Below are 216,742 nucleotides of genomic sequence, written 5' to 3'. Positions count from 1 at the left end.
ACAGGAGCCCCAGCTGAGCCTGAGGTGTCTTGTGACCAAAGTCATGAGATGGCCGCAAGGCCCCTCTCAGCAAAGCAATAATTGTTTCCCACAAGGATTCTTTAAGGTTGAGGTACTTCTGAAAATTGTCTGTTCATTCTAATCTCTATCCCAGACAGTGTTTTTGTTAAATTCCTACAGAGTACAGGCAGCATGTTTTTCATCTCCCTTACATGATTAAAAACAAAAGCATCCCAATATCCTATATATATTTACGTCTAAGGAACTTATTGAAGATCAACAGAGAATAAACAGACCGAAAGTTATTTTCACAGACAACTCCCTTGCTGGCAGGCTGAATACTGAGGTTACCAAGAAAGAATTCTACTGTCTGTCTTGAAAGTTAGACCTTACAAGGAGTCCTAAAGGAATTACAAAGCTAAACTCTTGTACACAAAAGACAATCAGTTGGCTGTACTTCAGGCCCTCAGGATGTAGACCCATTTCTCAATAGCGTGTCATATCAGGAGACTGAGGGCAGGAATGGGTACAAGGAGTTAATCATCACCTTTGATCAATAACCAACCTTAACAGTTGGGTGATTTGTATTTTTAACCTCAGCTATGTATCCTTAAAAACGTTCAATTGTTCTCTGTGCTTTCTTTTTTTGTTTCATCATAAAGTTATTGTCAAAACATCTGATCTAACCTGAAGTCATTACAAGGCTTTGTTTCAGCCAAATGATTGCACATTGAGACCTGTAACTGTTAAGAGAATTGGGGCCACCCTGACTTCCAGAGAATTCAGTTATTCTCCTAATCAATAACCTGAGCTGTGATCTAAAGCAGCTCCTTAGGTGGAACTCACAGCGAAATATATCCTTGTATTTACTTTTATTCATCATGGCACTGTATAAGCTAACATTATTACCAGTTAGACAGTACAGCTTAGGGAGGAAGTCATCTCTATAATAACACAGGAAAATAGAGCCGGATGTTTCCATGAGATAAACACACTACCTCAGTGGAGAATTTCCTCACCCCATTCAACCATTCAGATATCAGGGAAAGACAGGAACAGCAAATATGCAAAGGCTCAGTAGAAGCAGAAGACCTTCTGGGGTCTGGGGACTTAGGGGGTCTTGCCTACCTGAGAATTATCCACCAGGGGGTTGCCTCCTGGTGGGCCAACACCCTAAACCTCCACTGTCACCTGCTGTCCCCCAGACATGGCTACTACCAGGGCAAATTGCCTTGGTCATAGTATTTTTACCAGAGCAACAGAAAAGTCACTAATATGTCTCCTGAGGAAGAGTGTGTGAGGAAGAGTGTTTGCCCTCTTCTCTGTCTTGACCTCTCGTATCCAGCGTTCTTCAGGCCCAGAGTCATTTCTCCTGCATATTTCAGCCACATACCACTTCTTCTCAAAAGCCTTTCTTGGCCATTTTATATGGTGGTCCCCTGTTTGGTTTGTTTTCTGCACTATACTTACAAAGCACTTATGTGACTGAGATAGAAAGACTATTTCAGGGCACTTCATTAGGAAATCAATGAGCTGAGTCTCAAATCCAGGTCTTCCGGCTTCTAAATCAAGATCGTCACAGTGTCCATCAGTAGCCAGATTCTGCTGGTCAAATTAGCTAATCCACTGGCAAAGAGAATGCATATCATTGTTGAGCTTGGACCACATTTGAATACAAAGCTCTCCAGAAGCCATCCAGACTTTCATCTCTGTTCCCATGCTGTCTCCTCCTCCCTCCCTCCCTCCCTCTCCCCTCCCTCCCTCCCTCCCCTCTTTATGGTATTGGCTCCATGGAATGTCTGATGGCTGTGTTGTGGTAAAGGCGACACGTATTGATTAGGGACAGTGTTGTGCTTGTAGCTGTGGGCAGAGTCTTCCTCCTGCAGTGTGCAGCCTGCACTGGGCAACTGTGGGGACACCTTTCACACTGCCATCAAGGGGTCTTGAGATGCACATGAAAACAAGTGAGCTCTGCAGAGTGCTACCCATTCCCCTTCACTGAGGCTCTGGGTCTCAAGCCCTCTCTTGGCAGTGCCCTGTGTGCAGAAATTCCTTTCTACCAGGGCTTCAGCCACTTCCTGACTACAAGAGTGTCTATGCTGACTTCCTGACTGACAGCTCTCCTCTTTCTCCTTCAGATTCATGTGAGTTCTACTGTCTAAATCTGATGACGCTGTGTCTGTGGTAGAAACGCTTGCTGATCTAAATTACCTGACATATAAAGTGCACCTTGCTCACTAAGGAATTCAAAGTCCTTTGTCCTACCCAGCTGTGGTCTCATTTCAGTATCATCCCCTTCTTGGACTCCCTGTTGTTGTCAACTCAACTTTCTCTTTCCAGAACCAGTGCTCACTTTGCCAGCCTAACACCCCGGCTCATACTCTACCCAGGGAACCAGCAACTATATCTCTCATTTCCACACATCCAAATCCCACTTATTTCTTCCTATCTGATGAGTATGGCACCTAGAGTGGGGTGCCCTTTCATCTGCAACACTGGAGTGGGGTGCCCTTTTGTCTACAACACCCATCACATCCTACACATATCCTTCTTGTACCCTTGCATGTGTGTGGCCTTAAGGTGTCACAACTTCTGTTTCTCCCCCTAGACTAGAAAGCACAATCTTTGAGGATGGGGTCCAAGCCAGCATCATGTCTTCTTCCTGCTCTGCCTCCAGCACGAGGTCATGTTCAGCAAGCAGCTGTGACATGATTGAATAAAAAAGTGTAATCTGGGATATTCTGCCCATTGATTTTTCTCCCTTTGTCTATGAACATCTGTTTTCCATCCAGTACAAAGAAGCTTAACTCAAACAATAGCACTATGAGAAAAACCAACCCTAAAGGCAAAGTACAGAGATTACAGTGTTGTGTCTGATGCGCTTGGCTTTTCATTGATGGAGTAAGGGTGTGGTAGCATGGTGTAGAACTGGAAAGCTAAGCAGCTACTACAGAGACTGTCTCAATATGTATAAGACATATGGTTTTTAATAAGGATGCAAGGGCTTTCATAGGAAAATACTCAACCCAAAGAAACAGTCGAAGTAATCCAGTTTATTTAAAAGCTAAGCAAGGCCTATAAAGGAAGTGAGGACAAAGTTCAAGGCCAGAATGGCAGGCATTTTCATTCTGTTCTCTGATTTCACCTCACTTTGAGGAAATTTCATAGATGTCTAAGGGAGCAAAAGCCATGAGTAAAACACACACACACACACACACACACACACACACACACACACACACACACCATACACCCCCCTGCCCATGCATGGGTGGGAGAGAGACAGAGACAGAGAGACAGAGAAAGAGGATGAATGTAAGATTTATCCTATGGTTTGTGGTCTGCATATCAGAATGTAATAAAAGCAGAGTGGAGGGAATCTAAACCTTTATCACCTGGTGCATAAAGGTGAAAGATGACAAAGTAACCAAGTGTCACAGAGTCCTGGGATCCCTATCAATCAATCTCAGGGTCACACAAAACCCACACATGCTTGACCATAGAAGGTGATCACCTCCAAGTAATAACAATGACCCAGTGCCTTCAGCAGAAGTCAGGAGAGGGAACTCATGCTCCACTTTGGACAGTATTCTATATCCCACACGAGGGGCTTCTGTGACCTTCTCAATGACTCAGAAGGGGCTGTAGTGGAGGTTTCTGTGGTCTTGTTTTGGACCACCATGCAGCAAGGCCACACTCAGTCTGGATTTCTCAGGACTGGCAGCACAGGATGAGGTGGTTCATTCGCTGGCTAAAACCTAATGCCAGCTTCCTCTTGGTCTAGCCAAAGCCTAGCCCTGGGAATTGGCTAAAAATAAACAACACAAAGAATTCAGGCATAGGGCATGACTGATTGGAAACCAGTTTTATCTGGGGACAGTTTTGCAGGCTTGGGTGGATCTTAGATTTCAACTGGGGCTGTATACCAAGAGGCATACTTGAGAACACCAGATTTATGTGGTCCCAAATTCATCTTCACACCATGAGGAGGGAACTTCACAGGTGATTGACTTACAGTGTACGGATCAGCAGCAGGATTCGGAGTTGGGGGTGGGCATTCGCACCCGATACATCGTTGGAAGTCATCTCAAAAATATCCCTTTTGAACAATGACATATAGCATTCAAAGGATAAAAAGAATTTAGACAGGCCTGACTTTAAATTTAGTTTAGTTTTGTTTTGATTTGTAATTTGGATGAAAATGGTCACTAACTGTGTTGTCATTTTCTTGGCTATTTGGCACTGGAACATTCATTGTCACCTTATTTATAACTACAAAAAAAATCAAAGAAGAGAAAATGCTGCATAATTTATTTTCTTTCATTTCTCAGGCTATCAGGAGTTTTCTCAAGTCTTGCTCCGGTCCATCGAATAGTCATTCCATCTGTTGTGTGAATCAATAAAAGAGTAAATAAAGGAATGTGTAAGTGAAGAATGAATGAATTGATTAACACATTACAGAAGAATATGGCTGAATGCACACAATTCTCCATTATTGAAAATGTAGCAGTCCATCGCTTCTTGGCCTTTTTAGCTAAGATCAAGTGAAAATGTAGCAGTCCAAGTTTCTCTAGCTGTTTAAAGTTACTATTTTCGACAATGTAGTCTGGGTACTCTTATTTAAAATAAAATATAACGATAGGCCAGTTTTTATTTCCAGGATGAATTACTTGCACTTCAAAATAGCTGATTATATTCTAGACTTCATTTTCCGTCTCTCCTTCCATCACCTGAAGAACTACACACTAAACTGACCCTTCCCGGACCTCTCCAAGTGCACAGAGGTCCTGGGAGATGCAGAGGCTTTGGGCAAAGCATCCAGACGTACCAGGCATAGTTTTAAGTAATGTTTACATGGCCTCTCTGCTCCCACACTGTGAGCCAGCTCATGCACTCCAGGGAAGAGTTTACAGCAACCCATCAGCTTCCTTCTGGAACATGATTCTCAAACTCGACCCAACATGAAAATCCCCAAGGAGCTTGTTAGAAATAAACTCCTGGCCCAGCCTCAAACAGACAGTTGGAGTCCGTGCGCTGGATCCTGTGAGCTGTGTCTTCATCAGGCTCCCCAGGTGATTCTGAGAACTCAAATGCAGGGACTTAGGGCTAAAAGAATAACTAAATGGTTGTCTTTAAATGTGCATCAGTCCCTGTAGAGACTCATTTACAATTTTCCCTGATGACTTACCTTGCTTTTAAAGAACTTTGAGGGATATATACAATATTTTTCATCTTGTGTTCTCTATATTATAAGGCGAGAATAATATTATATCCCAGGTGAGGAATCTCATTGACAAATTTCTCTCCTATAGATAAGCCTGTTGATCCCCACCCTTTACTCCGGCTCTAAGTAGTGTGTTCTTGACCACAATGTCTCCCGTGAGTTCTCCTAGTGAGTTTTGTGAAAAGGCAGCAGAAACACGGAGGGGTCCAAGACTTGGCATTCATTCTTCAGGATAGTTGAGAACTAATGCAAGAACACTGTTGCAGGTTGGTTTACTCACAACTGATTCATAAGAAGTCAGTTTGTGTTGGGACAGCAACACCGAGCTTTATATTTTCAGGACAGATTCTGAGTCTCATTTACGTGTGTTTTCAGCCTTTATAGCCACATAGGTCATCCCAGCTGTTTCCTTCCTTGGGGTTTTGCCTTTGGAAAGTGCAATTGGAATCCTGGCTCTTCCTGTGGCGGAGGCAACATCAATTTTACCCCTCTGTTCTGCAACTTTCACTCACCTCTGGTTGCTGGTGTTTTGGATAGCAGCAGCCTGAGCAGAGAGATAAGTTTAGTGCCAACCAAGGGAAGGGATGGCCAGCACCAGGCATCTTTTGGGCCAGGTCAGACTCAGGTTGGTGACTTACCTGACAATTACAGTTAACATTTGTCGGTCATTCTTATTGACACTCGCTGTTCTCGTTAGATAAGCCACAGCCACACAACTAGCAGTTGAGAAGATTTATTCCTGTGGTTTATCATACTGAAAGCCCTTCAGAATAAGTAAATAAAAAAGACATTCTATTCTTGTGTCGTTGAATGCACAGAACATGAGGAAATGTGGCACATGCTTACTGGAGAGCTAATAGTGCTCAATACACTTCCAGCAGAATAAAATAAGATATCGAATTCCTATGTAAGTATTCTAACCACTTCATCCAAAGCCAGGGTTAGGTTATATCCATCAGGGTTGCATAGAAATGTTTAAATTAGGGAGAGAAGAAACTTGAGGCTTCAGAGTTGGAGACTAAGAATCAAGAAGGAGATTAGAAAGATGGAAACTGCCCGTGTGATTGGTAGCTTTCCTCCCCAAAGAGAGAGCAGATTAATGATGTCTACCTGCACAGGGAGACGGAAACATGCTTTTCTGAAGCTGGAGTCCCCAGAAGCCTGTGGATTTATCTGAGGAAGTGCCCCAGGAGAACTTGGTGAGAGTGGGAGCTAATCAAACAAGAAAGCAATTGCAAGTTTGGATTCTGCATATTACCAGGGAGGCTTAGAATGCAGGCTCCATTTCAGTCTCTTCCAGTTCTTAGCAAAGGAGCAGGCCTTTGGATTCCTGCCTCCATCAGCCATTGGCTTGAAGCTGCTTAGGATTATGGATAAAGAGTGAATTCCTGGTACTTGTTGGCACAATAAAGGGAACCAAGGCAAAGGGCTCCAAGGCAATTATCTAACAAGACTTGTAGAGCTAGGTCACCCGAAGAAGACCTGCTAGTGCGGCACCCAAGGCTCCTAAGGAGACCTGAGCAGACAACAGACAACATGTACCATGTTAGTGTTTCATTCTGCTGCTGACCAAGCTAAGGACAAGCAGGTTGCAGGTGGAAAATGAGGTCATCCATTCCCACGGTATGTACTGAGTGCCTACCACAATTGCCTTTCCCTGGGTTAGAACCTTAGGTCTGAAGATGAATGGATTGATTGCTCACTGAATGTGATGGGATGTTTTTACCTTGGGTCGGGTGCCACCAGGATAATTCTCAAAGCACAGCTGGTAAGCTTGCTGGACAGTGAGAGAAGCCTAACTCTGGATATATAAAGAACGTAGAAAACAGAACTGATTCCATAAGAAGGCAAAACAATTGATATCTACTTGGTGACTAAAGGGTCAGTGATTTAAAAATTCTAAGCAGAAGTAATAAGATGAGAAGAACCACTTCAGTGATGCACAGCAGATTAACAGTATCTGCGGAGTGCAGAGCCCCATCTTAGAATGAAAACCAAACATAGCATAAGGATTAAACCTGAGTTGTGGAACTTGACTCTCTGGAGAGCCATAAAATGATAAGTCAGCTCCCCAAATCCTGTGTCTGCCCTGGTGGAGGAAGCAGGAAGGGCAGCCATGCATAGAATAGGTACAGAAATGAGAGCCCCAGAGAAAGCACTGATGTAAGAGGGAGGGAGCCCTTCCTGCTGGCTTGGGAGTCAGCTGTGTAGGTAAGTGGAACACTGCTCCCCCTTAGTTCCTTCTGCTGTAATCAGCAGACCCCAGACTTCCTTGTTTTCTAGAAGAAGCTACAACTATGTCAATGATCAGTCACTTTCAAACACAAAAACTCTGGAAAGAAATCTCCAACCAGATTTTTACAGAAGGAAGAGAACTCGGAGGAGATGGCTAAGTAAGTAAGTAAGCACACACCAAGGCACATACATATAACGGTGGAAATCAAGCCTGGATCTGGCAATGAGAGATGAACTTGTAAAACTCCTTTGTAATAAGTCACAAGATAGGCTCCATGACATGTGAAGAACACATAAGATTTGGACCCAGGTAGCGCTAGTTTGTAGTGTAGTGATCCCAAAGACAGAATGCAGAAGGGGCGTCAAACTTAGATTTCTACTGCAGCTCTATTCACAGTCACCAAGATATGGAGTCAACCTAGATGTTCAGCAGGTGAGTCAATAAAACACACATAGTGCATCACAGAGTATCATCCAGCCCCACAAAGGATGCGATTTTATCATGACCAGCAACGTAGATAGGCAGGAGGTTGTTAGATTAAACCACATGAGGAAAGTATAGAAGTAGAGTAGAAAATTATCAAAACATGGAAAGGGTGCCAGGGAGAGATGGGTACAGACATGTAGGTGGATGGAGGAATAATTTCTAATGTTGTCTAGCCCAACAGGACAGGGTCGACAAAAAGTTAGTTGTGCATTTCAAAATGTCTTCCAGAGAAGATTAATACAAAAATGATGGGCAGATGCCTGAAGTGACAGATACGGCCAATTACACTGTCTGATTTCTCCACATGTATTGAAATGCCTCATGCTACTCCATGAATATGGATGGGGATGCATTAATTAAGAGTGAAAACACATTTTTGAAAACGGTTTCAGTTCAGGAGTGCAGCTGAGGGCAAGGGCAAGTCTCGTTCACTTCTGGGTCTCATGTTGAGACGAGGACAGGGCTTCTGTGCAGCGATTTTTCACATGTAGGTGGACTGAGCCCAGGAGAGTGGAAGAGGTTGTGATCTGCTAAGGTTCCACCAAAGGCTGTTTTTGGTGACTATGCAAGATCTAATTCCTCAACTAGACAGCTCAGATGTCCATCCTCTGGACATCTAGTTGGACAGTTTAGTTGGACAGATTTTTCCTCAAAGCTCCTCTTTAAAAATTATAAAAGGATAACACGAGTCAAAATATTTTTGTATGATTAAGTACAAATTTTAGTCCATACCTTGAAATATATTACTGAGCTTAAATATTATCTTTGAAGTTATAGTTTTTCAATAATTTATTTATTTTTAAAATTTATTTTATTATGTATGCAGTGTTCTGCATGCATGTATGCCTGCAAGCCAGAAGAAGGCACCAGATTTCATTACAGATGGTTGTGAGCCACCATGAGGTTGCTGGGAATTGAACTCAGGACCTTTGGAAGAGCAGCCAGGGCTCTTAACCTTTGAGCCATCTCTCCAGCCCCTCAAATATTTACTTTAAATGAATTGTTTATTCTCCCCCCTCCTGTATGTGTGTGTGTGTGTGTGTGTGTGTGTGTGTGTGTGTGTGTATGTGTGAATGAGTGTGCATATGTGTGTGTGTGCGCACACACACACACACATGTTGAGGTAAGAGAACAATGTATGGAAGTCTGATTTCTCCTTCCACCATGTGGAATCCAGAGGTTGAAGCCAGGTTGTCAGGCTTGGCAGCCAGTGCCTTTACAAGCTGAGATATCCTACTGGACCATTTTAATTTATTTTTAACTAGGCAGTAGGTTATAAAAGAAAATGTCCCATCAATGTGATGATTTAGTAACTGTCCAGGCTTTACTTTTGGAAAGAATTATACTTTTACTAAAATGTAGTTATTGGTTGCTTCAGTATTGCTGTTCATTACAATAGATATTTTTTTCCTCCTTTTGTAAAAACACCTTGAGCATAGCCGAAAAGAATAAATTACTTCTTTTTGCATAGTGATGTTTATTTAAGAATTTCTATCAGCTGTCATACCATATATACAAAAATACAGTGAAAGACCACATTTACTCTGTCTGTTTCTTGTCTAGTAATTGCTGTTACTCATTTTGTTACTCAGTTGAATTACTTGTCATATAAAAGAGGGCAGTGGAAAGAATCATCTTCTTTTAGCATCAAATAAGCCATCTCCACACTAGTGCCTGGATTCCTGGGGTTCCAGGATTTGTCTTATGATCACACTCTCAGCACACCACCTCCTTTCTCAGGCCCCAGCTTCCACAGTGTTGATGCTTGACAGTCACTTGATGTATAACATTCTGTGCACAGGCAGCCAAGTGGGCAATGCTTATCTAACAACATTCTTTAAACATGCCCTTAGACTGGATGGTGATGGCGCACGCCTTTAATCCCAGCACTCAGGAGGCAGAAGCAGGCGGATCTCTATGAGTTCGAGGCCAGCCTGGACTACAGAGTTCCAGGGCAGGCTCCAAAGCTACACAGAGAAACCCTGTCTCAAAAAAAAAAAAAAAAAGAAGTGCCCTTAGGGCTCTGTAGATCCATCCCTGACCATCTTATTTAAAAATGCCCCCACATTGGTCCCTTATCTCCCCCACTTCCTCCCTCTCTACCCTCAACAGCTCTATTCCTCTCATGGATATGATTGTCTACTAAACTATGGACCCAGCTTATCAATTTGTTCTGTTGTTCCTTAGCCACTGAAATGTCAACTTTGCAGACACAGTGATTTTATCTTCATTTTCTTTTTATGTATACATACGTGTGTGTGTGTGTGTGTGTGTGTGTGTGTGTGTGTGTGTGTGTGTGTTGCACACATGCCCTCATGTACACAGGGAGGTCTGAGGACAGTATGTGGGAATCTGCTTGCTCTCTCTCTCTCTCTCTCTCTCTCTCTCTCTCTCTCTCTCTCTCTCTGCACCATGTGGGGCCTGAGGATCAAGCTCAGGTTTTAAGGCTAAGCTGTCAGTTCCTCTACCCACTGGGCCACCTCACTGGCTTTTTATTTTCCCTTACCACAGCTCTCCTTTCAACAATTCGAACAGTGAGGGAGAGAAAGCTTAGTCCACATATTTTCAACAAATTTATGAAGAACCATCATATAAATTAAATCTGATATAAGTAAAATATTGTGCATATGTCCATATGTCATATACGTGTGCTTTATATTGGAGAGAGAAAACTCTACATACATCATCTAACTCTCTAAGTTCTGTGGTTAGCTGAAGAAGCTACTGGACTAGACATCAGTCACAGCATCCTCCTTCTGTCTCAGCTCTGTCTGCAGTTACGCCCTCTTACACAGCCCACTATCCCCTAAGAATGGAATCCTGCTGCCTTACTTTTTGACTGGGCTTTGAACTCATTAAAACTGTTGTCTGCTCTGCTTTTGATCCATCTTCAATCCTAACACTGACTCATACGCTCAGGTGTTCTTTTTGAAATAAATCAGCAGGCCAAGAAGTTGGCAGGCAATACAGAAAGGTTCTTCTGGGGGCTCAAGTGGTGGCTCAGTGTGTTAAGAGCACTTGCTGTGCCTCCAAAGGACCTGAGTTCAGTTCCCAGCACTCACATCAAATTGTTTAAATACCTGTAACTTTGCTCCAAGAGATCTGATGGCCCTCTTTGGTATTCATAGTCACCTGCCAGTCTCTCTCTCTCTCTCTCTCTCTCTCTCTCTCTCTCTCTCTCTCTCTCTCACACACACACACACACACACACACACAATTTAATGTCCCTTAAAATTTTTTTAAAAAATAAGTATGATATATGTGTACCACTTTCATGCCTGATACCAGTGGAGGCCAGAAGAGATTGTTGGACCATATGGAACTGTAGTGACAAACCATTGTGAGCTGCTACATGGGTGTTGAGAATCAGACCTGGGACCTCTGGAAGAGCAGCCAGTGCTTTTGACTGCTGAACCATCTCTCCAGCCACTTAAAGACCTTTTAGGAATTAAAGGTCTCTTTTCCCCTTTATGTCCCTTGATAATGTGATTGTGTTTCTACTCATCTATGGATTTTGTAACAAAATCCTTGGTTTATTGATTTTCTGATTTGAAATTAAAGGTAGAGAATAGGAAAGATCCCAATTATGCTTTCACTGTGAGCAGCCATATTTACATGTATTAAAGACACGCCTCTATCCTGTTCTGTCTGTAGAGAATGTGTGTGTTGTTGTGTTCTTGTTAGGATGTAAAGATGGAAAAATAAAGGGTTGGTTGGGTCTGCCTATGATCAGAGGGACAGGGTATTTGAGTCTATGTTTTGACCATGTACCTAAATTTGTATGCCTCTTTACCTGTGTAATTGTTGCAAAAAGGTCATTCAATGAGATATAACAACCTCTCCATAACCTGCCAGCTGCTACAGAGACTCACCAATGTCTGATCCTCCTCATATTTGTAAGCCTCCAAGCCTTCCTCACTTCTGCCTTGCACATGAATCCTTCCTTCCATTGTGGTGTCATTTTGCTCTTTGCTGTACTGTGAGTCTGTAGCGATCTGGGCTGATCTACCACTTTGCGGCTCTCTGAGATTGACTAGGTGTTGTAGGAATCTTAAAAGTCTTATTATTAAAAACAAACCTGAGGCCAGTTATTGGGGTGAATGCTGGAAGATCAGAGAGACAGAACAAGCTGCAGCTACCTCACCTCTCCAGTTCCTCAGCTGGTCTTATTTCCTCAGACTGGAAGCTTCTGAGTCCTCATCCATATGAATCTCAGCTGAATTGTACTGCTCCAAAGCCTGAATGCTTAACCAGCCAAAATGCTTCTAGTTTCTGGTCCTCATGCTTTATATATCTTTCTACTTTCTGCCATCACTCCCTAGGATTAAAGGCTAGATTTCTAGGATTAAACACATGTGTCACCATGCCTGGCTGTTTCTAATGTGGCCTTGAACTCAGAGATCCAGAGGTATTTCTGTCTCTGGAATGCTAGGATTAAAGGTGTGTGCTACCACTGCCTATCCTCACGTTTAATATTGTGGCCGTCCTGTTCTCTGACCCCAGATAAGTTTATTAGCCTGCACAATATTTTGGGGAACACAATACCACCACAACTAGGTGGCTACCAAATCCCTTTCTCCTTCCTGGCATTCAGCTGGTTCCTATTGGTAGTCCACTTTGCAGAGAAGTGTGCTTATCTCTCTGAGATATGGTCCATCTTTCGTCATAAGTACAGAGTACTTCTTCTAAGACTGGTTTATAGAAACCTTAACTTACTGCCCTCCAGTGTCCCCGTCCCTCATAAGAATGCACCTCTAAGAATTTACAAGTGGAAGATTGTAGTGTTAACGATGTAAAGCCCCAAAATGCTGAAAACTGATACTGTCTGCCTTAATTAAACCATGGTCCTCATGTAGGTAATTCAATAGTGTTGATGAAGCAGAATGTTCCAGTAAGGCTATGGTGGTAAGAGGAGACAATAACAAAAGCGTTTGGAGACCTAGATCAGCCATCCAAATCTGGTTTCCCATTAAAGCAGGGTTTCTCACCCTGTCTAAAACTGTGACCCTTTAATACAGTTCCTCATGTTGTGGTGACCCCCAACCATACAATTATTTTGTTGCTACTTCATAATTGTAATTTTACTGCTGTTACAAATCACAATGTAAATATCTGATATGCAACCTCCAAAGGGTTTCGACCCATAAGTTGAGAACCACTGCTTTAAACTGAGAAGTGGGCTTTGAGACACTTGTTTCTGCCAAGGAGAGTGGAAGGCGTGGTTCTAACCTGCTCTACCTTTTCCACCCTCTTCCTTGAGTAATACTTACATGCCAGAGCTGGATATACACTCTTCTGTGCTTGAAGCCCAACATCTTCAATGGTGGGAAGAGAGAGAGAAAAACGGGGTCACACACCACACACACACACACACACACACACACACAGAGAGAGAGAGAGAGAGAGAGAGAGAGAGAGAGAGAGAGAGAGAACAAACAGACAACAAAATATCTTTTCCTTTCACTACCTGGATTATCTTCACTCAGCTGCCCTTAGCTGCCTTTATTGTCATTGTTTAGAATGGGGTCCTGGGCCCACTTTAGACAAGTTATGACTCATTGGTGCATTCATTTTATACATGTTACAGAAACAACCCTGATATTACTTTAGTAAGTAATGTGAGTGGGATTATGGGTAAAAGGTAAAGAGTGGCCATGCATGTCTTTCTTTAGAGCTTACCAGAATGCCATCCTCAAATCTGAACCTGCCTTGACTTTGGACTACAACATTTGGGGCACCATTAGGTTTCTGGATAAGCATCACCTTGGTCATTGGGCTGACATGAAAAGCTGTAACTCTGCATGTGATCTCATCAATGATGTCACGAAGGGCCGGAAATTGTCGGAGCCTGCCGACAGTCAGCTGGGTAGCTGGGGAGAGGCGTGTGGATTGAAGAGACAATGAAGAAGACAGAAAAGAGTTGAGAGGTCTGCCGGTCAATGCCAGACAGTCTCGAGTTTATTTCACAGCCAGCTTATATACAATTTTGAAGGGCAGAGGTAGAACAATGCACAGCACAGGCATTCAACCACTATCTATCTTGTCCTTGAGTCAAGGAGCAGGCAGTTTCATTTTCTATCTCAATGTACCTCTGGCTGGCATCAGCAGCTAGATAGTGTGTTCCTTCCTGTGGGCTAATCAAGACTTTCTCACAGCCCTTCCAGGAGGCTCTGTGGGCAAATCGGGACTTTCTCACAGCCCTGGAACATGCAAGCTTGAACTCTATTGACTCAGAATAGGCTTCAGATTCAAACTGGGAAACTGAGTCAGTTGGGGGCTTCCACAGTGAATTACCTTGATCTGTCTTGAATGTCAAGGAGGACACATGAGCTCACTCAAGCAACAGGTGATGCTTTTTGCCTTAGTCAACTTTCTTCACAGACAAAGGGTTAAGGATTCCCGTCAGTGGATAGATGCAACAAACCACACAGAAAATAGTGAAAGCCTTGTGTGTGTGTGTGTGTGTGTGTGTGTGTGTGTGTGTGTGTGTGTGTCTGTGTGTGTGTGCTTAATTAAAAATTAACCAGTTAACCTAAGAATGGGTCCGTTTTCCTACCCCCTCTGAGAAAAACATCAAATTGAAGGGTGGAAAATCATCATTCAGGGGGTGGAAAATTCTGGTTATATCCTTAATAATCATCTCTCTCACTCTTCTCTCCCTCCCTTCCAGTTTTGTGAACTGTGGAATCAAGGTACTCCATAGTTATTCCAAAACGTCTCTTCCTTGATTAGTGCTATGATTGCGACAAAGATGATTGCCTGTCTCTCAATGGAGGTAGCAGAAGTTACGTTTGCCCTTTTGCAAACATCATCATGAGCCCTTATATCATCCTTATAATTATCATTGACATTTTACATACCAGAAACTGGAAATTCAGATTATAAGTGATTTATCCAGGGTCATCAGTAGAGCAGGGATTACAACTCCATTTTTCCCCCGATTCCAGAAGGAGTCCTACACCCCTTCCTCCACTTTCTATTACCACTCTGTGTTCACAGCTTCTCTAAATTCCACGAGCTTCCACAGCGCTCACAAGACAAATAAGACTCTGTTGCTTTGTGTTTTTAGCACGGTGGCCATTCCCATTCTTTGGTGGGGACTTTCATGGGCTGCATGTGAAATTACTTTTTGGTGCAACAGCTTGCCCCTGCCCCTGCCCCGCCCCCCCCCCCCCCCTCCCTCCCACCCCACCCCCCATCATTCCCTCAGTCTGGAGGCACTTCACATGTAGCTCAGTAAATAAACACTAGGAAGAAAAAAAAAACACACATCAAGCAGATAAATTAGCAGACCAATCCCGTGCCCGTGGACAGCCTCGCCTTTCTCTGTTGTAAAGGGCAAGGTGCCAGCGGGTTCTGTAAGCACCTGAGAGGAGCAATGACAAGCAGCAGCGGCTGAGTCGCAGACACAGGTGGCCCTGACATTCCCTCCCGTAGTGGTCAGAAGGGACCCACGCATGCTGCTCTAGATGGAGAAGAGTAAGAACGCCCATCAGGCTTTGCTCAATGAAGGAGAGGAAAATGAGCTGGTGAGTCTCCCCTCTTTTCACGTCTTCTCCAAGTGTCCAAGGGTTGGTTGCTGGTGCAGTAGACGACAGACTGAGGCAGCAAGGCTGCTGCTTCTAGGGCCCAGAAGGGTCTGAGTCTGGTAGCATGGGGGGACCTGAGCAAGATGTAACTCTGGATGGCAGAGTCTGTGAGAAGTGTCCTAGACACTTTGCCGAGTCCTGGGCATGCGCTCCCCAATTGGGGTTTCTCCCCACAACCACCAGGGTCATTATGGCATCGGAGAAACTGGTGAAACGGAAACTTCCTTTTCTTAGTCTCCTGTTGGCTTGTTTGCACAGCCCGGACTATGGTGATCTGGGAGGAAGTCACAGAGTTACTGAGATCAAGGGCGCGTCGGGGCGCCAAGTGCTGAGTAGTGGCACTGAGGCCGAGACTTTCGCACACTCGATTTTTCTTTCTTTTCTGCTTCCTTTTCTTCCTTCCGCCCCTTATTCTAAATTTACATACGTCTTAAAAAGTAGCCGCTAAAAATGTGAAAGTTCTATAGTGTCCATTTGATGCTGAGCAGTTTATGTTTATGATTTCACTTAATCCTTACAACCCAGCACCGAAGGAACTAATCCTACTTCTTAGAAAAGCAATCTGAGACCAAGGAGGTTAGGTAACTCATCCAAGGTCATTAGACAGGTTGCAAATCCAGCCCATTCTTTGACTCTTTGTACCCCGGCCTGTCCACTCTCCAGCAGGGTCTCCCACAGGCACAATGAGAAGAGATGAGAAAATGGGAGACAGTTGGGAAGGGACAGCAGAGTGAACAGAGGCTGAAGTGAACCCCGAATCTTAGTTTTCATCTTTCAGAACGGGTCAGTTTCCCATCTGACCTCTTCAGTCCTTGCAACATCTTTACCTATAGCTCCACTATTCTTATTTACTAATCTTATATATTTATTATATTATTAATAAGTAATTAATTTACACATATGCTGTGCAGTAAGATGGCTGCTTTGTGGCATGTTTTGAGTGCCAGGAAAGCAGCTGGTCCAAATAAAAAGGTCCTCTATGTGTCAAATACATGTTAGACTTAGAACCTAGCTAAAATACCCTGTTAATAATTTCCATATTGGTAACAGGTTGAAGTAATATTTTAGAATAGACTGAGTTGGATAGAATCTATTATACAAGTTAATTCTATCGGCTCCTTTTTCTTTGTTATTGGGGCTTCTGGGAAATTAAAATGACAAATGTCCCACTCTTATGCATCATTGTACCTCACTGGACTTCATGGCATTATGTTTTAGAATCCTTTCCCTCCTGTTCTGATTTTTTTTTTCATATAAATGAGTGGTCCTGAAAGCTTCATGCTGCTCTTACTGTTTCCGAACTGTGTATTGCATTTGGCATTTTAGTCTTCCTATTTACAGAGGCAATCAAAGGACTGAGTAATGGGGCAGATGCTAGGGTTTCCTTTGCTTTTACAGTTGAGCAAATATTTGTAGAGCTGTCTGCTGGAAACCTCTATTGGAAATATTATTGGGAATAACCATGTTCTGACACCCTTACATTGTCAAGGCATTCTGGGAGGCAGGTTGGCAATGGAGTCTCCTCCCCAAATATTACTCTAGGGCAGGCAGCACAGCCTGCCTGTGACCTTATTTCAGCCAGTCGGTAACTGGGTGAGGTGACCAAAAATCTGTGACTCAGTTCCAGATAATTCCTGTCCTACAATCAACTGCTCAGTGCTGTTGGGCCTGCAGAGTTCAAAGGAGAGCCGAAAACGTTGGAGCTTTTAGTCAAACAGCCAGATGATAACGTTGTGGAAATGAATTTTCTGAAAAACAACCATTAGATCAAAGTAAACCTGGGTCTGGCTTAGTGTCCACATTGAGGCTGCAAAACCGTGACACTTCAGTGTCTCCCCACTTGCTCTTCCTGCGCTGAAGGTCCTCCAGGGCCCAGTGTGACTTTGACTTACACTGACCACTTTAAGCAGACAATCTGTGGTGAGTGTGGGAGGAAATTTGAAGTGAAAAGTAGATACGGTTAGATCAAATAATACATTCCTTCAGTCCAACACCCAGGAAGAATTTTAAGCGGATGGAGAGGGACTGGGAATTATTCCAGGGCAAGCTGGGGTTATTCTGCTGGGCCCAGCATAGCTAGAAAGCATTATGTTAGCTTGGAGAACTGAGCTCCAGCCTTATTCTTGACTCCCACTCTCCAGCCGGAATCCTCCAAGGCAGATCAACTGAACACTGTCCTGCCATAGTTTGGGGTGATTTGATGCTCATTCTGTCTGCACAATGCCTGGGAGCATAGACACGCTAACTTTGCAGGCCATTGCTGACCTTCCCAACCTACTCCCTCTACTTCTCACCGTCCTCACTATAACCCCAGCTCTAATTCAGTCTTTTCATTTTCTTCTTTCTAAATCTAGACCTCTCCCAGGGGCTTCTCGCAGCCCCACCAGTCACAGAGAGATTTTTCTTTTCTTTTGTCAGTTTTCTTGAAGGACCCCCAGCTTCATTGACAGTCCTTGAGAGCCTTCATACCACAGCGCCCCCCCCCAGACTGTGTATCACAATGGCCAGGGAGAAGAGTTTCACCTCAGGATGACTTGGGTTTAAATTGTGGTTGTTAGATGAGTTATTTAACCCAAGTTGCTTGTGGTTGTCACTTTGTTTTGAGAGATATTAGGTGAAAAAGGCAGGAAGGCAGGCATCAGGGAGCCCCAGAGTCTGGGATGCATTACAGCTCCTTCTGAGCCTTTATGGAGACATCATTGTGTTTCTATTCCAACACATGGGGATCCATGGACTCCTTCATGTGCATGTGTGTGTGCATGTGCCTGTGTGTGTGTGTATGTGTGTGTACATGTGTGTGAATGTGTGCACAGATTTTCTCCAGAATTTTCTTCATTGAACCTCAGTAAGAAAAGTGAGGATGGTCTCAGTGAATGACATGTATTGTTTTTTTTTTCTATGTATAAGAAAACTTATTAAACCTCTGTCCACAAAGGTGGACATATTTGTAAGTGCATCTGAAGAATTAAGTCACAAAAGCAAAGGTGTTATTAAAATCCATGCCTGTAATTCTTACAAAAATACCCCAAATAGGACAAAGTTGCTCATCTTTGATTTTTTTTTTTCACCTGGTTGTTGAAGCTGAATGATGAATTTAAAATGGTTTAGAATTTTCTTTTTAAAACTGAAATATTAAACTTATATATAGCAAAATATAGGAAGGGCAAACAGCATACAAAAGACATAAAAAACACCACTTTTGACAGACACTCCGAATCCAAAAATAGTACAAGTCTTCACATACCGTTGCTAAACCAACTTATACACCACCACCACACTACTCCCATCGGGCTGTTGACAGTGAGCATAAAATACAGCACACCAGGGGGCCCAGGCTTCCCATTTTTAAAGCAGGCCTGAGTGGAGACAACAGTTAATCTTGGGTAGATGTTGGACGTGGGCAGGACAAATAGGAAAGAGTTTTCATCTGTCATCTTAGCCCAGTTAACAGTAAAGCCCCAGCGCTGAGGCCTACAACACTCAGAAGCCTTTCTGTTTCTCTACTGATTGGAAAGTGAGGTCTTCAACAAGTTTCTTATCCTGGGGTACATTCTAGTAGATTCTGTCATGTTCTGAAACTTGAAGTGTGTTAATCTAGTCACAAGCTCCCTAGTGTCAGGTACTGGACTGTGATCTTGGTGGTTTTGGGGGACTGGATGTTGGGAATGAAGGAAATGCTGGCTGCCTCCATCCTCACATCACATTTGGATACACTGCCGTTCCTGAGAAAATCATCGTCAGTTCCACTTCATGCCCATGATCCGGGCAGGTCTGGAGGCACACTGTATGTACATTAGTCTCTGCGCCAGGGTCCTTTTTTATGGGAACTCTTCATACTTTCTGAGCAGGCTCTTCACTTAGGTCTCCTTAGGGTTGCCAGTACCACTTTTACTCACTTGAGTCGCAAATGGTTCCCTTGGACTCTCCTCTCATGCTAATACTTACTGCTTGGGTGTCAAGATCCCAAATGCGAACAACTCAAAAAAGGAAAATGGCTGTTTGGTGTGGAGGACATAGAATGGCAAGGGTAGCATTTCACATGGGGGAAATGCTTGTCCCACAAACAGTATCTTCTCTAGGATGCAGTCATTGCTAATCAAATGGTGTGGAAATCTCTCAAGACTTTACTGGTTGCCTGAAACCAGAAATACTTGCCCTTCCAATACAACAAGTTTTGTGAGGGTCAAGTCTAAAATGTGGAGAATGCTATGGCAAGAAAGGGGTTAATTTACATTGTGTTTAGGATATGCAAATGGAAGAGGCAGGCAGATAGGATAAGTATGTCAAATGTGTTTCTCTTTTCTCTGATGAAAGCTCAGAAAACGGTAACTGCTTGAGTGCCACCATCATAAAGGCGAAATATATGAAGAGTTGCTAAGAAAAATCAGATGTGAATATATAGATCATTGCGTACAATACATTACTTACACCCATTAAAGGACATCCCCCCCATTCTCTCAAAAGACATCCAAAGGATCAATATTGAAAAGTACATATTGAAATATAAAAGGTAGTCCTACTGGTTTTCTAGTGATACCTGTTTATGTCTTCAACAACTTGGATGAAAAGAAGCTTATCATGTGACACCTGGATGTGAGGGAGAGATAACATCAGTGATAGAATCAAGATTAAAAGTTTCTTTAGGCTGGATTGTGGAAGGGATGTGGTAGATACACTATAACAGGTCTCAGTAGTAATAAATGACTAGTCACATATAGGGTGAAGCATGGCAGAGGTACGGGCTTGATAGCTATGTATGAAATAGTGATCGAAGTGTTTGATTTTTACCATGAGTGAAATTTAGTTACCAGTGTATATAGCCATAAAAATTGGTCCTAGGAAATCTTAAAACCAGTCTGTTTGACAGAATAGTAAAAATAAAAATGGTTGTGCTTAATCTGTGCTTTAAAAGTAAAGTTCCAGGAAGTTATTTTTAGTGGCTGTCTTAGGGTTTCTACTGCTGTGAAGAGACTCCATGACCGTGGCAACTTTTGCAAGGGAAAACATTTAATTGGGGCTGGCTTACAGTTCAGAGGTTCAGTCCATTATCATCATGGTGGGGGCCTGGAGAGATGGCTCAGTGGTTAGGAACACTGACTGCTCTTCCAAAGGACCTGGGTTCAATTCCCAGCACCCACATGACAACTCACAACTGTTCCAGCTCCAGGGGACCCAACACCCAGTGCACATAATATCATCATGGTGAATTCCATGCAGGCAGACAAGGTGCTGGAGAAGGAGCTGAGAGTCCTGTGTCTTGATTTTCTTTCAAACTGCCACAGTAGTAAAACTCAGACTTTCAGAAAAAATTCTGAGAACTTATAATTCCATACTTTATATTGTTTCAAGAAGCCGAGGTCTGTAAGTGGCACTAGAATGCTAGTTGGCCTACAAGGACATGTATGACCTGTGACGGACTGAAACCCTCTGAAGCACATAGTAGACTCCCACTTGCTGAACACATAGAATCGTTGACTTATTCTTAGCAAGGAATTAGAACCAAAAACTTCCCGAGGCTCCTCTTCTGATCAGTGGCACTTCTGTTCCCCAAATGGCCTGTCATAGAGCATCTCATGCTGTCATACATGCCTTGATGTAGGGCATACACTGGTTCCAGAAACTGTCCCTGCCAGCCAGTTGAGCATCTTGTTTTCCTATGGTCCACACTTGCTGCTCTCCCCTATTTACTTCACCAACAAATTCAGTTTGTTTTATCTGCAAATAATGTAATTCATACATATAAGTCATATTTATTTTTAATAGCCAACCAAACCAAGTTCACAGATTCTTAGGAAAATTAAATGATAGAGAAGTAGATAATCAAGAAAGATTTTACATAAGCAAAGGTGATTCAAGACCTCCTCATCTAGGTATGGTGGCTCATGCCTCCAATGACAAAGACTGAGCCAAGAGGGTCAGTGAAAGTTCAGAGCTAGTCTGGTCCACATAGTAAGTTCCAGGCCAGACAGGGCAAAATTATGTTTCAGAACCCCCCCAAATAAGTAAATATACAAATCTAATAAAACAGACTTCCTTTTCCTACACAAAGTGCTGTTCATTGAATGAATACAAGATATGATGGGTGAAGGTTTGTCTAGGCTGGCATTCAGTGATAGTATCAATTAAATATGTAGCCAAATTGAGATAAATGGTTTGTGAATAAAGACCGTACCAATGTGATCCATCTAATGTGCACAATATTATCTTAATAGTAAAGAGAATGTTGATGTCCTGTCAGAGTTAGAGGAAAAAGGCAGAGTTGTAGGAATGTCTCTCCTTGAACATGTAAAGGATAGGATGTGGTATGTCCAAACAGATGAAACAAATGGAGAATTGTTAATAAATAGGAAGGTAGTATTGAGGTTGTTGCTTGAAAATACAAGCTAAAATACAATGAGTTTAAAACAGATATCTGATCTCCTTGACCTTGACTAAAGTGACTAAAGTTGGATGTTTGCACAGAGAAATGCTCTAAGGCCATTGGAACATCCTCACCCATGAAATGCCCAAACATGTCACAGTAAAGGAAACCACAAACTACAAAACACAAACAGAAGTAAAAGCAAACGCAACTACCGCTGCTCCTCCTGGAAGGCGTCTGCAGCAAGGAGAAGGCGTCTGTAGCAGGAAGAAGGCTTTGCTATGTCTTGGACTCTGTACCGTTCGGATGTAAGACTGAGTGAATGTGCTGTAAACTGTACAATAAAACATTTATTCCAAAGCACTTCATTCACATACTGCTGTGCCTACAGCTGTGGGATACTCAACCAAATACTTCAGAAGGCTATACCCATGGACGGGAAGTAAGAATAAGAAGAGCTGTGAAAACTGGTCAGTTAGTATTCTAGACCCAATGAAAATTCAGCAGCAGGAATGTCCCAAGGTGAGGAGCCATAGGAGTGGAAGGATTCCAAGAGGTGATATATACTTCAGGACTGCTTTTCCCAGGCATCTCATCCATCATAGATCCTCCTCCGTTGGCAAGTGCAGGAGCTACCTATGTGAGAACAAACCATACTTTAACAACTGCTTTCTATGAGCTAGTGCCTCATCAGATACCTATTTGATACTTGTGGAAAGTGGGGCTCAGTGAAGTAGCAGATAGACATGATCACACAGCAGAGGCACAGAGGCAGGATGCTCCAGTATACCACTGTATTACAATGCTTTCTCCTCGAAAAGCTGTATTCCCTCTGCCCCATGTGTGTATGTGCATGTGAGTTCACATACATAATAGGCAGTTACTACAGTCAGCTAATCTTTGAATTAATTCGGTCTTTCCTCAAGCCCTTTTCTCCAGGTTCATACACCATAAAGGCGAGTGGTGTTCTTCGGGGCCTCTATTTGACTTTCACTTTGACAACTTGTTCTCGTTGGGAAAAGTAAAAGATCTACTTAAGCCAGCAGATCAATCACCTTTAGAAATAACATTTTGTTCTGCATGTTGCCCCTGGCCAAATTACTCTACAGTGAGTTCAAAAGAACTAGCCACTAATCTGTAGAAATTTTGTTGAATTGTGTAGCACCCGTGACGATATTAACTCAACCTGCACTGAGTGCTCAGAACACTGCAGGGACCACAGAGCGTGCTTTCTGGGCTGTCTTGTTACTATCTCACATCTGCAGGAGGCCATTGATGATTACCATTTATGAAGGAGGGAAGGGAGGCATCAGAACATGTGCAGTGGGTTTCCAGAGTCATACATCTGGCTAAGCAATGGGGTGTCATGCTCATCTCATGACAGGTCCTCAGCCTTTAACTGATAGCAAACTGTTTCTGTTGTGTTTTATAAGCAGCTACATTTTTTTTTTCCACGTGAGAAGTCCAAATTTCGGCCAATTTAAGTCTTAGTTGGTAGGTGATAGAGAGAGGAACAGAAGAAAAGAGCTTCTAGAAGGCACTGGGATGTGGTGTAAAGAACAGGGACCGTCTTGTCAAACCTGCATGGAAACTTGGCTCTGAACTGTGACATTACCCAACAATCTCTGGAGAAACAGCATGTGTGTATCTCATTGTCACCCCTAATCCCGGGTTCTGTGTCCTGGATTTAGAGAATACAGCAAGGGCTGAGGTCCACCCACTGGCATCTTTAAATTCAGAACTTTAGTCAGAATCAAAGAAATGAAGGAATGGCGGTATTTAGAGAGAAAACAAATGGGCTCATCTGATGCCCTGCCACTACCCAGTGGTAGGTCTGGTTACTTGACTCCTGGAACGCACGTTGTTGCCATTGCCAACACTGACTTGGCGTGCAGGAGCCAGTCACCCCTCCTTTGCCTGAAGCTCTTCCCAAACCACCGTTCACAATGAGTATCCATTGCGTTGACAATGAGTATCCATTGCGTTGCTTACATTGTCAAAACCACTCCCCCAGGGATGTGCTAATGGTATTATCCAGAGTAGAGAGATGCAAACAGACTTGAGGGGATCAAAGCCCGAAATCACACGGGTAGACTGGTGGCAAAACTCAGCTTTTGCAAGGAACCATGTGTAATGGATCGGGCATTCTTATCTTCCCGTCCACTTCTCTGTATCTTCATTTATATCACCTCTGGTTATGTTCCTCGCTCCCGTTTCTAAACTCCATCACTTGGTGGACTTTACTGGTGTTGTATGATACAAATCTTTAGGGGAAAAAAATCGAGTGGCCCTGTCTGGAGGAATAGTCATCAAAATTAAATGATACTCGAGGTTAATTAGCATAACGGGAATGCATTGTGCTAGGCTGTAATCAAAAAGCACTGGTAAGCCAAGGAGAGCATTTGAACAAAGGAATGCCAACTAGAACAGCAATGCTTTCACTAAGACCTCCAGTCCACAGGGACCTCATGTCCTGGAGAAAGCTGAGAAGGGACTAACAAAGGCCTCTCACCAAGGTTTGTGAGGCTCCTTGGTCAAAGGAGCAGAAACATCACTTCTCTTCCTCTTTGCCTAGGAAGGCGCATATTTCAGAATATTACAGTGGTGTTTATAAATCCCACCCTTCCTTTCCCTTCTCCCTGCATTTTCTCCATTCCTTCCTGCACCACTGTGTACTTCTCTTCCTCCCATCCCTACACTAGTGACCAAGCTCGGGGCTTTCCTCACGCCAAATAAGCTTTCTGCCAGTGCACTTTATCTCCAGAACCTTTCTGACTTTTATTTGGAGACAAGACCTCATTGAGCTTCCCAGTTTAGCCTTGAATTCATTTTGTACCCCAGGCAGGCCTTGAACTAGATCTGCCCCAGCCTCCCAAGTAGTGAGATGACATTTTGGTAATAAGATGTTCCCAGCTTTAAAAAGAAAAAAAGTCCTACAAGTATCTGTCTTAGGGTTTCTATTACTATAAAGAGACACCATGACCATGGCAACTTTTATAAAGGAAGACATTTAAATGGGGCTGGCATACTGTTCAGAGGTTTAGTCCATTATCTTCATGGCAGGAGGCATGACAGCATACAGGTAGACATGGTTACTGAGAGTTCTACATCTCAGCAGGCAGCAGGAAGAGAATGGGTCTATGAGCCTATGGGAGTCATTTTCATCCAAACCACCACAGTATCATTACTTATCTTGGCAGTTCTTTAGTAGGGATGTGATTTTACCTCTACTTTCATGGATGTCAGCTCCTTCCCATGATTATATCAGGGAGCAGCTACAGATTTATCAGGCCACCAAACTTTCTACTTCCCATAGAAATACTATTTATTTACTTACTATTTTGGAGACAGGGCCTTAGTATGCAGCCCAGACATGGCACTTGCTATGTAGTCCAGAGTATCCTAAAACTCACTAAGTGCTAGGACACAGAACCACCAAGGCATGCACCACCAAGGCATGCACTACCAAGGCATGCACCACCAAGTCCAGAGCTTTAAATTTGAGGTCAGTTTTTCCCTTTCTCAAATATTCCCATTAAAATCATTAAAGTTCCTTCCATTTGCTTGGGACACAGTGTCTTATAAATAAACCCACTCCTCTTTCTTTTACACCTTTTACTGGCAAGCATAAATACAGTGATGTCAGAGAAGTACAGTACTCAAGCATACAGTTCAGTGGCTGCTGTCAATCACTCCTGCTCTTTCTTGAACTGTAGCAGACTCATAAACTCCTTTTTCTAGTACTTGATTTACTTACTGTGTTGTCTGGAATCTATCCACACTGATATAAATATGAGAGGTTACTTTTTAAAAGCTACTTTGTAGTATACCATTGTATGACAGCACAGAATTTATTATCTTTCTTCTATTGACAGACTTTCCTTGGCTTTCATAAATATAGCTGGTCTGAATATTCTTGTTTAAGAAGCTTGTTTCCTTCCTTCCTTCCTTCCTTCCTTCCTTCCTTCCTTCCTTCCTTCCTTCCTTCCTTCCTTCCTTCTTTTCTTTTGAGACAGAGTCTCGTTGTGTAGCCTTAGCTGGCCAGGAACTCACTATATAGACTAGGCTGGCCTCAAACTCACAGAGATATTCCTGCTTCTGCCTCCCAAGTGTCGGGATTAAAGGCATGTGCCAACACCACCCAGCTCAAGAAGATTTATAAAGATGAATAGACATTTATCTTTCTTGTATAAAACTCCAGGAGTTGAGTAGAGTACTCACGCCTGTAGCAGCACTGCCTTTAAAAACCTTTACACTAATTCACATTTCTAGTGACTTCCAGTTGAATGCTGGTTGATTCTACCAGGTGTGCCCAGTCTTCGATGCCTAAAGTATTCAGTGCTTTTCATTTTAGCTGATCTGTGATCTGTCATGGCATCAGTGTAACTCCAGCATGGTATGTGAGACCTCTGATTTATCTCTCTCCTGGATGGTCTCCGTTGTACTAGTCCCAGGCTTCCTCTTGAAGGCTGTAGATCATTTTCAGGCTTCCTGAAGTTGTCTATTCAAGTATTTCCCTCATTTTTCAGTTTTATTTCTTTTTTGATTGATTTGCAGTTATTTTGTGAATTCCAAATACAAATCCCCTTTTCCATATAGGATATAAATGAACAGGCCTTATAAATGGCTAATCCATCTTCTCCAGAGACCCTTTGGTGAACAGCTGTTCTTAGGTTCAATGCAATCAAATATATATTTTTTTGTTTTAAGAAATATTAGTCTACCTGAAGTTCTCTTATGTCTTCTTTCAAGGGATTTGCTTTCACATTTAAATACAAGTGGAATTTTGCTTATGACACATAGATGAAGGGGAATCCCAGGTTCCCCAGCATCCTTCCCTTCACTCCAGCCCTCCTGAGCTGAGTTCAGTGCCTTCTCCTCTGGCAGGACAGTGATGGTGTTTCAGGCCCTTTCTCCACCCTGTTCTGTCGTTTATCATCCTTTTCTTCCATGTCATGCATACTGAGTTTCCCTGATTACTGCGGCTCTGTAGAAAGGTTCCAGTTCTAGTGGTGTAAGTCACCCAGGCTTCTGCTTTGCCCTGAATTATTTTCTTGACTACACTAGGTTCTCAGTATTTCCCTAGAAAATTTAGAATTGTTTAATCAGTGATCACAAAAGCACTCAGTGAGCCTTTAAGTAGGAATGTAGTGCCATTTCCCCACATGCATGTCTCTTCCCATTTATTTAGATCTTACTTTCTCAGCAGAAACATGAAGTTCTCAGGTCAAAGACTTAGCACATCTTTCTTAGATACAGCACAACACAACTGAATTTTTCTTGATATTATTTGTACTCAATTTTCAAATTTCTATGAATATATACTAATACATATGGATGTTCTAAATTTACCTGCCATCCTATAACTTTAATGGATTCACTTATTAATAGTTACAATCACTTGGGAGGCAGAGGCAAGCAGATCTCAATGAGTTCGAGGCCAGTTTGGTCTACAGAGCAGGTTCCAGGACAGCCAGGGCTACACAGAGCAACCCTGTCTCAAAAACCAACCAACCGAGCAAACAAATATAGTTTCAATCTATCTGCATTTAAACAAATTACTTGTATGTAACTATATACACCTGTCTTTTTCTTTGCCTCTTGTACTGACCTTTTCATTCTTGCCCCTGAACGTTAGCACTGAAAAGCACATTGGCTTTCAAATTACTGCATTCCTCAGACAAATACCATTGGGTAACAATGTTACCTTTTCATTATGCCACTACATTGGTTATATAACATATTTTATAATTATTTGATGTATAGTGACATAGATTATAGCCTATTACTTTCCTTTCAACATGCTTATTCAATTGTCTAGTAATTCTGGCCTTGTTATCACAAGATAGAAACATTCTCTTCTTAAAAACTTTCTTTTTATTTATTCTTTATGTCTTTCACATCATGCATCTCCATCCCATTCATTTCCCCGTTCCTCATATCCACTCTCTGTCCTTGCAACTCCCCCAAATAAAATAAAATTTAAGAAAAAAGAAGAAGGAAAAGGATGAAGAGGGGGAGGAGCAGGAAGAGGAGGAGGAGAAGAAGAAGGAGAAGGAAGAAGAAGAAGAAGAAAGAAGAAGAAGAAGAAGAAGAAGAAGAAGAAGAAGAAGAAGAAGAAGAAGTAGAAGAAGAAGAAGAGGAAATAATAATGAAAAGGGAAAAGCAATCTCCCCATGGAAATGGAGGCTGTAGTGTGACAGTGAGTCATGCAGTAAACACTTTTATCCATATGTCTTTACTAGCAAGTGTTCATTGAAAAGAGTCATTGATTTGGTTTCTGCTACCCTAGTGATGCCGCACCCTCACTGGGTTATCCTTTTGTTGTTCTGTGTTGTGGAGACCCTGCAGCTTTGGGTCTGCAGTCCCTTCACAAGCTCCATCAGATCACAGGCGGGTTGATGTAGGGATAGGCCAACTCATAAACCTGCTTCTGGGCCTGGGTAGATGCAGTGTTGGTTAGCCCACAAGCTTTCCCTTGTCCTCATCACTAGGGTGAGCTCTCCTGCATTGCCCTGGCTAATTCTCTGATGAGCAAGAGTTGGGACCAGTTCTCCTGCTTTCACATCCTGAGGGTTGGTTCTCTCACACCTACACCTCCAGGGGCAGCTCTACTGTGTTGCCCAGGCCAGGTGCAGGGTCTGCTCCTCTGAGTGCTGCAGCTGATGAGGGGCAGGGACAGCTCTCCTGTTCTTATGGTCTCAGGGCAGCTCTCCCACCTGCCTCAGGCATTGATGGGGGTGCATTTCTCCCCTGCCTATGCTGCTACAAGACAGATGAGTAATGGAGACTGCTCTCCCATGTTCACATGTTTGGGCTTGGTTCACCCATACTTCTGCCAACAAGGCTGGCTCTATTGTGCTGCCAGGGTGCAGGGCCTGCTCTAGGAACATCCTTCTATCCTCCATTTATCAACGAGTTCATACAAGAGCAGTTTCACTTCAACCTTGAATACTGAAAGGATTCTCAAGTCACTTTGGCTTAAATAATAATTTAATGATAGTTTTTCTTTTCCTTGTTTAGAATTGCTATGTTCTTGTTGAATTTATCACGAAAGGTCCTCTTCTCTCATATTTTCTTCCTTAAATATCTGTGAAGAACTGATTTGTTTGACATTAATGTAGTCACTCAGCTTTTGTTCATTAACATTAGCATGATACATTTTTTTTCTTGTTTTTCTCATAACTTTCTTATTTAATGTGTGTCTCTTACAACAGCATATAGTGTACCTTTTATCATTCAGCTTAACAACCTGATTTCATTCATGTTTCTGATACAGTTGGGTTAAATTTTATGCTGCTGCTACTTGGTTCCATCCATTCTGCACAGCTTCTCTTCATTTAACATCGTACTATAGATGTCCCCAGGTTTCTACATTAATATCATACCCTCTGTTTTTAATGGCTTCATTACAGACCACTGTTCTGATGTTTCAAAACTCACTGAACCATTGGCTAACATTTCATTCTGCCAACAGTTTTGCTGTTCCAGACAATGCTGCACTGGGCATCTTGCACCCATTACTTTCCCTTTTATGTGTTATTTCATCAAGGCATCCTTCCAACTGAGGAATTATTGATTAGAGGTAGAAACATCTTTATAATTCTTGATAGAAATTTGTAACTTTGCCTTCCCCAAACAGTTGTTCCAATTCAAGAGGTTATCAGCAGTTTGTGGCTCTCCTGGCTTCACTGCAGTTTTGCTAGGCTTTTAAGTCCCCTCTTTAATTAAAAAAAAAGTTACACAGAAAAAAACTAAACAGGCAACAGAAACGTGATTATTAGTGTCACTGCTGTGTAAAAATAAACAGAAAAAATGTGTTTATGAGTGAGCTCTTTCCAACTACAGGCTGGACTAATATTCCAATCTTAATATGCTTCTGCTTTGCACACACTTTTCACAAACTTGACACTGACCGTTTGTGAGTAACTCAGAGTACACATCACGTAACATGCTAACTGGCATATTTATGCTATTTGGGTCTTATTAACCTATAATACATAGGTAAGACCAGGAATTACAGGAGCAGATGGAGCACAGGGAGAGAAAGAGATCTTAGAAACGTTCATATGATTATGGACCATGGACAGAACATGCACAGCAGCCCCATGTTGCATGTCTTCCTAGTTCTGCAGAAGACTGCGCTGGAATTTCCAGAGGTGAATGAACTACCTGAGGTCATGTGACCCATAATAAGCAGAGCAGTGACTCAAAGTAACATCTTACTTCATAAACTTATGACCGTTCTACCCTGTCTGAGGGTTGCTTTCAACAACTCTTATTATACTCTTTATCTACCACTGAGTTATTAGGAAAAACTAATAAAAAAAGGTCATAGGGAAGATGAATACTTTCCCAAAAAATTAAGCAAAGAGATTTGTTATGTGATGCATGATCTAAACTGGCATAAAATCCAAGAGGTTCTGTCATTAAAAATACTCCATAAACATAGTAAAAAAATCTGTTGGGCTGATATTACAGCTCTTTGATTTGGACATGGGAATTTAGAGTTGTTGGGAAAACAACAGCAAAAATTCCCAGGTCAACTTAAAGCCATTGTGTAGTGCTTACACATTTATCTCTGTGTTAGTGAGTTTCCATTTCTGTGACAAAATACCTGAGATGAAGAAGCTGCAGGAAGAAAGACTGGTGTTGGTTCATGGTTTCAGAGTTTTGGTCCATGGTTGGCTGGTTCCATTGTTTTTACGTCTGTGTCTGTGACAAGACAGGGCCATGGCAGAAAGTTAGCGTGCTCGTGTCATGGCATCCAGGAAAGTCAGAGAACAGTTCCTCTCCCTCTCCTCTCCCTCTCCTCTCCCTCCACCATCATACATCATTCAATAGCGCAACCTCTACTGACCCACATCCTCCAACCAGACTCTATTCCCCAGTAGCCCTCTCAGCTAAGAACTCACCAATGCATTAATCAATTGACGAAGTTAATACATTTTTGATCCAATGGTCTTTCACTAGTGCTCCTGAAAACAAAGTTGTCAAGACAGAGCATTGTCTGGAGGGTGACACTTTGTAACCCAACTGTTATAATCAGTATCCCTCAGGTATTTCAAAGTACTCTAAAAGTTCTTTTTTTTTTTTTTGGAATATAAAACCATGCTGTGAACCCTCATTGAAAAGGGTAAAGACTGCAATTTGGTTTTAAATTACCAAGGCTATTTCCCCTTACAACAAATTTCAAATTCACCCAATTCATGACAAATATTAGCCAACCTGTTATTAAAGGTACAAATACCCCCAGCATGCTATTCTAAGAATAAGTAAGTGTCTTAGCATATATTGTAGACAGTACAACTTTGTGGATAAAAGTTTTGTGGCTGGCTTGGTGATTATGGCATTTCTGTTTTGAGAGCATGCAGTGACATTTCTGTATCACAGGTGCCAGAACATAAGGGTAAAGGCTCTATGTAGACACCTTCTTTTTCTTTTCTTTTCTTCCTCCTTTTTTTTTGAGACAGGGTTTCTCTGTGTATCCCTGACTGTCTTGGAACTCCCTCTGTAGATCAGGCTGGCCTTGAACTTAGAGATCTGTCTGTCTCTGCCTCCCAGGTGCTGGGATTAAAGGTGAGCACCACCACCACCTGGTGACATCTCCATTTTTAATCAGTTTTAAGGTGTTGTCATCAGAAATGGGGCCTTGCTGTCAGGTTGTAGAGAGCAATTTATAATTTTGGCAACAGCCTGGGTTGTTAATGGAGTTACATGGGGCCCTTTGGCCAACAACCCAATTAGACGTAATCTAATTTCACTGCTGGAAGCTTCATTTGGTGACAGCAGATATCTAGTTTGGTCTCTCTAATATTTGACCATTTCATTTAGATTACCTCCATATATGTATATGTTTTAGTAAGTTTCCACTGTATTAGGATTTTATACTATCTTTCAAATGACCCTTAGTATTACCTGTCTCTGCCTGGGTTGCATCCCACAAACTCTTCTGCCCTCCCTCTCCCCACCCATTTCTCCCGTTCCATCTCCCCATCCATATTTATCTATTCTATTGCCCTTTCCTAATGAGATCTGTTTCCTCTAGTCCAGCATTCCCTAACCTTCCTAATGCAGCTGTGACCCTTTAATACAGTTCCTCATGTTGTGGTGAACCCCAAGCACAAAGTTATTTCGTTGTTACTTCATAACTATAATTTTGCTATTATTATGAATTGTAATGTCGATATGTGATATGCAGGATATCTGATATGTGACCCTTATGAAAGGGTCATTTAACCCCCAAAGGGTTGTGACCCACAAGTTGAAAACTGCTGGTATAGTTCTTACTCTAGATCCTATTCTCTGTGTGTCTAATGGATTGTAGCTTGATTATCATTGACTTCACAGATAATATCCTCACATAAGTGAATATATACCATATTTGTCTGAGTTTGGGATACCTCACTCAGGATGATTTTTTTTCCTGTTTCATGTATTTGTCTGCAAATTTCATGATGTCATTTTTTTTCCTTAGTGGATGAGTGATACTCCTTTGTGTAAATGTGTCATATTTTCTTTAACCATTCATTTGCTGAGGGACATCTACGTTGTTTCTAATTCCTGGCTGTTATGAATACAGCAGTAATGACTATCACCGAGCAAGTGTCTCTGTGACAGGATGAAGCATCCTTTGGGTAAATTCCCAAGAGTGGTGTAGCTAGATCTTGAGATAGATTGAATTTACCATCTTCCTGAGGATCCACCACACTGATTTCCATAGTGGCTGAACAAGTTTGCACTCCCATCAGTAATAGAGGAGTGTTCCCTTTGCTCCACATCCTTGCCAGCATGAGCTGTCATTTGTATTTTTGATCTTAGCTATTCTGACATGTGTAAGATGAAGTTTCAAATTAGTTTTGATGCATTTCCCCAGTGGCTAAGGATGCTGAACATTTATTTAAGTGTTTCTCAGCTATTTGAACTTTTTGTCTATTGAGAACTCTCTGTTTCTATCTATACCCAACTTTTAATTGGGTTATTTGTTTTCTTGATATCTAGTTTCTTGAGTTCCTTATATATTTTCACTACCAGATGTGTAGTGAAAATCTTTTCCCATTCTGTAGGCTGCCGCTTTGTCCTAATGATAGTGTTCTTTGGTATTCAGAAACTCCTCAGTTTCATGAGTAACGAACTAGTAACTGATTTGACTCAAGACCCACTCCACAAGATAAAATCCATTCCCAAACTGCTTGGGCAACTAAGAAACTGAGACTAGATATCCCAGGGATCTAGGATAAAACAAAACAATACTTGTCAAAAAAAAAAAAAAGAAGAAGAAGAAAAGAAAACTGCAGTGACAAAATGACTCCTAAAGATATTCTGCTACAGTGATAGATCAGTCATCATCAGAGAAGCTCCTTCCTGTAGCACATGGGAACAAATACAGAGACCCACAGCCAGACATTATGCAGAGAGTGAGAGACCTTGGAACACTCAGCCCTGAACTGGATGTCTACATCAAATCCCTCCCCTCAGAGCTCAGGGAACCCTGTGAAAGAGGAGGCATAAAGAGTGTAAAGAGCCAGAGGGGATGGAAGACACCAAGAAAACAAGACCCTCTAAATCGACATGAGCAAAGCTCCTATGAGCTTGCAGAGACTGAGGCAGCATACGCAGGGCCTGCACAGGTCTGCACCAGGTACTGTGAGTACATAGTACGGCTTCCAGTTTGGTGCTTTTATGGGATTCCTGAGTGTGCAAATGAGTGAATCTTTCATCCTGTGCCCTCTCTTGGGCTCTTTTACCTCTACTGGTTTGTCTTTCTCAACTTTGATGTAATAGTTTTTGTTTTATCTTCTTATATTTTATTTTGTTATATTAAAAAAGTGAATGAATGAAAACCAAATTAGTAGTGTAAAGGTTAACAACTGAAACATCACTTATTCCTTCTGGGAGAGGAAAAATTAGTTTTATCTACTAGAATGACAATGGGTCATTTCTCCAATAAAATGACATCAACCACGCCAGGACAGGCCTCATGTTCAGGATTAGTTCACCAACATATAGTAGACTCCAAGGGTTTTTTTTGTGTGTGCTTTTATTGGTTACAGATTGGTGTTTTGTGGGGGAACTGGTGGTTTTATTTTGTTTCCTTAGTTTTATTGTTGTATTGGGTTTTAGCTTTTTGGGGAAAGAACTTACAGCTGAATGGTTAGGGAGGGGAGAGGATCTGGAGGACTTGGGAGAGGGAAAGAATATGATCAAAATATACTTAAATTTAAAATTATTTTAAATAATAAAAACATAATTTTTAAAAAGAATAAGGGCAACTGACCCTTTAAGAACCTTTCATGTCTGCAGATAGCCCATCAATTTACATTTTGTTGGTTGAGAAAACATTTATTCATGCCTTCAATCACATTCAGTTAATATTATAAACAAATGTGAGCACAGAAAAAGGTGGATATCTGTTGGTCATGTCTGTCTCAATTGTTTTCTTTAATATTAACAATTTCTTTAATACCTAAAGAAAATAAATCTGCTTCAAAACATGAAGCATGTTATAAACACTTGAGGTGCCTCTTACAAATGCATAGAAGCAGATAGATCTTTCTTTTTCCTTCCATCTAATGTTTAATTTCACTTGGCAGGGCAGTAGGAGGCCTTGTGTTTCTCTTTCCTTTTATTATATCAGCTGCCAGCTGCAGTCAACCTGATTCTACCAACTGCTGCCAGATTTCTCTCTCATCCAATAGCTCTGTATCTAAAGCATGTATCCCTAGAATAAAAATGATGTTTATATGACTACTGAAACATGGGATGCTCTATTTCTTATTCAGGAGGTGTTTGGCTACCATACCCAGAATCTACGGAGAGCCTTGTGCTTTGTCTCAGCTGTTCTGACTCTTGGGGCCCTTCAGCTGATGTTCTATTGGAGGCCTGAGTGGTGGGTTTGGACCAGTTGCATCCCATGCCCTTTGCAAGAAGCAGACACAGTTTTGCTGAGGACAACAGTAAGTACTTTTCTATTATCCATTTCAAATGCCATGATCATCACAGCAGGACAGATATTGCAGATTCTCACGTACATGCAGAAGCTATGAAGTTGACGGCTATGAAGTTGACATTATAGAACAATGATTACCAGAGACTGAGAAATGGAAGGAGAGAGGGAGGGGAAATGATTAGTAGGTACAAGGCTACAGTTGAATAGGGGACTCCCTGCTAATATCTCATAGCATCATAGGATAATGTGGCTGGCAGCAAATTTTAAAAATAGCTAGTGGAAAGGGTTTTGAATGTTTGCAGAAAAAAAAGTGGTAAATTTCTGAAGTGGTTAAGAGGCCAATTACCCTGGTTCCATCATTATATATAGTATAGTATACTTAAAATTCATTACATACCCCATTGCTGTGAGAGTGTTCCTGGGGAGACATGAATAATTGTCTATTCATTAACAACAGACCAAAGAAATTATTTCACTCCAGTCTAGCTAGTGAACCAGTACATTTATTGGAATTGTATTATATATTACACAATACACACACACACACACACACATACACACACACACACACACACACTACTTACAGGATTGTGGGTGACACACAAGTAGCTGCAACACTGAAAAGTTCACCCCATTCAAAGAGCTCCTTGCTTTATCTGCAAACAACTAGGCAGGTTGGAAAGTCTTCTCTTTCTGGCAATTGTAGTGCTTCTACAGCCAATGGGAGGGTCCTCCAGAATATTGTAAATTTCAGGAACTTCTTCAGACTTGTGAGTTTTGTTTATTTCTTGAGTCTTAAAGGAGAATTTTTTTTTTTGTGGGGTGATTGGGGGTTTGAGATAGGGTTTCTCTGTGTGGCTTTAGAGCCTCTCCTGGAATTCACTCTATAGACCAGGCTAGCCTCAAACTCACAGAGATCCACCTGTCTCTGCCTCCCTAGTGCTGGGATTAAAGGCATGTGCCACCACTGCCTATCTGGAGAGAATGTTTCAGTTCAGAGGAAATAGCTATACAAGACCCATAACATGCAAATACCTTATCTCAATTAAAGATTTAAATATGACTCTTAAAGAAAAAAAGTACTATGATCACATTTTCACACATTGAATCTGTGGTCTAGCAATGACTAGTCAGTATTCTGGAGGGAATAAACTCAAGTTCCATTTGCTTTTGGGATACCATCTTACAAGGACTCCAATATGCAGTAAGACTCATTAAGGAAGGGAATGGCTCAGTTGCCTTTAGCCTACTAGCTATGGGTGGGTTCGGACTTCTGTTGGTCTTTTCTGGGTCAAACACACAGATTGCAAGTCCAGCGCCACTTAGAGATCTTTGGCAGCAGTTAATTCTGCAGCTCTCACACGACTGAACCTGTATGATAATGAGTATCAGAGACAGGTAATCCCTGGGGGGCACCCACCAACCTAAGACAGAGCGCCTGTGTGGCCTGGACAGGTGTCTCCATGATGGGTAAAGTGACCTGCTGACACCCCACACAACCTAAGTCAGAAGCTCATTTTTTAGTAAAAGGGGGGACCTGTAGGGTCCTGTCCCCCGTTTTGGGTAACTGTTGCTCTGCTTGCTGACCTTGACCTTGATATCCTCCCTATGCTAATTTCCTGCCGGGTTCCACCCTCCTGAATGCTTAAGGGAAGTTCCTTGTCTGTGTATTCAGCATATTGGGTGTTAACAGCTTAGATGCAAGATTGTATAATATCGGTAGTGAACTTCTGTCCTCCAGGGTTCTCTCATTATGCAGTAAGCCTGTATTTAATACCTCCTCCCTCTTTCAATAAACAGCATTTGGGAAAAAAAAAAAGGAAGATCTCATCTGTTCAAACAGTTTAGCTAGGCCAGAACAAGAGAAGCAAAGACTACTTTCACAGGCTTTTTGTTATCTCTTGTTCTGCCCAGGAATGCTGCCACGTTCCTCACTTCAGCTTGGGGGAGTCTCTGGTGTTTTAGGCTGATGGATATAGCTCCTTGCCATTGCCTGGGCAGTGGTTGTCATTGTTACCATTCTCAGAGACCACACAGTGTGGGAATGTACAATTTTCAAAGATTCATGCTTTGGAGTATACTAGATAATTTAAGCTCGTAGAAATCATGTAACGGTAGCTGGAGCCTGGTGTGGTGGTGCACACCTGTGGTCTCAGCCTTTGGGAAGCCAAGGTGGGCTAACCAAGAGGCTGGGGCCAGTCTAGAATTTACAGTGAATCCTGTTTCAAAAAAAAAAAAATAAAGTAATAAACAGAACTATAATCATCTTGGAAAATTTCTAGACATAATGCTTTCCTGCAAAGGTTTTTGTTTTCCCCATGTCCAGTATTTCTCAAACTTCTGTGCATATCAGAAGCCTCTGGAAGGCTCATTGGGAAAGACTGTTGACTCCACTACCTGTTTCTGATTCTGCCAAGTCTAGGGAGGACCTAAGACTTTGCATTCTGACTGAGATCTGAGATTGTTCCTCTTTTTGTTGACTTTTCAAGGATGAATTTCGAAGATACATGAGGAAAAAAGTCTTCTGCATCCACTTATCCACACTAAAGTTCCCTATAAGCAAGAACCCAGAGGAACCTCTAGTGGCGGACCGCCACTCGGTCATAAACCAAGCTGTAATGAAGCCAGAATTAAAAGTAAGAGATCTTACATGTGGGATGTTATGGCATGTTTGTGGAGACAAAATAGAGTGTGTGTCTGTTGGTTAAAGCTCTGACTAGGCTGGTGGTGGCGCATGCCTGTAATCCCAGCACTCGGGAGGCAGAGCCAGGTGGATTTCTGTGAGTTCGAGGCCAGCCTGGGCTACCAAGTGAGTTCTAGGAAAGGCGCAAAGCTACACAGAGAAACCCTGTCTCGAAAAACCAAACCAAACCAAAACAAAACAAAAAAGCTCTGACTATAACATGCTTTGGCTGGAACCATAACTAAGTGTGAGACTCACCTGGGAACAGTTGACCAAGTCCCATTTGACGAGCTTTCCTCTGCTCCTTCCCACTTATGTTTGCAGCTACAGTGCATCCAAGTGCAGAAAATCAGGTACGTGTGGGATTTCTTGGAGAAGCGGTTTCAGAAAGTTGGGTAAGTATGGCCTTTTCTCGCCACTACCTCAGGACACAGCTGAAGAACACTGGCTCACTGGTACTGTGAACTGATGTGTGGTTCCCGTCCCAACAACACCCTAGGTTACTGGAAGACAGTAACTCGTGCTTTGACATCCACCATACATTTGGACTGGGTCTGACCACTGAAGAGCAAGAAGTCAGGTAGGTTTGTGATGCTTACTGAGCCTAACTCTGCTGACATGAAGTATCAAACGGACCCTCATTGGCATGTTGATGGCACAATGCTTTGATGCCATTTGCTGGCATCAGAAAGACATTGTAAATTCTCTTCTTAGGCAAACTTATTAAAAAGACACCAAAAGAACAAAACAAATCAAGTAAAATGCAGCCCTTTCTCTCAGCTTTTAGAATAGGCTTTATAATAATCTTGAGTCATTTCATAAACATTGGTTTCTTAATCCTCCCAAATTGATGGAGAACCAGAAAGACACTATTCAGATCACACTTTACGGTGAACAAAGAGCTGTGGAGATAAACAGTTTACTGTTGTTGACTTGGCTGTGTTATTCAGTGTTGTTTATGTGGTACCTAGAGTAGCCCTGGGCTCATGATAGGCATGAAGGGCTCTAGCCAGCCTGGCCATGGCAAACATGGGGCTGGCAGGCCTTGCCCTCCCCACTTCCCTCTCCCTTGTAAACCGCAGATTGTATCCCTAAAGCTAGCCACCCAGCTCTAGTCCCTCATTTGGACACTTTCTTATGCCAGACTCATTCCTAAGGCTGATCACAAAGGTCCAGCTATCAAAGTATTGAAGTCCAGCAATCAAACGCCCCCACGTTAGGTTCACCTTATTAATGTGCCCAATCAAAACATACCACCACATCCTAGCCCGTTCTAACCCAGACCTCTCCTTTTCCTTCCTCCTCTTAAAAATCACACCTGCAAGGTCATTTGCTGCCGTCTTCTGCCTGAGTCAGAAGGTGGTCACTTTCATTTTTCTTCCCACTTAACTGAGAATCTCTGTGAAAACAGGCATTTAGGTAATAGTTTGTGCCTTATCGAGGGTCGGAGAGGGAACACCTGGAGTGTGTGGGTCCCTTTCCTACTGAAAGGACCTCAAAGTTGTTGGTACAAGACACCCCAAGACTAAGTTCTCAGCACAAAGGTTTGCCCCAGAGGGACGAAGGACTACCTCTGGAGAGAGAGGAGAAACACACGGCACATGGGAAAATGGCTGTTTATTAAGGGAAAGGGGGAAACCTCATGTTAGGATGAGGTGTTTAATTTCAATTGGACATGTTAATTAGAGAAGCCAAAAGGGGGCTTTTGATTGCTGGACTTCAATACTTTGATAGCTGGACCTTGGTGATCAGCCTTAGAGGAGGAAGTGACCAAATGAGGGAACAGACCTTGGTGGCTAGCTTTAGGAATGTAATCTAACAGTTAGCAAGGCAGAGGGAAAGGGGGAGGCCTGCCAGAGCCATGGTTGTCATGCTTGGGCCAGCTATAGGAGCTCAACAGGTATTTTGCAGAAGAAACAAATAAATGATGGTATTCATTGATTTATTATCTGTGTGTCTCTGATATGACAGGTACTTTGCAAGGGACCGGAGATCTAAAGAGAAAGACATAGTCATTGATGGGCGTGGGGTGGGGGTGGATCATGAGGCTAGTGTCTGTAGGCTGCCAGAGATTAGGAGGAGATGTTCATTTAACGTACTAGCCAGAGGGAAAAGTCCCTGCTTCCCTCAGCTCCTGTTTGAAATGGCTGATCCTGGTGAGCCCCAAAGGAAACAGCTGAGCCCTTCTGATAATCTTAACAATCCCTTTAGTTTCTCAGACACTTTTAGGGACATTATTTGTCAGACATCACTGTGATCCACCAGAAACATCAACTGTCAAACTAAGAAGAAACGTATTGTTTGAATTACTGCTTCTGGTCTCTACTCCCACAGCTCCCTCAGAGTTCTGTAGGAGTGAGACAGTACATATGAGACAAAGAACTCTAGAATTCTAGCAAGTGCTGCACGCTAATTCTTCATTACATTTTAAATATTCCTTTATTGTATGTGCATGCATGTGGTAGCTTAAGTGCTACAAAGCATGTGTTTGGAAGGCACTTTGCAGGAGGGTGTTCTGGCACAGGAATCAAGCTCAGGTTAGCAGGTTTGGCAGCAGGAGCCTTTACTCCCTGAGCCATCCTGCTCTTTTGCCCACCACCAGAACTCTTATACAAAGTCTAAGAGTCATGAAGTGCTGATTTGGGTTTTTCCTTTGTGGAAATACCATGAGAAATGAAGCAGGCAACTACACCAGACAGTACTACAAAATGTGTTAGAAATGCTATCATTATATAAGATTTCAGATGAATGTTCAATACGCTGAGATATGAAACTTTTCAAAGTCATTAAAATGAAACTTAGTAATACTTAGCGCAAGATATTTAGAGGATTGATCTAGAACATTTAAGAGATCTTAATGATAGATGTAGAGACATTCTGCACAAGAAACCATTTCCACAAGAAAGATTCCCCATTGGTGTAGCTAACTCACATATGTCCTTATTTATCAAATTCCAAGCTTTAATAAACATCATACATAATTAAATTTAAATCTGGTCCACACAATAAAGAACTTGACAATCTAATAAGCAAGACAAAGTACGGTATCCCAAACATGAAGAATCGAGAAATAATCTCATAAGCAGAGGCATATTTTATCTTGTGGGCATGCCAGAGTGAAGGACAAAGAGAGTAGGTGGATGTGGCACATTTTCCCCCGCATTCCTTGGAGTAAGCTGGGGGCCTTTCCAGAGAAATGAAAAGTGACTGATTGATTGGATGGCATGCAAATTCAATAACTGAATCTGAGCTTGCTTGCATTAAAAAACAAGAGCTCACTGCAAGAGAAACAGCAAGGAGGGCAGGCAAAAATCTGACAGGATGACACGCTCCGGCATTTCAATGCACACTTCTCTGTGGGGTTCCTAGCAGCCTGGCAAAGAGGGGATGAAGGATGTTCATAATTCTCACTTTTCTGCAGCAAAAGCTTATCAGACCACCAGGAGAGTTGATTTTGCCCAGGAGAAAAATTGCCAGAAGGCATCAAAAATGTATAAGTAAATGGACTTCGGAACTGGCTTGCTCCAATCCCCACTTCTCATGAGCGGGACTCAGCTTTGTGTCATGGTAGTTTTCCTGGACAGGTTCGCTGACAGCTGAGTGATTCATTTCACGAGAACGAGGTCCTATGAAAACACCACATCTGCCCGATCCGCGCTAGTCTTTCTTCCTAGGACAGGGTTAGGGTACTCCTTCACCTTCACCCATCTGGCTCCTGACTCTTTTTTTAGGCTCTGGAAAAGAGAAAAGTAACCGCCTGGCAGTAAACTCCAGACAGTCACCTCACTGGTGACTCAGGAAGAGATACAAATGTTGACAGCCAGTGTTTGCCGGTCTCTAAGTGGGAGTATTTATTCCACAGCCAGTTTGTGTCATCAATGTGGCATCACCAAAGAAGTTGGGAGGAGCCTCTCCCAGTTGATTCTGTGGTTCTTCAGGGCCAAACTCGATTAACTTGTCCTACCCTTCTGAGGAAAAGCAGGCATGCTTGCTGGGGACCCCCAAAAGGAATGTGAGGGATGAGAAGCTAAAGAGGTATATTTGACACCAATGCAAGCTCCACCTAGCAGAAGCTGATTCATGAAAAGATGGGCAACAAACAGGAAAGAAAGAGGGAAGGCCAATGGAGGGCAGAGGAAAGAGAAGTTGGAACTACCGTGCAACTTCGCTGTGCTACACCTCAGGTCTTGATGGGAGCGATACTTGAAAGAGAAGTAACAGTTACTCTTATGCCTTTGAAAGCTGCACTCTGAAAGAATGGTCCAATCACACACACTCAGCCTCCTCCTCCTCCTCCTCGTTCTAGAAAGAGCAAGTAATGGCTTGTTGGAGAATGGGAGAGAAGCCTCAATTCCTCTAGAAGCTAAAAACATGATCTTGACTCCTAACATTCAACTAGGAGTTTGTAGGTTATCTTAAAACACTACCTATATTTCATTTAAAATACAAGTAAATTGAGATCAATGGTCTCTTTTTAATAAGTTGGAATTTTCAGGCCCACAGTTTTGTGGGTGTGGGTCTGTTGGAAGTACAAAACCAAATAAATCCAGGGCTCATCTCAGAGTGAAACCCCATGGAAACAGCAATGAGTGTAAGTCCTGAGCCTTGCAGTTGAGATGATGGTGATGATGCCTAGATTTCGCTGTACCTTCACCACAACTCCTTATACCCTTTCTGGTTCTTTCCCATCTGGGCCTTTGTATATGGAATGCTCTTCATATGTGGGAATCTCAGGCATGCTCCACCAGCAGAGACTTCTGGGAACACCTCACTAGCTCACACTGAGGGCTGAAATCCTGTATGAACTGGCTTTCCCCGACTATATGGAAGCTTGTAATTTAGAAAATGAAGCACATTTCATTAGGAAATGAAAGAAATAGACAGACAATAGATGAAGACCAGGATGAAAAGCTAAACAACTGTTATTACACATCAGTTACAGACATGTGGTTTCTTTATATCACTGTTTCGTTAACAAGCAGGGAGATTTCTTCCAGAAAACAATCTCTCAAAACATACCCATGATGTTTGGTATTGGGGGATTTCTAGGACCAACCCATTTATTGTACTATAGAATTATATCCAAATCCCAGGCTCAGGGTGTCATAGCCTGTGCATCTTAGACCCCCCCTCCCTTTGTAAAGCATGAGTTTCAAGGGAGTGAGTAACTGGCCAGCAGATTTTTCCTTTGCTATAGAAGTCATGGTGGAATCTTCTGCTTGGCCTTGACTCCTTGGGAGACGGTAGGAATCTCTCCTGCCGGAGATGCCAAGTGGAAAGAGTGGGCAAAGCTGAGTGCTCCTGTGAAGTTTGAGAAGTGTACCAGTGACTGTAGCTCATTCCTACTTCCTTGATAAGGACCCCGACTCCAGTCTACAGGACTCCAGGGCCTCACACAAGCTCGCTAGCAATTCTTTTTGAGAGATATGTTGATGTATTCATTTGAATCAGTAAAGGAACTAAAAACCAAGCTAATTGAAAGGGGAGAATGGACTATCCCTCAAAGGAAAGTACTCCTAATCATTCACCCTTGGCATTTCAGAATTATATCTGAATATCTCAGAACTGGAGGAAATCCCTTGTGAACCCAGAAGTATAAACCACAGAAAGCATAAAATTCCCTTCCAGAGTTCTCAGCTGTAGACTTGGTCAAGATCCATCCTCTGAGAAGGGGCTGTCTGTTATCACTCTTCCCTAATGGATAGTGACGGATGTTAGGCAAACCTACTTAGCTGTGTTTGGCTTACATTGTTTGGTGAGGCCACACAGAATGGTCTCAACCTCTCTTCCCTGCCACCTCACCAGATCCTTCGTTGTGGAATAGAGCTTTGACCTTTCTCTATGTGACTTGGCATCAAGTCTAATTTTTCTTCTGGTTGCTCCACCGCTGTTCAACATTCCTGAGAATTCTCCGTGGCTAGCTCTGAGACTGATATGGGCACACAGCCTCTAAACAGCCTAGAATTTCTCTTGGCTAAGGACAGTAGACATGACAAAGTGGCCAAGAGCAGGCTGGCTGTGATTTCATGATGGTCCAGATGAGCCCTAAAGCGTCAATCACAGGCAAGGCTTGATCCTCACCATCCCATCCTTCCTTTCTCCAGGACCGAAGCTCCCCTCAATGGCAGTTTCAGGAATGAGTTCACCAGACAGGGAGAGACCAAGGGAGTCAGACCCTCAGCTGCATTCCCAATTGGGTTTCTGTAGTCTTAATATATCTTTAGTTGTGCATTGGGGTATTGAACCTTGTTCAAGGGGATATACTCTAGACATGAGTCCCCATGATTTTCATTAACTCCAACATTTTTGGGGAACATACTCTATGTCTAGCCTCAGATCCTAGAAAAAAAAAAAACAGATCTGAGAAAGCTCTCCTTCTGCCTTTAAAAACAGTTGAAGTGATTTGAGGAGGAAAACATGTAAATATAAGTTTTAATTTAATGAGGTAAGTGATGTTACTTTTAAAAAAAAGTGTTGGTGAAGGAGAGATAAAAAGTATTTAACTATATCAGACAGTCATACTTAAAAGACAGCTGCCATTAATCTGGGATTTGCCATGTCCTAGGCACACTTGTGACAAATGCTTTGCATATTTATCCTACTAAGATATTGATCAGAGTTTTATTAGGCATAGTTTATCAAGTTTACTTTTTCAGATGAGGGAACCAAGGTTTTCCCCCACCTCCAATTTGGCTCTCCATTAATTTAAACAGATGATTCTTGACTGTGTTGTATGTGTCAGGCTCTATTTTATCTCTGTGGGATTTACTAGCATCCCATAAAAGGTTACATTATAATGGTAGAAATAGCCAGTTAACACATTGGAAAAATAAGGTAGAGGTACTTAAAAATAACTGTGGAGGTACCTCAGTTGGTAAAGTGCTTGCCTCGGAGACATGAGGACTGAGGTGTGATCCTTAGAATCCATGTGAAATGAGTGAACATGGTAGTGCTTATTTGTAATTCCAGTGCTGGGAGGTGTTAGAGGCATGAACTGAGGATTACTAGTCAGCCAGCTTAGCCCACATGGTGTGTTCCATGTGAGCCTTGTCTGAAAAAACAGGTGGACAGCCTCTGAGGAAGGATAGTAAAGGCTTTCCTATGGCTTCCCCATATACAAGTGGATGTGTATATGCATCTGCCCACACATGTATACATGAGCACACATACATACGAATGATAATTATATGTGTTGTACAGAAAAATAAGGTAGGTTAAGAAAATTAAGGAATATTAGGTAGGATTCTCCTCCTGTCCCCCAGTGCTAAGGAGCAAACCCAAGGTCTTGCACATGCTAAGCAAATGCTCTACCTTGATGCCATACCACCAGGGCCAGGGGAGGGGCTGTTTTAAATAGGATTGTTATGGAAGGCCTCAAGAAGGAAATACTTTTTAGATACCTGTTTGGAACAAAGCAGTGAGCCATGCAAAGATGCCAGGAAACTGATCTAAGAGGAAGGAATAACAAGGGGTGAGGCTTGCTGAGTGTGGAGCTAGGTGTGTTCATTCTCACAGTTCTGAGCCACTTGGCTTGGCTGGCAGGTTTGGCTTTTAAAGGTTGAGCAGCATTTATAAAGGAAAGACTGTGGGGTGAGCATACCATTCATGTTGGGGGTGAGAAGTGGGCTGGGGAGAGGTAGATGGTCCAAGCCTTGGGTCCTAAGAGGTTCTGACAATTGGCCAATAACTGATTATTGTCACAGACTCAACTGGCTTGAGTTCAAGTCTTTTGAGGTTCCAGAATGAGATCTAGGGTTCATGAATTCACACAGCAGTGTGGCTCCTCTTCCTCTCTGCCTCTTCATCCCCTGAGCCTTAGCATCCCCCCACATTACAGAGTTAGAAGACCTTAATGTAAGTCATCTCTATCCATGGCAATGAATAACTAAAGTTGGTGTAACATGCTTTGAAAGTCAAGACAACTTGAGCTCAGTCAGTTCTGAGTTATACAATAGCAAGACCAAAGGCCCCCCATGCAGGCTTTCCCTGTTGATATTTGCAGAAGTGGAGTTGTGAAGTGATGGCATGGAGGCCATGATTGGGAGTAGCCTCCTTTGCTGGCTCTAAGAACTTGAGACAGGTACTTAATTTGCTTGACTTCAGTTTTCTTTATAAACAGTGATCATAGGCCATGTTCGTTAATATGATGCTTAAAAGTTCTATAGTTATAATTAATATTAGCTGTGTGACCCTTGGGCTAAATGTCCACAGTGAACAACTTTTCTTATTGGTAAGATTCACCCTTTAGAACTCTATAGAACACTGTAAGGATCAAATGAATCTCTTGCAAAAACTTTAAAAATCATAAAACACAACCCAAATATGAGTGGTTCTCTTTTTGGTGGACATGTGTCCTGCACCTTGTGTGGGAAGCAGACACCTGCAAGTGACAACCATAGAGCATCTTCCTGGGAATTTGTTCTTTCACTGGTGCCCTGAATGGGTTCACATGTGAGGGGCCTCCTCTGGAAGATGCTGGGGTAAGACAGACACCATCATTGATGTCTCGGGCTAAACTGAATGCCTGATAAATCTATGAATATCTTCAGACCTGTGTCTTTTTAGCTGCTCTTAGGATATAATCAAATTGTTTTTTTTAAATGTCTTTCTAATTTCATTTTGACTGAGTTGTATTAAAGACAGTTTAAGGCAGGAAAAACCAACTGTGTCTATCATGTACCAACTTTCATCTTAAGACTATATTCGTGGCTTAGGGTGATATCAGGCTACAGTGGTTCTCAAGGCACAAGATGCATAAAGGACAGAGAGGTGGGTGGCTTGTGGTCAGCTTGCTTTGCTCGCTTGTCACTGGCCTTCTAGGCTGACACTAACAGATGGTCAATCTCCCACAGAAGGTTAGTGTGTGGGCCCAACGCTATCGAGGTGGAGATCCAGCCTGTATGGAAGCTGCTGGTTAAACAGGTAACTAGATCATTTTCTTCATTAGTTTCTCGGGCTCAGAGGGATTGTAAGTAACACTTGCATCCCTTGGAATGGGAATGCTATCTCTGTTTCATGAGGCTACTCTCTGAATCTAGCCTGTATTTTTTTTTCTGTTTATTAAGGCTTCTTTTCAGCTTTATTTAATCTCAGCAAACACACACACACACCCACACCAGGATTTCTGACTGATCTTTTTCAATTGCCTCCTATCTATCTATCAATCTATCAATCTATCTATCTGTCTATCTATCTATCTATCTATCTATCTATCTATCTATCTATCTACCTACCTATCTCCTATCTACCAACCTACCTATCTATCTATGTGATGGGGACATAGTCATGTGTGTGTGTGCATGTATGCATGTGTCAGTCAGAGAACAGCTTACAGGGGTCAGTTCTCCCTTTCCAACAAGCCAGTCTCAGGGATCAAACCCAGGTGATCAGGTTTGGCATCTTCACCTGCTAAACCACCCCACTGGCCCAGAACCCTCTTTTTTTAAAGTTTAAATACACTTCTCAGTGAGAGCCAGAGTCCTGTTTTATAATATCCTGCTTCCTTTGTCGTCTTAAGTTTCTGTGCTGTTCTATAGTCATGTGGCAACACAATCACCTAGATTGGATAGAAATCCAGGTTCAAGGGGCTGTGTACTCAGACCCTGCTGAGGGCTCTTGCTGACCTGTGGGACACCAGCCCTTCCATGTGTCTTCTCAGGAAGGAGGTCTGATCTCTGCCTCTCAGGACCTATGTAACCCAAATTATCTCTCAAAGCCCCACTTCCAAATACCACCACCGTGGGGGTAGCACTTCAACGAGGGAATTCTTTTGGAGAGGCCATACTTATTCAGTCTAACCAGAGTCACATGATTACGTTCATGATCCCTCAGATTCTGAAATTCATCATTTTGGTCCTTCACACATTCGTTTACTAATTCTATCTTCTTAAGTGTGACTTTTTAATTAGTTTTTTAAAAATAGTATTGTGTGTTTCAACATGTTTGTTAGTACTTTTGTGTGACTCTACCTGGAGTGGGAAACATCCCCCTTTCACTCTCTGAGCTTGCTGTCTCTCCTTGATGGCTTTGTCCCTACCTCCATCGGGTCCCCAGTGTTTTATTGGGTCAGAACCAAGCCCATATTGGAGGCAACAGTATGTGCCCCTTAGTGACTTCAGTGCTTTGGTCTATGTGGGGCTTGATGCAGGTCATGGATGTGCCATGGACTCTGATCACACTCCACCCTCAGTCAGCTTTGTTTTCAGCCTCCAAGCTGGGGTAGGAAGCATCGTGATATCTCCACCTCTCAGCACATGCCTGGTTTCAGTTCCTTGTCTCTTCTGGGAGATTTTTCTGTCCTTACTTCCTCTAGCATCGAGCTCCTACCTTGTGCTATCTATATCTCTGATCCAGGCTGCTGCTCTGGCTCTACATGATGCTCCACAATTTAAATCTATTTAAATGTGATTATATGTGTCTGTGTTTATGCATGATGTGTGAAGTGGGAATAGGTACATGGAATACCAAGGCTTGGATGTATGGAGTCAGAGGATAATTTCTAGTCCATTCTTTCTTCCCACCTTCATGTGAATTTTCGGGATTGAACTCAGTTCCCCCAGGCTTGCACTGTCAAATGTCTTCACCCACTGAGCAATCCTGCCAGCCAAGCGTATTTTTAGACTCTTTCTAACCCTTGAAAATGGTCATTTTTGTTTTGGAGAATCGCCATATTTGTCTAATATAAAATATTATTATTATTGTTCTACTTCTGGAGCAAACATCAGGCTATTATTATTTCAGCATTAGTGTTTAGAGTAGTGTTGTATTCCCAGCAAAAGGGATCAGGTGCATACGTTTCTCATGTGTTTATTTCCAGCCCATATGTCCATAGCCTCCCCAGCTATGGAGAGGTAGGCTGCCTTATGAACCGCTCCCAAAACGCATTTGAAAAGTGTTAAGTATTTTCCAAAGTATCAGTTTGATCCTTTTCAAAGGAGTCTGGTATTTCATAGTACATATCAACCACAACTTTAGTAAAATTAAAGGGGGTGGGGCAAATACTTCACATTTAGTTTGAAAGGATATTGAATAAGGAGGTTAAATTAATTATGCTGCTTTTTTTAGAAGAAATATTTGGACAATTTTGTACTGTATTTCTATAAATTTACAACCATGTTATCATTAGTATATAATCCATAATTAGAACATTTTATGCCAAGTGAACTCAAGAGCTATAATTTGTAAGTAAAGCAATTGAGATGGGGATAATAAGAAACAAAAGCTTTTTAAATTTATAAATAATATCCACAAGGCTTGAGAAACCCTTAATGTGTAGCTTTATTAACTTATTAAGTAGATACCAGTTCATTGTTAGGAGCAAAGTGGAATTTTATTCAGTGTGTAAGATAATTACAGACAGTAGCAGCTGGAAAGAGTACCCCTGGTTTTAGCTAGTATTTCGTCTGATTTATAAGGATGATAAAGGGCCTTTCCTCAGGAAGGGAATCCACTTCCTCTTAGTGGGCGCTTTCATTCTTGCTGCCTCTCTGTGTTGTGGAACCTTCCTTCAGTTCCTTCCTAAGACTTGTTCTCTCTCTTGTAATCATTGTATTTACTTATTTAGGGGTACTGAGGTTGATCCAGGGCCTTGGGTATGCTAGAGATGTGTTCTACAACTCAGCTTCATCCCAGCCCTCTGCTATAATCATTCATAGGAACCAGTAAGACCAAACTGGGAAATATGGGGGGATAAAAGAGCTGAAGGTGTTATGGAGACATGTGTGCCTGCTATGGCTAATCAGCTTTAGAGCTGGTGACACCGTCCTCCGCAGTGTTTGCTAAATCCTTGGGAAAGCCACTGAAAAGGAGAGTATGGGTTCAGGACCCCCAAAGCCAAGTTCTCAGCATAAGGGAGATTTGTTTGCCCTAGAGGGACAGAGGGCAGGGATAAGGGACAAAGACAAGAGACAGAGGACAAGAGAGAAGAGAAAGGGTGCAAGGGAGAGGGAAAAAGGATATTTGCCCTGAAGGGACAAAGAACTGTCTCTGGTAGAGAAGAGCAGACAGTGATCTATAAGCAAATGGTGGTTTATAAAGGTACAAGAGAAACGGTGTGTTAGTATGAGGTGTTTAATTTTAATTGGGCAAGTTTATTAGGTGAGCCAAAGTGGACTTTTGATTGCTGGACTTCAATACTTTGATAGCTGGACCTTGGTGGTTAGCCTCAGGAGGAGAAAGTAGCCAAATAAAGGAATAGACTTTGTTGGCTTTAGGAATGTATTCTAATTGGGTTTTCTAGCCAGGCAAAGGGAGTTGGGGAGAAGGTTAAGGCCTACCAGGGCCATGCCCACCATGCTTCAGCTGGCCAGGGTCCCTTCAGCCACTGCTGCCCAGGGTCCTTCTGGGCTCAAGGGGAGGAGGACTCTGATTCTACTGTTTCTAAAAGGATCTTCCTATGATCTGTGACAGAAAGAATAGGCTATATAAAAATAGCCTGGACAAAAAGAAGAATCTCCCATTTTCATAGCACAATTAATATAAGTCTGTAGTATGGGAGAACATAAAAGAAAAGCCCATGATTTTTAAGAGGAGACTGAATTATGTTTTTCCTCTATTACGGTGTTGTGTGACACTATTCCTAGGCAGACATGAGCAAATGTCTTCTCAACTCAGTTAGGGAACTGACAACACAAACTATTTACAACACCAAAATCCAATTTGGTGAACCCATTAGTTTGATTAGAGTTACTTACAGGAATATGGGTGAGGGATTACTTATGAGTGCATAAACAATTCAAAGGGAGCTATACCAACAAAACTCCACCTTGGCACTGGCGACAGCTCACAAAATCTAGAAACCTAGAGTGAACTGAAGAACTTGCAGGCAACCCGGTGTGCTGGAATTGTTTTTTCCTAGTGGCTCAGCGGGGTGAAACTTTTTTCCAGGTACTGTGGCTCATCACTGTTTCTTCCAAGCAGTTTGGCTGATCTCTATTTCTTCCAGGCTGTTTCGTCAGAGTGACCTTTAAGTGGCTCAACTTACTCTTAGTGGTCTTCACTGCTTATAGATTCCTGGGGAGAGAGGAGTCTGGTGAATTCAGTCAGTTTCAGGAACTTCCTGAAGCTATCCTAGTTGTTTACATCTGTTCTTAGTGACACATTCCTGTCGAATGGAGTGTTTCCACCACCCTCCCACCACCACAGAAACACCCTGTTGTTTCATTTCCTTGTAAACTCCCCTCCTAGCCTCCTAAAATATCCTGTTGTTTCACTTTTCCATTTGTATCCTATGTCTCAAGAAGATTCCCCCACAAAACAGAGGGTTTTAACCTGGAGATTGCTGCCCAACATAATGGCTAAAAGGCAAGTTGCTAGATTTTGTTACTGGTGAAGTATATTTTGGAACTAAGAATGGAGAATTTTTGAGCATGGCTCTGGGTACTTAGGGAAACTTTACTTCTACCATATCAAATTCTATGTGCTTGACATTGCCCTTGCCTGAGTTAATTGAGTTCTAAGTGAATTCTTAAGTAGCAGAGGTCATCATATGTTGTTAAGATGGAAAGGTGTTCTATAAAGTAATGATACAATTCTGATTGCTACCACATAAATGACTCGTGCTATTTTTGTACCTGCAGGTTTTAAATCCATTCTATGTGTTCCAAGCCTTCACCCTCACTCTGTGGCTGTCTCAGGGTTACATAGAATACTCTGTGGCCATCATCATCTTGACAGTTATCTCTATTGTCTTAAGTGTGTATGACTTGAGACAGGTAAGAACTGAAATCATAGCTGGATTCCAATTGTATTAGCTTCTGGCTAACCAAGCAAAGTCTATCGAATTTCCACTCGGAGCGTGGTGTAGTTCTGTCAAACACAGGTCAGAAGGCAGCATCAGCAAACCTTACTGTGGGGACCATTGTGGGACAGGGCATTGGGAGTGCCAAGCAGATTCAAAAGCCTTTGCAAAGTTCGGTCATCAACTGGAGGCTTCACCGGACCATGTTGAGGACTCTGAGGATGTGTGTGAGTAGGTGTGAAGAGTGTCGCATGCATTGATGACAGTCTTACTGCTAAGATGGGGGAGGGCCAGTGACTGAAATCGCATATTAACCAAGACACAAGACACTGCTTTGTGTTTCTTTTTAGTACGGCAACCAAAAGCCAGGCTGCTAGATCCAAGGATAGATATCATTTAAGTTTTAATAGATGTTGCAGTGTAATTTTCTCCAAATGAAATAATTCTTCCTATCAGGAACACACAAGATCATTGATTTTTCCAGATCCTCACCAGCACTGTGTGATAGATATTGCTGTGTGAAAGTTTTCATCCACTGAGTGTTTAGTGTTTTAAATTGATGAACACTCACTGATTGCTAGTGATTGGAGTCGTACTTTATTTACCTGAGCATTCCATTTTTCTTTTATATTCAAGGGCTTTTCATATCCACAATATATATGGAAAAGTCATTTTTAGTCCATCTTTCCTAGTTGATTTTGGCTTTTTCATACACTGAAGATTACACAGAGGCAAATGTATTTCTCTTTTCCTTCATGGTTTCTGGTTTCCTGTTCTGCATATCTGTTGTGTGACAAAACCTCCTGGAAGTGGCGGGGGCGGGGGGTATGCAACACATACATTGACTCATCCTAGATAGGGATCCCACAAGGGACCAAAGTATGGATACCACCAAGTCCACTGTGGTGAACCGACTTTGGTTCGGGTTACTTACAGCATCATCAAATACTCAAAGGCAGCTGCGTCACCAAGGCCCACCCTAGCATGGGTGACAGCTCACAAAGCTGGGAACCTGGAGCACTCTGCACAGCCTGTAAGTAGCTCCACAGGTTGGACAGTGTCCTTTCCAAGTGACTCTGGTCAACACCCCCTCCCGGCAGCTCTGCTGGTTTCTGCTTCTTCCAGGCAGCTGGTCTGGTCTCAAAGTCTTTTGCAGCTCAGCTTCCCTCTGTCTGAGGGGCAATCTCAGCTTTTGTTGCTTGCTCTGGAGGAGAGGGGCCTTAGTGAATCTGGTCAGTTCCAGGGACTTCCTGAAGCTGTTTTGAGTTGTTTACCTTCCTGCTAAGGAACATCCCTGGAAGATGAAAAGTTTTAATCCTGGATGAAACTGTTGTATAGCAATATCCAAAATTAGTTTTTTTTTTTTAATTTCTGTATTTTAAACTCCATATCAAAATTAAACATTTGGCACTGGAAAGAGGGCTTAGTGATTAAGAGTGCTGGCTACTCTGGCAGAGGACTCAGCATGTGAATGGTGACTTACAACTGTCCATGACTTCAGTTCATGGAATCTGATGCCCTCTTCGAGCCCCCAGGAGTACCAGGTCACAAGTCGTGCATATACATACATGTGGGCAAAATAGCTACACACATAAAATTAAATAACTCTAAAAAATATTTAAAAATTAAAATTCCTGTCTTCTCCTTAGCAGAATCCTTAATTTACTTTGCCCAAAACAGTGAGCAACCTGGGAACATGAGCTCTAATGGCAGCATTGCAAAGGATTCCAGAAGAATAGGAATTACAAGACAACCATTAATCTTATTAGCAGCTGGTATTTGTTTACGGAACTTAACTGACCTAACTTGTAAAACATCTTGTAAAGCCACACCAAGTGAGCCTGTTTCCTTCACAGCTCCAGTTGTGAGCCCCCCAACCATTAACACTGTTTATGTCTCCCTAGTTCACAACAGGCTCCTATATCCATCATAACCATGTGTTGGGCATAAAATTTTAGAACGAGACACATGCAGTAGAATGGCTTCCCACCACCTGAGAGGAACTTGCCCATATCCACGTGAGATACAGTGGCCAGTTTTCCTGACTCCCAGTGAAGTCCTGCATACTATTGCATTGAGCATGTTTTTTTTCAAAACGGACCTGTGGACTTTGAGGTAAGGGTAAGATTTGGAGGAAAAGAGGCTAGCAGGAGTGAAGGAAGGAACATCTAAGTCATTCTGCTGAGTTCCTCGTTTCTGAATTAAAGCGAAGAAGGATAGTCTTCCTGCCTGATTGCCTTACCCCAAATCATGCCACTTGAAGAAAGATTACATTACTGAGGCTAAGAAACACTAAGAAGTTAGGGGAGTGTAAGTCAGAGCTGAGTGCAAGCCCCAGACTGTGCTTACATTGAGGTGTATTTGTGTTCAGTATAGCTGAGCTCCACCAGTGCAGCTGCTAGCATATTACTGAGAGTATCACTAGATCCCCTCATCCCTGGCTCTGCCTTCAGTCGTGACCTCGCAGAGCCTTGGGGCACCTGAGTTAATGCACCACTTCCCACATCTCTGGAGAAAATCCAGCCACGGCAAACACAAAGATATCCAGCAGCAGATGTGGAGTAATAACTGTATGCAAATGAGCTGTGGAAACTGATCCTGATCCCACTGGAGAGGGACTGTAGAAACAGGAGGGGGCCCTAGGAAAATCAGGCAATGAGCTTTGCAGCCACGGCGAACATCATAGAGCTTGCCTTCTCCTGGCTGCCTGGTTGTCATAGAAACCCATGCTTATGGTTTCTGAGTACCATTCGCTCTAAGAGAATGCTTACATTAGTCTACCCCTGTGTTGTTGGGAGATGTAGAACAATCCAGGTCTATGAAACACACCTTTGCTGAGGGCCTACTATGTGACAGAGTCTGGGAACAAGGATGAATGCAGAGCCCCCTCTCCACCTTAGAAATAATGTGTCTCACAGGGAAGGAAGGAAGGGCAACAGGTAGCTGTCATGGAAGTTATCCGTGTTCCAGCACAGGTGTGGAGCCAGGAGCCGAGCACTGCTTTCCCCTAACCCCCGCCCCAGATCTTATCCTCGTCGGGGGAGATTATATTTATACAGAGCTTCACGTGAAAGATTAGAAAGAGCTTGGGAGTAGCAAGCTGGGCTGAACATTCTAGGGACTAGCCCCATCCAGCAGAGGCATGGAAGCATAGCAGACTCCCCAGTCTGATAAACAAATCCAGCTTCCCAGCATAATGAGGTTTGAGAATTACTGTCAAGCGCCATTAACTCATACTTCCCCACTTCCAAATGTGCTGATTCGCGTCCTCTTCAGCTGACATTATCGTGGCATCGACTCAATGAGTTTGCTGAGCAGAAAGTAAGTGAAGGGAGTTGAGCAGGAAAAAGAGCTCCAGAAGGGAGAGAAAGCTATTTTCAGCATGACAAGGACTCACTTAAGAATCTGCTTTGTCAAGTGGACCTCTGAGTGACTGTCACCCACGGTGCTTCCTAAGTGCGTGATCGCGACAAGTGACTTCAGCATTTTCCATGGCAGCCTTTTGCTCCTGTGTTTATATGTATGCTAGAGAGAGAGTTTTCGTTTATTTTTGTGTAGATCTAGCTTTTCCAAAGGGTCTTCCACAGTGGCTAATAGGTAGTAGCGGCTTGATACTGTGGTTGGTTATATACATAGTCATTTGAGTCTTATAATATTGTATGAATTTCTTTGATGAAACCTTGCAGGCTTGGGATAGATCCTTGGCGTGTAAAATACATCAGCAGAATGCCACTTTAAACCCTAAAGGTAACTTCAGGCTAAATCCAGGTGCTTACCAAAGAAGCTACTTGCTTCTCAGGTCACATTTTGCACACACTGTATGTGGCTGGCTACTGGGGTAAGCCATACCTCCAATTCCAGAATTTTGACCAAATCCAGGGTCCTTCACACAGAATCTTGGCTGACTCTCTCAGCTGCCTATGTAATACCAGGTGTAGATGCATGCCCCGACAGTCAAGACTCAGGTAGTTACTTTACAGCGATGTATATGCACCTAATAGTAGTAACGTTTTGTCCACTCAGTTGACCAAATTAGGGAAGTTTGGTTTTTCATGTGGAACTGAAGTAAATAGTATTCCTTCTCCCATATAAACCTTACTATTGAATTCCTTATGATCTCTCTGGGGAAAGTCACACAGCTGTGCATGATGACTATCAGTCTGGAAAAATTTGCAGTGTTAAAAGTCATTAACGGAACAGAGTAATTTAACCTATAAAAAAAAAGAAGTGTTTTATTTGGTTTACTTTAAGATGAATTTCAATAGCAACAACAGGAACCAGCCTTGCTTCATCTTAGAGACATCCGGTTCCCTGACATGGCAGAACTTCCCCAGCAGCCCACCCTTACCCCAGTTGCTGGTGGCCCCTTCCTCATGCTGACACACCATGTCAGGATGGGAAGTGTGTGGACCAATCCCCTCTTGCCTCTGACCCCCGTTATCCTAGGAATGGCTGCTTTCTCTCCATACTCCTTTCCATCTCCTCCACCTTTGATAGACGTATGTCAGTAAAGGATACCTCAGCGAGGCTCCCCAGGTGCTGTCCCACATGGTTTTTCCAGCAGCTTCTTCCTTTGTAGCTGCAAGCACTCAGGTGCTCTCAGCATGGTGCTATTGCACAAAGGGTTTTTGTAAGAATTAACTGGAAGGTTAAAATACCTCTTCCAAAGGCTTATGTTATCTCCCCTTTTGGATGAGCAAATTGCAGTCAGACAGACACACAGACTTATTTGTGCTAGCATCCAGATTCCAAACCTAGAGGCTTGACTTCAGCCTGTCAGCTCACCCAGTGTGAGCAAGCGGTTTTGCAGGGACTGCTTTTCCCCGTGGACAGTCACTTATAGAACTAACTCAGACAGGCTCGTGGTCTGCTCAGGCTTCTCTCTCCACCTTGGTTCCTCTACCTGCATCCGGGACTCTGTAGTCGTGTATCATATTTTTCACCCAGGAGTAAAGTTGTGTATAATGAACAAGTAGAATTGCTCCTAAAGTCATGTCAGGACGGTATGGGTGGGAGCAGGGGAGCTGAAGTATCAAAAGCCAAAGGAGAAGTTGAGTGTGGTGAACGTATCTGCAACCCCGGCACTTGGAAGCTGAGAAAGGCAGATCGAATGTTGTGAGTTTAAAGCCACCCTTGGCTACATAGCCAGCCTGGGCTAGGTAGCAAGACCCTGTCTCAAAGACCAATAAGAGCAGATCAAGTGCAAGCTGGGTCATTTGGCTGTGGCAGCAGGTTTGTCCATCACTGTATTTAGATCAGGCGGTCGGCAGGATACAGACTATCTGCTGGTAAAGCCTTGACTTTCTGTTGGCAGCAATCCATTAAACTGCACAACCTCGTGGAGGACCACAACAAAGTCCAGGTCACCATCGCTGTAAAAGGCAAAGGTAAGTGACCCAGGCTATGGTTGTACAGCAGACCGTTCGTCTTTGTTATCAACGATGGAACTTCTTTCTGACTAAACCCAGGGATTGCGAGTATGAGGAGAAGAATGAGGCATCTGACTCATAACATTGCAGGAGGCTAAGACTATAGATGCCTACCTCACATCTGGAGAACCCTGAGAGTGACCGCCCTGTTCAGCTTGGAGCCCCAGGCCTGGCTTGCCTCACCCTCTTCCAAAGTTTGCTCAGACTGCTCCTACACATCATTGTCTTCATAGATTTCAGCTTCAAATTCTCTCTGCCCTCCATACTTCACAGAATTGGATATTCATGTGAACACTAAAGGCTCCTTTATCTTTTTCAACCAGCTATATCCCAAAGACCTTGCCTCATACATTCCAAGCTGTCATCTGGAAGGGAGGCTTGAATGGAACCTTTTGATGCTGATTGCCTGCACTCTTGGCATTTGCTCTGAGCTAGCTTGGAGTAGGGTAGCCACAGTTATGTGTAAGGAAAAAGAACTGCAGCAAGGGCGGCAGGTCTCATGTCACCTCAAAATGCTCTCAGGATTCCAGGGCCCAGACAGAGCAAGTAGCAGCCAGGGGCTCCCCGCTCTTGACCGATGCTCTGAAAAATTTACTTTGCATGGAGCCTGGCTGGGTACCAGTTTCCAAAGAGGACCTTGTTACTCTTCATCCATTTCTAAGCCCCAAGAAACAATTTCCTAATCTAATCCCCTGGTGATTTTCAGTTGAGTGGAAAGGGGCCCTGGGCAGGTGAATAGATAGGGTAGGTCTTGCCCAAGTGGAAAATAAGCAGATGGGAGTTCTTAGTTATTTTAATTCTTAAGAGAAAACAGGAAAAGGCCCAGACAGTCATGGAAGTTTTGCTGTCACCTAGGTCTTCAGGAGCTGGAATCCCGTTTGCTGGTTCCAGGGGATATTCTCATTCTTCCAGGGAAAATTTCATTGCCCTGTGATGCTGTCCTGATCGATGGGAGTTGTGTGGTGAATGAAGGAATGCTCACAGGTAGGCTGCTGTCACCCAGCATCCTCTTCCTTACCCAACAGCTAGCCCAAACTTTAGCAAATCAGATCAACTCTCCCTGTTTGGCTAGGATCAAGCCCTGTGCTGAGACATGAAGTGGATAAGGGAGATCCATGCTGCCTTTCTATTTAAACAAAGACAAAGAACTCGCAAGCAGACAGTGCCGGTTAACAATAGGAATAAGCCACAAAACAGAAACCTAGAGGAACCGATTGCTATCCCTTGGGGTTTATTGCTGAATGGTGGCATGAAGGAGTTAATGGAAGGAGGTTTGGTAGCATGAGCAGGTGGAAATGCGGTCTCTTCCTAAATCTGAGGATAGTTCTATCTGCATAAAAGCAAAGCACAGCCTAAAAAATTGTCGGGTCTCAGTCAAAAGGGAGGAGAAATTTGCCTAGCCATGGTGGGAACTCCTTAGAACTGGGTCTCCCCGGAAAGATCCAGTGAGCTTTAGCATAGGCAACAGTCTGCTGCTCTGTTCTTCAGATTCACAGCCCCTGTGGCTCTCACAGCAGCACATTTTAAGGAGAGACTATTTGGAAGCATGAAGCTAAAAGCTGTTTGTCCTTTGTGCTGATGGATGGTTAAACTTGCCTGCTTCTCTCTAGTAGAAAGCTGGGAAGAAGTGCACACAAACCTTGAACATGACCTGAGTGTAACGGAAATCCACTGTCTGCTCTTAAATTGTTCATTATAAGCAAATCTTAATATTTACAAATGACTCTACTTAATTTAAAATGGGGACAGAATGTAGGAAACCTAGATATGTTTGCTATACTTATGAACTATCTCCTTTAGTGCATTGAAATCAACCTGCCTTGTGGTGGTGGGAATGAATGTTGCCATAGTACCCAATGTGCAGACCTCCAGTGAAGAAACATGTTGGGTGGCCTCTGTCCCATGTGTGCCCACAGCCCAAGTATGCCTGCCCTCTGAGTGCTTTTCTCATTGGGTGACAGAGAGCATGACATGGGGACCTCAGGAAAGAGAAACAACAGTTCCTTCGCCTTTCATGATCTACAGGATTTGCCCTGAGCCCTAGGAAATGCCAGAGTGTTTCAGAGAGTTAAAACTGATCTAAATGAACTTGAATGACAATGGGCTTTTCCTATGTTCACTTATAGCAAAACTAAAGTCACCAGCACCAATATCTGCATATTCTGAGTGCTGAAAAAAAAGATCCATTTTAGAGTCAGACTCAGTGGAACAGAAATATATATGAAACTAACTCTCTGTATCTTGTTAATTTCTTCAAAAGCACATAAATCCCATCATGCACTTTCTTTTGTGTGGGAAATGGACCCCACTGGCATACATACTGTGAAAGCATCCAGATAGAGCTATCATGTTAAGAATCAGTATGGTCAGTGCTAGGGTATGTGTCCACAAATACAACTCAGATGCATCTTTTTTCCACTTGCAAAATAACCCTTTGCAGATACAGATATTTATGTAAAAATAGTACATAAACACTCCTAGTATCCTATAGTAACATGTTTTATAAGTAAAATTTATATCTCACTTCAACATGCTATCAAACAAGTTAGGCTAGGAGCCATTAAAATGCCAGCTTACAAACGAAGGAACAGAGTTGAACACAGACCAGGGCTACGCAATGATTAGTCATGGAATCAGAACTGGAGCAGGCACTTGTTCCCAAACACAGAGTGGCACTTGAGTGCAGAAGGAGAGTCTGAGGTGGGGAAGCGGCTGTCACCATTTTGACCCTGTCACCCTTTGCTCTATGCAGGTTCCCTCCCACAGCACCCATCTGTGGGATTTTCTCCTGAGCTGTCACTGATTTGCAAAAAGCTTGACTTCCTTTCCTAACGAGGCTTGGTGTTTATTTGGATGCAAGTCAGTGACCTTGCACCAGTTCCCCTTGACTCCATCTGGCTTCGAAGTCCTCCAGGACATCAGAGTGGAATGCTACAGGTCTTCTTGTGGTTGTAGTCTCCCGGAGTCTGGGAGGCTGAGGCCTGACGCCCAGTTCCTATGGCCTCATTGAGTGTTCTCATTGCCCACTAAGGTGCACTCCCTTTTCTTAGGGACACATGGTGCACAAGTCACCTTGGGATCCCCTTCCTGCTCTTTCAGGACTGGTAATTTAGGTGGAAATGCAGGAGAGGGATGGCATGGGGAAGCAAAGGGCTTTCTAACTCCCTGGAAGTCTCTAGAATCCATGACCAAACTTACACATGATTTTCAGGACTCAGAGGCCAGTTTCCAACTTCCCTGTCCCTTGTACCTTTTCCCTGAGGCAATGGCTCCTTTAGGACCTTGCTTTCCTCAAGGGGGAGGAGGCAAGACACAAAGGGGCATATGATGGGGGAGAATCCATTCGTACTTACCATTTTCTTAGTTTTAGCACATGCTCTTTTACACCAACATTTTTTTCACACATTTCCATCTACTCTGCAGTTCTTTTAGGTGGGTGAATACGAGGCCAAGAGAAGAGGAGAAATAATTTGTCTATATGCACACAGGATGGAAGTAGTGCCTCACCGATCTATTAGCAGAAAATCTGCTGGAGATACAGCAGTGAGCAGGGCCGGCAAGGTTGCTGGAGCAAATGGAAAACATGAAAGTCAGAAATGACATACATTCCTAATAACCGCTTCATGAAGAAAAAACACCTACGCCAGCACATGGCTTCCCCAGAGCCTATGCTTCTAGCCAGTGCCTTCTGGTTGGTTCTCTTGGGGATGCATATGTGAGCGAGGACAGCATTTTCCTTCCCCCTCTACTCATGAAAGAGCTGGTTGACTTGAAGCCTCGGTTTAGGACAGATGCAGTGATCTGAGAGGAATACACAGGATTTTTTTCCCTCTGCAGTCTTTCTGAATTGATAGTCTGCCACACGAGCTTGTAAGCGATGGGTAGATCATACCTATTCCTCTCCCTCCTCCCACTTTTTTCTTCTCTTCTTCTTGCCCCCCCAACCCCGCTTTGTCTTGATGTTTATCTGTTTACTTCATCTGAGTTTCTGAAATGCCTTTATGTGCCAGGCACTGTGCTGGGATCAGTGAGATGAAGGAAAGCTGGCTGCACTGGCAGACCATTTTCTGTCAAATGGTCCCAGTGATGCCATAAACAAGAACGTGGCATTTTGGGCATCGTCACTATGAAGTGGCATCCAGCTCCATGGGGACGTGGAAGAACCTCTATCTGGCAGTTGGCTGAGGTCTCAAGGTCCCTGGCGCCAACTCTATAATGGAGAGTGCACAGTCAAAGGACTTCCTTCTGAAACATAAACCTCCTCCTGGTACCCTAATCTTCTGCAGGTGAATTCATCTCTTCTTGGACTCCCCAGAAAAGCCCAGGCATGAGAGTCTTAATAATACACGGGAAGTGTTAATTCTCTGTAAATTTATGTGCCTGGAGTGTCATTTCCGTAACAGTATCTCGTGGTGACTTCATTTGATCAGCGCCTGTCTGATTCCAATTTCACTGGGGTATATAAAAGAAAACTAGTTGCTACTATCATATTAGGCAAAGCAATATTCTGGATTAATATTTCTTGTCACAAAGTAATCTGTAAGTATCTACACATTATAGGGGCTGACTTGCAAAACAGCGCAGTACAATTATTTAGAGACTTGCCAAAGGTTCTGTCTCTCCTACAGGGTCATTTTGGACGCAATTGGTAAATCTGCACAGTGGAGGGGCATCATCACTGTTTTAAGGAAAATGGAGTAAGGACAATGTTCAGCTCAGGGGATATGCTGAAGAATATTCAAGACCTCAATAAAATGTTATAGTTTCTTAAGCCTTACAATGTAAATATTCTCCTCACTAGGAAGCTGGCTTTGAAAGAACAGTAATAGAAAAACCTAAGTAATTGCTTTTCTTCAACTCAGACATATATTTAGCAGATAACACATTTTTAAGCCTATTATATGCCATAGAGTAAAATGAGGAGTATAGAAAGTTCTTTATGACAAAGTTCTTGCCCTCATAGAAAGAAATGTAAATATAATCAATATAATGCCATTTCTAAATTAGAAAGATGACATATTCTTTTGCTAGTTGAACATTTAACTAAGGACTGATGAAATTTTTAGTTTGTTCTAGTATGTTTTAAATCTGGGAACTAGGAATTGTTATTCACATTTTTTTTTTTTTTTTTTTTACTGTGAAATGAGTTCTTTTGAACTTTTAGCTTGCTTTGCTTTCTTTGTGCCTCCAACATTCTGTCTTACAGAATGTCACCTTCCTTGAGAAGGGGATAGAGACTGTGGCAGCCAAGAGTAGGAGGTGGACTTAGGGATCAGAAAGGACCCTGCTCAGCTGGAACCTTAATGGGGATAAGCCTGTGAGGCCTTTGAAACTCTGATGGGTTTGGGGAATCTAAAAAGAATGTGGGGTTTATTTTGCGATGGCAAGGGGAAAGAAATTATTTTCGTAGAAAATGGAATGATGGTGTTCTGGATAGTTTTTTGTTGACTTGACATAGCTAAAGTCATCTGAGAGGAGGGTGCTTCAATTAAGAAAGTGCTTTTATAATATGGAGCTGAAGGCAAGCCTGTAGGTCATTTTCTGGCAATTGGTGGGGAAGGGCCCAACCCATTGTGGGTGGTGCCAGCCTCAGGCTGGTGGTCCTGGGTTCTGTAAGAAAGGAGACTGATCAAGCGAGCCAGTAAGCAGCTCCCCTTCATGGTCTCTGCATCAGCTCCTGCCTCCAGGTTCCTGCCCTGTTTCAGTTCCTGTCCTGGCTTTCTTCAAGGATGGAGTATACTGTGGAAGTGTAAGCTAACTCTTTCCTCCCCAACTTGCATTTTGCTCATGGTGCTTCATCACAGCAATAGAAACCCCAACTTGGACAAATGGAATGGTGGCTTTGTTGGGAGTCACCTGGAAAATGTACAGAAGGATTATAATTTTCCAGCTTGGGACCATGAGCTTTATGAGGACCAGGCTTCTGCGTTCTGTTTATCATTATATTCCCTGCACTTAGCAGAAAAGGTGCTTTATTTCTGGCACAGAAATTTGTGGAATAAGCAGGAAAAATGTGTGGATGCATAGATAAATGAAAGGCAAGTGGAAACATGTTTACAGCTTCTGCAACCAGGCTGGGTGATGGATGCTTGGGATATGGCTAGGTGATAATTTAACTGCTCATTAAATTATGATAACAAACTGCACATTCCACATAGAGGAGTGATAAGCAGAATTTAAGGAAATATTTTAACTAGAACCAAGTCTACCAGTGTATGAACCACGGTCATCGCTGACTAGTCAGTCATTTGACTCATGGGATGAGTGATAAAATGGTTGTGGTGATACAGTGTGACACTGGCCTGCACTTGTTCTGAATAACTACCTGAGTTTACACAGCATCAACAAAATGCAACCTTCTTTAGGAGAAAGTATACCTGTTACAAAGACGCCATTGCCCCACACGGAGAACACGATGCCCTGGAAAACCCACAGCTTGGAGGACTACCGGAAACACACGCTTTTCTGTGGAACGGAAGTGATCCAGGTCAAGCCATCTGGCCAGGGACCTGTTAGGGCCGTTGTTTTGCAGACAGGTGAGTGGATCCAACTTTTGTAAATTTGCGCTGTGCTGGAGGTGGGGAGAATTGGAGGTAGGAAATTTTGCTTAGGATTTTGGAGTTTGTCATATTCTGGTGATGGCAGCTATACTCTTTCCTAACCAGAGCCTTGTGATTCTGAGTTGCTGTTACCTTAAGTTGAATGTTCATTGTTAAACCCTTGTATGTGTTGAGTGGCATGCATAGATGTTGTAAATGTCCTTAAAGGCTTGTGTCTGTAGGCTTCTCTTTTGTTCCTCCATGCTTCCTCTGGGTGTTTCCCTGTAAAGCCATGCCGGCCACAACAACTAGGAAGGATTGTTCATCTCTGAAAGTTGCTTGCTGGATACCAAGTGCTCTGTGGATACTTTAGAGTCAGGGGTCTGTAGCTGGAAGGTTTCTCCAGTCCTGCAGCCGCTTATAAAATAATCACTCAGAGGCTTAATATTATTTACAAACTGTATGACCTATGGCAGGCCTCTTGCTAGCTAGCTCTTATATCTTAAATTAACCCATTTCTATTAATCTGTTTTGCCACATATTCTGTGGCTTTACCGGTCTGCTAACATGTTGCTCCTTGGGCAGCAGGCTGGCCTCTCCCCAGACTCCATTTTTCTCCTTCCTGTCTCTCTCCTTGGATTTCCCTCCTGCCTCTAAACTGCCTTATCATAGGCCAAAGCAGCTTATTTACTAACCAATGGGAACAACACATATTGATAGTATACAGAAAGATATCCCACAGCAGGGGTCTACACATGAACTTGTCTTGCATCGTTTCTCTGTGAACAGCATCAGGATCTAGCCCAGCTGTGAGCATCATCTTCAACCTCTCTCTTTCAGACCAAATGGGCATCAACTCCTAAGGACTCTGCTACCACCTGCTGAGTCACGGTCCCCTGGCCTCCTCTGTCACAGCTGTCATTTATGCAGGCTTTGTCACGTCATGTCTACAGCATCCTAAAGAAATACTTTGACTGCTTCCTTTCAGTTCTTGCTCTAATCTCTCTCTAAACTGTTGCTCAGCTTGTCATCACAGACACATTTCCTTAGCTTAGTTTGTATGTTCGTATCATGCTCAGAATGTTTTCATAGTTATATTCATTTTCTTTTTCCCACATGAAATTACACAACCAAGGCCTCCCTTGACCTGGCCCTGGCTCAGTGTGTTTTTGCTGCTACACGCATCCATAGACAAAAATCCCGCATCTTTTTGTTTGGAGCTATGCTTTAATTTGCTCTGCTATTCAATTATGTTAGCTGAAAACTATTTTAATTTAAAATATGGCTTTTATGTTAAAACAAGTTTTGGGACCCCTCGGCCAGGTGTCTAAACAATGCTATTTCCCTTTAGCAAGAAGCTGAATTAAGAAACTATACTTTTCTATGAGTGTTTCTAAGTGCTTAGATGGCAACATATGGGGAAATGATCCTCCAGAGTCCAGAAAATCGTGTTTGAGAAAACGGTGTGTCCAGCAAGAAATAGGGATAAGGCACACCTTATAGTTATAAAACTAGCTCATATTTAAAATAGAGACCAGCTGTTCATTTTAGTCAACAAGTGAACATACATTAAATGCTGTATAAGTTACCAAATTAACATTTGTTCCTTTAAGGCAGGTTATGGTATGATGTAAAAGACAGAGGTATGTACTTACAGTAACTTCCAGTTAACTAAACTATGGAGTGGTGAGAGACGCCATATGACCAAGATGTGCAAGGAATAAATTACATCTGGTTCAAGTATGGACATGGAATTCAGGAAACACTTTTTGAGAAGGTGGCATTTGAAACCAAGCCTGATAGGGTGAGGGAGCATTTGGCCAATCTATGAGAGTTAGAGAGATAGGCACAAAATAGAAAACGCAAGGGGCTTCTGGGACCATTCAATAGTTAAGTTAGTCTATCAAGATAGAAGGTGATGATGTTGAAAAGGACTTTCAGTAGTGTGTCTAGGACTTTGAGCTTCGGTCTAAGGAAATCAGTTCCTTGGAAGGCTTTGGAGCACACGAAAGTCGTGATGAAAGCCCATGAAGTTATATTTTAAAGAAATCACTCGCCTATGCTTTCTGTTTCTGCTTCTTTAAATTTTCAGTTCCTTTCTAACTTGTGTCTGTTTTCAACACATACCTACTTTAAAGTTTTCTCTTGGCATCTCATTTTCTTTGGTCACAGTTTCCAACTTACAAGTCTGGTTTTTCTTAACTCTGAGGATGAATGGATGGTTATACTCTGTTCCTCCCAGAACAAGAGGAATTAAACAGGGTTGAGTGAATGCACCTGATTGCTCTCTGTGACTTTGGACAAGGAAGGCAAATAGACTGTTAGGTCAGAGAAATGCCGTTTCCATATCAGACACAGTGGCATGGCCACATAGGTTTGGAAAGAAGTGGAGACTTTATCCCTTTGTGATTATCTTCCTAGGTTATAATACAGCAAAAGGGGACTTGGTGAGATCCATCCTTTACCCGCGACCTCTGAACTTCAAGCTGTATAATGATGCCTTCAAGTTCATGGTGTTCCTGGCCTGTATTGGTGTTGTGGGATTTTTCTATGCCCTAGGTGTCTATATGTACCATGGAGTAAGTATGCCACTAAGTCTTGTCAATCCTAGTTTTTCAAGAGCTTGAACTAACTCCAAAAGGTTAAATAAGACTGACTATAGATCCCTTAATTCTGCTGCTGTCCCAAAGAATTTTCTAAGATTGTAGAAATGTTCTGTGCCTACATCTCATGAGTGAAAAGACTTGGCTAGAAATACAGCTAGCTCAGTGATAGACTGCTTGAATAGCATGTACAAGGCCCCAGGTTTCATTCCCATAAACACACATACACACACATGCACACATACACAATTATGTATATATATTCACACATATAAATATAATCATAGCACTTATTGGCATAACAGCTGAATTTTCAATTTGTATTCCTGTTGGATAGCAGAGCTATAAAAAATTGCACAGGGGGCTGGAGAGATGGATCAGTAGCAAAGAGTGCTTCTTGCTCTTGCAGAGGACCAGGGTTTGATTCCCAGCTCCCACACTAAGTGGCTTACAATCATTTGTAATATCAGCTCCAGGATATCCAGCGCCCTCTTCTGACCTTTTAAAGGAACATGCATATATATATATATACATGTGTGGGCACGCACATACGCAAACACACACACACACACACACACACACACACACACACACACACACACAGTTTTGCAGGTCACTGGCTGCTTCACCATTTGATTTATAATGAGAGGTTGCTCCAATGGTGACCTAAGTGATATAGTTGCCCAAAGAGCTTATAGGAAATACATGTTTTATCACCTGTGAGAAAAGTTAGTTAATCAGGTCAGAGGGCAGGAAGAGCACAGTCATTCAAATGAACAAAACACAGAAATACATAGTGCCTTCTAGAACTGACAAGCAATTCAGGGAGAAGCCTAGCAGGGTAGGAGGAGGGCGGAATAATGGGGATCTTGAGTGGCACATCTAGTTTTAACATTTCCCATGCAGTTTTGAAGTGGTGTCCCAACTAACCCCCCCGACACACAATGTAAGTGACTTGCTCATGCTTTCTCTTTGGTAGTATCTGAAGCAAAATTAAACACTTCCTTCTACTTTCCAGAGCTGATGATGCCTAGTAGGATCCTACTTTCCTTTAAGCCATAGGTACCAAGTCCATGTGGGTACTCTGTAGGGTGCTAAGTTCATGTGGGTGCTCTATAAGTTACCAAGCTCATGTGAGTGCTCTATAGGGTACCAAGTTCATGTGGGTACTCTGTAGGGTGCCAAGTTCATGTGGGTGCTCTATAGGGTACCAAGTTCATGTGGGTGCTCTATAAGTTAGCAAGTTCATGTGGGTACTCTGTAGGGTGGCAAGTTCATGTGGGTGCTCTATAGGGTACCAAGTTCATGTGGGTGCTCTATAAGTTAGCAAGTTCATGTGGGTACTCTGTAGGGTACCAAGTTCATGTGGGTGCTCTATAGGGTACCAAGTTCATGTGGGTACTCTGTAGGGTACCAAGTTCATGTGGGTGCTCTATAGGGTACCAAGTTCATGTGGGTGCTTCTCTTTGCTGGTATCCAGGAAGGAAGAGGCTGTCATTGTAACCTCTGAGGGTTTTTCTGGTCCTGAGATTCTGTTCTGCTGTGCATTTATATGGCCTCTAAGACATGCCGTGGTCCAAAGGGCTAGTTGAGGAGAAGAGAGAAGGGCATTGTCCAAACTGGTAGTGCCAATGAATGAATGCTGGGTGTTGGTGAATGTGTGAGTGACCAGGATATTGGTGGATGATGACATAATCGAAAGATTATCTATATAATGCTCATGCTAAAACCTCTAAACAGTCACTTCAAACTCACATAAGTCTCCAAAGGGGGCGCTCTAAGGAGTCTAGTGCATTTGTCCCTGGTATGGAATCTGGGGAGAACTAGACAGAATATCAAGTCCATCAAGTCCAGAATATAATGCAGTGTTCCAGTTTGACCTGGGGAGCAGAAGTACCAATCAGAAAAGCAAAATAGGCCTTGTCACAGCCTGGAAGTGAAGGTTTCCTGGACAGAGCTTAACATGCAACCCACACCAAGGCTGGAAGTTGGATGTCAGACCTTGTGGGTCAGACACTTTGGCCGCATGGCTGCCTCTGTCGGCTTTGGTTCAGAATTAGACAAGCTGGAGTCTGCAGGGTCAAAACTCCTCTGTGTGAGCAGCTGCAGAAAGTGGAGAATGCAGTGGTTGTAGGAAGCAACTGAATAATGTATCTGGTGCAGACACATGACTGCCATAGTGAGAGAGACTAACCTCAGCAATGGCTTCCCCAGAGCTATGGTCACTCTGAGACGTTGTGACCTCGGCAGCCTTGGTTCCAGTGTCTGTCAGGTCACCATTCCTTCTGTCTCTGTACTGAGTGTCACTTCTGCCCCAGTCACTGAGCTGACCTTTGGACCTTCAGACAAGTAAGGATTCAAAGGTGAATGAGCCACACACGGCTCCTGTACCTAGGACATTTGCAGGCTGGTAAGGGAGAGAGATTTAAAAACTGATGTCAAGCTTTGGAGTGAACTATCCGGACCAAAGACCTGCCCATGTGAGCAGAGTGATGCACATGTGAGCAGAGTGGTGCCCATGTGAGCCCCCAGGAGTTCAGAGGGTGTGCTGAACAAAGGAGACATGGGTGTTCAGGTGGAGGGAAACTGAGTCAGAAAAGGTCAGGGAGACTTGGAATGGGGGTCAAAGGGTCTCCTTTGGTGTATAGCAGGGACAATATGTACTTGCTTTAGGGATAGCCAAGAGACACCCAATCCCACCAAGAAAGCCCGGGAATACTCTGAGCAAAGGTCCAGGGCTCCCAAGAGTTACAGGAGGCAGCTGGAAGGAAGGTGCCATCCTACACTGTTCTACCCTATGTTCATCCTTTTCTCCTCTCCAGGTTCCTCCAAGAGAAACTGCAACCATGGCGCTGATCCTTCTCACGGCCACCGTTCCTCCTGTGCTCCCTGCTGCCCTGACCATAGGCAATGTGTACGCCCAGAAGAGGCTGAAGAAGAAGAAGATTTTCTGTATCTCTCCACAGAGAATCAACATGTGTGGCCAGATCAACCTTGTGTGCTTTGACAAAGTGGGTTCCACACTTTCCACATTGTGGGGACATGGGAGATAGTGGTTTTGATGCATGGCACAGTTGGGAAGGACTTCAGAGAATATCTGTCCTGGTGAAATTATGTGAGCATGAGCGATCCCTTTCACCTCCACCCACTGCTTCTTGGAAATAAAAAGGGAGAGTAACCAATAGCCAGTTTAGACACTTCTCCTACCACTCTGTCTCCTCTTTTTCCAGGAGTTGGGGATCTGAGCTAAGGAAGTATTATGTCTGTATGCAGGGGCCTGGAGAAGTGACAGAGGGAGATTATATGCTAGCTGAGGATGACTGCTGTTGTTGGGCATGTCCCAAGATTCCCACCTTTCTCCTATGGGATCCAGGAGTAACATTGGCATCAGCCCCCCATATGCAGATTTGGTCCTCTTGTCTTGGACAGGCTGTAGTGCAGTGGGCTTTGACTGGTCCTTCCCTGTTTCAGTTCATTTATGTTTAAATAATTAATCAACACTTTGGCCACTTTTCCAGCCAGTCCCCATCCTCAAGAGTCAATGTTGTACACAGTGCCCGTAGAGCATCATGAGTGGCCCTTCCTCATTTTGAAGAGGTTTAGCATCTAGCCGAGGATGCAGGGAATGTGAGAGGAAGACATCTCTCATACTCTGAGATGTGTGCTTGGTGGGGATCTGAACAAGAATCAGCAGGTGCTTATCTGTTGCACGCGGGAGGCCACCTCGGAGCTGCAGTGTATGGGATGGCCCAGATTCCGAGCTGGCTAGTTCAGAGTATAAGGATGTAAAAGACATCCAACATTTCCGGGACAGAAGATCACAGGATAGGGCTAGAAGCTGGACATCCAGTGAAATGGTGCTGGAAAGCTGATGTAGCAAAGCTAAGCAGGGGGCCATGTCTCAAAGGAGAATGTGAGGCCTTAGAAAAAAATTAGACACATGAAATTTTTGTAGAATTTTGTTTTTGTTCTTTTGATGTGAGATTTATAAGGAGGTTCTTTGTTACTTTTCTTGTCATTATGATCAAACACTTAAAAGCATCAACTTAAGTGGGGAGAGATTTGCTTGCCTTAAGGATAGCCTATTGTGGCAGGGAGGGCATGGTGGTGTTCACACGCAGCTGGGGCACCACAGGGAGCAGAGAGCTAGACTGGAAATGGAGACAGGCTATGACTTTCAAGGTCCACAACCAGAGGTTCTACAGCCTTCCAATACACTGCCCCCAAATACTCAAACCCATGAGCCTCTAGGGGAGGGTCAACATTCGAACCAGAGCAGAAGGGATGGAGGAGAGATAGAGAGGGAGGGGGCCACGGGCAGACAATGAAAAGGCTGTTCATGGTCCTGTGCCTGGAGAGTGAGGGGAAGCCGTCCAAAGAGACCTGGCCCTGCTGTCCTCAGGTGAAAGCGGCACGTCTCTTAGGTTATTTTAATGTCTCCTTCTCTTCCTTCTTCATTTGGCAAAACCAGTGCTCAGTATCCATCGGGTAGGAACTGGAGAGTTAGCTGAGTAACAGCTTGACTTTAGCATCCTTCATCATGGCCAGATTCCAGCTCCTTGGTAGTTTTCACATAGAATTTCTTCTCAAACATCCAACAGCCTCAGGGTGCCTAGCCTACCTGAGGGCTAGATTAACCATGTCCTTTACATAATAATACCTGTCCGGAAGACTAATCCTCCTCCACCCCCAGGCTATTATTTCACTTCCTGTGTAACACTTTTTCTCCACATCCTCATGCCAAGACGGCCAGAGGGGTTGGTTGCTTCTCCACCTACTCAGCTTCTCCACCCACTCAGCTTCTTCACCCACTCAGCTTCTCCACCCACTCAGCCTGCCCAATCTCACAAGGTGTGGCAGCATGTTGTAGTAGAGCTAGGATACCTAATGGAGTGTGGCAGAATGAGGACTCTAACCCTGGGTTTGAAACTAAGTGTCTGTGTTGCTATTTCACTCAAAAAGCTTGAACTATAATTATCTTTACACTCTTTTTTCTAGCTTTACATTACAGAACTCTATCAACATGACGTTGTAATAGAAAACCCCACAATTAATTTCCAACCAGTGTCATATCCCTGGGCTTCTGAGTGTATTTGTTTCTATATACCTCTCTCTCTCTCTCTCTCTCTCTCTCTCTCTCTCTCTCTCTCTCTCTCTCATTGTTAGCTGCTCTCTAAGACAGATTCTCTATTCAATTCAGCCTGAGCTTGGGCTTGAACTTTATGGTAAGTTTTTCCTTTTCCATTCTATTCTCTTTAGATTAGGACTATAACTTCATTTTCTTTCTACTTGAGGTTATTTTTGTTCTATGCAGTCATTTTCACATAAAGAAGTAACACGGTCTCATTTCATGCACCCTGTTGCCAAGTCTCCCTATGTTACTACTCAAAACATGGATGCTTAAAAGCATAACCTCCCAAGGAAAACATCTCAGTTAAAACTATCCTGCTAGGAGGGGCTGGGGATTTAGCTCAGTGGCAGAGTGCTTGCCTAGCAAGCACAAGACCCTGGGTTAGGTCCTCAGCTCCAACCAAAAAAATAAAATTAAATTAAATTAAATTTAAAAAACTACGCTGCTAATTCTTTCTGAAATGGAACAACCCAAGGGGTTGTTGGTGAATACACAGGTTGGCACCTTAGAGAATGTGGGAGGAAACTGTAGCAAATTGCTTCTTTACAAATAGTGCCCTTAAGGACCAACTCCTCCAAGCCTGCTGCCTGTCTTTGGGAAGGCTGAATGAATTAAAGAAAGAAGGATTCTTTAATTCCTTTAAAGACTAAGAGTAGGCTTTGTCTTCCCACATACCTAGCAGAATTCACCAACATCCCTGCTAGTGGAGTAAGATTGTCTGGATTCTAGTTCAGTCTTCCAGGCTGTGGACAACTGTCTCCTAGTGGGGTGCAGTTGTCCGACTCTCCTGTGTTTGCTCACATGTCAGGAGAGAGCTCTGTAAGCCCACATCTGTAAACCATCACGCTGATTTGATGTGTTGTGATGACAGATGACACCATCCAATTAAAAGCTAGGAAACCCATAGCAGTGGGTTTAAATAGCTCGCTGGGGAGCTGCTGGTGTCTGTACTTACGAATATCATGTCTCTCTGACCTGTTCTGGAGCAGCAGCAGCAGCAACTCCACTCTGAGCAGGCCCAGGGTGGTTGGCCTAAGGCTGCCAGATCACAGGGCAAGCAGCTAATGAATAGCTGGGACATGAAAAATGGCACAATAGACTCAGTTCTGTTTTGCTTCCGAGGTTACATAAACTGACAGCTACTTTCCCACACTATGGAGTAACTCAGGATCACTTTCCCCTTGACCTGAAAAGAAAACTCACTCACAGGCATTAATATTTACTATTAGCGTTTCGTTCCTGTCTGTGGACCAAAAGTCCCTTATCAACATTTCGTTACCATTTGAACAGTTAACTGCATCCGCCATAGTTTTAGAAAATGTTCGTGAACCAATGGCAAAGGGTGGATTAACTGGTCTTGGAAAAAGAAACAAAACAGAACAACACACGCAAGCTCTGTTTTGAAAAGACAGTAGGTGCCTACTGCAGAGAGAGCTATGAGGTGGCTGTTGTTTCCTCTCACAGAGCCTCACTGCACTAACAGCAACATCCAGGACAACACGTGAACAGAGTCAAACACAGCTCATGCACATTGTCACCTAGAAACTGGACCCTCCTGGGGATCCTTCGCTAGATTAGAAAGTGAATGCGGATGAACAAGGTTGTGGATGACTGCAGAGGCTGTAGTTTCTTGGAAACTTGGATTTTGTTTAAATTATGGTATCAAAGCTTTAACAATCTTAACTTTTTATTTAGACAGGAACGCTCACAGAAGATGGGCTGGACCTCTGGGGGACTGTCCCTATGGCTGGCAACTGGTAGGACTCTAAGATGGGAGATGTGGTGGGGAGGTTACCATGCTGATGTTTAAACCCACCCCTGCAGGCTTGAGGAATGCGATTCACACTGGCTCCCAATTAGTCTAACTCATTTAATTAAATGTGTCCCAAATTCAGAGTCAGACAAAGGAAAGTAGATCTGCAAATCCAGCATGAAAAATGGAACAGAATGAGGTTGATGATTAAGAAACTGAATTAGTGAGACAGAGGATCAAGGAGTGGAAAGGAAGCCATGCTTGAAGATTGCAAGGCTTCCTGGGTGGCTGGGCAGATGAGTGTGTTCCGAGACCCAGAAAAGGGCTCCATCGCCTTCCTGTGGAGCTCACAGTCTAATGACATGAAAACACATGAATGGACTCACCTTCGATGTGTAACACGGGCCGTGAAAATCATTACTATGAAGATAGAGAATCAGAATGGGGACAAAAAATTAAAGTCCCTTGATAGAAGACACAGTTCTGATTTTTATGGCACATGATGACTGAGTGTAGAAATTCATTTTCAATTTTTGTACACCAATGATGACTCTGAAAATGATGGCATATGAGGTAGATTTTAAAGCACTGTCTAGATTGAAATTTTATAGACCTAGGCTAAAGGCTGTCACAGTAAAGCAAAGAAGATAACCATATAGATACATACCCCAGAGCACAACAGGAGAGGGGAGGGGAAAGGGTCCTAGCCCCTTCCTGTAGGGCTAAGGCATGCCTTTCTACCATCTGGATGGCGATGGCTTCTGCTTTTCAGCTTTGATTACCCTACGTCAGCTCCAAACAGTGGTTGAGGCAGCTGGAACATCAGAAAAAGAGCCAGGCAGTGGCCGCCAAGCTAGTGATGGGACCAGGTTTGGCACAGGCAGGGTGCAATGTTGTAGGCGATAACCCAGGCTGAGCACAAAGAATGACTTGATTTCTAGCTCTATTCATGTGCGTCTGCTCCTGTCTGTTCAGATATACTGATTAGACCTTTGTCGAGAGAAGCATGGTGCCTGTGGTCCAGGGCAATGAAGGTGGAGGATGTTCTTCTGAACTTCCCACTCTAATCTTCCTCCTGTAGCCCCTGTGTAACACTAATTGCTAAACGGTCTTTAAAAAACCCGGAGCCAGATATTGGGGTGAAGCTGAAAGATCAGAGGAATAGAACAAGCCATAGCCAACCTCACGTTACCTCAGCCTCCAGAGAGAGCTACTTCCTGTATACTCACATCTTATATACCTTTTTGTGCCCTGCCATCTTATTTCCTCTCTCCACCCAGCTACATCACTTCCTTTTTCCGCCCAGGTCTATCATTTCCTGTCTGTCTGTACAGACCTCCATACATCTATAATTAACTAGTACTGGGTTTAAAGGTGTGTGCCACTATGCCTGGCTCTGTTCCCAGTGTGGCCTTGAACTGACAGAGATCCTGATGAATCTCTGCCTCCCAAATGCTAGGATTAAAGGTGTGTGTTACCACTGCCTGACCTCTACTTTTCATATAGTGGCTGACTTTGTCCTTTGATCTCCAGGCAAGTTTTATTTGGTTGGGGATTTAGCTCACCACACTCATGCATACTGAAGCTTTGGAGGGGTAGGGTCAACTAAATATAATCACTGTTCAAATTGAAACTAGGAGGAGATGAAAGTGAATGATGCCAGGCTATTCTGTCGATGAGGAGAAGAAGCTTCAGAGACAGGATATGTGGACTAGTATTTCAGGAAATGGTGGTAGACTCCAAGGAACTGAGTAATAAGAATCAATTGAAAGCCTCTGTTTGCTTTTAGTTGCCTAAAACCACTAGGCAGATTTCTTCCTGACCCAGTTACCTCGTGAATCCAAAGACTTCTTACTTAGGGTATGTGGCTTTCTAGAGAGCTCCCTGGGTTTATATGTAACATCACAATTATATAAATATATATAGTGTGTATCCCCAAGCCCCCTGAAATTTGGTTTTTGATTGACTGACCAGTGGCAGTCTATATATTGAAGAGAAAATCCATATCCAACTCAGAGAAGGGTTGTGTAAACATTACTCTTCAGGTAGAATACTGCGGTTGAAAATTGAAAATCCCCAGTGAGCAGAGCTCAATGAGCAGAGAAATCCCTGAACTAGGAGAGACAGTGAAAGAAGCTTAGTCTAGACTCTAGACTCAGGGCATGAGGATATTGGCAGGATGAGCAGCTGTAAGACGAGTTAGTGCCAGGGCAGGTAGGCTTGATTAGCAGGTGGCTTGGATTGTGTCTGAGTATGATCCCTTTCATCCAAGTAATCTGTACGCAGCCCCAGGTATGTAGGTACTAAAAATGAACCAAACACTTACTGATAATGAATCATGAATTTATTTTAAAACTATGTTTTATATATGTACAATTTTACCATTTATTAAAGACAAAAGTGAATTTGCATAGTAACAATGTGGATGTCCTTGTTTTTAAATAAGGAATTAAATCTTGGTTGAATATTTGATACAGTTAGGAGCATGCTTGGTGTTACTCAGATTTGATGAATATTTTTTTACATTTTAAAGGAGCACTTTATTTATTTTATGTGTCTGTGTGGATACTTGAGCACAGGCATCTGCATCATGTGTGAACCTGGTATCCATGTAGGTCCAAAGAGGATATTACACACCCTTAAATTGTTGCTGCTGATAACTGTGAGCGGCTGTGTGGGTCCTGGAACCTGATCCCAGGACCTCTCCAGCCTTAATTAGTGTTTTGTTCTTATAATTGTCAATGCTGAGAATGCTGCTTTATATAAACTCATACAACAAAATGATGGAAATATGTTTAGGGCCATTTCAGAAATTGTTGGACATTCAGTCCTGATTCCAAGCCAAAGTTCATTGAATGCTTTTTATAATAAAACACAAGATTGTGGGTTTTTTCTCTTTGGGGGCCCACTACCCAGCTCCCAAATAAATACAGGGAGACATATTCTTACTTATGAATGCCTGGCCTTAGCTTGGCTTGTTTCTAGACAGCTTTTCTAACTTAAATTATCCCATTTCTCTTTAACTATGTTTTGCCTCTGGGCTTTTTAACCTTTCCTTATTCTATATGTCTTTCTTTCCTTCTTACTCCATGACTGGCTGTGTGGCTAGCCCCTGGCATTCTCCTCTCTTTCTCCTTTTCTCATCCCTCTTCTTTGGAGCCTCGATTTATTCTCTCTGCCTGCCAGTCCCACCTCTCCCTCTCCTGCCTCACTATTGGCCATTCAGCTCTTCTTTTAGACCAATCAGATATTTTAGGCAGGCAAAATAACACAGCTTTACGGAGTTAAACAAACACAACATAAAAGAATGCAACCCATCTTTGCCTCATTAAACAAATATCCCACAGCATAAATGAATGTGACACATGTTAAACTAATATTCCACAACACAAAGCAACTCGCATAGCAAATTTCAAAACAAATATTCTAATAGAATACCACCAAAAGGTATACTAATTTAATACATGCTAAGGAATGACAGCAGGAAAATATCATGCTCCATAGCTGTGTGCATATATACAAGCATTGCAACCTATAATGTGACAGTAATCTATGTTCTGAGCCAAGGTGTTCTTGGCATTGTTCCTTGATTTTGCCTGGTGTGCTGACATGCACCATGCCACTTGGGCATGTTGTGTGTTCAGAACCAAGAGTGCAGTGAAGTCATGGGAGGTGACTTTGGTAAGCACTGCACAAAACATCTTGGGTTCATTACACATTTGATTTTGAATTAATTTTGTGGTTGTTGACCTTCAGAAACATTTAACTGTTGCCATATTTTTTATCGTCCCCCCCCCCCCTTCATTCCCTCAATCCTATACTGGCTGTGCTCAGAGTTTTAAGAAGCAGAGGTACAGAACATGGGAAAGTCACTGTAGGGGGCGAGGGTAAGGATCAGCTAGTTGGAGTGCTGCCTTGGTAAGATTTAAGGGGTGGATCATGCAACTTATTTTATCAAAAATTCTAACACGATCTTCTTAACCAGTTTCCAGGCAGTCCACAGCTTTGCCTCAGGCCAGGCTATGCCCTGGGGCCCACTGTGTGCAGCCATGACCAGCTGCCACTCCCTGATCCTTCTAGATGGGACCATCCAAGGAGACCCTTTGGACCTCAAAATGTTTGAAGGCACTGGCTGGGTAAGGTGATGGCTGTATCAATCAATCAAATGAGAACTTTAAGAAACCTTCATTGGCAGAACTGTATCCTTCTTCATTCAGTTACAAATCTAGAAAATGGGCACACTTTATCATTAGTCATTGTTAAAAAGAAATAACCATTGCAAATATTTATTTTCTCAAATTTTATCAGTACAGAATCATGATACAAAGTGATTGTATCTTTGGCATTTTCTTCAATATCATGTCCTTTGATGAGCTTCACTTTCATTACTTTCTCTTGACCTTCCTTGGATTGTCATTTTTCTTTGTAAATAGTCTCCCATGTGTACACACATCATATATACAGTGTGTGTATGTGTGTGTGTGTGTGCACGCGCACGCGCATGCACACGCATGTGCACGCGTGCACACCCACACAATCTAAGTCCTACATATGAAAGGAAACATGCAATACTTGGCTTCCTGAGTTTGGTTTATTTCATTTAATGTGATCTCCTGTTTCATCAATTTTTATTCCAAATGACATAATTTCATTTTTACGAATGAATAAAACGATGTAAGTATGCCACGGTTTCCTTATCCACTTACTTGCTGATGTACACTTAGGTTGCTTCTGTTGGCTCTCGCAGACGGTGCTATAGTAAACATTAGTGTGTAGATGTCTTATAGGTCGAGTTAGATTCCTTCAAGTGTGATCCTCGGAGGGATGTAACAGCATCATACAGTCATTCTCCTTTCAGTTTTTGCAGGAACGCTGGTAACGATTTTCAGAGTAGCTGAATGATTTTCACGACTACCAACAGTCTATGTAGGTTTCTTTTTCTCTCAATCCGTATCAGTGTTTGTTGTGGCTTGCTCTCCCGATTCCAGCCTCTCTTCACTCTCCATTTCCTTCACTGCTCAGAAGCTTGCTAACGTCATGTGATCCCCTTTGTCAACTTTTGCTATTATTTCCTGAGCTGTCAGAATCCTTTTCCGAAAACCTATGCTTCTGTGCAGGTCGTGAAGTGTTTCCCCAATAGCACTAAAACTTCAGGTTTTACAGTCTTTGATGCATTTTGAATTGATATTTTCACCAGGCAGAGATGGGAATCTAGTTTTATTTTACATGTGCAGATCCAGGTTGCCCAGCACCACTAGTTGAAAAGATTGCTTTTCTTCTCCCCCACCAGTGTATGTATATATATATATGTCAAAAATTAGATGGCTGAAACTGGTTCACCACTGGCTCTTCTCTATTACCTTGGTCTACAGTCTGTGTTTGTGTTAGTACCATGTTGATTTTGTCACCATGAATCTGTAGTATAATGTGACCTCAGCTGTTGTGACATTTCTAACATTGTTCTTTTTGGCTCTGGATTGCTTTGCTATCTGGGGCCTTTTGTACTTCCACACGAATTTTAATATTGTTTTTCTTTTCTGGGTCTGTGAAGACCATCTTTGGAATTTTTATGGGGATCACATTAAATTTGCAGGCTACCTTTGGTAATATGGCAATGTCTATAATGTTGACTATCAATAATGTCTGCCTATCAATGAACATAGGAGATACATATCCATCTGGGTTGGAAAAGTCAGTCAAAGCTTCACTGCACTTTAAAAGTTGTTTGTTAAAATTTTAGTACTCTTTCAATGAGGCTTAATTCTTTTCTTTCTTATTATTATGTTTATATATATATTTCTATTAATTCTTAAGAATTCCATTCATATCCTAAGTAACTTTTGCAGCTGTTATGGATGAGGTTACTTTCTGATTTCCTTCTTGCTGTTGACATACAGAAAAGATAGTGCAATTTGTTTGTTGATTTTACGACCTGCTGCTTTGCTGAAATCTCTCATCACCTCCAAGAATTTTATGGTAGAGGTACTGTGGCACTTCAATATAGGAACATGTCATCGGCAAGCAGGGATAATTTGGCTTCTTCCTGTTTGTATGGCTTTCGTTTTTCATTTTTTTTGTTACTCTGGCTACAACTTCAAGCCCTGGATTGAGTAAGAGTTGAGAAAGTGCACACTGCTTTCTCATTTTCACTTTTCTAGGAGATTCAGTTTTTCCTCACTTGATCTCATGCTGGCTGTATCTTTGTCACGTGTGGGGTTCTCTGAAAACACCAGGGCCAGCAGAGCATTGAGACAGGGGAGGCACCAAGGAATTTGATTCAACATTTGGTTCAACAGGACTCAGTAGCTGGTGTTGCTGCAAACTTCAAGTGTCTGACACCAGGTAGTTTATTTTAGGTATATTTTAGCACAGCACAATTTAGAAAGAAATCTTCCTGGTGATAATTAACCCAATCATGAGTGCACACCAAAGCTTAAGACATGATCACATGAAAACTCTTACAAAGTACAAGTAAACACTTGTATAAAAATGGGTTCTGTAGATTAACTGAGAATGCAGGCTCCAGGTCAGCAAGCTCATAATAGGGGTCTGGGGGAAGATAGTGATATATAGATCGACTGAGTTAAATAAACTCAGTATAGAGGTCTAGGGGAGCTAGGAGAATGTACAAACATCACATTCCATTCCTGATGGTTTCCCTGATGTTTATCTGTGAGCACAGAACCTACAGTCAGATATAGTCATTATTCTGCAGATATCTATTTGTTCTGTACCTGGTTTCTTCAGAGCTGTTATGAAGGCCATGCTGAACTTTATCAAAGAACTTTTCTGCATCTGTTGACATGATAAGTGGTTTCTGTCCCTAGTCCGTCTGTGTCTTCTGTCTGTGACTCACTGTCCTTGCATCTCTGGAGTGAAACAACTTTGTCATGATACACAATCTTTCCACTGTCTTTTTGATTAGTAAGTATTTTACTGATAATTCTTGGAATCAGATCAGAAAAAAAAAATGGGCCTGTAGCTGGGTAAACTGTTTATTGGCTCCTTATACACTGTCAAAGTAATCCTGGCTTCATAGGATTAGTTCACTTGGGTTCCCTTCCATTCTATTGTGTGGAATAATTTGAGGTACACTGGAGACACTTCTGCAAGGGTCTGGGAAAATGTGGTGGTGAATTAGTCTGCTCTTGACTTGCCTTAGTTGGGAGACTTTTTTGTTGTTGTTGTTGCTGTTCAGTTTATTGATTGTCATGGATCTGTTTAAGTTGTTACATGTCTATATTTTCTTGGTCATATGTGTCTAAGAATTGACCTATTTCTTCTAGGTTTTCCAGACTTTTGGAGTATATGTTTTCAAAGCATTTCCTGGGGATCAGATTTCATTAGAATCTGTTGCAATCTCCTCCCTTTCACCTCCACTTTTATTAATTTGGATCTTTTATTTCTGTCAGTAGGTTTGACTAAGGCTTTGTTGAACTTGTTTATCTTTTCAAAGAACCAATCCTTTGATTTTTTTTCCTGTCCTTTATTCTTCATTTTATTGACTTCAGCTCTACTCTTATAATTCATTTTCATCTACTACATTTTGGTTTGGCTTATTTTTGTTTTTTTCAAGAGGTAAACCATTATTTGAGGTTTCCCTGATTTTTACGTGTAGAACATCATACTAATTCATGTCCACTAGAACTAACTTTGCTGTGTCCTAAAAGTTACAATAAATCATGTTTTTATTTTTATTGACTCTAGGAATTTTTTAATTTCCTCCCTGACTCTTTCAGTGACACATTGATCATACAAGATATTATTTATTACCCACCCATATGGGTAGCTTTTCTTGCTATCGATTTTTAGTTTTATTCTACTGTGAGCTTATAAAATTTAAGAAATGTATTTTATTTTTTAAGACTTGCTTTGTGGCACAAAATATGATCTGTTTTGGAGAAAGTTCCACAGGCTTCTGACAACAGTGCATATTCACAACTGATAGGGTGTTCTGCAGATATCTGTTTAATCAGTCCATTTGATCTGTTTGATTTATGGTACAGTCAAACAATGAGCTTTCTTTGTAGATTTTTCTGGGCTGGGTGTTTTATCTGTTGATGATAGTAGGGAATTGAATCAATGCAGTATTATTGTATGCAGCCCCATCTGTCTTTTTAAGTGTATTTTATAAAATTAGATGCCTCAACACTGAACGTATATCTTTAAATTTTCTCACCTTCTTAATGTATATTTTCTTTTAGCAGCATGTAGTGACTTCTTTTATCTCTTCTTACTAATTTTGGTTTCAAATCTACTTTGTCAGATGTAAGACTGGCTAATTCTTCCCATTTTCTGCATCTACTTGATATAGGGTTTATAGTCTTCCATTCCTTGATTTTCGGCTTTTCTGTGTGTTTACCACAGATGTGTTTCTGGCAATCAGCAAATGGTTGGTTCTTGTGTTCTGATTCAGTCATCTGGTCTGTCTTTTAATTAGAGAGTTGAGACCACTAATATTCAGGAGTATTATTGAGATATACTTGCTATTTCCTGTAGTTTTATTTACTCTTTTTCTAGTTGAAAACTGTTTGGTATTATCACGAGGCATTGGGGCTTGCTGATTGGTTCAGCTGGGTGTGTTTGATTCTTTTCTAGTTTTTATCTATTTATCTGTTCTTCCCATGAAAATTTCTATTTCTTATGCTACCATGTGGTGACTATCATCCTCCTCTGTATGTAGAATTCTTTCAAATATCCTCTGTAGTTCTGGCTAAGTGGCTATGAAATGCTTTAGTTTCTTCATATCTTAGGATGTCTTTATTTTTTCTTTAATTTAAAAAGTAATTCTACTGTATATAAAAATTTTGGTTGGATATTTTATCCTTCAGGGCTTGAAATCCTTCCTTCCCTGCTTTCCTGGCTTTGGGGCTTTTTGCTGAGAAGTTTGATACTATTCTGATAGTTTTGCTGTTGCAAGTAAGCTCTAATTTCCTTCTTGCAATTTTTAACATTGCTTTTATCTTCTGTTGTTTTAACATTTTAATAACAATCTATCTTGAGGTTGTTAGGGTGCCCAAGAAGGCCTATAAAAGACCACCAGTCACATATGCAACCAACAAAAGCATTTATTAAAAAATTACCAACATGTTGGGGTCTAACTATCTGACCACGTGGCAAATGGTGACCACAAGAAAAGCTCGCTGGTTCCTTTTAAGCAGGGTTAGGGGAATTTAAGGGAGGGGAGGGTTTAGACAAAAAGTTCATAGGGTTAGGGACTTTCTAGCAGCAGGGTAGGGAAGGCTGTCTTTAGCTAAGAGGAGTCTATGGGGCACCTGCTGATGATTTGCCCTTGAGTTGCCAGTTCCAGTAAGCCAAAACTAAGGTCTGGTCTCTGTCAGGGCTACTAGGGAGCCTGTCATGGCCCTGGTCTGGCTCCTCAGCCCTCTCAAAGATGTTCTTTTCCAGTCATTCCTATTTAGGGTTCTAAATGCCATACATATATCTATATATCTATATCTATCTATATCTGTATCTATATTCACCTATACTTATATCTATCTATCTATCTATCTATCTATCTATCTATCTACCTATCATCTATCTATCTTCCTAAGTTTGGGGAATTGAGTTCTACAATTTCATTGAATAGTTATTCTGTATTTTTAATTTTTGTTGCAACCTCCTCTTTCTACCCCTATGAATTCTTTGTTTTTTTCTGTTGACCATATCTCAGATTTACTGCAAGTTGTGGTCATTTTTTTTTTTAATTACTATCTGAGTGTAACATTTTCTTGTCCTTATCTTCTATCCCTGATATTCTTTTCTTTTGTTTGATCTAGTCTGTTGCCGGTACTTTCCACTCTGTGTGTGTGTGTGTGTGTGTGTGTGTGTGTGTGTGTGTGTGTATGTATTTGTTTTGACTGATTGAAGTCTTTCATTTCTGATTTTTAATTTCTTCTAAATGTCAATTTCCATGCTAAATGCTCCCTCTCTCTGTGTGTGTGTGTGTGTGTGTGTGTGTGTGTGTGTGTGTGTGTGTGTGTGTATGAATGTGTGAAAAGGTATGTGTGGAGGACAAAGGACAACCTCAAGAATCAGTTTTTATCTTCCACATAGTCTTCCTGATTGCTGCTGTGCACGCCCAGGCTGGCTGTCTTGCCTACCAGCTCCTGTGAATTTCTCTTTCTTTGCCTCCTGTCTCACTGTAGGGACACTGGGTTCACAGGCAGGTAGTACTGTGTCTCTGCCTTAAGTAGACTGTGGACTCAAGACCTCACTCCTGACGACAAGCACCTCACCACCTGAGCTAGCTCCCCAGCCTCTACATTAGTTTCCTTGCTTCCTCCGTTTGCTTGTTTAATGTTCTGTGACACCCTTGAACATTTTAAAAAGTGGGATTTTGAATCATATGTCTGGGACTTCAGCGATTTGTTAATTTTGTTTCAGGCATGTAGGAACCGTAAGCCTTTGAAGGTGTCATTACTTGATTTGCATGTCTGTTTGGGTAGATGCATCTTTCATGGTTTTCCCCATCTTTTGTTTATTTTTTTTTTCATGTGGATCTTCTTACTGAGTAGTTTTTTCTTGAGCTTATGATCTCTACCATTTAGAGGGAAGAAGCAAAGAGCAATAACAAAAGCAATGATTTGTCAACAATCAGGTAATAGAGGAAAAAGCAATTGGACACATCATTTACATTCCCAGTAAGGTTAGAAAGTAAAAGAGCTATTGATAGGGTAAGGTAGGCATTTAAAGATTGTTAAGATTAGAGATATTAGTAATTAAGAAGTGAAAATAAGGGGACATGAAGTAGGAATAAGAAATAAAGTACACAGGCTTAAAGCTTTGGGAAATAAGAAAGAATGGGATAGAGTATGTAGTGGGTAGCCATCCCAGCCTTGGCCTGGAAGTTCCAACCCCCTTTGAGGCTTCGGTAATGGCCATGCCCACAAGGCCGGGCTGAAGGAGGAAGCTGAAGACCCAGGATTGAGAGAAGAGGTCTCTCTTGGTTCTGGACCGTGGACACTGGAGGTAGACTGAGCAGAGTTCTCCAGAGAACACCGCCGGGCTGTGCCATACCTTTGCCAGACCCTACAAACTATCCCTTCATTTGTAAGTTACCCCACAAAATAAACCTCCCTTTTAACTACATGGAGTGGCCTTAATAATTTCACCAATAAGAGTAGGCGCCAATAAAGAGTAATTGTAAATCTTAATCAAGTGACAACAAAAAAATAGCAAAGCAAAAAAAAAATCAAAGCACTATACCAGTAGTCGATACTTTTCCTTGCTGGGCTGCACGTGGACTCCCCTCCCCCTAGGTCATCTTTGAAGCTTGCTCTGCTGGTGGGAAAGCGGCTGTTACCTGTCTGCTGCTCAAACAGCTTGGAGCGGAATGGCTGTATGCAGTGTGATTTCGGTGTCTCTTTTGTGCTCCGCTGAATGCCTGTGTGGACATGACTTGAAAGCTGTTCTCTGGTGCTCAGAACGAGCACGTCTGTCCCCCAGCATAAAGTGCCCTCCTGGCTGCTGTCCTTCCTCTTTGCCATGCTGGTTGGTCACACTTGCCACTCTATACTTCAGTGTCTACGATAGGGGCCACACATGCTTGTATTTCCTTTTGCAATTGGATAGTCTTCTGTTTCCAGCGTTCACCATGTTTTCCTGCTGGTGTCTGCCCTCGGCACAAGTTTGTGTTCAAGTCAGTGCTGTTTCCTGGTTCACAGACGTTGAGGGCAGTCAGACCCTTAGTGGAGGGAGTGGGCTTTTGGATTCGGAGGTGTAATGGTCCTGGATAGTCTGATTGCCCTGGAGGAGCAGCTTGCTTGTAGTGCTCTAGTTGCCTTTCTGTGGCCGCAATAAAAATATTCAGGACAGCCCGAGCCTCAGGATAGAACCAAACACAACTGGTTAAAAAAAAAAAAAAGTCAATGAAATGATTACTAGTGATATTTGGCTATACTCATAGATGGGTGCCTAGCCCAAATGTCATCAGAGAGGCATCATTCAGCAACTAATGAGAATCGATGCAGAAAACCACAGCCAAATACTAGGTGGAGCCAGGGAACCCCATAGAAGATGGGGAGAGGAAGGGTTGTAGGAGCCAGAGGTCAAGGATACCTTGAGAATACTATTCACAAAATCGACTAAGCAAGGCTCATAGGAGCTCACAGAGACTGCAGTGGCAATCATGTTCCCTGTGTGGGTCTGAACTAGCTCCTCTGCCTGTGTTACACTTGTATAGCTTGGTCTTCTTGTGGGATTTTCTTTTTTTCTTTTTGAGCTGAGTATTGAACCCAGGGCCTTGTGCTTGCTAGGCAAGCACTCCACCACTGAGCTAAATCCCCAACCCCTTGTGGGACTTTCAACAGCGGGAGTGGAAGGTGGTTCTGACACCTTTGCCTGTTTGGGGGACCCTTTTCTTCCTATGAGATTGCCTAGTCCGGGCTTGATATGAGGGTTTGTACCTAGTCTTATTATAACTTGTTATGTATGCCATGTTCAGTAGATACCTCTGGGAGATCTGCTTTCTTCTCCTCTCTCTCTCTCTCTCTCTCTCTCTCTCTCTCTCTCTCTCCCTCTCTCTCTTTCCACTCTGTCTCTTTGAAGGGAAATGGAAGAAGAATGGATCTGGGGGGAAGGGAGACAGGAGAGGGACTGGGAGGGGTGGAGGGAAGGGAAACAGTGGTAGGGATGTAATGTATGAGAGAAGAATGAAAAGAATACCTTGACAAAAAAACAACTTAGGGGATCAAGAAGTTTATTTCAGCTTAAAATTCTAGGTTACAGTCTATCATTGTGGGGAAGTCAAGACAGGAGCTTCAGACAGCTAGTCACCTTACATCCACAATCAAGAGCAGAGAGAAATGAATGCATGCATGCTCTCTTGCTTGCTCGCTTGTATTCTCCTTGATCTCTATCCTGATGTACAGTTCAGATTCTCCTGCTAAGGGAATGGTGCCACCCACTGTGAGCTGGGTCTTCTTGTATCACTTAATTAAGAAAACCCCTACAGGCTTAGCTACAGACCAACATAATAATTTGTCCCGAGTTGAGAATGTCTTTTCAGACGATTTTAGGTTGTGTCAAATTAATAATTAAAGCTAAGTATCATACAGAGTTTCTCTCAGAATCAGATTCTCCTCAGCTCCAGCCTATGAGGTAGAGAGGCACAGTGTTACCTTCTCCAGCATCTGTTCCTGCAGTACCTATGTTATTACTATGAATAATAATAATAATGTGTGCATCTTCTTTGGATGAATTTTGTTCTTACCCTAACAGGATTTGTCAATCTCTGTTTCAAAGAATTCTGCTACAGAATACAATGTGGTACAGGAGTCCATAAATTCATAATTTGGGGAGCTGCTCCTTAAACAAACTTAAATGTAACTTTTGATAAAGGATATTCTTTAAAATACCATGATTAATTTTGAATATTCAAGGGATAATATGGCATATAGCATTCATGAAACCTATTTGACCCTAATTCCTTCCAGATAGGCCAAAGGCTGATACCAGTGTTCCCTAATAACCTTGAAGAAACAGTAGTCTAAATCAGACTCCCAAATGTGGCTAACAAACATTTGCAATGTGGAAATGCAAGCAAGGAACTGAATTGTTAATTGCAGTTGTTTTTAATTGATTTAAATTTAAGTAGCCACAGTGTCCTGTAGCTACCGTTTCTCACAGATGAGGTTTATACACCAGCAAAGATGCTGGATGCTGCTGTGACAGTAAGTGTTGCTTTCCACCTGTCCCTGGCTGTGTGGATCTATAACTAAGACTATATGTCTCTGATCTCATCTGTACCTTTGCAATAATAGTACCTCCTTTACAGACTTGCGTGAGCACTGAGATTATGAAGGACTTTGGACATTGTAAAGCAGCAAACGAATAGAAAGTATTCACTAATAACACCCTTGATTAGCCACACTATGCTGACCTCCAAAGAATGGTTTCAAAGACACTTCAAGTAATATACAAAAGGCATGGAAAGGCTGGGGAGAGGTCTCGGGTAGGAAAGTACTTGCCTTGCAAACACAACAATCTGAGTTTGATCTCCAGAACCCGGGTAAAAAGATGGGCATGGTGTCGTGCACTTGTAACCCTAGAGCTGGGGAGACAGAGACAAATGGATCTCCAAGTGCTTGTGGCCAAATAGCCTAGCCAAATTAGAGTCCAGGGTTCTAGTGGGAGACCCAGTCTACAACACATCATAGATAACTGCATGCACCTTCCTGCACACTTGGGTGCACACATGTGTACACCCCCCCCCACCCACACACACACGTCACAGGAAAACATTTAAGTTGTGGATGAATGGAAACAAGTGACTTCCCAGAGCATGAAGCACAGCCCCCAATAAGCTGATGCAGATGGATAACAGGAAGTTTGGGCTCTCTAGAAGGCCAACACTTAAAAAGGGAAACCCACTATAAAAGGAAATTTCAAAAGTCAGTAAGTTGAGATGAGATTGTTGGCTGCGAAAAAAGGTTTGGTTTCAAAGACCAGATTGTGTCCAGTTTCCTGGATCTTCCTGAAGGAAATCAGTGAACTACCTAAAGACCAGAGTCCTGCCCAGCACCAGGGAAACCAATGTAGCCATGACCTGCGGCCATTGTTACTACCTGTCACTTGAATCCTGATACTAGTGATGTCTCCCGCCACCTGCACTAATGATGTACAAGTTGAGGTCTTGTGTGTGAACATGAACCTTTAATGCCACCTCTGTCAGAAGTGTCAAGACGGTCAGATCCACCTCTAAACACAGCACTCTTCACTGAGGTATAGTCTGAGTCTTATGGAGCCTGCAGTGAAGTATCTTTTGTTACCTGGGAACCTTCTAAATGTAAAAGCTGAAGGAAAATATCCTTACAGATTATTAAGAAAAATATAGTAAACTCCTTTCCAGTATTGTGATATTGGTTTATGCTGATTTCTCTATAATACTGATATCTAATATTTGGATATTTAATCCAAGGAATAAAACCGGTTTCCAAATGTGCTTTCTAAGTTGGTAGCAGCCAGCTTGCTTAGCTTTCTTGCTAACTAAATGGGACTAGGGACACAGGTGTGATATAAATATGTGCTCCTGTGTTTATCTCGGGGCACAGCTGCTAGCACAGCTGAGAGCAATTGTACTGAACAGCCCTGAAGAACCGAGCTCCCCTTCCAGTCACTAGCCACAGCCATGAGGAAGAGCAGCTACCCACAGCCAGGGCTTCCCCACCCCTTTCTACTTCAATGCAGTTGCAGTATTTTTGACATTTTTACAATAAAGTCTTTACTGTCAGTGAAAACAACAGAAATTTGACAATGACGGTGGTTAAGTCAATATCTGGGAAGCTACATGAAAGGGGTTTTGAAAATATTAGCACATTGCACGTGGAAAACTATTTCTTTTTATTTGTCTCCAAGGGATCTTACAGATGTTTCATTTTATAACAGAATTTGGAAGATTGCCAAGTGGCTTCCAGCAAATTTGGCATGTCAGATTCAAGCCCAGTAATAAAACCAGGACCAAAAGCCAGTCAGGTATGATTTTCTTCTTAGATTGTGTATTTCTTTCCCCTGAACGCTGGAGAAACAGCTCTGGTTTTGCACATAGTTTATGCTTTTACTGTTTAGCTTTCTCCTAATGAAGTCCATAGTTGGAAGGTCCGTGCCTACAGTCCTGACTTCTCTCATTAGTGTTTTCAGCAAACACTCAGTGAGTGTCCATGCACGCTGGAGCACCGAGCTAGACGTCACAACAAGCCCTGCTGGGTTCTGCATGGGAAGAGCACGCAGTGGTCGGAAATCAATAGGCGTGCAAGTCAGTGCAGTCCACCCTGCCAAGTGCTGTAATAAAGGCTGGCAAAGGAGCTGTGGGGAGCAGAGCTGGGGATGAATAGTGTTTCTTGGAAAAAGAAGCATTCCATCACAGAGGATGGCCTGGAGGGAGGTTAGGATTTCTCCAGGCAGCCACCAGGAAGGGTTTTGAGACCAGATAACGTATTGAGAATACATTGAGAAATATTGAGAAATAGACAAGAAAAATATAAGCTTTATAACAGACATGATATGCCATTATGTGTCTGGGCACATTGGAGGCTATAAACTCTTTTGGTTGGTATGCACGCCTCTGCTGGCTACCGCTTGAAGGCTTTGAGGTCTCCTTCTCTCTGATGTCCTTGCAGAGTCCCGTGGAAACCATCACCATCCTGCGCCAGTTTCCATTTTCCTCGGGCCTGCAGAGGATGTCTGTGATTGCCCAGCTGGCTGGTGACCTCCACTTCCACGTCTACATGAAGGGCGCCCCAGAGATGGTGGCCAGGTTCTGCCGGTCTGAAACAGGTACTGATGTTTTTCCTCTTTCAAGAGGTAAAACCTTTTAAAAGGCCATACCCAGAAAACGGACTTCCGTACCACCACAGTAAAGCACAGTAAAGCACTGGCGGTAAAAGGATCAGGTCGGTTAGGCAAAAGTGGCACAGGAGAGTCTGTGAGGCAAGGTGGGAGATTGGAAGGTGCAGAAGTAGAGAGAGTAAACGTCTGGCCTTCATACAGCCAGAAAAGTACAGCCACCTTGGGACAACATGGCAGATGTAGGGCAAAACCGTAGGAGGTACATGGGCCGGATGACTAGGGTATAGACCTGGGATGAGATTTGAACACTTGACCAGATATGAAGAATTCTGTCAACTCCAGGCAAGGGGGACAGGGCTGGCTCTGCTTTGAGGAGCTGAGATAGAGCAATAGGAAGGAGATTGTATGTGTGTGTGTGTGTGTGTGTGTGTGTGTGTGTATTTATGTCTTTGTCTATGTGTCTGTGTGTCTGGGTATGTGTGCGTGTGCAGATGTGTGTCTGTGTGTGTATGTGTTTGTATGTATGTTTGTGTATGTGTGTGTGTGTATATATATATATATGTCTCTATGTGTCTGTATGTGTGCATGTGTGTGTACATGTGTGTCAGAGAGACAGACAGAGAGACAGACAGAGAGAGAAGACTGGGGGCATTTCTCTTCTTTCACCATGTACCATGTAGGACCCAGAACTTGCACTCTGGCCATTGAACTTGGAATCTTGCATCTGTTGAGCTATTTACCCATCCTGGGAAAATTGTTTAATATTTTTTCTTTTATTGAAAATAGATTTCTTTTCTTATATTCTGATTATGGTTTCCTGTCCCCCAATTGCCCCCAGTTCCTCCCTGCCTCGCCTCCCATACCCAGATCCATACCCTTCCTGTCTCTTGTTAGAAATGAACAGGCATCTAAGGAATAAAATAAAATGAGATAAAACAAAGCCAAACAAACCAGAACAGGATAAAACAAATGGGAAAAGCAGGAGAAGCATGTATAAATGCAGAGACACACACGTGCACACACAGAGGAATCCATCCCGTGGAAACACAACTGGAAGCCATGATATGTATGCAAAGGACCGGAAGGTTAAAAAGGTTAAAAAAAAAACCAAACAAACAAACAAACAAAACCAACAACACTGTGAGACAAGGACCTGCCAAAGACACTGTTGAGTTCATTTTGTGTTGGCATCTACTGCTGGGCCTGGGGCCTGCCCTTAAGAGTGGTTTGTTTCCCTAGAGAAACTCCTTTGTAGAAAATCAGTTTTTCAGTTGCAAGTGGTTATCCATAGAACCTAGCTTCTTTAAGGATGGGGGCCATGTGTCCACGTCTCTCAGCTCTAGGGGCCCATCTGGTTTAAACCTGGGCAGTCCTGTGTATGCGGCCTCAGTCTCTGTGAGTTCTATCAGTTTTTCTATGTCAGAAGACCTTGTTTCCTTGGTGTCCTCCATACCCTGGGGCTCTTACACTCTCCACACCTCCTTTTCTGCAGAGGTGTCTGAATCCTGGGGGAGGGATTTAATGGAGACATCCCATTTAGAGCTGGGTCTTCCAAGCGGGGTGTCTGGCTGTGGGTTTCTGTCTTTGTTTCCATCTGCTGCAGGAGGGAGTTTCTCTGATGATGGCTGAGCAAGGCACTGATCTATGAGAATAGCAGAATGTTTGCAGTCATTGGATTGCTATATTCCTTTAGCAGTGCAACAGTATCTAGTTTCCCCTAGGTCCAAGCCTGTCTAGTCTCAGGTTCTTGGCCACCCAAGCAGTGTTGAAAATGGGTTCCATCTCTTGGAGTGGGCTTTAAATCAAATCAGATCTTAGTTGGAAATATTTTTAAAAGAGAAATATTTTAGGGGGAAAATGATTACACTAAATTAGATGGTATTAGATGGTTTTCCCAGCAATTTTTATCTTTCTGGTCCAGACTCTGAGATGAGCTGTGTTATTTAATATTCTCCTAAACATATGCACATTCTAAGTGGTGGCCAAATTTATAGAAAAATCTGTGCATTCAAATAAATTTACTTGGATGAAACGGGCATTTTTCTCTTGTTTTTCATCTACTTGTTGTGATTAGCCACTAATTGTGCCCAGAATTCTAGATTTCATGAACGTTTATTCTAACTTCTACATTTGGAGTCTGTTTAGTTTAATCTTAGAAGTCTCCTTTTCCTTTTTTTTTTTTTTTTTTTTTTGTTTGTTTGTTTTGAAACAGTGTTTCTCTCTGTTGCTTTGGCTGTCCTGGAACTGTTTCTGTAGACCAGGCTGGCCTCCAACTCACAGAGATCTGGCAGTCTCTGCCTCCCAAGTGCTGGGATTAAAGATGCCCTGCAGAAGTCTCCCTTTCTAGGTCAAGGATGAAGGACTTGCCCTAGTGTGCACAGGAAGTGTGTCTGATTCCCAGAAAGGGAAAAAAAGACCTCCATTTCTGCATTTGATCTTCCTCATAAATCCCATTAACGGTGTCTCAAACAGGTTATAGAGTATATTAGGCTTTTTATTCGCTTCTGCTTTCAGCCATGTAGCCTTTAGTGAGAATCTCCCTGTTGCACTTGTTCTGTCAGGAAGAGTCCAGCCTCCAATCTTCCATTCTTGTCTTCACAACAGCCCATACATTTCTTGCTTTTGTCTTGGCCTTTGATCTTTCACCTCCCTCTTCTATAAAGAAACAAGGGTTAGAAGCATCCTTGAGATTAGGTCTCTGTCTTTGGGAACATTTTAGAAATACACAAAGATAAATGGAAATTGAAGGTCCAGTCATCGATCATGTTATAGGTGGAAACCAAGGTGTGGAAGAGAAGCATAATAGGTTGAAGTTAGAAAGTGAATTGGGAGTAGAATGGAGAACAAAACTTAGTTACTTCACCAGCTAAGTGTTGTATGTCAGCTCTCATCTGATACTCTCACATAGGCACATTAGACGCCACAAAGAATTTATAAATACAAAAACATAGTTACACCAAAATGTGTAAGTTATGCATTGGGTCAGCATCCTTGTTAAGCGGGGTGCAGGCTGGGGCCATGGCTCAGTGGGTACAGCCCTGGCTGGACAAGCTTACAAGACTTACTGGCTGAGTTTGGATCCCTAGAACTGGCTTTTAAAAGCCAGATGTGTAACATCTGCATCTGTGACCTTGGTGAGCACCTGCCAGAAGATGGGAGCCAGAGCCAGCTTGCAGGATGGCTAGCCTGGTCTATGAAGCTGTAAACAAAAGGAGAGATGCTGTCTCAAAACAATGAGGAAAGTGAAGGCTCACAGTTGTCCTCTGACATCCACACATGTACAGTGGCACACACATGTCTGTAACCCCCCCACAATAAATGTGTGTGTGTGTGTGTGTGTGTGTGTGTATGTGTGTGTGTGTGTGTGTGTGTGTGTGTGTGTGTGTGTGTGTGTATTAAAGTATGAATGGTCAAATATTTCTGTGAAGAGTCACTCAGTGCATATTTTAGTCCTTTCTGGCCACACAGTATCTGTATCAGCTAATCAACTTGGCCACTGTGGCCACAAAGCAATCATGGATAATAAACAAATGAGTGGACATAGCTTAAAACTTTATTGACAAGAGCAAACAGTGCATCAAATGTAGCCTGGACATTATCAGCCCTGATCCAGAAGATTGACTCTTTCTCTGAATTCATTCTAGAACACACAGTCGTGAGGTCTGTCCTTGGTGAAGCCAATCAGTATATTTGATACTGATCGATTCATCTTGGTCATCTTCAGGGAGCTGCTATAACAAAATACCTCAGGCTGGGTGGCTTAAATGACAGAAGTCTATCTCTCATCGTTTTGGAAGCAGGGCTGTCCAAGGTTAAGGTGCTGGACAATATGGCTCCTCATGAGGGCTAGCCTCTTGGCTTGTGGATGCGTGCTTTGCTGCTCCTGGTGAGGAGAGACCATCTCTGTACCTTAATCTCACTCATGAAAGTTCATCTTCATGACCTAATTATTTTCCAAAGGCCTGTATACAAATACAGCCATATTTGGGATTAGGTTTTAACATAGTTTGGGACACAGAATCAGGACATAGCCCAGCTGATGAACAGCACAATTTTACCATTTTTTTCCTCATCAGAGTAATGTGAATCTGTTGGTGGCCTGTGTCTGAAGTGCCGTGTTTTCTAGTAAAGCATTTTTACAAAGTGGAAGCAGAAGGATGGGACTGTACCCTGCCGTTGCTCAGGTGCTAGGTAGGTACTTCCTTGTGATCTTACATTTCCCTCTCTCCCCTCTCTTCACAGTGCCCAAGAATTTCCCGCAGGAGCTGAGGAAATACACAGCGCAAGGCTTCCGTGTCATTGCCCTTGCCCATAAAACCCTGAAGGTGGAGAAGCTTTTGGATGTAGAACGTTTGGAAAGGTATGCAATGGGAAATCCAGACCAGGAGAGGGTCTTCGTTCATGAAGGGAGGAAGCCCTGGAGATGGGCTGATGACTGCTCCCATCACTAGGAAGTTCTTAGCCTGAGAACTGTTCTCCTCCAGTCCTCGGCTTGGAGATGGGCAGTGCGGGTAGGACATGCTCAGGTCACATGGTGGTTTGTGACAGAGCCAATATGGCAGCTGAGATTTCCCAGACCCCACATGGAAGCTCTGCCCTGCCCTGCATAGTATGCATCTTAGTCTTGGGTTTTTGTTCCCCTCACAGTGACAAATTCTCATCCCACACGGACCTAGGTGTCTCTCAGAGACCTCTCTCAGAGAACATAGCTGAAAATTTGGAAGGTTTCCAGAATCCACCCCCTCCCCAAGTTTTCTGGAATTTCTCAGGTCTGGGCTTTTTATTTCCCTCAGATCTGGGAGGGAGGTAGTGAATGCAAATTGGATTCCATGTAGGAAATAAAACATAATATTTTTAGTTACATTAAAGGGATGAATTGGCCTCCTCAGAGGATTATCTATACACTATATTCTTCCACTTTTCAGAGGTTCATTTTAAGTGATCTACAGTAAAAGAATAGGAAAACTAAATAGATGAGAGCCTATGTAGTTCATATATTTGACATATTAAATTTATATTTCTAATTCAGAGATTCTCATTCCTATATAATTGGCTCTATTGTATAAGGTACCAGTGTATTTGGTTCAATGTTACTATCTGCAACCTGTCTTTCTAAGATAATTGGTAGCTTACATGGTACCTGTTTCTACATCTACAAAACATAGGATTAGGTTATCTCCAAGGAGCTTTTTAGATAAGAGATTTTTGTCTTTGAAATAGAATAATAGAGCTCATCCAAATATATGAGTGGAATCCTCAGCTTTAACATTCCAGATGTTGGCTAGACTTGAGCAAGCATAAAGATCCATAACACATGGGATGTTATAATTTTTCATACACGAATTTGAATAATAGTGTTAAGGTCGTGAGGTAAACCAGAGATATACATAGCCAGTGATAAAATGTAGAAAGCCCAGCTGTGACATACAAGCACAGCTGTATTCTCATTGAAGAGCCAGTAGGGAGATACACATTATTAGAAAAACAAAACAAAAAAATAAACTATGCTATCTTCCCACCCATTACAAGTTTTCCCAGGAGATATCAGGAGTCCAAAATGTTCATTGTTATATAGTTGTTTTTACAGGGTAAAATAACATTGGTTTGATTTTTTATTAGGATAAATATATATTTAACAGTTGTTTTCCAATTAGGAAAATAAAAGGTTCTTAAAAACTGGAGTCACCAAAGGAAATTAAGGGGTTTTTTTTGTTTTGTTTTTTTGTTTTTTTGTTTTTTGTTTTTTGTTTGTTTGTTTGTTTGTTTTTTGAGGTAACTTAGAAATCACCCAACACTGAATTACAGAAGAAATGCTTCCTTAATACCTAACCCTTTCTTGGTTGAGTAAATATCTATTAACTTCTTGTCCATGTTAGATATTCAGGAACTACAGAAATGAATAAAATTAACTCCTTGATCCCAGGAATTTCATATCTCAACTGGGGAAATGGATAGTAAAATACACCTGTAATATGTTATTTCATTGGTGGTTCTTAAATATCTTCAAGGGGAAGAATGAATTAGCTAGAAAGAACCTTGAAAAATACACACTACTGTTTCACTTAAAGAGGTTAAAGATGTCCTCTGAGGAGAGGTATTTAAAGAAAGCTGTGAGTTAAGTAAGTGCAGGCAAGCCTCCCCAGAGGCTGGGCATTAAAGGATGGGGCAGTGGGTGCAATTGCTGATGGTGTGGTACAACAGCAAGAGCCCAGTTGCCTAGAGAACTGATCGAGGGGATGAACAGTAATAGAAACAAGAGCACTCCTTTATTCTTGCCATTGTGCACATCGCTTGGGGTCATATCCATAAAATTGCTGCCAAGGCTGATCTCAAGAAAATGGCCCCTTGCGATTTCATCTTGGACTTTCAGTTCTCAGTCTTTTGCTGATGTCTTTGGTCCACTTCCAGGTGATCTTGGCATACTGTATGGATTACCTTTGCATTGCTCTGACCCAATACCTGACAGAAATAGTGTGAGGGAGGAAGGGCTTGTTCTGGTTCTCCATTTCAGAGGGGTTATAGACAGTCACGGCAGGGAAAGAGTACCTCCATCTGCTGTACTGGAGTGGGACAGAGAGAGGTTCACAGGGCAGCCAACCAGGAAGCAAAGCGCACAGGACTGAACCAGGCCTATCCCCAGCAACCTACTTTAATAAGAAAACATGATTCAAAGTTTATAAGGAGCATAACTTCATAACTAAAAAAAAATAACAGCAAGTGTGATTTTTTTAAAAGGAGCCAAGGACCTAAGTAGACACTTGTCTAAGACATTTGATACATATGGACATAAAGTGCATAAAAAGGCATTGGAATTCAGTCAGTGAGATGGAAATCCAAACCACAGTGAGATCATTGCACGCCTAGGAAGATGGCTGATTAGGGACAGAAGGGGTGGCTCAAAGGTTAAGCATTCTTGCTCTCTGGGGGGATCAGATCCCAACACCACGTGGCTGCTCACAACCATCCATAACTCTAGTTCCAGGGGGTCTTACACCATCTTCTGACTTCCCTGGCATCAGTCACATGTTGTTGTGCACATACCTACATGTGGGCAAAAGTTCACACATAAAATAAGAGTGGGAAGATAAGAACAGCATTTTTAAGATGTAGATGGATACTAGAAGTGATTGTTTGAGGAAAGAAATAAAGGGTGGTATGGGGACAGGACCACTGGCTTTCGTTATAAGTTGCTGGTTCTTTTCATTTTTTAATGTGTGCACTATTATATTAATAAAACATGCATAGAGGTTCTGAGGGAAAGAAATAAACCAGCCATGAGCACCACACCGCTACCCCTGAAAATGTTGATTTTCTCCTGAATCCTAAGGGAGAAAGTCGAGTCTGAGTTGGCATTCCTGGGACTTCTCATAATGGAGAATCGCTTGAAAAAAGAAACAAAGCCCGTGTTGAAGGAGCTGAGCGAGGCCCACATCAGGACTGTGATGATTACAGGTATGTGGGGTTCTGGAGCCCAGCAAGGAACAAACGGAAAAGAAGCGTGACCTGAGCAAGTCCACGGGACTGAGGTTGAGGAGACCTGTGCTGCACAGCCGTGCCTCTCTTGCAGCGTCTGCAAGCCGAACAGCAGCATGATTTTGAGGCAGTGACTGGATCCTATTCTCTGCACATTACCACTCATCCTATCCAGAGTTCTATGAGTAGAAATATTTGTACACAGGCTGGAGACAAGACTCAGTCAGTCAAGGCCTTGTTATGCAAGCAGAGAGCTAGCTGCCATGTTAAAAAAAAAAAAAAAAAAAAAAAAAAGAACAGAGCAAGGTGACTCAGGCCTGAATCTCTGGACTGGGAGGTAGAGACAGGAGGCAGAGGCAGGTGGATCTCTGTGCGTTCAAGGCCAGCCTGGTCTCCAAAACGAATTCCAGGAAAGGCGCAAAGCTACACAGAGAAACCCTGTCTTGAAAACAAAAACAAAACAAAACAAAAAAAATGGAGCATGGTTAAGAAAGACCCTTCTGATCTCATATATGAACAGAGAGAGAGAGAGAGAGCAGGGGGCGCGTTACACATGGGACAGATGGCCAGGCATCGTGCGTGGTAAGCTAACCTAAGTGTCGCCCAGCCCTCAGTGTTTCCTCTTGTGGTGAGTACATCCTTAGAACACACTGTGATTTCAGCCTGGAGCCATGTGTTCACTACTGAGAGCTATCTGTTATCTCTATATTAGTCATAAAGAGCTCACACATGTCTTCGTTCATGGTTTGGAAACACACAGTGGGAGAGATATTGAACTAGGTATTTGCTCACTAAAGGCATACACTTGGGTAGGAGGAAAGGTAGTTATGAAACAGCAGAGGAAACACTAAATATATTCAGTGAGCAGCAGCAAAGAGAAGGAGAGACATCTTTGCTCTGGTGGCTGATAGGTTTGTCCTTAACGTCTCATTGTCATCTAGGTGACAATCTTCAAACTGCCATCACTGTGGCTAAGAATTCCGAAATGATTCCTATGGGCAGCCAGGTCATCATTGTCGAGGCTAATGAGCCAGGAGACCTTCTTCCTGCCTCTGTGACCTGGCAGCTGGTGGAGACCCAAGAGCCTGGCTCTGCGAGGAAGGTGAGCAGATGTTCCAAGACCCCTGGCTGGGCCTGGGTTTGTGGAACACAGCCCAGGCATGGCACAACCATCTGAGTCCTGGAAGTTGTCACAGTCACAATCCCTCAGGTGTGTGCGGGTGTGTCTCGAGTACGATGCCACGCAAAGTGTTTCCAGTGGCATTTTGCAAACCCAGCCATACATGATCACCTGGGGAGTTTGCAGACTTCCTACTGTAGGTTGCAGGAATTGAGTAAGAGTCCCTGGATAGGAAGGAAATAAGCTTGCCAAGGCACACTGGCAAGCCACTCAGCAGACATCAGATCAGGGTCTTGATTCCACACATACATCCACATTGCATGGCACCTTGCTGGAAAGCTGACCAAGGTAGAGCTTTCCAGAAAGCAAGCTTCCTGTTGGCTTGTCTGAGAAAAGCTCTCCCATATGAGAATGACCATGGCCCGACACTCCACTTTTGTGTCAGTTCAAAGCATGGTCCTTACAGCAAGTTATTACAGAGATGCTTCTTGGTTCTGGGCTGAACAGCTTCTGACATTGTTACCTAGACAGGGCACTTGGATGCAGCACACAGGATGACACATATAAAGAGTGGCCCTGGGTCATCGAGATGGGTTAATCTGACATAACCTCCACTTCCGGATGCTATGAAAGATGGCGGTTCTCTCTTGTACCTTTTACAGCCCTCTAGATTTCATTTTTTTTGTGAACCTGCTTGCTTCATACAGTGTCTGCATCTCACTGTGTTACTGAACGCTGGGCCTTCACTCATTTAGCAAACAGCCTGTCTGTGCTCACATCCATGAAATTAATGCCTCATCTGAGGTCTAGCCTCAGTTACAGCACAGCCTCAGCTCTTCTCTTCACCTCTGGCACTTTCCCTGTCTTCCTACAAGGCAAGGGGGTCCTGCCTTGTTTTAGTGGTTTGCAGTTGGCAGGGGAAGAGGAGGGTGGGTTCCCCTCCTGTCAATTCTGTGCAGGAGTTCTCCTTCCCCTTGCTAAACACAACCTTTTCTCTGATCCGTGTCTCTAATAAATAAAATATTCGTACCTCCTGTACTGTTTAAGTCCAGTCCTATGGAAATGTAAAGGCTGCTGATAAATCTTGAGAGAAGCCATTGTCGGGACTGTGGGAGGAGCCGATTATCATCATCAAATGTGTTGTCCTGTGCTGTCGGCCAGGATTGAGCACAGTCGAGGGGGTACCTACAAGTGGCCAGGAGGGAAGGGTCTTGGAACCCTTGCATGGGAACATAGGTGTGGGAGAGGCTCTGGGTACCGGGAGGGAAAGGGTTCCCCTGTTTTAGTAGAGTCAAACAAAATTCAGAAGCCAGACACAGGAAAGAGGTAGATACGAAGAACCAAACTATGCCTTCTTGCCATGAAGAAAATGAGTCAATGAAAGGTACAAGATCTTAATAATCACAAGGGTACATGAGGAGGAAGTCGAGGGACATTCTTGGCTCCTTGCTATGAAGGCACAATCCCAGGAAAGGATGAAAGCTGTTAGAGCATCATGTATTTATATAATTGGGGGGAGCATTTTGCTTGATGAGTTCCAGGGGCAAAAGACCCCTCCCACACTTGCTGATGCTCATTTCTTTGTGCAACACAAATTCACTTTCTTCCTCCATGCACCACAGGGAAGGGGGCACTGCTTACGAGCCCATGTGGAAACAATGCCTTTTGATTTTAGGAAACCTACATCGATATCGGAAACAGTTCTGCACCTGGTGGGAAAGGTTACCATTTTGCAATGAGTGGGAAGTCATACCAAGTGCTGTTTCAGCATTTCTACAGCATGCTGCCCAAAGTAAGTGCTGACGGAATGAGGTGTATTGTTAGGGTCTCCAAGAGAGTGGAACCAAAGAGTAAAGAAGGTGACGGGTCACTGAGGTGGGCTTGGGTGTGGGAATGTGCATCATTGAAAGCACCTTGGCTTTTCAGGAGGTTCCTGGTCCTGTCTAAAACCACCAGACCCTGTGCAGACAGCCACGGCCTTTCAGTCTTCAGTGCTGATAGCTGCGCTCACCCACGTGGCCAGCCCAAGCTCAGCCTCCCCCTTCCCTCTGTTCCCTGCCTGGCACAACTTCCTAGTAGATCCACACATCAGCCTTCCTTGTACATCAGTCTCTCTGAAAGCCACTAGCCTGTGTCAGGTGGAGCTCCATTCCCCTGCTGCCTGGAGTCTTAAATCACAGCAGAAGGAAGCAAAAGCACCGAGGTTTATTTTCAGAATCATTTATTATCTTGTCCTCTGTGCGTCCTGCTTTAAAATAGTGCCGAACAGGGTTGCGCTGTCAGTGTGGTGGAGAGACGGGGCATCCAAACCGAGGGCTGCAACCATCTGTTAGCGGAGTCTAAAATAATCTGCCACCTTACCTTCCTTGGTAAGTCAAGGACTGAAGAATGTGGGGCCTAAAGGTTTTGAGAAAGCTCTTATTCCAGGCCCTATTGTGGAGATGGGAATCTGAAACCCAGAGAGGTTAAGTCACTCACTGGTCTAAGGTTTGTACAGCAAACTGGACACATCAGTTGCTCTCTTCGCTGTCTGTGGCAGCAGACAATGTGCAATGAGATGAGCTGCATTTCCCAAAGAACTGTGCTCCGGTTGCTCATGTGCCTCTTAGTTGCTATGTTAATGAGATGTTAGCCCTTCTTGGGGAAAAGAAAAAAAAAAGTAATTGGGTCCAGCGAAGAAAGTAATGGAGCTGTGATGGAGGACTTAAAGTTCAATATTAAACCATTAAATCCTTCATTCTGATTCCTGACTTTGGGTCTAATGTCACACACCCAGCGCGGTGCTGAATCAATGGCCAGGAATGACTTAACAGGATTTTCACTTCTGAAACATTCTCCTTCCTAAGCTTGCTACAATGATTGTTTTTCTCTTTAGATTCTGGTTAATGGAACCATTTTTGCAAGGATGTCTCCTGGGCAGAAATCAAGCCTCGTGGAAGAGTTTCAGAAATTAAAGTAAGTGACAGGTGTGAAGAGAGGCTATGGCTATATCCTCTGTGGCTACTTAGCTGCCTCCCCCGTAGTGTCTGAGGGTAACACCATTGGTTGTTTTATGTTTCTATGGATCAGGTATCCAGATGTGGCTCAGGTAAGCTGTGGTTCCTGAACCAAGGATGTAATTATGAAGGGATGTAACCAGGTGTTAACCAGAAGTGGGGTCTGGTGGTGCTAGGAGGGATGTCTCTGCCACCACCTCTCACATGCTTACGCTCCTTCTGCGTGTTGGAATAGAGACACTGGTTTTTACTGCTCCTTGGAAGAAGCCATTCTCAATTCCTTGAGATATGGGTCATTTCATAGAAAAAAGGCTAATGTCACCACTGACTTCCATATGTAGAGTGAGAAAACAAGAATGATGATAGAGGTGTAGAACGGGATGGAAGGGGGAGGAGGGATAGTGTTACTGTTCTTCATTCCCTAATCTTAGAATAGTTGGCTGCCTTTTCTTTCAAAACAAGTCACTAGGTTCCACCATACTCAAGGAAGTGGCTTTCACAATGACATGAGTTGCAGGAGGTGGGGACAATTGAGAAACATTTTAGACACCTACCACCCCCAAAGAACACTCATTTTGCTGCCCGTGAATCTTATCTTGCAGAGGATTGCCTGCTTAAATGCAGGGAGAAAAAAATAATGAGGGTTTGTGTAGCTAAGGATAGGAAAGGTGGCAGTGTATGAGTTCTCTCTGGGAGTCATCTGCTTGATCCAGTAAGGAATAAGTGATCATTTCAGAGCCTCTTGGGATGAGAAAAATGGCAGCTGGCAGGGACCAGAGACAGAGGGCAGATCCAACACTCTCTCAGAGCACTGATGACCAAGTCACGTTGGAATGTGAAAGTCCTTGCTGAGGTCAGACCTACCTGTTCATTACTTGCTGAAAGTATTATGGTTGCTAGCCTGAAGGTTTCAGATAGCATAAAGATACAAGGAGTAGTGAAACAAGATAATTGGTGCTTCCTCCTCACGTTGGAATCAGGACACTGCCTCTTACTATCAGATTTTATTGGCTGAGCTACATCACAAAGCCTCAAATGCCTCCCATTAGTTTCCCTATGCTTTCAGACTGCGTAAGTGGCCAGGTATAAGTGGCTAGCTCACTCACACGGTCATTCATTACATGGCATTGGCTAAGGAGAATAATTTTCCCTGTTTCAAATGCCTAAGCAACATTGTTGGGTGACACTCTGAAAGCCATATCCCCCTGAAACACAATTAGCTTAGGAAGGTACACACTGGGACAGAATGGGCTGACTTCTCAGTTACCCATCATCCCCCTTGGCGGTTCTCCCCTTGGCAATGCATATCAAGCTCTCTTTCTAAACCCAGGAAACACTAGGAGATTTAAGATCCCTGGTGTGATGAAGACACTCATTATGGGCTTTAAGACTTGAGGAAGGAAGTTGATTAGATGACTACAATTAGTGATGACATTGTGATATGGTGCACAAATGCTTGTGTTGTCACTAGCCCAGCGTTAGGCTGCATTGGTCCACACTGGACCACATGTGAACTATAGAGAAGGTCAAAGGGTGGCTTCTTATGGGATCTTCTAATAGGACTTCACTTTTATTACTCCTGGTGTGATTTTAGAAAATGCCACCGAATCATTTAAGGCATTTCCATGAGTCACTGTTGATAACATGTCATTCACTTGTAGTAGAAGGCCCAATGGATTCTGCATAAGAAACCCCTTTTCCCTGGCAGCAACTTTAAATTTGTCCTTTCATTTAGACCCTGGTTACATACCAAGATGATACACATGGGGTACACATTACCTCACTGCCACTCTGAGATGCATCTAGAACACATGCATGCTCCAGTTGTATCTGACAAACCATGTGCCAGGGACTCTTCCTCCTAACGTTGGAACTGAACATTCAGCAGCTGTGAGAGCAAAACTTGGCCAGGTTAGGCTGTGCTCTGCCTATTAGGCTGAATGAGAAGTGCTGTAATCATGACCTCACTACAATCATGACTCCATGTCCTTGAGCGTGATATGATGGACATAATCAACCTGCCTTTCTTTTCAAATGTGTGATTACCATCATGGCTGATGTCCGTGGCATTATCACTGTCGTTTCAGTGACTGAGACAAATTAAGTTGGGGGTCTTTTCTCCAAGTCATTTTCTTGATTCCCTATCTGTTCAGAACACACACACATACACACACACACACACACACACACACACACACACACACATCACACACATACACACACACATCACACACACACACACACACACACACACACACACACACACACACACACTGCATAGGAGTTAGTTATAATGGAAATTATTCAAGAGAACTTCCTAGCTGTTGATTTTTGTATCTTTTCCTCTGTAGTTATTACGTGGGCATGTGTGGAGATGGAGCCAATGACTGTGGGGTGAGTACCCATGACTTCAGCTAACACAGACAGCATTTCAGAATCTCTCTTGAGTCCTCAAGGAACCCCTGGGGCCTCTCCATCCTTTCTCCAGCAGCCACTGGCTCATGCTTACCTTTTCCCCCCGAGCAACAGAAAGAGATGACATCATTTCAGTTGTCTTCTGGCAATTCCCCAGAATAATAAAGTGACCTGCTGACACTACCAAAGTTTAGACTCATTGTGGACTTTACAAGATTATCTGGTTTAAACCTTTATTGTCACTTATAAGGAAAGGAAGCCTCTGGGAGGGGGGCATGCTTTCTCACAGGGTGCACAGCTGGTAATGCCTTAGAGAGGAAAAAGGTTGAAACTCATGAAGTTTTTAATTATGTGTGAATTGCATTTATTCCCACCAAACCCACTCAGAGGTTAATATTTGAAAATTAGTTTATCCCAAATTGTTATGAAATCCTAAATGGTATGGTTTTTACACACTATAGCAAAACTAAAATTAAATGAGCCTCAGGTTATTCTTCATTCCCAGCAGGAGGGAAGTATGCATTTTATATTCTGGCTTTGGAACATGTGGGTGAAATAATAGTTGGCTTTGAGGACTATATGTGTACTTTAATGGGTAAGTGCGGGGCAGGAATTGAAGAACAGGACTGAGGTTATCATGGAGTGGTACAGCACTTGCCTAGTGTGTGTGATGCTGAACCCATCAAAATAGTGCAAAGAAGAAGAGGAGAAGAGGGAAGAGAGAGAGGGACAGAGGAGAAAGGAAATTGCTTTATACTCTTTATATATGTATATATCTAAAAGCTTGTTAGGTATTTGAAATCTGGCCATTAATTTTACTTTCCTCTTAAATATTTTCTCCAGTGTTTGTGAAAAAAAAAACAAAACAACAACTGTGTTCATACTTAAAGACTTAGGATACAATTTTCTACCTGTGTTTCATGAGAAGACAGTTGTTAGTCTATTCATTCAACCTAGGGTGAATACTTATGGCTATCGAGTATGTGACATTTACTGCAAAACAAAAATATCAAAAAGACAATCTCTGTTCCCCCAAAAGGCGATCATCTAATGGAGAAATCATGCATAAAATTAACCCTGACATATGGCAGATGATCTTAAATTACATAATAGAGGTATAAACACTAAAGGAGGGAAGAGGAGTGAGGTGATGTTCTAGGATTGATAGAGCGGGAATCTACTGCACACCAAACCATGCAAGCAAGAATCGAGCAAACTAAATACAAAAACCTCATTTCACAGGCATATGATTCCTGAGAGATTAGAGACTTTCTGTGGCTTGTCTGTGGGCTATTCTGCTGTGTGTTCTCTGAACAGCTTTTAGCCTTCATGTGAAAGAGCCCTCATATCTGTGAAGCAACACATGTACCACCATGTGCATATGGGTGTATTTAGCCTGATTTGGGCATCTGGTGGTGATGCTACATGCTCCACGCTCTTTACCAGCAGTTTAGCCAATTGGCTGGATCAATAAGCAGAGAAAGTTGGTATTAGATACCCCTGCTTTTTTCCATTAAGATGGTCTTGCTAAGAATAAGAACTGAGATAGTGTAAGTCCTCATGCCATCCAAATTCTGTCATCTTTTTTAAAAGATTTACTTTGTTTTTTATTATGTGCAAATGTGTGTGTGTGAGAGAGAGACAGAGAGAGAGAGAGACAGAGAGAGACAGAGACAGAGAGAGACAGAGAGACAGAGACAGAGATACAGAATGCAAGTACCTGCAAGGTCCAGATACCATGGAGACAGAACTACAGATAACTGTGAGCCTCCCAATGTGGGAGGAACTAAACTTGGATTCTCTGCAAGAGTAGTATGGGCTGTCAGCTGCTAAGTCAGTGTTTCTCAACCTGTGGGTCTTAACCCATTTTGGAATGAACAACCTTATCCCAGGAGTTCATATCAGATATCCTGCATATCAGATATTTACATTATGACTCATAATAGTAGAAAATTACAGTTATGAAGTGGCAACAAAAATAATTGTATGGTTGGGGTCAGCACTACATGAGGAACTGTATTAAAGGGTCGCAGCATTAGGAAGGTTGAGACCCACTGTGACATCATCTCTCCAACTCTTCTCTGTCTTCCTTTTATAGACTTTGAATGAGTGCTTCCATTCCTGATGCTGTATGTGTACCACACAGTTGGTACACTATGTGTGCATGTGTGGAAACACTCTCTCTCTCTCTCTCTCTCTCTCTCTCTCTCTCTCTCTCTCTCTCTCTCTTCTACTATGAATCATGGCATAGTTAGTTTCTCTTTCATGGTGACTTTATGGGCCAGGGGAGACAGGGTATATAGATGAAGGGATAGCATGAACAGAGATGTGAATATGGACAGGCACAGTTCCTTAGTTAGGGTTTTTAATTGCTGTGAAGAGACGCCATGATCATGGCAACTTTGATAAACGAAAACTTTTTTTTTCTTGTTTTTTTCGAGACAGGGTTTCACTGTGTAGCTTTGCGCCTTTCCTGGATCTTGCTTGGTAGACCAGGCTGGCCTCGAACTCACAAAGATCTGCCTGCCTCTGTCTAGGAAAACACGTAATTGGGGTAGCTTGCCTACAGTTTCAGAGGCTCAGTCCATTATCTTCACTGTAGGGAACATAGTGGCATGTAGACAGGATGTGGTGCTGGAGGAATAGCTGAGAGTCCTGCATCTTGTAGGCAACAGGAAGTTGACTGAGACACTGGGCGGTATCCTGAGCACAGGAAACCTTAAAGCCCCCACAGGGACACACTTCCTACAGCAAGGCATACTCACACCAACAAAGCCACACCTCCTAATAGCGCTACTCCCTGAGATTATGGGGGCCGATGACATTCGATCTACCACACATGGTGTTGAACTGACATTTGACAAATAGCTTTGGTATTTGAGTAGTAAAAGCCTAGTCTGAGGAGTCATGGTTTAACTTGGATGAAATCATTCCAGGCTTTGAAAATGGCTCATGCAGGCATCTCACTATCAGAACAGGAGGCATCCGTGGCATCTCCCTTCACTTCGAAAATAGCCAACATTGAGTGTGTACCTCATCTCATCAGGTAAGCTGCATACCCCTACCTACCTCACCACCATGGCTCATTGTCTGATTCTGGAAATAGAATTGGACACTAACTTCAAGTCACAAAGGCCAGGGCAGGTGTGGGTCTAGTGCTACTGACCATTAGCCATTAGCCACAGAATGATACCTGTTGCTTGGAAACACCGACACAGCCACAAAAAGTTGACTTCCAGTGAGTTTTAAGAAATAGATGGGCGTGTCAGGTAGATTGTTAAAAGCTCACTTTGACGTTTAAAACCCGGTCGCGTGTCTTCTCTTTCTTCTACTTTCCTATCCTGGATGCCTTCTGTGATGTTTTACCAGGAGTTTGAGGTAGATGAGAAAATAAGATGAGAATACATAATTAGATGGCTTTCCCCAATACTATTGTATAACTCCAAAATTAAAAATTTAGAAACATCCAGGATGTTGGAGAAGGGGAAAGAGGGACACATGTTTGCTTTCCTTTACTATGCCCTTTTCTGATCTCATTTCTATGTATATTTTAAGTGTAATGCAGAAGAAAGCATCCTGTTTTATATTTTGTTCACAAATCTTTTCCCTGCTGTTCCTGGAATACTTGGGGGTAACGGGCATCTCCATGGCCAGTGGGCTAGAAGTCATCACTCAGCTTACACTGAAAGGTTCACCACCATGTTTCTTGGTGCCTCAGAGAACAAGGTGACTGGTAGGAAGTCATCAAGCCTGAAATACTCTGTCCTTCCTTCACATCAGCCAAGCAGCTGTATAGGTAGAGTTTTCCTGCCTGGCCTACAGTCAGGACAAATCTCTCTTACCCACCAGTCCCACAGTTACTCAGACCCAACCAAGTAAGCACACAGAGACTTAATATTGTTTAGAAACTGTATGGCCATGGCAGGCTTCTTGTTATGTACTTTTTTATCTTAAATTAACCCATTTCTATTAATCTATAACTTGCCACATGGCTCATGGCTTACCTGTACCTTATACAGCTGGGCCACATATCCTTCGTCTTTGTGTATCTACACCTGTGTTCTTCTGAACCTTTGAGATCATCCACCACTGTGCCCTCAAAGCATGACTATGACCCAATGTATTATGCATCTAGAATGTATTTAGAATGAAGTATGTTGGTTTAGAATACAAGTAATGATATAAAATTTGTTAGGGGCAGATGGTTTGTTGTTACTTCAGGGTAGACTTTTCTTTCCTTCTATATTTCATAGCCTTAAAAAATTAGATACAGTTCGGTGTTCAGCTCTTTTAGGCTCGTTTTATCCTTTGGTATTCTCCACACATGTTTATTCCCGAGAAAGAGTTCCAGAAGGGCGATGAGGTGTAAGTCTTGAATAGGTCTAGGTCCACAGATCTCTTGTCATTCTTCAGAGTGTGAGCCACTGGTTGTTATTGTTCAAACCCTTGGGGGAAAAGCTGCTATCTGTTTTCAATGCTGAATCAAGCACCATATCTAACTCTAAGCTCCACATAGCAGAGCATTAGATGGATGGCTGCAGGATGTGCAGATAGATGTATGAGCTACTAAAATTCATAATCATTAAGAGTAGCAGCGATCCTGGAAGCTCATGAAGACAGCTTTTCCTCCTGCCCTCAGAACCATGGTTCATACTTTGTTTGAATCTGGCTGTCTTAATTTTCTTGAAATTATATACAACTGCAGGGGAAAAAAAGATGAAATCATAATGTTTATGTCAGACTTGGGAAAACAATCCAGGCTTTGCATTCTTTTCTGAGCCTGTTTTCTCCTCCATCCTTTGTTGAAAACAAACACTAGCTGTTCACTGCCTGGTGGGAAACATCTGCCTGAAGTACCCTGGCCCATCTCCCAACCTAGCACTCTTCTTGCCTGAGGCAAGTAGGCAGTAGTTTGGCTTCCAGGTTTGCCAGTTTATGTTTCTGTAGGGTTATAACATCTTTGAGCTGAGCAGGTGCCCATATCACTAGGGACTAGAAACAAAGCTAAACCCAGGTGGGCTCATGTCTGCCCTGGCAAGAGGAAGCTGTAGACCCATCATGCTGCATTCTCACACTGTCCTCTGATCCACTACCACCCAACAAACCTCAGCTAAAGGACATTTTTCCCCAAAGGATGAGTATGCAATTTCCAAGCCGGAATTTCTACAGTGGTCTTGATCTTTTGATCTCTTCTCCAGTTCAGAATATTACTTTGGTTACTTCCAGGAATATCACAGACAACAAAAACATCAGAACTCAAATTTTAGAGTTGCATCCATACTTCCTAAGAGTACTAATTTTTTTAGCTTTCTGTGTCTGAGAGCCACTAAAATCACTCAATTTCAGGAAGCACATGTTAGATAGAAGAAATTAGGATCAAGTCAATGCTTGACATGGCAGATTTTCATAATGCTGCATTTTGCTTAGAATATGCACAATGATATCTGTACTTCACAGAATGGACAGAACCTGACTCATTTCATATCCTATCGCAATGACTTTTGGTGTAATGTTGGCACTTCATAAGACCTAAGTAAAGGTGGGTCAAGAATCCAAGGGGGAATTAAGGATTGAGTAAGAAAAGGAAGAAATAGATGAAAGTTTAAATAAGTCACAGGATACAGTTAATTAGTTAGTTAATGCTTGCCTGTCACATACAAGATGCTGGGTTTGATTCCCAAGCACTGCATAAACCAGTGGATGCCAGTAATCCCAGCATCCAGGAGGTGGAGGCAGAAGCATCAGGAGTTCAATGAATCGAACAAGAGACCAGGAGAGATTTCTCAGTGGGTCAGAACATGTGGTATGTAAGCTTAAGGACCTGAGTTCAAATCCCAAGCACTGACATAAAAAGCTTGGACATAAAAATAGCTCCCCAACTAGCCACTTAGCCAAACAACAAACTTCCAACTCAATGAGAGACCCTGTCTCAAGCCACTGGGTGGAGAGTGATAGAAGACATGTGACATCCTATTCTGGCCTCCACATGTATGTGTATATGTGTATGTACCTGTATATTAACACACACACACACACACACACACACACACACACACACACACACACACACAAATTTAAGAAAACATACAAAAAGAAAAGGTTAAAATAATTTCCTGGAGAATATAACTCAGTGGTAGAGTGATTGCCTAGCATGTGGAACGACCTGGATTTGATTTCCAGCACCACAAACATAAAATAAAAAAGTTGAAAGAATGAATATATGGCTAAGTGGGTATGTATCAACAGGCTATTAAACATGAACTCCTTGCTCAGCCTTAAGTGGGTCACCTGTATTACCCCTTCTATGGCTCACTCACATCATGGAAGAGGAGGCAGAAAGAATGTAAGAGATCAACAATAGGTCTATGTTATGAGTGAGAGATGGCTGTACCAGCTGTAGCTGCCTGCACAGGGCATGCAAAAGACCTAACTTGTAAACACTTAGTCACGAACTCTCCTGGGCAACATCCATGAGGTTCTAATGCCAGTCAAGGGTTGTCTTCAGAGATGTAATCAGTGGTGAGTTACTCATGCCTCAGTGGTTAGCTTCATACCCATGCTCATATGGGTGCCTCTGCTTAAACCTGTAATAGAATAGCTTAAAGCGAAGCAGAAACAAAAATCATGACCAAAAGACACGAAAGTAGGATGAGGACTTTGTGCAAGGGGTAAGGGTCCTGGCAAGGGTGGGAAGGGTATGTGGAAGGGTGGAGCGATGAGTTATCAAATGTATTGTATACATTATATACATATGTGAAATTGTTGAAGAATGAAAAATTTTAAATAAACTCCCTTTGAAATATAAAAACTGGGGGCTGTGTGGCCTATATAAGCAGATTTTGTGTTTGTTTGTTCTGAACAGGGAGGGCCGAGCAGCTCTGGTTTCATCTTTTGGTGTATTTAAATACTTGACGATGTATGGCATCATCCAGTTTATTGGAACATCACTTCTCTATTGGGTATGGATTAAAATTACTTCTTCTCAGTTCTAATTATATTTATAGCTCTGGGATGTGGATCCTACACCCTATTTAATGTTTATAAATACATGGAATTTCTCAGAAACAGTGGCCTACAAACGTGAGAACTGGTGTGCTTCATGCAACCTGAGGCTAGAAGTGAGGAGCTCTTTATCTGTTGTCTGGAGCACTGGTTTTCTCGGGATAACCTAAGACTCTTGACCTCCACAATCCCCTGTCTCCTCCTTGGGGTATAAACAGAGTTTGAGAGCAGCCTAAATATAACTTTGCAGGAAATGGATCTGCCCCCAACTGTGGAATATTTTTGGTTAAAGACTCAAAAGAGATAAAAGGAAAGAGAAGTTTTTGAATCTGATTTTGAAGGATGGGAATGGCGAAAGTCTCCCTCCGTGGGGCTGTGCTCCTGAACCTACTCAGAATTTAATAGTGTTAGATGCATCGTCAGTGAAGGATTGGTGATTCCTTAAAATGACAAAGAACTCTAAAAAACAAATGGTAATAACCATTTGGAAGTTAGCTGCATGAGAAGCTGTATATAGATTCAAAATCATCTTCATTATTTCAAGCATCGTTTGCTCTACAGTAAAATGACCCAACAGACTCAAAGGACATTTGGGAATTCAGCTGTTTCATTGCTTTGGGAGGATATTTAGGAGGTGATGAGGAGACCAGGGACTAGGGTGTCTTGTTGGCTACTGCTGGCAAGGATACATGTGGGAGGCTAAATGGCCAGCAGGTAGAGAGGGGTCAGAAAACTCCACTCAAGCTTTACCTCCATCCAAACTGCAAAGGTGGTTTTGCCCTTGGCCAGCTCCCACCTCTGAAAAGCTAGTGACCTAATTTCAAGGTCTCCATGGTTCTAGGACAGCTGTTCTCATTGAAAACTCTAAGATGCTGATGGACAGCTTTCCTTGTGTTTCTGTTTCTATGTAATTTTCCCACTCAGGGGGGCAAGGGTAAGAGGAAGTATCCAGGGCCAGGGAGATTAGTCAGTCATCAGAGTGGTGGTTGGGCTCAGATCCCCAACACCCACATAAAAAGTTGGGCTTGGTAACATATACCTTATACTTCCAGTGAGGGAAGGCAGGCCCAGGAAGGTCCTGGGTACTCAATAACCAGGCCGTTTAAACCAACTCTTGAGCTCCAGGTCCAGTGAGTGACCATCTCAAGGAAAAAGAAAAAAGAAAGAAAGAAAAAAGATAAGGTGGAGAGCCATAGAGGGACACACCTGACCCTGACCTCCAACCTCCACACATGAGTACACAGGCACATACCCCTTCACATGCAAGTGCACACAGAATGTGTTCAACACACACACACACACACACACACACACACACACACACACACACACACACGAGTGCACACGTATACACACCCTGAGTGGAGGGTAGATAAAGAACAGTTGGGGACCAGGAGGCACAATGTACCTACGTTTTCACAAAACTGGGCACAGAGCTGAAGTGCCTGTGTTGGAGTTGAAATCAGTCCATTCAGCAGTTGTCCGCTGCTGTTTGAAGCCTCGATGGGTGTGTCCTCTGAGCACCTCAACCTGGAAGCTAGTACAGAGCCTTTAGAAATGCCAGTGTCTGTTCACATGCAGACATCTGCCATAACACATCAGAGTCAGATTACGGTGTAAAATTCGGTCACTAGCTACGAAGCAGGTCCATAGGCCTGGTTGCCCAAGGTCCTGCAAGGATATTCCTTAAGAATAATGGTTTGACTTTGGGGCCTTACGAGTTCAGCTCCAAAAATGTGAACTGAAAAAGCTAAGTTCTGTGTGTACTCAGGCTTCAGGAAGACAGAGACAGCAGACTAGAGTCTGCAGTGTGTTTACTTAGGGCAACAGTTCTCAACCTGGGGGTCGAGCTACCCTTTCACAGGGGTCACCTAAGACCATTGGAAAACACAGATGTTTACATCATGATGCCTAACAGTAGCAAAATTACAGTTGTAAAGTAGCAATGAAATAATGTTATAGCTGGGGGTCATCGCAGTATGAGGAACTGTGTTAAAGGGTCGCAGTCTTAGGAAGGGGTGAGAACTACTAAATTTAGTAGGGAAAGGCCTTGTTCAGTTTGGGAGCATGAAAGAAGTCCAACTTCATTATGTTGTCACTCAGTCCATACACAAGAGTGGAGACCTACACAGATTCAATGAATTGGGGCCTTAACTTTAAATTTTGCTTAAAATTCCATTAGAAACTTTCAGACTTTCACATCTTGTGCTGAGAATTTAGCTGTCCAGGCTGTGATGATACCTGCCAGGGCTAATGTGGCTAGTAGGAGGCTGGCTGGGTTCTGATTATGCCTCTGGCAATAAAGAAATGAGTTAAATACTGAGAAAATAGTTACTGGGGTCATTTAGTCTAATGAGATAATGATGGTTTTCGGTCCATACTTCCTTTTGAAAAGGAGAGAGAAATATCAGCTGCCTGCTGAGTGCTTTACAAAGAGTACCGTGAGTGAGAAACGCTACAAAAACCAGGCTTGATACTTACCCTGGCTCTTTCTTTTTCCAGCAACTACAGATCTTTGGCAATTACCAGTATCTCTTGCAAGATGTGGCCATCACACTGGCGGTCAGCTTAACAAGTAAGTTGGTATGTATGTAAGTTTGTTTGTGAAGTCCCCAAAACACACAAATGAGAACCATTAGGAGTGAGTAGACGCTTGGGGTCTCCAGAGCTGCAGGAAAATAACCTAATGATAAATAGTTGTTTGCCTTAAGAACTTGTCAACGTACACTTAGTTCTTTGTAGTTTTGTGTCCTGTCCATAGAAAAATGGGTACGGAATCAAGAAAGGATTTTTTTTTAAAAAACCCCAAAGGTCACTTTCCATTATTCAGCTCTGTTTCACATTGACAGAAAACTAGATTTTTGCTAGGTCTTCGACTTGTGAGAACACATGCTAATGTTTTATTCTGGTGCAGTTCTCTCAGAAGCGGGGGGTGGCTGGAGTCGGCTACTGCTCACTTCCCTTTTTAGAGATAGATGACACTGATAAAGCACTTTTGATCAAGGAACCCGGGGCTTGAGGCTAACTCTTAATAAGCGAGAAAGGTGACTGTCTCAACAGAGAACATGAAGAAGAATGGTCTTGTCACTTTCTCTTTGTTCAACAGCGAGGTGCTATGAAAAAACAACAGAAAAATATCAGGCGTCTAAGGATATTAATAACCTTGACAATTTTGTGTTGCATCTTAAAGTACAAAACTGATATTGAAACCATCTATTATATCTACCCAGTGATAAAACTTACCAGTCTCTATGATATAAGTAATATCAATTGTGATTATTAGGTTGAAGTGTCTATTCCAAGCCTATTTCATATTTTCTACTATATGTTATCAGTATTCATCTAACTGAATAATTTTGAATCAGTGATAGTGATTGTATGATGCCGGGTATTTTTAAGCAATTTGAATGATTTATTTATGAATGATGCTGGAAAGGGAAAAAACCCTGGGAGATTCCAGAGCCTGCCCTGGGAGGCAGTGCTATAGGCTGAAGGCCATGGCTGTCTTCGAGCATGCAAATATCTCCTGGGAACAAGACATGGCATGTACAGATATGTAAGTAAATAACAAAACTGTGACAATACTGTCTTTTCCCAGTATAAACTTTACACTGAGACTAGGAAACATGAGGAGCCTTGATGAGGGTCACATTATAGAAGTCACATCCAGTGGTCCTCAATTTTAAAGGAAACAGATGAACAGCCACAGTTCTCAGCCTGGCAGTCAAGACCCCACTTCCTATCTTGCATAACTCGGCTTTCAGGTTCAATCTTCTGCCGCTTCCTCTCCCTTACCCTACATTGCTCTCAAACTGAAACTTTGCATCCCATATTTATCTACTGTCTCTTATGAGTGCTGCTTTCTTCCACTGGAAACATCCTTCTTTTAGGAAAAGACTCCTTTAAAAAATTCATGGTGGCACATGCCTTTAATCTCAGAACTCTAGAGGCAGAGGCAGGCAGATCTCTGAGTTCAAGGCCAGCCTGGTCTACAGAGCGAGTTCCAAGACAGCCAGGGCTACACAGAGAAACTCTGTCTCAAAAAGAAACCCGCAAAACAAAAACAAACAAAAAATTAAATTATGTGTATTGTTGTGGAGGTACTGTGTATGTGAACACAGTACCCAAAGACTATAAGAGCAATACCCACTTTTATCCTCTGAGATATCTCTAGTCCCAAGAACTTCCCCTCCTTCCTGTGTTAGAGTGACTCTAAACCTGAGCCATCAGCCTTTTTATGCCCCAGGTGTCTGTATGAGTCTAACACGGAGTAAGAAAAGGATGCTGGTGTGAGTGGCTGCTGAATGATGTTTTCCTATTGGGTGGAGGTTTGCTGACCTGAACAGTTGAGAACAATGAGTACCAGTGCCAGTTGAGCGTGAAGAAAGGCAATGGCGACATCTCCACAGTATCCTTTCAAGAGATCATTGTTGGTCCTTCCACTGTGAACATATCCCCCTCTCTACCCATCAACTGCATATTGATTCCCTGAAAAACTGTAGCAGTGGTTGTGAAGGGCGCTTTAAGGAGAACTGAAAGATCTATGAAGTCTTGGTTTCCTCTCAGGAGTGCTACATTAATAAAAGAGAGTCATAGAAGTATTCTAGGAAAGCCTGGATGATTCTGAGGGGACATTGTGTTTTTGTTCACCCTTTCATAATAATAAAGATGAGAGAGAGGAGAGACATGAAGGGAAGCCATGTATCAGTCATTTTATACTTAAAGTAGAAATCATGGAGCTTACTCAGGCGGGAAGTATCATAGCAAGAAGCTGCCCAATGAGGGCAGACTACAGAGGTCTTTATGGTATGGACTCCAGGAGATACTTGAAGGAAGCATTCCTGAGGAGTCAGAAGGAGAGATTAACATTCACACTAGTCCAGATGTGATTACCTTTCACACCAGTCCAGATGTGATTACCATTCACACCAGCACAGATGTCAATACCATTCACACCAGCCCAGATGTGATACCACTCACAGCAGCCCAGATGTGATTATCATTCCAGCCCAGGTGTGATGACCATTTATACCAGTTTAGGTGTGATTACCATTCACACCATTACCATCCACACCAGCTCAGATGTGATTACCATTCATGCTAGCCCAGGTGTGATTACCATCCACACCAGCTCAGATGTGATTACCATTCACGCCAGTCCACAGGGAAGCAGTATAGAACCCATCAGTGAGCCTTGTACAGACAGCCTAAGTTTTGATAGCTGCTGATTTGAGAGCATCTGCCAGGAAGGAAGCATCTGGAATTAAATAAAAGCTTTCCCCTGGTTGCCCCACTCTCTGAAGCTGGTGAAAAGCAGGTGATTACACCAGGGAACCAGAGAGGCAGCCAAGCCCTTCTCTCCCACTGCTAGTTCCAAGCCACTGATTCTCTCACATCAAAAGGTGAGATCATTTCAACACCTGACACTGACCAGGAAATGATCTACCTGGGCTATGTATGACTAAACTTATGGGGATGGGAAAACAATGTCTGAAAGCAAAGGGAGATGAACAAACAAAAGTAGCTTCTTCTCACTTTTAGCCTCACCATCTCAGGCTTCCTCAGAGTTAAGCCCAATGATTGAATGTGCTGCCTGATTGTCGATTGTTGGATAAAGTGCTACCGTCCTAATAGGACACCTTCTGACCTGTCACCCTTCTGAGAAACTCTTCTAGAGGTAGCTATGGCCCTGGATAGGGTCATCTCAGTCTCTAGCTGAACCAGTGCTTGGAGGAGACACTGAGTTCCACAGGGCAAACAACAGAGATGAGAGTCAGCCGGGTTGTACCACAGAAAGGGGTGTGGTAGCCCCACCTCTCTATGTCAGCCAACTCTATAACTAATACCACGCAGGCAAGTGTAGGAAAGCCCGGAATAACTCCACCCAATTCTGAAGCAAGGTTAGAACTGTTGCCCGTGGTTTTGAGTTTCTGAAGAAACCAACCTTGCTGAGCACATTTTGATTCTTCTCAAGTGCTCACCAAGATGGCGAGTCTTCCCAAAAGATGGAAGAGCAGGGTTCATTGTGAGATCATTCAGCATATTGTGAGTCTGCTGTCCCCTGTACTGTGATGGGCCCTCCATAAGCATCCTTTTAGCCGAGGTGCAGAACCTGACAATGCCATTCCACTCAAGGAGATTACTGTTTCTTAAATAATTTGCCAAAGATCACAGAGATTGGGACACATGCAGCTAATAATACAAGACATGATATATTTTTTAAAAAGTGAAAAAAAAAATGATACCAGGAGGGAAGTCAGTTAGGAAAATGCACACCGTGAAGTCCAACTTGACCCTAATCTGGGTGGGAGTTTGTGCTAGAGACATGTTTGTCGTCTTCAACAAGATCCATTCAGACTACATCAAGAAAACACAGGAAGGAAGTGATCAAAAATATATTTCTTGCACACTGAAGGGCCAAACATGAGATTTCTTTGTTCTCAAGCAGCCAGTCCCCCTCTCTCCTTGAGTCCAGCTCTTACACTTTGAATCTGTTGGCCTCTGCTCACCCATGGCAAATGTCCCAAGAAGCGATGACACAGCTGAAGTGCCGTCATTTATGTCTGTTCGCTTGTCTCCCCAGAGCTAGTGACATCAAACTTTCACTGGCCCTTCGGCAAGTCTTTTGAATAGAAAACGTATTGATGTAACTAGGCTTCAAGAAGGACCAGCCAGCTCCATTCAGACTAAATATGTCAGTAGGTAGGAGGAGGCCACTTGGAGACAATTAGGTGTGAGCAGGCATCCCTCCATTACACACATGCATCTTTTACATAAATCTCACCAAAAGGCAGTAACCTTTTCTGCCTGTGAGCCTTTGGAGACTCTCATGGAAGATGTGCATCCAGGGAATCTCAGAGCTTTGCTTATAGATTTGGTGAATTTATGGTCACCTTGAAATTTGGCTCCCATGATTTATAATTTCTAATATAAATGCATCAAATTATTTTGAACAATTAAAGACTGTAATTTCAAATGGCAATTATTCCCCTGTAGCAGGCCCAGTATGAGGTTTAATGAGAGATTTAAAAAAAAGTGGAACAAGGCAAGGTTTCTTTCTTAGAGAGTTCAGTCTGCAGGGTTGCATGTGTGAACAATGTGGTTTAATGTACGACATCCTGCAGGAGGCCATCAATATAAATGATACACTGTGAGAACTGAGAAAAGGGGTGATTAATTTTAGGTAAAATATAGCATCTCATAAGTTTGTATTCTACTGCATGCAATCTAATAACAAATGTCATCATCTTCATTTTAAGAAAATCTGGATAATTGGAATTTTCCTTCCTGGTTATAAACAGTACTGCTCTCCAAGCTGGTTCATGAGTCCCACTGTGTCCTTTTAAACTTAGGAAATCCATCCTATTGCAAAAGCTGCAGACAGAGACCACAGGCTTTAGGATCAGACCCCCTTTTGTTCATATCATAGCAGTGCTACTCACTGTGTCCTTAAGAAAGAGAATCTACTTTACCATGTTAATTCCTCTGCAAAACTTACCTGCTTTGCATTGATTTTAAGGAAAGAAAGATAGTACTTATAAAACCACTCAGCACCATCTATGGAATTTAATGGATGTCCCAAACCAGTAATCATTTTCTTCTAATAACCAGCAATACAGATTTCTTGTTAGAAATATTAGGAGTCTCTAATACAGAAAAAGTTAAAATGCCCAATGCAAAATATCAACCAGCTGCTTCCACAATATCACTGTATCACAACTCACCCCAAATTCAGTGGCTTATGTCACCAAACAATTACTCTCCCAGTGTATGGGTCAAGATGTTGACTGTCATTCAGCGGATCTAGATTTCTCAGCTGCACCATTATGCTTTACACTGTAGTTTATTTCCATCAAGTTGAGCTCAGGTCAACTCCAACTTTCTCATTCTAGGGCCACAGTGAAGGGCCAGACAGTATATTCAGCAGAGTCTGACATGGTGAGCCATGAAAGATTGTTTGAAACTATTGCTAACATCACCATGATCAAAATCATGCCAGCGAGCCCCAAATAAATGCCATCTCTGTCAAACCAATTCCCCAATCTCCCATGGTTCTTGAAGAGGGACAAAAACTGTAATGAGCATGTGTGGGAGAGTATATCAATGGGGTAGGGTGACATCTCCCAGAGCCGTGACAGCACCTGTGCCAAGTGTCCACAGCCTCCTCATGAACTTCATAGATGCATCTTGGATGATGACATGTAAAAGGCATTCTAAACTCTACAGCCTCTGTCTCCTGTGATTTAGATGCAAGCTCACTGCAATTCTTCAGCACTGACCACCTTTCACATTGTATATGCACTTGTATGACCATCCACATTGTATGACCACCTTCCACTTCTTAGTGCACTCCAATAGTGACTTCTGACAGCAGCTACACAGTTAGACCAGATATCACAGGTTGAGGACACAGCCACAAGAATGGCTTCACTTCATACACCAGGGACAACTTTTGGTATTCCTAAACCAATTGTGTTTTGACTAGCTATCTACAAGTTAGAGGCTCCACTACCTCCATCCTGTATTCAATAATTCACTGATTCACAGAATCCACACAAGTGTAGTATTTATTATCATGGTTTTATTTATAGAAAAATGATACAAGTTAGAATTAGTCAAGGGGAGAGAGATGTGGGACAAACTCTTGGAAGGATCCTAAAGGTTTCTTCTGCTGTCCTTCCATTGTGGAATCAAGATGCTTTACCCTTCTGGCACACACATATGTGATAATGTACAGAACACTGCCAACCAGAACTCAACTAAGTTTCCAGGTCCAGGGTTTGTATTGAGGTTTCATTATCTAAACACAACTGATTGAATCATTTGCCATGAGGCTGAACTCAGTCTCCAGCTCTTCTCCTTTTCCACATCAGGCAGATATGTAGCCTGAAGGCCCAGTTTTACAGATGGTCTATAGGGTTGTGGCCAGTTTTGCTAATCACCCACCCACCCCCTTCTAGGTCAGGCAGATATGTAGCCTGAAGCTCCAGTTTTCCTGGTGGTCTATAAGGTTGTGGTCAGCTGCATTTCTATATGACATCGTTAGCACCAATTCTCTTCAAAACCACACTCATCTTTTAAAAGCTACTTTCAGACTGATTGTGTGTTTATGAGTATTTGTCTGTCTGTGTGTATATATACCACATGTGTAGCTACAACCCACAGAGGCCTGAAGAGAAGCAGACCTCCTGGAAACTGGAGTTATAGACAGTTGATAACCATGCTGGGAACTGAACCCAGGTCCTCTGCAAGAACAACAAGCGTTCTTTAACTACTGAGCTATCACCCAGACCCTGGCATCAGTCATCTTAGCATAAACTGTCAGGGCCCATTGTGAAAAGGAAAGATGTTCCTCTCACACAGCAACTGTCAAGGATTCAGAGGATGTGTCTTAGAAACTAGGGACAAAAGCCTATCATATTCTTTTTAAAAACAACATTTTTAATTCATTCTTTTGACAGTTTCATACAGTGCCTTTTATTACATTTCCTCCCTACCCAACTCCTTCCAGCCCATCCTCCACCTCCTAAGTTCATATCCTCTTTAAAAAGAAACCATCATGTGCAATTTGTGCTGCCCACATACTCATGGGTGCAGGGCCACCCACTGGAGCATGGTCAACCTGCCATGGACCACACCCTTAAAGACAACTGACTCTTCATCAGAAGCCATAACAAACTGTCAGTAACTCCTTGACTCGGGATGTGGGCTCATGGCTTCTCCCGCTCCATGCTTTGATGCTGTCTTGCTTGATCTCATGTCATTATATATTATTTATATAGCAGAGCTGCTATAAATTTACAGATGCAGTGGTCTTGTCATGTCCAAGTGACATTGCTTCAGTCCGGTCCTCCAAACATCTGGTTCTTAGAACCTTCCAACCACCCTCTTTGGTGATAGTCCCTGAACCCTGTGGGTGGCAGAATGTAGATGTCCCGTTTGTGATTGAACATGCCACTTATTCTCTGCACGTAGATCGGTTGTGAGTTTCTGTGCTAACCGTCATCCACTGCACCAATTTCTCTGATGAGGACTGGTGAAAAGGGAACGTGTAGGTTAGATGGAAGGTTACGAGAGAGGTTAGGGGTAGGAGAAGGGATAATTAGCACTAATGATGTTTGAAAAAGTCATATGCAAACCCACTATTTTATAAGCTTCATATACATTTATAACATATGTATATTTACATATTTATATAGAAGTATTAGAGTTACCTTACATAAGAGATAGTATTCCTAGAAGTCATAGGTTGCCAAATGAAAAGGACAGTGTTAGGTATGGAAGACTTCTCAGCTTGTTCATCATGAGTATCCAAGAGACACCCCCCAAAACAATATAAGCTATTGACATTGCTCTGGTTTCCCACCACAACTTGATGGTAAGACCCTGTTGCGGAAGACATTAACACATTTTTGTCATAGAACATAGGAAAGTCAAATTGATACAGACAAAGAAGCTTCCTCCTTGCTAGACAGCTTTCCTAGTGCTGAAAAGTGCCATGTAGGCTGCTGAGAGAAAAGCCATCAGCAGATCTTAGTCAGCTGTCGAACATTGTGAGCTACAATAATGACTGGTACTGCAAGATTTGTCCATGAGTGCAGTAGAGGTACAAATGTTATAGAGCTAACCATCTGCTTTCTGCTTGTAATTAAGGACCAATCCACGGGAAGAAATATAGTGTGCCCGATACTATAAATATGGCTAAGAACTCATGGTTGAGGAACTCACAGGCCTCAGGATAAACATACTACCAGTATTTTACTAAATGGATATAGGATTAAACTGTACTCTAAATTAGTAATTTTGTGCTCATCATATTCTTTGGTAATAAAAATACCGGTTTCTGTGTATCTACTGGACTTAAAACTTGGAAGGCAGAGCAAGTGGCCCTTCATACGCCACAACTTCTAACATTCTGTTGGGAAAACACATTGAAATGTACCAGTAATGCCTTAGTAGTCATAGAGCTTTAGAATAAATTCGTTGGAAGGGCCTTTGAGAAGCACTTACACATTATGTCATACTCTTACTTTACATGAAATACCAGAGAGTTTGCATTGCTATCCCAGATCACATAGTGAACAGAAATCTACTTTAGAGTTTTATTATCCCAAAGTTTACATCAATTCCCTCCCACCCCACCTCTACATGTGTGAGCATAGGCTGAAGTACATGTGCCATAAGTTCCTAAAATTAGAAAGAAACAAGCTGAGAAAGGGGATGAGATGAATAATTGGAAGGCAAGGATTAAAGGATGAATTATGTAAACCTTTAAATGAGATGTTCTGAATTGCTAGCTCTCCATGCCTCTTTCCTGCTCTGTCCTAAAAGGCAGAGCACATGCCATCCATGTTCATTGGTTTGTTAGAGCATGAAGTATCTACAAAGGATATAGTCATATATTAAAAAAAACTTTGTTCTTTTTTTGCATTTCTAATGACTTTAAATGACAAATTCCATGCTTGAAAATGCAATATATTTTAAGACCGTTATCTGAAAACAAAATTTTTATGAGCCCACCTCCTCTACCAGACCAAATGGAATGTGCAGTAGCAATTCCCCCTGACCTGTGTATCCAGAAAAGAACCAAGCACAGCTTAAGATCTATCACAGTGCCTGGCACATTGAAGTGCTTGGATACTATTGGTTGAAGAGTAGATGCTTTCTTTTAATTTCCATACAGTGATGAGTTAAGATGGGTGACTACTTAATCCCTCATTTCAACTATCTACCTTCCTCCTTCATGAAAGATATTGATACTGCTCATTTTGTTTCATATATCAATCCTTCTCAGTCTATAGAAAAAATATGGGCACTGTGTGGTATAATAAATATATCAATTATAGGACCTTTCAGCCCATTACGTTTTAGTTCTGAAAGTAAAAGCAAGGCACAGAGGAGACCAAGATTAGTAGAAATGGATATGCAATGACATAATGGCTGGTGTAGGTGTGAACCTTCGACTGTGTTTTCTCAAGCCGAATCTTACTCAGAGACTCAAGATGTTAATGCATCTCATCTTCTATCCTCAATAACAAAATTGTAAAGGAAAAACCTATACCTGTCTTTCAGTGAGCATAAATCATGCCTACCCGAAGCTGGCTCCATACAGACCAGCAGGACAACTACTTTCTCCTCAGCTGCTACTCTCAGTCTTCCTGAATTCCTGTTTCACCTGCATTGTACTGGTGTCTGCATTTCTCTCCGTGAAGCAGCAGCCCTGGTACTGCGAGGTCTATCGGTATAGGTGAGTTCATTCCCTTAGGTTTCCATTCTGAAACTGATAAAAGCAGTGCGCAGTGACATTATCTAACCAGGTATCAACACAGACTCTAAAATAATACTTGCATACTGCAAATCATAAATGATAGAACAGAATGCATTTAATGGGTAGCATGCTGGGTGAGCATGTGGAGCAGGCAAGGAAAGATCTGTCACCATGGTTGCTGATGAGATGCTCTAACAGCTAGTTGACTGTATCCATTCCTTGGGGTGTGGATTTCATGTAGAACAGGGGTTGGTAAACACTCCCTGCACAGAGTCAGAAAAGAACATCTCAGGCTTTCTGAGGAGGGTGGTCTTGTTGCAACTAGTTGATGATGCTATCATAGTACAGGAACAGCCATAGGCAATATGTAAACTCAAGCTTTCTTTTTCCTGAAGAAATATCATTCTCCTTTTGAACTCAAGCATGTACACTCCACCACGAACCTATTGGCATCGGAACCCCAGAGCAGAGAAACACGAATGGAGAACCAGCAAGTGGTGTGTAAGGTCTTCATTCAGACTCCAAAGTCAGCAGTTCAAGTGTGATTTGGAATGTACAGTCCCATGTAGTTTCAGAACCACAAGTTCAATTTGGAACAAATTCACATAGAGAAATCCAGCTGTGATTGGAAACAGGAGGAAGCAGGGTGGAGCCATAGAGGCATGACCAGGAAATCATGATGGCCTTGGTTTGATACTTGTACCTCACCAGCTCTTACCTTCCTCATCTGCAACATAATTGGACAGAATTATATACTTTTTTGTATTATGCTCTGAAATCCAGGGCATCTAGCCTATCAACCCACCCATCTCAAGAATGCTGGCTCTTTGCAAACATTATTTAGCAAATTGAACATCTACTATATACAAAGCACATTTATTGATCTTAAGACCCCAAGATATTAAGAATTAAATCTGGCTGGGCTTAGTGATGCTTACCTATATTCCCAGCACTTAGAAGTCTGAGGCAGGAAGATCATGAGGTCAATGCCAACTTTGGCTATGAAGCAAGACATTTTCTCATTTTTTAAAGGGTTTCTGTTGTTGTGATAAAATACTATGACCAAAAGAAACTTGGGAAGGAGAGGGCTTATTTTCTGATTATACCTTTAAGATCACACTCTATTGCTGAGAGAAGTCAGAGCAGGAACTGGCAGAATCTGGCAAAACCTGGAGGCAGGAACTGAAGCAGAAACTATGGAGGGATGCTGCTTACTGGCTTGCTCCTCATGGCTGGCTCAGCCTGCTTTCTAATACCACCCAGGACCATCTGCCCAAGGATGTCACCACCAAAATGAGCTGGGCCCTCCCACAACAATCACCAAATCAAGAAAATGCACCACAGGCTTGCCTACAGGTCAACTCGATAGAAGAATGTTCTCAAGTGAAGTTCCCTCTTTCCAAATGACTATAGCTTGTGTCAAGATGACATCAAACTAACCAGCCACTATTTCAAAGGAGGAGGAGGGGGAGGAGGAGGAGGAGGGGGAAGAGGAGGAGGAGGAGGAGGAGGAGGAGGAGGAGGAGGAGGAGAAGAAGGAGGAGAAGAAGAAGAAGAAGAAGAAGAAGAAGAAGAAGAAGGAGACACTTTGCATTTGTTGCATTTGAGTTCACATTTGGAAAATAAGTTATAAGCAGTTGAAAAGTAATTTAAAAGTTTCAAGCTAAACAAGAAAGCAAATTAAAACCAATTTTCGGGTTTCATTATTGTAATAAAGGAGAGCATTGCAAATAAGTCAATCAGAGCTGACAAAGCCTGGATCTTAAAGACATATTTTGCTGAATAAATATTGTATGATCCCACTATGCTAGATGCCAAAAATGTTGTAAATTAACTAATATAAAAACACAAAAGCAACTCATAATACATGGATGAAAATTAAAAAATCTCAACCAAATAATTCCAAAATACTGAGCTAAATGCAGCAAGAAGGAAGAACAGAGGAGAGGAACTAGAACCGATTCCCATCCAAAGTGAGTTAGATATAATGAGGGTTGAAGAATAAATAATACTGCAATTAATGGGAACTGCACATCCAACTAAAAAATGTGAAGTATTTCAGGAAGAGCAGACACTGTGTTAGGAGATTAAGGGGTCTTGGTAGGGCACTTGCAAAAGATAAGACCAGAAAGCTAGGTTGGGGGCAGAATGTGCAAGTCTTCTATGTCAAGCTGAGAAGTCTGAGCTTACCTTGTCAGTTTGCTAGAGCTGGAGATACCTCACAATCAGCAGGGCTGTGCTGGGTCTTTACTATGATCTCTTAGCTACTGAGGAGAGTGTGGAGTAGGGCCATATCTCAGGATGCAAGTCAGGAGGCTTACATCAATAAATGGAAGCGAATACACACACACACACACACACACACACACACACACACACAAAGATACACAATACAGACATATACATACATATGCATATTCTCATACATACATATCCACAAACATAAACACATACACACACATTTACTATTTGATTTGACAGGAATTCCATAGAACAATTTCTATGGATAGTTGGCAGATTATCTTCTCTATCTGGAAAACAGACAGGATGATCTTGATTTCTTTCAAATTCTATTTCTGCTTCAACATTATAAGAAGTGAACAAGCTATGTCCTGTCAGTCACCAGTAGGAGCAGGTTAAAAGCTGAAGTCACCTGGTAATCATTAAATTACTTTGTCAACTAATTGATTTTTAAAAAGTATAGAGATATTTCATAAATGCCTGCAATTCTTTCATAGTGAATGCTTTCTGACCAACCAAAGTATTTTCTCAACCAATATGAGTTTGGAGCGAAACTGGACTGGAAATGCGACTCTGGTTCCTGCTTCTGTTCTAAGTTTTGAGAGCACTACTTTGTGGCCCATCGTCACCTTCAACTGTATCTCAGCCGCATTCATTTTTTCTAAGGGAAAGCCGTTTCGAGAACCCATCTACACAAACTGTAAGTGGTTCCATTCTGAGTCTTTTTCTGTTCCCGCTTCCTTTCCAGAGTCGTAGTTTACCAGCAGATGAGATGTTGCCTCTCTCTGGCATGATAACAGAATAAAACGGCCTTAGACGGGAGAGCCCGAGGACAGTAACCTGCTCATGTGAGGATGCACAGTCATTACTAAATGGTCAAATGAGTCACCTACAATCATTTGATACACAAGCTTAGATGTCAAGAGATTTTGTAGAAGGCCTTTAAGGAACTCACAGAACCTCTTAGTAGCTTCCTAAAGCCAGAGTGGTTGCATGAAGTTTCTTATTCCCCTGTTTTTCTCATGTGTAGAATGGGAATATTATATGACCTTCAGTCTTATGGTGAGAATTAAACAAAGCATTTTATGTAAAAGGTCTAGTGAAACACATAGGAATGTCCCTACATTTATAACAAATGCTTTTTAAAAAGCCTTACTTCTCCAATACATTTCTCTAAGCAGAATAAGGCAAATTAAAAAAAAATAAAACAAAAAAACAAAACAACAACAAAAAACAACCCAAGATGTTTGGAACTACACTCAAGACTTCTAGGCAGGAAAAAAAAAAAAAAGCTAGAGTATGTCTTTCCACACTTTTGCAAGTGGAAGTAGACACTGTTAGTAATTATGCCAGCTCAAGCAAAACCTTAGGAAATCCAGATGCATGGGCATGTTGTCTACCACACAGCTGGCTTTGCCATGTGAGCATTGTAAAAAAATTCCATGTCAAAGTATACTCATACCGCATGGGAATATTACTAGAACCCTTGCCTCACATGCCCCAAACCCCGAGTTTAATCCCCAGTACACATGAACCAGCAGTGGTGTCACATGACTATAATCTTAGCATTTAGGGGGTAGAGGAAAGAGGGGGAAATTCAAGGTCATTCTGGGCTACGTGGTGAATTTGAAGCAGCTTGGGTTACAAAGAATAAAAGCAAAACAAAACTCCTATAAATCATTTCAACTGCCCCTACGATTTCCTTAAGCAAACCAGTTCCATCATTTGGTGGAAGCAGGTGATAATGTTTCAGTTTTAGAGATATGATTTATATTGATTTCTAGGATATTTGTAGCAGTTTTCATTGTTGCTTTTTAGACGGTCATTTCATAACAGTATTCTCGAGAAGGGATATGAAAATACTGTACTGAAAACAAGCTTTTTGCTGACCTGAAAAGACTTTTTAGAGCATGGTATTTCATTTAGTGTTAATTTGGCTTTTTATCTTCAGTGAAGAGAAATACAGATCTGTATTATTGACCATGTCATCTATGACTTATCTGTGTACATCTTAATCTATGTTCATATTAGATTTCTGCTACTTTCCTTATTTGTTTATATGAGCTGTTTATTCCTTTGTAGTTATTTTTCTCATTGCCTTTATGCAGAGAAAGGTTTTTCTAATCACAAAACAGAGCAGATTACGCTCATTTATTTTAAAAGATTTTAAACGCTTTTTAAATTTTAATATAATGTGATATGATTACCATGTATGTCAAGTTAGTTTACCCAATTAATCAATGTTTACCAGATTTTTGTTCTATTGAATATTTAATATTTCTTGCATTCACTTATTCTCCCACTAAGAATAATACCAGCTTCATCATATCTATGTTCATGTAAGTTATTGTTTTAATTCTAGGTAGCTTGTATTAGATACTATACCTTTGTATTACCTCCATGTAGTACATATTTATGCAAAGTTACTGTGCTTTCACACTGTCTTTTCTGTTTCACTGATACTATGCACAATGACACTTTACCAAGTATGGTTTCATGGTTTATTTAATAAGCAGCCTGTGGGCAGTATATTCTCATTTATCTTCTTTTATTGTTTTTCACACTATCTCACTTCATGTTTTTTTTCTTCCAAATGAATTGTAAAATAAACTGTCCAGCTTCAAAATTTCTCACTTGGGGTCTTGACACTTTGGGAAGAATTTATGGATTTATATAATTTAATCTTCCCACGTAGGAGAAGTCCACATTTGTTTGTTATTTTCTTATTATTGTGACCAAGGATACGACAAGAAACAGCCTGATGGAGGAAGCCCTTGTTTGCCGTACAAAGGGACACAGTTCATCAGGGCCAGGAGGGCACAACAGCAGAAACATGGGATGGTTGGTCATGCTGTGTTCACAGTCAGGAAGCCAAGTTGACAGCAAGTGGGCCTGCAGTATAGAGACATCTCCAGGCCTACTCCTACTGACCCGCTTCATCCAATGGTGTTCCACCTCCCTAAGGTCCCACAACCTTCCAAAGTAGTGCACACCAGCTGGGACCATGGGGGATACTTCACAAGCAAAACATACCACGCCTCACCTTTATTCCCATTTCGTATTTATCCATTAATGTCTGTAGTTTATTTCACTATAGGTTCTGTGCTTTAAGAACCTAATCCTGGCCAGGTGGCAGTGGCACACGCCTTTAATCCCAGCACTCAGGAGGCAGAGCCAGGAGGATCTCCGTGAGTTTGAGGCCAGCCTGGTCTACAGAGTGAGATCCAGGACAGGCACCAAAACTACACAGAGAAACCCTGTCTCGAAAAACCAAAAAAACAAAAAAACAAAAAAACAAAAAAACAAAAAAAAAACAGGAAGAATCTATTCCTGTTTGCCTCTCTGTTTGTGTTGCAAATGGCTTCTTTCTGTTGCATTGAAAGCTGCGGGTCACTGTGACATGGGAAGGATATAGTATTATTTTCACTTTCTACCCAGAATCCTTCGTGCCCTTTGTTGTTACCTTGAGTCTTAAGTGTTTTAGAAAAACACAGATTAATAAGCGCAAACAAAATTATTCCTTCTTCGTTTTAAACAATTAAATATCTACCTATGTTTTCTAATGAACGAAACCCAGAATTCAGCACAATGTCAGATAACAGCAAGGCTAGCGGATGAATATACACCTTAATAGCAACACTTGTAGTTATTGTCACTTACATTGTTTATAAATATATTCTTGGCTGTTGATGAAATCATCATGGAAAGCTTCATTATGTAAAGAAAATACTTCTAATCAAGAGAGATTTTAAAATCTGGTTAGGAGACGTACTTCAACAATGGCTTACCACCATCTACCAAGATGAATACTCATTTTTGTATCTTCTTATCCTGTGTACAGATGTGTTACATTAATCATTTTGTTATTAAATCATATTCTTGAAAGTATCCTACTTACTTGTAGTAGATTAAACCTTTGCTAGATTGAATTTTGTAGCTTTTTAAAGAACTATATATTTCATGCTGTATTTTCAGAAGGGTTTTTTTTTTTTGCACATTTTTGTTATGTTTGGCTTTTAGACAAAAACTTGACTTTTTCTTTGCTCTATAAAGATTTTAATACACAAGGATGATTTCTTCCTTGATATCTTACAAAAACCTAGCAGTAAATTACTTGACTCTAAATCCTTCCTTTGAAAAGGTGTTTTAAGGATTGATTTGGGTTATAATGTTTTAAATAATATATTTTTGCTCATATAATTCCATTTCATTGATATTATCAAACTTTATCATACAGTTCAGGGTAGGATTTTTCTTAAAGTTTTAATTGATTTCTGTGACCCTTACTATGGTCTCGATGAGATGTATGTATGATGTATTAACCAGCTTTCACTAAGTATGACAAAATACCTAAAAAAATTTTAATGGATTTTTTTTTAACTTCGTCTGTGGTTACTCAGGTCTGGGACTTCAGTGTGGGAGAGATATTGACAGGGAACACATGGTAGAGAGAAGCTGCTCATCTTCTGTGGGCCAGGAAGCAAGAAAGAAAGCAGGAAGGAATGGGCAAGCTGAGGCATGGCGGTTGGGGGAGGCGAGAAAGGAAACCGCCCAGGTGGGGTGAGGGAGCCAGGGACAGAATATACCTTTCAAGTGTGCTGTCCTGCTAAATTTGTCCCACTGTCTCAATTTTCTACCACCTGACAGTAGCTCATTAAGCTGTGAGCCTGTCTGTGGGATAATTCATGATTAGCTTAGCCCCCTCCTTATCTACCTACCCCTTGAAGGTACCACCTCTGTGCTGCACTGGAGACCATGCCCTTAATTCCTGATCCTTTGGTGGATGTTTCAGATCCAAATCACAAGAGTGTTGCTCTTTCTTTTTCTTCTTGCCTTAAATGCACTTAAAAAAAAAAAAAACAAAAACAAAAACAAAAAAACAAAACAAAACAAAACAAAAACAAAAAAAACAAAAAAACAAAAAACTGGTTAGTCACAAAATAGCTCTCAGGCTTTTAAATCTGTATTGGTTTTGATTTTCTCGTTTATTAAGGTTTGTTTTCCCTTCTTTCCTTGAATTTGTTTGGAGTTAACTTCACGGTCCATGTTTGTCTCTTTATCTTTTTAAGAGAAGGAAAGCATTCAAAACTAGTCATTGATTCCTTCTTTTATATTTTTTTTCCTCCCAGTAACTTAGACCTACTTTCATCTTTGGCTTTAACACATTTTGGAACAATAAATTTTACTTGTTCGGGACGTGGGGGGGGCGGGGAGGTGCTCAGATTTTGCTTTCCTTTTTCTTTCTTCTTTTAATAGTTCATAAACATACATTTTATTTTCTTTTTGATATAATAGACTTTAATGAGTTTTCTTATTTGTATACCTGGGGTGTGTGTGTGTGGGGGGGTGCATTTCATTTAAACTCAGTCACAAATGTCTGTTTTGGTAGTTGTGACTAGATGGCCTAGCCTCCAATGCCTGCTTTGGAGAAACTACTTTGGTGTTGTATATGTGAAGCTCCTGGCTCTAAGTTATAAATATGCAGTTATTGTTGAAGCACATTCATTCAATTATATTACCCGGATTCTCTTTGTTCTTGAACAAGTTTGGCAAAGCTGTCTTCTCAAAGGATTTGAGATCATGCCGGTGCCTCCCTCTAATCTTATATTCCTGTCAAACGTCAGAGTTTCTCATCATTTCCCTCGGTTTTGAAAGCAGTGTTTGAATGAACCCTTGACTCACAACAAATGAAGATTCCACTTTGTATTTTGAGGTTATTTCTTATAGTCCTGATTTCCAAGGCAAATGTATTTCACAAGTAGGATATTCTCACTGCCTGGTACTCTAGTAGTGGATACAATACAGGGGACTTTCACACACACAAAGTGAAATAGAGTTAGATTAGTTACAACATGGGGACTGGAAACTTAAAGGAAAACTGCCATCTCATGGTAGACACATCATTCTATCTAGTTGGGGGGTGTCATGTGTGTGCTATTGTATGCACATGGAGGCAGAGGACAGCAATCTGTGGGAAGGAGCCAGGGAACTCCAGGAATTGAACCCAAGCCCTTCGCTTTGGTGGCTGTTCTAGTTAGGGTTTCTATTGCTGTAATGCAGTGGTTCTCAACCTGTGGGCCACGACCTCCTTTGCTGATGAATGATCTTTTCACAGGGGTTACCTAAAACCATTGGAAAACACAGATATTTATATTACAATTCATAATAATAGCATAATTACAGTTGTGAAGTAGCAATAAAAATAATTTTATGGTTGTGAGTCACCATGACCTGAGGAATCATATTAAAGGGTCGCAGCATTAGGAAGGTTGAGAACCACTGAAACATCATGACCAAAAGCAAGCTGAGGAGGAAAAGGTTTATTTGGCTTACACTACTTCCTCATTGTAGCATAACATTTAAGGAAGTCAGGGCAGGAGCATAGACCCAACAGGAACCTAGAGGCAGGAGCTGATGCAGAGGCCATGGATGGGTACTGCTGAGTGGCTTGCTTATCATGGCTTGCTCAGCATGAACCCAGGACCACCAGCCCAGGGATGGCACCACCCAACATAGGCTAGGTCCTCCCCCATCAGTCACTAATTAAGCAAATGCCTCACAGCCATATCTCATGGAGGCATTTTCTCAACTGCATTCCCTGCCTTTCAGATGGCTCCAGCTTGTGTCAAGTTAACATAAGCCCAGCCAGAGCAGTGGCAAATACCTTCACCTCCCGAGCCACATCACTGATGCAACTAATAATTCCAAATGGGAAAGGTTTTATAACCAAATATTCTAATACACATAATCTTTAACTTTTTAATAAAAAAAAAAGTATGTGTATATGTGTGCGGCAGGGTCTGTGCACATGTGACTGAAGGTGTTCATGGAGTCCAGAAGAGGGCTTTGGACTTATGGGTGGTAGTGAGCCACTCTGTGTTGATGCTGGGAACGGAGCTTAGGTCCTTTGAAAGAGCAGTATGTTCTCTTGGACCCTGAACTGCCTCTCCTGACCCAATGCATAATATTACAGACTATAAACTTCTGAGTTAGAATTCAAAAGCCTTCAGAGGTACTAAGATGCATAATATAAGTGGCTTCATCTTGAAATAAAAAAAAATCATGCTTTTCTAGTCAATGTTTGAGAGCTCAGCTTTATGATGACAAGATACAGAAAAAGCACACACTTATTATTTTTTTCTGTAAACAAGTATGAGTATTACCAACCCTTCCTTTATCTGAAAACAGGTTACAGTGGTTGTGCAGTATTTGCTTCTTAAATTACTTCCCCCATAGGGCCCCATTCTTTATCAAAAGTGGCTAACCCCAGAGGGCAGACACTTTTGTTTCTTCATTGCATTTTTTTTTTTTTTAACCAAAGCTGAAGTAAGATAGAGGGCCTGCTTTGCAGATCACTAGCCTGAGGACACACTGAACGTATCAGACTCAGCCAGTCACTAATAAAAATCAGGTCTTTAGCAGGACTAGCAGCTGATGTCACCTTCCTTTTCTAGTTCCTGGGTCCTGGAAACTCAACAGTGGAACAATGCAAAAACCACATTGCTGTCTCCTGTGATCTTTGTATCACCATCATGGGCACATTGCTCTATTTGGGAGCATCTCTCTGTCTCTGTCTATCTGTCTCTCTCTCTCTGCCTCACTCTTCTTCTAAGCAAGTGTGATCATTCTTCTGAGAATGTTTGGGGGAAATGCTAATATTTGGGGGATATAGGTGCTTAAAGGTGAAACTAACCCTGGTATCTTCAGAAACAGTTTCTGTGGACTCATCTCAGTTTTCTAGTTGGTCCAGATATAGAAAACCTAGATAGCATTTAAGAATCAGCTCTATCATGGTAACACTCAGTGGATTCTAGTGCTTGGAACCTGAGGCTAGATCCCTATTCAAAACATTCCCAAGGAACTATTTGCAGAGTTCTTTGGGCAGACACAGGAGCAGGTGGGCTTTTGTGCTAAGAGCAGGGATTTTGATATAATGCACTGGAGATGCTTATGTTCTAAAAGTCAAGCAGTTGTGGATACAGGAAGGGAGAAGTCCACCAGCTTTGCATATTTTTCTAAATTATCTTTCCCAAGTCAGAGTCCCAAAGCCCCAGATGCAGTGACTTCTGAGCAGCCACTACCTGGTTGAGAGATCAATTGTGATCATACAAATCAGAATGTGATGTGTGATATGAAATAAACTTTGTAAGGGAGGGTTAGGGAGTTAGAAGAGAAGTGGTATGTGAATTGGGCTTGTTACGTGGAGGAAATGGAATGTACCATGCTAGAAGGAATATTGCCTACACTGGGCAATTAATGATCTCTTGATAGGAACTGAATGTGAGTGGGCAAAGAAGTTCAGAAAGGCTAGCGTGCCTGACACTGGAAAGCCAGATTCTTGTACCTCATTCTCTTGGAACTGAAGAGGAAGTTGCTATCAGGACTGGGTCTATGTGTGTCTCACTAGACAGTGTGAGCATGAGCAGGATTTCTCTGGTAACCATTCAGTCGGCTAGTCATGGCAGGATGTTTCCACCCAAGGGACACTCAGTCAAGATGATTCCTTCGTGGAAGTTTCTATAACGTGTTTGATTCCATCTTTATGAGGAAAGATTTTAATATAACACCTTTATCTTATAAACATTAGAACATATTTTAAAACATATGATGATGTATCAAAACATCTGAAGATACAGCTACCATTTGCCCAACATGAACTGATTGCTGGCATGTGCCAAGTTATATGAGGCATTCTCTTAGCACCTGAAAATAGTGTTTGGTGTTTCCTCAGATTTATTCTCACTTCTGCTGACATCTGCTGTGGGCCTCACAATTTTCATTCTGTTTTCTGATTTTCAAGATCTATACCGTGTAATGGAGGTAAGTGTTGTACATCATACATCTGCTGTGACTAATATGTGCCAAAGCTGTACTTGCATTGCAGTTTCCAAGCCAATCATTATTCTCCCTGACTCACTAAACAATATCAACTTTTGTTTTTTAGAGGAGAAAATATTTTCGTATTTCACATACATTTTGATATTAATAGTGTCATCATTTTGGCATGTTTATAGTGTTCATGCCTAAAACATTGTTTGGAACCAGAAAGATGACACTGAGCAAATGAGCCTCCTACCAAGTCTGATGACCAGAGTTCATCCCCTGGAACTGGCATGGAAGAAGGAAAGAACCAACTCCCATAAGTCAACCTGTGTCATCTACATGTGTTTTGTGCCATGTATGCCCCCTACACACACACATACACACACACACACACACACACACACACACACACACATACACACAGAGAGAGAGAGAGAGAGAGAAAACATGCATGCCTGCCCACTAAATGTATAAGAAATATTTTAACTATCTTGTTTTAAAACTTTATCTTGTGATATTTTATCAATATAGTGAAATTAATGCACTAACATAATAATTCTCCGAGCTTAACTGTTCAAAACATAGTAAAAACATGATTTAAAATGTAACTGTAAAAGAAAAGGGTTGGGGCAGTCCTATTATACCAGGAATTGGCTCTAGAGAGTATTATCCAAGTGGCCACCATTTGATCTAGAACATACTGGTTTGAAATTAAATTCATCAGGAAGTTACTAAGGCTGTTCTTAGATCCAGTCTTTGTTTTAAAAACTAGCCATTCTTCACTGAGATGTAACGTGGCTGTCTGTCGCCACCCATGCTTGAAGGGAATGTAAAGTAGAGCTGGGAGAAGGTAGGAATTCTCACTGTTCCTGTGACAGCCATGCATGTCTCATGGAAGAAACATGGGTTGGTGAGGGCCCAGACACACAGGCTGGATCTTGCCAGGTCAGGCTGTTTCAGATGTGCAGAACTGCCTCAGGACCAGGAGAAAGGGCTGGGATCTTCTGTTTTTCAAAGTACAACTTTGGTTCCAGCAACGGAGCGAATGTGGGTGACAGGGATAAAATTCAAAGCAAGGCTTGCATTACAGAACAGGTAGAAAAGTCTCTAAGACAGAGGCAGGTGTTGTGCTGGGGAGCGTGGAGAACAGAGGAAACTAAGCAGCGAGGCAGGCACCATCCAAGGCAGCCAACCATCTTTGTACTTCCTGCCAAAATAATAGGGAGATGCTGAAGGTTTCTTGGAAGGAAGTTTCAAACAGATTAATTAAACAAGGGCAGGATGACAAGGCCATGGAGAGACAGGAAGTGAAAACGCAGGCGATCCTTCCATAGCCCATGAGGTACGGCGGTCCAGAATGTGCTTGGTTTAGGAACAGAAGCTAAGTAAGATGTTGCTCTGAGTAATTCAGAAGTGAAGAAAGTCTGTTTGTGAAGAATTCCAAACCAAGAACATTCCCGGGCTGGGGATGGAGAAAAGCCTTCCCCGTAACAGTAGAAGCAGCGATGAGGACCTGAGTGGGCCAGGTATGACCCAGCTTCTCCACAGCCTTCCTTCCACCTAATGTGCTGTGCCTCAAAGCCCAGGTAGAGGCTGTCTGCTTGGAGAAACAAAGGGCCAAGTAGTGCCTTTAAACAGCCCGTCCCAGGATGTGGATGAGACTTTGAAGTGAGTGGCTAGGCCAGTGGTTCTCAACCATGGGACAACCTTTTCATAGTTTCTCATGTTGGGGTAAGCCACCCCCCAACCACAAAATTACTTTAGTTGCTGCTTCAGAAATGTAATTTGACCACTGTTATGAATTGTTATGTAAGCAACTGCATGGGGGTCATGACCCACAGGTTGAGAACCACTGGGGTTAGCCACTATGGAGGTGGAGGATTCTGTGATCTTAGACCTCAGATTCCTGCACATTCCATCTAACTTTCCATGCATCAGAAACTGGGCTGTGTAGCTCCTGACCCACTGTGGATGTGGCTCTCACATCTAATAAACAGAGATGTTTCCTGGTGAGTCTGTGATCCTGTAGCATTTGTATGGGTTGTTAGACTTGCATGAAGTCGCTAGGTTTGGGACCAGTAACATTTGTCCAAAACATCATACTCAGTCAAAGCAACCTTAGTCTTTTGTCATGACTTATGTTTTTTTTTTACCTACAAGTCAATTTTTCTGGAGGAAAAAAAAAAAGCAATGAATTCTACATAAAGTTTTGTTTTAGGAGCACAGAAAACTATAACAATTGCAGAAGAATGATTTAATTTTATGTCTTCTCCCCCATGTTGTATAGCATAAATAAAGAAGGCCACATGAGCTCCAAAGTGTCCTTTGCTTCGCTACCCAAGGCGCTTACTGACGAACCTGACAGACATCATCTGGCTATGGAGGGAGCGCAGGCCTGGAGGAGTCCATTTTAGTTTAGATAGTTTAGATTCTCACTTTGAGTAAGTCCTTGGACGAAGTGTGCCAGCCTTCAGCTTTCCTATCTGCAAAGTAGAGAAAACAATGCCCATCCTCCAACTTCAGGGTTATTACAAATACAGAAATTCTAAATAGTAACAAGCATGGTGTATTTTTTCAAAATGTAAAACATACAATATATAATGGTGGTCATTCTTTTTCAACAGTTCATCCCAACCATCACATCTTGGAGAGTTTCAATTCTGGTGGCAGCCTTAGTCCAGTTCTGCGTGATCTTCTTCGTGGAGGTATAGTATTGGCTCCTATGATTTTTTTCAAAGGTAGATATGTAAATTCAGTCTCACTCTCAACATACATTCACTGTTTACAGCAACTTCTTCACTCTCCCCAAAAGGATAAGTAAGGACCTTTTGAAGACTGAGCAGGATCTTGTTGGGAGGAATTCTTTGGAGTATGGCTTAAAATTCTTGGAAGACTGCTGAGAAATATTCCTAGAGTCTTTCTCCATAGAAAACAAAATTTCAGTTCCAATGCTTGTTGCAAGGGGCGCTGTATTTACTCCCTCCTCTTCTCAACCATCTAGAAGTGAGACCTAGGGGAACCAGCAGCTCTGAAACAGGAGACCTTTTAGACAGAGTGAAGCAGAATTTTCAGGGCTCCTCTAATGGAGGATGGGGGTTGGGGGAGGGGAGGAAGGAAGCCCACTTTCCTTGTCAGCAACTGTGACTCTTGCAAGTCTTCTTGGGAGTGGCTCTCTTCTAGTCAGAGCCACTGAACAGCTCACCCACACAGTAGAAGGCTTGGATGGTGCTTTTCAAAAGGAGTTAGACTCAAAAAATAAGTAAGTCCTTGGAGGGAAAAAACCAACCAAATTAAGTAGGAGTGTGTGTGCGTGTGTGCGCGCACGCGTGTGTGTGTGTGTGTGTGTGTGTGTGTGTAAATTTCTCATACTCTTTCATCCAGGAATTCCACCTTTACACCAAATTTTTTAAATGAGACAGAAAAAATTTAAATCCTATCCTAACTTGTATGAAGAGATGTGTGATAGTGTTATCTACGGCAGCAAAATATGACTCGAATGATGTGTTTAAAAGCTTATGCTGCTATTTGAAGAAATGCTGGAGTCTTTAAAGATAATAAGATAACTACAGCTTTAAGTACAATAAAATATCTTAAAAGATATAATTACAGAGAAGTTGTATATGACAGAAAATCTAGTGTAAACAAAGGAAAGTATGATGCAAAATTGGACTAATTCTACTGTTTGTAAAAACTGCATAAAGAAAGAATAAAAGGGAATGCAAAAGGATGGGAAACAAAATAATTCTGAGGGACTAGAGAGACTCAGTGATGGTGAGTGCTAGCTACTCTTGCAGAGGACCTGGCTTTGGTTCCCAGTACCCATATCAGACAGCTTACTTACCACCTGGGTAACTCCGTTCCAGGTCATCTGACACCTTCTGGCCTTGGCAGACTCTTGTAGGCACCCACATATACCCTCACCCAGCACACACATATGTGTAAATAAAAATACATTTTAAAAATATTTGGTTGCTGCAGACTAATCCATTGAGCCAACAAAATTTGGCACTTAGTATGGGACAAGTGGTAGGACTCCATTTCTCAGTTTCTTTATTTTTCTTCCCCTTCACTCCCTTCCTCTCTTCCTGTCTCCCTCTCTTCTGCTTCATTTTCTTGATATGTGGTACGTTATTGTTAGTTTGAGCCCCCTAGGGAAAGGACTGTAAGTGAATACCCAGCCAGGATTTCTCCTGGAAGTCTGCAGAAAGAAAAGGCCTCTGGTGGTCAGCAGGTGTCTGTGCCTGGAAACATCACAGCTTGGGAGGTGCAGGGGAGGGGGGTGCAGGGGAAGGGAAGAGACAGGACAGGGCAGCATTAGAGGCAGCAGCATTGAGCTCAGCAGAGAGGAAGCCCAGGGTCCCAGGCTTCCAGTGAGGTCTGGCTGTGAGGGGCTCACTTGCATAAGCACAATGGTTTCACTGTCGCCCCTCCCCCCATTTCTCAGGATGCCATCCTTCAAAATAGAGAGCTCTGGCTGTTTATAAAGAAAGAATGTGGATTCTACTCAAAAAGTCAGTACAGGATCTTGCAGCGAAAGCTGGCAGAAGACTCTACCTGGCCTCCCACGAACAGGACGGATTATGCAGACGACGGCAAAAATGGATTCTACATCAACAGAGCCTATGAAAGCTCTGAGCAGGTCTCCAGAGGGAAACTCAGGCTGGGAGGGCAAGCCGCAGAACAGCACTTTTGGACCAGACTATAACCAGAGCGGCTGCCATGCTTGTTCCCTGGCATCACCTTTTGTCTCCCAAACCAACCGTTGTGGAGAGGTAAAAATTGTATACTCTTCTCTTCTCCTCCCTCTAAGCATTCAAAGCACTTCAATATATCGAGCCTTGCAGCAAAGAACCTTGCATTCATTCTATCCTTCACTAGTGAGAGAAAAAAAAAACAAACCTGTGTGTCTCAGATCATCGCTTTAATGAACTATATTCATACTGTACTTTTTTTTAACTGCATTGTTCTCATGCAATGAAACTAGATATGTGGACATCAAGTGAGAAGAAACACTGAGGAAGTATTTAGTATTTGAAAATTGGACTGATGTAGGAATTGATGTTAAGTTTCCTTAATCTTATGTTAACTTGTGAAGCACATTCTTGTATACATCTTGGCCCCGAATCACTGAATTCTCCCTGTTGTTGCATCTTTGGTATGGCTTCAATAGAGAAGAAAAAAAAAAAAGAATGAATAATTCCACCCTGACTGCTCAGAAAGCCAGAGTTATGTGGAAGTGGAGAACAATAGAGATAGGCGGAAATCACTGAGAATCATGGGATGGGCATTGTTAAAATGTAAGCAAACGACACCAACTCTGTACATTCCCAAAGCTTATTGTATGGGGCCAGGGAACTTGACAGTTCAGAGAAGACTAAAGTAATCAAATAAACTGTTTAAATGTGTTTTTCACTTATAAAGGTATGTTACTTTTGTTATTATTACCATTGATACACAAAAATATCAAATTCCAACTTTAGAAGTTTCCCTGAACTCATCTATGATCATCTTAAAAACAAAATTCTGAAGAAGATTTTAATCCCCAGGATGAAGATCTGCCAGGCAGCCCATTTCATGATTTTAATTTTCCAAATCATCGTAGACGTCCATTAAAGACCACAGAAGAATGTGTTCTCCACACGAGTTAGTTCCTTTAGTGTGTATCACCTGTGCTGTGAGCTTGAGAGGCAATATTTCTGGTGACTATTTGAAATTAACTACTAGGTTTTCCTTTAAATAATAAATCTGAGTTTGTTAATTCAACAGATCTTCTGTAACCATAGGCAATTTGTCAGTTGAATCCCATGAATATCAACTATGTGACTAGTATCACAATGTATGGATTCACTACGTGATAGCTATTGGTTTACCATCCTGAAATCTTTAGTTTTCAACATTTTAGCAAACTATGGCTGTGGATGGCGTTCTGAACACTGCTACTCAGACCAGCAGCACCAGTGGGCACACGTACACACAAACAAATATGTTTGCCTGTAAGCTTTTTCTATGTTCACAGCTGTTTGGAGAGTAATAATTTTAAAGCTGTCTAATTTACTGGCTGTAACGAGTAATAATCATGTAGGGAAGACATCTCTGAGGCGGCTTCGGAGATGATTCTAAAATGTTTGTACTGAGATGGGAAAAGTTGCCCAAAATGTTGGTGGTGCCATCCATGGACCTGGTCCCTGATGGAATAAAAATGAGACATCACTGTTCCTTCTCTCACATCCTGGCTGTGGACACAGTGTGACCAGGTGCCCCGCACTTCTGCTGACATACCTCCCCATGTGACCGACTGCAATCCCTCTAAAACTGTGCGCCAAGGAAACCCCTCTTTTCTTAAGTCGTTTCTGTCAGGTACTTAATAACTGGCAATGCGAGAAGTAACTAATGCAGTGGCTAGCAAAAGCAACAAAATTAAAAGTCTTTTTGAAAAAAAAAAATAGATTTGAGGGCTGGAGAGATGGCTCTGCAGTTGAGCACTGCTGAGGAGCAGTTTGGATGCCAGCACTCACACTGAACAGCTAACAGCTCTGGGGGCTCTGGCTGGCACCTCTTCTGGCCTCTGCAGGCATGCATGCATGCATGCACAGACGCACATAAAAATAAATAAATAAATAAATAAATCTGTTTTTTTTTTTCTTTTAAAGCATGTTAGCTTAGCATAAAAAAATGTAAAACATCCTTGAAAATATATAGGCAAAAGTTTCCTTTAGCCGCCAGTCCTACTCAGTAAATTGACTCTTAGAAGGAATAGATTCAGTTGATACAGTGTGACATTTAGATAGCAGATTTTATTTGTTATATGTAGATGTAACACGAATTGCTAAATGGTATTATTAATAAAAAAAAAAACAAAAAAACCCAGAGCCAGATATTGGAGTGAAAGCTGAAAGATCAGCGGGATAGAACAAGCCAGCCACAAGTTCTTACCACTAGGAAATCCTCAGCCCAAGAGTGAGCTACTTCCTGTATACTCACGCCTATATCCTTTCTGTGCCCTGCCGTCTCACTTCCTCTCTCCACCCAGCTACATCACCTCCTCTTTCCACTCAGCTCTATCACTTCCTGTCTGTTTGTACAGACCTCCATACCTTTATCTTTATCGTTTACTAGTGCTGGGATTAAAGGTGCATGTTACCACACCTGGCTGTGTTCCTGGTGTGGCCTTGAACTCATAGGGATCCGAATGAAAATCTGCCTTCCGAATGCTAGGATTAAAGGTGAGTGCTACCACTGCCTGACCTCCCTGTGTTTAATATATTGGCTGGCTTTGTCCTCTGGTCCCCAGGCAAGCTTTATTTGTTAGAGCATAAATAAAATATCACCACATGTACATATTCAGTAAAATGCAGGCTTTTCTTTCTCAGTCTTACCAAAAACCTATCACTTGATGCAAGTGATCTTTACATTTCATTTCTTGGAATGTGACGGAGTTGAACTTCCATTACTGACAAAATATGCCGACAGCATTTCGTAGCGTTGGGTAAATAGCTGATCTGAGTATAAGTCCCATTAATCGCATGGGTAATGAGTACCTAGGGAAACCACAGCCAGCTGCTTTGAGCTGCTCTTCCTAAAACTGACTGTTTTCATGGCAATCTGAGGCTGCTGAAGCCTCACACGGCTGACGAGGAAATGGACCCATGAATTAAAAAGTGTGTGTTGCTTATCTTCTGGAGTGGAGATGTCAGAGTTCTCTAGAAAGGTTTGACTTGAAGCCACCTGAGGCTTTTGGGTCCTGAATTCTCCTCCTTCCTCTTCCTGGATAGTGGCATAATTCTGCCAAAGACAAATGCCCTGCTATGAATTGATGTGCCTTCTCTATATACCTTTCATTGAGAAGTTGGCATACCAGGGGAAAGTAACCCGGCTTGCTGCAGCTGGCCCTGCCTAAACAGGACAGTCCTAGGCAAGGGCACATTCTTTGTTATTCAGGAACAGAGCCCTGCATCCAGGATAAAAGTGACCTCATGTTTTCCCACAAGACCAAGTGGGGAAGACTGAGTTTGGAGGTTAGAACAAGGAGGACCTGTTAAGGAAACATGAAAAAGAGACAGAGGCTCTCTGGGGCTGGAATGGCAGCACACACTTCTTCAGTTAACCATTACTATTGCCCACCCCCATTAGCTTGAGTGTTTTTAGCCCCAGGGTAAAACCAGTTTCATGTGAGGTTTTCATTGAGTCTTGAGAGCTTACTTTACCATATTCTAATCACATCCTATCCCCATATTTACTGACACGGTTTCCTTATTGACTGACATGTTTTTGGTAATAGTACAAAAAGGATGCCAGGCTGGCAGTGTGGTTTATGGGGTAATGCTATGACAACCTTACATCATCTTCATGTAGAAAGACTTACATTTGACCTTTCTTGGGCTGCTCCTACCAAGAGTTCCACAGGCATGGTATTTAAAAAGTAGTTTAATTCAACATATAATCAATAAAACAAAAGAATAAAATAATGGAATTCCTTGGCTTACAGTAAAAGTCTTTAAAGGGATATGGGATTTTGTGTTCTAAATATAGCACTTTATGTCAATATTAATGATCACTTGCCAAGGCTCAAAGGTCAAACTACCGTGCTACTATACAATCTAGAGGGAACAATTTAACTCAATAAAAATACAACCCATTGCTCATCACTGATTCCTATCAAGTAAGCAGATTCTAGGGAACTCACCAGGTCTGAAAGTACAGCCAAAAGCCAGGAGATGCCTCAGTAAGTAAAGCATTTTACACATGAACATGAGGCCCTGAGTTCAGATCCCCAGAGTCCCTAGAAGCTTGGCTTAGTAGTCTATATCTGTAATCCCAGATTCACTGTAATTCCTACAGTGAGATGGGGGTAGAGACATGAGACTCTCAGGAAGCTCATGGGCTAGCTAGCCTGCTATAAGCTGTGAAGAACAATATACCCTGTCTCAGGGGAAAAAAAGTGGGGGGGTCAGAAAGTAAAGACTGTCACTCCCCATGCAAACCACTTACAAGTTTCTATGCATACACAAAAGCCCTTCCAACCCTCTTACATGCTCACCCCTGCACAGGTGCAGCCATATGGGGGTACTAGCAGACGCTTTGTCGTTCAGAGACCCTTAGGTTGTCTAAGCAAAGGCTGGCTATATCCACTTGCCTTTTTTTTTCTGACAAGAAAAGGAATATGAATTTAGATGTTGGCTCTAATAACTGTCTTTCAGAAGCGTATGTAAATGGTCCTCCACACCTCTGACAAAATAGCTGTCCCTAGGGGAAAGGAAAGCAATATTTACAGCAGAAGATAAAATGTGATCTTGATTTTGTTAAGAGCCTCAACTGGCCCCACCAAAAGGCAACCGCTTTTTGTTCAAGCTGCTACAGTGAGTCTGTACTAGTGGGAAAAAACTTTTCTTGTCCCAATGATAAGATTAAAATCAGCAAGCAATTTATTACAGAGTCTGCCATCCATCATGGGGACCGGGAGAAATAATGATGCGTTCAAAATAAGTATTCACCCCAGAATTTCCGTCTCCTCGCAGATTCCTTCAATTTCAATCTCTTCAATAAGCCGCTAATATTTTGTTCTTTGTCTCTTTGGAAACAAGCCGAGGAATGTGAAGATATCGATAGCCGCCGCCACAAACCCCACGGTGCTTATTGCTCGGTTGGCCTAAAAGGAAACAAGAAACAAACAAACAAAAAATCTTATTCCAAAGATGTTAGTGTTCTCCTGAAGCTTTGGCTTCTTTCCTAAACCAAAGATCTATTATAATGAATGTATTGAAAGTCCAGTGCCAAGGTAAAATAGGATATGTATATATATAGAGAGACAGGGTTTCTCTGTACATAGCTCTGGCTGTCCTGGAATTCACTCTGTAGATGAGGCTGACTTTGAACTCACAGAGATCAGTCTGCCGCTGCCTCCCAAGGGCTGGGATTAAATGTGTACGCCACCACACTAGCTATAATTTTTATAATTATGCAAAAGATACAATTTATTTATTTTTGTAATTTATAATTATACAAAACGCTCATAGTTTTCTATTCCTGACACTCATCATAAACATAGGTCCTGGTTGCTCGTCATAATCCTCTGGTGAGAGAGAGAGAGAGAGAGAGAGAGAGAGAGAGAGAGAGAGAGAGAGAGAGAGCACTGTGCTCTTCTGCAAAACTTGGGAGGCTGTGATTAAATGGTTCTTTTGCCCGAGATCATACACCAAGATGTCCAGATGTAAGTCAGAGCTTCACAGAACAGCTTCACATGTTCTCCCTCCAGCAGCCTCTACACAGTTTGGTTTGTACTCGAGTAAGGTCAGTAGGTGTGTGTGTGTGTGTGTGTGTGTGTGTGTGTGTGTGTGTTTAACTAAAGGATGCCTGTTACTCAAATAGTCCAGTAGTGTGATCTGAGCTAAATAGCTATAAGCTCTTGTTTGTTAGATATGTGCTGGTCAGTTTGTGTCAAGTTGACCCAGACTATAGTCACCTGCAGGGAGGGGACATCAATAGAGGAATTGCCTCCATCAGATTGGCCTGTGGGCATGTGGGGGGGGGGCACCGTCTCCATTGACGATGGATGTGGGAGTGCTCAGCTGACCATGGGCAGTGCCAACCCTGGGCAGGAAGTCCTGGACTGTAAAATAAAGCAAGGTGAGTGAGCCATGGAGAGTAAGCCAGCAAGCAGCATTCCTCTGTAGTTGCCAGTTTGACGCCTGTGTGAGTTCCTGCCCTGGTTTCTTATGAAGATGAAATGTCTCCTGTAAGCTGAAACAAACCATTTCTTAGTCCCGACATTAACCCTAAAATTAATCCTTAAGTTGTGCGTTTGGACAGTATTTTATCACAGGAAACTACGAGTCAATATGAGTCAATTGCCATGGTTTTTTACACAGACAGAATTGGTTTTCATACAGGCAGAAGAAGCCATTCTCAAACCCAATTGTCTATAAAAGAGTTCAGATGTTCATGGCCATTAGAGTATTAATCACCATCGTGGTGAGGGCAACTAATGAATATTCATGGTTTCTATGGCATTCGGCTAATATTTGCCTCGCATCCTCATGGGTTTGAGTGCAGTTTATGACTGAAAGGTCATAGTCGGATGCTTTGGAGTCATCACAGACCCAGAAGACAACATGTTAGTCTCCAGGACTCACGAGTCAAGGCTTTCAGTTGAAGCAAAACCTTTTTCTCAAATGTCTGGGGACTGGTCTAGCATCTGGAAACCTGGCCAAGGTCAGTGATGAGAGCTCCCTCTGCCTAGGTTCCCCCCACCCCGACCCCTGCATGGATCCTCCACTTACGTATCTCTGAAGCTCTGTATCATCTCCCTCACTGCTGCTTCCTTGTTGCAGGGAAATGGTAGGGCAGAGGGCTGCAGGCTCCACGCATTGACAGCTGGGCTCACTTTGTTCTGCCTGGAGTCAGGAGGGACCAGGCCCACAACTGTGACTCCTTGTCTTTTCTAGCCAGCTTTAACTACCCACTTGACACACCTTAGAGTCACCTGAGAGGGGAGAACAAACTGAGATATTCCCTAGACCAGACTGGCCTCTGGGCCTGTCTGTGCCTTATTGATGTAGCAGGACCCAGTCGACTGTGAGTGAGTGGTCCCATTCCCTGAGCAGGTGGTCCTGGGCTGCATAAGAAAGCCAAACAGGTATAAGCCAGTCTGCAACCCAGGAATCAAGTAGTTTCCCCTTGCTGTACTTCTTTGATGTGAAGTAGTTTCCTTGGTTGGAGATAATGTTGTATCGAAGAGCATGCAGGACTGCCTCAAAGTACCTGCTTGATTTCCTGCTCTGACATCCCTCAGTGGTTGACTGAAACTATAAACTAACTCTTTCCTCTCCTAAGATGCTCCTGGTCCTTAAAACAGAATGAAAGTAGAACTTTGCCTCTGTCCAGTCCCCAGTTGAGAGAAGAGTCGTGTGAACAACCTGGCCTGCCTGAAAAATCCTATTTCTTTCTGTTATTTTACTTTTATGTATTTGGTTGTCTTATGCTTATTTTACCTATAATTCCTCATCACTACCTAAATTATTTGTCAAAAATATCAAAAGGTAACCATGTAGCACATCAAGGGAGATAAATGCTGTGCACAAAAAACTCCCAAGAATAATAAAGAGCAAGGTCAAAAGCTAAGGAGTGTGAATTAAACCTGATCCAGGGAAATGGGGAAAGACCTGAAAACCATGAAAGTACAACCAATATCCAATGGAGTCAGATGACAGGGGGTTCCAAGCCTGGGAAAACAGTAGACTCCTGGGATTAGGGTTGCCTCCAGCTAGATGCAAACCGAACCAACTAGGCATCTTTCAGCCTCTAGAAACCTGAGACATTGGAGAAATCTCATAAATATGAGGCTTAGGGAAGGGATATACAACTTGATTGCAGGGCAGAGACCATTATCAAATAGCCCTTCCCATGTAGTGCATGTTGTTTCTCAAATCCCAAACGCTCCTTTTCTTCAATTCTCATTTTAGGTAGAAAAATCTCATGTAACCGGGACAGTCTCTTGAAGTTATGTACCGTGGGAGTCGACTTGCAGAATCTGAACATCTGATGATTGGCTTGCTGACCAACACATGCGGGGAACTTTTAGTTTGTAGCTTATTTTGGATTTTAAATTTACCAATCTGACCCTAGACACCAAGGATTTCTAGGATTTTATGTTGGAGAGCCATGGTAAAGGCCTCATTCTAAAGGTCTGGAACCAGTGAAAACAGGCTGAATCTGAGGCTATGTATGACATTCAGCATAGCAGGTCACACATGACTGTAGGATTTATCAGTGTCTATTTTCTGAGACTTGGTGACTCATTGATGCGCTGAAGAACAGGCATGATGTGTTTACATACTGACTTATCTAGACTTACTAAAGGGTGTGACCATCTTATGTAGAGATAGACAATTTTAGTAACTGATTTGAATTTAACAATAAAAAAACATTCTTCATGGAAACTTTGAAAAGTATTGAAAAAACAAGCCACATTTTACAAACATTTACAAAAGAAAAATTTGTTAAAAGATATATCCTAAATATACAAAGAAGTCTTAAAAATCAATAGGAAAATGATTTGGATATAGGCAAAATGATATACAGCAATGTATCACAAGAGATACACCTAGAGAAAATAAACACATGAAAAGGCATATCAGTATCACACATGGTTAGGAACCTACAAATTTAGGCAGTAATGAAACTGAGACCACTTACGGGCTTGTCAGAATAGACTAAATGCCAGCACTGTCATCACCAAACATTGACAAGGATATAGCATAATGGAAAATGTGCTCATAGGAATGAAAAAATAATACAGCCACCAAAAGACAAGACACAACCTGATTCTGACTTTGTGACATTCAACAAAGATAAGGACATGCACTCAATTAAAAAGAATCCAATGAAGTTGCCCAGGTCTAGGGTGAAGGGAAGTGATTAGGTAATATACAGAATAATTTCAGTGCAGGGAAACTATCGATACTATAATGATGGATATGTCATTATAATTTTTATTACAGTCATAAAACGTTCAACACAGAAAAGGGAATTCTGGTGTAAACTGTGGTCTTTGGTTGACATGAGTTTTCAAGGTTGGCTTGCCAATGATGTAGAGCAATAGTCCATTGATAGCGATGCTAATGGAGGCTGTACCTGTGTAAGAGCAGCAAAACTGTTTGACAGTGTTGTAATTCCAAAAACCACTCTAAATGATTCTATTGCCCATTTGCTTTGTACAACTACAGAAAACACAGTGGAGAAGGTGAATAGGATTATAATCTTTCACCCCTTTTAGTCATTTCTATGCATTTCTTAAAAAGTTAAGTCAAGGAAACATTTCTAAGTTCAAGGCCACTAAACAGTAAGGTTAGGTTGTGCCAGAGGAAAGTAGCTCACCCCAGGACAGGCAGGAAAAAAGAAACATGGGAGAGGCTGGAGACAAGATACCTACTCCAGAGGCACCCTCCAAAAGTTTCTTCCAACTAGGCCCCACCTCGTTTTCATCACCTTCCAATAGTGCCATTAGATTAGAACCCCATCCATAGATGAATCCATTGGTTAGACAATAGACCTCTTGATCTGATTATTTCTTACCACACCAGCCTCTAGCTGTGAAACATGCCACAAGAGCCTTTGGTGGGATGCTATATATCCAAAGCATAACACATGTTTATTAGGACAGATAATCGGTAACGCAGCTAAGTAAGAGGCTTCAAATACCTCCATAATCCTTAAACGGAAAAACTAATCTGAGGGAACAGTAAAACATGTACATGGTGTACCCCATGTCATCCAGCCAGTGAATAAAGACCGGACACTAGCTCATGCCAGTAGAGTGCTGGCACTCAGGTAGATTCCCAAGGATACCTGGCACCATTTTCACCAGTATCTGCTTAGAGTCAGGCTCCACTGTTTGTTGAGGAAATAATCCCATGCTCCCCCACCCCCGGTTTTGAGTCTTAGTATGTAAAGTAAAAAGATAGTAAATTTCAGACTAAATTCAAAGAAAGATGATTGTAATCTGTTCTTATTCAACCGCATTTTTACATTATTGAAGCATTATTAGCAGGCAAAGGGCTATAAATACTTATTTAATATACGCAAATTGATCTATTTGGAGGTAAGCTTGCATCCATAAAATGCCATCATAATCAGTGCTCCATAGTTACCTATCACCTCCACAGGTTTCTGACAACCATCTTCCTTGATTCTGTTGCTTTGGTTTGGATTTTTAGTTGGTTAGTTGGTAGATTTATCTTTTTTTGTCTTTGTTGTTGCTCTAAGGGTATTTAGCCCTAAGAGCTATCTTCTTGGAAGAAATAAATATAAAAATATATTTCTAATAAAAAAGTCATAGATACAGAGTATATCTTGGAATTGATTTATTTGGTATAACAGAAATTTGTGTTCTTTGACCACTGCCCTGCCCCGTTTGAAGAAATTATATGAATAAATATTATTTGCTGATGTAGTGAACAAATTAATCATTACCAAAGACCATGTAATCTGGTTATGTCTCAACAACAGCCACCAGCTGAGGAATATGCCAGGCAAGCCTTCCATGGGACACTATACATCAAAAGCATAACACATGCTCTTTATTGGGGTAAACAATGTGCCACTTAGCTATATAATTACCAATTAAGCAGATGGAACCTATTTCCTAACAACAGCACTAGTTCTCAACACAAAGACAAAGAGGAATATTTGTGTGGCCTCTGTGTTGTGGCTCAAAAACATATATATTATTATCTGAATGAACATTCACTGTTAATGTACTTCCTGATGGAAACACATGGCCAATTTCCTAAAGAAAATATGCATATCCTTTCCCTGTGTTCTGTCTCCCACTTGTCTGAACTCAGTTCTGAGAAGAAAGGAACCTCACTTCTTAGAACGTTGTTTGATAGCTATTCCAAGACACAGAAAGCCTTGAGGAAGTTTGGATAATTAAAATATGTTCACGTTTGGGTATTGTTGTTTGAGTATCAGTCTCCTTTTAAAGAAGCAACTTACTGGAGGTTAATAGATTTTTAAACTCTTTGAGCCATTTAAGTTTAAAAAGTGACACGTTTGGATGTATGTTGGACAACGAGGCCTCCCTTCTCACAGTTTTATTCACTCACTCTCTTGCATCACCCTAAGGGCCCTTGGGAGAAGTCCTCAGAGATGGCCTGGCACTGAGCTGAGGACAGACCTAGTAAAGGGAGGCAAAGGTTCACTTTGTCGGGAATCCACTAGGATACTACAAAATAGTGCTGGAAATCTACAAGACGGCAAGTTGCCCTGGAGTCAGTTAATATCTTAGAAGTCATTTAGAAGCTCAGGGAATCAAATAGCTACTTAAAATCATAACAATTCATTGAAAACTAGTATTGTAAGGAAACAGAAAACATTTGCCAAGCCATCAAGACATGCCGTTGGCTGGCTGCTATTCCCTACTGGAGAAGAATCTACAAATTAACCCCCATTCGGCTTCCCTTTCGCTACATTATTTTCAGTACATGGGGTTGACGATTTGAGATTGCTGTATGGGGGAGTAATGGAGAAAACTGTGCCTAAGTGGAGTCAATAAGACTGACAGGAAGCTATGGACTTGATTTGCTTCAAGTCCCTTCTAGCCAAAATTTCAAGCTGTCCAAGTTTTAGTCTGTTCACTAATTCCCCCCAAAAAAACAAACAAAAAAGAACCAACCAACCCAAACAAACAAAAACCTCACCTGATCTGACAATCCTTCTCCATAGCGGAGCAAGGTCACAAAATGCTCGCAGTTGTTGACCAGTAGGTCGTAGGCCACCTCCTGCCCGATCACGAACTCAGACCGTAGTATTACTTCCTCTACAGGGAGAGGCGGGTGTGTCGTGTCATACTTGTTGTTGACCCTGTACTTGTCTTCTCCCACGACGTCCTTCAGAAGCTGCATTTTCACCAAGGCCTTTGTGCTGAACACAGACTTGGCGCTTGAAAACGTTGAAGCAATGCCATCTGTGAGGGGAATGTTGGTTAGTGGGGCTTAGTGATACAGTCCACAAAGTACCAGTGTCATCTAGGAAGGCTGGAGATGCTGGGGAACTTAGACTGACCCCTGCTCCTCATGGAAGAAACCAAAAGAGTTTGATCTTATCCACGAACTCTGTGTTATCGATTACAACACTCTACGAGGAAGAATATAAGTTGCACGAAATTCTCTGCCTGGCCTTGGGGAGCAAGCTTTTTAACAACTGGTATTATTCTGAGAGATCTTTGCACACAGTTCTAACAAGGTATAGATAAGATTATTGCCCGATTTTTCTATTGTGTCTTCTCAGCATCTGAAGTCTTCCGAATCTTAGGGGTTAGGAGAAGTATGTTTGAGTCTATGCCTGCTGATCCAACTAACTGCATTTCTCACTTCTTTATACACTGGCTCTTCCCTAGGCTTTAATGTGAGTCCAGATTTCCTGCTGTGATGCTTACATAGTCCTGTGAGGAACCAGCTACACTCTGCTTTTCTTCTGTCATTTCCTCTGGCCAGCAAACTAACTTTCAAAACCTGAAGCTAACTTTACCAGTAGATACTACACATAGATGGGGCCCCATGCTGTGTCTTACTTGTCTGGACAATCCTCTCTGTTTCTTCTCTTTCTCTGAGATACCTCTATTGGTGATCATTGCCTAGATGGCCAGGAACCATGGTATCCAGTCCTGTCATTTCAGTACCAGAGGCTAACAGATGACACCTCATGGCTTGGCTTAGGGCTGGGACCTGGTCTCTCTCTACATGTGACTACATGCTGTGCAAGGCCATCAGTTTCTCATAACTACTTCAACGAACAGACTCTACAGAAACTGACTTATGTAAATTTCTATTTCAGTTATGACTAAAGTCAAAATATTACTCCATTCTTCTTCTATCTTGCTCTCAATAGAGCAGCATTCATCAGTTAATACTGGAGATCACTAGACATGAAGAGGAACAGATGTTGTGTATACTGATGAATATAGTATTACTTAAGTGTAGCATTATGTCACATATTGTACTTGAATTAGAAATTTTTAAATATTACATTAAGACCATCTCCTAAATAGTTAAGCATGTCCCCAAAAATATGCCTTTTAATCACTGTTATAGTGGCTTTAGCATCCATTCCACCACTGCCTGTTTCTTCTCCAAAATGCCTGTCAGAGCTGATCACTATATTACATCTTATTCTCCAGAAATGGCATTGTGGCTCAAAACAGACCAATTAAGAGTCATTCTCCGGGGTTGGGGATTTAGCTCAGTGGTAGAGTGCTTGTCTAGCAAGCACAGGGCCCTGGGTTCGGTCCTCAGCTCCAGATTTTAAAAAAAAGAGTCATTCTCCATGATTTCCAGACTCCAACAATCAGAGAACAGATTAGCTCTTTCCTGTTGAGTCATGAAACTCTAAGAAAGAGAGTCTTGGTTTGTGAACAAAGTCAGGAGGATGACACCTCCAGCCAGAGAGGGATGCGACGTCTGAGTCTGAAGGTCCTAGGCCCTTCCGAGGTCAGCTCCACCCTTCCTGACGTCTCCCATGGACTTGTCTTTCCGCTGATGTGCTTAAGCTAGCACCAGCTTTATTTCTGTTACAAGCAACTTGAGAATTCTAACAAGCGCAGACACCTAACACCCAGTGGCTAAATCACAATGTGCTTAACCGGCCCCCTCCCACTGAAAACGCAGTGATCGTCTCATTTTTTTAGCCACTGGAAATGAAATTTGTCCCCATGTCTGAATGTCTCCCCAGACTCCTGTAAGCAAAATTAGATGCAGAGCTTGAGAAATCTTCTCAGACTCTTCACTGTTTTTGTGAATGACATTATCAGTCCCTGTTTCCATTGACGGACTTGTACTAATTTCTCTGACTCCGTCTCCAATAACAGCTCTCACTGTGTCCTTTGCTACTGAGACAGGCATGAAGTCGGCCAGTGTCTTCACCTATAACTTGCAGGTCAATACAAAGTTGAAATGAAATGTCTGTCCTCTTCTTTGGTCAACAGATGTCTAACTTCCCCGACTGTGGCTTGGGACCTCGGCCTTCACTTCCTCTCCTCTGAGGCACCCATCCCCCAGGTACCCCAGGGAACTAGTTTTTGTTCTTCACTTCCATTGCTAGCTGCTGCTTCCTTGCAGAAGTTCCCTAACTGCAGCAACCCCTCCCGCTCTGCCCTCCTGTCTTGCCTATATTCAGCACATCCCGAACCAGCGTCTTCACTTCGTTTTCCAAATCCTTCCTAACAGATCTATAATTTACTCTTGTTCTCTCCCTCTGTCTGTGAAAATGTGAGCACCACCATGGAGCTGTCTGGATAGCTATGTAGCCCCGGTGCCTGGACTAGCATTCAGCACATACTGCACAACCTATTAATAGCTGCAGAATTAATTAAAACCACCCACTTGTGTGAGACATAAGAACATAGAACTTAGTCATGTTTGGGGCCAATATCTTCCTCAGTTAGTCATTTGTTTGTAATTAGTTTTTTTTTAATATAGAGGGTTTTTTTTTAATTTAATGTCTGGTCTGTGGAATCTTTTAAACGATGCTTTGACCTTTGAAGATCATTTTCTAAATTACTTAGGCTTATTTTACATATTTTATCTGCTTTATGATTTTTGGCCATAATCTTTTCTAATTTCAAAGCAACTAAAAAGCTCCCAGGAGCCCCTGGGAACGAATCTTACCTACAGGGGCAATGTTGATAACATAGCCATCACCCAAGTACAGTGCCCAGTGCTGGTAGCCAGGCCGGAACACTTCAATCAAGTCTGCTGGGCGAGGGTTGTGAGGATATGCCAGACGGAAGCAGTCCCGAAACGCCATCTGCAACAACAGGTACAGAGATGGTCTCGCTGGTACAACTCACAGAAGGAGAGTCAGAGGAAGGCTTCCTCTTTAGCAGAGGGGCACAGAAATTACTTAGATGACCTTCCCCAGTAAGATGACTCAGGCTTACAGCGTGTTTTCTTTGGATGGTTCTGTATGTGCTAGCTCTTGCACAGTTCTCTACAGCCATGTTTCCTAACCAGGACCATTCTTTAAATCCAGAATTCATAGTTTGTAGAACTTCCCTCTACTTCAAATATCAGTAGTATTAAGTATTAAAATACATCTTGTTTGGGACAGGAAGGAGCAATAAAGGGAAGGCAAAGGTGTGCTTGTTTTGCTCTGCAAATGTGCTAAGAATTACTACACAACATCCGTCTGCTCTTGCATCCAGAGTGTGAAGAAGTCGGGGGTCAAGAGTGTAAGATTAGAATTTTTCAGGCTCTGTGCTGCATGGTACAACTAAGAAGCAAAGGTGTGGGTGGATGCTGAACACTGTGAACATTACAACATGTAAGAAATATCTTGTACCACAAAACTCACTCTGCCATTTTATTTTAAGCAGGGACAAGTTACAAGTCCGATGGGTATCAAGCCAGACATTCAGGTGCAGTGCAGGCTCTGGACCATTTCTTCTGAGTTCAGAGTGTGCTCTGTACTGTAGCATCTTTAACTCCGCCTTCCACTTGCTACATCTCAGATCTCTTTTGTCACTGTAACCATGACAACCTGCCCCACCCCATCCCTGACTGCTTCACTTGTGATTCCAGAAACAGTGCAAGGTGGTCTACCTCAGAAGCAGACAATTTGCAAGGTGGGGAAGGAAGCTCACTGCACTGATGAACTTTTGCCTGAAACTTCCAAGGTAGCAGCATTTTCTCCTTCTAAATCAATACCCTTTAGAAGGCACATATGTTTTTGACAGCTGGTTTTTGTAGAGGTTACACTTTCTGTGTCGTCACAGAAATAGAATAAGTCAGCAAGAGGAAGTGGTGTGCATCTGTCCACAATCAAAGGAAGAATAAATGCTGTGTGCATGTGCAGTTTCTACTTGACAGAATGCTCCTCACCATCTCACCCCCCTCTGCAGGCTCCCCGCCAATGAAATATGAGTGCTAGAAACTTCAAACTCACCTACATTATGATTGTAATAGCACAGGCTAAGGACTTGGAAATACACCCTTTCTTCCTTCCTCCCTCCCTCCCTCTCTCTCTTCCTGTCTGTCTGTCTGTCTTCTGTCCCTGCCTGTCTGTCTTTCTTGGCACTCTAGAAGTCTGATTTTTTTTTCTAACAACAATTAATATTGGAAGGGTGCTTCACTGAATATTTGCGTGCTGTGGGTAGACATCTTCACTCACCACATTGTCACAGAAACACAGCCAGATGTAATAGTCCATCTGCTGAAAAACAAGCACTAACGCAGTTATATAGAAGCATTAAGTCTAGCCATCCTCTCAAATATGTTTTAGTCTTACTGAATATGGACGTTCACAATTTTGTCACTACTGATGCAGATAAATATATTTTCCATGAGTAGAAATCAGCAAGCCCCCAACAGCCCACAGAAGTCAAAGCATATTCTAGTCAAGTTTTATTAATAACCGCAATTTGAAGAGGGAACACTTGGAAATGTAACAAGTTTTTCCAAAACATTATCTCACTTAACCCTATTTAACTGAAAAACCTTCATTTCTATTTGAGTTTATTATGTTATTAGCCCATTCTACAGATAAAAAAAGCTGTCTTTTCAACTCCAACTTTGTGATAAAACTCCCTGAATCCTACTTGCCACTTGCTGGTTCTACTACTCAGCAGGTCACTCAAGAAGAGCCTCAATTCCCTCATTTAGAAGACAGACATATTAACGTATCTGAGTTAGCCTGGTCTACAGAGTGAGTTTTAGGACAGCTGGGGCTACACAGAGAAACCCTGTCTTGAAAAACCAAACAACAACCACAGAGACGGACATCACATATAGAATGATTTGTTTACCTCAGAAAACTATGCAAAGCATTCCTTGGGAATGGGCTACAAACTGTTATGAACACCCTCAGAAAACCAGCAGGAGCTACACAGGCGGGTGGTAAGACAGTGTTGCTGTCTGCTTGATACTGGACCACGGTTTGCATGTGACTTGGTCCCTCTTCTGTCTCCGAGACATGACATATGACTTTATGGAATGGGTGACTTCACAGCAAAGTTTTAACACCTAACACTCTTCAGTCTCTGACATATAGTCCAAAACCCGACGTATAAAGTGTCAGTGAATTAGCTACACAAAACCTGTAATAATTCATTAAACACAGAGGGTAGGACATGTAAATAAGCCCCCAGAAGCTAAGAGAAGAAGCCCCATGCTAACAACATGGGAGGGAAGTGTGAGTTCCACCCTGACCTCTTACATAGCCTAGTAAGTTGGTGCAAAAAGGAACCTCAGATACTACCTAGTCCTCCACCGCTTTCCTAAACTTGGCTTCTAGGACCCCAAAACGTCTAGCAGCGTAGCTTAAATAACAACCACCAGATCCAAGCTCAAAGCCCTTGTTTATTAAGATAAAGAAAAGTGAACTTGGCAAATAATTTCAACCAATGAGAATCATCTGTTATCTCACAACAGATTTTCGGTAATTGGGAAATTTGCTCCAGTGGGAAACTATCCCACCACCTCCAATAGACTTCACCTGAAGTTTTATGTCACACACACACACACACACACACACACACACACATACAAATGGGGAAAAGAGGGGGAAAGAGCCTTGGTGTTAAAAGTTGGTAGCGTACTTATGTTTCCTATGAAAAGTATGATCTGTAGAATGAACACTCAACAAACTGGATATCCTCAAAATTAAAACGATTCAGAAAAGTGAAGACAGAATCAAGAACTCACGGAGAACTCTCAGGATGGAATTGGAGGGGTGGCTCAGTGGTTTCAGAGCAAGTGCTGTTTGGAGAGGCCTGAGTTCAGTTCCCAGTGTCCTCACCAGATGGCTCGCAACTGCCTGCAATTCCAGCTCCAGGGGATCTGATGCCCCCTTCTGCCCTCTGTGGACAGTGCCTTCATGGGCGTAAACTGATCCTCACATCTCCACACACATCATTAAGCATAACAAATAAGTAAATGTCTTAAAGTCCAACAGTGGAAAGGCACACAGTTCAATCAGAATGTAAGCAGAAGAAATGAAGATACCTTTCATATTTCAGAAATTACACAAATGTCTAACAAGCCATCTTCATCATTAGCCATTAGGGAAGTGTAAATCAATGGGACATTATTGCAGGCCCTTGATCACAGCTCAAATGGAAGAGAGGGGTAATGTCGGACTCTGGCAAAGATACAGAGCCATTGGTTCACTGGTTCATTGGTAGAGGCAGTGCAAAATGATACAGTCACACCGGAAGCAGTTTGTTGATGTCTTTAAGTTTTTACCTTGTTACCAAGGTATGATCCAGCAATTGTGTCTTTAAGCATTGACCTCAAGAGACAAGTCAAAGAAAACATGTTTAACAAAAAAGGGTATGCAAATGTTTATAGTGGCTTTATTCCTAATAACTTCAAACAGCTCAGCTGACCTACAGTGGGTGAATGGCAAAAAACGTCTGTGCTCTCTCAAGATTCAAGATGGCTGGGGCTGGAGAGATGGCTCAGAGGTTAAGAGCACTGACTGCTCTTCCAGAGGTCCCGAGTTCAACTCCCAGCACCCACATGGTGGCTCACAACCATCTATAATGAGATCTGACGCCCTCTTCTGGCCTGCAGACATACATGCAGACAGAACACTGTATACATAATAAGTAAATAAATCTTAAAAAAAAAAAAAAAAAGATTCAAGATGGCTGAAGAGAAATGCTTAATCCGTGGGGCTGGAGAAATGGCTCAGTGGTTAAGAGCACTGAATGCTCTGGAAAAAGTCCTGGGATTCCTTCCTAGAACATACATCAGGCAGCTCGCTGTAAATCTGGTTCCAGGGCACCAGATGCCCTTTTGTATCCACAGACCCGTAAACTCACATAGGTGCATACACAGAGGCCTAAGTTTAAAAAGTAAATTAATAAACCTTTTTAAAAGTAAGAGTCTCTTATTTTTTAAAAAAAAAGTCAAAAGGAAATGCCCAATAATTACTCCCCTTGTACAAAGACCAACCTGAACAATCCACGTAGAGCTGCATTTAGAGGCCAATGGCAGTGATAGAGTACTTGAAATCCTCATGACAGAGGCTGAAATCTAGTAAAATTCAGACACCTGGGGCCATAGTAAAAGAAGCAAATTACCCCAGCACCTGCCACCCCAGTTCCACAGTATGAGTTAGGGGTTCTTCCTTTTGGAGGAGTGAGGTCCAAGAGATAGTTCCTTGAGGCTCCATCCATGTGGGTGCTGAAAATCCTAGCTACCAGATAGTCAGTTTGCAGTCCCTTTAGATTAGTAGCCTGAGCTCTGCATAGTAGCTTGGCTTTAGAAATGGGCCTTAATATGGTCCTAGGGAAGGCCCAGGGTATGGTGCAGCTAGAGTTTTCCTGACTGGCCGACAGTCAGGACAAATCTCTCTTACCTGCCAGTCCCATAGTCGCTCAGACCCAACCAAAAAAACACACAGAAACTTATATTGCTTACAAACTGTATGGCCATGGCAGGCTTCTTGTTATCTACTTCTTCTATCTTAAATTAACCCATTTCTGTTAGTCTATACTTTGCCACGTGGCTTGTGGCTTACCGGTGTCTTTACATGTTGCTTCTCTTGGCAGCGGCTGGCGGTGTCTCTCTCCAACCTTCTACTTCCCAGAATTCTCTTCTCTCTTGTCCCACCTATACTTCCTGCCTGGCCACTGGCCAATCAGAACTTTTATTTACACAGAGCGATATCCACAGCACTTCCCCTTTTCTTTGGTTTTTAAGGAAGGTTTTAACTTTTACATAGTACAATTACAGATAAAACAATTATCAAGCAAGAATTATAGTTACAATATTAAAGAAGATATCCTATCTATCGTATATTTGTGAGTCTAAAGTTTTATTTCTAACTTATCTTGTATCATAACTGAGGAAATTATAACTATCTAGTCTTAAACCACATCAAAGACCTCAGAAGGATATAATATTATCTGAGAACTGGGAGAAGGATGCAAGCAACTTTCGGGAATCTTGCAGGGTAGACAGAGACGGCTGGCAGCCTGGACAGTCACCTAATGTTCCTTTGTAAAATTGGGGCATTTGTCTTCAGCCCACAGGGCTAGAGTCTCTTGGGCACTTTTTTTAGTGTCCTGTAGAATGTCTGGCAGTTTCCTTTGCAAAGCAGGAACCTGAAGGACCATTTTGTCAAGCCAAGTTCAGTGGTCACCTTTCTATGGGTCCTGCATGTCCAGTTGATCAAGCAGTCCAGGCAAGAACAGTTTCTTGCCCAAATGGCTATTTTTGCCAAGGTGAAGATAAATTCCATATAAAGTGTCTTCAATGCCCATCCTCCTCTCTGAAGCAAATCGGTGCTGCCAGGAGCAGATATGTCTCACTGTCCAGAAAGTCTAAATTTTAAAAGTATTTTAAATGCCATATTCTGTAGGTCTTTGAAGTATTTGAAGATTACCTATCTATCTGAAATATCTCTGTGTGTACCTAGAAGACTTCACTAACATGGTTACGAGTATGATTATCATAGATGACTGATTATTAATCTATTTTTAATTATCCATTACAATTTTAAATGAGCTGTACGAACATAATACCTTAAACAACAGTAGAAATATATACAGAGTATAACAAAATTAACTTTAAGTTTGTATCAATAGACTAAAATCTATACCAATGTAAAACATTTTAAATGAGTTGTTGCTCTTTAGAAGTGAGTTCATTAATCTACCCTTTTATCCTATTATATCTATATCATATCCCCTTTTTATCTTTAGAAAGAGATCACATTTATAATCAACCTGATTTAAATAAAAATATTGGTTTTTCTCTGTCCTACACCAGAGGGCTCTTCTGATTTGGGACACAAGAATCCCTTAACCTTTTCTTTTAGCAATATGTCTGTGTTTAGAGAAGGAGCGAGCCAATTCCATCTCCAAAGCCAGCTTGATAATTTGGGGAAATTGGGCATAGTTTCTCTTACTACTTCCTGCTGGAGGGGGCCGCTGTATCTTATGGGGACATAAAGAAAATTTTAGAATTATGGAGTAGTCCGTGAGGGTAAACCTCTGAGCCAGTTGTTTTGAAACCATTTCGGATGTTAGATCATCTGGGCCATGGTGTCATTGTAGACCTTTCAGGTGGTCTTGGCTGATTAAACCTGATGTATCTTAATCTGGAACAAATCCATAGCCTCTGGCTTTCTACGGAAACAAAAGCAGAGACTCTTTTCCAAAGCAACATATCCTTATATCCAAATTTTGAAGTCAAGGCACCTTTAAAATTTACACATTTAACTCAACAGCTTTTACGATCAAATCTTTTTCTGTAGTTAAAAATCCCAAAGACAACATAAACCAGATTCTCTGTGTAAGACTGAAATGCCGCTGTGGCTGCTGGCTCCGCCCACCTCAGCTTCCCAACATGGCAGTGGTACAGTTTACCACCAGCTCTGGGTCTGGAGCCATGTGTACCATCAACTATCAGAAGCAGTTCTATCAAAGCAGCGCATAGCCCAGAAACCTTTTTTTTTTTTTTTTTTTTTTTTTAACTAGCAAAGGCTAAATCCACCATGTAGCAGAGTAAAATGCCGCTTGTAGATTCCTCATTCCCACCACACTGCAGGTCAGACGCACATGCCAGGAACCCTCCTGGAACCCGCCATAGTAGCTCAAACCAGCAGGCTGCCACTAACTTGAGAGAGACAACTAGGAAGCTGTTTTTAGCTCCATTTAGAATCTTTTTTCTCAGGTTTTAGGTGGAAACTCTTGCAAACACGTTAGATGCCATTTGTAGCTAGAGTTTTCCTGACTGGCCCATAGTCAGGACAAATCTCTCTTACCTGCCAGTCCCATTTTTTTTGTTTTTGTTTTAGTTTTTCAAGACAGGGTTTCTCTGTGTAGCTTTGCACCTTTCCTGGAACTCACTTGGTAGGCCAGACTGGCCTCGAACTCACAGAGATCCGCCTGCCTCTGCCTCCCAAGTGCTGGAATTAAAGGTGTGCACCACTATTCATTCCTACCTCTGTTAAAGATATTTTGTGTATTGTCACAATTTAAAGTCATTGTCCTTTTACTGTACATTTGCTTACAGACTGTTTGCCTTATTTATAAGAAAATTAGTCCTTAGGTTGTTTAGGTAGATAAGACTTACAGAGTTATTGTCACCTATGCTTGTCATCTCTATAATTATGTTAGTTAGGTTATCCAGATTTATAAATACATAGGTCAGATGGACAGGTAATCTTCAAACACTTCATGGGCCTATAGAATATGGCATTTAAATAACTTAGAATTCTGTTGACGTGAGACACAATTGCTCCTGGCAGCACCAATTTGATCCCGAGAGAATGTTGGGCTTCTAAGACATTTCCATTTGGAAGTTTGTCTTCTTGGCACAAAATGGCCTACTGGGCAAAGAACTGCCCTTGCCTCAACTGTTGACAATACAAATGCTGTCCTTTTTGGACAAGCGGGACACAAGGAAAGCAACCACTATACTTTGCCAAGACAGGGTAAGATGGTCTTTCATAATTCCTGCTTCTGAAAATGGTCTGTCAGATACTCTAGGCCTGTAGCCAATTTGAATGCACCAACGATGCTGAGAAACATTAGGTGACTGTCCAGGCTGCTAGCTGTCTCTGTCTACCCTGCAAGACTCCCGAAAAATGCTTGCATCCTTCTCCCAGTTCTCAGGTAATATTATATCCTTCTGAGGTCTTTGATGTGGTTGAAGGCTAGATAGTTATAATTTCATCAGTTATGATAAAAGATAAGTTAGATATAAAACCTTAGACTCACAAATATAAGATAGATAGGATATCTTCTTTAATATTGTAACTGTAATTCTTGCTTGATAATTGTTTTGTTATATGTAATTGTACTATGTAAAAGTTAAAACCTTCCTTAAAAAGAAAAGAAAAGGGGAAGTGCTGTGGATATCGCTCTGTGTAAATAAAAGTTCTGATTGGCCAGTGGCCAGGCAGGAAGTATAGGTGGGACAAGAGAGAAGAGAATTCTGGGAAGTAGAAGGTTGGAGAGAGACACCGCCAGCCACTGCCATGAGAAGCAACATGTAAAGACACCGGTAAGCCACAAGCCATGTGGCAAAGTATAGACTAACAGAAATGGATTAATTTAAGATAGAAGAAGTAGATAACAAGAAGCCTGCCAGGCCATACAGTTTCTAAACAATGTAAGTTTCTGTGTGCTTTCTTGGTTGGGTCTGAGCAACTTGTGGGACTGGCGGGTAAGAGAGATTTGTCCTGACTGGGCCAGGCAGGAAAACTCTAACTACAGTATGGTAGCCAGCACCTATCTTGAGAAGTCAGCTGCTGTTTCCAAGAATCAAAACATCTCTGCATGCTCCCTTCTCCTGTATTACACAACCACTCCCTGGCACTGTCTGGGCAGATAGCTGCCTCTTGAATCCAACACAGCACAGGAGGGTGACTATGGCTAAACCTGCTGGATGCCCTGCTATGTAGAGGTTGGGAGCTATGACCAGAGGAGATTGGAAGGTGCTGCCTGTGAACACGGATGAGACTAGCACACTTGCTCTCTGAGACCCAGGGTAGAGTTAGCCATGTGTGGCCTAGGACAGGGTCAGGACTGAAGGGAGGTATCACGTGGTGCCCATGGCCCATCCCCCAAAACCTGTATTCATGGGCCTATTATGAATAGGGTGAGAAGTGAACCACCATGATTCTCAAGCATGCAGAGGCCTGTTGGGAGGGCCCAGGATAACTCCATGAGTCCAGGTCCTACATCAGGCATACACTGCCAAATAAAACCTGCTGAGAGGAATGTGGCTCAGCTCTGCCCCTGGTCCCACTCACTGACAGGGACAGTCATTGAAGCAGCAGAGAGAAACACTGGAGTTCTTACTTCTACCCCACATCTGTGTGGCTGCCACCTGGTCCATTGTGACGTTAATATTATTAGGAGTGGGCAGGAGCACCCCAATAGGAGTGCAGTGGGTCCCACAAGTAAAGGTCCTCACCAGTAGCAAAATACCAATAATTGGATGGAAACACCAACAGCTGATGCTGCCACCAAGCAAACAGTAGGAGTAGATCTACAGGGATTATGCCATGGCCTCTGCTGTAAACATTACACCCATCAGAACTTCTGAAATATCTCCACTCTCACAGCACATAGAGTGGGCCTGAGACTTCCACACTATGTATCAAGCCCAAACTCATAAGCCATAGCCATGGGAGTTATAGGGCATCTGTCCTACAATACTCAGCTAGAATTAAAGTCACCATTGCAGAACCAACTGACACTCCAAGACACATCTTTCAAAGAAAGCCACTTACCAAGGCTACATCTTAAAAGTGGTAGAGACATCTGACCCAGGCAATGTGCAAAATCTCAATGTAGGGGCACAAATCATGTGGAAAGAGGGGGACAGCATATCTTCAAAAGAACATAGTAAGTCTTAAGCAACAGATTCCTAAGAAATGAAGTCGATGAAATCTCAAAGAATGATTGTAAAACAATCACAGTGAGATCCTCAAGAACACAGATTAACAGCTAAATGAAATTAGGCAGATGGCGCTGGATATAAATGAGAATTCTGTAGAGAGAATCAAGCAAAAAACCTTAGAAAGGAGGAAGTCAATGAATCAAATAAAATATATAACCCTTGAAAGCCTCAACAACTTATGGAAGAAATAATACATGAATTTGAAGAGTACATATGTAGATAGATAGATAGATAGATAGATAGATAGATAGATAGATAAATGTAGATGTATATACATATACATGTATATATCAAATGGAATACCAGAACAGATTAAAATTAAAGGCACAGAAAATCTTTCCAATATAATAATTGCTGAGAACTTTCCTTAAATCTTGAGTAAGATATGAACATCCATGTACATTAGGCTTATCTAAAAATAAAATCAAGATGGTCCAAAGACTTGAATATCAGACCAGAAATTCTAGAAGTCATAGAAGAAACCACAAGAGTCATTTCAAGATAGACATGGCTAATGATTTTCTGGGTGGGACTTCCCAAAGCATAGGAAACAACAAAAATAGCCAAGTGGAATTACATAAAACTAAAACCTCCCAAATCATCAATTAAACGTGCAAGGGTATGAAGAAGCAGCCCATGGGATGGGAGGAAGTATTTGTAAACTATACGTTTGGCAAGGAAGGGCTATCCAGGATATATGAGGAGTTTCAAAAACACAGCCCAATAAAACAAATAAATAAAATAAGCTAGACACAAAAAGGCAAGTTGTGCATATTCTTTTTCATGCAGAAGCTTTAAAAGTCAATTTGAACGTAGAATCACTGACTGGTCCTGGAGGGAGTGTCTGAGTTTAACCAGTGTATACTCCACACAAATATAGAAATATAATACTTCTAATATGTGTAACGAATACTTGTCAACAAAACCTGAACTAACCTCCAGAGGGTTTTGCTGAGCAGAAAAAATAAAAAATATAAAAACCGTCAGAAGATTGTATTCTCTGTGAGCCCACCCTATAATGTTCTTGAAATGAGCAAGTTCTAAACTTAGGGGCTAAATGGTGGTTCTTGGGGTTTCAGGAAATGATGGGAGGGAAGGCGGTGTGGCTGTATGACGGCCAGTGAAGGGTTGGAATGGCAACTTTGCAAGCTGATTATAGGGACCAGTTGAGTTCACTCCAGGCAGGTCTGAAGTCACCCAGGCAGGGAGTGACTACTCTGAAATTCAATTTCAAGTCTGTCTTCCTACACCAATTTCATGCCCTTTCACACTATTAAATATAATTAATAATTAATCAGAGGAAATGCTGCTTTAAAAAAATTACGGCATCTTTTCTGCTTCTCAGAGGTCCATTAGAGGGAGCAGATTCAAAAGCACGAAGATCTACGACCAATGGAGCCTTGCTGGGGAGTCCCCATTCCTCTTCTGCCTGGAGGCCTTTCCAGGTGACCCATCTATGTAGTTCCTAGAATCAGACCTTAGGCAAAGGGCTACGAAGATTTACTTAACAGCTCACCTGCACAGGATCAGAGAGTACACAATGCAGAGAGTTCACTGTGGTGAACATAGGCACTCAATCATGTATGAGGGATTTATTTTTCAATTACGAAAACGGGCTGCTCTGTTTATTGCACTATGTCAGATCTATCTGGGGACACATCAAAAGAAGTAAGTGTTTCGTGTTCCTTGAGTGTTGTTCAGATATCTACAAGGCCGCCTGTGTTGTAGGATGGATACCCAGGAGAACCTTATACCGACTACCTCGATAATGTTACCAGGAGTGTGAACCGCCATCACCACCTAACACTGGCTTTCCAGTCTCCAGGAGTTTTCCAGTTCGATTTGATTGGTTACCCATTTCCATCCACAACAGGGCTACACTGAGACGTTTCTGTGAAGTGCTGTGTCTAGACTGCCTTCCACTCAGACCCTGGGGCAGCATGGATCCTTAAAAACTAGCATTTAACCTGAACCTGAGGGGTTTCATTTGGGGACAAATCCATCCCAAACCATCCTTCGCGAACAGCACAGCCATACTGGGCTTTGAATCTTCCTAGGCTCCCTAGCACTGCCTCCATCTTAATCTAGGCTTCCTTTGCTTTATTTTAGATCCAGGCAGGAGATGGGGTCCATGCAGGATACCATCTTCTAACACCCCCACTACCCATCCCCTATCATCCTTTCCCTGATGCACTCTCTATTTTTCCTCGCCCATCCCCTTCCTGAACGTTCCTAACTGGTGTCCTACAGAGGGCTGATTCTTGTGTACCTCTAGACGGTTCATTTTCTAGAAGAGTGCGTGGGCACAAATACCTGCCCAGCAAATATTGAACAAATAAAGGCACCAAGAACTCGAGACCTGTTCACGTTTTTCCAGAATCTGAGTCATAATCATAGTACTAAATGAATGCCAAAGATACTATCACCACCGTCCACGGATCCGAGATATAAGACAATACTGTCACCTATTCGCAGTCAGTTGGGTGGGAACCGAGCTGAGAAGTAGGCCCTGCCCAGTGGACTGAGTTTCCAGTGTCTTCCCGTCTTGGAAGTAGGTCTCTTTCATTCCCCTGCTCCCCATTTATAACAAGGGGGCGGGAGGGGGGCTGGATGAAGTCAGGTGCTCTCTCACCTTTGAACTTTCCGACAGACAGATCAAAACAAGGTTGCTTATCGCCTAGAGAGCCCTCCTCCCCTCCCCCAACGCACCTCCCTGCACAGGCTGGGTAGTGTTGTCGCCCGGGAGGCAGCGGCGGCCTTCCCGGGCTCTCGCTGGGCTCTCCCCGGCCTCGCATCAGGGCCGCCAGCAGCCCCCGGGCTACCCCATCCGCACCACTCGGAGGAGGCCACCGCCAGCGCCCAGGCCACAGCGGCCCTCTGAGCGTCAACGCCAGCGCCCGCGCGCAGCGCCACCTCGGCTCCCTGCGCGGGTTCCTGGCGCGCGCCTGCCCGGCTCTTGCCCTGCACGGTGGCTCCCAGGATCCCCGTACTCCGTCTTCTATTGGCGCTCGTCCCGCTACCCTGGACACACCGCAAGTCTGGGATCCCCCGATTTTCCGTGCACACCCGCAGACTGGAGACCCCCTAGATCATCTATGCCCACTGTAGGCCCCGGGGCTCCCAAGATCCTCGGCACACTCTGGGGCTCTGGGCTGCCCACGCCCCCCCCCCTCCCCAACACGGCTAGTTGCTTCCTTCACCCTTCCGCCTGCATGGGGAGTCCCGACCTCAGTGCCCACCAGCCAAACACTGGGCCCTCCAAGCCAGCTAAAGCAGACACACAAACCTGCACACAGCTCGCTGCTTGGTTTCATCCTCCCAGCAACCAGGACCTTCCTGTAAACTTTTGTGGTATCAAGCTCTGTCCCTGCTGGGTGTTTTAAGGATGACCTCCGTGTGCAGCCCAGAATATTTGGGTATAGTCATTATGGATACACAGTATACCATGTCCAAGCTGGACACGGATTCCTTCTGGGCCAAAAGTTTGTTTCCTCTGCCTGCACCCTGAAGAAACATCTAGGTCTTTGATTCAATGAAGAGTGGGAGATGGGTTGCTGTAGAAAAATCCGTAACTCACACATCTGCATGCATGCATACAAAACAGTCCTACTTAGACTGACCCAGAGGCCAAGGACCAGCGAGGGCACACTGACTAGCCATGACCCTACCCACACGCCAAAATCAACTTCAGTGTGGGGAGAGACAAGGAGAAAGGGCAAAAGGGGTTCTATCCTCCAGCCCCCAGACCTCGGATGCTGCTTTCTTTCCCAAGTGAGAAGTTACCTGGCTTGGGACAGGATAGAGCTGGCCTTCATTAAAGACTAGAGTCAGAGTCTCCTTACTTCCTCTGCCCTGAAGATGTCCTGGATCTAGACAGAAAAGGTCCCTTACTCAGCTTGACTCCTGCCTTTTTAGGCCAGGCAGACCAGGCAGGCCAAGACTTCAGAAAAACAGCCATTGAGGTTAAAAATAGAGCTGTGGATGGCAAAGATCCTCTTTCTCCTGGCTTAACATCGTGCCCAGAAACTTCAGCCAGGGAAGGACAGGCAGACTCAGTGAGCTTTCTCTGAAAACTGCACAGGACTTTAAGCTAGTCATTGTCTAGATTTGTGCACTGGTATACATGGAATTCAACCCAAACACACCCTCCTCACCCATGCAAAACTTATTAGCGGCTGGATTTGATGTGTTTTTTTGGTCACATGGGAAAATTGCCTAGTGGGCAGCTGCTTTCACAAAGGGATCAGGTTCCATGATAAGGACTGTAGATCAGTTTCCTGGATCTGCAGCTCAGGGTCACGAGAGTCATCTTCTAAACAGTGCATAGAAAGTCAATGGAGGCATCTGGAAACTTCAAGTGGCATTATGGAAATGAGAGTCCATGACGGGTCGTAGGAATGCTCTTTGTGAGTTACTGGATTTTTTCCCCAAGGTTCCCTCTAAATACATATTTAGTTATGAATTGAATCAAATATGCCCTTTGGGATCTTTCCTAAGCCAGTTCAATTGAGTCATCACAGAAGGAGGCAGTATATGATTTTATACAGGAGAGTTAGCATGAGCATTTATAAAGCCATCCTGCTTATGAGGTTAATTTATGACGTTTGCCAGGTTAATCTGTTTTCTCTAATCGGACACTTAATCATCCAGCCTCCTCTCGGCATTATGGATTCATGAATGTCGACGGAGGAGAGCTGCTCAGTCAGGGCAAGATGATAAATTACCGCTTCATTTTGGGGGTATTTGTGACTAAATGCCTCATAATAGAATTAAGATGAAATAAATCTTGTAATTTCAGTTCTAGATCCCTGCCAGGTGTGGAGAAATGCATCTGGCCAAAAGCAAATGCAATTCTACCACCAAACGGAATCTACAGGAGAGAGAAAGCTTTTTTGTGCAAAACAAAATTCTTCCTTCACCTCTGTAGATGGGAGAGAGTTGTTCACTTCCAGGCGCTATATGGGTGAATGTAGTGGGTGGTTGGTTGAGCCATGCCCTGAAGCGCCATCCCTAGTGAGGTAGCAGGTAACTGTTACACCTGCCTATGACCTTGAGGTATATGCCCCTGGAACGTGGCTGCTGGGGAACCCTTAAGACCTGGGATGCACATATGCGCTCCTCTTCACTACCATGTTTTTGGATGTTGAGATTTTGGACCAGGCAGATCAGTGTGGAACATAGCTCAGCTTTCCCAGACCCTAGGATAAATCTTCCTCAGTTGTGAGTTAACCCCCAAATAAATTCTTTTGCTCATTAAATAGACTCCATGGATTAATCCCATTAGGTGAACAGCACATAATTACCATTTCCATTTAGAAAGGATGAGCCCTGGACAGTGGAAGGCAAAGTTTGTCTATATGTAGAGTTACCCTGGGGTCTCAAAAGCTCTGCACAGTACAGATTGTCCCAGATGCTGTCTTTCTTGGTTTGTTTGGTTTGGTGTGTTTTTTGTTGTGCTGTTAGAGTCGGAGCATAGTTGGGTTGTAAGGTTTGAAACCTTGAAATAATAAGGGACACAATTTAGTCACATCTTTTATTAAACAAATGCTAAGCTCATGCCTAAGCAAGAGCTCTGGAAGAAAACAAGAGCCATCCTTTGTCTTTTTACCATGTGGAGACAAAAACCAATGGACATGGGTGGCATTAGATGGAGGCCCCCAACCAAGCATACACATACACTGGTTTTGTGTGTGCTTCTTATACTTAGCAAAAGTGTTCTCATTTGCACCTCTAGCTCCTCGGGTTCCAGCTGTTGCTGAGAGGCCTGAGACACGGATCTCTGAGCTTAGAGTCTCCTGGGTGTAACAGAGGCCAGCCTTATTAGCTGAGAGTCATCCTATGTCCAGAGTCCTTCTTCCCTTGTCCAGCAAAATCAAAATCTTATTTATTTAGTGGTTCTTGGATTTAACCCCAGCCTCATCTATGCCACAGCCCATGTGCTGCCCCTGAGCTACAGCAGAGTTCTACAGCCTGACCTCTGTATTAAAAATAATGATGATAATAATAACAATAAGCAGGTTAACAGTGCTAACTTGGATATATTTAAATAGTTAAAAGAGAGGATTTTAAATGTTTTTCCACACAAAAAATAAACGAGGGAGGTGACACTCACTTGGTTATCGTACGATGTATAATGTATGAAAACTGTCCTGTATACTCCACAGATGCGCATAAGCATCTGTCCATTAAAAATAAAACTGATGTAAGTAAACAAAAAGCTAGAGGCGGGGTGAACTAAATGTCTCAAAAATCAAGGTGAAATGAATAAGCACGGCATATACTGGGCGGGGGGGGGGGAGCATCTCAGAATAAAAGACTTGCACAAATACAAGGTAAATAAGAGCTAATGTGATAATCGGTCTTTGTGATGACCTTGTGGCCTTTGAAAGACAGTAACTGGAAGCATACATGAACACAAGTGAATTGAAACAGCCACATAAATAGTTCAAAGCCTGCTTTTCTCTCACCAAATGATTCTATGAACATAAAAAGCTTTCCCTTGACTTCAGATGTGCAGAGAGACTGCTCAGCATGCAAATTGCTCTCTTTCTCGCTCTGCATTGTACATTCTTGGTCCTGATGGCCGGAACTAGACTTCCGTGCTTTTACTGATTCCTTGAGTGGCTACAGTACTCTCAGGCTCTGGTGTCTTTGTGATTGTTTCTTGACTAGAGCTAGGTAGGTGGGAAATGACTAAGTTTGTTAAATTGGCCAACTGAGTCAATTCGGGGATAGTCAAGGGTTGGCTACCAAACAAGATGATTTCATGAAATCCAAATCAGAGGTACAAAGATCTGTCAGTACATGGCAAAGAAGGACATGAATGAACCTTATATAGAGTAGCATGCATTCTGCCCAGGGGAAAGGTCTGGACAGTGAAATGGAAGGCTTGAGTTCTAATCCCAGGTATATGCCTTGCTAGCTATAGGGACAGGAGCACATTCCTCAGACCTTCTCAGCTTATGTGACAATGGAATGGGGGAATCATACCCTAGCCTGCCATCTTCACAGATTTGTGAATGGTTTTTTTAAATATGAAAACCTTAATATATGTAAGAAAACTACAATTTCTCAATATAATAACCTAAGGGTATCCTTGAAAATAACACTTATGTTTCATCATTTATAGAAGGAAAAATATATATGTACATTATGTTCCTGTTTCTATTCTCTCTCTCTCTCTGCCTCTTTGTATTTTAAAACACAGAATAAGCTGTCTTGCTTATCAATTTTAGCACTTATATACTATAAATATGCCACTTAAAAGTTATACTGACAATGCAGCTAACCTTTTTGTCTTTTATTGGCCTTATAAATAAAAGCAGATCATTGAAAGAATGCCACAGAGAGGGGTTAGACTTGAGCCTAGGGGAAAATTTTCCCAAGCAGCAGGAAAAGGGTAATTCTGACCAGTCCTCTATAAAAACCCAAATTTCTATACAAAATCTTAAAGCACAAGTGTTTACAAGACTCTTGGTGACAAGAAAAGCAATAGTAAATGTGCATTGGCACTGAAATTCGTGTATCCATGGAAACGTGTGAAGCTCCTGAGCGCATGCGCTCACAGCCTACAGTAGTAATCCTTGGGCTGTGGGGGATCCGTGTGTTACTGCACTATGGAGGACTGAGAGATTGCTGACAGCCACTCACACAGGCCTGTACCAGCTTGTTTTCCTCTGCTAGATTTAATTATGAGGACATACAGAGACCGCAGACATCAGTGAGGAAAAAAACTCCATGCTTGTTTACATGTACTTATATCCTGGAATACACTGTCATCGACTCTGAGTTTTAATCAGAAAACGTTTGATGAGCCAGGAGCCCCTCCCCACACACATCTGTGGCTACCTCAGAGCCTCTCGAAAGTCTTCCATGGGAACAGATGAGCACATTCCTTGCATGATGGAAGAAAATGTCACGAATTTTATTACACTGATTATCCTTGGTGATTTAAATGTGATACTGGCCAGTGATTCCTGTAAGTCACTCTCAAAGAAAACTGCATAGAAATACCAGAGGGAAGGGAGGTCAGAGGGGCCACCTGCAAAACAAACAAACAAACAAACAAACAAAAAACAAAACAAAAAAACAAAAATAAAAAACAAAAACCCAGAAGTAGTTGCAGAATAGGACTAAGCTTCTAATGAAATGAAATGAAACTGCTCACAAAAGCCTAGTTACATAGCGATCTATTCCCCCCACCACCTATTTTCTCTTCTATTGCCAAGTTCTGGATTCTTTTCCAATAACTTCAGGATGATTGACACATGGAAATAGAGATAAAATTGTTAGTGGGTCTTTAAAATACTGGGTTTTCTCCTCTCTGAAACTTGTTTTCACACTCAGTCTTCTGATGGAGCATTACCCAGGGTGGTGGCCTTTGGTCACACACAACAAGAACCTCAGGTGTGGCAGGTGCATGTGTGGCCTAATATTGAGTGTGGTGGGTTAACTAACGCATACCACTGGCTATGGTTTGGGTAGGAAGTGCCCCCTGTTGGCTTTTGTGGTGAGAGCTTGCTACCCAACTGTGACACTATTTTAAGCGGCCATGGAAACTTTGGGAGGTGGGGGCTGGCTGGGGGGAGTGGGCTTTTAAGTGGTCCTTAGAGGCTGGTCCATGTCTCCACCCTTTCCTGTCTCCTTTCTAACCACCGTGAGAGAGCAGTTGATCTACTTGTCCCATGGCCACAGTACGCTACTCCATCACTGGGCCAGAGACAACAGAGCTGGGAACCATGGTAGACTGAAACCGCTCTAGAACTTGAAGCCAAAACATATCTTGCCCTGCCCCCCTCCCCTTTTAAATTGTCTTGCTTCGTGTGTTGGTTAGTTTTATGTTAACTTGGCACAAGCCAGAGTCATTTGGGAAGAGGGACTCTCAACTGGGAAAATGCTTCCATAAGATTTGCTTGTAAGCCAGTCTGTAGTGCACTCTACTGACTGATGATAGAGGTGGGTGAGTCCAGCTCACGGGGATGGTGCCATCTCTGGCCTGGTGGTTGTAGCTGGAGGTTTTCTCTCCAGTTCCTGCCAAGCCCCTGCAGTCCCACAGTCCACTTAGAAAATAATCACTCAGATGCTTATATTACTTATAAACTGTGTGGCTGTGGCAGGCTTCTTGTTATCTACTTTTTCTATCTTAAATTAACCCATTTCTATTAATGTATAAGTTGCCACGTGGCTCGTGGCTTACCGGTATCTTACATCTTGCACATGGCGGTGGCTGGCCTTGTCTCTCTACCTCAGCCTTCCACTTCCCAGAATTCTCATCTCTGCTTGTCCCACCTATACTTCCTGCCTGGTTACTGGCCAGTCAGTGTTTTATTTATTAACCAATCAGAGCAACACATTTGACATACAGAACATCCCACAACACAGCTACAGGTGGTACTGGGTGCTGTAAGAGAGCAGGTTGAGCAAGCCATGAGGAGCCAGCTAGTAAGCAGCACCCCTCTATGGTCTCTGCATCAGCTCCTGACCTGTTGGAGTTCCTGCCCTGACTTCCTTCAGCAGCGATAGGTTGTGGTATGGACCTATATGCTGAAATAAGGTTTTTTCTTCCCACACTGTTTTCTGTGGTGGCATTTATCACAGTAATGGAAACTCTGATGAAGACATGCATGTATTTGTCATAGTACTGACACTAACACTGCACTCAAACCTGTTTAAAAAGTTTCAATAGCTTGGTGAAGTATTTAAGTCTTTATGGAACTGGCATTGTGTAGCTGTTGTGTGGCTCCATTGTGATGAAACTGCCCCCAGCTTTCAAAGATTTAGTTGTGGTTATTTTTTTAATATGGAGTGCACACAGTATACACAATCTTGCAGTTGACTTATTGTATTTTTCCCCACTACAAAGATAGTTACAATGATTGCTCTCAATAGCATTAAATGGTCCTGTTGACCCCGTGCCAGGTTTCTCTTTGCTCCAGTGCAATTCTCCATGTCAAGGTCCAGTCCACAACCTGATCCTTCTCCTCTGTCATGTTCGCTATCTGAGAGTAGCCGAGGCAGGACACCCACCCCGGCCCCTGTCCCTTGCAGGCCTGCCCACACACAGGAACACAGCAGGTACTAAGGAAGGCTTAGCAAGCACCTGGGACGGCCTTGACACCCTGTGTGGACACTGGCTCAACCACTTCCCTTGGGACACCGATGGTGAAGTAGCTCAGGTTGTTCTGTATTCTAATCTGGACTCAGATGAAAGTCTGAGTCATGATTTTGTTGCCTGTGGATGGCCCTTTGTGACATTTATCCAATATGTTTTAGCTCTTTGGGATTCAGATTTCATTTTCTTCTAATTAATATTTTCATGGAGCTTAATAATCAAGTGAGTGTTATAGCTGAAACTTTTGTCCAAATCTTTAGTACAACCTGCTGTTCCCATGAGTCTGTTTGCATTGGACTCGGGGAAGGGAACATGAGAATGGACAGTAGTTTGGCTCTGGCGGAATTAACACTTTGAGCTGTAACAGAAGGCACATTAAGGGAGAGGATGGTTCCTTGTCAGCAGTCAAGGAATTCGAAGCCAGGCCTTGCAGGGCTGACACGTGAGTCAATCCAGTTCTCTTTCTCCCACCTCTCACCTCTTCTACCTATTGCCAGGCATTCTTTTCTTGTAATATTTCTCAAATGTTTCTGCCTGTTCCCTCTATCCTCTCAGGTGGTCGTATCCAGTAGTCAAAAAGCTTCTGTTGAATTTCAAAAACCATGTTGCTCCCTTGGCCCCAACCCTCCAGAGACTTTGTATTCCAGACTCTAATTTTCCTCAGTTTCCAAACCACTAAGGTCAGGCCCCAGGATCTCTCTTATCTCCTGTACTTTCTAGTTGCTCAAGCTTGTCCCCTCTGGCCTTCCTTCTGCTTCCAGGATCTGCATGTTTGTTTCCCCACCAGACTTGTGTGTGTTGTTCCTTTTCCTTGGAGCACTTCCTCCTTCTGTCTCCTGACTCCTGAAGAACTCCACACCCTGATGTTCCAAGTCTCTCAAATGTCAGTCTAGTGAGACTCTTTAAACAATGTATATAAAACATCGCACACACTCACTCACATCAATGGCTTTACTGTAACTCTAAAGCCTACCTGACACATATTGACTAGTGGCCACTCTGCACACTATTGGAAAGGAGTGCCTCACACACAGGAATGTGGGTTGTACCTTATAGCATAATGTCTGATACATATTCAGCGTAGACTATGTGAATACTTCAGCAAGTGAGCGATACAAATCCCTCCGTCAGCTTCTCAGCAATTCCAGGGACCTTCTCCTCCTTGAAGCAAAGAGGCTGCTGCAGCTCCCCCTATCACGTGCTCACGTGCCACTTTCAGAAATGGAACTCAGTGGGCACAAACCTTGTCCCACAAGCATTTCTCTATTAAAAGAAGACAAATGTCTTTCCTAGAACGAATTCCCCTGCAGGCTTCCCTTTTCATTGTATTGACCAGAACTGGGTCAAGGGCTGTCCCTGTGTACAAGGGAGCTGGGAATGTATTTGATTTTCTAGTCTGTGGCGAGGGAGAGACACAGATGAGAATGGTAAGATTAATAAAATCAGAATGTCAATAAAATGCCAGGACTAGTACACCCCTCTACAGCTCTCCCATGGCTGAGTAGAGGTTTTGTAACCCAGGAGATCACCGTACTTACAGGCATTTTCATCTGACAGGGCTCTGGCTTTTTTTTGCCCTTCGCATCTTGAAAACATGGTCATTTATATAACTTACCTTTCCAATTTAATAACTTTTATGAAATGAAAACCTTCTCAAGTCATTATGTGGGAAAATCGCTTATATATTTCCATGATTAGGGGAGGTAGATAGGAGGTAAAGCAAGGGGAGAACAGGGTGGTCAGGTGAAGAGAGACAGCCAGAGTTGTGTTCAGCCAAAAGAAGAAAAGATAAGAGAGAAGGTCCACCAAGCCGGGCCTGCGTGCTGGCGGCAGGCGCTGGGGGGGTGAGGGTGGAAGAGAGGCCGACATTGCCTACTTTAGTTCAGATCCTTTTTCGGGTTTTATGAGAGAACAAAGACCAATTTTTGTTTTGATTTTCTGGTGTGTGTGTGTGTGTGTGTGTGTGTGTGTGTGTGTGTGTGTGTGTGAGAGAGAGAGAGAGAGAGAGAGAGAGAGACTTGTGTATATGGGGGGATGCATGTGTGTGTATCTGTGTATGCCTGTTTGCAGTCGTGTGGGAACACATGTGATATATGTGGGTGCATGTGGAGTCTTGAAGCTGACTTTCTCAATCACCACAGCCCTCTACCTTACATACTGAGGCAGGGTCTCACAGTGAACCCAGAGCTCACCAGTTCATTCAGCTGGTCTAGCTGGCAGCTGCCCCTGGGGGATCCCTTGTCTCTGCTTCCTGACTGCTGAGATTCTAGGCAGCCACTGTCCCTGCTCAGTTTTTAGATGGCTTCTAAGGACCCAAACTCTGGTCCTCACACTTGGAAGGCAGGCAAGCATTTTCGCTAAGCCTTCTCCCAAACCTGAGAGATCAAGCTATTATATAACATTTCAAACCAAACACTAAGATAACTACATAGTACTGTTTTGTTTTGTTTTTCATTTTTTTAAAGCTCCTTTCTTGGCAGGTTGACACTGTAGCCAGTGGTAGTGGACTTCAAGTTCTAAAGCGATCTAAAAATCACACTAGCATTTCCATGCCCCAACTAGGAGCTCTTCCTCTTGGTTCCTGTGAGCTATCCATGCTGAAAAGAATGAAGATGCATTCTGCAGGCCTGACAAGTCAGAGGACAGGCAAGAGAGCCACCTGCCCCGGACAAAAGGGCAGGAAGAGGAAGCCAGGAGATCTGCCTTTCTTCTCGTCTCAGGGTTGTGTCCCACAGTGTTCCACAAGGCCAGAGCCGTGGAGTCAGTAAGTGACATAGTGCCGGGCTCAAGATGCCGCCCGGTCTTGTTGGGATAATCTTTTTGCAAACTGTGTGAAGCTGTGTCACTGTCCTACCTCACCTGGCTAAGGCATCTTCTGATTGGTTTAATAAAGAGATGAGTGGCCAATAGTTAGGCAGGAGAGGATAGGTGTGACTTCCGGGGGCAATAGGAACTCTGGGAAAGAATCAGAGATTCTCCAGTCAGATGTAGAGGAAGTTAGACGTATGGTACTGAGGAGAGGTAACCAGCCATATAGCCAAACTTAGAGTAATAGAAAAGGTTAATTTAAGTTCCAAAAGTTTTAAGAGCTAGTTGTGAATAAGCCTAAGCTAAGGCCAAGCTTTCAGAATTAATAAAAAGTCTCCATGTCATTATTCAGGAGCTGGAAGTCCAAAGAAAGACCTGCTGGAAGGTCCCACAGTGTTCCACAATGCCAGAGTCCTGGAATCAGGGAGCAAGACAGTGTGGCTCTCAATGCCACTACCAGGTAGCACATACCACTCATGTTTTCTCCTGGAACTTTTCACAAGTTGGAGATGTGGGACAGACAACAGAAATGAAAAATATTTGCATGTCCATGCACAGATAGCTTTTGTAAAAGAGCACAATGGGCAGCAGGTGATTGGAGCTAATTAAAATCATCAGGGACTGTAAAAATCATTTGGTCAATGTAGCCTAGGGGATGAGCATGCAGGCCTGCTGCCGGATTCACACGTACATCTCAATATCAGATCAGCAGGCTTGCTGATCTATTAGAAGTGGCTTTCAGTTCTTCCTGCTCATTACTAAAGATAAAATTAAGGAGAGATTGACCATGAGAAGTGAACACTTGACTGAGGAGATAATTGGATTCTCAACTTCATTCTTGTCCCTGTCACGGATGAACTCTTGACCGAGCTCTGTCAGGAGAGGTGGGAAGGTACGTTCTGTCTCTGCCGTGCAGAGTGGGTGGCAGGTGACCATGACAGGGGCTTGAGCTCCCTGATCTCTTGTGTTTTTATCTTGATGAAGATGGACTGCTTTAGGCGAATGTGGGCACTGTCACAGGTTAACAAATAGTAAATTCAGCCAGGCGGTGGTAGCACACACCTTTAATCCCAGCACTCGGGAGGCAGAGCCAGGTGGATCTTTTCGAGTTTCAAGGCCAGCCTGGTCTACAGAATGAGATTCAGGACAGGCGCCAAAACAACACAGAGAAATCCTGTCTTGAAACAAACAAACAAACAAAACAACTAGTACATTCTTAGAACATTGCCTGGCAAGTTATATGTAGTATGTATGAGCAGTTATCACCACTGTCCCTGGAGTACATACATGGCTAGGAAATAGAAATTTGGAAGAACAAGTGGAAATGGGTCTTTGATAAAAAACCAGTTTAAGAAAGGATATGAAACATTTTATTTCCATATAAGTAGAATTCCAAATCCTATTAGTAAGAAATTATAGCATGATGTTTGCTTCAAAAATTATTAAAGACATTGGCCTGTGTAAATGTCAATAGAAAATCTCTGTGTGTGTGTCTCTCTGTCTGTCTCTGTCTCTGTCTCTCTCTCTCACCTGAACTGGCTAGAAAACTTAGCCAGGAACAAATCATTCCATCCAGGAAACTGAATCAATGAAGCCACAGCCTTTGTTCAAGTGACCTTTTTCTCTACCTAAACTAATTGATTGGTGCTGTTAGGACTCTGGAGCCGGCTAACTAGGCATTTTCCAAGGCTGCCAGGAGCAGGGTCCCTCGTTCATCTTTAAGCAAGTCTTTGCTCTTCCCAAGGATAATTGGTGCTTGTTTTCTTAGTGTTAAACCTTGAATACCGACTCCCTTCAGACAGTTAGAGCAACTGTCAGGGTTCCTGGGGCTACTGATTTTCAGCATGGGTTTTAGCCAGCTCATAATGGCAGCTCAGGAGCTATAGCCTGAGACTGCATAAAAGTACTGTGTAGGGAGGTTATCTAGGGCAGGGTGCCTTCTGGTGGGTAGTGTGGTATGTGCATGTTTAGAGCTGACAGCATGGCAGCTCCCTGGCAGGCTACTGCAGTTTGTCACATCTCTGTCAGGTGCACGTGAGACACCGCCATCAGAGCGCCACACTTTGAGTTCATTGTTCACGGCCTTCTAGTGCTCTATGGTGGTCTTAGCATATGAGGATGACCATGTGTATCGTATATACATTATTCTCTGTATTGCTGTGATCAACTACTCGGCAAGAAGCCACTGAAGGAGAGGTTGATGGTGGCTCACAGGTGGAGGGTTCAGTCCACCATGGTGATAAAGGCATGGCAGAGTTACAGAGAGACTGTTCCCCATGGAGGGTTCAGTCCACCACAGTGATAAAGGCATGGTGGAGTTACAGAGTCTGTTACATCATCAGCCGTTTGTGAAGCAGAGACTGGGGCTGGAACCATGGTTAAGATATAACCTTCTAGCCCCACCCCTGCCATCCCATATTCTCCTGCCAAGCTCCACATCCAAGAGACTCCACAACCTCCCAAATGGTGCCCCAAACTAGTAATCAAGTATTCAAGCATAAGTCTGTCAGGACGTTGTCCATTCAAACCCATCCCATCCCATCATGTACGATATACCTGGGGTCTGAAGGCAAAGAGTACCAACACCTCCATCCTGGAAAGAATGGAATAAATGCAGGAAAGAACAGCAGAAACTTGTGGGAGAGGTATTGACCAATAAAGTGCACATATTTTAGGGTTTTTGTTGCTTTGTTTTGTTTTGTTTTTCAGACCATCCCATCCATACCAATATCCCAGATTAATCACCAGGGCCATCGGAAGTCCCTAAGGTGGATCTGATCATATCGCCCCCTTCACTGAGCATTTCATCCACCAGCAGACAGAGTGTAAGTCGGTGAGCCTTGGCATCACATGGCCCCGCCTTTTAGCCCTCATCCCCATGCCTCCCTCCCTCTGACACAGAAACCCTAGGTCTCTATGCCATATGTTCCAGCTGCTCTGAGCAACTTACAATTCCCTGGCCCTGACAGATGGCAGCTCGCTTCCATGTCCATCATGTCCCCCTGTCACCTGTTTCAAAAGTGAAAGCTCCTTGTATGTCAAGGGCAGCTCTACACCGCTTCAACAGGCAAGTGGTGTTTTCCTTTGTCATGACTTTTTTCTTTAATTGGCGTGTGTGTGTGTGTGTGTGTGTGTGTGTGTGTGTGTGTGTGTGTGTGTGTGTGACACAGACAGACAGAGAGAGAATGGGAAGGGTGTGATTTGTCTGTGAGTGAGCATAGGTGCTCAGGAGCCACAGCACTTTCTGCGGTGATGGATGTCATCTTCGGGTGTCACACCCTGCCTTCCACTTGGTTTGAAACAGGGGTCTTTTGTTGCTCACCGTTGCAGAAGACAGGTTAGCTGCCCTCCACCCCTCCACAAGATCCCTAGATTCTCCTGTCTCCTCCCATCTCGCTGAGGGAGCACCAGGATTACAGCTTTTGTGTGGGTTCTGAACTGGGGGCCTCACGCTTGCACAGCAATTGCTTAATCCATTGAGCATCACCCAGCCTGGTTCATAACTTTCTAATACACCTCCTATCATCTGTGTGTCTCTGCTTTTCCTTCTCCTGTTCTTTGGAACCCTCAGCATCAAGCCTCTTCCTGACTCTTACCTCAGAACTGCTGCTTTAGGGCAGTTCAGTACGTAGTGAACGAATGGAAAAAATGAACACGCTGCCCCTTGCTTATCTCCTCTGTCTCCCTTTACTCTTGTCCCCACCGGGGAATCATTTGGCTCATCTCAAGCGTCAGTTCTCTCTGGTCGGAGGCGGCAGTCCCCGAGAGCCCTCAGACGTGATGGACTGTAAGGTGAAGTGACTGACTATGTCCTCCAGGGCATGTGAAGAATGATCTCTGGGAGCTCTGAGCTCCAAATTATATGCTGATAAAAGCAGCTGCCCTGCCTCACCTGCTGTCAGTGGGCCTGCTCCCAGACTGTTGTGAAAGTGCAGCTTTGTGACATGTGTGTGTGTGTGGGGGGGGGCTGCTCAGCAGCTTCCCTGCTGATTGGTTTTCTGGCAGAGCTGAGAAGGCAGAGGCTGATCCTCAGAGGCTGAATTCCAGGCTGGGCTGGAAAGCTGGACATCTCTGCAGGTCAAGTCAAGAGTGTTTCCCTCCTGTTTTGCTGACCTTATGGATTTAGAGGCTGTGAAGGACTCAAAATTTTAAAAAGTAGCAAGTTTACTAGGACAGATAGAGGGCTATGATACAGTTTTATTCACACCTTCCTGGGAGGACTGAGGTTTTCTAAAAGTGTCTTCTTCAGGGAGAGAAAGTGAAGAATACAGCTGGAGACATCTTTCAATACCAAGATGTACTGGCGATTTTGTGGGTCGACTTGACACAAGCTGGAGACATCAGAGGAAGAAGCCTTAGTTGAGGAAATGCCTCTATGAGATTCAGTTGTGCAGCATTTTCTGAATTAATGATCAATGAGGCGAGAGGGTTGTGCTCATGGTAGGTGGTGCCCTCCCTGGGCTGGTGGTCCTGGATTTTATACGAAAGCAGGTTAAGCAAGCCATGTGAAACAAGCCAGTAAGCAGCACCTTTCCGTGGCTTCTCCATGTGCTCCTGCCTTCAGGATCCTGCCCTGCTTGAGTTCCTGTCCTGACTTTTTTCAATGATGAACAGCAATGTGGAAGTGGAGGCCAAATAAACCTTTCCTTCCCAACTTGCTTTTTGGTCAAGATGTTTCATCATAGCACTAGAAATCCTGACTAAGACACCAGATGAAAGGCCAACCTGGGCCCTAGAAACCTGGACCATTTCTGTGTAGTCCACTCTCAAAGGGCACTGAACAGCAGTCATCACTGGTACCACTTAATATTCGCCCACGCATTGGACTTAGTTCAGCTGCATGGAACCTGCCAGCACTGACTAAAAGCCAAATAAAAGCTCCCTCCTAGGTGTCTTGTGCACCTTTCAGCTGCCTGGCATTGGCTTTCCTCATTGCAACCCTGAGCACTGGGGCAATTCTACATTGTTAGACAAGCAGCAGAACCAATAGTCTGCACGTGATGATGAGTGTATCTGGCTAAAGGCATTAAAACCCTCATGGTATAAATGACTAGAAAAACTGCTGTAGAGATTAAGCATAGTATCCGCTAATTCTTACAAAGCAGCCACTGTGTAGGAAGCACAATCCTTAAGGATTGTCCTATAGGCTCTTGACCAGTGACACCATGGATCAACCAGAGTCCAGTCTAAAGGTGGGTCTGGTAGACTGATTTCAAAAAGCATGTTTCAACTACATGTCATCTACAAGGTGGTGTACTTTTAATGCAAAGACACAAAAAGATTAACTCTTAAAAAAAAAAAAAAAAAAAAGACCCGAAACTCAAATATCAAGTCCATGAAAACTGGAGGAGAGAGAGACATCAGTGCCAGACCACATAGACTGTAAAACAAATAAAGATTCAGCAAATATAAATATATGCACACCAGATACCAGATACAAAAATACACCAAGAAAAACCAAGACAACAAGGAAGTCTAACAAAGCAAGTTTGAGATTTCAAGAACCCACTTTGAATAATTGGTAAAATCAGACAAAAAAAAAAAACCTCACAAGAAATTAAATTAACAGACTTCCAACAACAAATTACACATTCTCCTCAAGAACAAGTGGGTGTTAGTCTTCAAGACCAATTCTATGCTAAATCCAAGAAAGAATGCCTTAGTATATTTAATGATATTTAAATAATGAGAAAGTGCATTCTATCACCATAGAGGAATAAAACATGAAGGCTGAGTCATGGAAAATTTTGGGAATATCCCAAGTATATGAAAACTAAAACATACTTAAATAACTGATGACTTAAATAAATTGAAAGAGAAAAAGGCAACATTTTAAGATGATAAAAATGATGATCTGTCTAAACTTAAAGAATGCAGCTGAAAGTTAAGGGGAAATATAACATAAATATTAAGGAGGAAGAAAGCTCTCAAATCATTAACCCAACATCCCATCTGGAGATACTGAAAAACTAAACTTAGAACTGTAGAATATTATTTTAAGGTGTGTCACATTTGTTTATGTTACAGAACATTTGCTTAATGATGCAAAGATGTGTTGCGTTCTTTTATGTTGCATTTATTTAACTCTGTGAAGCTGTGTTACTGTGCCTGTCTAAAACACCTGATGGTCTAATAAAGGGCTGAATGGCCAATTGCAAGGCAGGAGAAAGGATAGGCAGGGCTGGCAGGCAGAGAGAATAAACAGGAGGAGAAATCTGGGAGCAGAAGAAGGAGCAAGAGAACAAGGAGAGGAGAAGGCTAGGGGCCAGCCACCCAGCCACCCAGCCAGCCACAGAATAAGAGTGAAAGTAAGATACACAGAAGAAAAGAAAAAAATCCCAGAGACAAAAAGGTAGATGGGCTAATTTAAGTTAAGTAAAGCTGGCAAGGAACAAGCCAAGCTAAGGCTGGGCATTTATAATTAAGAATGAATCTCTGTGTGTGATTTATTTGGGAGCTGGGTGTTGGGCCCCCCAAAAGGGCAAAGCAACCAACAGCAAACACTGAAAAATTAAGATCAAATTAAACTTAGAACAAACAGAAAGAAGGATTAGAGCAGAAATCAATGATATATCTCATTAACATGACATATCAATGTACAAATCAAAACCATAGCGAGATGACAGGTAACATTCTATGATGGTTAGAATAAAAATATCAAGCTGTTGCAGGATATTTGATCACACTGTATGGAAAGATGCTTTCTGATTAGTTTAATAAATAGGTAGGCAGGAGAGGTTAGGCAAGACTTCCAGGCAGAGAGGGGAACTTGGGATGAGTCTGGCAAGGAAGGAAGTGCCAGCAAGATGGGTACAACAAGTCAGGTGTACAGGATGGGAGAGAGGTAAAAGCCACGTGACAAACTATAGATTAACAGAAACAGGTTAATTTGAGTTATAAGAGCTAGTTGGGAACAAGCGTAAACTAAAGGCCAAGCTTTTATAATTAATAATAAGTTTCCATGTCATCATTTGTGGGCTGGCAGTCCAAAGACAAAGTATTTCACTCATCAAGTTTGGCCAAGTGTACAGAGAACCCAGAACACAGACACCCTGCTTATAAGAAAGTAAATGGTACTTCCACTTTGGAGAACAATTGGATAGATCTTCAAATGATAAAACCTGGAGTTTCCACATAGCCCAACAATTCTATTCATAGGTATATTCTCAAGAAAAACAAAACCATACAGCCATACAAAAATGTGTATGTCAATGTTCAGGATAGTAACATTCACATACATTATTCATTAGAGCCCAAAGGTGGAACAACCCAAATGTTCATCAGTCAAGAAACTAAACAAGAGTGTTATATATGTAGAAGGGGATATGATTCATCCCCAAAACAGGAACTGAGTGCGTAATATAGCACTATGGGCATGCTATGCATATGGAAAGAAGCTGGTTACAAAATACCACAGATTATAAAATTCTGTTCAAATGAAAGCCTAGAATAAACATGTTGTAGGCAGAAAGTAGATTGATTATTGCATCTGGCCAGGGAGATAGGGGATTTGGGAGTGATGGATAAAGACGGTAGAGTTTCTGAGCAGGTGGATGTTTTAATTGTGCCATGATGACATACAGGTAATAAATCACAGAGTTGTATGTTTTAAATGAGTGCCTTGTATACTCAAAATTATATTTTAATAAGGCTTTCTAAACGTTATTTGAATTAAGAGGAAGGTGACCAGCAGATGGGGTGGGGAGAAGAGGAGTTGATGGAGGTGTGGGTATCATGAAAATACATTATAAATGTGTGTGAAGTGTCATAATGAAGTCCATTACTTTGCACAATTAATATATACTACAAAAGAATTTCAGTTTGAATTAATTCTCATTTTCTGGTTTTGTTCAGGATAGAAACACAAATAAATAACAGTGCCTTAGTTTGCTTTCTGTTGCTGAGATAAACACCATGACCAATGAGCATCTTGGGGAGACAAGTGTTTATTTCATCTTACAGGTTATAGTCTACCATCAACTGAAACAGGAACCAGGAGGCAGGAACTGAGGCAGAACCACAGAGGAATGCTGATTGCTCGCTTGTGCCTACTTCTCAGCTTGCTCTTTACTCAACACAGGACCACCTACCCAAGGGTGGTACTGCCTATAGTGGGTTGGGCATTCCTACACCAATCACTAATTGAGAAAATGTTCTTCAGACTTGCCCACAGCCAATGGGATGGAAGCAAATCCTCAATTAAGGTTTCCTTTTCTCAAGTGACTCTAGATTATGCCAAGTTAACAAAAACTAACCAACAACACCGATTAGACAGACAGACAGACAGATAGATGATAGATAATATAGCTATCACTTACTTAGGTGTAACATGTGTAACTATCATGAAGAAATAGTTACTTGAAACAAATAGCACCTGCCACAGACAGATACCAATTAAATCCTAAATTATATACAGGTTTCCACCACTTACATTTCTTCCCTTTAACTCAGATGCAAGATTCTTAGAGCAAAATGAATGTGATAGTCAAATGCAGTGTGCCCCTAGCATTGTGACTAGACATATTAAAACCTAATATATAACACCCCCATCACCATCAGTGCTGGCTTATCATCACTTCCAACATCACCCAGGTTCTGAGCATCTCATCTACCTCCCATTTCTCTGTTTGCTTTCTGGTACATTAATCAAAACTGATTTTAATTGTTCCTGGTGTCCATATGTGCTGCACGTTCACATAACATGCCTGTGTTTGTATCTATGTGTTTGTATATAGACTGAAAATGTCCCAAAGTGTTTAAGGTAGGGGTTAAATTACAATTAAATAATATAGCATATTGTGTATTGACCAACAGCCTCACTGGGAAGCTCCATTGTGCTCTCTCAGCTGTCAAGCACAGCACTGTGAATGTCTGGCTCTTGGCTTTTATCCCAAGATAATCTGTTAGGTGTCTCTGTCGGTCCTTGCAGCCGGTGGCAGCTCCCTGTCAAGGGAGAAGGCTGGGAAGCTGCATTTCTTCCTATGGGAGCTGTAGCTTAAATGAAGTAGGATTTTTTCCTCTTGAAATTTGGTACCAATGAGAGAGTCTATTTAAATACAAAAGGACTGAAAATCGTCCTAGTTAAGGGTGGCTAAAACTTCTCAGGAAAAAGATGCCTTCTCACCTGCTAATGTGCCCACCTTCTACTTATCCCTCTGATTGTTCAAAACAAACAAAGCAGATGGCTTCCTTGCCAGGCCCCACCTGGTGACTTTGCTGTGGTTGACTCATATGTACCCGTCACACAGGCATCTGATCCATCATTTTCTATTTTTGTAACTCAATTAAGTTCTGGCTAATTTCACATCAAATTAGTCCTTAAAGCAAACTCATTAAATGCCCATATAAAATATGTAGTATTTTATGGCTTTTGAATGATAGAGAAAGTTTAAATTGTTCACCTAACTTTTCAGAAGTGAAGGTACTGTGAAAAGATTTTTTAAAGAAAGGCAAGCAGTCATAAATACCTAGCTTTTTTCTACTCACAGTCTCTTTCACAAAAGAGCAAGGGGATGAGGACCGCCTCCCTTTCCTGCAGCTGTAGGTACCTCGGCTGTAGTAACAGACTTATAATTCTGTAAACAGTGAAGAATTGCTTCAAAATTATCATTTTTCTTCTTAAGATCCTTCAATTGTGCTATGAAAGTATGCCGGCACATGACTGTTTTACCATGTTCAGATTTCTTACTAAAATGTCAAGCTAAAACTCATGAACATTTATTTAACCTAAATTGTTAACATCACAGTTTACAGAGGTATCACCCAGTTTATGCTCTGGCTATGGATTTGTTGCTTTTCCTTGAAAAATCAATTAAGTGTTCTCTGTGTACTCTGGTTTATCCCTGACAGGCTGAAAATAAAACTGTTGAACCATCTTCCAGGTTGTTTTAAAAATCACTAGCATTTCCAGTCATTCCTTTTGGAACTAGGAGAAAAAAATCAATATCCCTCCCTCCCCGCCTCTCCCAAATATGACTTCAACCACAGCTGTGTTCTAGGGAAATTGTAGGATTTATCTTTAAGGAAAAATGTTTTTTTCACTTATGAAAATTCTATTAATGGGTCTTTCATTATAAAAAAAAAAAAAAAGCCCTGGGCTAGTTTGGGGGGAAATTGGCAACATTAATAAACTAGTCTGCAAATAGAAGATAACAGGGCTTTCATGATTCTGGGGATAGTGGTAGTAGGTCTTGGAGGAAAATGTTCCCTTCTGGTAGAACAGAGTTGAAACCATGCATGACATCCCATCCTCAAATTTCGGCCAAACTTTTTTTTTGTTTTGTTTTGTTTTTTGAGACAGGGTTTCTCTGTGTAGCTTTGTGCCTTTCCTGGAACTCACTTGGTAGCCCTAGCTGGCCTCGAACTCACAGAGATCCACCTGCCTCTGCCTCCCGAGTGCTGGGATTAAAGGCGTGCACCACCACCGCCCAGCTCAGCCAAACTTTTAAAGGAAATCAGTTACCTAGAGGAATATTCTGTGTATTTTCCTATGGAGATTGAGGGTTGGACTGTAGTGGATAGCCATCCCAGCATTGGCCTGGAAGTTCCAACCCCCATTGAGGCTTCAGTAATGATCACGCCCACAAGGCAGGGCAGAGGAGGGAGCGGAAGACCGAGGATCAAGAGGAGGTCGCTCTCTTGGTTCGGGGGATGCTGGATGCAGGAGGTAGACCGAGCAGAGTTCTCCAGAGAACACCGCCGGACTGTAACCTACCCCTTCATTTGTAAGTTACCCTACAAAATAAACCTCCCTTTTAACTACGTGGAGTGGCCTTAATAATTTCACCAATATTGGACTGTGGTTACATTTGGTGCAGGGCATAAGAGAGAGGCCAGAGAACTGAAACCTGCAAGGAGACGCTGATATCTTGGCCAATTGACTTAGAAGGAGCTTGAGGTAATAGATCACATACAAGCTTCCTTTGCCAAACTTTCTGAAGCTCAACAAAAATGCTCAAGTTTTCTTTCTTCATAGGAGGGCTTGGGGGAATGACAGTATTAACAATAATAAAAAAAAAAATTAGGGGCTCAAGCGTTTCCCACTAGGTTGTCCTTCCTGACACTGAATTAAGGTGGAAACAAGTCAACTTTTGGGTGACACCTGAAAACCACTGTTAGTTAACACAGGACTGAATATTATTCAGCCCTCAGAAGAAGGGACTTCTGGCACATGTTTTGACATGGATGAATCTTGAGAACATTATATTAACTAGACCTTAGTTACAGTAAGTCTCGGGAATAGTCAAATCCACAAAGCAGAAGACAAAGCTGTGGTGGAGGAAGAGAGAGTTGTGTAATGAGCGCAGAACTTCAGCTTTGCAAGTTCTGTGACTAGACCATGGTGGCAGCCATACATCCCCGCCAGGGCACAGAATACCCCACTGTGGAAAATTTCTGTCATGAATATTTTTAAAAAATTTTTATAAAAGTACTGAAACAACATTTATTGAGTGCTTAGCGTGTGACAGGTACTCCTCGGAGTTCTTTTCAAATATTATATCATTGAAGGGCGAGGGAGATAGCTCAGCCAGAAAAGCACATCTGTGCATGCATGAGGACCCAGTTTCAGTTCCTCAGCTCTCAGGTAAAAATCGGGATGCAACAACACAAACCTGTAACCCCAATACTGGAGGAGGGGTAATTGGTGGTTTGAACAATAATGCTTCCCCTAGGCTCATATGTTTGAATGCTTGGTCACCAGGGAATGGAAATGGTTGAAAAGATTACAAGGATTAGGATGTATGGCCTCGTTGGAGGAAGTATGATCCTGGGGGTGGGCTTGGAGGTCTCAAAAGCTCATGCCAGACCCAGTCTTTCTGCCTGGGGAAGAGAATGTAGCTCTCAGCTCCTACTCTAGTGCCTGCTTGCGTGTTGCCATATTCTTCACCATGGTGACAATGGACTAAACCTCTGAAGCTGTAAGCAAGCCCCCAGTTAGATTCTTTCTAAGAGCTGCCACCGCCATGTTGGGAAACTGAGGTGGGTGGAGCCAACAGCCACAATGGCATTTCAATCTTACAAAGATGGATATTACACAGAGAATCTGGTTTGTCTTGTCTTTGGGATTTTTAACCTCAGAAAAAGATTTGTTCGTAAAAGCTGTTGAGTTAAACAAATATGTAAATTTTAAAGGTGCCTTGACTTCAAAATTTGGATATAAGGATATGTTGCTTTGGAAAAGAGTCTCTGCTTTTGTTTCCACAGAAAGCCAGAGTCTGTGGATTTGTTCCAGATTAAGATACATCAGGTTTGATCATCCAAGACCACCTGAAAGGTCTCTGATGACACCATGGCCCAGATGATCCAACATCCAGAATGGTTTCAAGGCAACTGGCTCAGAGGTTCACCCTCACGGACTACTCCATAATCCTAAAATTTTCTTTGTGTCCCCATAAGATACAGCGCCCCACTCCAGCAGGAAGTAGTAAGAAAAACTACGCCCAAATTCCCAACTGGCTTTGGAGATGGAATTGGCTTACTCCTTCTCTAAACCCAAACACATTGTTAAAAAAAAAAGGTTAAGAGCTTCTTGTGTCCCAAATCAGAAGAGCCCTCTGGTGTGGGACAGAGAAAAACCACTATTTTATTTAAAACTGGTTGATTATAAATGCAATCTTTTTCTAAAGATAAAAAGGGGATATGATATAGATATGATAGGATGAAAGGGTAGATTAATGAACTTACTTCTAAAAGAGCAACAACTCATTTAAAATGTTTTACATTGGTATAGATTTTAGTCTATTGATACAAACTTAAAGTTAATTTTGTTATACTGTGTGTATATTTCTAATCATGTTTAAGGTGTTATGTTTGTATAGCTCATTTTAAATTGAAATTGATAACTAAAAATAGATTAATGATTAGTCATCTATGATAATCATACTCGTAGCCATGTTAGTTAAGTCTTCTAGATAAACATAGAGATATTTCAGATAGATAGGTAATCTTCAAATACTTCAAAGACCTACAGAATATGGCATTTAAAATACTTTTAAAATTTAGACTTTCTGGACAGTGAGACATATCTGCTCCTGGCAGCACCGATTTACTTCAGAGAGGAGGATGGGCATTGAAGACACTTCATATCTTATCTTCACCTTGGCAAAAATAGCCATTTGGGCAAGAAACTGTTCTTGCCTGGACTGCTCGATCACCTGGACATGCAGGACCCATAGAAAGGTGACCACTAAACTTTGCTTGACAAAATGGTCCTTCAGGTTCCTGCTTCACAGAGGAAACTGCCAGACATTCTCCAGGACACTGAGATAAGTGACCGAGAGACTCTAGCCCTGTGGGCTGAAGACAAATGCCCCAACTTTACAAAGGAACATTAGGTGACTGTCCAGGCTGCTAGCTGTCTCTGTCTACTCCTGCAAGACTCCTGAAAAAATGCTCGCATCCTTCTCCCAGTTCTCAGGTAATATTATATACTTCTGAGGTCTTTGATGTGGTTGAAGGCTAGATAGTTATAATTTTCTCAGTTATGAAAAAAGATAAGTTAGATATAAAACCTTAAACTCACAAATATAAGATAGATAGGATATCTTCTTTAATATTGTAACTGTAATTCTTGCTTGATAATTGTTTTGTTATATGTAATTGTACTATGTAAAAGTTAAAACCTTCCTTAAAAAGAAAAGAAAAGGGGAAGTGCTGTGGATATTGCTCTGTGTAAATAAAGTTCTGATTGGCCAGTGGCCAGGCAGGAAGTATAGGTTGGACAAGAGAGAAGAGAATTCTGGGAAGTAGAAGACTAGAGGGAGACACTGCCAGCCACCGCCATGGAAAGCAACATGTAAAGACACTGGTAAGCCACAAGCCATGTGGCAAAGTATAGACTAACAGAAATGGGTTAATTTAAGATAGAAGAAGTAGATAACAAGAAGCCTGCCTCGGCCATACAGTTTCTAAACTATGTAAGTTTTTGTGTGCTTTCTTGGTTGGGTCTGAGCGACTATGGGACTGGTGGGTAAGAGAGATTTGTCCTGACTGGGCCAGGCAGGAAAACTCTAACTACACAAGGCTTTTTCTTTGGGGCTACCAATCAGCTCCCAAATCATGACACAGGAACTTATTAGTTTTGAATGCTTGGCCTAGCTTAGGCTCATTTCTGACTAGCTCTTTTAAGTTAAATTTACACATTTCTCTTTAGCTACCTTTTTCCTAGGGGGGGTTTACTTTTCTTTCCTTCTGTACATCTTACTTTCATGGCTTCTCATCTCTGTCTGTCTGGTGGCTGCCTGGCTCCTTGCCCCTGGCTTATCCCTCTCTTTCTCCTCATTTTCTCCCCCCTTTGGAGCCTAGATTTCTCCTGCTATTTAATTCTCTCTACATGCCAGCCCCACCTATCCCTCTCCTGCCTAGCTATTGGCCATTCAGCTTTTTATTAGACCAATCAGGTGCCTTAGGCAGGCAAGGTGAAACAAATGCAACACATCTTTACATCATTAAACAGACATCCTTACATTGTTAAACAAATGCAGCAGAAAAAAATGTAACATATCTTTACACAGTTAAAGTAATATTCCTCAGCATAAACAAAAGAAAGACATGTTTGCCCAGTTAACATAATATTTCACAATAGAAAGCTGATGTAAATGTAATTGAAAGAGAGGGTCAAGTTCCAGCTCAATCAAGCAGTAGAATTTGGCAGCTTCAGCCACATAATTCTGGCTGTAGAGTCAAGGATACAAGAAAGGGGTTGCCTGTGTTGACTTGCAGAGACATGAGGAGGGGACAGGATGTAGCCCACCACTGTTTCCCAGAGCATTTAGTCAGGAGAAGGTCCAGGTTATGCATGCTTTTATATGGAGGAACAGAGTCAAAATGGAGGGGGTAGGGGGATGGGCCCACAGAGTGGACAGGCTAGGTAACAATGGCCTCTCTCTAATCTCACCATTTTTGATGAGTGTATTTTCTGCCTTTTTCTTGCCTTTCTAAATGTAAACTGTCAGACTAATGCAGACTGTTCTTCCAAGCTTCTTTCAGCTGTCATGGTACTCAGTGCAAACAACAACATATATTTATTTTCTGCTGTTTACAAACTGTAATATTTGGCAGGAAAACAAATTAAGATTCTTGGGCAAAGAAGTGCTGTCTGATGTGGAATCAGAACATTCCTTTGTTCAGATGGACTCATTCTATGGCAACAAATGACCTTGAAAGATCTTATTGTAGCCAGTTGTGAACTCTTCCCTCCTCTACCTGGGAAAGCCCTGGTATCCCTGCATGGAAGCCTAGAGAGGCCTTTGTGTGAAGCTGTGAAAGTGAAGCCTGGATTGCCTAGGAGACCCCAAGATGTTGGAGATGCTGTGGGATACCTGCCTAGGAAAGCTGCTAACAGGGATTGGAACCAGCCCAAGGAATAAATGTATTGCAGTCAACAAAGATGAAAGGAGTTGGAGATCTGAAGAGTATTTTGACATCAGACATGGAGATGCAGAATTTGGAGTTTACCCAGCTGGTTTTCAGTCTGGCTTTGGTCCAGTATTTCCTCACTATTCTCCCTTTTGGAAAGGTAATGTATATTCATTGCTATTGTATGCTGAAGTATGCGATCTGCTTTTTGATTTTACAGGGGATTACAGTTAAGAGATTGCTATGACTCTCCCAACAGATTTTGGACTTTTAAACATTGTTGAGACTGTGGTAGACTATGGAGACTTTTGAAGTTGGACTAAATGCATTTAGCATTATGATGTGACTACAAGCCTATGAGGGCCAGGGAATACAATACAGTGGTTTGAATAAGAATAGGCTCCAAAAGCTCATGTATTTGAATGCTTGGTCTTTAAGGAGTGGTGCTACTTGACAGGGATAAGGAGGTGTGGCCTTGTTGGAATAGGTGTGGCCTTGTTGGAATAGGTGTGGCCTTGTTGGAATAGGTGTGGCTTGGTTGGAAGAGGTGTGTCACTGGGGGTGGGGCTTTGGGGTTTCAAATGCTCAAGCCGGGTCCAGTGTGTTTGTCTTTTCTTCCTGCTGCCTTTGGGTCCAGATGCAGAACTCTCAGCTACCGTATCTGCCTACATGCTGCCATGTTTCCCACCATGCTGCTAATGGGCTAAACCTCTGAAGCACTAAGCAAGCCCCAATTAAATGCTTGCCATTATAAGAATTTCTGTGGTCACTGTGTCTCTGCATGGCAATAGAACAGTGGCTAGGACTGTGTGTCACACAGGACTGGCTTTAAGGCTCAACAGTCACATGCCATGCCCATTTTACCTTGGTTTCCTGCTTGCTGTAGTGCCATGCCTCAGTCTCTGCTGTCACACTCTCCTCCATGATGGAAATGGACTATTATCCCTCTGGAGCCATAAGCCCCCAAATAAACACTGTCTTCTATGAGTTGCTTTGCTCATGGCATTTTCTCACAGCAATAGAAAAGTGCCTAATGCTCTTACCCACAGGCTGTCTATTTTTGATGGCATTTCCAAACATTCAAATTAACATTTAAATATATGGTTGTGACAGTTTGAATCTGAATATCCCCCACAAGCTAGTATTTTGAACACTTGCTCTATTTTGGCAAACAGTAGAACCTTTAGGAGATGGGGCCAAGCTCAGAGACACAAGTCATTCATCCTGGGCAGGCCTTTCATGGTTAGGCCTGGCATTAGTTCCTCTTCTGCTTTCTGCCTTCTGGCCTACTGCAATACGAACAGCCTCCAGCACACACTTCCACTGTCATGAATTGAACTGCTTCACCCTGTCCTCCCCACCATGGTGGGCTGAAACTCTGAAACCAGGAAACTAAATAAATCTTTCATCCACTAAGTTGGTTTTTATCAGGTATTATGCTCTTGGCTGATGCAAAAGTAACTAATATAGTATCACATTATGTAAAAGTCACACATGTGTGTATTCTTTAATGCCAGTTCATCTATAGGATACAAGCCATGTCTATTGAGATTATGGTTTAATTTGAGGTTAATAAAAATACAATTAAAACTATTGGTCTGGGCAATGCACCAGAAAGAAATATTCCTTGCAGAGCATGCAATGTTCTGTTTTCATAATTCTGCAAAGATACCACTTAAAATTTTACATTTTGCATGAAGCCCTTCCTGATTCCTTAAAAGTAATGGTAAGACTTATCTCCAAATTAGAATATTAATATTTATCTTTAGAGTTAATACTACAAAACAAAAACAAAAACAAAAACAAAACAAAACGAAACGAAATGAAATGAAACAAAAAACTCTAAGAACTCAAGTCCTGGATTTTGATCTTGGTTTCTCTGTTTCTTAACAAGACCTTGGGTTCACTCAAGATCATCTGGACCTGCTTCCTCCTCAGGAAATGGAGATCCTCACTTAGGCAGCAGAGCACAGGTACAACAAATGTGCCTATGTGTTGTTGTGACCCCCATAACTGAAGTAGCAAAACACTCTTTGTGAAGTGGAAGCCTTCTATGGCTTTTTAGCTCATGATATAACATATCTTGTGTTAAGAGACTGAAGGAAATCATCCATTTGAATGAATACTGCCTGCTACATCGTTACATTTTCAATAAATGTCTGCTATCATTAACCATCTCTATGGCCCCTTTAAATTATACCTGGCTGTGTGTTGAAGTATTTATCTTACCTGAATCCTTGGCCTTCAACTGCCAGTAGGGATGTAATCTCATCTATTCTGCCAAATACCAATGACTATGGCCCTCTTCTTGATTGTTTTAGAAATACAGATGGGAAGCCCCAGTCCCTTCTCAATTAAACACAAGACTGTTTTCATAATAAAGTCCTGATTAAAACTCATGCCCTCAGTCAGCCTGATCCCCAATAGTTCCTCAGTGGGTCTGCTTAGCGTTCGAATGCTATCCTCACCAACATCTCCACCATCACCAGGAACCAGACAGAACTGGAAAACAACCACACCCAATTTGGTGGATTGTGAGTAACTCAGCCACAGATATCCCCGCTGAAGTCAAACTGACAATCTACATTTTTGTGGGAGACCCTCCATGATGTCGCTTGCATGCCCAAGTTCATCCAGCTTCAGGGATATAACCACAGTCTCCTCTATGCACGAAACTGGACCACGTGAGTTGTTTTCTCTACTCCATGGCCACCAGAACTGCAAATATCTTCTTTCTCTTTTGAATTTTTAAAATATGTACATGTCTCTCTCTCTCTCTCTCTCTCTCTCTCTCTCTCTCTCTCTCTCTCTCTCTCTGTGTGTGTGTGTGTGTGTGTGTGTGTGTGTGTGTGTGTGCATATGTGTATTTATGCCTGAGCATACATTCACGTGTGGAGGCTCAGGACAATGTTGAGTGTCTTCCTCTATTGTTCTCCACCATACTTCCTGAGACAAGGTTTCTAACTGCACTTGAAGCTCACAAATTTGGCTAGACTGGCTAGCCAGCAAACTCCAGGGATTGTCCTGTCTCTGCCTTCTCAGTGCTAGGATTGTAGGTGCCTACTACACTGCCTAGATTTTAATAGGGGTGCTAATGATTGCATATAGGTCCTCATGCTTACATGGCAAGCCCTTCACCCACCTAGCCGTCTCAGCCAGCCCTGCCATTTGCTGCTGATTCTGTTGCTTAGGTATGCCCTGGAGGCAGGTTCCCTTTGCCTTTATTTGCCTTTATGGCAACCATTTTCCAGTGGTCTGTTTTCTGTCTCAGAAAAGCATGTATCACTGAACACAAATGGTAGATAAAGGTCAAGGTGGAATTTTTGTTTGTTTGTTTGTTTTTGGTTTTTGTTTTTCTTTTCTAAAGAGGCTGCCAGCTTTTCTGTAGATCAGTGTGCAGAAGTGGATACACGCAGACTCTTTCAGGATTGCTGAAATTGAGAAGGCCAACCACACCAAGTGTCAGGGAAGATGTAGATTAGCACATGGTTTCACACACTGCTGGGGAGAACGCACAATATCTCATACAGTTTTTAAAGTACTTAGGCAACTCTTACAAACTTAACCACAACACATAGCACATCTCCCAGACATCCCAGACCCTAGTATTTATCTAAGCTAGAGGAAAGCATAGATCCCTGGTAGAATGATACATCAGTGTTCATAATTTTTTGTAGTATTGCAAAACTAGAAATGACTGTATTTCTCAGGAAAGATGAATAGAGAAGTAAATTGTAATAGATACACATTCAGTGGAATGTCATTTAGCAAACAATACATGCATATGCATATATATATATATACACATGTATATATTATATAAACATAAATACACACATTCATACATAAAGGTGAGAACTGTTGATACAGAAAACAATGTTAATTGGCCTCAAAGTGATTGTGTTAAGTGAAAAAAGCCAACTAAAACTGTATATGCAGTACAACTTATTTACGTAGCACAGACTGTAGCCTAATCTATGACAGGGTGAGGGCCAGAATTTTCCTGGAGCCTGGGGAGTGGGGTGACACAGAAAGATTATTAAGGGCATGAGCCATTTTTGTAAGTTGGTAGATACCTTCATCATCTGGGTAGTAGTGGTGGCTTCATGGGTATTTATAGTTGTCAAAATGTATCACATCAGTCCCTTTAAAGTCTGAGGTTTATTGTATGTCAGTCAAACCTCAATACAACCACTTTATAAAATGGACACTGAGAGAAATATGCCATCTAAGTCTTTTCTTCAAAATCATCTGAGTGTGTCCCTTCCTATTGAATCAAACGCCCTCTTCACTATCTGTGATTTAGTTTTTAGGCAAGTGGAAGCTAGCTCCTTGAGGGCAAACATGCCCCTATTGAGCTCTGGTCTCCGTAAACCATAGTACAATATTGGGCATTCATCAGAGGCATCCTATGTACACATGAAGTGAATGAAAATTAATGAACTGAACAGTTATCCATTGTAACAGCACATTGCTTTCTATGTGAAGCTCTGTCATAGCTGACTTCTCGCTGTGAGAAAACATGCCTCTTGACAAACTAGCACATTTCAGTACAGATTATCAAGCAAGAAACCTTTGTGAGGAAGATCTGTGAGTAAGAAGGATGCAGTTCATAATGGGAGCTGGTGGGGGGCGGGGCACACTTACTTCTCCAAACAGCAATGAGATGGCCTCTCCACCTTTTTTCATCAGGACTGCAAATTGATGGACCTGTAGCTTAATACCTAAAATTTGGTTCAGGGACTCCCTGTCAATATTCAGAAATCTCAGGGGAAATGGAAAAAGATCTGTACATAAGACCCAGGCCAGGAAATGGGAGCTGGTGTTCAAGTCTGGAATCTGTGGCTTCCCAACTGAACCTGGAAAAACAGCAACAAACAAACACACAAAACCATCCCATTGCTCTTAGGATTCTTTTTCAGCCTTGAAAATAAAGGCTAAAGGTGAAGTGCTTTTAGAACGTTCACATGCCAACATCCTGTGGCCTTGTGGTTTCAAAATGGAGCTAGTTAAAGTGGACCACGGATTCCAGTGCTCTCTAGGGGAGGGGACAAATGAGGTGTCAGTCGGGGCTTAAGTGGAAGCAGAAAAGGCTTAATTTGCAGAACGATTCCACTGTTCTAAAACTGCAATGAACAGGAAAGACGATCAGGGACCCACCTTTCCACTCAGCTGTGTGCTCTCTACGGTTCACTCCTGGAGTCACACGGCACCTCACCCAATGGTGGCTTTATTCCGAATGAAGCATGAGCTACTTGCTCTGCAACTTCTTGATGTGTGTTTCTTATCCAGGGATGCCAGGCAACGATTTGGCATAATCTCTATTCAATCACTATCAGAGACTGAAATTGCATTTTCTGCCTCTATTTCTAGCTGGCAAGAGTCCCTCTTATGCTGATGCCTAATGTGATACAGTCTCCAGAAGGGTGATTGATTGCCAGGTGCAGGCATGATTAAGCCAGTGCAACCGAGGGCCACCCCAGACCCATAATGTAAGAAGCAAAGCATACTTTCTTTGCGGGGACACTGTAGCTTTCTTCAGCCTTACAGCTTGTGATAGAAACACCCTGGAGTTAAAAATAAATAATCAGAACCTATTTGTGCATGGAGTAGACTAGAATCCTTCATGGAAGCAGAAAGGAAAAATAAATGACTGTCAGGACTCAGGGCCAAAAACTTAATTATGAGGACTGAAAGCATAATAGGCATTTAAAAGACTGTGTTATTAGTTCTGTCCTTCCCAGGCTGTGCTTATGTAGCCAAAGAAATGCAGTATGTGGGTTGTGCCTGTTACGGCTCAGTATTCTGTTCCTGCTTTGGAAATCCATGTCGACAGGAAAGGGGGAAAAGGCTATTTCTGAAATTCACACACACACACACACACACACACACACACACACAAATATCCTGAATGTTTTCTGAAGACTCAAAGGAGGAGAAAAAAGAAGACTGAGTAGAGTTTAGTATAATATGGGATAAACTATAGATTTGTTCTAAACATCACCTTACCCACAAAGCTCCACGTACTCTCCTTCCCAAAGGAGACCACTTAAGTCCCCATTTAGTTTCTGTACCAACGTCCCAAGCCCACAAGCCCTTGGCAGTTTAGTCCTTTCTATCACCCTGGATATGGCAACTTGGTCTTTAGCTGTGAACACACCCTTAAGTACCCATGGGGAGTTGGTTCCAGCACCCTGCTTCTACCCAGGGATTCTGAAATCCTTCATGATCAAGCTCCATATATAAAATAGCATAGTGCTTGCCTCTGACCTATGTCCATCCTCTGATATATCTCAGAGCCTCTTTTGACCTAATGGAGATAATAAAAAGATCTGTAAATAGCAGCTAATGCTGTGCTGTTTTGGGAGAAGTAGCAGAAAAATAAATGAACATGTTCAGCTCAGCTGAAAATTTTTTTTAAAAAAGGGATCTACTATCAGGTGAATCTGCAGATGTGCAATGTCTTAGGGATTCTATTGCTGTGAAGAGACTCCATGACCACAGCAACTCTTAAATAGTAAAACATTTAATTGGAGCTGAGTTACAATTCAAAGGTTTAGTCCATGGCAGCATGCAGGCAGACATGGTACTGGAAAAGGAGCTGAGAGTTCTACATCTTGATTCTTAGGCAGCAGGAAGTGAGCTGTGCCATTGGCATGGCTTGAGCATATACGAGACCCTAAAGCCCGCCCCCACAGTGACACACTTCCTCCACCTAGGCCATACCTCCTAATAGTGCCACTCTCTATGAGCCAAGAATTCAAACACAACAGTTTAGGGGGCCCATACCTATTCAAACCACCATGAGCAACATGATTATAAAAAATTGACCATACAAAGGAAACAGGGTTTGTCCACCACAGACTCTACCCTGCTGTACATAGATGGATCAGGCAGATAAACCAACAAAAATTCCCCTTTAGGAAGCATGGGAAACTCAAGTTTCATGGGACCCTGACAAGAATGGAATGCCAATGGGTGGATCTGTTGAAAAATCATGCCTCTGTAATGGAAGAAAATCTTAGTAAATTTTGGGTTTTCTTCTGGAAAGCGAGAGGCTAAAAATGTTGCCACAGTCAGGACTTTTAAGGGCCAAGCTGCTGCCATTGAAGTCCTGTGTTTGTTACTTTGATCCCAGGCATGGGGTTCAGGTCTCTCAGCTTAGCATTCTGCAGCTTGCCTACAGCAAGACAGGAAGGCAAGATCTCGTTTGTTCTATGCAGAGGGACTGGGTTCCTCCACTCAGGGAAGTCCTCGAGGATCTTATGTTTGCGTTTGGTTTGGGTTTTGTGTTGTTTTTCTTTGGTTTGTGTTGAGTTTGGCTTTGTTTCGGTGGGGACATGGGTTTCATTGCGTTTGCTTCTTACAGCCCCCATATTTCTTGCTCTTTGGAGTCCTGATGCAATTGGATTTTCAGATCCTGTTTCTACTTCCTAACAGCTGGCACAGCCGATTTTACATCAGCCACCCACCCCTTGCAGATGCTTGCTCCTTTTTTACAGCACCTTGCTAAACGCACCTGCGTATACCGTGCACCTGCAGACATGTGCACACAGAGTGTTTGTTTATTCCCCTTTTCTCTTGTCCCCTATTCTCTAGAGGAACAGAACCACTAGATGAATCTACGTAATGAGCTTAGGTTAGGCTAAAATAGCAACAGCTGAATAGAACGCGGGAGGCTGAAATTCTGTCCTTGAGGCGTGGGTGCCTCGGCACCCAGAGTAATCCCAGAGTAGCTGTCTCCTACTGGGGAAGCTGATGACCCAGTCGTGGTTCAGTCCATGAGGCTGGATGCCGAAGCAGTCCCAACCAGGCACAGAAAACCAGGAAGGTTCCTGGAGGGCCACTGCTCCTGAGTCAATGATGGAAGCCTCGAAACTCCAGTTCAGATATTAGTGAAGGAGTCTGTAGTCACTGGCAACAGTCGATCCACTCAGAGGCAAGAGAGAAGGTTAAGCAGGCAAAAGCTGAGTAACCTCCCTTCTGCAACACCCCCCTTTTCCTGCATGGCTGCCAGAAGGTGCCTCCCACAACTGGGTTAGGTCTTCCTGCCTCAATGAAGGCAGTCAGGACAGTTGCCTTAGCTACCCTGGTGATTCTAATTTGTGGAAAGTTGACATTAAAACCAACCATGATACCCTATGACTCAAGGATGAGAAGATACATTTTCTACCTTCCAACTTACAGATGGTGACATTACCAGGTGTTTTTCCTCTGGATAACATGTGCCGTTTTGTTTCCAGTCTCTTCTTTGTGTCTTCCCCAAAAGCTGCTTGACCCCTAAGCCAAACCTGCAACTTTTAAGTTTGTGTTATAGCAAAGCCCTGTGCTTCATTCAATGTCTGGTCAATTGGGCAAATAAAACAGTTAATGTGAACAAAGAGAACTGTCCTTGCTAATACACACATAAACACACATGCACACATACACATGCACTGAGAGAGGGAACTAATATCAAGTAAGCATTAAATGTGTGTGTGTGTGTGTATGTGTGTGTGTGTGTGTGTGTGCGTGTGTGCGCACGCGCGCGCGCGCGTGCTCCCAAAATAATATAAACAGAATCTCACCCAAGTTTATATTATAGCATGGTACAAAGAGCAAGTCAGACTCTCCTTATCTCCTCAACAGACTGATGGCTTGAAGCATGGGACCCTCTCCACTCCTCTCCTAAGAGATTTCTGAGTTAATTCCAGGCATACCACTTTTACATAGGAAAGGTGATTTAGCTCATGACCTTGGAAATATCTCCATATTGTAAAAGCCAGAGACTCGGTTTACGCCCTAGAGAGATTCTTCTGTATTCCAAAACTTAGATACAAGATGAGATTTATCACGGCTTTAAGCAAACACTCTAAAAAGAAAGGAAAGTGAGAACGGTTCCTTTGCCCTTTATTCATTGAGGGGGAAAAATCTCAATCTAATTTACCCTTGCATTAGTTAGAATTACAGAAACCAATAAACATATTGTAAATAATGGCCCCCAACCATCAAGCTTGTTTCTTGTTCATATCATAGTCCAAAGCTGGTGTTCCTGGTCTCCAGTCCACTTTCCTCCACGTCATTGTCATCCTGGCATGTGTGTTTAGCACCTGTGATTTATAGGATCATGGGGGAGGGCTTTGCGGTAAGAAGACAGTGTGGTTGCCAAACCACTTAGTCATAGGAGAGTGTAGGGGGGCTTCTCTTTCCCCAGAACCTTAGCTGGCAGCAGCACCTGTCTCACTGACTCACTCATACGCTATGTTTACTGCCAAACGAGTCGGGAGACACGTCCTAACTTCCCGCCCAGGGAAATCAATTGCCAGATGAAATTAATTTGGTAAATGGCCATATTGACCACAGAAAACAGGAAAAAGTAATATAAAAGCCAGATCTGAGGACCTATAGACAAGTTAATTCAAAGGAATCACTTACAGAATACATAATATTTATATTAATTCTTTAAGAATTTCACATATGTATTTTGATCATATTCTCCTTACGCTCTTACCCCAACCTTCTTCCAGTCCTTCTTCCCTAACCTTCTCCATTCAGTTCCCTCTCTGCCCAATGCCCCCCGCTTCTCCCCTAACCCTTCCTCCTTCCAGGGGAGTCCTGGACAACAACTCAAAAGAAGGTTTCCCAGGCCTGACACTGGGATTTTTGTTTGATAACTGGGAATTTGGGGTCTGGGAATATTGCCATCCCAAGTGGAGTAATGTCAATTAATAAATTATAGTTAACATATCTGTATTGCATATAAGTGATATATGCACATATATACATACCCACACACACTTATACATATTGCATGAAGTTTTATGTGAACATAAAATATCATTCCCTACGCCTTTTTCCAATATCCTTAGTGTTATTTATCATTCCTCCTTCCCACTTCTTTGGTGCTGCCCTTCACCTTCCTCCTAAGGTGAGTCTCCCAGATCCATTTTCCCATTTTCTCCTTTGTAGTGACTGTGTCCCATGGTCCCCCTCTCTAAGAACCCCTGTGCTCCCCTATGCTCCTCCACACTCCTGCTGCCACCATGGTCCCTTTTTATTTTCCTGGTCTCTGTGGTCACTCCAGGTCATACATTCACATCCACAGCTTCGGAGCTAGCATCCACAGAAAGAGAGAAGATGCAGTGTTTGTCTTTCTGGGCCTGAGTACTTGCTGAAGCAGACTGCCAACCTCTCCAATCACTCCTTGCCTTGTGCCAACCTGGTAACACTTCCAGTCCCTTTAGCGCCATTACTTTGCTCATTCAAAAGTCAGTTTAGTCTAGATAACTTGATGCTACAGAGGCCACTCGCTGTTCTTCTCCATTCCATCTGCGCGGCATTGGCCTGTTTTGGGTCACCAGCCTCTGTGCATGGCCACACATGTAATTCTTTTCTATCTTTCCAAACTTCTTAGGTTTAAAAAAATATGTGCTGCTTATCTTTAGGCATTCATTCAATTCTAAGGGAAAAGTATTGGGAGCAGGAACAGTGTTTGTCCTGGGCATCACAGGACACTGCTCCGTCACAACTCCTAAAGCGTTTTTGTTTAGAAGCTTGCATGGTTCCCATTGGTTTCTGTAGCTCCTCCCTTTCTAACTTATATTAACCATGCCTAATTCCTGTATTTGGATGCGTTGATACCACTGGAGAGATTATAGCTCTTAGAACTCAACCAATTCCTAGAGGTTGTATCTTACCCAGAGGCATGGTTGCTGACAGCTAATTCAGAGCCCACACTCCAAATGCCCCTTCTGTGAACCATCACTGACTATCCACCTGCCTCAGAGACTCCAGGGGCCTCCAGAAACAGAACTAAAAGATGAGTATGTGTAAAGACAAAGTTTAATCTTCTTGTTGTCTAAGCTACTCCCTCTAATCTCTGGCTCCCTTCTGAGGAAATACTTGGACTTTTGTGTGTGTCGAGCTGAACACAGACTTCAGAATGAATGCTGTGCCTCCTCTGGCCTTTCCTTCTCAGAGACAGGCTTCCTCGGCACAAGAACCCTGGCCGGCTGTCCTTGGGCTTGGCCCTGGGAGGGACTGGAAGTTAGACCCTTTGCTAGCTCCTGCTTTATGACCAGGGTTTTTCGGCTTGTGTTCTGATCCTCCACCCATCCATCCAACTCCTCATTCAAAAGTGTGAAGTATTGACTATGTGTCAAAGGCTATATTAGACTCCTGGAGTAAGACAGGTCCTTACTGTCCCTGAGTATACGACAATGACAGAAGCAGCTTTTGAAAAACTAAGATTTCATAGAAAATGGTCCAGGCTATAATAAGTAGAGTGAACAGCATTCCGGTGGGAGGGTGATGGTGCCTAGCTCCCACCCTTCCCCCATCACCCATGACCCCTCTCGCCATTTGCCCGTCCCTCCTCTGTCTCACTTACACTCTTAGACCACTGCTTGCACCACCAACAAAGTGTCTCCTCCTGGCTTCCTAGTGAAATGAAGTCCCTGGAGATGTGTTGGGGATTCAGTGGAAGAGATTTAAGCAGGATTTCGAGCAGCTGAACTTAGTAAGTCGAGTCTGTGTTGGGATGATGAGCTATCTGTGCACATATACAATCTATTATAGAAGAGGGGAGAAATGTCTGCTGCAGCTGCTCTCTTTGGGGATGACATGGGAGATTGGACAAAGTAATATTACTACACTATTGGCCCAGCACCATGAGTTTAAAAACGTTTGTGTGAAAAGACTAACAAGGGACACATGTTGCACTCCCACACACATCTAAAAGAGATGTGCGCCAACATGCCAAGAATAGCAATCAAAAGCGAACACTTCTGCTTGGATAACCAGAACCATGGAATGTGGGGGCGTGTGCCGGAGTCCCCAGGCAAACCAGACAGGGTCAGACACCTCTTACTTTAGGCTGCTCCCTGCTTCAGGTGGTGTGCAATACCCCCTCTCAGGAACCCAGGGCAGCCATCTTGGTGTGGCAGTTAGTCTCTTTCTCTTTCTTGTTTCTGTAACAGGTATTTACAAAGTGAAGTGCTTACATATGCCAGACTCTGCTGGGAAGTGAGGTGACTGTTGAATCTGAAGGACACAATCTTTGTCTCCATGGAGTTTGTAGGCCAGCATCTACCAAGACTGGTGCTGGAAGTAGGCAAAGAGGGTCACTGGATCGTCATGGTACTTCTAACCCTGACATGTAGGCAAAAGGGACATTGTCTATTTTATCTTTATTTTTTACGTGTGTGTAGTGTGTATGCATATGTATGTATTCACATGTGGATGGACGTGTGTGTGTGTGTGTGTGTGTGTGTGTGTGTGCGCGCGCGCGCGTGTGTGTGTGTGTGTGTGTGTGTGTGTGTGTGTGTGTAAGCCAGAGGTTGGCATTGGTTGTCTTCTAGAACTTTTCAGGTTCTTTACTGAAGCAGAATTTCTCACTGGACTTGGAGCTCACTGACTTGAGTAGTCTGGCTAGCCTGCTTACCTTGGGGATTTCATCTCAGCTAAGCTCTGATTACAGGCAGGCCGTCTCAGTGCCTGGCCTTTCATATGGGGCTGAGGATCTGAATGCATCCCCATGCTCTCGTGGCCAGTACTTTATCATCTTCCCAGCCTTCCCTGCTTTACTTTTTTTTTTTTTTTTTATCAAATTCATTTTCTTCATTTTACAGAAGAAACTCAGGTTTACAGGAGTAAACTTCTTGGACACTATCTCTTGCCTCAGATAGTGTAAATGACAGTCTTTGCTAGTGTCAGTAGCCACAACAATGATGCTCTTGAAACTTCCAAGATAAGAAAGCAGAAGCCAACTTCCCTGCAAGAGAAGAGCACAATGATCCCTACTTTTGAAGCTGAACTTTAAGTGGCTATGAACCGGAAGGAGTAGTGGGTGGGTCCTACCTAAGCTCCATGACTAGTGAGCCAAGGTATTAAAAGAAAGGAAAAAAGGAATTTAAAACCAGGTACTAGCCCCGCCCCTGCATCCCTTGATCCACCTCTGTATCTTTTTCCCTCATGGTTTCCTTTGCCCATTCTCAGACCTACTCTTTGCCTAGATTCCAAACTGCTCTCCATCTTTCTTGCTTTAGACCTCATGTCACCTTCCCCCTCAGGCTTTGCCCGAGAGCTGAATCTTTGTCCAGGCAAGCGTCTGGTCTGGATGTCCCCTTGCTACTGTTCTGCACAGCTTGAGGCAAATGTGTTCTTTAAGGCTGCACAGCCCCAAGAGCAACACCTTCCAATGCTCCAGGTTCACCTTGCAGGGCAAGGATATACAGCATCCCTTAGGGTGTTCATATAAGATGGATCCAATAGGGTTTCATTTCTGGCTCTTGGGAATACAACAGCTTGAATCTTGGATTCTTGCCCCCTGTCACAATCTGAACCAATAATGCAACTGAAGATAATAGAAAGCTGTATCAGGAAATCCGTTTTCACCCTGTGCTGAATTTGCTTGTGGACAAGTAACATAGCAACTGGATTTTCTTTCTCTGCCTTTGTTAGCAACCGAAATCGGAAAGACTTATTTTTCTCCTGGTTTCATTTGAAGATTCAGAAACCCTTTGTCCTGGTTCTCAGCTAAACCCCCACCGTACATTTGGAGAAAAAGTCTCCCTTACTTTATAACTGTCTGCTATAATCAGGAAGCTGAATCAAGATGAAGTTGGTGGGGCAATCTTTGTCACATGGCAAGAACTGAGTGGTGGGGTTTGGACAGAGGACAAATTGGTCGTGATTAGGGAAATAATTTAACTCTTGAAGGCTCAACTCAACAAATCCGGGCTTCGCTGTTTACAGGTACAAAGCTAAAAAACAGCGATCAATTGTGTAACAGCCATGTTTCCCGCCCCCGCCCAAGCTGTAGATCATTTGTCTCCTGCTTCCAGCCAGCGAGGCAACACTTCACAGAAACAGCATTCCTGCCCCGTCTGCGTCAGAGGGTGTTATTCCGTAAGACGTGTGCAATGCATGAACTGGGAGAAAACCCTCAGACCATGCAGACCAATGAACTCCGTCTTCCGTCTGAGAAACAAGTCCAGAGAGCACAGCCCCTTGGCAGAGGTTAATTGAGGAGTCAAACTTGCCTAGGCCTTGAAGTTCAGCCCAATGTCTTATCTGTTATGTTTCAGCTCTTTCTACAGAATTCGGAGGCATTTGACTGAGAGGAGACGCTCCTGCATCAGTTGTACTTGGAGGGCAGCACCGCCCTGTAGGAACCACTTCAATTATGGATGCTCAAGAAGAGACGCACCTGCTGCCGCCGCTGCCGCCGCTGCTGCTGCTGCTGCTGCAGGCTCTTCCTTCTCACATCCTCCTCGATGCCTCTTTCACCAACCGGCTTGCTGCCATGACAGCTGCACCGAAGAGAAAATACTAACTTTATTTGTGTGCGTGTCTAAAAATGCCCTTTCCTTTTGGAAAACAATGTCAGAATGAAATGGCCTGTTTTCATAATGTACACTTGCCCTTCTCCTTTTTAAAATATTTCCCCCCCACAATACATGAAATGTTTAATGGGCCCAACAGCAAACTTCTCCCTTGGAGGAGAGGAGCATTAGAGGCATGAAGGAGAAGCTAGGCTCACTTTCCATCTGAAAATTAATTTAAAAGATAGCTGTAACCATGATTGCTTTTTAATTAGGCACATTAATTTTTAATACAATTAATATACAGCAACTACTGAACACCACTTCCCAGAGTCCCCAACCACTCCTCCCACAAGACCAGCTGCTAAAAGTGGATTTTGTGGCCAAATGAACTTGAAAAATGCATAAAATGTAGTTTCTAAAAAGTATGAAATCCATATTTCATAGGTTTCGTGCAAGTCCTTCGAAGTGTCTTACTGTCAATAAAAATGCATTGCCAGGTTATTTTGTCCCAGAACCATTTTACATTCCTCAAAACAATGGTGTGGATACCACATTTTAAAAGATCAATACATATTTTAAAATTTTTATGAAGCTGGGGTCTGGGGAAATGGCTCGGCCTTAAGTGCTTGCCACATAAGCATGAGGACCTGAGTTTGGAGCCTCAGTTCCCATGTAAAAGCCAGGCACAGCAGTGGCAGGTATACCCCTAGAACTCCCTGGTCAGCTGACCTAGATGAATCTGTAACCTCAGATACAGTGAAAGACCCCATCTCAAAAAATAAGGTCAAGAATGACTGAAAAATAATGTCTACTATCAATCTCTGGCCTCCATAAACATATGGGGACACACAAGCACAGACACTGGAATATGCACATGTACACACTCACACAGATACATATATGCCATACACACAAGTATTAATAAATTGAAAACAGTATAGTTAAAACCAAGGAAATGAATCTGTGGATCCTAGTATAGAAAAAACGGTCATGAAATACAAAGTAATTGTTGTCCAACTTTGAGACTGTAAGAGAACCAAAATGCATTAAGTGCAGTCCAGTATAAATGTCCTTTAGTGTGAGGCCCTGTCTGAGGAAGGTTCAGTGAGAACAGATGACACAGAGGAGCAGAAATCTTCACAGCTCCTGCAGCCTGAACTTGGGGGCCATAGGCCCAATAAAGTGACACTACACAGAGAAAGCACCCTGGAAGCCCCTGGCAACAGCTGAATCCAGTGTTATTTCCCCACAGGGAGAACTCAGTGAGAGCTGGTAGAAAAGACCTCCATCTGACCATCCATGGGGAGAAGACCTTCTTGAACATGGAAGACTTTCTTTGGAGAGCCCGGGAAGACACCAGTGCTGGACCAAAGACTTCATCTGGTCCTGCCTAAGAAAGCTGAAAATCAATCCCCAAATGGACCCAGTAGGAAATTTACTGTGGCAAAGCTGACATGACATTCAGCAAGGGGCACACCAGGCTCTCAAACACAGAGCTGGTTGAATGCCAGGATATGATTTTCCAATGATATGATATTCAAATGGTATCAACAGAAGGCAGTAAGTAGTTAAAGGTGGGAGTCAATAGACATAGATCCTGAGATGACCACGGCGCAGAGATGGACAGACAGGAGCTTCCGACAGCTTTTGCCTGTATGTTTTTAGATTTAAAGTGGACACAATGAGAGAAGTTGTCAAACTGAAAAATACCATTCCTGGGGGGTGGGAAGCAAGAGAACTGATAAACTTACAAATACATGTGTTTTCTTTCAGGAAACACACCTTCAAGACATCTAGCAATTAATTCCTTTCCATGATAGTTTCAAGTTTCACGTTTAGATTCTGAACTTGGATTTTTCAGGTAGGAAAGGTTTAAAGAAAACTCTTGTGAAGATTCTTATACATGTTGACTGGAAAGACCCATGGATTATATGTAGGCACAAACATTAAAATCTAGCTGCTATTGGCAAGTTAGGAAGGAGCCATTAGCTGGTGTAAAGGCAAGGAGTCAGATGTGGGAAGCAACAAAAGAAAATGTTTCAGCTGGGCAGTGGTGACGCACGCCTTTAATCCCAGCACTCGGGAGGCAGAGCCAGGTGGATCTCTGTGAGTTCGAGGCCAGCCTAGTCTCCAAAGCGAGTTCCAAGAAAGGCGCAAAGCTACACAGAGAAACCCTGTCTCGAAAAACCAAAAAAAGAAAAAAGAAAATGTTTCAAAACCAAATTGTGAGGCACAAGCAAGCCCTTGATATGTATGATCACCCTGAACCAAGGAGCTTCAAGATGTCAGAGCTGGTTGTTCACATTTGCAGGAGTCATTTCGTTACCTGATTTTGTCTTTCCACCCTGTGCTGTAAGTCAGCAAAGGGGAACCCTGACCTCTGCACAGTGTCTTCTGTAGGAAATCTTGCAGGAGTCTCTGGATCCTGGGTCAGGAGAGGCAGACTGGGGGTTGCTTACGGGGATGTGTAAAGATGTAAAGGGGATTTAGGTCCCATAACCTGTGAAGGCCTTGCAGGATTGTCTGGTCTCTGTTCTAAGACACAGTGGCAGGGGGTGGGGCAGAGGGGTGGCAGTGGGTTGAGGGCTGAGGCCCCTCCTAAAGGAGGGCATCTTGTTGCTGACACAGTTTAAAATCACTTAGCACATACAAAATGAGGAAGGCTTCTGTCTGGCTTCAATCTTTTTTTTTTTTCTTCCATTGTTGGGGTTTGTTTTGTTCTAGTTGAAACAGGGTCTCTGGTGTCCCAGGCTGACCTTGAACTTGTTGGGTCACTAGAGATGACCTTGAACTTTTGATGGTCCTGCTCCTACCTCCCAAGCACTGGGATGACAGGCTTGTGCCAGGACAGAGACTTTGAATGTTGTTTTCCCATCCTTACATGATCTCCAGTTAAGAGTGTTGGCTGTTCTTCCGGAGAACCTGAGTTCAGTTCCTGGCACCTAGGCCATGTGGCTCACAACTGCCTGTAACTCCAGCTTCAGAGAATCTTGGCCTTTGCAGGCACTTACATGGGTGGCATGCAGGCACACACTTTTGTCCCTCCCTCAACTAAATGCTTTCTTAAAGGAGTCTTACATTACTGCCCTCCAGTCTTAACATGCGCTACTGCCTGGATGTTCTTCTTGTTACTTTCTGGGGCCATCCTTTCTTTGTTAGTCAGATGGAAAGACACTCTTAGGCTCTGCTGTACAGCAGATTCTGCTGGCAGACTGTGCTATCTCTGGGGTTTAGCCATTTGTGTGCATCTCTTTTTAAACTTTGTTATTATTTGCATGTGTGAGCAGACATCGCACCGGTGTGGATGTCAGAGGACAGCTTTTGAAAGTCAGTTCCCCCTTTACTCGGGTCTCCAGGTTCACATGAAAAGTGTTTTTATCCACTGAGCCATCTCCCCATCCCTAATGAATCTACTTTTAATTGTCATCAGTAGATGAAATGATCCCATGCATACACTGTAGGGTTGATTTTATAGAAAATTCTGATCAATCTATTAAAATTAGATTTATGTGGTTACTAATTAAAAAAAAAACATATAAGTTTCACTTCAACTTTGTAGTGCTTTACCCTTGACATGTGATATAGCTTAGATTCAAAAAAGGGGACTAGCTGTAGTCGAAAAGTTCTTCAGAGAACATGAATAGATTACATTCTTCTCTTTATTGCCCAGTTTTGTTTTCCGTGTGTATATGAGGTATTATTATGTATGTGCACATTTCTATGTGTGAGTGTATGTGCACATTAGCCATGGTGCACATGTAGGTCAGAGCACAGCCTGGAGTATAGGGCTTCACTTACCTCATTTGATACAGGGTCTCTGCCATTTGCTACTGTATACACCAGCGTTGCTGGCCTATGAGTGATGGGTGATGGTGCTCTGTATGATGTGAATGTGTTGCTCTGATTGGTTGGTAAATAAATGCTGATTGGCCAGTAGCCTGTCGTGTCAAAGGCTTGGTAGTCAAGCCTTGAAGTCCTTGTGGTATCAGTAAGAAGGTGGAGGATGTGGCCTGGGGTGACAGAGCCAAGAAGAATTTTATTAACTTTCCATTAGTTTTGAGTTGGTAACACTTAAGGTGAGTGGGCTGACAGTGCTAGGTTATTTCTTGAGCCCTTGAAGGGTGCTTTATGTTGCAGTCTATGACTCTTGCCCTGGGCCTGTGCAACTGTTTGATGGTTAATTTTTTTAACATCCAAGGCTACAAACTCTACTATCTGTCCTGCTAGCTGCTTCCCAAATAACCACATAGAGACTTAATATTAATTATAAATACCCAGCTGATACCTTAGGCTTGTTTCTAGCTAGCTCATACAACTTAAATTAATCCATTTCCATTAATCTATGTGCTGCCCTGCGGCTCGTTTGCCTCATGTATGTACTTCCCATCCTGCTCACTCTGTGTCTCATGGCATCACCTCAAGACTCCACCCTTTTTCTCCCAGCATTCTCTCTGCCCCCAAAATCCTGCCTAGCCATCAGCCAGTCAGCCTTTTATTAACAATGAGAGCAACAGGTCTTCACAATGTACAAAAGAATTATTCCACAACAGCCCTCAGACCTTGCCAACACTGACATTTCTCTGAGTTCACCACAAGGCACTGATTCCTTCACCACAAGACACCTCGCACTGTGCTTCTTTTTTCCGCAAATATCCCCAAACTCTATCTTGGGATGATAGATTTGAGATTTGGGTCTCCCACCTCCACTCTTGGCTGCCTTACAAATAAGCCTTTTCTCTCTCGCAAACCTTGTTTCTGTGTGTGGAGGGCTGTGCATTAAACAAAGCAGCCTCTGTTTTGCAGCACTGCAGGAGGCAATGCTGGGGGTAAAGGGACCTAGCAATCTCCCTCTTTCTCTGGAGGCCTGGCGTTACATAACCCACTTTCCTTCCACACTCACAAGTGCTCAGTCTCTCAAACAATCTTAGGAAGAGGAGCATAAGGAAGGGAGAGTCAAGTAGATCATTTTGTGCCTTAAAGTAGAACATTAACTGGAGGACTATTTAAATCACTGCCTTAGAATAGGGTTTTTAAACTTTGAAATTATCTCAAATGTACAGAAGCACTGTGGTGCAGAATAAAACCCATGTGCATTTAGGACCATTGAGACTCTCTTGCTGAAATGGTACCTTTTAAACATCAAATAATTTCACGTGTCAAATTAAAAAATAAAATAAAACAGGAAAAAGAAATTAAGTCTGCCTCTATGACTACATTCTAACTCTATGATTACAATATACTTATTAAAATGGAGGGACTTAACATTCACAAGTTGCTAACATTTCATTCTTGCAATCCACTGAAACTTCACTAGTTGTCATAATACTATCCTGTACAGAAAAAAGCACACAGTTGAGAACCACACAATGTATATCGTTTTAATCATTCTCTTTGGAGCATGTTCATGGCCTTAATTCTTTTGAAGATTACAGGGTAGTCATTTTATAGACAATGCCTCTGTTTAGATTCCCAGATGTTTCTTTATAATTAGACATGAGTTGTTCATCTCTTGCAGGAATACTGCCGAGCTCTGCTACCAGCTTTTCATCTGCATCTGAGCCAAGGTGCATTTTCATTTTGGTGCATTGCTTTTAATGTCTACATTTGTTGCATGATTAAAATCTGCTGGACTTACTCATTGTAGAGTTACACTTTTGCTTTAAAAGTCATTTTATTATTTTATGTGTATGTGTGTTTTGTCTGCACATTTGTCTATACACCATGTGTCTGCCTGGTGTCCTTTGTAGCAAGAAGAGGATTTCAGATTCTCTGGAACTGGAGTTAGAGATGGTTGTGAGCTGCCAAGTGGGTGCTAGGACCCAAACCCAAGACTTTTGGAAGAGCCAGTGCTCTTGACCACTGATCCATCTCTTCACCCTCTTACACTTTCCCTTTCTATTAGCAGGTATTTATGGGAGGGGCTTTGAAACTATGTATACGTGTTGGTTTTCATATAGTTCTGTTGAATCTGATCAATTGATTCCATTTCCTTGAGTCTTTTTTTCCCCATAAACCTTTTCTCTCATTATGTATTTTGAGTCTTTTTTTTTTTGGCTGGGTTATGAACATTCTTCAAGTTCTACCTCTACCTCAGCAGCTTCCTGATAACATTAGGTGCTATGGCTCTAACCTACCTTGCTCAGTCCCATTGTCTTAGGGTTTTTATTGCTGTGAAAAGACACCATGACCATGGCAACTTTTATAAGGAAAACATTTAAATAACAGGGCTCTCTTACAGTTTCAGAGCTTCAGTCCATTATCATCATGGCAGGAAGCATGGCAAGGTGCAGGCAGACAGGGTGGTGGAGGAATAACTGAGCGTCCTACATCTTGCAGGCAACAGGAAGGCAACTGAGACACTGGGTAATATCCTGAGCATAGGAAACCCCAAAGCCTGCCCCCACAATAACACACTTCCTCTAACAAGGCTATACCCACTCCAACAAAGCCACGCCTCCTAACAGTGCCACTCCCTGTGATGTTATGGGAGGCAATTACACTCAAATTACCACACCCACCTCGTAGTTTCAGGACTAAATAGTCCAGGGAGGAAAAAGAAGGGGAGGGGAAAAAAAAGCTAGCAACATTTTAAGCCTCAAGAAACAAGTTTATTTCTGTTCTTATTCTCCTACCCACTGCATCAGCATTGACAGGAAACAAAACAAAATACTGCCTCTCTGCTAATGTGGAAAGTAGCAAGAAGAAACTTGAATGCCTGCTCCATTTCTGTCCAGGGGAAGTCCCAGGGACTTTGTGTCTCCAGCAACCTGAGACTTTGTGGCTTCCCTGTGGTGGTTACTCATATTTCCCCTTTAGTTCACCCCTTTGTAAGATGTAGCAAGCAACCTATTAAATACAGCAGTGATGGACAACTGCTTCAAGATCTTTGAAGATGGCAAAGGTAGTGAAATTTTAAGAATTTTCTATAGTTGGATCTGGAAGTGGGTACAAGAGGAAGTATAGACAGGTGGAGGGGATTGCGGACAAGGTGACAGACTTCAATGTCTGTTGTCTAGGGGAAAAGGACAAGATGGAGAGAACTGGAACTTGGTCAGTACCTAGGAGATCTGGTGGCTTAAGAAGCAGGGGGCAGCCCCTTGGCACCTTCTGCACAGGTTCATGCTGTTTCTCAAAGGTCATCTGGTGGGTGGCAACACTCCACACTTCTGTGCTCTCACAGGGGCTACTGTTCCCACATAGAGAGTCTATGAATGTCATAAAAGTGTAACTATGTTTTGTCTTTGGGGGTTGGCATTTTGAAGACAAGATTTTCCAGACTTCCCAGTTCTGATTTGTTGGAATTTTTTGCTGTGTATTATGTGGTAATAAAAAGAATTATACATGTGAAAGAAACATCAGTAGTATAATTGCAGATAAAGAACCAGATAATTTTATTTAGATATCGTGGAGTTTTCCCCCCTCACCTCTGGGGTCTAGTGTTGCTTTCTGTAAAATATGAAATCTTGGATGAGTAACTACAGAGATTTTTTTTAATTTATGCATGTGCTGAACATCTGGAGTTAGATGATGATGGCAGTTCCATCACATGGCACAGGTCCCTGAACCATCTTCTGGACCTTCTTACAAAGACAATCCTCTGTGACTCATGTGGCACAAGTTAGGTTGAAAGGCACAGGTTTCAGCTCTCCCCTGAGCACAGAAGTATAGTGGCAACCTTTACAAATCCCATTTTATCCGTTTGTCTCAGGAAGTAGATGAAATGACCTGTAAATGACAGAACTCCTCCAGTTTAGCTGTTTGGGAAGAGATACAACAAATCAACAGTGACATGTTTCCCCCAAGGTCATTAGTAAACAAGCAGGAGGAATTCTCTCCCAGCTTCCAGACCAAACTGTGTCTACCTAGGCATGGGGCTCTGCGCAGATTAGTTTCTAAAAGTAAGGCAAGAAGAGTGTATTCAAATGAGAAGGTGATACTTAGAGATTGAGAACACAGGCTCCAGTGAATGGTGGGAGACATCCCCAGGGTCAAAAGAGAAAATCAGTTCTAAGAGGGCAGAAAATTCACTTTCAGCAGAATGTCTACACAGGCTTCCCTAGCACATGACCATGATGACAAGTGGAAGCTGGTTATACGAAATTGAGTGCCTTTACTTTTGGTTGTAATATTTCACGAAAGCACCAAAAGTAATTCAGGAAGTGAAGGGTTTATTCTGCTTACATATCCAGAGTCTATTGAAGGAAGCCAAGACAGGAACTCAGATTGGTCAGGATCATAGAGGCAAGAGTTGATACAGAAGTCATGGAGGAGTGCTGCTAACTAACTTTCTCCTCATGGCTTGCTCAACCTGCTTTCTTATAGGACCCAGAACCAACAATAAGCTGGGCCCTCCCACATCAATCACTAATTCAAAGAATGACATATAGGCTTGCCTGCAGCACTATATTATGGAGATATTTTCTCAATTGAGGTCTCTTTCTCTCAGATGACATAACTGTGCCAAGTTGACATAAGACTACCTAGCACATAGATATATCAAATGTGTTATCATTTTTATGAAGCTGATATGCTCCACCCACAGACCAAGCACAAAGAATGACTTTTTCCAACAAGTTTAATGGTTTTAAGCTGTAATTCACAGAGATCACCTGACTGCAAGTTGACAGTGTTATTTTTAGAGAAACTAGATTTCCCTGACACAGACAGACTGATAACAGATCTGTTGTATGTCATACCAAGAGGCTAGCACACAACAGGGAAGTCTTCAGAACCACCATCTGTTATTGACTCTGGTCAGAATGCTCCCTGCCATGCCCATTCACCTGCAGAGCTGTAACATCATCTGGCTAGAATGAACAGAGAAGGACCCCATACCCCACAATGCCACAGGAGCGTCTCATCTCCTGGAGGAAACAATACATCATTATGTCATCTTTTCCTGAACTGTTGGTATGAACATTTCCTCATTGATTCATATTATTGACTTCTGAAATGAGTGGCCCCGGGCTTCACTCCCCACTGCTTTCTGAGATGAAAAACATATCCTGAGGTCTTCAGATTTGAGCTGTCTTGTGCTGTCCTCTGTGAAAAGCTCCTTTTATAAAAGCAATGGATTAAGACTCACACGGTGGGCCCTTTTGGGGAAGACTGTTAAGTAGATTATTAATTTTTATATCTATTTATTCATCTTAGATTATGTGCTTCAAAAATTTTCTCCCCACAGTTTGTGTTAGCTTAACATTTTTTTATTGAATATTACATTTTTCTATTTAAAATCATTTTGTTTTTTATAAACATTCATCCGACTAATGACTACGGAAATGAAGGGTAACGCTCTTGTGTTACAATTCTTTGAACAATTGCTCTTGTGTATCAGGTACTAGTTTTCCACGTGTTGAGGAAAGAGAAAGACAGGCTATGGTCTCTCTCACAAGCACAACACAGTTTTCCTTATGACAGCCTGCTGGCTTGAACTTAAAACACAGGTGTGGTGTAGACATCTGTCTTAGTTAGGGTTTTCATTGCTGTGAAGAGACACCATGACCAACTCTTATAAAGGAAACATTTAATTGGTGTGGCTCTCTTACAGTTTCAGAGGTTCCGTCCACTACCATCATGACAGGGAGCATGGTGGTATGTAGGCAGACCTGGTGCTGGAGCTGAGAGTCCTTACATCTTGACTCAGAGGCAGCAGGAAGTCAACTGACAGTCACATTGAGGGAAGCTTGAGCAAAAGAGACCTCAGAGCCCACCCCTACAGTGACACACTTCCTCCAACAAGGCCACAGCTTCTAATTGTGCCAGTCTCTTCAGGGGCCATTTTCTTTCAAACCACTACTGCGTTTCAGCGTCAACCATGACTGCTGAAGACAAAAAACATCTGTGTGTGCTCTGTAGATCTCTAATGACCCATTTTTTTGAACACAGAAATTACAGCTCAGAGAGAATATGTAATTTGACCCAGAGCCTGTGTCTAGTAAATGACACAATCAGGGTATGGGCACTCACTCTGTAGTAGGTTTTCTGTAAGCAAAATAACATCACTTTTATAGGAATCAAGAAATCTGATAAATAGCTTCCTCAAATGGACTTATACAGTGATATACCAGGAAGTGTTGATTAAGGAAATTTCACCATCTCTCCCGGGAAAATAGTACAGATTATATTGGATCCATTTGGTTGTTCTCAGCCAAGTGTGCTCAGAGTCACTTGGCTCAGGTAGGAATGGGAAAACCCATAAACCTCTCAACTGATTAAAGACAGAATACATTTTGCTAAGAGTAAGTCATTTTGCTGTCTTCCTATTTTAAGAGTTTATTTATAACAAGTAGCAACTGAAAGTTCATTATACCATGTTCCCCACAGCTTAACAAGGCTAGCTCCGGTCACTCGTGTAACAGGATCCTAAATAATTTAAAATTAATAACTGTATTTTTCTATGCTAGCATTTTCAATTGAAACATTGCTGTCATTTTCACTTATACTTTGCATTTATCCTAGACTTCAGGTTTGAGTAAGAAAAGAGTATTCTTTCCTTTTGATACGCCAGCTTACACATACACAAAACCATAAATTACTTTTTAAAACTTCAGTTTTGATACTGGCAGCTCATTAGCTTATTCTCAAATTTATTTGGCAGACTTTGAGCATCTGCCATGGTAAAGCATTGGATTGGTTGCTGGAGATATGAAGGTGAGCATACATCAAGCTCTGTCCAAGAGACAAGCAAACAGAATTGTCCCACTGTGGCTGACAAATTCCACCATAAGGCAATGAGTGTGTTGGAACCTCAGACTTGGAGCCGAAAGTCAGGCAAGTGACCTCTGTTTTTCCCATTCTGTGTCATGCCCATACCCAGGTCTTTCCACTCCCTGAAAGAAAAAGCCACATTTCACACAGTTCTACTTACCTATACCATCACCCAGAAACAGCCATGTGCCACACCGTGCCCACTCAGTGTGTCGGGCACAGTCCTTGGCAGATAGGACCCAATACAGAGCAGAAGGTGAAATTTCTATAGCCTGGAGATTTTACATTTCACAGAGGAAAGGTGTACCTGGAACTAAACAAAATGTGTTGAGTATTGACAATCACTCAAAATCAAACAAACCACTTAGGATGCAGAGGAAAATGTTGACAGAAAACAGGTTGTAGTTTTGTAAAACCTCATCAAGGAAACCCTTCCCAGTAAGATGGCATTTGAACTGTGTCCCCAGAGGAGTAAAGAACTGAGATGCCTAAAGGAAGTCCTCTCCAGCTAAAGGGGACAATGAGTAGAAAGACCTTGAATGTGTTCTCTGCATTTGAGGAACACACAAAATGGTCCTGGTGGCTGACTCGAAGGCACAGATTGGTCTCACTTGCATTATCTGTCCTCCTGAGTATAGATGCAGACTGAAGAACACGAGAAGGCATAGCTGATCAAAAGGCTGTGTCATCGATATGGTCTTTGGAAGGTTATGGTGTTTGACCCAGGGTAGCAGAAAGGATCTGATTCTGCATACAGTTTGATTGTGAAGACAACAGGGTTTGCTGATGGCTGAGTATAAGACAAGAAAGAATGAAAGAAGTCAAGGTAGGCACTGGAAATACAAAAGCGCAGAAAATAGGCAGGGCTCCACTTCCGGAAGTTTACCTATTGGGGGATTGGGCATCTAGCAAGCGGGGTGCAAATAAGGGTGTGTTTAGTGGCCAGATGTAGTGTTATCCACTACCAACAACCATGCTTGCCTTCAGTAGACAGCCTGGGCAACCTTGCTGAGAAAGGTGTATATAAGCTAATGCTTGAGGACTGAGGGGTCATTCATGTGAAGGCCTCCAAACATGACAGCCCCAAGTATGAAAGGGAGAAAAATAGACTGAAACCAGTCGGCACAATACAAGCCTGCTTTGATCAATGTTTTTATTTTGTAGACTTAATTTTAAATGATGTGTGCA

At 42.5% G+C, this 216,742-nt stretch overlaps 2 protein-coding genes across 5 annotated transcripts; one reads left to right on the top strand and one right to left on the bottom strand.

Moving 5' to 3' along the window:
• The first annotated feature begins 15,232 nt into the window (after positions 1–15,232).
• Positions 15,233–138,536, top strand: Atp13a5 (ATPase 13A5). Of its 2 annotated transcripts, none has more exons than XM_036203568.1 (30): positions 15,233–15,475; positions 34,679–34,852; positions 37,335–37,481; positions 37,853–37,923; positions 38,028–38,108; positions 46,381–46,450; positions 51,106–51,240; positions 56,581–56,653; positions 57,551–57,679; positions 63,061–63,231; positions 65,656–65,813; positions 68,660–68,848; positions 72,664–72,725; positions 76,707–76,857; positions 88,112–88,198; positions 88,843–88,999; positions 93,254–93,371; positions 96,339–96,463; positions 97,426–97,586; positions 99,280–99,396; positions 100,480–100,559; positions 102,952–102,994; positions 105,952–106,061; positions 109,878–109,974; positions 112,520–112,592; positions 122,090–122,264; positions 125,024–125,226; positions 133,258–133,346; positions 135,974–136,054; positions 137,794–138,536. In XM_036203568.1, the coding sequence occupies exons 1-30, from the start codon at positions 15,416–15,418 to the stop codon at positions 138,052–138,054; spliced, it is 3,648 nt and encodes a 1,215-aa protein (XP_036059461.1). In that variant the 5' UTR covers positions 15,233–15,415; the 3' UTR covers positions 138,055–138,536. The 2 variants fall into 2 exon arrangements, with proteins under 2 accessions (XP_036059461.1, XP_036059462.1); XM_036203569.1 differs by having other exon boundaries at positions 15,243–15,475; positions 37,853–37,881.
• Positions 138,537–142,748: 4,212 nt separating this feature from the next.
• Positions 142,749–166,157, bottom strand: Plaat1 (phospholipase A and acyltransferase 1). 3 transcript variants are annotated; one of them, XM_036203686.1, is made up of 4 exons: positions 166,046–166,157; positions 152,510–152,648; positions 149,546–149,811; positions 142,749–142,995 (listed from the first exon to the last, which is right to left on the bottom strand). In XM_036203686.1, the coding sequence occupies exons 2-4, from the start codon at positions 152,646–152,648 to the stop codon at positions 142,897–142,899; spliced, it is 504 nt and encodes a 167-aa protein (XP_036059579.1). In that variant the 5' UTR covers positions 166,046–166,157; the 3' UTR covers positions 142,749–142,896. The 3 variants fall into 3 exon arrangements, with proteins under 3 accessions (XP_036059579.1, XP_036059581.1, XP_036059578.1); XM_036203688.1 differs by lacking the exon at positions 166,046–166,157 and adding an exon at positions 165,549–165,610; XM_036203685.1 differs by lacking the exon at positions 166,046–166,157 and adding an exon at positions 164,972–165,368.
• Positions 166,158–216,742: the final 50,585 nt, after the last annotated feature.

This window comes from Onychomys torridus, chromosome 12 (assembly GCF_903995425.1).
Source record: "Onychomys torridus chromosome 12, mOncTor1.1, whole genome shotgun sequence".
Taxonomy (NCBI): Eukaryota; Metazoa; Chordata; class Mammalia; order Rodentia; family Cricetidae; genus Onychomys; species Onychomys torridus.
Note: the sequence above shows the minus strand (reverse complement) of the source record. Positions and strands in the feature narration are given on the sequence as shown.

Bases quoted from the DNA above. Each gene is read 5' to 3' on its own strand.
- Atp13a5 (XM_036203568.1), top strand. From the start codon at position 15,416: ATGGAGAAGAGTAAGAACGCCCATCAGGCTTTGCTCAATGAAGGAGAG. The intron at 56,654-57,550 runs GTAAGTGACCCA...GCTGTCACCTAG, and splicing joins CATCGCTGTAAAAGGCAAAG to GTCTTCAGGAGCTGGAATCC. The intron at 122,265-125,023 runs GTGAGTTCATTC...ATTCTTTCATAG, and splicing joins TGCGAGGTCTATCGGTATAG to TGAATGCTTTCTGACCAACC.
- Plaat1 (XM_036203686.1), bottom strand. From the start codon at position 152,648: ATGGCGTTTCGGGACTGCTTCCGTCTGGCATATCCTCACAACCCTCGC. The intron at 149,812-152,509 runs GTAAGATTCGTT...TTCCCCTCACAG, and splicing joins TATCAACATTGCCCCTGTAG to ATGGCATTGCTTCAACGTTT. The intron at 142,996-149,545 runs GTGAGGTTTTTG...GTTTCCTTTTAG, and splicing joins GAGAAGGATTGTCAGATCAG to GCCAACCGAGCAATAAGCAC.